Genomic DNA, 277,412 nt, shown 5'->3' on the forward strand with positions numbered 1-277,412 from the left:
AGTGGCCAAGAGCTTAAGATAGTCCATTTTAGGTCTATCTAGGATAATGGTCTGCTTCTAGATTTTACTAGACAGTAGACCCAAAAATGACTTTGAAGGGGTATTTGCACTTAGGTTTCCCAGACTCTGGTCTGGGGGGAGGAGCCATTCTGAGACCAAGTAAAAGTAAGTCAGGACACAGGAACTCAGTTGGTCTCCTCACTTCACTGCAACAAAATTCCGGAAAGAAAACAGGACACACTTAGGATTTCACTCAAGAATGTGTCTTTATTGAAGAAACTGTAAGAAAAAAAGGATGGACCCTCTGTAAAAAGAGGAGATGTCGCCTCCAAACAGCAGGGAGGAACGAGACCTGTGTGGCTTCCCAGTAGTCAGTGTTCCCGGCACGAGACTCCTCCTTCCGGGCAAGCACGAGTGTCACACTACAACCAGCAATTCCTATCCACCCCATCGGCCTCTCCTCCCCCGTCCCACAACCCTGGATTCTCCACAGCCATTCACCAATGGTTTCCCGAAGGCCCAGGAAAAGACGGGGGAGGCTTGCCTCTGAATGGGGTCAAAACGGGTTTTGATTTGGAAAATTCAAAGAGGAATGTAAAACGGTTGAGCTCTTTCTAGTCCAACCAAACATGGCCTCATCCAGCCCCTCTGAAGGAAACTAGAGCAAAGAGTTTCCCTCCTGAATGTGTACTCTTGCGGGGTAAACAGACTATCTCAGCCTGGAGAATGGAAACAGTTAGAAGAATATGTAACAACCGTGTTAGAGAGTCACTCAGTTCCTAAGGGCAGAGGGAGCTCTGAGACTTCGGATTCCAAGCAGTGCTCAGTGCTCCTGCTGGCTCCCCTCCAGTCCTGGGGACGGTCACTCCTCTCCAGCTGGGAGATTGTCCTCAATTCGCCTGATGAACCTCATGCGGATTTCTGTCACACCGTCTCCTTTCAGGGTGTCCTGGACAAACCTGGCCTCCACGGCCATCTGGACCTGGGGGACAGTGGGAAAATAAAGGGGCAGCTGCCTAGCCACAGGCTCTGGGAACCACGGGGGACAAGGCTCTAACTGACTCATCCGCAGCAGTCCCAACGAGGGCGCTGCTCTCCGGCAAGAACAAGACTGCCAATTCCAATGCTCCCTTGTAGAAAGCAGTGGCCCTGACCCTAAGGACGGATTGAGCAAAGAACCACCACAGGTGAGATTGGCGCCACATGAGCCAACCTGGGAACGGACGGTCCTGGGCTTTGGGGGCTGACGGCACCACCGTCAGGGAGGGTCATCACCACGGAGAGGCATCCAACTTGGAACCTGTGCTCAGCAGCATCACATCTCAGGCAGCCAAGTGCTGAGGTGAGCCAGGGCCTTTCTTCTCTCTCTCTCTCTCTCTCTCTCTCTCTCTCTCATTCATTCAAACATTTACCAAGCCCCTACTGCACCTCGGGTGTGCCAGAAGGGAAAGAGCTGCACTCACCATCTCCAAGGCTCCCCGCAACACCCCACACAAGAGATTGGAATAAATAAGGGATGAGTGGTTATCAGGAAGTTCCACAAAGTCCACCAAGGGGTTATTTTCCAAAATGAGGGAGAATTCGTCACCAGCTGGGCTCCAATTGGTGATGCTTGGAGTGATGCCCAAGTACATCTTGAACGCCACCTGTCAGGGGACACACAACAGCACCGTGGGGGAAGGGCAGCAGGGGCTGCACAGCAGGGAAGCTGCTGGGCCTGGTGAAGGAGAGTTAGGTGGCTCGGGAACAAAACTGTAGCCTCTGCAAACACCGGGGCTTTAGGTATTCAGGGCAAAAAAGGAAAAGCATCTTTGCATAATTCCACAGCCCACTCCTTCAAGGCCTCATACGATCAGGGAACGCATTGACCACCTCCACTTCTGACGGGGCTGGCTTCCCAGAACCACCATATGGGGGCCCAGCCCACTGCCCTGTCCTCTGTGCTATCCTGAACCCTTCTTGAAAGCAAATACAGGTCACTGAGGCACAATTAGTCTGAAGACACCCTTCCCTCTATCCACCCTCCCAGTAACAAATCTTCACAGAGCTAAAGCTCTCTTCACTGTCAGCCCTCTCTATGATTTGGGCCAGCTTGCTCTACAACAGAAAGAATCAACCTTTAGGTGCCAGATGCCACAAACCTAGAGGCGTTTTATCATTTATTATTAAGTCTACAAAATGTAACACTACTATTATCAATAGCGACCATTTCCTACAAGCGCACTACGTGAAGTGCATTCATTTCACCCGAGAGCTCATGCTTATTATTTCATTGACTCCTTACAACCACCCTGTGAGGTAGCTCCTAGTTTCTTTTAAAGATGAGGTAAGTGGTAATTAGAAAGGTTAAAAGTAACTTACCCTTAACTAGAAAGGACTGGAGCCAGAATATGAAGCCAGGTTTGTCTGAGTCCAAAGTCTGTATTCTTTACCCCATGCTACCCTACTACATCTTCGCAGTCGAGATCTGTCTTTGACTTCACGGGGGCTTTCATCCACCTGGATGATCCCAACCACTCTTCCCTCTTCATAATCTGTGCTATTCCCAAACCACCAGGAAGGCTTGTTTGGCCCAGACAGCTGCCTGACTAGTCTTTCGGAATACTAAGGGCCCCTCTAAGGGAGATGGAGAGAGTGGTAAGTAGTGCCTCCCAGTGACACATCCTTCAGCATAGCCAGGTGGCCCAGGATAATGACCTTGGCGATGACATCTGCAGTTTCCCGAAAGTCATGGCACCTCCCAACATTGGACCGTGCCAAGAAATCTTCAATCAGTCGGACTCCAATGTTATAGCCCCTGGGAGGAAAATGAGAGAAGAGACCATATCATGGAGTGTGAACGTCTTATGTCTGAATGTAAGGCTGCTGGTGGTACAGGGAAAATCAGGGACAATTCTAAAACATCTCAATAATGAGCTGAGTGGAAACTATGTCGAAAATGTAGCTTACAAAAGACGACCCCATTCTGGGCTCTAAAGGACCTTGGAGACTGTGCCCTGGGGAGCCCCATTCTTGTCTTTCCTGCAGAGGAGCTTACTCACATTTTGTCCAGCTGTTTATTCACATCTTCATCATTTTCATAGTCCTTGCACAGCTGTGTGACCAGAGCCCCGTAGGTGAGGGTGAAGAGCTCAGAGCTCTAAAAGAGATTCAAAAGGCAGTTAGGAACAAGAAGCGCAAAGAAAAAGTTTAATGAGTCTAGGTCAGCCTCAGCACAGCTGTCCAGATTCCAAGGAAGGTCATCTGTGTCCACTGGGAAAGAATATCACTCCGTAGGGTGGCCAAGGAGGGCAGCCCCCCATGGTCAAGGTGGCAGGGCTTCAGTCATGAAGCCAAAGTCCAAGAACGGGTTATAAGAGGAAGGCAGCCATGCTAGCCACTATACCACCAATGCTCAAGAACAGGTTGTAAAAGGCACTTCGCACATGGAGCAATCACTCTTCCAACACATCAAGGTGGGTTTCTGCTAACCCCGGACCCCCCCATAGCCGCCATCCACTGGATACCATGAAAGACAGACCTGGAGAAGACATTTACAGATTAGCTTTTTGGACCCATGGCTTCTCCACACCCAAGCATGTCTGCAGCGTCAGGGCCGAGAGTTCAACAGCACTCCCAGTGCCCTACCCAGGAGAGCAGAGGACCCGGCGGCCTGGTCTGTGGGGAGGAAAGAAGTCCTAGAGTCCACTGCACTGACAATGCCCCTCCTAAGTCCCCAGCATAAGGAAAAGTAATGTTCTTCTTGACACAGAGCGAAAATGTTTCCAGGAAAGGAGTAACTCTGAAAGGAAGCCAATTTTTTGTGTACCTGAAATACAATACTGATCTGGACTGGTTTCTATTATGATCACAGTTAAAATCACAGTCTTCTCAGATAAAGGCTCCTGTCACCTACCGGCCAAGAAACAGGGGTGTGGAAGTTGACAGGATGACTGATACCAAGACTGCAGAATGAAGGCATGAAGTGTGGGGCAAGGCACCATCAGAGCCAAGTAAAGGGAGAAACATGCTATCAGCACATCGGGACCAATACATTTGCATGGAAGTAATCACTCAGCCACTTCCTCCTTGTCACACTTGGAGCAGAGCACTGTTCTGTCCTTAAGTTTTCTGGAGAGCAAAGTCCAAATAATGTTGAGGCCCAGGCTCGCAGCGTGTCAGTGCCCCTCACCTCATCCCCAAGCCCTGGTGACGAGGTTGCTGCTAGAATAGTACTGGGAGTGCCTTTGCTTACACACTACGTTCTATTTTTCATGATCTCATTTTCCATCCCACAAGAATTCTGTAAAGCAGAAAGGGCAGGAATTAATCTCATTTTACAGGTGAGGAAATACAGACTCAACATGCCCAACATGCTCAACATGTTAAATAATATGCCCAAGGACCAACAACTAATTATTGACAAAAGTAATTTTGGGAGACAAAAGCCAAGAATTCCTAAGCCAGTGTTCATTTTATCCTCTGTTCCCTACAAGTGCAATATTAATAACCACCCCCCCCCCCAAAAAAAAAAACAAAAACAAAACCACAACAACCAGCAACGAAAAACTTAGCTGTACTAGGAAGTCAAAGAAAATCAGTTTTAGAATCAGGAAACTTTTTGAACTGAGCTAAAACAGTCAGATCAGGGTGTCTCCAAAAGACCATTTACCAAATATGGCAATTAAGGGGAAGCTATTAAGGAGCACAATGATTTTTTAGTAAAGTTAAGGGTTTGGCACTAGAATGGCTTAGACGTGAATGGATGGAGACAATCCAGCAGTTACCAGTCTACAGAGTTGGCACCACTGCATTCAATCAGGAGAGCTTTCCTTCCATTATTAACGAGCCCTTGGATGGCGATTCCAACAGCCTCGACCCACCATAATGCCAAGTAACAGATATACTGCAATGTTATCGAGAACTTACACATGCAGCAGCCCCCAGTTTACCAATAACGAAAATCAAGGTTCTAGACAGATCTATCCATGGTCACAGTATCAATATGCCTGGGATCTGAAATGGGATTCCTGGCCCAGGCTCTCCAGACTCTCTCCTATTTTGCAAGTCTGTTTCTGTCTCTGATTATGAACCAAGCCTACTTGAAACAGTGCGCAATGCAAATATGTAACTTAAAGATCTTTATACTTAATATATATTTTTAAAGGTTTTATTTATTCATGAGAGAGAGACACAGGTAGAGGCAGATACAGGCTCCCTTCAGGGAGCCCCAAGTGGGACTCAATCCTGGGGCTCCGGGATCACGCCCCTGGGCCAAAGGCAGATGTTTAACCACTGAACCACCCAGGCGTCCTGATCTTTATACTTTAAAAATAGGAGTGGGACTGTGGTATAGAAAAGTTATTTACTCAAAGTTTACCATGTTCCAGGGACTATCTAATAGGAGAGAAACAGATAATAATTTGAATGTAAGGCTTGTCAGATGATAATAAGAGCTATGGAAAAAAAAAAAACATGCACAGACAGAAATCAGGGGGTATTTACATTCATATATATATCCCGTCACCTGGGATGACGACCTGAGCCAAAGGCAGGTGCTCAACCACTGAGCTCCCCAGGTGCCCAAGAGATCAATTTTAAATTGGATACTCAAAGAAGACCCAATAAGGTGATATTTGTGTGAAGACTTGAAGGAGGTAAGGATAAGCCATGAAGATTTCCAGGTGAAGAGATCCTGCAAAGCAAGTGTAAAGGCACTGATGTGGGAGTATGTCTGCCATGGCTGAGAAACAGCTAAGAGACCAGTGTGACTTGAGAGGAGTGAACAAAAAAGAAAGCAGAAGAGGAAGACAAGTTACTGTTGACCTGGGTTTTCAGTCCGTGTGACCCTTACAACAAAAAGTTCCACGAGACCTTAAAGGCCAGCTCATTCAACGAATGCGGTTTCTTCACTGCACATAATAACTACATTCTCCCTCCCAGAAAAACACAGGAATCTCTTCTGCAACATCCCTACTTTCAGGTGCTTTAATTATGTTTAATCATAATGGCCATAAACATTTATAAAACTTTCAGAATGCCTTCACAGATAGTTTCTCATTGACCCTAATCACAACCATGAGAGGTCAGGAGAACAAACAATATTTATCCCCATTTTACAGGTGAAAGGTTAGGTAACTAAAACTCAGTCTTCTTCTTCTTCTTCTTTTTTTTTTTTTTTTTTTTAAAGATTTATTTATTTATGATAGAGAGAGAGGCAAAGACACAGGAGGAGGGAGAAGCAGGCTCCATGCCAGGAGCCCGACGCGGGACTCGATCCCGGGACTCCAGGATCACGCCCTAGGCCAAAGGCAGGCGCTAAACCACTGAGCCACCCAGGGATCTCCCAAGACTCAGTCTTCTTTTTTTTTTTTTTTTTTTTTTAAGACTCAGTCTTCTTATAGTTGAGCACCACCCTAAAAAAAGTTGTGATCTAGGCCATCATTTAATATCTTGGATTAATTTTTTCCCATCTATGTAATGGTGACAATATTATCTGTCCTTGAGAGTTCCTGTGAGATCCTAATGAGATACTGTTTGTAGGGCACCTGCTATACAACATCTACACAAGAAGTAGATATTGTTATTTTTTTTTAAAGATTTATTTATTTATTTATGATAGACATAGAGAGAGGGGCAGAGACAGGAGGAGGGAGAAGCCGGCTCCATGCTGGGAGCCTGACGTGGGACTCGATCCCAGGACTCCAGGATCGCGCCCTGGGCCAAAGGCAGGCGCTAAACCACTGAGCCACCCAGGGATCCCCAGATATTATTTTTATTTTACTCATTTATTTTTTAGGGGGGGATAGGGGCAGAGGGAGAAGGAGAGGATCTTAAGCAGCTGTGGAGCCTGAAGCTGGGCTCAGTCTCATGACCCTGAGATCATGACCTGAGCCAAAATTACAAGCCAGATGCTTAACCAAGTGAGCCACCCATGCACCTGTTATTTTTATTCTTTTTTTTTTAAGATTTTATTTATTTATTCATGATAGACAGAGAGAGAGAGAGAGACAGGCAGAGGGAGAAGCAGGCTCCATGCCCGGAGCCCGACGCGGGAACGCCAGGATCACGCCCTGGGCCAAAGGCAGGCGCCGAACTGCTGAGCCACCCAGGGATCCCCTGTTATTTTTATTCCTTTTTTTTTTTTTTTTAATTTTTATTTATTTATGATAGTCACAGAGAGATAGAGAGAGGCAGAGACACAGGCAGAGGGAGAAGCAGGCTCCATGCACTGGGAGCCCAACGTGGGATTCGATCCCGGGTCTCCAGGATCGCGCCCTGGGCCAAAGGCAGGCGCCAAACCGCTGCGCCACCCAGGGATCCCTGTTATTTTTATTCTTACACTAGTTCTCTGTGGTGTGGTATCAGAGAGTACCCCGAGCCGGGTTCAAGGAGGGAGATTTTAAATCAACATAAAGAACTCCGTAACAACTTGTAAGACATACAGAAAGAATACTGGGTTTGTAGTCAGAAGACCTGATTCTGAATCTGGATTGCCACTGACTAGCCGTGAGACTTTACTTAAGTCACTTCACTTTGCATAATCTCAATCTCCTCACTCAAAAATGGCGACAGTAAAATCCGTCACGCTGATTATAGGATTGTTGGGAGGCTCTGAGAATAATGCACTTAAATATTCTCTTCAGAACAACCACAGGAGTGGTTTCATACTGGAATAGGTGATCTGATCTCCCAGTCCTACAGGCACAACCTGAGCAGAACAAGTTAAGCCAAGCCGTACTTCAGGTGAGCTATGGCACTTGGTGGTTTTCAAAAGGCTTTTCAATTAGTGCCCCAGACAAACAACAAATCTCCTTAAGGGGACTGATCTTTGGAGCTAATGCTCCAAGAGTCGCATTCACTATTTTTACCAACACAAGTAACTCAGTATGACTCCCCCAACAGCTGGGAATGAAGGTCAGTTACAGGACGGAGTCCATCCCTGTCTCAGCCTCCGGCCTCCTGTCAGGGAGACTCTGAGTGCTGCTATGAAAGTAGTATCTCACCTGAGCACTGGGAAAGAGAGCCGCTGGGGTTGGGTTACTAGTAACATGACACAAAATAAGGGAAGGTTTGATTGTCCACGGAATTCAGGAACCAAACACTATACAGACCCATAAAGGCTAATAACTTTACTAACAAGGATGCCTGCTGACTTTCACCGAGTGCCAACTACATAACATGCACCATCACACTGCTAGCTTTTCATGCATTATCTCAATTCTTAGAAAAACCCCATGAGAGATACTATTACTACATTTTCTAACTTATTCTTTAAAGATTATATTTATTTATTCATTCATGAGAAATACACAGAGAGAGAGAGAGAGAGAGAGGCAGAGACACCGGCAGAGGGAGAAGCAGGCTCCATACAGGGAGCCCGACCTGGGACTCGATCTGGGTCTCCAGGGTCACGCCCTGGGCTGAAGGCGGCGCTAAACTGCTGAGCCACTCGGGCTGCCCTAACTTATTTTTTTCAAAACGGTGGAATTGATGCTTACGACAATCAGGACACTCGCCCAAATTAACAAGGCAAGTAAGCAGTTAAGCTGGGACTCCAGGCCAGACAGCACTATGCCGCTGTGCTGTATACTCTTCTGCCTCATGCAATGTGCTTCTCAAGGTTAAGGACTAGGCCTGCATCTCTCAGAGCACCTAGACAGACCTACACATACAGTCAGGGCTCAGGGAAAGTCTGCCAGATATGTGGGCTATTTCTGTTCGCCCAGACTAAAAGCAGAGGTCTAGCTCCTTGGGCATATTAATCATTTAAGTCTTGGAATGTTTAAGTGGGAACACAGCAATCAGCAGAAGGTAGGGCCAAAGGGAAAAAGGGATGCTAGAGGGGGAGACTTCCTGGCAGGAGAAGAGCAGGTCAAAACTAGGTGGCCACAAAGAGGATCATGTGACAAGCCTTAAGCAGGCACCAGCAGGGAGTGAATGAGAGGATGCACCAAACCTTCATGTCACTCTTTCACTAAATATCGATTGCCTAGTGCCAAGCATCACTCTAGATGCTAGGAATAGAGCAGTGAACAAAACAAATCCCTTTTCTGGTGGTTACATTCTCATGGGGGAGACTGAAATAAACAAGTATGTAATTCGTAATGAAACAGTGCTATGAAGAAAAACAGTAGGGAAAACTAGTCACGGTAGTCAGGGAAGGCCTCTCAGAGAAGGTGACATCTGAGTAACTATGAATGAGTGGGGAGTAACTAGATGAGGATTAGGGTCACTCACTGGGGGAAGGAAGGATTTTTTTTTTTTTTAAGTAGGCTCCATGCCCAATGTGGGGCTTGAACTCAAAACCCCTGAGAATCCCATGGACCCTGAGATTTAGAGTCGCATGCTCCAGGCAGCCCTGGTGGCTCAGCGGTTTAGCGCCACCTTCGGTCCAGGGCCTGATCCTGGAGACCTGGGATGGAGTCCCATGTCAGGCTTCCTGCATGGAGCCTGCTTCTCCCTCTGCCTGTGTCTCTGCCTCTTTCTCTCTCTCTGTGTCTCTCATGAATAAATAAATAAAATCTTAAAAAAAAAAAAAAAAAAAAAGAGTCGCATGCTCCATGGACTGAACTAGCCCAGCCAGGCACCCCTGGGGGGAAGAACTCTCTAAGCAGAGACTCTGGGAGTTGCAAAAGCCTTGAGATGAGGGTGCTGCTGTCTTTCCCTATTTCTCCCACTCACCAGAGCTAAGTGAACACCGGGGGTCAAGGGTGGAACCTGGGGGTTTCTGCTTCAAATAGTATTAAACATTTCAGGAAAAAAAAATACCAGAGTAAGATATGAAAATTAAGCATGAAGACCTCTCATATCTGCTCCTATCTTAGGAAAAGGAGAAAGAAACTTTTACTATGCCCCATACATTGTACACTGCTATGTCACTTAATCCTAAGCAGGCATTATTATGTCCAATTTATAGATAAGGAAATTGAGGACCAATCAAGACATAATTCCAACAAAGTCCATGCTTTTTTCCCTATCTGACTCTGTTTTCTAACAAAATATAACTTTCTTCTTTTAAATTTCTGGTATTTCCTCCAAAACAGGAGAGCTTTTTTTGTTTTTTTTTTTTAAGATTTTATTTATTTATTCATGAGAGAGAGAGAGAGAGAGAGAGAGAGAGGCAGGCAGAGACACAGGCAGAGGGAGAAGCAAGCTCCATGCAGGGAGCCAGATGTGAGACTCGATCCCAGGTCTCCAGGATCACGCCCTGGGCTGAAGGGGGCACTCAACTGCTGAGCCACCCAGAGATCCCCTAAGATTTTTAAGTAATCTCTGCATCCATGTGGGGCTTGAACTCACAATCCCGAGATCAGGAGCTGCTTGCTCCTCAGACTGAGCCAGTCAGGTGCCCCCTAAACAGAAGCTCTTAAGCTGTGATCCATGTAGGATCTCCAGGGAGCCCACAAATCCCCCCCACCCCCCTGGAAATGGAAGTCAACGTCTGTGTATACGTTTGTCAATCTAATATTTCTGGGGAGACGATCCATAGGTAGCAACTTCTCAAAAGGGGTCGGAGAGAAAACCAATACTACCCTGGAGCATCAGGGCCTCCTGGAGCCCATTTTTGGTGCAATTCCTGCTGTAAGATGCCAAGGTGGGAGGGATGTTTAATCACCCTTCCAGAGTGGAGCATCAACAAAGGACCCCCGAGTCGGGTCGGCTTCCCCAACCTGCAACCTTGGATATTTACTTTCTAAATCAGAAAACAAAGACAGCATGGGGAATTTTGGAGGAGGTCAGAACGGGGCAAAGAAGGATGGCTCCGGGGTTGAGTGTCTCCCTTCAGCCCAGGGCGTGATCCTGGAGTCCCGGGTTCCATCCCACATTAGGCTCCCTGCATGGAGGCTGCTTCTCCCTCTGCCTGTGTCTCTGCCTCTCCGTGTCTCTGATAAATAAATACTTAAAAAAAAAAAAAAAAAAGGCAAAGAAACGGAACACCTGCCACGAGGTCTTCACTCGGAGATAAACGTCATCTGCGCTACTTTCCAGGCCCAGCTGCCACCTGCAGCCAACCTTTAGGCAACGACCAGGTGTCCCACTCTTCCCAGGGCAGGAAGGAAGCGCCCCCTCCCCCGCAGGGGCACCGCCACTTACTGCCTACCCTGGCCCACCTCTTACTCCTCCAAATCGGAAGTTCCTTTCGGGCAAGACCAGCATCTGGGCATCTCCAGCGATGCCTAAGGGGCCTAGCGGCTCTGAAGCCCTGGAGTTAGAGAGACTTGTGTTCCGAGGCTCCTTCTTCTCCCTAAGCTGCAAATGTGGGCAAGTTATGCAACCTGGCTGAGCCGTAGAACTGTGGTGACGCTGTCCACCTGAGAGTCACTTTGCGGATTAAAAAGGAGCTGCTACTTAAAAAAAAAAAAAAAAAAAAAAAAAGGAGCTGCTGTGCATCGAGTGCCGGGCCCGGTGCGGGGACCGCCGCCGCCGCCGCCGCGGGTGCAGCACCCAGTGGGCCGCAGGGCCCCGGGGAGGGGTCTCTGGGCGGCCCTGCCACCGGCCTCAGGCCTGCTACGCCCCCCGCCGAGACTCTGCCCCGCTGCCCCTCCGGCAGCCCCCTCCCCTCCTCCCCGCCCCCCCCTGCGGGAGCCCTTCCCAGCCGCGCCCCTTCCCCAGAGCGCCCTAGTCCGCCTCGCCCGCCGAGTCACGCGCTCCCGGTTACCATTTTCTTGCTCTCGGTGCCGCGGTTCGCCTGCCTGGACATGGTGCCGGCCGCCGTCCCCCGCCTCGCCGCAGACCCGCTCGGCGACCCGTCCCAACACCGCGCGGCCCCTCAGCCTCCGGGACTGACCGGCAGCAGCTCAGCGCGCCTGCGCGGCCCGCCGCGGGGCACCACGGGACTCGCGGTCTGGCCTACGGGGGTAATTCCTGCCCCTCACACGTCGGACTACAGCACCCAGCCTTCCCCACCGGCGGCACCGCTGGACTACAACTCCCAGGGTGCTTCGCGCGCGGGTCCGCGTGAGTTCCCGGCTCCCGCCGGGGCTGCGCCCTGGCCGCTGGGTGGCGTCCGGGGCTCGCGGTGATCCCGTCCCGCCCGCACGCTTCCTTCCCCTTCCGCCCACAACCCTCATCCTCGCAGATGCTCCGCCAATTCCTCTCTCGCGGGCTTGCTCTTGGAAAGTCCCCCTTTCGAACTAGCTGCTTCCGCTATTGCTGCAATTCAGAGCCAGAAGCTCCCAGGATGTGCTAGGACAGTAGCTACGGCTCATTCTCGAATCTGGCTTTTTTTTTTTTTTTTTTACTGCAAAAATACTTAACGACAAGCTCCTCTGTGCCAAGCATTTCACTAGTGGCTTTCTTATCACACTGTCGTCTGTCCCCCAGCTACAAAGGCAGCCAGTACCTGGCACCCTACCACTGTGGCCTCAGGATGGGACATCTAGTCGGTTGCCTAAAACTCAGGCCACTTTGCCCCCTCCTTCCCCAAGAACAGCTACCCTCTCTGGAAAAGAAAGATCACCAACGTCGGTAACAGCCAATCCTGGATTTTAATCTCAGCTTTGCCATTTTAGGCAAGTCCCTGGACCTCCCCCAGTTGTTGTGAAGATTGGTGAGACACGAGTGCACTGCAATTGGCCGCAGAGTGTGTCTCCCTTTCTTCCAGCTACTCTGTAAAAACAGCCCAACAAACAGGTCCCAGAGACACCAGGGGGTGTGCTGGCCACAGCCTCACCCGTCACCAGGGGGAAGTCCTGCAGTCCCTGACCATAGCTCTTCCGTTTCAGCTCCAGCCGTCCCCTCTGGCTGGTCAACCGTAAGAGGCCCGCCTGGGAGTGCCCGAGCATCCTCCCCTCCCTTGAGCCTGGAAGCCTGACTTGTAAGCAGCTGCATTCTAGCCCCTAGCCTTCACCATGACGACCAGCCTAGCCCGGGAGCCAGCCGGGCTGGGGGAGTCTGGGGATGGGGGGAGCCCAGGCTGCCCCAGCTTAAAGCCAGTTCTCAAGATTTCCCCCAGTCTCTCCGTCAGGGTGCAGGACCCATGGTTAGTATACCCTTCTCCCGGTGACACAGACATTTCGGGGCCTCCCTAGAGGCAGTGACCTTTGACTCCTCCTCCGTCCAGGGTCAATGCCTTGGCTGAGAGTGCTGGGAAGGAACAGGCCGGCTGGCTGGGGTGGGGGAAGGAAGCAAGGGCCGGCTAGCACCCCTGAGGCCCCACACGGCCTGGGAAGGACCTCCCGAATTCCCAGGAGAGAGGACAGCTGAGGTGAAAGCTGCAGTTGGCTGGCCTGTCTTTCGGTCTGGGCTCCTCCCTGCCGGCTGCCCTTGGCTGCCCACAGAAACCTGAGTCACAGTCAGGGCCAGCCGCCCGACCCCACCCAGCCTGCTGTCAGGCAGGGTGGTTCTGGAGAAGCTGGAGGTGGAGCCTCTCCCTACCCATCTTCGACCTCTGAGATTCTTCCTCTGTCCGCCTATGATTGTTCCTTTTGGAATCTTTTTTGTTGGGACTCCTTCTTGCATCACAAGTTGTGAATCAAGGACAGGGGTGGAGTCCATTTCAAGCTGACTTATAGGGTCTCCTCCTTGCTCAGATGGGAACCTAAAGCTCCTTAGACCGATGCTCCAGGGGTTCTCAGTAAGGCTTCCGTCATCCCCAAATCCCAGTCCCTCTCCACCCCTGCTCAGGGCCAGGACATTTAGGAACACTTAGGCACCCCTTCCCATCCTTCTCTCCTTCTCTCTAGAAACGAATGCAGCAGGGACGCCTGGGTGGCTCAGCGATTGCATGAGGGTCTGCCTTCAGCCCAGGGCATGATCCTGGAGTCCCGGGATCAAATCCCACATCGGCCTCCCTGCATGGAGTCTGCTTCCCCCTCTGCCTCTCTCTCTCTCTCTCTCAAATAAATAAATAAATAAATAAATGTTTGTAAAAAAAAAAAAAAAAAGAAAGAAAAAAGAATGCAGCAGGGACAGCTTCCCATTCCTAGCAGGGGCTCTAGACAAAGACCCCTCCCAAAAATCCAAAGCATTGAGCCTATTTGGTCCTGGATCTGCGTTCCTCCCCCCCTCCAACTGTCCCTGTTCCTTGTCTCCCCAAGCTGGAGGGAGGGAGGCCTTATTTGCAGCTGGTGTCACCACCGCCCTTGAAGACATTCTCCACTCTCAGCCCCAGGGAGTGGGCCTGGAGGGCTCCCCAGGAGAGCAGTGTGGGTTAGAGACCCATTCACAGTGCAGCGCCTGGGGGGCAGGGTAGGAGCAGGAGGCTGGTGTCTATTCTGCCTGCTGCCCCCACAGGGGCCCTCCCACTTCCTACTTTGTAAGTGTGGCGGCAGCCTCCAGGGCCTTGGTCTGATTCATAACTCAGATCTCTGTCTGTCTCCTGGTGATTTCCCTCACCTCTCCATCAGGTTCATCCTGGACCCTGGCTCACCAAACCTAGGTTGTGAATGCTCTTGCTCCTGCTCCCCACCCTGCCCAGGGGGATCAGAAAGGGGACATATTTCTGATCCCTGTTCAGTGACCTGCCCTCAGCCCTGGCCCAGCCTCATGGTGAGAGGAACAGCTCATTCATGCCTGTTTCCGAGGAGGAGGGGACTGCCCTGGGCGGCTGGGGGGGCACAGGGGAGCTGAGAGTTCCCTGCCCCTGACCAAAGAGGGCAGGGCATCCTGTTGGGGCTTGCGGTTGGTCCCTGATGTGACAAGTGCCTCGCTTGTCCGATATTCAGGGGGCCATGTGAGGTGACCACACACGGTCACCCAGGCCCGAACCCAGAGATACATACACACTCTAAACCTTCTCCGAGCGTGGGATCTGCCAGGGATCCTGGTCAGTCAGGGCACAGAAGGAAAGGAGCCAACTCCATCTGTCCATCTGTTTGTTTCAACTTAATCAATCATAGGACGCTGCTCTCCTGGCTGCCCCTCTGCCATCCTCCCCAGACTCTCTCTGGACTTCTCAGTTGTACAGAAAGCCTGGGGCTTCCAAGAGAACTGTCCGTCAAGTTGGCTAACTCCCAGATGCCTTGTTGTCCCCACCACTAGCGTCGTGTGGGGGTATAGATGCCTCCACTCTCAGTCTAGGGAACAGTTCCTCTGTGTTGGCACCGTTGACGTTTTGGGCCTAATGATTCTTTGCTCTGAGCTTTATAGGATGTTAACAGCATCTCTGATGTCCAAGCACTAGATGCCAGGGACCCCCCCACCCAGTTGTGACAACCAAAATTGCCTCTCCCAACGTTGCCAAGTGTCCTCTCTGGGGGCAAAACTGCATCTGGCCGAGAACTGCTGACTTAGGCTAATCCCACACTGTCTTTGCAATGACTCCTCCAAGTCAATCCCAGATCATTAGACACAGTAGAGAATTTCTAGTTCTAACGCACTGCTCACCCCTCCCCTTCATGACTCCCCACGATCAAGGTCATGCAGATCATGACGTCAGCTGGCATTCAGATCTTCCTATAGAGACCATCCCTGGCCTGTCTTTTCATCTTTAGCTACCATCTATTTTCCCCTCCACTCTTGTTGAGGTCTAGCCCATGAAGGTATCTCACTGTTTCCACCCAGGGTCTTCATCCTTGTAGTCATCTCAAGATCACAGGGGTGAGGGGTGGTGGAAGAAGAACTATCCCAGAGGGCTCTCCCCCTTTTGGTGTTTTTTTTTTTTTTTTAAGATTTTATTTGTTAATTTGGGAGGGAGGGAGAGAGAGAGAGAGAGAGCGCAAGCAGAAGCAAGGAGAGAGACAGAGGGAGAGGGAGAAGCAAGACTCCCCACTGAGCAGAGAGCCGCACATGGGGCTCGATCCCAGCACCCTGGGATCATGACCTGAGCAGAAGACAGACATTTAATCATCTGAGCCACCTAGGCACCTGCCCCTGTTGGGTTCTGTTCATGAATTCTGAGTCTACTCACTGCCTGGCTCAGGATAGTGAGGTTCAGCTCTGGAAAATGCAGGCCCTGAGCCCTCTGACCTCACAAAGCACAGTCCTGGACTCTGTCATCCACATGGCCCCTTCACCTTGCAGGTGGGATGGCTGACAACAAAGATTGGGGGGGGGGGGTGTCTGTCCCTCCTCCTAATCTGCTTTTATCCTTAAAGTTCCATCATCATCACCACCACCACCACCATCATCATATTTATTACGTACTTACATGCCAGGCTCTGTGCTAAGCACTTCATCTGCATTGCCCCATTTAACTTTTACAGTGACCCCATGACACCTCATGGTACCATTGCTTTCCTGATTTTATAGGTGAGCAATTGGGGTTTCAGAAAAGGTAAGATACTAGCTTAAGATCAGCAGCTCCATTTGCAGGCTTTCCATCATCATCATTTTCTAATGATTCTGCCCAGAGGCAGCACGAATCCCTCCTCAGGCCCTTCCAAGAGAGTTCAGCACCACCACCACCCCACTCACTCCTTCTGGGGCAGGCTGCTTCTAGGTTGCCTGAGACCCAGACCCTTTTGTTCCCTCCCCTCCCCCTTGAAATGGCTGCTTTCTGGAGCTGTTCAAAGAAGACGCTAGTGCGAAAGAGGGCCAGGAGCCTAGCATCTCACTGGGCCTAATCTCTGGACAATGGAGACCAGAGAAATGACCTTCTAGAGGTCAGGACAAAGGGCAGGGAGGGGTGGCAGGGCCCAGCTGTGCCTCCTCTTTCCTCCCCTCGGTCAATCCCTGTAGCACCATCATCGATCCACCTTCCCAGCAAGCTTCCCCCCCATTCCCCCACCCCCACCCCCACCCCGGGCTGCCTAAGAGTCCAGACTTGGCTTGGGGCCCCACCTCCGCTGGCACTGACAAGGAGACTTGGGAAGCCAGACTACACTATGGGGAGGGAAGTCGGAAGGGGCTCGCTCTCTACTTGACAGGCCACAGGGAAGCAAAATCCTTCCGGGGACCTTGGAGGGGGTCTCCCGACGGGGGTGGGGGGTTGAGGGAGGTGCAAGGCCAGGACCACCCGGTTTGGAGCTGGGAGGGACCCAGCAGATTAGAGACCTGGGTAAAGCATTGGCGCAGGCCTGTAATTACCCCGGAGGGGCAGGGAAGACACCCACCATGGAATGCTGGAGGAAGGGCGGCAGCAGCAAGGCTCCTGGGCTCTCCCGGGGCCAGCCATCACCCGGGGAGAGAAAGCAGAGCCCTTTTAGGGGTCTCCTTGGGGCCCTCCTCGCGCTCCCTCGAGCTCTCCCGGGCGCATTTGGTTTGCAGTGGGATTGGGAGAGGGTTTCGCTTTGCACCCAGCGCCGGAGCCCCCGGGTCCCAGGGTGGGATCGGGGGCTCCCGTGCCCGCTCCCCGCGGCTCCCCCCAGTCCTGGCGGCGGGTGAGTCACCCGAGCGCTCCCTACATAGCCTCCCGGCGCTGTGGCGCGTACCAACGCGCGGCCGCAGGGGGAGGCGGCGGGCCCGGCGGCCTCGGGGAGCCCCGGCGCCCCCCCCACGCCGCGGCCGCAGGGGAGGCGGCGCGAGCTCGGGGGCCCGCGCGGGCGGGCGGGGCGCGGGGGGCGGGGCGGGGGGCGGGCGGCCCGGGCCCGACGGCGGCGGGGGCGGCCCTCCCCGCGTCCGCACTTGGTACGCGCCGGCGGGGAGGCCAGGCCCAGCCCCGGCGGTACAATAGGGCTGGGCCGCGGCCGCGACGGGGCCGGCGCCGGGCAGGGAGCGCGATCGCCGCCGAGGCCCAGGCCGAGCACAGCGGGCGGCCGGCCTCTCCGCGCCGCCCTTCCCGGGGCGCCCCGGCCTCCGAGAGTTGCCCGCCGGGCGGGGCCGGCCGTGATGCGCCGCGGGACCCGCGTCCTGGCCGCCGGCCGCCGCCGCCGCCGCCGCTGAGCCCCCGGGCCCGCGCGCCGCAGCCATGGAGAGCGGCCCACCTGCCGAGCCGCGTGCCGGCGCACCCCCAGGTATGCGGGGAGCCGGCGCGGCGGGGAGGGGCGGGCGCGGGGCGCGGGGCGCGGGGCGCGGGGCCCCGGGCGCGGGGCGGGGCGGGGACCCCCCCGCCGCGCCCGCGCCCGCGCCCGCGCCCGCGCCCGCTGACCGCTTGCAAGTTTAAAAATAAAGGCTGCGGCGGCCGCGGCTCCGGCCCCCGACGCATCCCCTGACAGCTGCCCCTCCCCCACGGCCGGCGCCCCGCGGGCTCCCCGCACCCCCGCCCGCGCGCGCCCCCTTTCCGCTCCGCCCCAGGCCCCGGGAGCCCCTCGCGTTGAGCCGGGCCGTCTCCGCGCCCCTCCCCAGCGCAGGGGGCAGCGGCGACCCCCGCCTGCACGCGCTCGTGGAGGGCCCCGAGCCCTGGAGCCTGAGCCCCGGCGCCCCCCACGCCCCGGCCGCGACCTCGCCCCCACCGCGGCTCCCCAGCTGCCGCGCAAAGGGCCTGTTGCGGCGGCGGGCCGGCCGGGAGGGGAGGGCAGGGCAGGGCAGGGCAGGGGGAGGTCTCTAGCGGCGGCTGCCAAGGAACCCGCCGGATAAAGACGAGGGGGAGGGGGAGGCGGCATTGTTCGGGGCGAGGGCGGGAGCCGGGGAGCCGGGGAGCTGGGGAGTGGGCCGCCGCCTCCGCAGCCCGGCCTGCCCCCCCCCCCAGCCCGATTTGGGGAGGAAGGGGCCAGAAGCAAACGTGCGTGTCCGGCCACGCTCCCCCGCAGCCTCTCCAGGCCCGAGACCCCGAGACCCCGCAGAATGAGGTGCAGGCTCAAGGCCGCGCTCCCAGGACCTGCCACATCATTCTCGGGCCTGAAGCTTGGGGGGCCTGAAGCTTGGGATGCCTACCGCGGCCCCCCTACACACGCTCCAGGCCCCAGACCATCATAGCTCCCCTCCCCTCCCCTCACCCTACCAACCACCAGTGCCCAGCACTTCTGCAAATCCCATTCGGATCTGGGAGCAGCTGATGAGGGGGTGGGGACAGGTTTCTGGTTGGGCCTGCTGTTGGAGGGAGGGATTTCTCTTTCTCTTTCTTCCTGGAAGGGACGGAAGAACACGATTGCTGAGGACCCAAGTTCTGTTCCCACTGACTCAGGGGGGAGGCGGCCCCAACCTCGCACCTCCATAGAGTCCCAGAGCCTAATCCCTGCCGCCTCCCTGACCCCTGCGGCGTGGGCTCAATACGAAACAGTGTCTGTGGGTGCGGAGAGCCCAAGACAAGGTGGAGCCACTTGGCTGTGGGTGGGCTCCTCCCCATGCCAGCGTGGGCGCTTCCTGGGGACCCGTGGGTGTGGGAGCTGAAGTTCGCAGGTGGTGGGTGGCAGGGAGCTTCAGACTGTCCTGGGCGGGGAGGTTTGTAGGCTGTACTGGAGCACTGGCACTGGGGTCAGGTCAGTCTGGACTCGGCCGAGCCTGAGAGGGGACACCCACAGACTGCTAGACTGGGTCCATTTCATCTACTTATTGGCCCTCTGCGTCTGAGGGGCGCATGCACTGGCACATGCATCAGGGCCTGAATGGGCCCAAGTGAGTGTCTGGTTTATAATTAAGGCCCTTGGGTGGGATGCCTGACTGTATGTGAGGGCATGGGTGTGAGGGCATGGGGGCCTGCTTGGCTGTACTGAGGGGCCTGAGGGGACGACTGCCTCCAGGGTCCTGGGTTGGGAAGACTCTTCTATACACAGGGCCCAGATGAAGTTACATGAGAGCCTAGATCAGGCTGGTGGCTGATGCCTACACAGAGCGAAGGGGAACGGGACAGGGGCTTCCTACAAGCCAAGGGCTTCCGGGGACTAAAGGTGGTGCCCACTGCACGTATCCTGTCGAGTTTGAGGTGTGGGGCTGAGACACCGAGTGCGCATGGCACGATCCCTGCCATGCTTGAGTCCCCTTTGCACCCTGAGCATTTCCAGGAGGCAACATGGAGTGGGGGACAGGTGTGGACTGGAGCAAGTGACTTCCTCCTCCAGCCACAGTTTATGCCCCTGGAAAATGGAGGTCGTTATCGAACCCTGTAGGGTTAATGTGAGGGTTAGAGATGATACCTAAAGGAACCTGGCACACAGACGCCCGCAATACAGTGTCATTACCATTATTGTGGTTAGGCTCATCAGAACTGGTGCCAACAGGGAGGTACAAAATATGGGGGAGGTGAGGACAGGAGTTTTGGAGCCAGCTTGCTTAAGAATGTAGACTCTGGAATCAAACATAACCTACTACTGTGTGACCTTAGGTAAGTTGCTTAACCTGAGTCTTAAAATTTCCCATCTATAAAATGAGAATAATGCTAGCGATGATCTCATGGAGATATTGGGATCATGAAATTAGATGAACACATGAAAGGCTTAGCCTAGGCCCAGGCACAGAGTCTGTGGTCAATAAACTCTATTTGGGTTTTTTTTGTTGTTGTTACTGTTTTTAATTCCTTTGGAGGCCTGAGTAGGAGGTATGACTAATTAGGATTTCAGGAGGTAAATAGGGGACAGAGGGCCAGGGGAGGGGAGTTCTGGACACAAGTGAACCAAGGTATGTCTGAGGAACGGAGGGGATCCTGTGCTTAAGGTGGGGCTGCGGAGGTGAGTGCAGATAGTCATCCAGCACCCCATACTGATGCCTGCCATGCGCCAGCTCAGTGCTGGTATGCAGATGGCAGAGAAGTTCATCAGACGGAGTCACTCCCCTCTGAGCACTCCTGGCCGGATGAGGGAAGCAGAGGTGTTCAGGGTAGGGAAACCCTACAGGCATAATGGGCTCTGCTTGTGGAAGGCTTCACAGAGGAGGAGGCATTTGAAGTGAACCTAAAAGGATGACTAGAAGTTGGCAAGACTGGCACAATGGGCTATGTCTCTATATACAGCAGCCAGCCCCTCTGGTGCCCCCCACTGACAGCTCTGTCCCTCCTTGGGCCCGTGGGCCCAGTAATGAGCCTCTAATGAGCTCCTAATGTGCAGTCATGCATATGCAAACGAGGAGGAAGGGGCACCAGGCCAGTTTACTCCCCCTGCCCTTCAGGATGGCATCAGCTGTTGGTGGGGCAGGGCTGAGGGAGGGGGAATGAGCTGAAAACAGGGCCCAGGACCAGAGTGTTGGCACTTGAGGGGGGCCAGGGCAGGTCTCAGGCCTAACCAAGGCTGGAAGTTAGGCCATGAGCAGCAGGGAGCTGCGTGATGAGATGAGTGAGGGAGCCAAGGAGCCAGGGCCCAGATAATGCAGCTTTGTTGGCTGTGGTAGTACCGCCTGGCACCCCGGGCACAGGCTTCAGCGTCTCCTCCACCACCTCTCAGCTGCAGCTCTGCCCCGAGGGGAGCAGAGAGCATGGTAGGGGATAGAGAGCATGGTGCTGCTGCCTCCATCAGCACTCCTCACTTGTAAGAGAAATTGTGGCCTCTCACCAGGGATGAGTCTAACTTATCTCCCACTCCTATTTATCAAGGGCCTTCTCCGTGCAGGCATGATGTTTAGCAGGTCATGTGCATGGTCTCATCTGGTTCTCAAAACAGTCCCCGAGTAGGGCCTAATATCATCCTCATTTTAGAGATGAGGATCAAAGAGGGAAGGCCTTGGCCTGAAGTCACGCAGCCAGGAATTGGCAGATGTAGGATTTGAACCCAGGTTCATCTGACTCTAAAGCCTCTGCACCAAACCACTCTGAGCCAGCCGGTGGTAAAGTCTGATCTGCTTCCCTTCTTCTCTACGTAGCTTGGTCTTAGGGACCCTGTGATCCTTCTCTAGCAGGCAGCAGAGCGGGGGTCTCCTGTGCATCTTGTCAGGTTGGAGTCTGAGTGGGTCAGACCAGAAGGAGGCCCTGGCCCCAGGCGGTGGTGACAGTCAGAGCATCCTGGGCCTAGCGTGGGGCTGAGGGAGGACCCCTGGCGGGGCCTGGGCTGCGGGATGGGGTCATTTCCTGCCGCCTAAAATAACAGGAAGTGGGTGCTCCTGATTGGAGGCTGGGAACAATGGCCACCAACCCAGCCGGGAGCTCCTTCAGATGTGCAGTGAGTCCTGGTCCCGGCTTACGGCCCGCGGAGGCGCGCAGCCTGGCCGCCAAGGGCCTGTGCCCAGGTCCTTAGGGGGCCAGAGCCCCTGCCCCCTCCCAGGTCACTGCCTCTCAGAGCCCGTTGGCTCCCCTCGGACCGGGAAGTGCTGCCCCCTAAGGGTCGCCTGTGTCCCAGCCCAGGGCCCATCCCTCCCCCTCCGTCTCCATCCTACTGGTGGGGAAGCCCACGAGGCCACCCCCTTTGGGTGACAGCGCAGGGACAGAGTGGCAGGCTGCCGCAGGCCCAAACCCTGGCGTTGCTGCTCGTGGCTGTGCCACTTAAGCAAGTGTCTCAATCTCTCTGAATCTGTGTCTTCAGACGGGGCGACAACAGCTGCCTCCTGGGGCTGGGGTGAAGGTGACAGGGGCCGATGGCTCTGCGGTGTGGAGCTGGGCCTGACGGCGCACTGGCTGTGCCGCGTGAACTGGACTTTTCCTGGGCCCAGGGGAAGGGGTGCCCGCGGGGCCTCCTGGAGGAGGCTGTACAGCCCACTGGGGACGTCTCAGTGGGGGGGGGGGCGCTGAGGCTTCACCCGCGCCTCACAGCAGGTGCCTGGCCCCGCGTGTGCATGTGCATATGGAGTTCCAAACCCCACGAGGTCTGACTTCTGTGTATATAGGAGAGAGGGAGGGAGGGAGGGAGAGAGGGAGGAAAGATGTGCCTGGCTTCTCACCGTCCTTCAGGCTCTGCCTGCACCATCCGGGTGCCTCTGTCCACGGTGTGCACCTGTGCACCGTCCCCGTGTCCCTGCCTCCCCTCGGCCCCTTCATCTTCACTTGCCAGGCCCAGCGCCGACCCCCGACGAGCTGCTGTGAGAGCCCGAGGGCTCATCTCCGTCCTGTTTCCTCTCCCGTGCCTCGGCCTCTGCTTCCTCAGGCTGCCCACTCCGGGGTGCTGTCTGTGCGCCCCCCTCCACTGGCTCTCCCTGGTCTTCCTTGGCTCGGCCCCCCTGGAGGAGGGCCGCTCACCACCCCCCCACCAGCCCCTGCCCAGGTGCCTCACTTCCTGCCTCCTGGTGGCCAGCCTGGGCAGGAGCCTGCCTTTCCTGCATTCCTGCCCTCTGAGCTCAGTGCCTGCCTGCCCCACCTGCACCCTTCACCATCTTGGGGGACGCCTCCCTGAGGGAGCCACCAAGTCACTTCCTTCTTCAGGGAACAGGCGGGAGCCTCGAGGAGGGGTGATGGGACACCTACCAGAAACAGTGTGACATAAGGCTCTTGTCATCAGATAGCCTTGGGTTCAAATCCTACCTCTGATGCTGACTTAACATGTCTGAGTAAGTCTTCCCACTTGTGAAACAAGGGCCATCCATAGAGCTTTCCTTTTAGGGCTGTCCTAATGAGATGAGATGAGCAAGAGTGCCGGGTGTATGGGTAGGTCTTTAATAAGTTAACCTTGTTTCCTTCTCTGCGTTTAGAAGCTGGCAGACAGGCGCAGGGGTATGAACAGGACCTTTAGGGTTAGGGAGGCCAGGCTTTGGGGTTTGACGATGTGTTGGTATGTGGTTCCCCCGGGGCCTCCCACCCGGTCCTGCATTTAGCCACCCGCATGTTCCTTAAACAGACCCAGCACTCCCACTCTGTGCCGGCAGGTCCTGTATAAGCCCCGGGGCTGTGATGAGAAGTGAGACCCAGTCTCCTCTGTCCCTGAGCTCTCATGCTGGCAGGGACACGGGCCAGAGGCAAACAGAAAAGCCAGACTGTGTTATCAGTGTCGTGAGAGGACTGTTTGGGCCAGCAGCAGTTGTTGGTATGGAAGGGGGGTGGGGGGAACCAGAGGAAGGGACTGCCAGCACCCAGAGGGTGGAGCTGGGTAGTGAGCACCCTGAGACATGTGACAGGTCCTCATGGGGGACTTGGCCTGGATCTTCCCGCAGACCCCCGGGTATAGTCCCTGGGGGGCTCCTGAGAAGAAGACAAGCCTCACTGCCCCTGCGATCCGCTTCTGCAGCCTTTGCCCGGGGAATGCTTTTGGTGCTAAGAAAGAAATACAAACTATCCGTCTCTTATCCAGTTCTTAGCAAATACTTCTGGTCCATATCAGCAAAATAAAACAGCGGTTAAAACCTCACCATTTGGCACAGGACCGAAAATAAAAGGCAGCAGCCTAAGGATCACGTTCGATGACTGAAAACAGCAATAGTCCGAAATCGGTCTAACCATAGCAGATCGGTGACTAACCACGTAGTTGATTTGGCCTACTGCAGATTGTTCTGGGTGGCGTGGTCCCAGTGGCGTTTCATCAGCGTTGGCATACTTCTGAGGAAAATATTTGTCTTTAGGGTCAACAGTCCACCAGGTCAAAGGAAGAGCTCCAAATGTCCTGTTTGCTTCTCGAGAAGTCTTTCTCATTGACCCGCTGGAGTCAAACATTCGTTATTATTTTTAACTTCCATCTGAGCACCTTCGCCCAGGAAAGCTGCCCAAATCCGATTGAAATGGAGTTGTGTTGCTTCCCTTCAAGTATTTATCCCTTTCATAAATTACATGGATTTACTCTTCATTAGATTAAAAAAAAATCTCCTCTCTGCACTGCTATAGGCGAGGGTGGCTTTCTACTAGTGCAGGACTTTATTCTCATTCAACAGCATCTCATGACTGTCTCTGCATACCTGGCACTGCGGTAGCAGCTGGTAACGTGGTGGTGAGCAAAGCAGGCCTGGCCCAGCCCTCGTAGGGCTTCGTCTCGGGCTAAGGGGAGGCTCAACAAAGAGAAGCACACGAGGAGGTTGAAGATTGTGACAGTCACGGTGTTCCAAGTAAGAGGCACACGAAGCCATGACTGTATGTAATGAAGGAATTTATACTTTTTTAAAAAAAGATTTTATTTATTTATTCATGAGAGACACAGAAAGAAAGATTGAGACACAGGCAGAGGGAGAAGCAGGCTCCATGCAGGGAGCCCGACGGGAGACTCGATCCCGGGACTCCAGGATCACACCCTCGGCCCAAGGTGGGTGCTCAACTGTTGAGCCGCCCAGGAATCCTGAAAGAATCTATCCTGATCAAAGAGGCCAGGGAAGGCTTCCCTGGGGAAAATGATGTCCGAGTGAAGATCTGAAGGCCAAATGGGGCTTAACTAAGACAGGAGTAGAAAGAACATGTGCAAAAGCCCCGTGGCAGGAGGGAATGTGAGTGGTTATCGGAATTCAAAGGTCAGTGCAGAAATCAAGCGGGGGGCGTGGAGAGGAGACTCAAGAGGTGCAGGAGATGGGGACGGGGACTTCAGACTATGCCAGACTTGTTAGACTTCAAGAATTTTGTTTTTAGAGCAATGAGAAGCCACTGAGAGGTTTCAAGAGCACCAGGATCAGATCTGCACCTGCAAACACTTACTCTGGCTGCTGCATGGGGATCGAAGTGGGAAGGGGTGCAGGGAGAGCAGTGGGGAGACTTTGTAGTCATCCAGGCAGGAAAGATGCTGCTGTGATATCAGCCAAGGTGGAGCTCGTTGACTTACTCATTCGGCGGATAGTGGTGGAGCACCTATGTGCTGCCTGTTGGCCTCAGAACAGCTCACAGAACAGACACACGTGTGCCCCATGGAGACCATCTCCTAGAGGTGGGAGGCAGTGTCAAAACGGTGTTCATAAAATAGAATTGGGAAGAAAACATACACCTGGAAAGGGGAGGGAGACTTCCACTGCAGTTTGTAATTTTGAATAGAGTCAGGGAAGGCGTAAGTGAGAGGTGACATTTGGAGTAAGGACCTTGAGGTAATGGGGGCGGAGGAGTCTGGCAGAGGGGGCCTGGAAGGCACCTAGAAGAGACTGAGCAGATGGGGGTTGGCGGAGGGGGGTGGAGATGAGGCCCAAGAGATGATGGTCTGAAGGCAGCAGGGGCAACGGTGGTGGGAGTCCTGAAGGTCCTCAGGGCTTTGGTTTTTCCTTCCCAAGAGATGGGGCTTCAGAGGGTTTTGTCAAGAGAGTGACTGGATCTCTCTTTTTTTTTTTTTTTTTTAAGATTTTATTTATTTATTCATGAGAGACACACAGAGAGAAGCAGAGACACAGGCAGAGAGAGAAGCAGGCTCCTTGCAGGGATCCTGATGTGGGACTTGATCCTAGGACTCCAAGACCATCCCCTGGGCCGAAGGCAGGCACTAAACCACTGAGCCATCCAGGGATCCCCGATCTAACTTATTTTTAAACAGAATCACTCAGCTGCTGCATTGAGAAAAGATGAAAAGGGAACAAAAAATGGCAGCTGGCAGTCTTTTTTTTTAAGATTTTATTTTTGGGGGCACCTGGGTGATGCCTTTGGTGCTCCCCAAAAAAGATTTTTTTAAAGATTTTATTTATTTATTCATAAGAAACACACAGAGAGGCAAAGGCACAGAGGGAGAAGCCGGCTCCTTGAAGGGAGCCTGATGTGGGACTCCATCCCCTGACCTGGGGTCACACCCTGAGCCAAAGGCAGATGCCCAACTGCTGAGCCACCAGGCATCCCCAAGATTTTATTTTCTAAGTAGCCTCTTCAACCCATGTGGGGCTCGAACTCACAACCCCGAGATCAAGAGCACACTCCACCAACTGAGCCAGCCAGGTCAGGTGCCCCAGCAAGGAGTCTTTCTAAGGGATGAGAGTGGCTGAACCAAGAGGACAGAAGTGGAGATGGTGAGAAGTGATTAGATTCAGAATGTACTTTGCACATGGAGCTAAAAAGATTTACTGAGAGATTAGATGTGGGATGTGAGATAAGAAAAGATTCTAAAACAACTCCCAAGTTTTTTGGCCCGAGAAACCGGGAGTTGGGGGTTGGCGTTGACTGAGATGGGGAAAAACTGGGGGAGGAGCGGGGTTCGGGGAGAAGATTAGGAGCCCCGCTTGGGTTGTGTTCAATTTGGGGTGTCTGTAGGACACGCAGGGGTGTCAAATAGGGAGTTGCAATAGCGAAACTGGAACTCAAGGGAGAGGTCTGGGCTGGAGATACAAGCTCGGTTGTCATCAGCAGAGCAATGGTATTTAGAGCCATGAGTCTAGATGAGGTCATCAAGGGAGTGCATGCAGACAGGAGAGATGAGGTCCTCCACTGAGCCTGGGGCACCCTGCGCTAAGAGGCTGGGCAATTAGAGAAGGATCAGCAAAGAAGCCTGAGCAGTCCCAGGCAGCAAGGTAGAGGGAGCACCAGGAGAAGTGTGTTGTCTCCACAGCCAAGAGCAAAAGTGTTTGGGGAGCATCTGAGGATCAACCGTGTCAAATGCAGCCCCTGGCTTAGGGCGACGAGGACGGAGAGACAGTGGCTGAGTGAGCCATGTCCATTGGTGACCTTGAGAAGAGCAGTGTCATGGAGCAGCTGGGGTGAGAGCCTGACCCAAGTGGGCTCTTAGAGCAGAGATCCGGAGAAGCAGACAGATTCCCCTGGGCCGGCGCCGCCTCCTGAGCCCCTGCCAGGTGTCAGAGATGATGTACCTACTCGCCCCTGGTGCCAACCACCCGGGAAGGAAACTGAAGCTCACGCAGGCTCAGGGCTGGCCCAAGGTCCCAGATCAGAGCTGCGGTTTCCCCCTCGGGCCTGTCTGATCTGAGGCCTAGAGCCTTCCAGGCCTGATATCCTCCTCCTCTTCCCAAGCTGCACACGCAGCTAGCCGGGACCTACTTGGAGATTCGCTGTCTTGCCCGATGGGTGTGATTTACCTAGGTGCAGACAAACAGCCGCCTACCAGTTTTCCTTGCAACACCCGCAGCACGCACAGGTGCTAGGAGGACGACAATAAACAGGCCTCGCCCTCAGCCTTCGAGCTTGGTGCGCACACACCTAAGCTTTTTGGCCCCAGACAGTCCAGGTTCAAATCCTGCCTCTGCCACATGTTAGTTCTATGCCCCTGGGCAAATCACCTAGTGGGGTGAGCTTTGACTGTCTCATCTGTATAGTGGGGATCAGAATCTCTGCCTCCCAGAGCTCATATGAGGGTGCAGGATGAGGACACAAAGGCCTATCTCCGTTCCAGGTATACAGTAAACACTCACTAAAGGATTGTTGCTGCTTATGTTGCCCACTGGAGGTGGGACAGAGTTTGCAGGTGTCTGGGAAGTAGACCGGTAGTGGCCAGGCAGCCTTCTGTGGCCGGCGCGGGGAAAGCAGGGTGGGCTACTGGCTGACTTGGACGGGCCTCGGGGAGACGGGGCCTCAGCCGGGGCTCTTGCCTGGAGCCCAGGAAGCTGCAAGGGAAGGAATGAGGGAAAAACCGTGAGCCTCAGATTTCATTGCATAACACATATTACTTCATACTGCCTTAAACAGAGGCAGGAAGCTGCAACTGGGAAGAGCACGGGCTCTGGTGACAGACGCTGGGTTCAAGTCCAGGCTCCTTCAGTTACCAGCTGAGTGACCTCAAATTGCTCTTCTTTTCCCGTCTTGAAAAAAGGCTGTTTATTAAGTTACTTATTTATTTAAAAGATTCTGTATATTTATTTGGGGGCGGGGAGAGAGTGCAAAGGGGAGGTAGGGGCAGACAGAGAGGGAGAAGCAGGCTCCCTGCTGAGCAGGGACCCTGACGTGGGGCTTGATTCCAGGACCCCGGGATCATGACCTGAGCCAAAAGCAGACACTGGACTGACTGAGCCACCCAGGCGTCCCTAAAAAGGATATTTGTAGTGCCTCCTTCATAATTATTGTCAGGGGGGGCGAAGACAAATATTGTGAAATGCTTTGAATATAGAAAGCTCTTGAGGAACCTATAACTATTAAGGGCTGTTGTCATCACTAGAATCACAATCGTGTGAGATGGGTACTGTCCCTCTCCCATGGCAGGGGGCTGTGGCACAGAGACGGTCTGTAAGCAGCCCAGGGTCACACAGGTAACGGGGAAGCCTGAATTCACATTCAGATAGTTTGCCTTCAGAGTCCATATTCAGCCCCAGGACACCTGTCTCCCCAAAAAAGGTGTGCAGAGTCCCAAGCCTGGCTCCTTGGACTGTCCTCTCCCTACACACATGCTGTCACCCACAGGGCTGGGGACTTTGCCACCTCCTGGGGGGGCCAGATATCCCACAGGAGAGGACTTGGTCCGGCGGAGGCATCCCGTGAAAGCGAAAAATGCTTCCTTAAAGTCACCTTGCTGCGGTCCTGGTCCTGCTCCCTAAACCTGGGTGCAGTGGCAGCGTCCCCATCGTCCCGGTGGCACCCAGTAGCAGCAGACGGGACCAGGACTCAATATGCAGGGCTTTAGAGGACCTGCGGGCGGGGGAGTGTTGTGCGCTGGCACACGAATCCTGCCAGTACTTCTCTGACACCCCCACCAGCTTGGGCTCATCATCCCCATTTTACAGACAGGAAAACTGAGACTTAAAAAAAAAAAGGTTGAGTGGCTTCACCAAGGGGAGGCGCGGTGCTGGGGAGGCGTGCCCTCCATGCCCCACGTCGGGGTGGTAAAATCAGAACTGGACCTTCATCCAGTTGACGCCAAAGCCTGGCTTTCGGCTCCCCACACATGTGCCACGTGTGTGCATAGACAGCGCCATGCCCAGCTGTGTGGTTTCCTTACTTGGCACTTTGCTGTCTTCTACAGAGATCTCGAAATACGATTTTTTTTTTTTTTAAGATTTTATTTGTTCATGAGAGACACCGAGAGAGGCAGAGACACAGGCAGAGGGAGAAGCAGGCTCCCTGCGGGGAGCCCGATGGGGACTCAATCCCGGGACCCCGGGGTCACGGCCTGAGCTGAAGGCAGAGGCTCAACTGCTGAGCCACCTGGGCACCCCGTGAAATATTATTGTCTTAATAGAAGAAATCTGTGGGTGTTTGGGAAAGGAAGAAGGATCACAGAGTGAAAGCCACTGGCTGCCCACCCCACCGGGGAGTTAGCAGCACAGCGTCGCTGGGCCCGTGCTCGTGTCCTTCCTCCCGGCCAGTCCCCCGTGCCCAGCACTGGCTGCTGTGTGTCCCGGGCCTTGAGCTGGGCACTGTGACCCGGTGTCAAGCAGAAAGGCTGGGGGAGGCAGGCATGGAAACCGGCCATTACCGCTCACTCGGGCACTCGTCAGTGCTGCCAACAGCCCACGGTTTCTAATACACCCTGCTCCCTTCTGCCCCTTTGCAGATGCTCTTCTTCTTCTTTTTTTTTAAGATTTTATTTATTTATTCATGAGTGACAGAGAGAGAGAGAGAGAGGCAGAGACACAGACAGAGGGAGAAGCAGGGAGCCTGACGTGGGACTCGATTCCGGGTCTCCAGGGTCATGCCCTGGGCGGGAGGCAGGCGCTAAACCCCTGAGCCCCCCAGGGATCCCCGATGCTCTTCTTTTTTTGCCAGAACCCCATCCTCCTCTGCTCTGTCAACTCCAGCTCCCCCTCTGGCTCCCAGCTTGGTTACTTCTCCAGGAAGCCCCCCAAACGTGGGCTGACCACCTCCGCTGTGTTACCCCCAGACGTAGGACCCATCCTACGCTGTGGCTGCCTAGCTGTTTGTCTGTCCACCTGCCAGAAGGTAGGCTCCACAGACGCAGGGACCGTGGCTGTTTTCTCACCGTGGTATCATTAGTCTCTGGAACAGAGCCCGGCACACAGGAGCTCAGTACCCACGCTGTGTGGATGAAGGGATGGGTCAGAGGGACGAGGGACAGAGCGTGTTGAACTGACAACATGGGTACGCTCTCTGACTCTGTCTCCTCTCTTGTGTTGCTCTTCCAGCGGTGGCAGCCAGGACCCCCCCAGAGCCCAGACCTTCTCCAGAAGGGGACCCCTCCCCGCCGCCACCACCACCACCTCCGATGTCAGCCCTGGTCCCTGACACTCCCCCAGACACCCCTCCAGCCATGAAGAATGCCTCTAGTTCTAAGCAGCTCCCGCTGGAACCAGAGAGCCCCCCAAGGCCCATTGGGCCTGGATCAGCCTCCCAGCAGGAAGAGTCCCCTTTCTCAGAAGGGAAGATCAGGGGACCCACCCCACCAGCCACAGGCCCACGGGACACCAGGCCTCCCCGAAGGAGCAGCCAACCAGCCCCGACAGCGATGCAAGCGTCCGACGGCCCTCCCACCAAGCAAGGTACATATGATGTCCCTAGGCCTGGGCCACACTCCTTGGCTCAGCCTTCCAGCCCTGGATGATGCCACCAGAGGGAGTCTTCTGGTGCCCAGGAGGAGATGGGAAGAGGGATGGGGATGAGGCCTGGGGGAGGGCCCTGAGGCTGACTCCCTTTTCAAGGGGGGAGCCTCCGACCTAAGTCTGTTCTCATTCCCTTGACTTAAGATGTAAAGAAAGCAGGAGAGAGGCACAAGCTGGCAAAGGAGCGGCGAGAAGAACGAGCCAAGTACCTGGGTGAGTGCTAGGCACACGTCATCAGCCCCCCCACCCTCACCATCAGTCCTTCATCCACAGCACTCACACTTCTGAACGCTTAATTACAAGCCCTGTGCTGGGAGCCGTACACACATCTCATTGAATTCTCTCGCTCCCCTTCTGAGGACAGGGACACAAGGGCTCAGAGAGATGAAATCACCTTCCTAAGCCACACACAGCCAGTGGACTACCTGAGGTCAGACCCCGGAGCCTCAGCTCACCCTCAGTCCCATGCTCTTAACCACAGCACGTGAAAATCTGCTCCAAAGTCAGACAGGGATCTGGCCCCGAAGAACCCATTTCTCCTTTAGCACCCAGAGGCCATGAGAGGCCTGGGGGGGAGAAACAGACCTTCCATCAGGGAAAGCTTCCTCCTGAGGCCTGACCCTGTCTGCCGGAAGCCCTAAGGTTTGAGGCAGGGAGTCTGGGAGCCGAGGCACCGCCCCCCCATCAGCACCCCCATCACCACCACTAAGCAGGCAGAGAAAAGACCCCCCTGAAGCCAGGATCACAGGGAAGGCCACCTCCTCCAGGGAGATGCGCTTGGCCTGGCTGCTGCAGAGCCACTCACACCCCCCGGGGCTCCTTCCCACAGCCGCCAAGAAAGCTGTGTGGCTGGAGAAGGAGGAGAAGGCCAAGGCGCTGCGGGAGAAGCAGCTGCAGGAGCGCCGGCGGCGGCTGGAGGAGCAGAGGATTAAGGCCGAGCAGCGCCGGGCGGCCCTGGAGGAGCGGCAACGGCAGAAGCTGGAGAAGAACAAGGTGCGCGCCGCCCTGTTTCTAACTTGGGGCGCACAGGTCTGCGGACCTGTGCACGCACACACGTGGACCCCAGCTCCGTGGGCGCGCACGTCTGGGTCCACACCGCTGTGGCATCTACCCGGCAATATGTGTGCTCACACCTGCAGTTGCATCCGAGTGGGCAACGTGGGCATCTGTGCTGCTGCAGACACGCCTGGTGCTGTGTGTGCAGGGGGCGGGCACCTGTAACCGTGCGCTGTCAGTATGCGGATCTGGGTGTGTGTCTGCGTGTATGTGGGTCTGTGTGAGTGTGCTGAGCCCTGGCTTGAGCCCTGGGGAGGAAAGGGAGGAAAAAGTGGCCTGGCCCAGCATGGGGGGTGGGGGTAGGGTGCTTAGGCTGCAAGGAAAACCTAGTCCCAAGGTCAGGACCCTCAGGGCCAGGGGACAGGCCCCGCCTCGGAGCCCCAGGCAGGGAAGGGAAAGTCCCACCCCATCCTCAGAGGAACAGCTCAGACATCCAGGAAATGACTCAAGAACAGTGCAAAGCTCCCCCAAGAACAAGCTGGTCTTTAATCATAGTGGGGATCCAGTAACCTTGGTTACCTGCAGTGAGTCAGGGACAGCTTCTTGGGTGGGGCGGCATTGTCACAGGAGAGAAAAGGGCCCCTTCTCGCAGGTATGGTCACAGGTATGGTGAGTGATTCTGAGCCCAGACCTCTCCCCCAGGAGCGCTATGAAGCCGCCATCCAGCGGTCAGTGAAGAAGACATGGGCCGAAATCCGGCAGCAGCGCTGGTCCTGGGCAGGAGCCCTGCACCATGGCTCTCCCGGACGTAAGACCAGTGAGTGGGCAGGAGGGCCTGGTGGGCGGGCGGGCGAGGCTGGGGCCCGGGGAGTGGCGCGGGGCGGGGGCAGCTTCATGCCAGGAGCTGCCAGCAGGTGTATGCCTGGCTTCGTGTGACCTGTGTCTTCTGGAACGGGCTAGTAAACCAAGCTGTCCCTTCCCAAGGGCTTCTGCTGTCAATCAAGTCAGAGGTGAATCCTCTTCATTTGGTTTGCTCTTCAAACCTCTGTCGTTTTATTTTAAAGATTTTATTTATTTATTCATGAGAGACCCAGAGAGAGACAGAGACACAGGCAGAGGGAGAAGCAGGCTCCCTGCGGGGAGCCCGATGCGGGACTCGATCCTGGGACTCCAGGATCACCCCCTGGGCTGAAGGCAGGTGCCAAACCTCTGGCCACCCAGGTGTCCCACCTCTGTCATTTTAAATTAGGCTGACCTGTCCCTGTTGTGACTACTGGTTGAGGACACAGTAAAGAATGCTTTAATGCCCCACAGACACTGGGTACTTAAGAAAACTGTCACCCCCTTGCGTCCGTGTCTGGGGAGGCAGATTTGTGTCTCTGAGTTTTGTTCATGTAGGGCCATCAGGATTTGGGTGTGATTCTTGGCCGGCATGCATGCACCATTGTGTGTGGATGTCTTTCTGTGATGGCAAAGCTCAGTATTTCTGGCTGTGCTCCTTCTGGTGCGTGTGCTCGTGGACCCGTGCGCTGTGTGTCTTACTCTGTGCGTGTTTGCCTCCGCGTGGGCTTCCAAGTCAGAACGGGGCTACCATCCCGGCTCTGGCACCTGTGGCGTGACCTCTAACATCTCGATGTCACTTTCTTCATCTGTAAAATGGGGATAACTATGCTACTTGCCTCCGAGGTTGTAGGTAGATGTTTGGGAGGATCAAGTGAGGTAACATGTGTGTAGTGCCCAGCACGGTGCCTGGTACATGGTAAGCATCTAACGAACGTTAGCTGTTAGGAGTATCACAATGAAGTTGCCTCGATGTGCTTGTGCCTGTGTGCATCTGGGTCTGGCACATAAGCTGTCAGTGTTTGTTTCTGTGTCTACGCATGTCTGCACACACGTGTGCACGTGGAAGTGTACCTTTTACTCCCTGTGCCTGTGCCTGCATGTCTTTGCCTTCGTGTGCCCCTAGGAACGTGTGGATCTGTGTGAGTGACTGTGGCTGTGGGTTCTTCTGTTTAGGAATGTCTCTCTGCATTCGTCCCAGGACGTGGATGTCATAGCCATAGCACCTTGGTGGGGCAGTGCCAGCAAGTGCCAACCCTGGGTGGCTGGAGGGTGGGCAGGGAGGGGTTGCAGCGCCCGGCCCCAGAGAATGGCTTCCTGGCCAGGAAGGTGAACGTTTCTCTAGTTCTGCTCCATCCCGTTCCTCTGTTCTTGCTCCATCAGCTCCCCCAATCCAGGCTGTCTCGGGTCACCTCTCCTCCCCCTACCCCACCCCTGCCCCAGAGCCAAGACGGCCTCCTCCTCCCCTTCCTAGCCTGCCCACTCCTCCCTCTCCCGCCCTGCCCTCGGAGCATCCTGAATGGAAGGCCTCAGTGCCCCCCCCTGGCTTCTGTCCGGCCCGGCCCTAATGCCGTGTCTTTTCCCCTCCAGGTGGGAGCAGGTGCTCCGTGTCGGCAGTAAACCTGCCTAAACACGTGGACTCTATAATCAACAAGCGGCTCTCAAAGTCCTCTGCCACGCTCTGGAACTCCCCCAGTAGAAGTAAGAGAAGGCCCAGCCCTCCTCCCTCCAGAGCCCCTGTGGCCCCACTCCCCCAAGCCTCCTCCAGAGCTCAGCGAGAGCCCCAGGCAGGTCCCAGGAGCCTCTCCTACACCAGGTCTCCATCCCCACTCTCCCCACCCAGCGCTCTGTGCCCCTCAGAGGAGCCGGCGGGGCGGCGTATGGGTCTGGACCCTGAGGACAGAGGGGTCCCCTGCAGGGGAAGAGAAAAGAGACAAAGGGCAGTGTCCCAGCAGACAGAAAGGAAGCCTGGCTGGGGCCTCAACAGCAGGTGGAGGTGGGGGCGGGAGTGGGGTCAGGGTTAGGGGTGGAGAGTGGGACAGGCAGGCAGCCTCATCAACCACAGTCAGCTGGCTTCGGCCAGCCTGAGGCAGGTGGCCTCATCCCTGAGTCCTGGACTAGCCTGGGTGCTGTGTGTGCAGAGGGGGGCCCTTATTCCGGCACCACCCTGGGGGGGCCCGAACACCCCCACCCTCTGTGCCTTCAGAGCCATGGCCAGGGCCTTCGCTGGCTCCAGAGTTGCGGCTAACTGGCGTGGCACGGCCCCTGTGCTCCCACCGTGCCCTGGTGCTCACATGTGAAGGGGCCGTGGTAGGAGTTATTTATGTTTCTCCAGCTTTTATTTGGTTGTTCTGTTGCCTAGCAACCAAATCAGCTGCTGTACCAACTCCACCTGACTGAGGCTTAAAAATAACCCAGCAGCTGAGGGGACAGAGCAGGGTGGCCCAGGCCTGCCAGGCCCCCTCGCAGCCTGTGTCTGGCATGGGACACCCCTCAGTCAGGAGCACAGGGACCCTCCTTGTCCCCAGCCATGGGGTTGTGCCTCCCCAGGCCAGCCCTCTGGCAGCAAAGGAACCAGGGCTCTGTGCTGGGATGCAGAGCGGAAGGGGCTGTCACCTAGGGAACGTGGCAGAGGGGGCCCTGTGGCCTTGCGGGGCATTGCCCTGGGAAGCGTCTCCTTGCCTGCGTCTCAGGGGAGGTCAGGCCCCGGGGCAGACCAAGGCAGCCCCGCCTGATGGGGTAAGGGTCCTGGGGACGCCTCTCGGGGCTTGGTGCGCAGGGAACCCGGCTGTCCCCCCAGGCTTCTGCCTGTTGGCCGCGGCCCCCCGCTCTAACCTGCTTGTGGCCATGTCCCCCTAGATCGCAGCCTGCAGCTGAGCGCGTGGGAGAGCAGCATCGTGGACCGGCTGATGACACCCACCCTCTCCTTCCTGGCACGGAGTCGTAGTGCGGTCACGCTGCCCCGCAACGGCCGGGACCAGGGTAGGGGCAGCGGCCCTGGGAGAGCCCCCACGTGGGGCGGGACAGGGGCCAGCCTCACTCGCGGGCCGCACCCCGACCGCACTCATCCCTCTGCAGCTGTGCCCGTGTGCCCGCGCTCGGCCTCCGCCAGCCCCCTGACGCCGAGCAGCGCCCCCCGAAGCGCGCACCGCTGTGGCCCCGCCGGGGAGCGTGGGGAGCGCCGCAAGCCCAGCGCGGGGGGCAGCCCCGCCGTGGCCCGCCGCCGGCCCGAGGCCTCCCCGGTGAGTGGGTGTGCAGCTGGGGCAGGGGGCTGCGGGGCGCACAGCCCATAACCTCCGCGCCCGCTCTCCTTCCCGCCCCGCCAGGTGCAGAAAAAGGAGAAGAAGGACAAGGAGCGGGAAAATGAGAAGGAGAAGAGTGCCCTGGCCCGGGAGCGCAGCCTCAAGAAGCGCCAGTCACTGCCCGCCTCTCCACGCCCGCGCCTGTCCGCGGGCAACGCCGCCGAGCTCAGGTGGGTCCCCAGGGTCCCCAGGCCACTCATTCATGGGTCCGTCCATCCATCCAGTCACCAGTACCTATTGGGCACCCGCCCCTAGAATGAAAGTGAAAGTTCCTGGAGAACAGATATTTTTTTTCTGAGTGTTTTGACGGCTGAAGTACCCTACCTACTATGTAGATCAGTGCCTGGCGTCTGGGAAGCGCCCACCAAATACCTGCTGAAAGAATGAAGGGACCTAAGTTCTTGCTCTTACTACTCTTACCGACTCTTGGTGAGACAGACGTCAATCAAAGACTCCTAAATGACATGTGATTCCAAGCTGGGCTTCATGCTCTAAAAGGAAATAGAGCCTACAAGGTGGGGGGTGCCCAGCTAGGCCGCGGGGAGGGGGATACTCTCCTGAAGGAATGACATGCTCAGATGCTGTGGTCCAAGCCCAGCTTTTCCTTTTCTCTCAGTCCCAAAGCCAAGGCCCGGCCATCCTCTCCCTCCACGTCCTGGCACAGGCCTGCCTCTCCCTGCCCCAGCCCAGGGCCTGGCCACGCTCTACCCCCCAAACCGCCATCTCCTCGGGGCACCACTGCATCACCCAAGGGGCGGGTGCGGAGGAAGGATGAGGCCAAGGAGAGCCTCAGTGCCCCAGGCACGGTGGACAAGAACCAGAGCAAGAGCAAGAGCAGCGAGGAGAAGGAGCCAGCAGCCCCGGCCTCGCCAGCACCCTCGCCAGTGCCCTCGCCCACGCCCCCTCAGCCCCAGAAGGAGCAGCCCACGGCCATCCCCGCAGGTGGGCAGGGCCAGAGAAGCCAACTTGGCCTGGGTGGGGGGAGCTTTGGGCCTAGAGGTGCCTGGGGACCCGGGGTGGGGAGCCGGGAAGGGGGCCGCCCGGCAGTCCCAGTGGGCGACAGAGGCGCGGGCGGGTCACCCCAAGGTCCCGGAGCGAGGGGGCGCTGACTCCTGGGCATGGGTCCCCTGCAGACACTGCGGTCCTGACCTCGCCCCCAGCCCCTGCGCCCCCCACGACTCCCAGCAAGCCCATGGCAGGCACCACCGACCGAGAGGAGGCCACTCGGCTCCTGGCCGAGAAGCGGCGCCAAGCCCGGGAGCAGCGCGAGCGTGAGGAACAGGAGCGGAGGCTGCAAGCGGAGCGGGACAAGTGAGCTCCCGGGGCGAGGAGGTGGGGGACAGCCGCTGGGGGAGCGCGCCGGAGCCCCCAGCAAGCATCCTGTGCCTGTGTTCCCCAGGCGCTTGCGAGAGGAGCAGCTGGCACGGGAGGCCGAGGCTCGGGCCGAGAGGGAGGCGGAGGCCCGGCGGCGAGAGGAGCAGGAGGCCCGCGAGAAGGCGCAGGCGGAGCAGGAGGAGCAGGAGCGGCTGCAGAAGCAGGTGGCCCCCGGCGGGCTGGGGGGGCAGGTGGGGGGGCGCCTCCTGGTGGAGGGCTGGGGGGTGCGCATCGTGTGGGGGCACCTCCTGGTGGAGAGCTGGGGGTCTGGCCCAGAGCGAAGGCTGGAGTCCAGCTGCCCCGAGCTCTCTGGGGTCGCTCTGAGCTCATGGGGGTCTCGGGCAGAAAGAAGAGGCCGAAGCTCGGTCCCGGGAGGAAGCGGAGAGGCAGCGCCTGGAGCGGGAAAAGCACTTCCAGCGGGAGGAGCAGGAGCGGCAGGAGCGCAAAAAGGTGTGCAGGGCAGTGCTACGTGGGTGTGGGCGAGGCTGTGCCCAGCCTGGGGCTCATCCTCCACGGGTATGGGGGCGCGAGGGGGTGAGGGGGTGGCTGGGCCCTGCCTGGGGCTGGGGAAGGGTAGGCAGGACGGAGGTGGGGGGCGTCCTGGCTCCTGGCCTGGAAAGGACTGGTGGGGCCGGAAGGGCCCTGGAGGTCGGGGGGGGGCGGGAGGTTCAGAACTGGGTCAGGCGGGGGGCCTAACTGATGGGCCCCCCAACAGCGCCTGGAGGAGATCATGAAGAGGACTCGCAAGTCAGAGGCTGCTGAAACCAAGGTCGGGATTCCCTAAAGGCGGTGTCGGCAGTGGGGGGTGGGGGGTGAAGGAAAGGGGGGGCCTGGGAGAGAGGAGGAGGCCACATCCCAATGGGGTGGGGCGCAGGTAGCCCTGGAGTCTGATGACTCTTCCAATTCAAAGCAGAAGCCGGACAGAAAGGAGACAACGAAAGCCAACAACTTCGGCCCAGGTGAAGGCCCTGCTCCCCTCGTCTCTGTGCCCTTTGCTGCCCGCTCTCAGACTCCCTCCTCTCCTCAGCCCCTAACTGATGGCCCTTCCTTTCGGGTGACAGACCCTGTGAAAGCCAGGGAGGTTCGGCCCTCGGGGCTACAGAAGGAGGCAGTGCAGAAAGAGGACCTGGCCACACAGGAGCCTCAGTGGAGGTACCAGCCACCGATGCCGGGGCCCTGAGCAGGGAGGCAGGACACTGGAGCTGTGGGCTGGGGTGCCGGGTGGCCCTGGGCCGGAGGGGCCTGAGTCTTGGCCCTGCATCCACAGCCTGCCCAGCAAGGAGCCGCCAGGGTCCCTGGTGAATGGCCTGCAGCCTCTCCCTGCACACCAGGAGAATGGCTTCTCCCCTAAGGGGCCCTCTGGGGACAAGAGTCTGGGCCGAACGCCAGAGGCACTCCTGCCCTTCGCAGAGGCAGAGGCCTTCCTCAAGAAAGCTGTGGTGCAACCCCCACAGGTCACAGGTAGGAGTCCCCAAGTCCCGGACCCACAGTCCTCCCTCCCAGCAACCTTCCGCGACCCCACAGCCCTGCCCTTTCTCCCAGCTGTGCCCGAGCCCCTGTCGCGCTCTGCCCTGAAGACCCCCAGACACCAGGGCTTGGAGGCATCATTTGCCTTGACCGTTCCCCTCCTGCTTCTCCCCCCCAGAAGTCCTTTAAGGGGTGGCCTTGGATCCAGGCGCAGCTATGAGGGCTCCTCTGCATCATCCACCAGGATGCCTGGAAGAAAAAGAGACGGATCGAAGCCGGAAGTGGCCTGGGCCCCCGGGGGTGGGTCCTCTTGTTATTTTTACTCTGCACCTTATAGACTGATGTCTCTTGGGCCGGAGCCAGCCCCCGCCCCTCAGTGCATTTGTGTGCTCACACGCGCGGCCACCCCGCTCCCCACACACACATACACTCACAGCCTCTCTGGCCTCCTCCCTCGGGGGGGGACGCCTGTAGTATCTGCCTTGGTTTGGTGGGGTACAGTGGATGTGAATACTGTAAATAGCTCGTGCTCAGACCCCTCTGCGTGGAGGGGGCGGGTGCAGGAGGCAGACCCTCCCGAGACTCCCTGGGGTGATCTTCCTCTCTCTATTTAACTGTAACTGAGGGGGGCACCCAGGTCCGGGGGTGGGGGGCACCTTGGGCCACAGGAGACTGGTTGCTTTCGGGGTACCCACGCCCCCTGCGCTCGCCTAGAATCAGTGTTACTGCGTCTGATCAAATGTCTCCAGAAATAAAGTGAGGATAACTCTGTCGGTCCAGTCCGGTGTATCCTTGGGGCCAGTGGTGGGCAGGGGCAGGTGGCCCCTGCATCCTAAGGCCTTCGGGAGCCTACCCCGACCCGGTGTGAGTCCTAGGCTCCTGCTGTGGTCTCCACCTCGTCATGGATTCATTGACTTCACAAGTCTGCTGGCAGCCAGTGGGCTACAGAAGCAGGGAAAGACGCCGCCTCCGTTCTCGGGGACTCCACAGTGGAGCGGACGGGTGTCCGAGACACCGAGTGGCTTCCTCAACATCCATGCCCCTTTGCCCAAACAGATGATTTCATTTAGGCGGCCATCTTCCTCCCGGATCCCCCCCATGCCCACCCCCCCAACCTTCGTGCTGTGGCCGAGGTGGCTCCCAAGCCCAGGGGTGTATCGTGATTGTCATGAGGCAAAGATGATGGCCCCAAACCCCTCATGAGTGGCTCGTTTAGGTACAGGCATGTGGCTCGACTGCGACCAGAACCTATAAAGAGAAGCCTTTTGGGCTTCTCTGAGAGGCATCCTCAATTTTGAAAACCATGAGGGCCTCCCAGTGTCCCCCCACCTCCTCGTTGTTCACACCCTGTGTGGCCCCTGCCCGTGTTGGCCCAGGGCTGGGCCGAGCGACCCACAGGACACAGCAGCCACGATAGCGTCACACAGGTGAGGTCAGGTCCTTGAAGACGCTGCCGCTTCTGTTTTGGGGGCCCTCTCGTTCTTGGGCCCTCCCCCTCTGTGGAGGAAGCAGCTGCTCTACTGCAAACAGCCTGAGGAGCCCGCACGCCAAGGGGCCTGAAGCCCCCCGCCAACAACCACACGAACAAGCCTGGGAGCAGCTTCTCCGGCCTCAGTTAGGCCTTGGGATGACCACGGCCCCAGCCAACAGCTGGGCCATAACCCCACGAGAGATCCCCCACCGGCACCAAGGAGCTAAGCTGCTCCTGGGTTTCCAACCCTTGGAAGCTGGGAGATCATAAATACTGCTTTACACTGCTAGGATGCGTGACGCCTCGCACACAGCGATAGTTAACTACGGCCCGACAAGGGGACAACTCTGCCTGTGTGGCGTGGGGTCCACGGTGATGGCTGGAGTTGCCGCATCCATCCTGCTGAGCACCCTGAGGACAAAGCCAACCTCGAGGGTGTCAGGGCAGGGAGTTGGGGAGAACCCAGGTCCTTGAGAAGACCACTGAGCTAACCAACCCCAAATCCAGTCCTACCACGGGACGACTGACTGCTTAAGCCAGTGGAGCTGGATTTTCTGCTTGATGGAACCAAAAGCTTCCAACTCAGCCAGAGACCCAGCCAGTAAGCAAATATAGACCTGCATTTCCATGTCAACGAAGGGAATGAGCTGGAATGATAAGCCATCCCAGGGAAGGCATCTTCTAAAGGAGCAGCATCTAAACTTGACCTGAGGGACCCCTGGGTGGCTCAGCAGTTGAGCATCTGCCTTTGGCTCAGGGTGTGATCCTGGGATCCAGGGATCCAGTCCCGCTTCAGGCTCCCTACAGGGAGCCTGCCTCAACCTCTGCCTGTGTCTCTCTTTTTTTTTAAAAGATTTATTTATTTATTTATTCATGATAGACATAGAGAGAGAGAGAGAGACAGAGGCACAGACACAGGCAGAGGCAGAGGGAGAAGCAGGCTCCATATTGGGAGCCTGAGGAGGGACTCAATCCCGGGACCCCAGGATCCTGCCCTAGGCCAAAGGCAGGCGCCAAACCGCTGAGCCACCCAGGGATCCCCGTCTCTGTCTTTCATAAGCCCTAGAGGACTAGGAGTGGGAGCAGAGTTGCTGGAGAGGGAGAGGTGGGGAGGGAGAGGTGGGTGGGGCCAAGTTTTGGGATCCAGAGCTAGTCCCAAGGAGGGACTAGCAGCTTCTTGCCCCTCTCTCTGGTGACAGCTCCTTTTTTTTTTTTTTTTTTAAGATTTATTTATTTATTTATTCATGAGACACAGAGAGAGGGAGAGAGAGGCAGAGACACAGGCAGAGGGAGAAGCAGGCTCCATGCAGGGAGCCCGACGTGGGACTCGATCCCCGGTCTCCAGGATCACGCCCTGGGCTGAAGGCAGCGCTAAACCACCCGGGCTGCCTGACAGCTCCTCTTCATACCCCTCTCAGCACCCAGCTTGGGCCTCAGCTCATATTCACCCCAAGGTGGGGGCACCATTTCCCTGGTGGCCGTGGCCTCTGAGTACTGCTGCAGGGGAATAACTAACTCACTCCTTTATTCATTCGATATAGTGCAGAGCACCAGCTAAGCGGCAGAGCAATACGATGGTAAAGCCAAAAAAGCCAGACGTGGAAGCTCCTGGGCGGGGGGGGGGGGGGGGGGGTATTAACTAAAAACCCAAACAAACAGAAAAACAAGAAATGCCTTAAGTGCTACAAAGACAATATAGGGAGCAATAAAAGCATCTCACAGAGGGACCCGGGTTGGGGGTCACATGAGATATCCCTGAATAAATGGAGTTTAATCTGAGATCTGAAAAAAATAAAATAAAATAAATTTTAAAAATTAAAAAAAAAAAATCTGAGATCCGGCTGGGGAGTAGGTGTTGACTGGGCAAAGTCAGGAATGTGAAGAAAGGAGAGAGAAGCACTTTCCAGACAAGGGGCAAAGCATGTGCAAAGGCCCAGCGTGGGCAGGAGAGTCTGGAGGATTGTAAGCAGATCTGAAGGAGTCTGTTTTCACTCACCACTAAATCCCCAGGCGCTCAATATTTGTTGCATTAAGAAAGATCCGTTGAAGAGGTGGAGCTTGGCATGAGGTGAGCCCGATGGTACAAGTCCTTGTAAGGCTGTGTCAAGACTTCGCATTTTATTCCAAGGGCCACGGGAGGCCGCTGAAGGCTGTGCGACGGGGGGAAAGGGTGACATACATGGTCAGGCCGGCATTTTTATTAGACCACTCTGGCCCTTGCTGGGGAAACTGGCAGTGGGTGACTGTAAACTAGGAGACCAGTGAAGAAGTGATCGCCGAGGTCCAGCTAGGAGGTGACACAGGCTCGGGCTCGGGAGACAGAGGTGAAGAGAAATGCGCAACAGTCATTTGCTTATTTATTCAAGAAACATCGAGCCCCTAGTACGTGCCAGCACATGGACACTGGACACTTCCAGTGAGTGAAAACTGACACAGTCCTTACCCTCGTGGAACTTAGAGTCTAGCAGAAAAAAAAAAACACAACAGACGTTAACTAAGTAATACTGCAAACAAATCAGCAATGACAGCTATGACAAATATGTGAAGGAGAAGTGTGTGGTGCTGGGAGAGTCAGTCCCAAGGGATCCGACCAGGTCAGGGAGGCCGTGGAGGGGACCCCCGAGAAAGCAACGCTGGAGCCAAGAGGTCTGAAGGAGGAGTTAACAAGGCAGAAAGGGGGGGCCGATTGCAGACGGAGGCAGAAACAGCAGGTGCAAAGGCCCTGTGATGAGTGCGGCCCATGTAGGGGAACAAAGAGTGAGAGGGAGGGTAGCGCCAGAGATGTAGGAAGGACCAGGCCGCGCAGGCCAGGGGGGCACTAGAAAGATTTCAGCAGGTGAGCAGGTGAGCAGGTGAGCCACAGGATCAGATGGAGGATTTGAAAAGATTAGCAGGGCTGCCACCCGGAGGAGGGACTGCGAGGGATGGCGCCGCAAGGGAGTCCAGGCAAGAGCACCAACTCGGATGGGGGATGATGAGCAGGTGGATTGGCCTTCGGGGCAAGAACAGGAAAGGCCTCGAGGATCACTGGATCTTCCCACGTTAAGTCACCAGGTGGAAACAGGTCTCTGCGGAGAGAGGGGACTCGGGGAGGGGGCGGAGCAGGAGTTCGACCCGGGGTCTTGGGTGAAGGTCTCTTGCAGGTCCTGGGGGGCGGATCCCACGGACTGGGTGGGAGGAACCGGGGGAGGGGGCAGGAGTTCAGGAGCCTGGGGCCCGGGGCTCGGACACTGGCGGAGACTTAGGAACGTCGGGCCTGCAGCAGGCCCCGGGGTGGAGGGGTGGAGCTGGGGGAGTGGGGGGGTGGGGGGTTAGGAGCTGGGGGGCGCGCCCCGGGGCCCCGGGGCGCCCTCCCTGCCTCCAGCGCGCCCCCAGGAGGCCGCCCCCATCCCAAGGCTGACACTCCTGAACCCCGGCGCCCTTGCAAACCCGCTCCAGCACACCCCGCTCCTTTACCGGGACCCCCAGCTGCAGGGCTGCGCCCCGAGCGCCTCCTCCCGAGGAGCAGCGGTCCCCACCCCCACCCCGCCCGCCCGGCCTCCCCAGGGGCGGGCATCTGGCGCCCCCTCCCGGCTGGACGCGCACACGACGGGCTAGTGAGGCCGGGGCCGCGCGGAGAGGCGGGCACGGGTGTCCAGCCCCCCCGCCCCAGACACCCTGCAGCCCTGAGCACCCCGGGCTCCGTGGGCCTCCACTTCTCACTAGTGACACGGGTGACACGGTCTTGAGGTGACGCACAGAGTGAGAGTTGTGTTGGTGCAAGGCCTCCTCCCCTGCAGGCACCCCCCAGCCCTTCCACCGACACCCCAACCCCCCGCTTCCTAGGCTCCAGCCCTCCTTCCAGGCTGCTGGGCCTAGAACTGGGGGCATGGGACACAGAGGAAGAGGTCAGGGACAGAACCGGACACAGGGTCCCCTGGGAATATAAAGGACAAGGACTTGATCCACCCTCAAAGGGGGAGAGAAGGTCAGGCAGGCTTCTTGGGAATGTCCTCAAAGTAAGGTTTGGGGGTCCCCCGGAAGGGCTCAGCCGTTGAGGGTCTACCTTCAGCCCAGGGCGTGATCCCAGGGTCCTGGGATGGAGTCCCCCATCGGGTTCCCCCCAGCGAGCCTGCTTCTCCCTCTGCCTGTGTCTCTGCCTCTCTCTCTCTGTGTCTCACATGAATAAATAAGTAAAATCTTTAAAAAATAATAATAAAGTAAAGGTTGAGAAATTAAATGTGTGCAAAAGAGCAGCCCCCGGCATTCTGCTTCGGTCCACAGGTGCCAGGTGGAACGGGATCCCTGTGTTGCTAGGAGTGGCCTATGGAGTGTGGCATGATGGTGGGGTGTGTTCTACTCAGGTATGGGCAATAAAGGTGCGTTGCCTGTAGAGAATGTAAGAACCATAATAAAAATAGAGGTGCCTATTCTTAGGTTAAGTGGCAGACTCTTGGTTTCCTCTCAGGTTATGATCTCAGGATTGTGAGGTCAAGCCCCACATCGGGCTCTGGGCTGGGCATGGACCTGCTTAGGATTCTCTCAAAAAAAAAAAAAAGGAGGGCTAATATTTGGTCAGCTTTTTATTATTACCATCCATCAGCAATTTTAAACAATATCAGCTTAAAAATGCTTCTTCCTCCCCAAAATATTTTATTGGTCTAAGTTCTAAATAGTTGCTACAAGGGGCACCTGGCTGGCTCAGTAGGTGGAGCATGCAACTCTTCATCTGGGGTTGTGAGTTCAAACCCATATTGGCTGCAGAGATTACTCACAAAAAAAGATCTTTAGATAGTGCTATATAGATATTTAGTAATGTATATGTTAGCTTCAAATAAGCATAATTTATTACTCACCTTTGAGTATACTTTGTTTCCTATGTGGAAGTTAATTAGAAAGAGAAATTTCACTTAAATAGTCATCCCTTGACACACACAGACTCAGATATGCACATTCATTTTGAAATCGCTCAAGCCTGTGTTACACTCCATTGGTATCTTCAATTCTGTGACACTAAGATCTCTGAGTCTCTCATGAAAAAATAAATAAATCTTTAAAAAATAAAAACAGTGGGAACTGTAAGGTATAATATTTTTGTTTGGGAAGTGCAAATTATTCAAACATGAACTATTTTGCCACATTTATTTATTTATTTTTAAGGATTTTATTTATTTATTCATGAGAGACACAGAGAGAGAGAGAGAGAGAGGCAGAGACACAGGCAGAGGGAGAAGCAGGCTCCGTGCAGGGAGCCCGACGTGGGACTCGATCCCTGGTCTCCAGGATCATGCCCCGGACCGAAGGCAGGTGCTAATCTGCTGAGCCACCCAGGGATCCCCTATTTTGCCAAATTTAAATACTATTGTAAAAGTTACCATTTTATTAAATTCTTTCAATTTTTAAGTTTATTTTGTTTAATATTTTATTCATTTATTTTTTAAAATATTTTATTTATTTATTCATGATAGACACAGAGAGAGAGAGAGAGGCAGAGACACAGGCAGAGGGAGAAGCAAGCTCCATGCAGGGAGCCCGGCATGGGACTCGATCCCTGGTCTCCAGGATCACGCCCTGGGCCAAAGGCAGGCGCTAAACCAATGCGCCACCCAGGGATCCCATATTTTATTTATTTATTTATTTGAGAGAGAGAGAGCCTGAGTCAGGGGAGGAGCAGAGAGAGCAGGACCAGCAAACTCCATGCTGAGCACAGAGCCCATGTGGAGCTGGATCCCATGGCCCTGAGATTATGACCTGAGCTGAAACCAAGAGTCCGATGTTTTAACTGATTGAGCCACTCAGGTGACCCAATTTTTTTCCAGATTAAAAAAAAAAGATTTTATTTATTTATTAGAGAGAGAGACACTGGGAACGAGTGAGGGTAGGAGGGGCAGAGGCAGAGGGAGAAGCAGACTCTCCGCTGAGCAGGGGGCCTGATTGGGGGGGGGTCCATCCCAGGACCCGGGGATCATGACCTGAGCAGAGAGTAGACGTTTAACTGACTGAGCCTGGGTGGCTCAGTCCATTTTTTTATTGTCGGAAAGTATCCATAGCAAAATTGACCATTTTGCTAAGTGTATAGCTCTGGGGCATTCACATCACTGTGCAACCATCGCTACCACTCATCTCTAGGGCTGTTCATCTTCCCCAACTGAAATTTTGTACCTATTAACAAGGAGAGATCATTCCCCGTTCCCTTCTCCACCCGGTTCCTGGCAATCACCACCCTACTTTCTTTTTTTCTTTTTCTTTTTTTTTTTATTTATGATAGTCACACACAGAGAGAGAGAGGCAGAGACACAGGCAGAGGGAGAAGCAGGCTCCATGCACCAGGAGCCCGACGTGGGACTTGATCCCGGGTCTCCAGGATCGCGCCCTGGGCCAAAGGCAGGCGCCAAACCGCTGCGCCACCCAGGGATCCCACCACCCTACTTTCTGTGTCTACGACCTTGACCACTCTTGGTGCCTCCTCTAAGTGGAATCCTGTATTTGTCCTTTTGTGACCAGCTTATTTCACCCAGCCTAATGTTTTCCAGGTTCATCCATGTTGTAACACGTGTCAGTACACCATTCCTTCTTGGGGCATGTGGGTGACTCAGTCAGTTAGGCATCCAACTCTTAATTTCAGGTCAGGTCATGATCTTAGGGTCCCAAGATAGAGCCCCTCATTGGGCTCTGTGCTTAGCAGGGAATCTGCTTCCCTCTCTCTCAAATAAATAAATAAATAAATACATATTTAAGAAAAAAAATTTAGGGGCACCTGGGTGGCTCAGTGGTTGAGTATCTGGCTTCCACTTGGGGCATGGCCCCGGGGTCCTGGGATCGAGTCCCACATCAGGCTCCCCACAGGGAGCCTGCTTCTCCCTCTGCCTGTGTCTCTGCCTCTCTCTGTGTGTCTCTCATGAATAAATAAATAAAATCTTAAAAAAAATAAAAGAACTTAGAAAAGTGCCTGACACTTGGTAAGTGCGCAGTAAAGTCTCAATAAAGACAGAGTTTTCATTGTTGTCTTTATGCCAATGGCTCCCAAAGAGGAACCTCCAGTCCCAACCCCTGTTCCAAGGTTGACAGCCTATGGCCTGTCTGCTGGACACCCTGGCCTGGGCATTTTGCAAGTACCACCAATTGGACAAGTCCAAAAGTGAACTTAGTGGGGCGTCTGGGTGGCTCAGTGGGTTAAGCATCTGACTTTTTTTTTAAAGGGAGCCACCTAGGCGTCCCAAGCATCTAACACTTTTTTTTTTTTTTTGCATCTAACTCTTCATCTCAGCTTAGATCCTGATTTCATGGTTGTGAGTTCAAGCCCCGGGTTGGGCTCCGTGCTGGGCGTGGAGCCAACAACAACAACAAAAAAAGTAAACTCAGAAACTCTGACCCAGGCAACATCGCCAGGATCCAATAGTCTGTGAAGCCAGAAATGACCTCAGAAGTCACTCTTCACACTGCCGCGCCTCTAAAATATCTCTGATTCTGTCCCCAGTGCCCTCGCACCAGCCCAGGCTATCCTGGAAAGGAGAGCAAGGCTTCTCCTCCAATCTGGTCTCTGCCCAGCAGCCACAAATCCACCCACAGGCTTCCCTGCTTAACCCCCCACCCAGGCCTCTCAGTGACTTCCTGGGGGCCTCTCACCCTGGGCCTCTCACATTCTTCCCCTCTTCTCTGTGTTCCCATTATGCTGCATTTCTGACGCTTCTGGGTGTTTCAGAGCCTTTGTCATAAACTGTTTCTTTGGCCTGGGACGCTGTCCCCTGTCTTCCCCAAAGTCTCCCCCTGCCCCCCACTATCGAGGCTGTCTGAGGGTGGTTCAACTCTTAAATACTGCTTCTTCCAGGAGGCCTCCTTTGACCCCAGTGCTCTGTACCTGCCCTAGCACAACAGAGGCCTTATTATAACTATTGGTCTATGAAATGCTCTTCTGCCAAAACTCGAGTCCCAGGAACATTTCGGTTCTGTCCTCCTAGCCCCCAGTGCTGGGCATACAGTAGATACTGCCTGTGTGCAGGGAATGTCCAACAGAGGGACATGAGCGAGAGGGTGAAGCCAGGGCAGTTGGGGGAGTGAGAAGGGAGACCACGAGGTGGGTGGTGTTTCTCTGATGCAGGGCGAGCCCGCAGGAATGGGGCCAAGTGTCCCGGCAGCCAGGCAGGAATCAGGCACTGAGCTCACCTCATGTCCTGGTTGGCCAGGGAGTTTGTTCCTTCTCCTTCGGCATGGACAAGCACAGAAGGTTTTTTTTTTTTTTTTTTTTTTTTAAGATTTTATTTATTTATTCATGAGAGACACAGAGAGAAAGGCAGAGACACAGGCAGAGGGAGAAGCAGGCTCCATGCAGGGAGCCCGACGTGGGACTCGATCCCGGGTCTCCAGGATCATGCCCTGGGCTGAAGGCGGTGCTAAACTGCTGAGCCACCCAGGCTGCCCAGCACAGAAGGGTTTTAAGTTGGAGGGTAACATGTTTGGAGGGGAAATGCCAGCGGCCTACAGGATGGAGGCAGGTGGACAAGACTGGAGGCAGGAAGACAGTTATGAGGCTGTGGGACTAAGATGTCTCTGGAAGACCACCAAGGAAGGGAACCAGGTGGCCAGGGGCAGATGAGACATTTCATTGCACATTCTTTGTCTCTATGGAAAATTTGAAACATGTGACCGTACTACCTGGTCAAAATAGAATTTCATTTCATTTTATTTTAATATTTAAAAAAAAATTTTTTTTTTAAATTTTTATTTATTTATGATAGGAACACAGTGAGAGAGAGAGGCAGAGACACAGGCAGAGGGAGAAGCAGGCTCCATGCACCGGGAGCCCGACGTGGGATTCGATCCCGGATCTCCAGGATCGCGCCCTGGGCCAAAGGCAGGCGCCAAACCGCTGCGCCACCCAGGGATCCCTATTTTTATTTATTCATTTGAGAGAGAGAGAGAGAGACAGTACCAGTGGGAGCGGGAGGCAGAGGGAGAAGCAGACTCCCCACTGAACTGGGAGCCCAATGTGGGGCTCGATCCCAAGACCCGGAGATCACAACCTGAGCCAACGGCAGATGCTTAACCATCTGAGCCACCCAGGTGCCCCCAAGATCTCATTTTAAAGAGTGAACAAAAGGAGTGTGTTGCAATAATCTAGGCAAGAGGCGCCTGAGTGACTCGGTTAAGCATCTGACTCTTGATCTCAGCCCAGGTCTTGATCTTGGGGTCCAAGTTCAAGCCCTGCCCTGGGCTCCGTGCTGGGTGAGGAGCCTACTTACAAAAGAGATGAAGAGATGAAGAAAGAATCTAAGCAAGATGTGGTGTCTATAACATTTGACTTTTTGTATTTTTTTTAAAGAGGTATTTATTTATTTATTTATTTAAGACAGAGACAGAGAAAGAGCCACCACAAGCAGGATGGGAGGGCAGAGAGAAAGGGAGAAGCAGGCTCCCCCAGGAGAGGGCTGGATCCTAGGACCCTGGGATCATGACCTGAGCTGAAGGCAGATGCTTAACTGACGGAGCCACCCAGGTGCCTTGATTTTTGTGTACTATATATATATATATATTTTTTTTTTTACAATTTTATTTACATATTCATGAGAGACACACAGAAAGAGGCAGAGACACAGGCAGAGGGAGAAACAGGCTCCATGCAGGGAGCCCGACATGGGACTTGATCCCAGAACCCCGGGGTCACTCCCTGAGCCAAAGGCAGATGCTCACCCCCTGAGGCCCCCAGGCGTGCCCCCAATTTTTATTTTAAATCATCATTTGGACAATTTTTACTTAAAAGCCATTCAAATTTGTTTTAAAAATTGCCCCCCGACTTTTCCGCAGGGTCCCTGGCCTGACGCAGTGCCGACCCTCCAGCAGCACTGGCCCAGCGGACTGCGGCCTGGGCACCCGGGGTCGGCTGGGTGGGTAAGTGGGGGAGCCAGGGCAGGCAGCTCTGGCTGGGTACTGGGGGTCCCGGCAATGGGCACTGGTCACTGGGCCTGGATATCGAGCACGGGCTTCCAAACACAGGATGCCCCGGCCTGGCTCTGAGGGCTGGGCCCCGGGTCCTGGAACTCTCCGTCACTGAGCAAGGGGCGCCGGGCTCAGCAGCAGTCCCGAGTGGTGTCCCTCACCACCCAGGGTGGGGCCGGGGTGGGGAGCTGCCTCGCACCCACCCGGCTGTTTGGTAACAGCTGCTGGCCTCGGCTAGAGGGGAGATTTAAGGAGCCGGGGGTGGGTGGATAGACCAGGGGTCGGCAGACAGGGGAAGACCGCTCGGGCAGGCTGCCCTAGGTCCAGGCCCCAGGGCTGAGAGCAGGCTGGGGCTCCAGGCATCAGAGACAGACAGTGGGGCCCGGGGACAAGGGCAGGGTGGGTGGTGGGGAGACGGAGCCATCGGGCTTCCCCGCTCTCCGCCTCCCCCTCGGCCAGTCTCCTGGCCCGGCTCCCAGGCCCAGGCCGCTGGAGTGACTGGTGTGGGCCGAGGCAGGCAGAGTGCCAGGGCTTGTCTCCGGCCTCAGAATACGAGGCTCCGGCTGGAGCAGATGGCCCAACTGAGATAAGAAGGAGTGGCCTTGGGGCCACCTGGGTGGCTCAGCGTTGAGCGCCTGCCTTTGACTCAGGTCATGATTCCAGGGTCCTGGGATCGAGTCCCTCACCGGGCTCCCCACGGGGAGCCTGCTTCTCCCTCTGCCTATGTCTCTGCCTCTCTCTCTGTGTCTCTCATGAATAAATAAATAAATCTTAAAAAAAAACAAAAAAAAAAGGAAGGAGCGGCCTCGAGACACACAAGGCCGGACACTGGAGACAGGCCGGAGAAGCCAAAGTGGGGGACCCAAAGCCCCCTGGAGAACCGGGTGTCGGTGACGGGTTCTGAGCCAACAGGCCTTCCTGATTCTGTGCCCGGACCCACCGAACTGAGCGTCTCCCCACGGTGGGCGCTACCCCAGGTTTCTCCACCTCGGCACAGTTGGTTTTTGGGGCACCATCATTTCTTTAATGGGGGGGCGGGGGGCGGGCCTGCGCTCTGCAGGTAATTCAGCTGCTGCGAAGCCCCTTTCCCCCAAATTGAGACAACCAAAAATGTCTCTGGGTGTTCCCTGGGGAAGGTTGAGTCATTATACTGTACGCCGGAAAGTAATATTACACTGTGTTAACTGGAATTTGAGGGAAAACTTTAAGAAAAACAACAAAACTGTGGAAGTGCCTGGTTGGCTCAATCGGTTAAACAACTGACTTGTGATCTCAACTCAGGTCTTGTTGTGTTTTGTTTTGTTTTTTGTTTTAAGATTTTACCCATTTATTTGACAGAGAGAGAGAGAGAGAGAGAGGGCACAAGTGGCAGAGCAGCAGGCAGAGGGAGCGGGAGAAGCGAATGCTCGATCCCAAGACCCCAGGATCATGACCTGAGCCAAAGGCAGACGCTTAACTGACTGAGTCACCCAAATGCCCCTCGACTCGGGTCTTGATCTCAGTGAGGTTGAGCCTGTGCTGGGCCCCGCGCTGGACATGCAGCCTGCTTCGAAAGAAAGAAAATGTTCCCTGGGGAGGAATTGCCCCAACTGATGATCTTCCCTGCTCCCAGGTAGGCATCTGTGTGCTCCCAACCCCTGGTTTCTGGCTGGTTCTCCCATCAGCCCTTGTGCCCCCTCTGCCCCCCAGCATGCCTCGGAAGCCGGGGAGACCGGGGTGCACGCTCGTCTCAACAGGAGGACAGGGAGATGAGCCCCAGCGTGGAGCTGGGATCTGGAGCAGCTTATGTGATACCGAAAAATAAGTAAGTGTGACGGGTCCCCACGTGAGCATTGTGGATAACACGCATTGTGGCTACAAGCACCTGGTCCAGCTACACTTGGGGGCTCGTCTCCCCCTCCTCCTGTAGAGACAAGCGTGCACAGCCCTCACAAAGCACCCTCTCATCACCCTAAGACGCGCTTCTGGTGCCTTCGGGGTGGGCGGGGGGCAGCAATGCCGTGAGGGCAAGACTCCTGAGCGCTGCTGTAGCCTCAGCGACTCCCCGGTGTCCCCGGTGTCCCAGGCTGCGGGACGTGCACGGGGGCTCAGGACTCCCGTCTCCACCGCTACAGATGCCCCCGGCTTAGGTGCTGGCGGATCGCGCCAAATGCCTGGGAAGCGATGCTCTTCCAGTTACGGCCAGGAAGTGCCCGCTGTTGGCCGCAGGTTTGATAACGTCCCCAGCCCCCCGAAGCACCACGAATAACCCCGAGCTGTGCGTGGGGAGGACTCTAATCAGCAGGTACCTTGGCCCGAGCCTCACGACTCCGTTGGGGCCTGGCAGTGCAGTCATTTGCTGTGACTCCCGAGCCACCACCCTGAGCACAAGGACACCCATCCTTTCCCCCAGACACGGGGGCTCTGCGGGCCCACGGGAGGTCCTGGGAGATCTCTGCGGGCCCACGGGAGGTCCTGGGAGATCTCTGCAGGCCCACGGGAGGTCCTGGGAGATCTCTGCGGTCCCATGGGGTGTGCCGGGAGATCTCTGTGGGCCCATGGGGGGTGCTGGGAGGTCTCTGTGGGCCCACGGGGGGTGCCGGGAGATCTCTGCGGTCCCACGGGGGTGCCGGGAGATCTCTGCGGGCCCATGGGAGGTCCTGGGAGATCTCTGCAGGCCCACGGGAGGTCCTGGGAGATCTCTGCGGGCCCACGGGGGTGCCAGGAGATCTCTTGCGGGCCCACGGAGGGTGCAGGGAGATCTCTGCGGGCCCACGGGAGGTGCTGGGAGGTCTCTGCGGGCCCACGGGAGGTCCTGGGAGGTCTCTGCCGGCCCACGGGAGGTGCCAGGAGGTCTCTGTGGCCCCACAGGGGGGTCCTGGGAGATCTCTGCGGGCCCACGGGGGTGCCGGGAGGTCTGAGTGGGAGTGCTACAACGTGGCTATTACTCAAGGAGAGGCAGCCACTTCAGCCACGACGTCTAGACCCGGGTTCACGGTCCCAGGCTTGGGAGGCCCCTTCCACCTCCTCTAATGGGCCACTTCCTCCCCTCGTGAGCCTGGGAGCCCGTTGCTCTGGAATAACCCAGAGCCATGTCTCCAAGAGCCCAGGCCATGGTCAACAAAAGCCCTGGCAGAGCGATGTCTCGCAGTGCCTGGCAACCTCTGCTGTCGGCCTGGCAGCCCCAAAGCCTCGGTCCCCACCCCCAGGCCAAAAGGAGGAAGCCTGCCCACTGCAAGGACGCCAGAAAGCAAATAACCGCAGCATCGCCAGGCCGCTGTGCCCGCAACAACTGCTGAGGCACTGGACTAAGCAAAGGGAAGGGTTGACATTACAGGAGAGAGTCCAGCTAGACTTCCAGAAAGACCTCCGGACCTGCCTGGACACAAGGAAACACACACACTTGTGAGAATAAGTAGTGTCCTCCCCAGGCTGCCCCAGCCACCCCTCAAAGCTGACCTCGTCTTCTGAGCTCACGTAGCATCCTCCCATAGCTCCCTATCCACTCGGGATCACGTCAGACAAGGAGCCCAGACCTTGTAAGGTAGGAGCTGTCCTATTTATATATGAGAAAACAGAGGCTCAGAGAGGGTAAGTCACTTACCTGAAGGCACAGGACTAAATGACTAGTCAAGGCTGGAATATAAAATCAGATCCAAAAATAAAAATAAAAATAAAATAATAATAATAAAATCAGATCTGTCCCCAAAGCCTGTCTTCTTTGCATTGTGTGACCTTCTCTCATCCCCATCCATCCCTCTGCAGGATCCTCCCACCACAACTGGGGAAAAGAGAGCAAGCATGAATTTAGTAATAAGTTACCGAACAACAACCTTGTGTTAGTTACTGCTGGCCAGCCATAGAATATTTCATTCATTCATTCGTTTTTAAAGATTATTTATTATTTGAGAGAGAGAATGCAGGGGGGCAGAAGGAAAGAGAGAGAATCTCAAGCAGACTCCCCACCAACCACGGAGCCCAATGCAAGGCTCAATCTTCCAACCCTGAGATTATGACCTGAGTCCAAATCAAGAGTCAGATGCCCAACTGACTAAGCCACTCAGATACCCCCATTTATATATATATTTATTCATTTAAGTAATCTCAAAACCCAATGCGGGGCTCAAACTCATGACCCTGAGATCAAGAGACACATATCCTTCCACCTGAGCCAGCCAGGCGCCCTTAGACCATAGAATATTTTAATGGTTAGTGCCACTGAACTTTTTTCTAAGCGAGATGAAGGATTTCTCAACTTTGGCACTTCCGATATCTTGGTTGGGGTTATTCTTTGTTGTGAGGGGCCATCCTGCACACTCTAGAATGTTTAGCAGCAACTCTGGCATCTATCTACCCGCCACATGTCGGTAGCACAACCCCCCACCCCATCCCAGATTATGACACCCAGAAGTGTCTCCAGACATTTTCAAATGTTCTCTGGGAGAGAAAAATAGCTCCCAGGTGAGAACCACTGGGTTAGGCAAAGATTAAAAAAAAAAAAAAAAAAAAAAAGCAGTTGTCTCAAAGAAGCAGGTCTTAGCAGTAAACACAATGTGCCAGTGAAGAGTAACTTCCCTCTGTTCTGAAGTAGCTCGGTGTCAATAGATCAGTGAGGTCCAGGCCTCTGCTTCGGATGTAAGAGCGCGTGGGGTGAAGTGGCCTCTGAGGCCTGAATTCCTGTGTCGAGCAAGGCCTGTGGTGATTCTCTGAGGCCTGACTCTGACTTTCCTGGGAATAACTGGCTCAGAGCCCAAGAAGTGTCAACGCTGTTACATTGACTGCCACCCCAAAGAAGAACTTGCTTGGAGCCAAGGGTGGGAAAAGAGGAGTGATTAATACTTAGTGTCACATCCTACTTTTCCCTGGAACCTATTCTCTGAGACTCTCTCTTCCTTCTGTCAGCGTCTGGTTTTGAGTGCTCAGGCTCAACTGATCTGCCCGCATGAGTGGACTGAGAACTGAAATGAAGCTCTGCCCTCTGGTTTACCGAGAGGGGTGTGTACCGCATAAAGGACAGAAGTAGGAGGGTCTGAAAAGGGAAGGCAGCCCCTGGTTTTATTTGCCTGTGGAAGCTTTAACTATCCCATAGATATTCCTTCTCCTCAGAGGAAGGGCAAGTGATTGAAAAGAGGAATGATGAGGAGGTACAGAGAGGAGTTCTCTGTGGTCTCTCTTGTAAGAGATTGGTAAGGCTCCACCATCATGACCTAATTAGCTCCCACCAAAGACCTCACTTCCAGATACTAGCACATTGGGGATTAGGTTTCAACATATGAACAGGTGGGCACATTCACTCCGTAGCAGCAGATGTGACTATAACTGAATCAGAATCTCTGGAAGATGGGGCCTAGACTTGGATATTATAAAAAACAAAACAAAGTCCCTAAGCTTTTTTTTTTTTTTTTAAATTTTATTTATTTGTTCATGAGAGACACAGAGAGAGAGAGGCAGAGACACAGGCAGAGGGAGAAGCAGGCTCCATACATGCAGGGAGCCTGACGTGGGACTCGATCCTGGGTCTCCAGGATCACACCCGGGGCCAAAGGCTGCGCTAAACTGCTGGGCTACCAGGGCTGCCCCCTAAGCGGTTTAACTTCAACTAGGTGGGGAATCTCTGCTTTGTAGAAGTGCAAGTCTTGGAAACAGAAGGATGGGGGCCTTTGTTAGTGGTTCTCAAACTTGTCTGCATGTTGGAATCAGCTGCGGAAACTCTAAACCTCATGGTGCCTGTGTCCCACCTCCAATGATCATGTTTACTTGGTCTGGGATGTGGTCTGGGTGCTGGAATTTTTAAAATATCCTGAGATGATTCCAATGTGCAGACAAGCTTGGGAACCACTGGACTAGAATATTCCCTGACGGTAGATACTAGCCAACTGGCTTGGGACTAACCAGCTGCTTCAGCTCAGCCACGAAGAGCTTCCTTTTGCCAGTAATCAACGAGAAAACAAGCAACTGTTACCCTGACCACAATGTTCGGTTCAGTTCTTCCGCCAAGCAGAGATGGAGGTGAAGGCACTTTGGTTGGTCTGAACAACAGCAAAGCTAACCGCTCCTCTGTACCACAGGTGGCCCTTCGAACTTAGAGGGTCACACACTGGCGCTGGTCCCTTCTGCTTTCCCTTCCCACCTTCCTTTCTGCTCTGAAAGCATCTTGTAAACCAAACATGGCCTCCAGTAGCTTCTTCCTGTTAGTCAGGACTCCAGCCTGGAGCCTAAGTCAAACATTCATTTATTGGCTCAGGCTCGGAAAAGTCTAGAAGTGCTAACTTCAGGAGTGGCTGAATTCAAGAGCACAGCTGGCCTCGTCAGTTCTTTTTTTTTTTTTTTTTAATTTTTTTTAAATTTTATTTTATTTTTATTTTTAATTTTTAATTTTAATTTTTTTTTGGCCTCGTCAGTTCTAACTGAAATAGATCCCTCTCAGCTCACGGCTCTGCTTTCCCACCGTGTTGGCTTTATTCTCAGGAAAGCTCTCTCCAAATGGTGGCGGAGGTGACCGTTAGCAAGTCCAGGGTGCTCCCCTTCTGGTCAGGCCATCCCAGAAAAAAGAGGGCTCCTTCCTCAGTGTTTCAGCATAGGTGTCAGGCTGATGCTCATTCCCTCTGCTCGCCAGGTTTGAGCCACCTGCAATCATTGCAGCCAAAGGAATGAAATGTGCTGATCAGTCAGTCACCTGCTCATCCTGGAGCCAGTGTGGGGGTGGGAAGGCTTCTCAAAGGATTATCAGAGTGCTGTTACCAGAGAAGGAGCAGTGGAAGGATGCTGGGCAGGCATAGCAACAGATGGTCACTCTATTTGTTCCCCGGTTAGAGGAAGAAAGCGGTGTATAGAAATCATAACGCCAGAGAGAATCTGACACATGTAGAGTTGGCGTTGGGGTACTCCTGAGGGAGGAGGACTCGGTACTGATGAGATCAGCTTTTGGTAAGTGGGGCCCTGGGGACGAAGGGCATGAACTGGCACAAGGAGGGAGGAAGCCCAGAGGAGAGCCAAGACAAGCACACATGACGAGGACATTGTGTATGACAGCTGAGGCCGGTGAGGATGTGGAGGCCAGATGGTGAAAGACCTGAGCTTGCCCTTCATACCAATGGCAACAGAGAGCCTTTGAAGGTGAAGGCGAAGCTGCAGAGACAGTAGGAGGTTAGACCACATGGACCCTTGTAGACCACATCGAAGATTTAGGGTTTGATCTTGAGAGCACTGAAGCCAGGGAACAACACCATCAGAGTTGGGCTTGAGAGAGAGCACCCTGGTTACCGTCAGCAGCAGGGCCTGGGTGGAAGAGGCAGGACACAGGAAGGCCAGGGAAGAGTCCTTGATCATAGGCAACACTTACATACTCCTTACTCTGGCCCACCGTTTTTTTATTTTTATTTATTTTTTATTTTTTTAATTTATTTATGATAGTCACACACACAGAGAGAGAGAGAGAGAGAAGCAGAGACATAGGCAGAGGGAGAAGCAGGCTCCATGCACTGGGACCCTGACGTGGGATCGATCCAGGTCTCCAGGATCACGCCCTGGGCCAAAGGCAGGCGCTAAACTGCTGCGCCACCCAGGGATCCCCCCATTGTTTTTTTAAAGATTGATTGATCAATTGATTGATTATTTTAAAATTTTACTTATTGGAGAGAGGGAGAACACAAAGTGAGAAGGAGGGGGAGAAACAGACTCCCCGCTGAGCAGAGAGCCCGCCCGACGTGGGGTTTGATCCCAGGACCCTGAGATCATTACCTGAGTGGAAGGCAGATGTTCATTTCAGCCAGCTGGGCCACCAAGGCGCCCTCGGATTTATTTATTTTAGAGCAGTGAGGGACAGAGAAAGAATCTTAAGAAGACGCCCTGCTGACCACAGAGCCCAACGTGGGGCTTGATCCCAGGAGCCTGAGGTCATGACCTGAAAGCAAAATCGAGAGTTGGATACTCAACCTACTGAACCACCTAGGTGAGGCCCAGGCACTGTTCTAATCACTTCACAGGTGTTAGGACTTGTCAAGACCCAGAACAGGGTGGTAGGAGATTCGAAAGATGTTTTGGGGGAAGCATACCCTGGACTTTGATGGATGGCCTATGGTGGATGAGATAGAGAGAAAGCCCGGATTCCTGTAAGACTTTGAACCTGAGTGATCAGAAGATAGAGGAGCCCCTATAGGAGACAGAAAGATGTAGGTGTGCCTGGGTGGCTCACCAGGTTAAGCATCTGCCTTTGGCTCAGGTCATGATCCCAGAGCCCTGGGATCGAGTCCCGCACTGGGCTCCCGCTCAGCGGGGAGCCTGCTTCTCCCTAACTGTCTCTCTTTCTCTCAAATAAGAGCTTAAAAAAAAAGGAACAGAAGTACTAAGAAAAGTCCACACTTGTTTACTGCTGCCAGTTCTGTGCCTAGACTGCTGCTGAGATCTAGGAAGATGAACAGGGCCCTGGTTGCCTTCCAGGAGATGGCCTTCTGCAGGAGACACAGCCATGTAATGGATGATTCTAGGATGTTGTGATGCATGTGGGCTGATGGGTCCAAGCTGGAAGGGAGGGAGGCAGCACTAGCACTTCTATCCACACAGCTGCTCAAGCTGGAAACCGAGGCTTGACTCCTCCTTCCCTCATCCAGTCATCCATCAAGATCCGTAGATCTGATCTCCTAAATATCTTTGGAGAATTATTTGAATCTATTTATTTTCTCTTCATCCCAGCCGAAGACACATGAGCTCAAGATATTGGGTCTTCTCATTTGAATTACTGTATAACCTCTTGATGGGTCTCTCCATTGTCATTCTGGTTTGCCCTAATCCATTCTCACACTGTGCCAGAATAATCCTTCACAAAAGGAAACCGAATCCCTCTCCTGCTTATAAATCTTTCAATGGCTTCCTGTTGTTCTCAGAGTAAATCCAATAATCTCAACCTGGACTATCAGACCCAGCAGGATCTGGCCGGTTAGGGCCTCACCAGGCTCACTGGGCTTTAATTCCTATTACACTCCAGACTCAATGGCAGGCCTAACATTATTTAGGATGGGCCAAGTTCCTTCAGACTTTTCCATGTGTTGTCCTTCTGCCTGGAAAGCACTTCCTTAGTTCTCCGCCTGGTTGATGACAAATTTATGGGTTACTTCCTCAGTGAAGCCTCCTCTGACCTCCTAGCCTAGGCCAGAATCTCTAGATTCCACGTCAAGACTCAGCAAATTTTTTCTATAAAGGATGGAAACTATTTTTAGGCCTTGTAGGTCACACAATGTCATGGCTACTCAATATTTTTTTTAAGATTAATTTTTTAAGATTATTTTTTAAAGATCATTTTAAGATTGTTAAAAGCCTGGGTGGCTCAGTCAGTTGAATGTCTGCCTTCAAATCAGGTCAAAATCCCGGGGTGCTGGGATGGAGCCCAGCATCGTCAGGCACCCTGCTCAGTAGGGAGTCTGCTTCTCTCTCTCCCTCTGTCCCCACCACCCTGTGCATGCTCTCTCTCTCTCCCTCAAATAAATCTTTTTTTAAAAAAAAGATTATTTACTTAATTTTTTGAGAGATAGAGCAAGCCCAAGTGAGCGCATGAGTTGAGGGGAGAGATAGAGGGAAAAGCAGACCCCCGCCACAACACCGCTAAATCGGGAGCCAGATGCAGAGCTCCCTCCCAGGTCCCCAAGAGCATGACCTGAGCTGAAGTTAGACGCTCAACCGACTGAGCCACCCAGGCACCCCATTTACTCATTTTAGAGAGAGAGCTTGTGCACTTGCAGGCACCCTCCCCCAACACACACAGGCGTGTAAGCCAGGGGAGGGGCAGAGGGAGAGAAGCAGACTCCCTGCTGAGCATGGAGCCCATGGTGGGCTGGGCATGGGTGGGGGGGCTCCAACCCAGGACCCTGAGGTCATAACCTGAGTAGAAACTAAAAGTAAGGGCAGCCCGGTGGCTCAGCGGTTTAGCCCCTCCTTCAGCCCAGGGCGTGATCCTGGAGACCTAGGATTGAGTCCCACGGGCTCCCTGCAGGGAGCCTGCTTCTCCCTCTGCCTGTGTCTCTGCCTCTCTCTGTCTGTGTCTCTCATAAATAAATAAAATCTTAAAAAAAAAAAAAAAAGAAGAAATCAAGAGTAAGACACTTAACTGAATGAGCCACCCAGGTGCCCTCCCTGCAGCTTCTCAATTCTGTGTCAGCAGAAGACACATAGGTGAAGTTATGAATGTTGAACTTTATATATACTTTTTACATGTCACGTAATACTAGTTTTTCAATTAGCAATAATCGTGCCTCGGATAAACCTCACTGGCTGCGCAAAGGGGAAATATTAGTTAAAAGATTTTCTTCCAACCATTTAAAAATATAAAAACAGTTCCTAGCTTCTGGCCATATAAAAATAGGAGGAGGGCTAGGATTGGCTTGTAGGCTATAGTTTGCCCACGTGTGTTCTATGTTATCATAGCATATAACATACTTTCTTATGTTGCACTTACCACACTGGTAATTAATCATGCATGCAATAGACTTACTTTTTTTTTGCAATAGACTTTTTTTTTTTTTTTAAATAAATTAAGAATCTTGGGCAGCCCCGGTGGCTCAGTGGTTTAGTGCTGCCTTCGGCCTGGGCTGTGATCCTGGAGATCCGGGACAGAGTCCCATGTCAGGCTCCCTACATGGAGCCTGTTTCTCCCTCTGTCTGTGTCTCTGCCTCTCTCATGAATAAATAAATATTTTTTAATTTTTTAAAATAAAATCTTTTTTTTTAATTAAAAAATTTTATTTATTTATTTATGATAGTCACACACACACACACACACACACACACAGAGGCAGAGGCAGAGACATAGGCAGAGGGAGAAGCAGGCTCCATGCACCAGGAGCCCGACGTGGGATTCGATCCCAGGTCTCCAGGATCAGGCCCTGGGCCAAAGGCAGGTGCCAAACCGCTGTGCCACCCAGGGATCCCTTTAAAATAAAATCTTAAAAAAAAATTAAGAATCTCTATGCCCAACATGGGACTTGAACTCACAGCCTTGAGCTCAAGAGTCACATGCTCTATCAAGCAAGCCAGCAAGGCACTCCAGCAATAGATTTCTTTCTTTTTCTTTCTTTTTTTTTTTTTTAAAGATTTTATCTATTCACGAGAGACCCATAGAGGCAGAGACACAGGCAGAGGGAGAAGTAGGTGCCATGCAGGGAGCCCGATGCAGGAATCGATCCCAGGACCCCAGGGTCATGCCTTGAGCCAAAGACACATGCTCAAACACTGAGCCACCCGGGAGCCCAAGATGTTCTCTTTCCTGAGGGGGGCTCAAAGTTTAGTGGAGAAAACAGACATATAAATGGTTAACTACACAATTAGGTAATGCTGTATTGGAAGGAAAAAGAATTCAGATTTCAGTAGGATTAGTTTGAGAAGCCAGTGGGAAACTCAGGGTATGGTGACTCCGGAACATCTGGAACAATATGAGTTGATGCCAAGATGTTGTTAAGGGAGTAAAGTGCACAGAAAAGATGTAGAAACCACCTGAGTTGGCCAGCTCGCTCAAGGAGCAGGGTCTCTCAGGGAGAGAGACTGATGAGAAGAGAGAGAGGAGGCCAGAGCTGCAGGGTGGGTTTTGGGCCAGGCAAGGAGTGGAAGTGGGAGACAGGTAAGAGCTCCAGCATGGAGTATTTCAGAAACCGGGAGGAATGATTACATATTTTTGTATCCCTCTAATTCACCATTGTGTTCCTAGTATTTTTCCCTGGGCACCATGGCATATAGCAGTCCAAAAATCTGTGAGTTGAAAATGAAGTCGAGGGGCACCTGGGTGGCTCTGTTGGTTCAGTGTCCCTCTCTTGATCTCAGGATCAAGAGTGTTGATCTGTGTTGTGGAGCCCACTTTAAAAAAAAAAGAGAGAGAAAGAAAATTAAGTTGAATCAAAACCTTTCAAGAAGCCCTACACAGCAAGCAGGGAAATACTCAAAGAAGGAAGAAAGAGTATACAGCCTGGAAGGAAGGCCACTGAGGTCAGCAAGGGTGAGGGCTGACATGACATGGTCCCAGACTTGAGCTGGTGAGCTTTTCTTGCAGGAAGAAAAGACTCCCCCCCCCCCGCCCGCCATCTTTATTCACATGGACTTTTTTTTTTAATAACTTATTATTTTTTTTTAAACTTTATTTATGATAGTCACAGACAGAGAGAGAGAGAGAGAGAGAGAGAGAAGCAGGCTCCATGCACCGGGAGCCCGACGTGGAATTCGATCCCGGGTCTCCAGGATCGCGCCCTGGGCCAAAGGCAGGCGCCAAACCGCTGCGCCACCCAGGGATCCCCAAATGGACTTTCTTAACTTTGCTGTGGGGATGCAGAAACCGACCCGAACTAATTAATCTCTGCTCTCAAATAGCTCACAGTTTGGTGGGGAAGACCAGCACAGGCCTGATAATTATAAAATCAGGCGCAAAGAAAAAAAAAATCAGGTGCAAAGGTGCTGCAGGAGTAGATATGGGGATGGGGGGGGGGGGAGCTAGTAAAGCCTCCAAAGGCTTCATACAAGAGGAGAACATTTGGGACGCCTGGGTGGCTCAGCGGTTGAGCATCTGCCTTTGGCTCAAGGCATGATTCTGGAGACCCAGGATCGAGTCCTGCATCGGGCTCCCCGCATGGGGCCTGCTTCTCCTTCTGTGTCTCTCATGAATAAATAAAATAAAATCTTAAAAAGAAAAAAAGAGGGGGTAACATCGGAGCTCAGTCTTAAAGGTCGGAGTTCACCGGGGCAGGAAGTCCAGCGGAAAGTAGCTTGTGCACAGCCCTGATAGGTGCTGGTGGCTCCCGAACCTGCAGATGCAGCAGCACGTTTATCATGCAGATTCCAAGCCTGCCCGGGGAGGGGGCACTTGTGGTTTGTTTAACTGGGAGAGTGGCATCCATTTTAAGGAGCTTCAGAGGACTACACTTTTTAGACCGTCCTTTCCTGCGCTCCCACGGTCGCGGTCGCGGGCGGGGGATGGGGCCACGCGGGCCCGGACCCACAGGGCTCCCGGGCGTCCTTAGGAGGTGTCCGATCACCGCAATGCAAACAGCTCCATTTTGAGTCGCGCTTTCAGGGCACCGGCCGCCCCCACGGGCCTCACTTTGTCGGACTCTCGCAACAACTCCGCGGCGTGGGGACTGCGGGCCGCCCGCCGGAGCGGGGACCCCGAGGCTCCCGCAGCGGAGACGCGTCGCTCAAGGTCACCAAGCGAGCGCGGCGGCCCGCCTCCCGGCCTCCCGGCCCAGGGCCTCGGCGACGACGAAGGGCGGCCGCCGGCGGGTGGGGCTCCGGCCCTCCCTCCAAGCCGAGTCCAAAATGGTGGGGGCAGTGGCGTCAGCAACGCCCCCGCCCCTTCCGTTCACCTCCCTCCTTCTTCCCCAGGCCACCCAGGCGGGGGGGAGGGGATGGCGACGCAGCGCCCCACGTGACTGTCGACAACCCTGCGCGTGACGCAAAGCGGCGGGCCCAACGCTCGCCTCGCCTTGTGGGAAACGTAGTTCGGCGCACCGCCGGCTGGGCTAGCAGCGGGCGGGCCGGGCACTACATTTCCCAGGAGTCAGCGGGGGCGACGCCGCCGCTGCCGCCGTCGGAGAGCGGGGACGCGGGGCGCGCTGTCGGGCGGGGGCGAGATTCGGGCCGGTTGTGCCGTTGCGAGGCTGCTGCTGGGATCGCTGCGGCGGGCCTGGTGAGTGGGGGCCTGTGATGGGGATCAGGGCAGCTCCCCCGGCTCCGGCGGTGGCGTGTTTTATTCTCTCTCCGCGGCGGTTGGGTCGGGGGCCCGGCGCGGGGCCGCTCCTGCGCCGCTGCCCCCAGGCCTCCTCCGAGCTGGCCCCGCTCCCTCTCCGGCTCCTCCCCCTCCCCGCCCTTCAGGGTTTCCCCTCGCTCCGGCCTAGCTCCCGACGCTCCGGGGCCGCCTTTTCTCCCTCCCCCCACCCCTTAAGCTGCAAGCCTGAGGCCTCCACCTCTTCCATCTCCCCATTTAGTCGCAGGAACCCCATTCTTTGGATTTCTCCTTTTCCCGGAACTCTGAGTGCAACTCCCCCTCCCCCCTCCCCCCCTCCGTCTCCATTGGCCTGGTTCTGTCTTCTAGGGCGCATGTGGCTGGCACTCGGTGAATGTTAGTCCTCCTTCCCTGCTTGCGGCCAGAGGAGGCATAGTCCAAATCCAACCTGCCGCTGGAACATCTGTGCGCCCACTCCTATCTCAGCCCTCTCGGGTTGGAGGTGAGGCCGACTTGCATTCCAGGGGGTCGCCGGCGCGCGTGTGTTGTGCCTGTAGGAGGCAATTTTTCTTTTTTCTTTTGCCTCCTTTTGCATCTCAGCAACTTTTTTTTTTTTTTTTTAAATCAGCTCTTCTGGTCGCCTTTCTAAATCTCAGGGGGTGGAGCCTGGCGGCAGGAGCCGGCGAGCCGCGCCGGTGCCCGGGAGTGCGAAGCGGTCGGTGGTCGTAGGGTGTCTACGGGGGTGGGGAGTGGGGGGGGTTCATTGGATCGGAAGGGGAGCCTGCGGGTGCGGCAGAGCCTTGGCGGGCGAGAGCCAGGGAAGCTTCTGGGGGCAGAACAGAAAGGCGGATGGCGGGGCCAGCTTGCCCGGGTTCAGGTTTGGGCTCCGTTAAGCTTTTGATTTTAGGTCGAGGGGCTTCTTCGCTTCCGGTGCCTCAGTTTCCTTATCTGCAAAAGAGCGGTAAGTAGCCGCGGCAACTTTAGAGCGTTACTGCGAGGATTAACGGAGATAAAACTGAAAACCGCTTAGCTCGTTACCTGACATGGATTAGGGTGCATTGTTATCATCATCCCCGCGTGTAGGGTATGTAGATTGTGGGCCCAGAGTGCAAAGGCAGGTATTAACACATTTGTATTTCCTTTTTTTTCTTTCCAATGCTCCCCCCCCCTTTTTTTTAAATGTGGAAATACTGTATACCCGCATTTCCTTTTCCTTTTTCCTTTTCTTTCCTTTCGGATGCCCCCCCCCCGCCGCCTTTTTTTTTAATGTGGAAATATTGTCTGTTCGGTTATCTGGACGGCTTGATGTGTGTATCATTAAGCAGAAGCCTGTTACAAGGAGTCAGAAACGGTTACTGCCCATGAGCAACCTGTGGAGCAAATCGAGCTCAGTTTGCTTTTTGCTGGGAATTAACGTTTTGTGAACCAAGGCACACACTTCAGCAATATCAGAAACGGATTTATTCTGCAACCACTTGGGCTTGGTTGCATCTTGTAAAAGGTGTATTGAAGTTTCCAGAAGAAAACTGTTCCACTAAAAATCTTTGATGTCCAATGCAGGCCTGTCGCCTCGTTCTTTAACCCTTTTGGCACCAGTGACGGGTCTCCTGTTTTGGAAAGACTGATTTCTAGTTTTGCAGATGTACATACAGTCCCGTTTTCCTGGTGGTGGTGATAGTGGTAACAGTAGCGACAGTAGTTCTTTAGCATATTCATTAGTGTTAACACCAAGTTACAGGCATCCTTTGAATTTGGTTTAGCCAGTGAAATAATGGATTACAAAAAGAGTGTCCTGTTTCGTCCTGAGAAGTTGGAAGGAGGAAGCTTGGGATATTGTGGAGATTAGCACCCAGGTGGGGAGAGATACTGCTGGCAGAGAGGGAGCTGAAGACAAACGACTATTGTTTACTTATTTATTTTGAACGGATAGTCTCATCCACTAAGAATCTCAAGATGCTAGCCTATTTCTCGGGTGCAGTGACCTCCCGAATTGAAGGCAAAGTGGTTAATGCTGTTCTCTCAAATGTTAGATTTTTTCCCCCCAAATGTTAGATTTTGATGGATTGCTTCACACACTTATCCTATAAACATTTAAGATTGAGTCAGTTCAGTATTTGGCTGATTGATTCAGCAAATAGTGACTGAGAACACGCTCTACCGCCTGGCTCCTGTGCTAGGCTCTGGGAGTACGTGGTGGGGGGGGCTGTGTGAGACCCAAGGGGTCTTGCATTTGGAGAACTTCTAGTGGAGTAGGGGAAGATACAACCGGTAAGAAAATAAATGACAAATTGAGAAAAGTGATAAGGGAATATGAAGCAGGGACTCTAGTAGACACTAACAAGGGAGACCTAAGGTTGGTCAGAGAAGGTCTTTTGGGCATGACGACAGTTTTGTAGGAAAGTACGTTCCATATGGAGGGAACAGCAAGAAGGTGGGGAGAATTGTGTGCTTTCAGAACTGAAAAGAGGCCCAAAGTAGCTGACACAGTGAGGAGAGTGGTGACAACAGCTGGACAGGTAAGGTGGTTTGGGGGAAGCCATTGAAGCCTTCTGATTTATATTTTAAAATAACCCTTGGGGCACCTGAGTGCCTTGAGCATCTGCTATTGGCTTATGTCATGATCTTGGGATCCTTAGATCAAATCTCACATCGAGTCCTGCATCGCAGCAGCAGCAGCATCACAGCATTGGGCTCCCTGCTCAGTGGGGAGTCTGTGTTTCCCTTTGTTCCTCCCTTTCCACTTGTGCGTGTGTGTGTGTGTGCTCTCTCTCTGTTCTCAAATAAATAAAAATCTTTAAAAAAGATTACTTTTGCAGAGGTATGGAAGATGGATTATGGAGGATATCATTTAAGTACTGCCGTACTGGTCCAGACCGGATATGGTAGTTGCCTGTGTATTGGTGGGAAGAAGTGGGGTGTTTGGAGAGGATGTAGGTTTAATATTCTTGGGATCAGGCCATTCTTTTTTTTTTTTTTTTTTTAAGTTTTTATTTATTTATGATAGACACACACACACACACACAGAGGCAGAGACACTGGCAGAGTGGAGGGAGAAGCAGGCTCCATGCACCGGGAGCCCGACGTGGGATTCGATCCTGGGTCTCCAGGATCGCGCCCTGGGCCAAAGGCAGGTGCTAAACCGCTATGCCACCCAGGGATCCCGGATCAGGCCATTCTTAATCTGTAGTCCATGGACTATAGGGAGCCCATGAAACTAAAATTTTTGTGAGCGACTGCATTTTCTCAAGGTTTGATAACTTCCGTGAAATTCATTAGTCTCGGAATTTTTTTTTTTTTAAGATTTTATTTATTCATGAAAGACAAACACACAGAGAGAGAGAGAGAGAGAGAGAGGCAGAGACACAGGCAGAGGAAGAAGCAGGCTCCGTGCAGGGAGCCTGACGTGGGACTCGATCTGGGGACTCCAGTATCATGCCCTGGGCTGAAGGCAGCGCTAAACTGCCAAGCCCCCTGGGCTGCCCTAGTCTCAGAATTTAAGAACCAGTGTTCTAGAGCTTGTAATGCGGGTTTATAACCCATAAAAAAGTAGTTGCCCATGGCTTATCAGAGTTGAGTCGTGGGTACCCTTTCTAAAAGATTGCTTTCCTTCATCTTTTTTTTTTTTTTTTAGGTAAGCTCTACACCCCACGTGGGGTTAATCTCACAACCTCTAGATCAAGAGTTACTCCAAGAATTGAGTCAGCCAGGCACCACATTTCTTAGTCTTTAATGGGAACTTTTTTAAAAATGAAGTTTAGATGGTGTGCCATAGGTCTTTTAGTTTCTTTTTGTCTGCAAGTTAGAGGCTGATGCACATATTGAAGAAGTCAGACATTAGCTCAGTATCATGAAAGTCCATTCCTGAATGTTTTTTTCTACTGGAAGAAACTGTTAGTATTTTAAGTGGTGCAAATGGAGTACCTTAGTATATGAAGAGCAAGACCATCTTCTTGCTTTTCTTCCATCAGGGGTTTCAGATGTATATTCTTTTTTTTTTTTTTAAAGATTTTATTTATGATAGAGGCAGAGGGAGAAGCAGGCTCCGTGCCGGGAGCCCGACATGGGACTCGATCCCGGGACTCCAGGGTCATGCCCTGGGCCAAAGGCAGGCACTGAACCACTGAGCCACCCAGGGATCCCTCAGATGTATATTCTTATTTCTTATATTATATTTTTACATCTTAATGTGTGATTGGAAACATAAGGTGTACTTTGTACCCCAGAGGTAGAGCTGTACCACTGAAAGAAAGGTATATTTTTGTTTTTACAGCAGAGATTGAAAACTGAAGGCTTGTGGACTAAATCCAGTCTCCAGATGTATTTTGATACATACATCTTGTTCAATGTCTTGAACAAGGCCTTTCTTTACCACTCTATCTGTGGGATACTCCTCTCATCAACCCCTCCTGCCTCCTACATTATTACTGTGGAGCATTATTTTTTTATTTTTAAGATTTTAGGGGTTTCTGGGTGGCTCAGTTAAGTGTCAGCCTTCGGCTCAGGTCAAGAGCCTGGAATACACACAGCATTTTGAATTTGAATTAGTTGTCAGCATTTAAGAAACAAGGAGATTTTATGTAAAATTTATTTATTTATTTATTTATTTATTTATTTATTTATTTATTTATTTAATGTAAAATTTAGATTCAGGCTGCTTTTGAAAAATCAGTTTTGGCAGCCTCAGACCTGTGTTTCTGCCTCATCTGCAGCCATCTTTTATGGTTGAGCATGTCCTTTCCAGTTTGTCAGAGACCTCACTACGGCCTGACATGTATCCCTGACGTGGAACAGAGTCACTTGATATTATTTTACAACTTTAAATTACATGTCTGCAGGCAATTTAATATGGTGTCTCTTTTCTAGATATATGATACGGGTCTCTAATGCCTTCACTTAAAGTCTGTTTTCAGTCTTAACATTATATCACCATTAGAGATTGTTTTCTGCCTTGTTGCCTTATTTTTTGCAGACCAGTGAGGGAAATAAGCCCAAAACATTGAATTATTTTGTTTCTGAACCCAGGGGCTTTTAGAAAGCATAAAGGCTTTAATCTGACCCCCTGCCCATGCCTTTTAGTTGGTGTCTGTACAGTGTCCTCATTTTTGTTTTTCCTGATTTGCTTTTTAGCATCTGGAATGTTGCCACTGCATAGCTGGGCTTGTTTCAGAACATAGAAGGCCAAGCAAAGAGAAATTGTTGAATGTCTAATTAGAAGACTTTTGGTGCTTGTTTTCAGGCTTAAGAACCAAAGTTGAGTGTGTGTTTAATATGCCTGTGTGAAGTCCATTGCTTTGCTTTCAGTAATTGTGTGTGAGAGTTTCTTTTTTTTTCTTTTCTTTTCTTTTCTTTTCTTTTCTTTTCTTTTCTTTTCTTTTCTTTCTTTTCTTTCTTTTTTTTTGAGGAATGACTCCTCAATTTTTTTCCTCTATTTTAATTATAAAGACAGGATAAATAATTGATAGAGGCCGTCTAAGAGATGAGACTGCTTTCTAAAGCTACCCAGATTTCTCCACTCTAGGGCTCCTTTATGGTAGGCCTTCAGAGAAGATGGTCCCAGTGTGTCTAAAGGATGTGTCCTACAGTCTTGACTAATACCTTTATCTAGCAGACTGTGGGCTATCGAAAAAAAAAAAAATTAAAAGAGATTGAGGAAGTTGGTCAGGCGCCAGATTAGGGTTGCCCAGAAGAAAAAACTGGGTAAATTTCTTAAGATAAATTTGTTTCAGTTATAATAAAGTGATGCTTTGTGTACTCTTAAGTTTGCTTTTTTTTTTTTTTTTTTTTTTTTTTTTTTAAGATTTTATTTATTTGAGAGAGTGAGAGAATGAGCATGAGCGCGGGGAGAGGGAGAAGCAGACTCCTTGCTGGACCTGGAATCCAACACAGGCTTGATCTGGGGCTTCAGAATCATGACCTGAGCTGACAGCAGACACTTAGCCCAGGTGCCCCTACTCTTAAGTTCTTCCTGCTTAGCCGTTAAGGAGTCAGGTTGCTGAACCATTTTTTTTTAGTTTTGATGGTCCTATGTATGCTTGTATCACATTGGGAAATGTCTTGAACAAGGCCTTTCTTTACCACCCTATCTGTGGGGTACTCCTCTTATCAACCCCTCCCGCCTCCCACATTATTTCTGTGGGACATTATTTTTTTATTTTTTAAGATTTAAGAGGTTTTGGGACGCCTGGGTGGCTCAGCGGTTGCACGCCTGCCTTCAGCTCAGGGCGTGATCCTGGAGACCTGGGATCAAGTCCCGCATCTGGGCTCCCTGCATGGAGCCTGCCTCTCCCTCTGCGTATATCTCTGACTCTCTGTCTCTCTCTGTGTCTCATGAATAAATGAATAAAAAAATCTTAAAAAAAGAAAAGATTTAAGGGGTTTCTGGCTGGCTCAGTTAAGTGTCTGCCTTCGGCTCAGGTCAAGATCCCGGGTCCCAGGATTGAGCCCCCCTACATCGGGCTCCCTGCTCAGTTGGTAGTCAGCTTCTTCCTCTCCCTCTGCCCCTCCCCCTGCTTGTGCTCTTTATCTCTCTCTCTCTCTCAAAAGGGAGACGGACAAGCAGACTTAGTGCTGAGTGCAGAGCCCAACATGCAGCTCAACCTAAGACCCTGAGAGCAAGACCTGAGCTGCAATCAAGAGTCGAATGCTCAACTGACAGAGCCACCTAGGCCCTCCTGTGGGACATTTTTAATCTGCTGTGTCTTCACCTCTTTAGAGAGTAAAGCAGGGATTTGTTTGATTCATTGCTGAATCCCCATACCTAGGACTTTCTCTGTTACATAGAAGAGGTTTAGTGAATAAATAAAGGATGAATTAATACTGGAAGAGATATGCTGACTGGTTGGCTGTCTCTGGAAGTGCTCCCACTATCAAGTTCTGATTTACTCAGATTCTGTTAAGCTACCAGTTGAAAATGATTTGTATGGGGATAGGTGAGGAGATTACAAAGGAGCGGGGAGGTACTCTATGGGGTGATAGAAATATATATATATATATATACACACACATATTTATAAAGGTTTTTAATTCATGAGAGACATCAGCAGAAGGAGAAGCAGGCTCCCCGTTGGGAGCCCAATGCAGACTCCATCCCAGGACCTCTGGATCATGATCTGTGCCAAAGGCAGATGCTCAACAACTGAGCCATCCGGCCCTTTGTGTGTGTGTGTCTGTGTGTGTGTATTTAAAGTTGAATGTAGGGCTTGAACTCCAATACCTTGAGAGCAAGACCTGAGCTGAGATCAAGTGTCAATCGCTTAACTGACTGACCCCCCCCCACCCCCCAGGTACCTCTGAAATACTCCATATTTTGGTTGGGGTAGTGTTTCACAGTATATTTTGTCAAAACTGACCAAACTTAAAATGTGTACCTCTTTTGTAAGTGAATTATGAAGTTGATTGATAAAAATTTGTTTTCAAAAGCCGTTCTCTAAAGGCTGTTCTGTAAAACTGAGATAACTGTATAAGTAGGTTGTGATGATTGTTTTTAGTAAATTTAGCCAAGTATAGATTGGACAGGAGATTTTAAAATCTTGTTTGGAGTGAGGCGGGTGCCTCAGGAGCTATTGAGGGAAGAGGCTGAGCTGGGAGGACCCCAATTCACTCAAGAGCAGTTCTACACTGATAATTTTTTTACTTTGGGGTTCTGCTTAATATATATAAATATATATGTAAAATAAAAATTTTAGTTATTTACTTAAAAATCTTTAAAGACATTTATGTATTTTTTTAAATTAAGCCCCATGGGGGAAAAAAAAAATTAAGCCCCATGCCCAGCGTGGAGCTTGAATGAATGACCCTGAGATTAAGAGTCCCTTGCTCGACTGACTGAGCTAGTTAGGTGCCCTGAAATTAATTAATAAAGATTTTATTCATTTATTCATGAGAGACCTAGGGTTGGGGAAGGGAGATAGAGAGGCAGGGACACAGACAGAGGGAGAAGCAGGCTCCATGCAAGCAGGCTCCCTGCAAGCAGCCCGATCCCGGGACTCCAGGATCACGTCCTGAGCCAAAGGCAGGTGCCAAACTGCTGAGACACCCAGGGATCCCTTTATTTTCAAAGTAATCTCTACACCTGGTGTGGGGCTCAAACTCATGACCCCAAGGTCAAGAATCAGATGCTCTACTGACTGAGCCCGCCAGGCACCCTGACATTTCATTTTTAAAAACTTAAAACACCACTGAGTTCCCTAACGCCTTCCTGCCCCTACCCCACGATTTAGTTAAGTAAGGCACAACCCGTAAAAACCCTTTTGGGGGATCCCTGGGTGGCGCAGCGGTTTGGCGCCTGCCTTTGGCCCAGGGCGCGATCCTGGAGACCCGGGATCGAATCCCACGTCGGGCTCCCGGTGCATGGAGCCTGCTTCTCCCTCTGCCTGTGTCTCTGCCTCTCTCTCTATCTCTCTGTGACTATCATAAATAAAAAAAAAAATAAAAAAATAAAAAAAAAACCCTTTTGGGCAGGTAGTTGTCTTTAAAAGTTTTGTTTCCTTGCTCACAGATGGTGCTGGTTGAAAAAAAAAGACATTGCAGAAATACGTAATGTAGAAAGTAAAAGTTTCCCATAATGCCATCTGTTTAGGCCATTGTAAGCAGTTTGGGTACATAGAAGAGATTTCTACTGTTTTGGTTTGTTGTACATGTGATTTTTTTTCTTTGGGTGTTGGATGAAGGTATTTCTAAATAGTAAAGTTAGTTAGTAAGGAGCCACGGAGGAAGTAGAGACAAACCGCTTTGGTTTATTTATGAAAGCTGAATCCTTAAAACATTGCTCTGTTTAGAAGGACTTAAATTACAACAGTGTATTTGTGATAATCTTGTTTTCTTGGAAAATATAGAAGATGATATGTTAATGGCTTTAATGGTAAGTACTTTTCCTTTGTTCATAGCATAGAATTTAGCTTGCCTGTTCTCTTTGTTTCAGGATTATTAGTTATATAAATTTTTGCTGGACATTTTACCTTCAAGTATGAGTTGTTTGACCATTTAACCAGCCTTGGTAGGGGATTAAAGTGGCCTTGAATGTGGTGCCACTTTGAATGACAATATAGGATGAAGAAGGAATATCTTATTGCCTTATTCTCTTCCTTTTTTGCTATGGAGGCTACTTAACATTGAAGGATACACATATCATGAAACTTGTTTGATAGAGAATGTTTTCTGTTCAATTTTCAGCAAAATATTTTCAGCTACAGTGTTAAATCAATAAGGCATGCTCATGGTTGTATATGATCTTTGGTGCCTAGAGGCCTTGGTTATCAGAAGAATGTGATGAGAAATGGAAGTCCTTGCTTCCTCTTCAGAAGCCTTTTTTTTTTTTTTTTTTTTTTTAAGCTGAGACCCTGGAGTAAGTTGCTTAACCCTTGGGAGTGTATCTGTTCAATTTCAGGTGGAGATAGAAATCTCCATTCCCAATTTTCCCACATCCTTCGCAACACTTACTTTCTGTGTGTATGTAATGTTTAATGGTAACTGTTAAAACCTATTAGAATGGCTATTATGTGCTTGTGGCTATTTGTATATTTTTAGAGAAATGTCAACTCAGGTCTTTAGCTTATTTTTCATCTTACATTTTTGAAGCTTTTTTCCCCCCTTAAGTAGGCTCCAAGCCTAATGTAGGGCTTGACCTCACAACCCTGAGATCAAGAGTCACATGCTCCACAGCCAGCCAGGTGCCCCACATTTTTGAAGCATTTTAAAGTAAGTTTCAGATATCAGTACATTTCACATCTAAACACTTCAACATGCAGATCATTAGCTAGAGTTCGATATTTGTTTTTGATTCCCTTTTAATTAAGGGAGAGAGGTAAAATTTACAGACTAGAATGTGATTGTCATTTAATTTATAAGTGCTTGCTTGGATGGAGAGGTTTTGGGTACCATTTTTTGCTGAAATAGTTTGCTTTTCCTCTGATTTAGTGGTGATGTTTGTCTTGAGTTAGATTTATTTTTGTCAAATTAGCATTGTGACCACATAATTTTATTTTTTGAACCAGGAACACCACTGAGTGAGAGGATGCTGTTAATAATATGCTGGTCCAACAGGTGTAAAATATCTTGAGCAAACTTAGATGTAAGGTCAGTTTAAATATTGAAGAAGCATATTTATAGATTGTAATTTTTTTCAAAGTAAGTGCTTCGTTAAGCACTTCACATGTGTTGTCTCATTTAAGCCTGTACTTCAGGAGGTTAGTGAAGAGCCTTTTGTTTTACAAATGATGAAGCTGAGGCCCAAGGGATAGACTAGGAAGAGAGGATTTGAATTTGGAACTGCTCTAAACCTCCCTCCTCGCCACGGTGCTGTACTGCTCAGAGTAAGAGTCCAGGGAGTAGATGGGTCAGTAAAATAAGACAGAGTCCTCAGAGGGGCCCGGGGTGGCTCCGGTAGGTATCTTCCTTTGGCTTAGGTCCGAGGGTCTTGGGATTGAGCCTGAACCTCAAGTCCCCTGTTGTTAGGGGAGCCTGCTTCTCCCTCTCCCTCTGCCTGCTTCTACCCCTGCCACATGTGCTTGATCTCTCTGTCAAATAAAATTTAAAAATCGTTAAAAAAAAAGAGTCCTCAGATAAAAATCTCCATTTTGTTACTGTCATGCTTATTATATGTGAAGTTATTTAACTCTTAGAAATAATAGGCTTGAATTCAGCTGACAGACTTTGTGATTGATTCACCTTGCTGCAAATAGAATGACAAGATGTATTTCAGAATTAATAATATTGCCTAGTTTTTTGTATGTTTTCATTTTTGAAATGAAAATACACCTTCCTTCCTTTGAGAGACTTAATATATATATATATTTGACATGAATATAAAGAATATGAGAAAAATTGTGCAGTTCAATATCTTATGAAACTTAATATAGTCCCATACTGTCATTTCTTTTATTATAAAGTGGTTATTTAAATGGTTTGGATGTGTAAAAGTGATGAAAATCCTATCTCACAAGTTTAGGCACGAATGGAACCAGTGATCTCTAGTGCTGTTTTGACAGTTGAGTAAACAGTGTTGGTTGAGCACACTAGAAATTCTCAGATGTAGGTGTTTTAAACTCCATTTGAGTTTAGCCATTTCCGTGAATAATCTCTCAACCAATAGGACTCTTGGCTCAGAAGCCATTGCTTTGAAATTTACTGGATGAATGATACTTAAGAGGGTCATTTGGGTCGCCTGCCTGGGTGACTCAGTTGGTTGAGCTTCCTATTTCAGCTCAGGTTGTGATCTCAGGGTAGTGAGATCAAGTCCTGAGTTGGGCTCTGTGCTCAGCATGGAGTCTGTCCTCTCTCTGCTCTGCATCTGCAGTCGGGTCTGCGCACACTCCAATAAATAAAATCTTAAAAGCGTTGTTTAACTGTTGCAAATGCTTTGTCATACTAGTTATGACTATTTTTTTGTATTTTTGAACATCTCTTTTGGAGAATGAAACAGTGAAATTTTTTTTTTTTAAGATTTGTTTATTTGAGAGAGAGCGAGAGTGTGGGAGAGAGCACCCACAGGAGCAGGGAGAAGGAGAGAGAATGTTGCAGATTCCCCACTGAGCACAGAGATCAAGGTGGGACTTGGTCTCACGACCCTGAAATCTTGACCTGAGTTGAAATCAAGTGTCAGAGGCTTAACCAGCTGAGCCACCCAGGTACCTTGAAGGTGTTTTTTTTTTTTTTTTTTAATTCTTTCTTTAAAGATTATTTATTTGAGAGAGCATGAGCAGAGGGCAGAGGGCAGAGGGAAAGAGAAGCAGACTCCTTGCTGAGCTGGGAGCCTAAATTGGGGCTTGATCCCAGGACCCTGGGATCATGACCTAAGCCAAAAGCAGATGTTTAACTGACTGAGCCACCCAGGCACCCCCCCCCCCCAATTTTTTTTTTTTTTACTGAAAATTTTTTTAACACGGTTCATTCAAAGTGCCAACTTCCTGATAAAACCTAATACCCGCTCTCATCATTAATGAGTTATATTTGCATACATGAACCAGGAATGTAATAAAAGATAACTTAGTTTCAAAGTTGTCATCTGAATTATTGCTGTGGCTATTTGGAAATTAAGATTTATGTGTTAGAGTATACATAAACTGTAACTTTGTGTACACTGTTATTCAGCTAGAATTTTGACTTGCTCTTCTCCGCTTATCTTATTCTTGTTAACTAATCTGAGAGCTGCCAACAAGAAATAAAGGGTTTCTGAGGAGAGGATCTTTGGTTTCCTTTTTGGGTATTAAATATCACTGCAAAGCTATAGGGATACAGGCTTTGTCTTCTGGATTGTTCATCCTCCTTCCTTTACTCCTTTTAGTGAATGAGAAACCATTGTTCAAATACATAAATCATGGATACACACTTTTTGTTGCATGTCTCCCATCATAAAGTATTATGTATGCAAAACTTGGCTTTTCCTATAGTAACTCTTGAGTAATCTAGTTTCCTGTTGAAAATACTCCTTTTTCCTGTTGAAAACTCATTTTATCAGGCACCTGAGTAGTTCAGTCAGTTAAGTGTCCGACTCTTGATTTTTCGGCTCAGGTCAGTCTCGGGGTCATGCCATCAAGTCCCCAGTGGGGCTCCCCAATGCACTGAGCGTGGAGGCTGCTTGGAGTTCTCCTTCTCTCTGTCTCTCCCTCTGCCCCTCTTCCTGCTCAGCAGTGTGCATGTATACTCTCTGTCTAAAAAACAAAGAAACCCAAAAACTTACTTTTTCTTGGGGTGCCTGGCTGGCTTAGTCGGTAGAGCATGCAGCTCTTAATCTCGGGTTCATGAGTTCAAGCCCCACAGTGAGTGTGGAGATTACTTAAAAAATTCTTAAAAAGCAAACTTTTCTTGACTTTTATTATAAATTTCTTTAAAAAAATATTTGTTCGTGAGAGTGAGAGAGACCGAGACACAGGCAAAAGGAGAAGCAGGCTCTGTGGGACTCGATCCTAGGTCTCCAGGATCACGCCCTGGGCTGCAGGCGACGCTAAACTGCTGTGCCATTGGGGCTGCCCTTGGCTTAGTTTTTTGAAGATTATTCTGGAAATGGTTACATTTATGGATTTGATTTGTTGTTTGGTGATTATGTAAACACTTTGCTGGGGGGAAAGCCTCTCCCAATTTTCTGGACCCCCCCCCCCCCCCGCCAACTACCCTTTTAGAGTACCATATGCTATGTGGTTTACATATGTCAGTTCATTTAATTTTACATTAGATTATAAAATTAGTGTATCTACTCTTTAGAGATGAGGAAATTAAGTAAGATTATACATTTTATCAAGCCCGCAGAGAAGTGGAGTCAGGATGCTAATCCATGTTAGTCTTGTGTTTGCAAGCCTCATATTTTGATTTGCCTGTATTCAACCGATAGGTGCTTATCGTACAATAAGGAGTTGTTTCTTTGATTTGACCCTAAGAGAATTGCTTTATGAATCCTATTCAGTCTTTAGAAGTGTTTGCAAAAATCGGAATGTGTTTGACCAAGAAGTTTTTGAGGTACCTGGGAATGCATGTACTTTTCTGTCCCTATCCTAGAGAATTTTTTTCCCCCTCTAGAGACTGGGAAAGGGAATCCAAAAGGGAGCACAATCACAGCGGTTAGCACTGTATAAACCTTTTTTTCTTGCTTTAAAAAACATGCACTATGAAGACATCCAAAAGAATAATAAAAGCAGTACTCATATTTAAGAGATCAATTTAATAAATGTATGAAATAAAGCTCTCCTACCACAGTTGAATCTCCTCCTAACCATGTTTCTGATTTTTTTTTTTTTTAAAGATTTTATTTATTCATCAGAGACACAGAGAGAGGCAGAGACACAGGCAGAGAGAGAAGCAGGCTCCCTGTGGGGAGCCCAATGTGGGACTCAGTTCCGGGTCTCCAGGATCACACCCTGGTCCAAAGGCAGCGCTAAACCGCTGAGCCACCCAGGGATCCCTGATTTTGGTGTTTGTAAGATACCTGTGCATTTTTCTAGATTTCTCTTAAGTATGTATGCTTTCCTAAACAAAAGACAGTACCATTTTTGTGTGATTTTAAGCTTCATATAAGTTGTTTAAAGATTTATTTATTTGAGAGTGAGAGCAAATGAGCCAGCAAGCAGAAGCAGGGAGGAGGGGCAGACTCCTGCTGAGCAGGGAGCTGGATGCGGGGCTCCTCCCCAAGACTGCAGCATCCTGACCTGAGCAGACTGCAGAAGCTCAACCTTCTGAGCCACCTGCATGCTCCCCACCCCAGTTGCTGTTTATTACCCATTAATATTTGTAACTCTTTCTGCTCAGGCTTGTGTTTGTGGGATTTCTTTACCATATATTTGTTCTTCATTTTCACTGGTGTGTAGTATTCATTGTATGAATAGATCATTTTATCTGTTTTTCTGTTGGTGCTCAGAGAGTGCTGTCAAAAATACTTCAGGCAGACTCCCTGCTGAGCTCAGAGCCCTAAGTGGGGCCCTGCCTCAGGACCCTTGAGATCATGACCTGAGCTGAAACCAAGAAAAATCTTCCAGGTAACTGACAGAGCCACCCCACCCCCATTGCTCTAAAAAATAATCTTGTTTATATTTTCTGCTGGCTTGGGAGAGTTTCCCTCGGGTTTATACCTAAAAGTGCAATGGCTGGGTCATAGGATGTGCACATCTTTTTTAAGTAGGCTTTACTCCCAGTGTGGGGTTGAATTTACGACTGTTAGATCAAGAGGCTCATGCTCTCCTGACTTACCAGCCAGATGCCCTGGGATGTGCATATCTTTAACTTTATTAAATACTATCACAGTATTCTCCACAGAGATTATGCAAGTACATAGTCCATTAGAAACATTTCTGTTGCCATGAATCTTAATGACATAATATTGTTGGACTTTAAAAATTTTTGTCATTCTTAGGAGTATAAAATACTGTAGTTTTATTTTTTTTTTAAATACTGTAGTTTTAGATGGCCTTTCTCTAACAGTGAAGATTAATCTTTTCCTATGTATATTAGTTGTATAGGTTTCCTCTTTTTTGAATTGCTTGTTCATCCTCTTTTTTTTTTTAAGATTTTATTTATTTATTCATGAGAGACAGAGTGGCAGAGACACAGGCAGAGGGAGAAGCAGGCTCCACGCAGGGAGCCTGACGTGGGACTTGATCCCGTGTCTCCAGGATTACAACCCCGGCTGAAGGTGGAGCTAAACCGCTGAGCCACCCAGGCTGCCCCCCTTGTTCATCCTCTTAGCCACTTTATTTTAGCACTTCTTGTTTGATATGCAGTATACAGTTACTTGTTTCTATGTGTCACCCCACCAGAGAGGTCAGACTTTCTTTGTCATTGTATCTGTAGTGCTTAGGACACTACACTGCCTGGCATATGGTAGGCATTCAGTAAGTATTTAATGAGGTAAATTTTTTTTTTAACCTAAACAATTGAAATTTTTAGTGTTTTTATTGATTTGTAGAAGTTAGTATGTAGTCTAGAGTCTAGATTTTACACGACTACTGGTTTTCAAGGAAATAGAGGTTTAAATTTTTAGGAAGTGATGATTTGTAAGTTGTTGGGCATAAGGATTAAAAAATGACAATTTCTACCATTTGAGACCTACAGTTTTGAGAATTACTGCTCATTAAGGATTTATTCCTACATGGCCATTTGCACTAAATACCTTTGTTAATAAGTGAATGATGTAGAATCAGAGTTGGCAGACTTTTTCTCGAAAGATTCAGATAATTGGGGGCCAAGAGGCAAAACTGAGGTTATTATATAGGTACTTAACAATAAAGAAAACAAGTATTTATTATTGTTTACTTACTTATTTTTATAGATTTTATTTATTTGACACAGAGAGAGCTTGGGGGCAGGGGAGCAGGATCCCTACTCTGTGCGGCCTGGGAACATGACCTGAGCTGGAGGCAGATGGTTAACTGACTGAGCCATCCAGGTGCCCTAAAGATAGATACCTAAAAAGAGTTTTTAAAAATCTTTCTAAGTTATCTCTCTACGCCAAATGTGGGGCTTGAAGTCAATACAGTGAGATTAAGAGTAGCGTACTCGGGGATCCCCTGGGTGGCTCAGCGGTTTAGCGCCTCCTTCAGCCCAGGGCGTGATCCTGGAGTCCCGGGATCGAGTCCCCCGTCAGGCTCCCTGCATGGAGCCTGCTTCCTCCCTCTGGCTGTATTTCTGCTTCTCTCTCCCTCTCTCTGTGTATCTCATGAATAAATAAATAAAATCTTTAAAAAGAAAAAAAAAAGAGTAGCATACTCTATGACTGAGCCAGCCAGGTGTCCCTAGGAAGCAAATGTTTTATTGGCAGAATGGAAAATGTAATAGTTGAATACAGTTTTTGTAAGGCAAGTGTGTTACAAGAGTGGAATTCACTTTGGGGGATAACATTTCACATCACTGGGGTTCAGAGTTAGCTTTACCTATCAAAATGGATGGCAAATGTTCATCTGTTAATATTAGCTGAATTCTGTAGTGCGATTGTCAAAGATGACATATGTCGTCTTTGAAATGCCTTCACACAGACTGATACTGCTGAATATTAATATTAATCCATGAGCATATGATTTTTTTGAGCATATGGTTTATTTGAGCACATTAATCACTTGGAAGGCATTTAAAGAATTCTGTTAGGTTCATTTCTTGATATTTGCCTTTTTGGGTACCGTTACACTGCAGACTAATCCTTTCCAATGGAAGATTAGATGGAAGTTTTTTCTGTTTTTTTTTTTTTTTTTAAGATTTTATTTTTAAGTAATCACACCCAACGTGGTGCTCAAACTCACAATCCCAACCAAGATTGAGAGCCACACACACCACTGACTGGGCCAGCCAGGCACCCCTAGGTAGAAGTCTCAGTTGCACAGTTAGATAGATTTTTAAAGATAGAGATTTATTTTGCACTTCCATTAAGATTGAAAATATGCTGGAAGTGTAGTTTGAATTAAGAAAATACATCTTTCGGGGATCCCTGGGGGGCTCAGCGGCTTGGCCCCTGCCTTTGGCCCAGGGCATGATCCTGGAGTCCCAGGATTGAGTCCTGCATTGGGCTTCCTGCATGGAGCCTGCTTCTTGTGTGTCTGTTTCTGCCTCTTTCTGTCTCTCATGAATAAATAAAATCTTAAAAGAAAATACATCTTTCACATTTTTAAAAAATATTTTATTTATTCATGAGAGACAGAGAGAGAGAGAGGCAGAGGCAGAGACACAGACACAGGCAGAGGGAGAAGCTGGCTCCATGCAGGGAGCCTGACGTGGGACTGGATCCCTGGTCTCCAGGATCACGTCCTGGGCTGAAGGCGGCGCTAAACCGCTGAGCCACCCGGGCTGCCCATATGTATTTCAAATTTTTGTGGGAACAGCGATCTCATTGCTTGTGTTAGCTTTGACAGTACAGGTAGTGAATAAAGTAACTTGACATTACCTGAGGTTCAAACAGTGTTTAGTGTTAAAATTTGCCATAGTCTGTTTTTCCAAAAAGTGCTCTTTTGCTTTATATTTTTTTATTGGAATCATTAGGAAACATTATCAAGTCTAAAAAAAACTAATTTCTAAAGCCTTTCAGTATTCAATAATAATGTTTAAGGGTGGGGAGCCTGGGTGGCTCAGTGCCTTCGGCCCAGGGGGTGATCCTGGAGTCCCAGGATCGTGTCCCACGTTGGGCTCCCTGCGTGGAGCCTGCTTCTCCCTCTGCCTGTGTCTCTGCCTCACTCTCTCTCTGTCTCTCATGAATAAATAAGTAAAATATTAAAAAAATAATGTTCTTCAGAAAAATTTCAGATTAAAAAACTGCAATAATTAAATTTTGCTGCTAAGCTGTTGAACTGCTGTTTGGTAGTACAAATGAGGATGCACTTTCTATTTCTCACAAAAATTCACAGAACTGATGATGGTTAAGTCTACAAAAGTGAATTGACAGTAACTGAAGGTCATTCTTGATAATACTGGCTCAACATATGATTAAGTTCTTGGCAGAGTTCCTGGTGATGAATAGTACAGTGAATAACCATATGTTTGAAACACCTTACATTTCCTTCCTTCCTTCCTTCCTTCCTTCCTTCCTTCCTTCCTTCCTTCCTTCCTTCCTTCAATTATTTATTTGAGAGTGAGAACATATGAGTAGGGGGAGAGGAAGAAGCATACTCCCTGCTTTGCAGGGAGCGCAATACAGGGGTCGATCCCAGGATCCTGAGACCATGACCTGAGCCAAAGGCAGCTGCCCAACTGACCGAGCCACCCAGGTGGCACAACAACACCTTACATTTTCACAAGCCCTGTCCAATTAAGCCCTACACATTTTTACCACCATCATTTGTGACACATCTTAGCAGATTCAAGTTCAGGTTGTATTAGTGTTCTCTCAGCATTTGAAAGATTCTCACCTAATGATCCACATGACTATTCATAGAGGCTAACTCTTCATTTTAAACCCAGCATTGACTTGCCCACTAAACAGCTATGCAATATCTGTCATATCTGTTGAATCAAGAGCCAAGGAACACCACTGAAAATCATCACCCACCCACCCCCCACTTTTTAACAAATGTTCTGTTGTTGAGTCGTTTCAGATTTACAGAAAATCTGAGAAAATATGAAATGTTCCTGTGAATACCCCCATACCCATTTCTCCTGTGAACATATTAGTATGGTATATTGGTCCCAGCTCATGAACCAATGTTGATGTATTCTTTTTTTTTTTTTTTTGCTAAAGTCCTTGTTTTATTCACATTTTCTTAGTTTTTACCTAATACTCCTTTTCTGTTCTAGGATCCTGTCTAGGATATGCATTTAGTTGTCATGTCTCCTTAGACTCTTCTTGGCTGTGACATCTTTTCGGGCTTTTCTTATTTTTGATGACCTTGACAGTTTTGAGGAGTGCCGGTTAGAACATCCTTCAGTTGGGATTCTTGTCTTGAAAAGACTGGTGTTATGCATTTTAGTGAGAAAGACCGCAGAGGGTAATAAGGTATCATTTCATCACATCATATCAAGGAATACATATTATCAACATGATTTATTGTTGATGTTAATTAACTTTGATCACCTGGCTAGGTTTTTCCAGGTTAAGTGACTCCTTCACCTCCATACTGTACTTTTTGGAAGGGAACCACTAGACTAGGCATTCTACTTCTAGTCTACCTTCTGGAGGGTGGAGTATATACATAAATTATTTGGGATTCTTCTGCATGGGAAATTGGTCTCCATTTATAACAGTATAGATTCATAGATGTTTTATACTTCAGGTTATCCATTACTACATTTTGTACTTTTTTTTTTTTGGCTCTTGAGAACTCTTTCATTTGGACAGGAGGGTCCTTTTGACATACTCCCTTCATTGTGGTGGTTTTTGTATGTTTGTTTTTTGTACTTCCTTTCTGGCACTGCAGGATACTCAGGCTTATCCAATGTATTCCTTGCCCCAGCCCTAGAATCAGTCATTTCTCCAAAGAGGTTTGGTTTCTTTTATTGGAGAATGTTATTACAAGTCAAAGTGTGTGGGTGCTGGGTGTGCTTATTACTACTGGAATGTTACTGTTTATAGGTCTTCTCAGCTGACAAAGCAAGGAGATATGTGTGTATGTACATATAGGAAATATGTGTATATCAAGACATTTCATATACATATAGAGAGATCTGTAAATATGTCTGAGGTACCCGTGTGTATCCATTTGTATCTGTATTAGGCTAAACAGGATTTTATACTGGTATATCCATTTCTAATCCAGGATCACCTGGACCATTCTACATTCTAGCCTTTCTTTTTTGTCTCTGGCTCCCCACTCCCAACATTGAGAGATTTGGCTCTTCCCATCTGCTATCCGTTTACTTATTAATTCCAGTATGCATGTATAATAGTTTCAGAATTGTTAACCCACACCCCTGTGGGAAACAAGTTTAACATCTAGGATACAGTGATGATGTGCATTTCCTTTTGCTGTTAGTTTTCCCTGTTCCATTCATGTCCATGGTTGCTCATCTGCTTTTTTTTTTTTTTTAAGATACATTTATTTGATAGAGTGCACAAGTGGGAGGGAGAGATCGTCTCAAGCAGACTCCCTGCTGTGCTCAGAACCCAATGGGAACTTGATCTCACGACTTTGAGATCAGGACCCCTGAGGTCACAACCTGAGCTGACACCTGAGCTGAAACCAAGAGTCGGATGACTGCACCACTGGGGTGCCCCTGCCTTATTTTTTTTTTTTTTAATTTTTTAAAAAAATTATTTATGATAGTCACACAGAGAGAGAGAGAGAGAGAGAGAGAGAGAGGCAGAGACATAGGCAGAGGGAGAAGCAGGCTCCATGCACCGGGAGCCCGACGTGGGATTCGATCCTGGGTCTCCAGGATCGCGCCCTGGGCCAAAGGCAGGCGCCTAACCGCTGCGCCACCCAGGGATCCCCCCTGCCTTATTTTTTAATTGATTACTGATGTTGCTCTCATTGTCCTCAAGTTTTCCAGGCAAGAGGCTAATAGTCTTAAATTCATTTTCTCTGTACGCTTTTCTTTGGCTGCCACAAACATGTTTTAATCAACTCACTGTAAATACATGGCTTTCTTATTAAGCTAACAAATGAACCACTCAGAAACTTAGTTTGGTTGCAGCTTCGTTTCTATTTGTTTTTATGAAGATTTTCTGTTGGGATGAGATACTCTGTTTTAAGTTTTCTAATTTTTTCTAACAGAATTCTGTTAGATAGGGCAGCCCTGGTGGCACAGCAGTTTGGTGCCGCCTGCAGCCCAGGGCGTGATCCTGGAGACCCTGGACCGAGTCCCCTTTCGGGCTCTTTACATGGAGCCTGCTTCTCCCTCTGCCTGTGTCTCTGCCTCTCTCTCTCTCTCTCTCTCTCTCTCTCTCTCTTTCTCTCTGTGTCTCTATGAATAAATAAATAAAATCTTTTTTTTTTAATTATTTATTTACGATAGTCACAGAGAGGGGGAGAGAGAGAGAGAGAGAGAGGCAGAGACACAGGCAGAGGGAGAAGCAGGCTCCATGCACCAGGAGCCCGACGTGGGATTCGATCCCGGGTCTCCAGGATTGCGCCCTGAGCTAAAGGCAGGCGCCAAACCGCTGCGCCACCCAGGGATCCCCTCTTTTTTTTTTTTTTTTAAAGAATCCTGTTAGATGTGCATATCGTGATGAGTACTTAATTTGGTAATGTTGAGGGGCAGCCCGGGTGGGTCAGTGGTTTAGCGCTACCTTCAGCCCAGGGCCTGATCCTGGAGACCCAGGATCGAATCCCATGTCGGGCTCCCTGAGTGGAGTCTCTTCTCCCTCTCTCTCTCTCTCTCTCTCTCTCTCTCTCTCTGTGTGTGTGTGTGTGTCATGAATAAATAAATAAAATCTGAAAAAAAAAAAAGTAATGTTGACATACATTCTTGGCACGGTTTCGTTTTTTTTTTCATAATAGAATTTTGCCACCTAAATCATTAACAAAATAATCTACACTGTTTCTTATTCTTTAAATGGGTAATGTTCAAAGTTCGCTTCTTGTTTTAACATACGGACATATGGGATCCCTGGGTGGCGCAGCAGTTTGGCGCCTGCCTTTGGCCCAGGGCGCGATCCTGGAGACCCGGGATCGAATCCCACGTCGGGCTCCCGGTGCATGGAGCCTGCTTCTCCCTCTGCCTGTGTCTCTGCCTCTCTCTATCTCTCTGTGACTATCATAAATAAATAAAAATTAAAAAAAAAAACATACGGACATATGCTGGTAATTTAAAAATAGTAATAAAATGACAATGCATGGTACTTGAACTGTGGAGCTTAACTGCACCACTGCAGTCTATAGCAGTGCAAAGTGATGACCACATGCAGTCTCTTTTGCAATCTCTCAACTCTGCTGTTGTGTGAAAGCAGCTATCTGTAAATGAAGGAACGTGGCTGTGTTCCAATAAAACTATTCATAGATACTGAACTTGGAATTTCTTAGAATATTCACACATTCTGAAATATTCTTGATTTTTTTCAACCATTTAAAATTGTAGAAACAATTCTTAGTTCATGGGTGGTAAAAAAAAAAAAAAAAGGTTGGGCTAGATTTGGCCTGCGTGCATCATTTGCTGACCCCTTAATGTAGAAGGCCCTGTATTTGTGACCAACTCATTTGGAAGTATCTTTTTTCTCCAAAGCCATTTGTAGTAATTTCAGCAGCTCTGGATTCAGTGTCGATTCCTGTTGATGCCATGGAAGAGACTTAGAACAGACATTGCACAGTTTTCTGTGGTAAAACACTAACGGTTTATTTGCCTAGCTGTCGTAATCTCCTCAATCCCTAGTATTTTTTTCAATGGAAAGTAGCTATGGTTGAAAAAAAATTTTTTTTTTAAGATTTTATTTATTTGGGAGAGAGAGTGTGTGCAGGATGAGGAGCAGAGGGAAGAGATGGACAGTCAGACTGTGCTGAGTGTGGAGCTTGACTCGAGGCTTGATCTCAGGACCTCAAGATTGTGACTTGAGCCTAAACAAAGAGTCAGATGCTTAACTGACTGAGCCACCCAGGCACCTCTAAATTTTGGCTTTTTGGTGGATATTTTGGGTTAACTTGAATAGAAGACACTGTTCTTTTGTTCTCTTTTATGGGTATCTTACTTTTGACACTATAACATATTAGTCTTTTACAAGCAAGTTATGCGTGGTGATTTAAAGAACTAGCTTTGAACTCAGGTTCATAGGAGCAGGCAGGGTCATCATTCTTGACTTTTCCTCATGTTCTTTATCTCAGGAAAAGATTACTGTGGGTTCTTGAGGTGAGATAAAAAATTCAATGGGATACCTGGGTGGCTTAGAGGTTGGGCATGCATCTTCATTCAGTTCAGGGTGTGATCCCGGGGTCCTAGGATTGAGTACCCATTGGGCTCCCCACGGGGAGCCTGCTTCTCCCTCTGCCTGTGTCTCTGCCTCTCTGTATGTCTCTCATGAATAAATAAATGAAATCTTTAAAAAAAAATTCAAAACTTTAACCATAGGGGTACAAAAGCTATGGTCCTAGAATATTAGTGATTACACTCTGTTTAGATTTAGGAGCTATGTTGTCACTTAAGGTCTGGTAGTATTTAAAACATGGGAGTATTCTGAGGTACATTGTGGTCTAAGCCACTCCTTTCCTTTACCTGGATTATTATGGGCAATATGTACCATTTTTTTCTGATTGTGCCCCATTGAAATCTGTTCTACACTCAGCAGCCGAAATGATCCTTCTAAAATATAATTTTGGTCATGTTACTCTTCTACTGAAAACTCTCCATTGGCTGCTCACATTCCCTGAAGAAAACCAAAGTCCTTAAGATGGCTTGTATCTGTTCACTCATGTCTCTGTACTTTCATCCTCCCCCTAGAATATGAGCTCTAGGAATGAAGAGATTATTTATTCATGAGAGAGATGGGGAGGGGGGCAGAGACACAGGCAGAGGGAGAAGCAGACTCCTTGTGGGGAGCCCAATGTGGGACTCAATCCTAGGACCCCAGGATCATGCCCTGAGCCAACTGCAGACACTCAACCACTGAGCCACCCAGGCGTCACAAGAGATTTTTAAATTAGTGAACCACCAATTGTCTAGAATAGTACCTGGCAGTGTGGTCGGTACTTAATAAATTTTTTTGTTGAATAAGTGGACAATTAGAAGGGAAATTATGTAGAAAGGGAAAAGCTATATTATCAGCAGTACCATACCATGGTATTCTTGTTAATAATCTGGTATTTGACCAACCGAGGTTTGGAGACAGGCTGAAAAGTATGCCTGTAACTGTCCAGATGACACAGGCAGGACAAGTTGGGGAGAGTGCATAAGAACTAGTGGAAGGGTTGACTTGGCTTTAGGGGTCTCCTCACGGTCACAGAATAACTAAGGGCTATATCCTCAGATTTGCTTCTTCACCCATTGCAACAATGGAAGATTGAAGACTTGTAGGGTGATAAAATTTTTGCTAGTCTCCAAGAGGAGATTAATTAATAGGAAAGAAATCTAATGGAGTAGTAAAATGGAAGATTTTGTGTGTGTTTCCTAGCTATCTGGTTAGAATCCTAAGGATGGGTGTATTAGAATAGTTCATTTCTTTAATACAGTACATTGTAGAATAAGTGGTTCTTAGTCCTGGAGTAGTCATTGGGACTTCGTCCAGCTGACATGAGCCCCTGCATCTCCACAGTGAGAAACACGGAAAAAAGTTTGGGTTGATGTAACCTAGGTTATGTTCTAAGAATATATGGAAAAATACTTTGCAGGAAAGATTTTGAAAGTCCTATATTTTTACTCTTTATCAACTAAGTAAATGTAAACACTGTCATCAATTTGGTATAGGGTCTGACCAAATACTAATGTTATCTGGATAAAATAGTCTTACCCTGTTAGTTTTAAGAGTAGGTTTTTATTGCCTCTTCCTAATGTTGATTACCCGATTACCTTTGGTATAGGTCAAGATTTTATTGCTTGGGTTTTCAATTTACTTAGCAAACACATATCAGCGTTAGGTATATAGAGTTTGCAGTCCTTTGAGGGAAATTGATCTTAGTAGAGTGTAAGAAGAGACGTGTCTAGGGCAACACCAAGAAGTAGTCCTGAACTCAGCCTGTGTGCACAGGGACATCTTGCTAGGGAAGGAGACCCCTGGAGGAATGAGTAGGAGTTTGCTTGGTGGGAGGAGAGGAGGCATAGGCTGATGGTTCACATGTATCAGTTCACCGTAGCTTGAGGAAAATACAATCCTTTTCCTGGTTAGGTGAGCAAGGTTCAGCTATGTGCAAACCACAGATTTCAGGGAAAGCTAAGATGGGTGTTCTTAATTGAGTAAATGCTGAAAAAGTGAAGAGAGATTGTTAAAACCGCATCTTGATACTATTTGAATCTTGGGTGCCGTCCTACTGTAGAGCAATATGAATGAATGGTACAGCTTTAACGAGCTAGCAGTAAGGACATTACATACTTGGTGATCTTGGAACTTTGTGTTCCTATTTGTTTTGGATAACACTACATAGCTTTGGTGAAAAGCCATGTTAGTGGTGTTTAGATCTGAGAATATTTAAATAACTGGATCAGAAGGATTATTTAGTGTCTTGAGGGATTGAAGTTGGGGAGTTGTTTTAACTTGAAATGTGTCTGTTGAATTCAGTTCAGCATACCTCAGTTACATTTTTTTGTTTTTGTTTCAGATCTCTGATTCTTCTGAAGTAATTGTCCAGGTTAAATTATGGAGTTTGTGAATTAGTCTTGCATAATGCAAACCGTAGCACCTGAAATATTGCCAGTTAGAGTATCAGGTTATAAGAGGAAGGTTTTAGCTTTCCATTCTGCAGCTTTACTGTAGGGAGTTGGATGGATAAAAACGTGTGAGACAGAAGATCCTAAGGTCAATATGCTTTGAGAGAGAAGCCTCTGTCCACTGGAATGAAGTTGAGGGTTAAAGTGAAGTTTTTGCTTAGAGATTTCAAGCATCTATATTTCATGATACAATTTGCAAGGTTTGAGTAGTTGTCTTATCACTGCTTGTTTCTTCTTGTTCCAGAATTGTATCCTGACTTTGTAAATTGGAGAAGCCAGTAACACTGCCAGTGTTCTTTTGTGGCGGTGTCTGGGATCCGGTGCAAGTTGAATCATTGTTCAAATAAGGTAATTGCATGGTGGTAAAAGGACCTAATAATAACTTCATTGGCTTATAAAACCAGTCTTGGGTTAAGGGTTGTTTATCTAGAAGATTCCTTAATGGACATTCTGGGTTCTTATTAAGTGGTGTTTATTTTTCAGTTAAATAAACTGAAACAAGATGTTAAAGTAGCCCTCTTCTCTCTAATTTTCTTCTTAAGTTGTAGAATCAGCAGTTACCTTTTTTATTTTAGCTAACTTCTGAGTTCTTTAACAACATGTTTTTTCAGTAGGCAGTATTGAAAAGATCATCCATAAACTTGACATATACATAGGCATCATTAATATTTTGGTGAATAGTCTCTTCATGCCTGTGTTATTTGGATATGTGTGTGTTTAATCAAAATTGGGGCTAGACTTTATCTCACCTGGTTCTTGTTCACATTCCCTGTTTAGATTTTTAAACATGGCATTTCCTCATGGATGTGGCATGTAATTTAAAATAATCTAAAAAAATAAAAATGAAAAAAGTTATTTAAGATCCTTTTTGGTAGACATTTAGGCTCTTTTGCATATCTCCCTGTCTGGTAATGATGTGATAGACATGAATAAATATACGTATGCATTTGATTTTCCCTCACAGTGTAGTTTCTTAAAAAGCATTTTATGTATTTTTTTTTTGTTTTGTTTTACTTATTTTCTTAATACATGTACTAAAATCTTTCCTAGTCCCTTAGAAGGAATTATTTCCAACTCAGTTGCTTCTTTTGTTACTGCTTCTATGTACTCTTATTTTCCTACTTAATGATTTTCTAGTTTTTAGTATTAATTGTTTATTTCCCACTGTGGATGGTATTGGTTTTCTGATAGAATTCCTGGACCATCTCACATGCTTCTATTTACTGTCACTGGTTATAATGTAATTCTGGTTAGAGCAGTATTTACTGTTACAATGTTATGACTGTGTACAACTTACAGCCAAATTGTATTATGTGTTATGGTTGATTTTCCTGTTTTGCATGGCTTTTTATTTTCTCTGTTGTTAATACCTTTTTTTTGGTCTGTCTTGCTTAATTTATTTGAGAGAGAGAGCATGGGAGAGAGTGAGAGCACAGGCAGGGGGAGTGGCAGAGGGAGAGGGAGAAGCAGGCTCCCTGTTGAGCAGGGAGCCTAATGTGGGGCTCAATCCCAGGACCTTTGGGATCATGACCTGAGCTGAAGGCAGACGCTTAACCAACTGAACTACTTAGGTGCCCCAGTAATTAATCTTTAAAACTCTATCCAGAAGTGTAAATCTTCTCAATACTTTAAAGATTTTAGCTGTTAGTTTTATTTTCCTGGAGATACCTTCTGATCTGTTCCATTTTGGATGTTCTCTAGGCAGCTCCCCCGTTGTCACGCTTCTGTTTCAACATTAGTATCCTCATGACTTTTTTCCTACGTCTCTTTTACTAGGTCCTGTTCTCTTTTCCCATATCCTTTCCTTCTTGATTGAATCTCTTGTTCTGGAGGAGCACATTTCTCCCTTGGTTTCCTTAGAAAAGGATATGCAAGCGGTGTAAATGGTTTAGACAATCTTTGACCTCAGAAACTTTAGAACTTCTCTTTACCAACATTCTGAAATTTTATTTTATTTTATTTTATTATTTTATTTTATTTTATTTTATTTTATTTTATTTATTTTTTTTAAATTTTTATTTATTTATGATAGTCACAGAGAAGGAGAGAGAGGCAGAGACACAGGCAGAGGGAGAAGCAGGCTCCATGCACTGGGAGCCCGACATGGGATTCAATCCCGGGTCTCCAGGATCGTGCCCTGGGCCAAAGGCAGGCGCCAAACCGCTGCACCACCCAGGGATCCCTGAAATTTTATTTTATTTAAAGATTTTATTTATTTATTCATGAGAGACAGAGAGATAGAGGGAGAAGCAGGCTCCATGCAAGGAGCCTGATGTGGGACTGGATCCCGGACTCTAGGATCACACCAGGGCTGATGACAGGGGCTAAACCGCTGAGTCACCCAGGGATCCCCCTGGACTGATGTTTTTAAATTTATCTTTTTACTGTTTCCATCTCTATTTTATGGAAGATTTTCTTGGTTGCATTTTCTAGCCACCCTCCAGCCCTGTGACAACCACCATTTCACTCTGAATCTATGAGATAATCTGTTTGTGATGCATGTAAGTGGAATCATGCAGTATTTGCCTTATTGTGACTGGCTTATTTCACTTGGCATCATGTCTTTCAGGTTCATCAGTGTTGTTGCGTGTTGCATAATTCTTTTTTTATTAAGGCTGAATAGTATTCCATTATGTGTATATACCACGTTTTTTCTTTTAAAGATTTTTAAATTTATTTTTTCATGAGAGACACAGAGAGGCAGAAACACAGGCAGAGGGAGAAGCGGGCTCCACGTAGGGAACCCGATGTGGGACTCAATCCCGGGACCCTGGGACCACGACCTGAACCAAAGGCAGACGCTCCAACCACTGAGCCACCCAGGTGCCCGCACAATTTTTTTTTTTTAAGATTTTATTTGTTCATGACAGACACAGAGAGAGAGAGAGAGTGGGGCAGAGACACAGACAGAGGGAGAAGCAGGCTCCATGCAGGGAGCCCGCTGTGGGACTCCATCCGAGGTCTCCAGGATCACACCCTGGGCTGAAGGCAGCGCTAAACTGCTGGGCCACCGGGGCTGCCCCAATTGCACAATTTTTAAAATAACCATACTGGATGTTAATCTTTTAGGATTATTATCTTTGTCTTTGAAGGCTGCTTTTGATTTTTTTGATTCAGTCCGTAGATGTTTGAATCCTTGTTACTGTGTTTCCCCTGTGTGTTGGGGATACTGGCTGTGAGCCGGTCAGACAGGACCTGTGTTCTTGGGGAGCATACTTTCTAGTTTGGGGAGGCAAATAAGATGATTTCAGATTATCCTAAGTGTTTGGAGCAAAATAGAACTACCAGATAACAGTGGTGGGGGATCAGTGAGGTTTCATTAGACAATACACTACAGGAGGCCTTTTTAAGTAGCTGAGATTAACAGGATGGGAAAGGAGCCAGCCATGCTCAAGGGTGCAGAAGAGTATATTTGGAGACAATGGCAAGTGGAAAGGTGCTGAGACCATAAATGCCTTCCTTGTTCAAGGAACAGAAAGAAGGCCATTGTGGCTTGGAGAGAGTGGCTTGAAATGGTGTTGGACAATTGGGCAAGGGCCACATCAATCACTTCGTATTTTGAAACTATTGCAAGCCAGATCTTTCATATATAAATCTGATGAATTCAGTTTGTTTCTTTATTAAGGAATATGTATGTATATATACATGAAAATGATGTTCTAGGGAATAGATTTGTTTCTACAGGTGGTTTATATGCTGTTGCTGAAGGAAATCCCACAGAGGAGCTGCACTGCTCACATATATCTGAACTTAGTTCTGGTTGGGTATTTGGATCTAACTGGAGTTGGAGTAGTTGTGTCTTTAGATGTAGAGAGCTTTGAAGAGTACTTTAATTAATTTTTATAATTTTTTTTTACCTTAATTAATTTTAAACAGAAGTGACAGGTTGGGTTCTTCTTGGTTTCTTTTGTAGATTCAGGGTCTTTTATAGGCTCAGGATAAAATCCAGAATGGTAGATCTTGAAATCATTTTTGGTTTCTTATGTAGAATTGTGTGTATATTTAAGACACTTCTCTTTTTCCCCCTCAATGTGTCTGGTAAAGTGCAGCTACAAATGGAAAGCCATCAGGTGGTTATATGAACAGTAAAATCTTAGTAGATAGGATCTGTAAGCTGCAAAAATAAATGATAAATTTATTTTTATTTTATTTTAAATATTTTATTTATTCATGAGAGACACAGAGAGAGGGAGGCAGAGACGCAGGCAGAGGGAGAAGCAGGCTCCATGCAGGGAGCCTGATGTGGGACTCGATCTCAAGACTCCAGGATCGTGTCCTGGGCCGAAGGCAGGTGCTAAACCGCTGGGCCACCCAGGGATCCCCATAAATGATAAATTTAAAAGTAACTAAATAGGGGCTCCTGGCTGGCTCAGTCAGTAGAGCTTGCCATTCTTGATCTTGGGGTTGAGTCTGGTTGGGCATAGAGGTTACTTTAAAAAAATAAATAAATAAAAATAAAAGTCGCCAAATGATATAATATTGGACCAGGTTTAAAACTTGACCATTCAAAAAGACATACATAATCATTGTTGTCCTGTAGGACAGCACTCTCCAAAAGAAGTCCAGTATGAGCTATATGTAATTTTGGATTTTCTAGCAGTCACGTTACAAAAAAAAAGGAAATGAAATTAATATATCCAATACATTCTCATTTCAACATGTAATATAAAAATAACTAGTGAGTTAGTTTACTTTTTTTTTTTAAGATTTTATTTATTCATGAGAGACACAGAGAGAGAGGCAGAGACACAGGCAGAGGGAGAAGCAGGCACCATACAGAGAGCCTGATGTGGGACTCGATCCAGGGTCTCCAGGATCATGCCCTGGGCTACAGGCGGCGCTAAACCGCTGCGCCACCGGGGCTGCCCTGTACCAAGTCTTTGAAATCTTGTATTTATTTCCTTCCTATGGCCCATCGCAGTCTGGACCTGTGACATTTCAGTGCTCAGCAGCCACATGTGTATTGGACCATACAGTTCTGAAATCTCATACATCTGAGAGAACGGAAAAATTAATACAATTTAATTATTGAATTATACACTCCCATCTTCCAAATATAATTTAAAGCAGTGAAAGAATAACATAATGAAATAAACACACACTTACTATGACTTATTACAGTCATCCTACTCCTTGTAATCTGCAAAGTGTCCATAGACCACTAGTTTTGAATCCCTTTCCAGGTATCCTCAAAAAGAATTTTGGATAAATTCTGGATTTATCCAGAATAAAGAATGGATTGCTTTAAAGGTGATTGCAGTGTGTGCCACTGGTTTAGCCCAAAGTATTAGTAATGATAATTTCATTTTAAAAAAAATGGTTAAGTGTCACAATTGGATGTTCAGCTTTTAAAGAGGTTTACCATAATAAGAGCCGGAAGGAGGCTTTATGTCATTAGTTAACATAGACTGTAGTGTCTTTATTGAGTTAGAAAAGCTGAGAGTTCCTCTAAAAAGTAAAAAGATACTCCCCAGTGGCAACACGTACTCATTTAAAACTGGAACTAAAATTGTTGTTAACCCACCTGAGGGATAGAGGAGAACAGCCTCTGGGGTGAATTGGAGATTATTTAAGCTGCTGACTATGCTATGCTATTCATTCTGTTTCTCTAATGATGAAAGATTAATTGCCTAGATGGTCCCAAGCTTAGTAGACCCCCACTGAGAAAATTCTCAAGAGAAGATGCCGCATGGATTGCCTGCACTGGGAATATTGTGATGAACAAGTTCCAAATGAATGGCCCCTCAACTTGATGTTCCCTGCTAACATCCAGCAGCAAAGGGATTCGTTCTCCAAAGGTCATGACCCGAGAATGTGACCTTTTCTTGCTTCTGTATACCTCTCAGTGCAACACATGCTGATTTAGCTAATGAAGATATAAAACACTATTGTTCCGTGTAGGAAGATGTCTGATTATTTACTACTAAGGGCAAGAAAATAGAATTCAGTGGTGAAACCTATTTGCTCGCTGAGAACTTCCTCAGTATGTCCTCCTCACCACTCTGGGGTTGTAGCTAAACATAGGTTGTGGTGTGAACCCACCAGGTGTATGCCAGGCAGTTAATGTGCACTTACCTAGCTCCTGTGGTGGTTTTGTGAGTGGTAGGTTACTTTTGGAAGATTGGGAAGTATCTTACCCAGCTAATGAGTTGCAGGAGCCAAGAACCTAGTTCTTTTTTGATGCCAAAGTCATGACTCCCTCCAGAACCTGGCCCAGTATTAGAAAGTGACTCTCAGGAGTACTGTCTTTTTGAGACAGGCATTTTGTTTGTTTATTTTTAAAGATTTTTTTCTTTATTTTTAAGTAATCTCTGTACCCAGCGTGGGGCTCAAACTTACCACTGGGAGATCAAGAATTGCATGCTTTACTGACTGAGCCAGCCAGGTGCCTGGGGATGGGGCATTTTATTTTATTTATTTTTTATTTTCTAAAAAAATTTGGGTAGCCCAGGTGGATCAGCAGTTAAGTGCCTACCTTCGGCCGAGGGCGTGATCTTGGAGTCCTGGGATCGAGTCCCATGTCAGGCTCCCTGCATGGAGCCTGCTTCTCCCTCTGCTTGTGTCTCTGCCTCTCTCTCTCTGGGTCTCTCATGAATAGATAAAATTTTAAAAAAAATTTTAAAGATTTTATTTCTTTATTCATTTTGTCGCAGGCCCTGAGCTCAGGGCCCCATGGGGTTGGTCTCTGTGCTCAGCGGGGAGTGTGCTAGAGAGTCTTTCTCCCTCTGCCCCCTCCCTCCCAGTGAAAATAAATAAATCTTTTGCGGGGGGGGGGCACTTTTGGGGAAAAAATGGCAGTGTCAAATATTTCCCTAAATGCCGGACAGGTGAAGTGAGCTCCCAGTTCATACAGTGAATTTTGGACTCTTGTCGAGTTAGAATCAGCCTTAGCTTTTGGGGTTGCTAATCAAACGCAGAGTTTGTTAATATGTATTTTCTGCTCTTTCACAGTGATTCTGTCAGCTGTTAGAAAGTATTCACACTTCTAAAAACAAGTTGATGAAACAGCCCACAACGGGAATGGTATTTTGGACTACTCACATCCTGGAATCAGGAGATAGCTTAGGGTTGCACTTTGGAATTTGCTTTAAATGTGTTTAAACGTAAATTGGAGTGATTGTTGTTTGCTGATAAATAGTTATTCCTGTGGACTTCTTTGCAGAGCACACATGGAGCATGTAGAGGTGAGGGATTTGGGTCTCTTCATTGCATATCTGAGTTTGATTTCCTTTTTTTTTTTTTTTTTTAAGATTTTATTTTTAAGTGGGGCTTGAACTCCCAACCCCTAGATCAAGAGTGCATGCTCTACTGACTGAGCCAGCCCGGTGCCTCTGGGTTTTGTGTTTTTTGTTTGTTTTGTTTATTGAGGTATAATTGATATACTAGATTCAGGTGTACAACTTAATGACTTGATATTTGTTTCTGGGTTTTTTAATATGAGGAATCTCTGCTTTTTTATGTTTTTTGTTTTTTAAGGAAAAAGATAACCGAAAATAGCTGCAGAGACTGGCTGTATCTACCCAATTTATTAGGATTTTGACCGTAGAGCCACGTGCAGAGAACTGATAGGTTTTGAAGCTGGATGATAGATACACTTGGGTTCTTTACGCTCTTCATTTCTAGAGTTATGTATGAATCTGATAATAAATGCATTTTAAAGAAGTAGAGCACAGTTGGTTAAAAGGCTGACCTTTCTTTTTTTTTTTTTTAATTTTTATTTATTTATGATAGTCACAGAGAGAGAGAGAGGCAGAGACACAGGCGGAGGGAGAAGCAGGCTCCATGCACCGGGAGCCTGATGTGGGATTCCATCCCGGGTCTCCAGGATCGCACCCTGGGCCAAAGGCAGGCGCCAAACCGCTGCGCCACCCAGGGATCCCCAAAAGGCTGACCTTTCTTAATCTTCTTTTAAGTTTGTTTTTTTTTAAGATTTTTTATTTATTCATGATAGAGAGAGACAGAGACACAGGCAGAGGGAGAACCAGGCTCCATGCAGGGAGCTCGACGTGGGACTGGATCCCTGGTCTCCAGGATCACACCCTGGGCCAAAGGCGGCACTAAACCACTGAGCCACCCAGGGATCCCCTTCTTTTAAGTTTTAAGAGTAAAACAATCTCATTGTAATAAGGTTTCCCCAAATGGACTTTCAGTAATTACAACATAGCTTTATTTATTTTTAAAAAAAAAATTTTTTTTTTTAATTTTTATTTATTTATGATAGTCAAAGAGAGAGAGAGAGGCAGAGACACAGGCAGAGGGAGAAGCAGGCTCCATGCACCGGGAGCCCGACGTGGGATTCGATCTTGGGTCTCCAGGATCACGCCTTGGGCCAAAGGCAGGTGCCAAACCGCTGCGCCACCCAGGGATCCCAACATAGCTTTATTTATTTAGGGTCATGGAAGTTACTATTTTAGATTTTAAAAGATATCTTAGAATAAGGCAGATAGATGTTTGATTCCACATTAAATATAAAAGAATCAACCCATTAACTCTGGAATGTCAACAACTTTTATTTTTAGAATGTAGAGGGAAGTCATCTGTAAAATGAACAGCTAAGAGAATTTTATGTAAAGTAAAAAAGCTGTCATCCCGTCTCTCATTTTGTCTCTCCTTTCTCCTGCCCCCTTCCTCTTGATATCTTGCTTTCTGCTCTGTAGATGTAACCACTGTTAACGGTTTGCTGCATATGCTTATATAGGGTATGTCTTATATGTACATCTGTACCTACAAATTACACATTTATAAAGCAGTTCTATAGAATTCAGTATTTAAAGTTTAAAAATTTTTAATAATAACTTCAGAATAGATTTTTTAAATTTTATTCATTATTTTTTAATTTATTTATTCATAGAGACGGAGAGAGAGGGAGGGAGAGAGAGAGAGGCAGAGACACAGGCAAGGGAGAAGCAGGCTCCATGCAGGGAGCCCGACGACGTGGGAATCCGATGTGGGAAGATGTGGGAATCGATCCAGGATCTCCAGGATCACACCCCGGGCTGCAGGCGGCGCTAAACCGCTGCGCCACCGGGGCTGCCTGATTTTTTTTTTTTTTTTTTCCGATTTTTTTTTTTTAAATAAAGTGAGCTCCATGCCCACATGGAGTTTGAACTCATGACCCCAAGATCAAGAGTCTGTGCTCTATTGACTGAACCAGCCAGGTGCCGCCAGAATAATTTATTTTATTTTATTATTTTATTTTACTTTATTATTTTATTTTTGATTTTATAACTTAGGGCAAGGCCAAGCCTTTTGTTTATTATATCTTTAAATTATTCAAACAATAATTGCCATTTTCCCCACCTTTAGGAAGGTGTTTAATATACATGTGAATATTCTTATACATTTTAGGACCTCAGAATTGAAATTAGTATTACCTTTACTGATTTACTTAATAATTTATGAGAGCCACTTAACAATGAATTATTAAAGAAATGAGTGAATATGTTAATTTCAGTTTTGAATTGAAATCTGAGACCCCTACATTGTCATTCTCCCCAAAGGCCTCACCCCCATGGAATTTCAGTTTCTTTAGGGATCTGAGTGGGGTGTGAAGCCTTGGCAAAGTGGTACCTTAGACATACCCCCAGCTGCTCTTGATTCTGTTTCCCTCTTTCACTCAGGAGACGGATCATCTCCAGAGAAAAGCATAAAATAGTAAACATATTTAATATTTCACCTGAGTTTTGCTTTCCTACCCTGAACTTATCCAGAGGTATACAGAGTACAGATGAGGCCATGGCTTTGTCCATAACCGATTAAGAATGGTGAAATTTCTCTCTCGGTATTTTTGCATCTATCTTTTCCTTATTTTGCTCATTTTGTGTCTAGTTCACCAAGAATTTTCTAATTCTTACCCTAGTGACTTTTGAAAGCATGGCTGCCTTGACTGAACGTGGCTCTGGTGGAGTTTGACTCTAACCTGGTACTAATGAAGTGTGAGTGTCTCTCTAGCACTGAGTCAGTTTGGCCTTCTGTGCATTGGTGTAAGTTGTAGAACAGACGAGAGTGATCTCAACTCCCAGTTTAGCAGGTGTGATTAGAGCTGTGGTGCATACTGAGTTCTCTTCCCTGATTGTGTTGTTAATATTTGATGAACTGGTCTTTTATTCCTGCTAGTGGAGAGGAGAGCATGGAGAATGAAGAGGAAGTTTGAGTGAGCCAGTTCATTTAGCGTGTGAAGTGTCCATTCTGTGGCTAAGCACTGTGCAGAGTGCTGAAAATACAATGGAGAGCAAATCAGATGTCGTCTCTCTCTCGTTCATTTTATAGCCTCCTGGTTTTGGTATCCTGAATTGTTAAACTAATTTGGTTAGCACTCTCATGTTACCTTACGGTCATCAGATGTAGTGTCGTCCGATCTGACAAAGTGTGCTGTCCTCTTGGCAGAGCAGTGACTTAGGCCAGGAGCCTGCCTGGGCAAAGGACTGCCAGTGCCGGGCCATGTGGAGTCAGTCTTCAGGAACTTTTCCCATTCTTTTAGGGTTATGGTAGAGATCCATAACCAGCTAAGGTTAATTTTAAGACTTGTTTTAAAAGCAGGTGTCTGACAACAGTTGAAGACCAATTAATGTAATGAACCATACAAATAGAATAAAGGACATGATCTCAGTGACACAGTAAAAACATTTGAAGAAAAAATCCCACACACATTGGTAATAAAAATATTCACATTAGGAATAGGAAGAGACTTCCTCAGTCTGATGGACCCCTGTGGAAAACCTGCAGCTATCATCATACTTAAAAGATGGATGGAAGCTCTATAGTAGAGAATCCTCCCAGAAGGAGGCTGGTGTTGAGCTGCACCTTTCCAAGCAAGGACCATTTTTTAAAACTCTTTGGTCTCATACTTTCAGGTTTCTTTAGATGATTGTTGTGGGTCATTAACTCATAGCTTTCTCTGTCTTTGAACTTCAAGAAGATAAATTCCTATGTTGCAATTTCCTGCTTTCAGTATTTATTCATGACTAAAACTGGGCTTATAAACTTAAATCCTAGATGTTTTATGCATTTCAATACTTCAGTGTATCATATGGTATTGGCATTTTAAACTAGGGATGTAACCTTAAAAAATTCTAATAAACCTTAATGCTAGTAAGATTCTTGCATTTCTTTTTGGAGAACTGGTTTTGGGGAAGATTTCCATAGGTGAGCGTTCTGACCATTAGTTTTGACCATTAGTTTTCCATAGGTGATTGTTGTGACCAATTGTTTTGACCATTAGTTTTCTCTTAGTTTCCACTGAGAGGGTGATTTTTATTGAACCTGTGCTGAAATTATCTAGGTTTAGCACTTACTTGGGTCCTGTAACCCAAATTAAACATTAAAATAAATGCTCATTTGTGACACTCCTGCTTTCTTGAATCAACACTTGGCTTTTCTGTCATGAGTAAGGATTAGTAATGAAAATTTTATGTTGTTAATAAATTCTAATAATCTAGGAAAATAAGATACCCCAATATGCTTCATTGCTGTAGGGAAGCTGCTGGTGCTAGAAAAAGAGGCTGGTTTTTATCAGGAGAATACCTTGTACTTTGGTCTTGTAATTGGTTGTAATGTGTACATTGAAATTAGAGTTCAATACTGTGTGGAATGTTGACTATGCTTTTTAAGGTATGTGAGATCTCTTGAAGAAATTGAATATCTTGTGAGATAGTAAGTTTGATATGGAAGTGAGAAAAGAAAAGGTGTAGTCTGCTCAGCACAGCCGTGGAAGCATTCAAGCAGTTTGGGTGCAGATATCCAGAGATCAGACTATAGTCATCATAGGCATTAGTCTCTCGTGCACCTCTATTTCCATATCTTTCCATGGGTTTAGAAAGCTTTAAAGGATTTAGGTTTGATTTGTTTTCACATATCAGGAAGGCTTTGGGTCTGCTTCATGTTACCATTTTGTTTTCAGGTTGTAGTATATTTGTTTTCTGTTTTTGTTTGCTTGACTAGTAAATTCTCTTTCTATAAAAACAAAGTCTAAGAAGACCTTTTAAAAAATTAACTGAGTATTTATGGATGAGGGATAGTTGTGTGGTTTATATGTAGCTGGTCATTTGATGCTGCCAAGGTCAGAGCCCCAGTGTGGCCTTTTGAGGTTATATTTGGCACTACTTAAGCTTTAGTAAGCCAGTCTCCTGCTGGACCTCTTGGTAGACTGCCCACAGGGTTCTGGCTGGGGGTATATACTCCCATAATGTTTGTTCTAGTGAGTTCAGCAGGTACCTAACAATTGCCAAGATAATACTGGCATAATGACTGCGGACACTAAGAAACCTAATCTGGGGTGAGAAGGGAAAAGGAATAATTGAATTCTTCCCTCTCTTGGAGAGTTTTAGATTTAGAGCAGTTTGCTTTGGGTTTGTCCACCAATATTTCTTTTTTTGGAGTTGAGAAGTAAGATGTGTTTTTAATGATATAAAAGCCATATAATTACATATCTTAAGACCTTTGTTTTAAGTAAAATGCATCTGTTCTCCTAAGACCTGTTGTTCTGCTTAGTAATTAGAGAAGTGTGTTGTGGGGAAGAAGGCTTGGGCTTTGAAAAAGCTGATGGCTTTGGGAACTGTACTCTCAGGTGGCTCTGCAGGAGTAGTGTGGAAGTGCACCCTTGCTCCAAATGACAGATCGTATCTGAAGTAATTTCAAAAGGCGGTTTGGGACGCCCGGGTGGCTCAGTGGCTGAGCGTCTGCCTTTGGCCCAGGGCATGATCCTGGGCTCCTGGGATAGGGTCCCGCATGGGGCTCCCTGTGTGGAGCTTCTCCCTCTGCCTGTGTCTCTGCCTCTCCTCTGTGTCTCTCATGAATAGATAATTAAAATATTAAAAAAAAAAAAAAAGACTGTTTGAAATTCTTCTCTTGGGTTTTCAAGAATATGTAGGAAAAAAGAACTAGAATAATAGTTGTATAAGTACAGAATGGATGAGGAGGACATATCCCAGCCGCAGCAGGTTGTATGAGGAAAGACCTGGGTCAGGCTTAGTGACTTCAGGCTCACTCCAAAATCAGCGTGTGCTTGGTATGGCTTTCCAGAAGGAGAAATTTTCGGATGCAGTAATACCATCTAAAGAGTTCTGTATTAGGCCACATTTAGAGAGTTACTTTCAAGTTCTGAGTATCCCAGTGAAGGAAGACAAATGAATTGATTTCGGGGCAAACATGTTTAGGGAAGAATGTTGGACAGTTGAAGATATTTGGAATTAGGAACCAGGTCTTCTATTTCTGCATCCTTAACATGCCAGGCACGTAATAATGACCATTGATCGCTACTTGTTTCAGTTGGTAGATTCTTTTATAATGCTGATGTAGGAGGATGACTGCCTTACCTTAATTGTGAGAAATTTTTACCCAAATTGTGTTTGAGGGGACATGTTTTTAGCTGAGGCACATTTCATAGTCATGAGCTGCCCTATTATGCCATAGTTCTTCTGTAGGGACTGGACTCATTTAAGATATTTTAAATGAAACCTCCTCTCCAGGAAGAGTGGGGTTTGTTGAAGAAGCAAAACTTCTTTTGGGGAAAATTTTAGTTTGAACAGAAATCAAATGCTGGGTACTCATAACATGTAAAAAGGTGCCACATTGATTTCCAAGATAGTGTTGGTCTTTCTCACTTCCCAGTATATTTGTAAAACATGGGCACAGAGGGATCCCTGGGTGGCGCAGCGGTTTGGCGCCTGCCTTTGGCCCAGGGCGCGATCCTGGAGACCCGGGATCGAATCCCACGTCGGGCTCCCGGTGCATGGAGCCTGCTTCTCCCTCTGCCTGTGTCTCTGCCTCTCTCTCTCTCTCTCTGTGAGTATCATAAATAAAAATTGAAAAAAAAAAAAAAAAAAAAACATGGACACAGAAGAAATGGTAGAAGTGGGAAGAGGTATGTGAAATCACAGTGAAGTCTAAAAGTCATCAAAAGAGAATTGATAGGATGTGGACGCCTGAGTGGTGTTGCGGTTGAGCATCTGCCTTTGGCCCAGGGCGCGATCCCAGAATCTGGGATTGAGTCCTGCATCAGGCTCCCTGTGGGGAGCCTGCTTCTCCCTCTGTCTCTTTCTCTCCCTCTCTCTATCTCTCAAGCATAAATAAATAAATCTATAAAATAAAAATAATTGAGAGTTCTTTTGAATAAACGTTGCTTATTTGATAAAATGGCTTTACTTAGGATTGTCTCTGCCTTGTACTAAATAGTATATGTATGTATATCAAGAGAAGAAACTTCCTGTCTTTTAGGCACTTCTTTCCCTTTCTCAAAGTGTAACTTGCCCTTTTTTATGTCTTCAGGTGACAGCTTAACTGCCACCTCTTGACCATCTTATCTAAATTAGTCACTACTACACTCTATAGATTGATAAACATTATATGGTCTTTTTCTTTGAGTACCTACCAGAATTTGTGATTACATTTTTGCTTGGTTGCTTATTTTATTTTTCCTCAGCACCTCTAGAGTATAAGCTCCATGAAGGCAAGGATTAAATCTAAATTTTTTTTTTAAGGCAGGAGGTGGGTTGAGGGTTAGAGAGCATCAAAAGCAGGCTCCATGCCCAGTGTGATCCATCTCACAGTCCTGAGATCATGACCTGAGCTGAAATCAAGAGTCCGGCTCTTAACTGACTGAGCCACCCAAGCACCCAAAATCGCTTTAATTTTAACTATTTATTCACTAGCTACCATCCTCTCGAATGAGTTAAATGAATCATTGGTTTATTTCCAGCTGTGGTTTGGTGTTTTGTTTTGTTTTTATTTTTTTTAAGATTTTATTTATTCGATAGAGAGCACAAGAGCACAAGTGAGGGGACGGGGAGAGGGAGAAGCAGATTCTCCTCGATCCCAGGACTCTGGCTGGGATCATGACCAGACCTAAGCGACTGGGCCACCCAGGTGCCCCTCAGCTGTGGTTTTGTATCATCCAAAGTTATCCCATTTATTTTTTAGGGTATAATTTTTTTTTTTTAAGATTTTATTTATTCATGAGAAGTACAGAGAGAGGCAGAGACACAGGCAGAGGGAGGAGCAGGCTCCACGCAGGGAGCCTGATGTGGGACTCGATCCCGGGACTCCAGGATCACACCCTGGACCAAAGGCAGGCGCCAAACCACTGAGCCACCCCAGGGATCCCCTAAAATTGAAGATTGGGTAGAGATGTTATAAGGCAGACAAAGATAGCCCTGAACTTGTGACAGAAAAATACCCTTTAGGAACACTGAATCCAGGAAAACCCAATATATTTTGAAGGCCAACCAGAAAAGCAAAATGGATTTTCCATACTCAATTTCTGTAAATTGCTCAGTTGCACCTCCACCTCCTATACCTGAATAATTTAGTCCTCTACCCTGGCTTTGCGCAATGACCCTACTGCCAAAAATCGCCTTCCAATAGAAATCTCTTTGACCTTGCTGGAGCACACAACAGTTCAGTACCTTTGGGAGGGTCTAGGCTCTAGGTTTATTTGGCATCCTCATTTAGGAGTCTCTTACTCATTATCATTTGTCTTTGGCTTCCTAACAGTTTCTCCATCCTCTTAATTTAGACCTAATTTGGTGTCCTTTTCATGGTTATGGCTATTTTCCCTTTGGCGTGGAACTGTAACAGCTTCCCAGACTTCCATGCCCTTACAAAAGCTCTTAAAATTCATATCTAAAACTTGGATATAATTATTAGAAACAAATACCACCTTTCATCTTGTCTGTATCTTGGTTGTGTGGATTTGTGTTCATTCATTGCAAAGACTGAATGCTTTTTGTGTGGCAGACACTGCTCTAGAGAGACAGCATAAGAGGCAGTGGTTAAGAACACTGGCTTGGACCCAGGTGGCCTGGGTTCAGATCCCAGCCCTGCCACTTAAAGCTGCCCTTGGACAAATTTGTTACCTGTCTCAGATATCCTCATCTGTAAGATGGGAAAGAACAATGCACTCCTTGAGGGTAAGATAATAAAAACACTGTTTAAGCTTTCACTGTTCTAGGCATTGAGAATATAGCGATAAGAAAGATGAGATTTCTGCTGGTGCGAGCTTACAGTTTAGTTGGGTACAGATGGGATAACAAACGAGATAGCCTCAGGTACTAAATGGCAGTTCTCTGATTTAAAAAAATAAAAGATTATGATACTGGACTAGACTCTAGAGAAAGGCCTGGGTAGCTACTTTTGATTGTGTGGCCAGGCGAACCTCTGAGGAGATGGCTTTTGAGTTGAGAGCTAAATAACAAAATCCGAAAAGGGAGGATGAAATCTCTGTTGATTAACATTTTCCCCTCATAAGCCAAGGGCAGCAGCATAAAAGAATCTTCAGGAAAGCAGTGAGGCACTGAGATGTGATAGAATAAGCCTTGGAATTTTGGCCTGGGTTGGCTATTAACTAGCTTTGTGGGTTTTGACATATCTCTTGTTTTCCTGGTCTTTGATAGACACGCGCTATAGCACTTCAATTTTTTGCTCCTTGGAAGATGTCCAAGATCGGAGTAGGGTTTAAAGGAAAATAAGTGAGTTGGCTTGCCATAGCACACTTCATAGACCAAATCCGGCAAACTTGTCAGGGCAACGCTGAGGCTCTCTATTCAGTATTGCAGGGGAGGAAAGCAAAGGAAAAAGACAATTTTGTTTTTTCATGGGAAAATGACCCTGGAAAAAGGTGGAGTTTTCATGCTAAAGAAGAGCTAGCAGACGTGACACTTGTTTACTTTGTAAATTACCTTAGTGCTGTGTTTATGGATTGATAATCCTGTATTTTACAGGATGTAGTATATGCCCCCAGGGTATTAGAGTATTTGAGAATACCTTTTTTAAAAAGATTTGTTTGTTTAGGAGAGGAAGTGGTTGGGGGAGGGGCAGGAGAGGGGGAGAGAATATCAAGCAGACTCCTTGCTGAGCACAGAACTCAAGACCTGAGCCAAAAATCAGGAGTGGGACACTTAACCAACTGAGCCAAAAAAATGAGAGGCACCTTGCATTTTTTAAAAAATTCCAGTATAATTTACATTCAGTGTTACATTAGTCTAAAATGTACAACTTAATGGTTTCAGAAATTCTCTACCTTTCTTAGTGCTCATCATGATAAGTGTGCTCCTAATCCCCTTCACTTATTTCACCCATCTTCCTACCCACTTCACCTTTGGTAACCATCAGTTTGTTCTTTGTAGTTAAGAGTCTTTTTTTTGTTTGCTTGATTTCTTAAATTTCACATGGGTGAAATCATATAGTATTTGTCTTTCTCTGACTTCTTTCACTTAGTATTATATTCTCTAGATCCATCCATGTCGTTGGAAATGGCATGATTTCACTGGCTGAGTAATACTCCTTTCCACCACATTTTTTTTAAAGATTTTATTTATTAGGGGGAGGGGGGAGGGGGGGAAGGGGCAGAGGGAGAGGGAGAAGCAGACTCCCTGCTGAGCGCAAAGCTCCACATGGGACTTGATCCCAGGACCCCGGGATCTTAACCATTTTTTTTTAAATTTTTATTTATTTATGATAGTCACACGGGGGGGCGGGGGGCAGAGACATAGGCAGAGGGAGAAGCAGGCTCCATGCACCGGGAGCCCAACGTGGGATTCGATCCTGGCTCTCCAGGATCGCGCCCTGGGCCAAAGGCAGGCGCTAAAACACTGCGCCACCCAGGGATCCCCCCGGGATCTTAACCAGAACTGAAGGCAGACACTTAACCGACTGAGCCACCCAGGTGCCCCATCCAACAATCCTCTTTATCCATCTGTCTGTGGACACTTGGGTTACCTCTATATGTTGGCTATTGTAAATAATGCTGCAATAAACATAGGGGTGCTTATGTCTTTTTGAATTAGTGTTTTTATATTTGGATGAATACCCAGTAGTAGAATTACTGGATCTCATATGGTAATTCTATTTTTAATTTTTTAAGGAACCTCCATACTGTTTTCCACAGTGGCTGCACCAGTTTGCATCCCCACCAACAGCACACAAGGGTTGCTTTTGATCCACATGCTCACCAACCATTATTATTTCTAGTGTTATTTTAGCCATTCTGACAGGTGTGAGGTGATACCTCATTGTGGCTTTTGATTTTCATTTCCTTGATGATTAGTGATGTTAAGCATCTTTTCTTGTGTCTGTAGGCCATCTGTGTGTCTTCCTTGGAGAAATGTCTGTGTCATCTGCCCATTTTTTAATGGTGGTTTTTTGTTTTTTACCTTTTTTGATGTGGAGTTGTAGGAGTTCTTTATTGCATTTATCATTTACACATATCTTCTCCCATTCAATAGGGTTGTCTTTTTGTTTTACTGATTGTTTCCTTCACTGTGCAGAAGCTTTTTATTTTGATGGAGTCCCAGTGGTTTACTCTTTTGCTTTTGTTTCCCTTGCCTCAAGAGGCCTATCTAGAAAATGTTGCTATCGCCAACATGAAAGAAATTAGTTTGTGCTCTCTTCTAGGATTTTTATGGTTTCAAGTCTTACATTTAGATTCTTTTTTTTTTTTAATTTTTTATTTATTTATGATAGTCACAGAGAGAGAGAGGCAGAGACATAGGCAGAGGGAGAAGCAGGCTCCATGCACCGAGAGCCCGATGTGGGATTTGATCCCGGGTCTCCAGGATCGCGCCCTGGGCCAAAGACAGGCGCTAAACCGCTGCGCCACCCAGGGATCCCTTACATTTAGATTCTTAATCCATTTTGAGTTCATTTTTGAGTTTGCTGTAAGAAAGTTGTCCAGTTTCACTATTTTGCATGTAACTGCCCAGTTTTCCCAGCACCATTTTCTGTCACACTTTTTAAACCATTTTCTTGGAATTAAATATTAAGGATTTGCCTCATGACTAAGTAAGGCCCAGAGAGTAGAAAATGGTCGGATGTTGCCATATATTCAGTAACCAAGATACCATTGCATGGAGTTTCTTTTCTTAGAATTGGGATACCTGGGCAGCCCTGGTGGCGCAGCGGTTTAGCGCCGCCTGCAGCCGAGGGTGTGATCCTGAGACCCGGGATCGAGTCCCACATCGGGCTCTCTGGATGGAGCCTGCTTCTCCCTCTGCCTGTGTCTCTGCCTCTCTCTCTCTCTGTATCTCTCATGAATAAATAAATAAAATCTTAAAAAAAAAAAAAAAAAAAAGAATTGAGATACCTGTCTCAGGTCTTCTCAGTACTTTTAGCAGCTGACTTAGCCTGAAGAATTTCCTTATTGAGAAAAGACTATATGCATCAAATTATTGGTAGCTCCCTTCACTTTTGTCAGTGTTTCATTGTGTTCTCAAGTCAGGGCTACACGTCAGATTTTCCATTTGCTGCTGTGACTTGGTCTGTTTGGGATTGTAGTGTTTAGAAATCCCTCCTTTATTTATTTGTAGTTTTCATTTTTTTTTTTTAAGATTTTATTTATTAGAGAGCATGAGCGGGGGGAGAGGGGCAGAAGGAGAAGTAGACTCCCCGCTGAGCAGGGAGCCTGATGTGGGGCTCAATCCCAGGACCTTGGGATCATGACCTGAGCTAAAGGCAGATAGATGCTCAACTGACTGAGCCACCCAGGTGCCTCAGAAATCCCTCCTTTAAAATTTTTTATTTTTATTTTTTTTAAAGTAAGCCTCCATTGCCCATCACAGAACTCACAGCCCTGAGATTGGGAGTTGCATGCTCTACCAGCTGAGCCATCAAGGTGCCTCTAAAAAATTTTCTTTAAATTGAAGTATGATTAACATAGAAATTCATCTTGATAGAAGGGCAAAGTGTTTTTAATCATTTTATCTTTTTTTTTTTTTTTTAAGATTTTATTTATTTATTCCTGAGAGATAACACAGAGAGAGGCAGAGACACAGGCAGAGGGAGAAGCAGGCTCCATGCAGGGAGCCTGATGAACTCGATCTTGGGTCTCCAGAATCATGCCCTGAGCTAAAGGCGGCGCTAAACTGCTGAGCCACCCAGGCTGCCCTCAGTCATTTTATGGTTTTGTTTTTGTTTTTTTTTTTTAATTATTTGCAAATGTCCAGAGAAGCTCAAGTTTGCAAAAGTATTCCCTCATCTGTCTGAATCTGTTTTCTTATCTTAGGTATAATTGAAAAGTGACCCTCTCTTCAGAGATGTCAAAAACAAACAAATCCAAGTCTGGATCTCGATCTTCTCGCTCAAGATCTGCATCAAGGTCTCGTTCTCGTTCATTTTCGAAGTCTCGGTCCCGAAGTCGATCTGTCTCTCGTTCAAGGAAGCGCAGGCTGAGGTAAGGGGTTTGTAATTGCATATCACAATAACCATTGCACTGGTCATTGTGGGTCTCTGGAGATCTTTTGCTAGACTCTCTGTGTCAGCTGGAGTGGGTTGGCCTAAGTTAGAGGGTTGGGCTGTAAAATATTACAGATCTCTTCAAATGCTGCAAATCCAAATTACCTTTGATTGCCATGCTGTTTGCCTAATTCCTTTTCTCCTCTGCCAGCATGTACCATTTCTCATCTACTTTGGAAGAAAGTATTTTGTTTTTTTATCTGAGTTGCTTGCTTCAAATCTTCTACACCCGATTGTTTTTTCCTGAAATATTTTTGGAGGCTTTGGACCAAAGTTTATATGCATCATCAGCAAAGAAAGAATAGCTAAGAGGATAATAGTATGATCAACATTGCGAGGAGAGAAGCCTTGTTAACACTACCATAATTAAACCTTAAAAACTTAACTAGAGTCATTTGTGTACACCTGATGTGCCAGTTCCTAACAAGCTCTATTTAGTAAAATTCGGCAAAGCTATCTAGAAATCACTCTTGTAGACATCACTGTGCATAAGTGTACAAGTAATTCTTTTAAACTGATTATCACTATTCATTAATTCAGTCAGTATTCACTTCTTCAGCTGGATTTTGTGATTTTAGTTCTGTTTTAGAAGAAGATGCTGAACCTCCGGTGCCTTTCCTCTTTTGATGTTTTGGGAGTTGGGGTTTTCTTTCTTTAAAACTGTTTTAATTTTCCTTTGTGAGTAGACAAGAACTTTTTAGTATATACAAGTTTCTACATGTGAATGTCCATATATTTAAATGGGGGTAATGTGCATAGTTTTGTTCCTTTCGTCATAATTGCACCAGGCAAGGAGATATACTTTGTCCAGTCTCTCCAGTTTCACCACTTGGAAACCACCCCCCTGCTCTTTATTTCACATGAGTATCTAGAATTTTTTTGTTAAATGAACTGATTATGAAACTTAAACCTCAGGAAAAGTAGCTATTAAGCTGCATTCTTTTTCCCATTGTCCTGTAGTCCTTCTAAAACATCTTAAAGAGATGTTTGGTGGGATTCTTTTTTTCTTCCCGACAAGAACAAGGTGTAATTCTTAAACAGAATCTGTGAGAGGCCTGCCTAAAAGTTCATTTGAGACCAGAGAGTGAGTAAAAAGTTGGCATGCACAAATATTAATGAATCTGATATAAAGTAGAATATAGTGAGTCTCTCCCTCAAACAAAAACACTAGATCTTTTTATTTTTAAAGATAACATTACACCTTGAGGATGAGTCATGGCCTTTTCTGTTTTTTGAGCATGCGTTTTTATACCAAACTTAGTTCAAGCCGTAGGCTAGAGATTGTTGCCCAGTTATGTGAGAGTCTATATATAAGTAAAAATCTATCCCACTTTTCACCTCCCTGAAAAAAGAATAGCAAAACCTACTAAATATATTTATATCTATCTTAGGAAGTTGCTATCAAGATATGGAGTTGAACAGTGACTTGTAGTAACTCCTCCTCCCTTGCACCCAGAGTCTTTCGATTTGGGCCACTTAAATTTCAGGTTAGCTGAGTTGGTTCTGAAAGGTAACACTGTAAAACTTAATCAAGTAAATGGGAATTAAGTAATTGACTCAAAAACTAGAAGCTATACAACCAAAACTGAGTGACAGAATTGAACAGACACAAACCAAATTGAATAATGCTAACCAGCTCTGAAGTATCTGTGATAACTGGAATTCTGGGCAGATCTGTCTAGATAGATCTCTTCTTATTCTACAGATTATTTGGCATGGTCATTGACTTGGCAAACGAGGGAAAAATATCTTGGGCAGTATGTGTTGGGGTAGTTCTTAGAGCCACTTTACGTGCTATCTTATGCTGAGAAGACTGTTATTTTGGAGGATTGTCTCCACTAGAAAACATGTTTTTATACTCGACTCTAGTCTGACATCTCTGTTTTTTAGAAACAGATAAATTTGCCACTGGATGTTCAATTTTTATTTTGGCTTATCTGTTCCATGATTTTTTTTTCTTTTGTTTTCCCTCTCCTACAAGGAAAGTATACTATCCAGAGTTTGAGAAACCATGCCTTTAAATTAACTTAACTGCTGAGTTCTACAGAATTGGAGAAAACTGATTGTTTTCCTTGTATTTCACAGACTGTATCCTTTTAAGTGACTTCTCGTAAATAACTTCATTTGCAATCTGCAGAGACTCATGTTCCTGCATCTGTGCAATGACTGCGGGTTTTGGATGCAGTATGCCACAGGGCCCTCACTAGTAATTGGTGACAGAAGCAGCAGTAGCCTCTGAGGATGGGAACATGAATTAAACCCTCCTTAGTGCTGGTGGTGCATCACCTCCCTCAAGTATAGCCATTTAATCGGGTCATGGTCAGTTTCATAGCCTGCATCTGCCTCTTCCTTCTTTTCTTATATTGTTACTGTTTTCGAATGAAAAGTATGGAAGGTAAGTTTTTTTTAATTGTACTTAAATAGCAACTGTTAACAACCAGCAGTATGATGCATTTTTTGCCAGTGTGACTGAGCACCATAGGTAATAAGTAGTGGAAGATCAATCCCACTTTGTCTCCCTCAGATTAAATTAAATGTAAATTTCTTCATAAATAATAAACACCGTTTGTTAAGATCTCTCACATGTGCTGAATGTAGTTATTTATAAAACAAGCAAACAAAATGTAACATACGTTTTTAGGTCTAATACAAAAATACATTAGATACATTAGTTAGGTCTAATACGAAAAGTTCTGATTAACCGAAGGATTTTTATTCTAAATGTGAAAAAATATTTTTGGAAGGAAGTAATTTTTACGTAATTACTCAGGAATAATGGTTAATGTGAATGATCTGTATCATAGTTGACAAGGCACATCAGGTATCCAAAGACCCCAGGAGATTTTTATACCAACAAATAACAGTTTTTGGCTTTCTGATGGAAACAAACCTCCTGGTCATTGACAGGCCTAGCATTCATAAACATGTAATTTTTACAATGTTAGGTCACTGTTGAATCCTGGTGGTCCTGAAAATGTGCCTTTGCCCAATTATAGATCCATACTGTTGAATGAAGAACACACCACTAGGCCTTATGGTTGACTTGAAGAAAGATGTGTGGGTAGTGATATGGGAAGAGGGGTGATTTTGTAGTTTCTTTGGTGAATAACCTGGTGTGTGCTTGGATGTCTTATGGTCAGATGGTGCCCTCTTGTGGCACCTAGGTAGGATCTTATAGATCAACAACAGAAACTTGACCTGAGTGGTGAGACCATTTCCAGGTCTTCAGTCAAAAACCATTATTTCTATCTTTTGCTGACTTGATTACAGTGAACTCTTTTAAGCTTTGAGCAGTTGCATTGTCCAAGTTCCTACTTAAGTGTTCTTTGATTAGAACTGTGTATTTAAAAAAAAAAAAAAAAGAACTGTGTATTTACAATCCTGGGTCTTAGTGGAATCTAAGAAAAATAACTGCACAGACAGGACCGAATAGGATGAGGAGTAGGGTGTTACACCAGTATAGAGGCCAGAGGACCTGCACAGTCTGCAGCTGTGTCTACGGACCCATGCTTGTATTCTTCTGACTTAGTGACCAAGGGATGTGTACAGTCCTCTGTGAAACTAAGCAGTTTGTATAAAGTGGTTTTACTTACTTAGCTACATTAAGAGCATTTGATATTCTTTTAGTCACTGTAGAAATATATTTGTTTAAAATGTGCTACAGTATTAATGAAGCAGTCTCGGTGAATCATTTAAGTGATTCTCAGTCTATATTTTTGTACTTAATGTGGGTCAGCAGTGGGATTAAGTATTTAAGTTTGTGCCCTTTCTTTGAAAACAAAACTGGAAATACCTAAGAACAAGATTTCAAACTATTATACCTCTTTGTTGGCAGGTGTTTCTTAAAAGGCTTGTGTCAAAGATTCAAATATTTCCCCCATTCCCCTTTTCAGTTCTAGGTCTCGTTCGAGATCATATTCTCCAGCTCATAACAGAGAGAGAAATCACCCAAGAGTATATCAGAATCGGGATTTCCGAGGTCACAACAGAGGCTACAGAAGGCCCTATTATTTCCGTGGGCGCAACAGAGGCTTTTATCCGTGGGGCCAGTATAACCGAGGTGGCTATGGAAACTACCGCTCAAATTGGCAGAATTACCGGCAAGCATACAGTCCTCGTCGGGGCCGTTCCCGATCCCGGTCCCCAAAGAGAAGGTCCCCTTCACCAAGGTCCAGGAGCCATTCTAGAAACTCCGATAAGTCTTCCTCTGACAGGTCAAGGCGCTCCTCATCCTCTCGTTCTTCCTCCAACCACAGCCGAGTGGAATCTTCTAAGCGCAAGTCTGCAAAGGAGAAAAAGTCCTCTTCCAAGGATAGCCGGCCATCTCAGGCTGCCGGGGATAACCAAGGTGATGAGGCCAAGGAGCAGACATTCTCTGGAGGCACCTCTCAAGATACAAAAGCATCTGACAGCTCGAAACCATGGCCAGATGCCACCACTTACAGTGCTGGTTCTGCATCACGGGCCTCTGCAGTTTCTGAGTTGAGTCCCCGGGAGCGAAGCCCTGCTCTCAAAAGCCCACTCCAGTCTGTGGTGGTGAGGCGGCGCTCACCCCGTCCTAGCCCTGTGCCAAAACCTAGCCCGCCACTTTCCAGCACATCCCAGATGGGCTCAACTCTGCAGAGTGGTGCTGGGTACCAGGCTGGAACACACCAAAGTCCATTCGATCATGGCTCTGGGTCCTTGAGTCCATCCAAAAAGAGCCCTGTGGGTAAGAGTCCACCGGCCACTGGCTCCACGTATGGCTCATCTCAGAAGGAGGAGTCTACTGCTCCAGGAGGAGCAGCCTATACAAAGAGGCAAGTATCTCTTTCCCCTGCCTGGTTATGTTTTTATCTCACCAGCCGGCAGTTTAATTGTAATGTGATCTAAGTTAGAGTTCTGATTAATGGTAATAAGGTAATCCCCGTCTCCTAAACTCTGCATTAGCAAACTTGAAAAGCACCACCCAAGGAAAACTTTAGCTTAACACTAGCTTTCCTACCTTCCTGAATTTGTATTGCAGCATAAAGTTGCTTTAGACTGCTCTGCAATGATGTTTTCACATTTAAAATTTGCCTTGGATTCTACCAATGTAAGCCAGAGAACAGTAGAGATTTGTGGGTCAGCTATCAAAAAAAATATGGTCTTTGCCAAAATGAGTGGCCATTGGAGCTGTTAGACCCTGTAGACCCACCATCTACTGTGATCGATCTGCATCAGCCCACCATGGTGAAGAGCTACACCTCGTACCCTCACACCCTCCAGTTGAGGAGACTGGGCACAATGGGAAAGCCCGAGGCTTAGTCCAGGAAGCCCTTGTTTTAAAATCACAAGGTGGGTGTGTGTCCCAGTAGAAGCCAACCAGGCTGCGTGTTAGGAGAGGACGGGACCGTGCTTCTGTCTTTCTGCTCTGGGGGACACGGTGAGTTGGAACCTGAATCTTTGTTTGTGTGGTTGGATGGATTGGGATGGCAGAGATGGAACAAGGAAGTTGCATTGGGACCAGGTTGGCAAGAGGGATTTACGGGGCAGGTGGTTGCTCCTCCCCTTATTAGCATATTCTTTGATTCCCTGCTGTCCCTTGCCATAGTAATGCAGCTGTAACTTAATTTGACTTTCTTCATTATGGTAGAAATGAGATGCTCAGCCTCTGAACTTTTGAGCCTTCAGTAACTCTGCTTTAAAGTGTAAGTGTGGTTCCTTCCGGGACGGGAGTCTCATTAGGAGACTCGGGCATGAGCTCTGCTTTTCCATAAGAACGAGTAGGATGGTTTTTGCCCCCTTCCCCCATTAACTTGTATTTGTTTTTATTTGTGTTCGCAGTATATTTCATATTTAGATCTTCTAGGTGACTTGAAGCAAACACGAAGTCTCTTTTGAGACTTGTATTTCCAAATGTGAGTTGTATAAAAGCAAAAACAGTCCAAGGTTGAACATTCTATATTAACTTTGCTGAAAGCAGATTTTAAGTGACTGAGTGAAGGTTGGATAAGACCTTAATTTTTTTTTTCCTAGACCACTTACAGGTAAGTAGGTTTTTTTTTTAGTATCCTAAAAGTTACCTTTGCTGTTTTCTTTTTGGTTGCTCTTGAAAGACACAACTCTGCGGACCATGTATTTTTCTCTTAAATGGCATCCAAGTTCATAGATCTGTGGAGGACCACTTTTCAGAAATTACTAGAAAGTAACCAAGTAGAAAATCCTTTGGTAACATTGGAATCCACAAGATGTTTGTTCAGAGAATCAAAAACACAAGACCAAATGGTGCTGTTTTAGATCAGGTGCTGAAAGAGCCTCTTTTGTGTCTCCCTTGTGTTTTCATAACTAGGTACCTAGAAGAACAGAAGACAGAGAATGGAAAAGATAAGGAGCAGAAACAAACCAATACCGATAAAGAGAAAATGAAAGAGAAAGGGAGCTTCTCTGATACAGGCTTGGGTGATATAAAAATGAAATCTGATCCATTTGCTCCCAAAACTGATACCGAGAAGTCTTTTCGGGGTAGCCAGTCTCCCAAAAGGTATAAACTTCGAGATGACTTTGAGAAGAAGATGGCCGACTTCCATAAGGACGACATGGATGATCAAGATAAGGACAAAGCTAAGGGAAGGAAGGAATCGGAGTTTGATGATGAACCCAAATTTATGTCGAAAGTCATAGCAGGTGCAAACAAAAACCAGGAGGAGGAGAAGTCAGGCAAATGGGAGGGCCTGGTGTATGCACCGCCAGGGAAGGAAAAGCAGAGGAAAACAGAGGAGCTGGAGGAGGAATCTTTCTCTGAGAGATCCAAAAAGGAGGATCGGGGAGGGCCCAAGAGAACCGAAAGTGGGCACAGAGGGTTCGTGCCTGAAAAGAATTTCCGAGTGACCGCTTACAAAGCAGTCCAGGAGAAAAGCTCGTCACCTCCCCCGAGAAAGACCTCTGAGAGCCGGGAGAAGCTAGGAGCCAAGGGAGACTTTTCCACAGGGAAGTCTTCCTTTTCCATTACTCGAGAGGCCCAGGTCAATGTCCGGATGGACTCTTTTGATGAGGACCTTGCAAGGTAAGATGTAGTGCTTTACCCTTGGGGCTTTAGTGGTCCAAGGGGCATCTCCTAACCCCTCTCCCTGGGGATGTTCTGGAACCAGGCCAGGTCCCCTCCTCCTCCTGTATTTCCCCTACTATCCCAAGTTTCGGTGCTGATAACGTCCACCTGTTTTCAGTGGAGGAGTGCATGTCACTGAGCAGTTACATGTCAGGGGCAATATCCTGGGGATGGTAAAGCACCTTTCAGCGTTCAGTGCCAGGCTTTCTGGCTGTTGGGTCCCCACCTTTATCCACTACCCCATTCCCTGTCTCATCATGTGGGGCCCCCCCCCCCCGTGCTTAAGGTGATTTTGCCTCTGGAGCCTTCCAGAATCTATTTCTCCATTCTTAGCTAGGTTACCAAAGTCTGTTATTACAGGCTCCCATCAAATAGCATCCCAGTATTAACGTCAGGGCTGAGGGGAGGGGTACGTGGCCAAACTTGAGAGTGTTCGGGCCCAGGCTGACATCCTGTTGGAAGTCCACCCGAGCAGCATTCTGGTCACATCTCACTCCACTGTGTCCCTTCCCTGAGCCAGTGACCCTGGCTGGCCAAACTAGTTGATCTTTAAAATACTTTTCCGTTTGTCGTGTGTGTTAAAACCGCCGTGACTTTGAAAACAGTCCTTGAAGTTCAGCACTTTACCCAGCCTGTCTGTTCCTTCTAAAGACTCCCAGGGGGAAAAGGAGGGAGAGAGATTTTGGATACCTTTTCCCACAGTCAATGGTCCACTGAGGTTACTTTGAACTTGGGTGGGAAATAAAAAGCAGCTTTGGGGATAAGTTTAAAACTCGGAAAAAAAGCATTGCATTCTTAGGGTTTAAATGTTTTGACTTTCTGTATATCTTGTTACACTGGGCCTCCCTATGTTTCTTTTTCAGACCAAGTGGCTTATTGGCTCAGGAACGCAAGCTTTGTCGAGATCTAGTCCATAGCAACAAAAAGGAACAGGAATTTCGTTCCATTTTCCAGCACATACAGTCAGCTCAGTCTCAGCGGAGCCCCTCTGAACTGTTTGCCCAGCATATAGTGACCATTGTTCACCACGTAAAAGGTGAGTGCAGACCCAGCCTGCTGCCGGCTCCCTCTCTGTGGCTAGTTTCCTCTGCCACAAGCAGAGGGATGAGTGGCTGCGTAAGGGAGCCTTTGGGGACCCTTTATCTCATCAAAAAGGCCTTTGAAGCCAAGGACTGGCTCAAAGGAAATTCCTTCCAAGGAGTTGTTTCCATTTTTTTAATTATAGAGTTGAACATTTCGAAATGCTAGTAACCTGTGATCATGAGAATAGGTAAAAATCCTTCACATAAGGTTCAAAATGCTTGAAGAAGGAAGTATGAAAAGTGACTTTTCCAGCATCTCTGTCTTTTTTCCTAACAGCTGGAAAGCCTCTAGAGGTCTCTCAGAGACCTTGTGTGAATTTCTTCTCCACCTTATCCTACCATGTCCTGGGCAAACTGAGGTGGGCAGGTTGGGGAGTGGTGGGAAGGAGTGATAACAGCAGCCGGGTTGGGCCAGTTACAGGTTCTACCTGAAACTTAAACTCCAGTGGGAGGTGGTGCTGTGATTCACAGAGAAGTAAGCTCTAGGTTTCCTTGTATCCACCTCGTAAGACAAGGGAGCAGCAATGGAAATCTAGTGGCCGATACTGGATTGTATCTGAGCCAGCCGTTTCTCCTTCCTTTTTTCAGTGTGTGTGTGTTACATGGATTTGACTACTGGAGTCACATCTCTGTGGCTGCAGGTTCATGCAGAAGAGTTGAATATTGTGTCTGCCTTTGGTAGCATAATATGTTCTTTGAATTCCCACAGAGCATCACTTTGGGTCCTCAGGAATGACATTGCATGAGCGCTTTACTAAATACCTAAAGAGAGGAACTGAGCAGGAGGCAGCTAAAAACAAGAAAAGCCCAGAGATACACAGGTGAGGACTTTGACCTTACACTGGAGGTAGCCACAAAAGATTGCTCATTAGATAATAAACTCAGCTTGTTTTTGTTAATGTGAGGTGCCTTAGCAGCAGAATTTAGGGTAAACGTTCTCCAGACGTTAGGATAGCAGTGAGCGTTTGTAGTTTGAGTGGAAAGAACATGTCAAAAAAAAAAAAGAACATGCCTTGATGACTAGTTTCCCACTTTGGGCCTGAGGAAGACTGGCCTTTTGATATAGATGAATCCTTGTATTCTTGGGAGCTGGCAAATGGTAACCTGAGACCACTGTGAACTTTCCATAGGTGGAGTAAATGTTAAATTTCTTTAAGCAACACATGTGTTCCATATACCAGTTCTTCCTTTGGAAGAACTCCAGTGGGTGGGAGAGCACGTAGGATTTTTGTCTAAGGGTTCAAAAGCCCAGGAGATTTAAAGAATACCACCACGTTCAGTTGTGGGAGGGTGTTCAGCAAACAGGGGCTTTGTCTAGAGACACACTTGTCTCTATCTTTAATTTCGTAATAGTCAACTATTAGACCTGTTGGCAGTAGGTAAGAGAACCATGTTTCTACAACAGTCTTGGGTTTGGGTCTTTGGGATGCATGTATGTGCCAGGCGATTTTCTTACCTAGACCTTATCTCACAGATAAATAATGGGCCATTATATTCTTATGCCCAAGACGAAAACTACTCTTTGAGGTTAGCAGGGCATGGATAGTCTTGATGTGAACTTGAGATTATAGGCGTGGGTGTAGGTGAGTCCTTCCTGGCTGTAACAGTGCTGGGAAGGAGTAAGAAGTTCCTTCAGTTTGAGTTTGACTGAGAAGTTGGGGTGTGTGTGCACACAAACATGCCTATGGGAGAGTCTAAATATATAGGCAAAGAATGTAAGTTATGCGTACGTGTATGTGTGTGTGTGTAAGTTATGAAACATAATGAAATGGATTTTATTACCCTGCTGAGGAACTAAAATATCACCAGTAGTATATTCACATGATGGGATGTTAAACAATTTTTCTGTTTTCAATTTTCAGGAGGATAGACATTTCTCCCAGTACATTCAGAAAACATGGTTTGGCTCATGATGAAATGAAAAGTCCACGGGAACCTGGCTACAAGGTGAACTGTTGCTTTGATCGTAATTCCAACAAAATGAGTGCGTTGGGCATGAACTTGACAGAAATGTGTTTGTTTAAATTACTCTCTACTTAAGTTTGTGTTTTTCTTTTAAGGATGGGCATAATTCTAAAAATGAACTACAAAGGGTTAATTTTTATTAAATGTATCAACAACCTTTGTGAAGTGGTTAGAATATGGTAAATGACCCCAAAGTCTATTGAGGTGAGATTGAGAAAAAAAAGAGAGGAGTTTTGGAACAAGTGCCCATGATGAGAGAAGAAACTTTTTGTGATATTTTTCTGCTTGTAAGTATTATCAAATCAACTATATTACATGCACTATTTCCAACCATGATTTCAAAAAGACATGCATGTCAGAGGAGAGTGAAATATTCATATCTTAACATGGTAGACTGTTTTAAACAGCTAGTCCAGTTTTTTTTCTAACATTGTACCATATTTATCATCTGTCAGTTACTGTTACTTTAAAGCTAAACATTATTTTGATAGCCCAGCTACATTTGCAATGATGTGCACGCAAACATAGTTATTAAGAGGTTAAAGCTTGTATGCAATCTTTTACTATGAAATAATAGATTTGGTTGTTTTTTTTTTAAGTCTCTTAGTATTTATTGACTTTCATTCACATATGTAGTTGAAACTTAAAGATGGCTCTTGCAGTGCTGCTAAAACCTTTTCTAAAGAAACTCTTCAGGTCTTCAAACGAATTTGTCTCGATAGTTGAATGTGACGAGAGGCCCTCTTCACAGTCTCTCTTCTCTCCCGTCCCCCTTTTCTTTTTCTCCACGTGCCCACCAGATTGGCACTGACCCAGTGAAATGCAAGGCTTTGAGACAGCAGAAGAGCGCTTACCCTCTGAGCCTCCTGGGCCTACTCCATAGAGGTGCTGTGGGTGCACGGCCTCGGAGCAGCACCTGCCCCTTTTCTGGGTCTTTGGAGGGTATAGAGTCCTCATTCCTTCTCAAAAATGAAGACGATAAAAATAAACTTTATTTCATCAAAAAGCTTAGTAGTTTGTGTGAGATGTTAATATGGAGTGAACTGCCCATTCCTTCCTCTTTTAGGGAGGTTTTACTTCTTCTGAGGCAAGTCCTCATGCTTAATGTCCTTGAATCCACCTGGCCTTCTGAGCTCTGAGTGTCCCTAGGGCTGTGGAAAGCACTTGCTCTGGTTTGGGGCACACAGTGCCTCTGTTGCTGTATCCGCAATGCACAGCCCTGGGGGGTTTGACTTACTAAGGAAGTCAGCAAAAAGGGAGTTTGCTTTCCCTTTTTTGCTGGTGTTTTTTTCCTTTTTAAGACAAATGTCGACCTGGATTGCCACTTGTGAATTCTCCCTTGTGATTTTTGAGATTCCCTCTTTTCTAAACCAATTTCTCAACATAACTAAAGTTGCCAAAGAGTCCCACAGTCTGTTGCAGAGCTAATTCCAAGGAGAGGATAAACCCATGGTGGTTGCCACAGTGTAGGTAGGGAAGGATGACACGACACCAACATTTCCACTTTTGGTGGTGACTAGGCCTGAGTCAGCCTAACCAGCCACCTTCTAAAGCTGATTTTGGCCTACTCAGCGTGTAGGCTAGCCAGTGTTATCACTGGGCCACAGAGGAAACCAGGCAAGATCAGTGTCTTAGCATTTTCAGAAGGCAGTCATCATCATTTTAGAGAACTGGTTTGGGTTCTGTGAGGGACCCTCAGGAAGGGACATCTATGGGATATCTTGTATCCCTCCCAAGCTTGGGTGAGGTGCTTAACACTTGTAGTGCTTCCTTTGCACCGCTCCATTGGAGTAGAAACCACAACTTGTGGGGTGGTTGAATTGGCAGCCCTGAATCCCAAAAACCTTAATTTTGATGTCTCTTTTGGCAGGCTGAGGGAAAATACAAAGATGATCCTGTTGATCTCCGCCTTGATATTGAACGTCGTAAAAAACATAAGGAGAGAGATCTTAAACGAGGTAAATCAAGAGAATCAGTGGATTCCCGAGACTCAAGCCACTCAAGGGAAAGATCAGCTGAGAAAACAGAGAAAACTCACAAAGGATCAAAGAAGCAGAAGTACGTAAGCCCCTGTTACCTCATTCAGAGCCCTCCTGAATGAGTTCTCTTGTCTGCTCCTTTTGGACTGTGTAGCAGACTACCCAGGCCAGAGAAGTTCAGGGTTAGGGATGATAGCAGTGTCTTCTTTTATACCATGTACCTGTCAAGTAAGGTTCCTGCTTGAAAACAGAACTTCTGCATCAAAGTAAGCCCCCTAGTAGATGGGCATTTAATTTGGCTATAGGGACAGAGTGGAAAAGCACTTGGGCATTTCTTTTGGGTTGTGTTAGACATTTTCTTTGATAGGTTCTTTTTCATCACAAATCTTCACGGGGAGATTGTTTTAGAAGTGGCTCCATGCTGTTGGCTAGTTAATAACATTGTTCTGTCAAAGAAATAGGATGAAACTAGATAGGACAAGATTGGTCATCTTTTAAGAACTAGTTTCGCAGACACTTCCAAGTGAGGTGTTCCAAATATTTTTTAAACAAAGGTAGCATTGTCGAAGTTCATAGGGCAGCATTCATGCCAAGGTCTTGTCATTTCTGTTTACATCTGTGAACGTTCCATGACTTTTCAGTCATGTCTCATTAAACGTGGAAGAGTTGAAGCCCTACACTTTGAGTAGTGTGAAGCAGCACCACTTTTGCTGTTTGTGAACTTCGGCCGGAAACCATTTTCGTGCCCGTTTCCTGATAACAATCCTTTGAGATAAGTTGGACACTTGGTGTGGTACCCATTTTGCCCATTGGAAAGATAAGCTCATGATGATTTCTCTAAGATGACACAATTCTCAGCTGACATAAAACACAGATGTTCTGTTCCACTTTGTCTCCCTGTCTGCGTTGTTCCTTGTACCTTGGGAGCCCTTGTACCTTGGGAGACAGCTTTCAGGGCTGTCTGTTGATAAGGAGCCTGATAGTGGTCAACAGGGAGCGGAAGTGGTGGTACAGTAGTCCTAAGCGCTGCTCCTGGTGGAAAAGAAGCAGAACCCCACAAACATCTCCGGGTCGGGTCTGGATTATTGATCCTTATTCCTTTCCCTGAAACACATGCCTCTGCCTCTGACTTGCTGTGTAACCTTGAAACCTTAGTATTCTCTGATTGGGGCAAGAAGAAAGATGATAGTTCTCATCATGGGTCATACCTCAGTTTACAAGAACTGTTTCTCATATGACTGAAGAATAATTCAACCAAGGTCACACAAGTAATAAAAGGTGTGCTGGGACTCAAATATAGGGCCATTTGGAGTCTTTTTTTCCCCCTTTCTTTTAAGATTTTATTTATTTGAGAGCAAGAGCATAAGCTGTGGGGAGGGGCAGAGGAAGAGGGAGAAGCAGGCTTCTTGTTGAGCAAGGACCCCAACTCGGGGCTCAATCCCAGGACCCAGGGACCCCGGGATCGTGACCTGAGCTGAAGGCAGATGCTTCATCAATGGAGCCACCCAGGCAACTGTGGAGTCTTCTTTATTAAAACCTCTTAAAATAGCACTGATTTATAGGAGTCAGGAATTCCACATCTGAGTTATAAAAATCCTATGACAATAACTTTGAATTCCCCAGTTTGTGAGAAAATGCTAGAAAAAGCCACTAGGGTTTCAGTATTTAAGTTCTTGAGCTTCTCAAATGCCGGGGAGTGTGGTGGGAGAGAGGGCTGGCAGGATGCTTTGCATGATGGAGGAGGACGGTGAGAGAGAGAGAGGTTCCTGGCACTTGGCCAGTTTCTCCCCGTACATCGTCCTCTACTGCTGGAAGCCTGGCCTTCCTGCCACCTTACAGGCCGCCAGTAACCTCCATTAGCACATGGCAGGGCTGGCACCGACTCTAGTACATAGACAGTGACTCATTGTAGTAAGCTCATTTGCCCTAGTCTGTAATTTCTCTCCGATGAAGGGAAGGGAGGGAAATCACTCTGGGAAGAGTTTTGCCAGACCAGGTTTGAGCTCAGTGAGAGATGGTATGTGGAGTCGTGGTACAATTAGAGAAAGGTCTGAACCCAGGCTCTCTCTGCTCTGCTCAGCTCTTATAAATACTGGATAACCGTAGTTGCCATTTACTGCTGGCCTGCTACGCCACTGTCCTGTGTCGGAGCATGTCGTTGCTTCAGTCCTCAGGACAGGCCATCAGGCAGATAGTGTTCTGTCTATGAGAACTAAAGTAACAAAGCACAAAACAAGTGGCAGTACAAGTGGTTGCAGATACGTCGTGGCTCCTGATGCAGTGTTAGCGTCCTTCTGCCTTTCTGGTTCATGCGTGTGTATTCTACGGGGCCAGGTTGTGTTCCTCTTGCTGTGCATGTCCCGTGTTCACCGGCTGACACACAGATGCATCACGGGACGTGACTCAGGATTGAGAGGGTGGGTACCCTGGGTGGGTGAGTTGGGGGTTAGTTTGGAGGTTGCTCGTCCTCATTGTCCTCATCACAGATGCGCTCCGGACTGTCCTGTGCGGCTTACCAGCGAGGCCCCGGCCCCGACCCCAGGCTGTCTCCTAGCACCAAGTGATTCCAATCCCTGGCTCTTCTCTTCTAGGAAGCACCGGAGGGCACGAGACCGGTCCAGGTCATCCTCCTCTTCCTCCCAGTCGTCCCACTCCTACAAAGCGGAAGAGTACACTGAAGAGACGGAGGAGAGGGAAGAGAGCAGCACAGGCTTTGACAAGTCAAGACTAGGGACCAAGGACTTCGTGGGTCCAAATGAAAGAGGCGGCAGGGCTCGAGGGACCTTTGTAAGATCCTGCCTCCTCTCCCTTCTCTCAGCCTCTGCTCCTCCCCACTCTAGTTCCGTGTCTGTCAGATGACTAGTTTTCTTCCCCCTATGACAAGGAATCCACGCTGTAGATCCCAGAATCTGGTGCCCCCTCTTCCCCAAACTTTCTGTTGGTAGTTATTTTTCTGTTCGTAATGACTTAACCTAGAAAGCCTGTTTGGAGGCTTTTGGCCTCCAGATTTCCCCACTTACCTGACCGTTGCTGCGTCTGTGGCGAGGGCCTTGTGCCATCTCGTCCTCTGGGCTACAGACTTGAGCCGATAGGGAATGGCTAGAAGCCAGTCAACTAGTAGATCGACTAGAGGACCACTGTTCTGTGCCAGAAAAATATTTGAACAGAAGGCAGGAGGTGGTTTTTGTCCATTCCTGACACAGTCCTTTCTTCTTTTCCCCACTTCTTGCCACAGCAGTTTCGAGCCAGAGGGAGAGGCTGGGGCAGAGGCACCTACTCTGGTAACAACAACAACAACAGCAACAACGATTTTCAAAAGAGAAACCGGGAGGAGGAATGGGACCCTGAGTACACGCCCAAGAGCAAGAAATATTACCTGGTATGTGTCTGGGATAAGCAGGAGGGGCCAGAGGGCCTCAGGCACCACACCATGGCTTGATCCCGAGGCCCTTTACTAGGTCTGTCCAGAGCCGTGATGAAATGCGTGTGCAGGCGTATTGCACTGGGGGTGTGTACTTGTGGGACAGTATAGAGCTGGCAAGAGGAGCGTTCTGGCAGGTGGTAGCTGGGCCTCGTCTGAGACGTGTATGGATTCCAGGACACAAGAAGGGTTGCTCTGGCATTTTGAGCCTGTGAGCTTGTCTCATTGCTAATCTGCCCTCGGCCTCCCTCCAGCCTTTATCCAGGGATGGAGTCAGAACCCTCCCCCATGTCCCCAGTTTACTCTGTCACTCCCTAGTGCCAGAGTGACAAAATAAGACCGCTCTGGATCTGTTCGAGGGAGGGAATTTATCTCCAGAATAGAAGTCACCAAGGCTTCTCTTACCTGAGCTGCTGATCACTCCCAGGTAGCAGGCACTTCCTGCCCTCCCCCGCCCCCCATGTTGGGGCTCCTCTAGGCTCTGCTGACCTTGCCAGTGAGGAAGTTCTCTGCCTTGCTGTATCAACAAGCAGGCTCAGGTCCAAGCAGATGGGACTCTGAGTGTTGTAACCAAGATAAACTTGCAGCTGAGCCTTCCTCACCCACAAGAAGGGCTGGTGTGGGTCTGTGTTGTCAGTTGCACAGCTGGGAAACCGGTTTTGTAGATGACGGCACGGCCACCTTCACTTTTCTGGGGCGGCTGGAGCTGCTCTGAGACTCCGAGAGGACCCTTGGCCCTGTCTCTGGGGAACAGTTCGTGGGGCGCAGGGTAGGTGCCAGAGTGGCACTGCCACAGGGGGAGACATTAATGGCCGTGTTGCTCCTCCTGGTCCCGTCTGCCACCCGAAGGAGTGTTGCCGGCCTCCTGCATTTAGGCTATTGAGCAGCGGTCCTGGTAGGAAGCAGCTGGCCCTCTAGCTGAGTTGGTCCCTGCAGCCTGAGGGTGTACTTGGGTTGGTCTAGAGTTTTTGACGGGCTGACGTAACAGCAACTCCTAGTTTTTAAAGTGCTTTCTCACGACTCTCATTCTCTCGTCTCTCTGATGTGACCATTGGAGCAGGATTGAGGTGCAGGCTGGGTGTTTTTCCACTTTGCCACCCTGCCTCTTTACATGAAATTGCAGAGGGGAGAGCGGAGATGGGCGGCTGGCTTCCGGTCCTACCTTTGCCACTCCTGGGTCTGAGGCTGTGACCTGGTCATTTGCCCTTGGTCTCACTGCCAGTTGTTGGCCACGGGGATGTGAAATGACGTGGAGTCACCCTAAGTTCCTTTGTAGAGTGGAGGGTGACGATGACAGGGTATATACGAGGATTACCAGAGAGAGTGCAGGTGATGGGCCTGTCAGCGCTAGGCGGTTTTACCACGGTTGTAATGCCCACGCTACTTACTGCCTTAGGATTCTTTTTTTTTTTTTTTTCTAATTTATTTATGATAGTCACACACAGAGAGAGAGGGAGGCAGAGACAGGCAGAGGGAGAAGCAGGCTCCAGGCACTGGGAGCCCGACGTGGGATTTGATCCCGGTCTCCAGGATCGCGCCCCGGGCCAAAGGCAGGCGTTAAACCGCTGCGCCACCCAGGGATCCCCTGCCTTAGGATTCTTAAGGCCTCAGTGGAATATTCTCTTGGATCTGAATCAGTAGCATTTTTGGAGTAGGGACCCGGGAGGACAGAAAAGGAGCAAAAGGTGGGGTGGGGAGCATAGGTGGGTTTGAGAAAGTCCCATTTAGAGGAGAGGAGGGTTCTGGTTATGCCTGTTCACTCGGGGACTGATGGCAGTTTTCTTTTCTCTCAGCATGATGACCGCGAAGGTGAAGGCAGCGAGAAGTGGGTGAGCCGGGGCCGGGGCCGAGGAGCCTTCCCCCGGGGTCGTGGCCGGTTCATGTTCCGGAAGTCCAGCACCAGCCCCAAATGGGCCCACGACAAGTTTAGTGGGGAGGAAGGGGAGATTGAAGACGACGAGAGTGGGACAGAGAACCGAGAAGAGAAGGACAATTTACAGCCTGCAACTGAGTAGGGGCCACTCTGATGGGAGCCCCTGCCCAGGGGAGAGAGGGCGCTGGGAAGGTGGCTGGTGAGGAGCAAGACAGAGGAGCCTCAAGATTGCAAAAATCCCACCCCTACCCCCACCAGCCAGCTGCGCAGAATCCTACTCCAGCCGAAAGCATCCCTGGCGCTGCGTCCCACTGGACAGAGGCGGCCGGCTGAGGAGCCTGGGGTCAGGCCCAGCTCTTGAGCAGAACACATTGGGCTTTAGCTGTGTTTCTCATTTGTTGTTGGTGTGTGGGGTGGGGGCTGGGGTAGGGAGGGGAGAGCGATACTTGGATTTTGGTTTGTTCCCTATTAGAAACAACAGTTTTGTTTTTATTTTCATTTGGAGCTAAGAGGACTAATTTGATAATTTTCGATCTCTTCTCCCTTATCCAGATTTTAAAAGCCCTTCTTCTTCTTCTTCCCTCCCCCCCCCCTTTTTTCGTAGGCATATGTAGTAATAATAGAAAGATTTAATTTGGGCAACTGATTCTTCAAAGAGAAAACAAAGCATGTGAATAAACATTGAAGTGTTCACCTCAGTTTGGGACCAAACTGCTTGGGTCTTTGTAAAAATCGGTTTTGTATGTCGAGGAGGAGTTCAAGGCCTTTCTGACCACCTTGTGTTCCCCTTTTCTGCGCAGCCATGTATCCCATGGTGTGCTGCTAACCACACCCCACGTGCCCCCCCACCCCAATATTTTCTGAGTTCTTCTGGGCTGGGCATCCCATTCTCCACCAGCAGCTCCAGTATCCCAAACTTTATAGTCCTGCTGATCCTCTCAGCAACAGGGGTGGAAACTGGACGGCAGTTTCTGGTCTGTTTTCTAAGAAACTTCTGAATTCTATTATCTTTACAAATATAAGATGAGAAAATAATTTTTTCAATATTTTTTATTAATCTTTTTATAAAATGAAAAGAAACTCCTATGATCGATTAAGGAAGGTGGTTATGGCTGGGTGGTTTGTGGGGGTTTGTTTTTTTTCCTTTTTTTTTTTTTTTTTTAATTAACCACAAGCTTTAAGTTGAAACATTCTTGGATGTTTGGGGGGAAAACATCCTCTTAAAATGGGTCCTTGTGCTTGCCTTCTGGGGAGGCGGTCCTGAGCAGGTGAATCATATGGCATTTATGCATATGTTATATGCGGACTGCACCCACCTCTGCCCCCCCCCCCCAACCTTTGCCTCTTGGGTTGTTGTGCTTCTTTCCCCTTACTTTGCTACATTTCTATAGTTAAGTTGGTTTTACTTGAATGATTCATGTTTAGGGGAAAAAAATGAAAACACCTTTAAAATTTGTTTCAACTCCTCCTGCAAATAAAAAAATAAATGAAGAAGGCAGATGTAAATGGACTCTGGTCATTGTCACCCTTAGCATGTGTGTGTGTTTGGGGGGGTGGGGGGTATTGGCATCTACTGGAGCAGCTTCAGGAAACCTGAAAGACAAAATGTCTCTGAGAGCTGTTGCTTAGTCCTATCCTCCTCGGTGCCACACGCAGTTGTTCTGGGAGGAGACTGAGCCACCCCAGTGATTTTGCTTCATCCTGTTTCTTTGGACGCCCCGAGAGAACCAGATCCTTTCACTGTGGTGTTATGGGCAAGGACTTTGGCTTCCAGGGTGGTGAGGCGCAGGGGTCAAGGGTCGTGGATCACAGGCTCTGCTCTGCTCTGCTCTGCCTTCTGTGTTCACCACTGGGCAAAAAGAGATGACCAGAAAGCCCAGCCAGGATGGGACTGGCCCCGGATGGGCCCTAAACTTCAGGCCTTGCCAGCTCTGCCCTTGGCTGTGAGCAGGAGCCTTGAAAGGTCTTAAAGTTGCTTTCTCTTGCCCTTTCTTGAGGGGACTGTGGATGTATTATGAAATCAAACACGGAGGCAGAGGTCTTTACACTCCTGATGACCTGGGGGTGGGGTTCTAGGGAGAACGTGCCTTCCAGGGGGAGCAGAGATTTGGACTCTCTCAGTAATAGCTTTGTGCGCCCAAGAGCAGCCGCCCCTCCACCCAGGGCCTGCCTCAGAGCAGCTGCTGCCTGCTAGGGGCCCCGCCCAGGTATGTGCCTCTCCCACCTCTTCCCCTGCAGCTCGAAGCTTGCCAGCCAGGAGACAGACCAAGAAAGACTGTGCCAAAGGTGGGTGGGAGCCTTAGGGCCTAGGGCCGCGAGAGGGAGGAGAGGCGGCCAGACTGGAATTTAAGTGACTAGGCCAGGAGGAGCGCGTGGGGGAGCTGGGCCCCTGCACTGGCCTGAGACCCTGGGATCTTCCTCCCAGGGCTCGGGGCCGGACCTGCTGGGCCGGGCCACCCCTCCCACACCCACTCCAGCACCTGGGACCGACCTATCGGCTGGCGTCTCCGCCTCCTTCGCTTCTGGGCCTCGCAGCTCGTCCCAGCCCACCCGGGCCAGTGCTCGGCCGCCCGCCGGACAGCGCCGAGCTCCCAGCCCGGCCCCGGAGGAGGCCCGGAGCTATGGGTACGTGCGGAGGGCCCGGCGTGGCGGGAAGGGCAACAGGGCCTGCGCCGCCCCCCGCCCGCCCTTCACGCGGAGCCCGGGACTCGCGCCTAGGCCGGGGTGCCCAGACCCGCCCTCCGCCCGCAGACGTGCTGGTGCTGGCCGGATACCGCGCGCAGAAGGAGGGCGAGCTGAGCGTGGCGCCCGGGGACGTGGTGCGGCAGGTGTGCGAGGGGCCCGCGCGGGGCTGGCTGCGCGGACAGCTGGGGGGTCGCTGGGGTCTCTTCCCCGAGCGCTCGGTGCAGGTGAGGCCGGGCCCCCAGGTCGCGGGGGGAGGGTGTCTGCGCGCCCCCAGGAGCTGAGAGCCGGCCCGCCCGGGTCGCCGCCGCCTGCGCTCATTTGCAGGAGATCCCGGAGTCCCTGCGCGGCGCGGGAGAGGCGCCGAGCCCGCGCTGTGCGCGCCGCCGAGGTGAGCGCGGGGCCCGGCGGGCGGGGAGGGAGGCTGCGGAGCATGCGCGGCTCTGGGGGGGCGGGGGCGGGGCTGGGGCGGGGCCGCGGCGGCCCCGCGGCCTCTGATTGGCTCTCGGGTACAATGCTCCGCCTCGGGGGGGCCTGTCCCGCCCCGCCCCTCGCCCAGCTCGGCTGCCCCTCTCTCCCATCCGAGCGCAGGTCGCCCTGCCAAGCCTCGGGGCCCCCAACGATGGTGCAAGGTGAGCTTCAGCTACAGCCCGGAGCAGGCGGACGAGCTGCAGCTGCAAGCTGGGGAGATTGTGGAAGTGATAAAGGAGGTGAGGGGACAAAGTGATGAATGAGGCTTGGGGCAGAGATGCTGGTGCCCGTCCCCGCTTGAGGGGTGTGCGGAGAGAGGGGCGTTGGCAGTGGTGGGGGGCGCAGGGATGGGAAGTTGAGGGGGCTAGGGGGAGGGGGGCCATCGGGCCGAAGCGGGGCAGAAGCGGGGGAAGGCTTCCCAAGAGACCCTTGGGGCAGAACCAGATGGCCCTGCGTCCTCCTCCTCCCCAGATTGAGGACGGCTGGTGGCTGGGGAAGAAGAACGGGCAGCTGGGAGCCTTCCCATCCAACTTTGTGGAGTTGCTGGACAGTGGGCCCCCAAGTGAGACCTGCACCCTGTGACCCCGGGAACCCCTGTGACCTTCCCAGGGGCCTGAGCCTGCGATCCGCTCATCCCGACCCCACGACCCCGTTGACCTCTCCCGTGATCTAAACTGAACTAGCCCGCCCCCCCTAACCTCACTGTCCCCACCAGGCCTCGGGAGCCCAGACATGCCTGCAGTCAGCCCTGGACCCCAGCAGCCGCCCAAGGTAAACTGGGAAGGCGGGGCACGGGCCTGGTGGGTTCCCGTTGAAGGGCGGGTGGAGGCTCAGCTTGTTCCTCCGCCCCCCCTGCCCCCACCAGCTGAGCAGTCTGACCTATGACAGCCCTCCAGACTACCTGCGGACAGGTGAGCACCTCGCTGGAGGGTTCCTCGGAACCCCCTCCTGCCGCCTAGCCCACTGGGGGCAGGGGGACGCCCCACTGAGCGAATGGGGGAGGGGGTCCCCGACTGGCCTGGGGAGAGAGAGGCCTTGGCTTCAGCGGACCCGCCGGCCCTGCAGTCTCCCGCCCTGAGATCTACAGGGTCCTGTTTGACTACCAGCCTGAGGCCCCGGATGAGTTGGCGCTGCGGAGGGGGGACGTGGTGAAAGTCCTGAGGAAGGTACAAGGCCCGGGGCAGGGAGGTGGCTGGGGGGTGGGGGGGCCTGGGCCGCAGGAGCCCCGGCATCTGGCCCACCTCCCTGTGCTGTCTTGCTCCCCCAGACCACAGAGGACAAGGGCTGGTGGGAAGGAGAGTCTCACGGCCGAAGAGGCGTCTTCCCAGACAACTTTGTGCTCCCCCCACCCCCAGTGAGTACGGAACTGAGTGCGGTGGTGCTCAGTGGGCAGGGAGGCCGTCCCCCGGTGAGCGTGGGCCTGGAGACGGGGGACCCCAGCTTCAGATTCTGATCACTTTCTTCTTCACAGATCAAGAAGCTGACCCCACGGAAAGTGGCGTCTCGGGAATCAGGTGGGTGCCCGGGGAGCCTGGGATGCGGGCGGGCGTGGGTGGGGGCCTGGGGGATGGCAGCTTGCTCTCTGGGGCACCGCCACTTTAGTTGCCCATAAACGCCCACAGCTCCCCAGTGGTGCAGGACCATAGGTCCCTCAGCGGGCACCTCTGCGAGCGTTAAGGACCTGGTAGGTACGTGTGGGTCCTCGGGTCAGTTCATGCGTGTTCCTGTTGCTTTGTGTGGCTAAGAACGTGGCCATCCGCACGTTTAGACTTGTTTCATTTTCTAAGGAAGTTTGTGGATCACGGTGTCTGTCTTTGCCGTGGTGCTGTGTGTTCACGTGGCATATAACCGCGGCGGTGAAAACTTTAATATGATTTTAAAAGATGAATGAAACATTCCCCTGGAAGTTTCATTCATCTTTTAAAATCATATTTCACACATGCGAAAACTGTACATAAGTGCTTTGTAACTTATAATGGGGGGGGGCGCCTGGGTGGCTCAACGGTTGAGCGTCTGCCCTCAGCTCAGGGCGTGACCCCCGGGGCCTGCGTTCGAGTCCCCATCGGGCTCCCTGCATGGAGCCTGCTTCTCCCCGTGCCTGTGTCTCTGCCTCTCTCTGTGTGTCTCATGAATAAATAAATAAAATCCTTAAAACAAAACAGCTTAATAATGGACACGCGTGAACATTCATGACCTGTCACCAAATCCAAGAACTGCAGTATTGCTAATGGTTTACATAATGATCCTTTTCTTTCCCATTCTGCTACCTACCCTCCCCCCCAAAAGGTAAAGGCTATCGGGAATTTTGTTTTTATGGTTCCCTTGAGTTGTTACATTTATTTACCTATGTGCCTAAATAATGTAGCAAATGATTTTTGCTTGTTTTTGAGCTTGATAAAAATGGTATCATGTTTATAGGCTTTTGGGACTTGCTGTTTCCAATCAACATTTTATTTCTTTTTTTTTAAATTATATTTCTAAGATTAATCCATGTTGTATATAGATGTAAGCTCATTAGTTTTTCTCTGCTGTATGATATTCCTGGCAGGGAATTTAACCACAGTTTATGTATGTATCTGGTCTTCTCCTGATGTTAGACATTTTCATTGTTCCTAGTTCTTGGTTTTTGTTTTGTTTTGTTTTTTGGTTTTTGTTTTAAGATTTTACTTATTTATTCATGAGAGACAGAAAGAGAGAGGCAGAGACACAGGCAGAGGGAGAAGCAGGCTCCATGCAGGGAGCGCGATGTGGGATTTGATCCCGGGACTCCAGGATCACGCCCTGGGCCGAAGGCAGATGCCCAACCACTACCCAGGCGTCCCTGTTCCTAGTTTTTGTTACAAGAAATACAGCTGCCGTGAACATTCTTGTGCCGGTGTTCTGCTGTGCACGTCGAATCATTTCTCTATCCTAGGAGTAGCATTCTAGATTATAGGGTATGTGAATGTTCAACTTTTATGAGATCTAGTCAGTTTGGTCTTCAAAGTGATCATACACTTTAACATTCCACCATCAGTGTATGAGATCCTATTATTCCAATCCTCTTCAATACTTGGTTTTATAGATTTTACTTTTTTGTGTTTAAGATTTTTAAAAAAATTTTATTCATGAGAGACACACAGACACAGGCAGAGGGAGGAGTAGGCTCCATGCAGGGAGCCCGATGTGGGACTCGGTCTCAGGACCCCGGTGTCATGCCCTGAGCCCAGGGCAGACGCTCAACCGCTGAGCCACCCAGGCATCCCAGATTTTACTTTTTTTTATATGTGAATCCAGTAGGTACAAAGTAGAATCTCATTGTGGACTTCATTTGCATTTCTGTGGTTGGTTATAATTAGTTTGAGTTCTTTATATATACTGAATACCAATCCTTTGGAGGTTATATGACTTACAAATATTTTCTCTCATCGTGGCTTGTTGTCTTTTTGGTATAATGGTGTTCTGTGATGAATGGGAATTCTTTTTTTTTAAACATTTTTTTTCATTTGGACTTTATTTTTTTTTAAGATTTTTTATTTATTCATGAGAGAGAGAGAGAGGCAGAGACACAGGCAGAGGGAGAAGCAGGCTCCATGCACCGGGAGCCCGATGTGGGACCTGATCCCGGGACTCCAGGGTCACGCCCTGAGTCCAAGGCAGACGCTTAACCGCTGAGCCACCCAGGGATCCCATGAACGGGAATTCTTAATTTTAATGTAGATGTGTCAGTCTTTCATGGTTAGCAGGCTTTTCCTTGTCTAAGAAATCCTTCCTGCTCCAAGTTCAGAAAAAGTCATATTTTCTTTAAAACTTTTAAAGTGCCTTTATCTTTGTGGCATTAATTTTTTTTTAACATTGATTAATTATTTGAGAGAGAGAGTATAAAAGAGCAAGCATGAGTGTGGGGCAGAGACAGAGGGAGAGGGAGAAGCAGGTTCCCCACTGAGCAGGGAGCCCGATGCAGGGCTTGGTCCCAGGACCCTGAGATCATGACCTGCAGGCAGACACTTAACCAACTGAGCCACCCAGGAGCCCCTGTGGCATTGATTTTTAGTGAATGACCAATTATACCTTTTCTACAGGGGCAATGAATTGTTCCAACACCGTATATTACTTTCTGCTTGTGAGTTTTACACAACTTTTTAAAGATTTTCTAAGATTTATTTCTAGATACCTCAGATTTTTATGTCGTGTCTTTTCAAAAATAAGACAGAGGCACCTGGCTGGCTCCGTCGGTGGAACACATGACTCTTGATCTTGGGGTTGTGAGTTTGATCCCCGTGCTGGGTGTAAAGATTAAAACTAAAACCTTAAAAAAAATAACAATAAAAAAGTATGTATCCATTTGTTTATTTCAGGAATATAGAAGTGCATTGATTTTTGTATATTGATTTTATAGCCACTCATGCTGCTAAATTCTATGTCTAGTTATTTATCTATAGCTTTTTTAAAGATTTATTTTTTTTAAGGTTTATTTATTCATTTATTTATGATAGACATGGAGAGAAAGAGAGGCAGAGACACGGCAGAGGGAGAAGCAGGCTCCATGCAGGGAGCCTGACGCGGGACTCGACCCTGGGACTCCAGGATCGCGCCCTGGGCCAAAGGCAGGTGCCAAACCGCTGAGCCACCCAGGGATCCCCAGATTTATTTATTTTAGAAAGAGCATGAGCAGGAGGGGCAAGGGGAGAGGGACAGAGAATCTCAAGCAGACTCCATGCTGAGCATGGAACCCAATGCAGGGCTCGATCTCACAATCTGAGCTGAAGCCAAGGGTCAGATGTTTAACCGAATGTATCACCCAGGCCCCTCTATCTGTAGATTCTTATTAAGTTTTCTACGAAGCCAGTCGTGTTATCTGTGACTTACAATAATTTTTCTGTATCTTTTTAACATCTTTTTATTTTATTTTTTCATTTTACTATAGTGGCTAGGGGCTCAACCCACTCTTGAATAGAAGTCGTGTTGAACATCATTACCATGTTCAGTGGAATGTTCCCAACTTGTCTCCTTTAACAGTGATACTTAGATCTTTTCTTAGATGCTTTTTTGTCAGGCTAAGAAAGGTTCTTTCTTTTTCTTCCTTCCTTTCTTTCTGATTTTATTTATTTATTTATTTATGAGAGACACAGGCAGAGGGAGAAGTAGGCTCCCTGTGGGGAGCCCGATGCGGGACTCGATCCCAGGACCCCGGGGTCACGCCCTGAGCCGAAGGCAGATGCTCAGCTGCTGAGCCACCCGGGTGCCGCAGAAAGGTCCTTTCTATTTCTAGTTTATTTAGAATTTTTATTAAGAGTGTGTGCTGAGTTTTTTCAGATTGTTTATATGAATCTTTTGAAATTATTCTCTGGGTTTTCTCCTTTGATCTGTCAGTGTGATAAATGACATTTGTAGAAATTTCTATTAAGCCACCCCTGCATTTTTAGGGTACATTCAAATTGTTCATGGTTTTATTATCTTTTTATGTGCCGTTGGAATATTTTCCCAGTTTTTCTTAAGATTTTTGCATTTATTTCTACTGTCCTCATCTGATTTTGAACATTTTACTGGCCCCGTACATGAGTTACGAGGTATATATTTAGTTTTTAAATTATCTGGTAGATCTTATATAAGATGGAAATCATTGTGGGGTTGCCCGACTGGCTCAGTCCGTAGAGTGTGTGACTCTGGATCTCAGAGTCGTGAGTTTGAGCCTCACACTGGGGGCAGAGTTTACTTGGGGAAAAAATAAAGAAGATGGGAATCATCTTTCCTTGAGAGTTGATAAAACTTGCCTGTGAATCCATCTGGCCCTGTTTTTTTCCCTTATGGGAAGATTTTAAACTATTTAATTTCTTTAATAGTTATGAGAATGTTTGAAATTCTTTTTCTTCTTGTTTTGTTTGGCTTAAATCAAGAGAAGTGTAATCTCTCACAGTTCTGGGGGCTAGAAATCCAAAATCAAGTTGTTGGCATAGCCATGTTTTCTGTGAAGAGTCTAGGAGAAGCATCTTTCCTTGTCCTTTAGCTTCTCTCTCTCTCTCTTTTTTTTTTTTTTAAGATTTTATTCATGAGAGAGGCAGAGACACAGGCAGAGGGAGAAACAGGCTCCCTGCAGGGAGCCCCATGCAGGACTTGATCTCAGGACCCCAGGGTCACGCCCTGAGCTGAAGGCAAACCCCCTGAGCCCCCCCGGGTGCCCTTGTCCCTTAGCTTCTGGTAGTTCCTGGCAGTCCTCGGCTTAGGGACAGATCTACCGCTCTTCTCTGCCTGTCTTTACATTGTCTTCTGCACTGTGTGCCTCTGTCCATATTTTCCTTTTCTAGTAAGGTCACCGGGCATTGGTTTAGGGCCCTACTAGAGTGTGACCTCATCTTAACTTGATTCCATCCACAAAGACTCCTTTACAGCTGCTGTTCAAATGGCTTTACCTTGGAACTCGGAGGAGGAAATCTTGCACTTTGGGAGTCTTGCACAGACAGCCTTCTGTCTCCTGGTCCCTGGGTAATGATAGCTAGCCAAAAATCTGGCTAGAATTCTTGATCCCTGGGTGGCTCAGCGGTTTAGCGCCTGCCTTTGGTCCATGGTGTGATCCTGGAGTCCCGGGATCAAGTCCCACGTCGGGCTCCCGGCGTGGAGCCTGCTTCTCCCTCTGCCTGTGTGTCTGCCTCTCTCTCTCTCTGCATCTCATGAATAAATAAATAAAATCTTTTTTTTTTTTAAATAAACAAAATCTTTAAAAAAATTCTTGAATCCATTTTATCTTCGTTTTTTATTTTATTTTTGCTTTATACTTACTTTTATGTTTTTTATTTTTTAATTATTTGTTTTTTAAAGTAATCTCTATGCCCAGTGTCGGGCTCAAACTTAACAACCCAGAGATCAAGAGTCCCACGCTCCACTGACTGAGCCAGCCTGGCACCTCTAATGAATTCTATTTGTGATTATCCATTTCTTCAATGTTTTCTGATTATTTATGTAAAGTTATTCATAACATTCTCTCATAATCTGTGTCTGTACTTAGTCTTTTTTTTATTTTTAGTAATTATTTGTCCTCTCTTTTTTCTTATTCAGTCTCATCAGAGTAAAATATTCAAATACATATATATATATTTTTTTTTTTTTCTTTTTTAGAGAGAGGGAGGGAGGGAGAGAGGGAGAGAAGGGGCAGAGGGAGAGGGAGACAAAGAGTCCCTAGCAGGTGGCTCGCCCAGCATGGAGCTCCCTGCAAGGCTCCGTCTCATGACCCTGAGATCATGACCTGAGTTGAAATCAAGAATCAGTTAACCCACCGCGCCGTCCGGACGCCCCTGAAAAAACAAAACCTTTCCTATCTTACCTTCTGTTTTCAAGACTCATCCAATTTCTAGTATGTGTTGTGCTTCATTCCTTTTTGTTGCCCAATAACATTTCCATTGTGTGAACGAACCACGTGTTACTCATCTGTTTGCTGGTGGACACATTGGGTTGGTTTTACCTTTGGGGGCATAAACTCTCGTGTACAAGTTTTTGCGCTGACGTGTGTCCATGTCTCTTGGGTGTGTGTGTGGGAAGGGGTTTCTGGGTGCCGGACAGCTCCGTTAGCGTCGCACTGTTTTCCAAAGTGCTGGTCCCATTTTCTCCTCCCACCAGCGATGCGTGACGGTTATGCTTCTTCACATCCCCTCCAACATTTGTCACTTTTTTATTATAATCATCCTAGTCGGTGTGAAGCGGTAGCTTCTCATGGTTCTGCTCCACTTTCTCGGACGCCTTAAATGTTGAGCGTCTTTTCGTATGTTTATTGACAATCTGTGTGTCTTCTTTCGGAGAAATGTCTATTTGGATTTTTTGCCTATTTTTTAAATTGGGTTATTTGACTTCGGACTATTGACTTGTAGAGTTTCTAGTATATCTTGGGAAAAGTCCCTCACAGGCCATATACTTTTGCAGATATTTTCTACCATCCCGTCCGTTGTCTTTTCACTTTCTTGTCCTTTAAGGCCCCAGAGGTTTCCATCTCAAGGAGGTCCCATTTTTCTATTTTCTCTTCGGTTGCTTGTGCTTCTGGTGCCCTACCTATGAAACCAGGGCCAAATCCAATGCTATAGCCCAGATCGAGTGACCTCCCTTCCACCATGGCAGAGAAGAGCCAGTCTTTGCAGCCGGCCCCATGCTGCAGAGCGTCTGCGTGGACCAGGCTGGCAGGGCAGGGGCGGGTGCAGGCCTGGGAGACGATGCCGTCAGCACTTCTCAGGTTACCTTCTGCCTTGGGTCAGCTTCCAGAGGACGGTGGTTTTGTCCAGCTTTCTAGTTGCAGTGGCAGGTGAGGATTTGTCAACCACGTCGTCGAGCCACAGTCACAGCCCCTGTCATCATCCGCTCTTCTTAGCGCCGCTTTCAGGGTTTCGGCTCCTTGTCTCTGTGCTTTCAGCCTGCCACTTCTCTGGCTTTTGGCTGTGCTTTACCTGCTACTTAACCTGTATCACATTTGATTTCTTTCTAGAATGCTATTTTTCATCTGCATTCAGTTTTCTCCTCTGCCCGGATTTGCCTGTTGATTCCCGACGGGCCCTGTGTTGCGGGCTCCTGTCGCAGGCTCGGGCCCTGATGCCACCCCGGGGGAGCTCACGCCTTGTCCTCCAGGAAGGACTTGCTTCTGCTTCTGCCAGGAGCCAAATGGCGCCGGCCACCAGACTCCACCGCAGGCCCCTAGAAGAAAGGGGTGTGCAGGGTGCAGGACTCGCGCTGCTGTGCAGTTTCCACGCGTGGGGCCTGCGGGGGGCTAAGGGGGGTCGCCCCTCATCATGGGCCTCAGTAGTGCAGTGCTGTCTTCTCGCCGCCTCTCTGGCCTCTGTTCCTCCTTTCTGGTTGGCCTCCTCCCGCCTCCGTGAGGTCCAGCAGGGCCTCGAAGTTGGGTCCCAAGGAGGATGTACTTGCTCCCCCACCGGGCACCTGATCGGCCAGAGCACAGGAAGCCAAGGTCAAAGTTCCCTTCACTGAGCCTTGACCATACGCCCCGTAGTCCTCTGAGCACCTCACATGAGCAAAGTCACTCAGAACTCGCAGGAGCCCCAGCAGGTCTCGCGGGTGAGATGCTGGGGCACAGGGAGGGGACGTCGTTGCACTGCTGCACGCGGGCAGCAGAACGTCGGAGCCTGGCGTGGCTGCAGGACCGACCTGGCCCGCGGTGCAGATGCACCAGCAGGTGCATTGAGTGAACAGAGTGACCCTTCGTGTGCCCACAAATACGAATGTCACCCAGTGTACTGTTCGCTCTGATGTCACCTTCTCTGTGACCTTCTGTGGCCCCATTTAAAGTGGACAGTCCCCTGCTTATTCTTCCTCTGCGACACCCACTATATATTCTGGTTTTGCCTATGTCTGCCTCCCAGTAGACCGAGCTCGCGGCGACTGCGGGGGGCGGGGGGGGGGACGTGCCTGCGGGGGGGGGGAGCTGCTGCCATGGTCCACATGGTCCTGGTGGAGATGCTGGTGCCTCGCTCCAGTGCTTAGTGGCAGAGGGGGTGAAAGGTGGCAGAAATCAGGCCCCGTCTGAAGGTGGAGCAGTCAGGTTACTGCAGGTTTGGATGTGCAGCACGAGGGAATGAAGGGGGTCACAGATGACTCATTTTGTCATCTGAGCAAGTGGGTAGGTGGCTGAGGTGGGGAACGCTGGTAAAGAGGCGTTGGGGGGAGTGAGAGTGCAGGTTTGGGTATGTTCGGTGTGTGAGGCCAGTTAGCATCCCAGGTGGGAACAGAGGACAGAGATGAGGGTGTGGGAGTTGCTGGCGCACTGGTGCTAGTTAAACCCGTCACACGGGGAGAGATCTCTTAGGGAGTACGTGGGGTAGAGGAGGCCTAGAAGTTCTAGGCCAGGTAACTGGCTTGGGGAAGGTTACTGGCGTGGTCTAGGGAAAAGAGGAGGGTCTGAACCCCGGAGGCAGCCACGGGCACTGAGCAGGGTCATAGAAAAGTCTGGGCAGGGGCACCAGCTGGCTTAGTCCGGAGGGCGTGCAACTCTAGATCTCAGGGTTGTGAGTTTGAGACACACGTGGGGCACAGACATTACTTTTAAGAAAGAAAAAGGAAAAAAAAAATCAAAAAAAAAAAAAAAAAGAAAGAAAGAAAAAAGTATGGATAAAAAAATCCTGGCAGGATTTGAAGCCATGTCCCCTTCAAAGCCTTCCCTGACAACGGTGTCCTGCTAGGTGTCCCCTACTCGCTCCCACAGTTCCCTAGGCCCACGCGGCCCGAGGGTGGTTGGCTTCCCCAGAGTTTGGAAGAGGCAGAGTCAAATGTTCATCTCCTGTCCCCAGTCCCCTCTGCAAGGACAGGGCCAGCAACTGTTAGACGGATGGATGCCACACTCCCTTCTCCCCTCCCAGCTAAGGAACCAAAAAAGATGATGGGCAAATCAGCCCTCCCTACAGTCAGGAAGCTGGTGACAGCCCCCAGTGGACCCAGTAAAGCCAAGTAAGGAGCTGGGGGAGGGGATGAGGAGGGGGGAAGGAGGAAGGCACGAGGGAAGTGCTGCTCCCCGCCCCCCACCTCCTGGTCTGATGGGGGTATGTTCCAGGCCCTCTTGGACACCCAGCGGAGACAGTCAGAAGCGCCCCTCTCGAGACCTGGGTAAGTCTCCTTGCCTCCCTCCAGTGGGGCAAGGAATGGGGCATGGGGATAGGGTGGTTGTGCTGAAGGACAGAGGTGGGGAGAGACCCGGGGTCAGAGTGGCCTGGACCCCTGAGGTTCTGCTCTCATAGGCTCCAGGGGCAGCTTCCTCAGTGGGGGTCCGGGCCACCCTGGTAGAAAAGGATCGAAACCCCACACTCCTCGGCAGCGCTCTGCAGCTAGTCAGGTAGGGGGCCCTGCCTGGTTCCTGGGGGGTATGGATGGTGTACAAGGGTGAAGGCCCCCAGGTACCTATCCCTCGGCTGAGACCTCGCCCCCATCACCACAGGAGGAAGAGCAGAACAGCCTAGCAAAGGCCTCTCCTGTGAATAAAACCCCCACTCCAGACAAGACCCCCAGCCCAGAGAAGACTGTATCTCCAAATAAGGCCTCCACTCCAGAGGAAGCCCTGACTCTGGAGAAGGCCCCCATCTCAGAGGGATCCCTGACTCTAAAGTTCAAGGCCCCAGTCCCAGAGAACCCCACCCCAGAGGAGGGCTTGACCCTGGGCAAGGCTCCCAGCCCAGACAGCGTCATTTCTGGGGAGGAGGCCCCTGTCCCTGAAGTCCCACCGGAGGATGAAGTCCCTGGCCCAAAGACGGTCCCTCCTGGGGATGAGGCACCCACCCTAGGGAAGGTCTTGACCCCTGAGCAGGTGCTCTCTCAAGAGGCCTCCACCAGAGACATCACTCAGCTCCATCGCTTCTCTCCGGAGCAAGCCCTGCCACTGTTCAAGTCTCTTGTGGCCAATGAAGCTCAGTCCCAAGAGGTCCACAGGCCAGAGGAGCCCCATCTCCATCAGAGGGGCAGCTCTCCATTCCAGTCTGAGTCTGAGTGCAAGTCAGGGTCCGTGCCTGCCCTTGCGAAGGCGACAACCCCCCTGGAGGAGGCACCTGGGGAGCATGAGGGGACCCGGGAAGAGGCAGTACTCCCCAAAGAGGAGGTGTCCCCCAAAGAGGCAGCCCCTGCTCAAAAGAATCGTCAAGCTGTCAAGGCGACTCCAGACCCCCAAGAGGCTCCCGCCCTACTTTCTCTGTCTCTGCAAAATCTCACGGACAGTGAAAGTGACAGAGGCGACATAACGAGGCTCCAGGACGAGGTGGAGTCTTTGAGGAGGTCGCTGGAGCGGATGGGGGTGCAGCTGGAGTAAGTGGGGCGGGGCGGGCGCCGGGGGGGGGGGGGGGGCCGGGGGCGGGCGGGCTCGGCCTGTGGGCCTGCACAGCCCACCGCTTCTCCTCCGTCCGCAGGAGGAAGCTCACCGACCTCTGGGAGGAACTGAAGAGCGAGAAGGAGAAGCGCCTGTCGCTGGAGGTGGGTGGGGTGCGGCCCCCAGGGGCGGCGGGCTGCCCCCCCCCCGACCCCGCCTGCCCTGACGCCCTCTCCCGACCAGGTGCAGATGCAACGGGGGACTCAGGAGTCCCGGACGCGGGGCTCCATCCACGCGCAGACGCAGACGCACTGAGGGGGGGCCCGGGAGGGACTGCGGCGGGGCCTGGGCGCGAGTCGGGCTGCGGCCACCCACGTCCTCGCACACGACTCGGAGAAACGCAAGAAAGTAAACTGCGGTGTACGCGCCCGCCGCGCCTGCCTGGTCCGTGCGGGGGCGGGGCCAGAGGGGGCGGGCCCGGGGAAATGGTCGGCGAGGGGCGTGGCCCGCGGAGGGGGCGGGGCCCAGGGGCATGGGGGCGGGGCCCGCGGAGGGGCGGGGCCGGGGCAAGAGAGGGCGGGGGCGGGGCCTCCGCATTCCTGGCGGTCTCTCCCGGGCACATCTGGCCGACATGTGGCTCCCATTACCGTTCCCAGGGCCCGCGCGCCGCTATTTTTACCCACCGGATGGCGGGGGCGGGCGGGGGGCGTCTCCCTCCGACGTCTGCCGGGGCCCGGAGCCCGGAATCCAGCTGTGCGCCCGGGGGGGCGGGCGGGCCTGCCCTCCCGCCCCGCCCCTCCCGGGGGCGCCCGCCTAGCCCGGGCTGCGGGGCCTTAGCGTCGAGGTCAGGGCCCCGGGCCTGGGGAGCGGGCGGGGTGCGCCGGGCCTCGGCGGGTGAGGAATGCATGTGGGGAAGGCCTGCGAGTGACAGCTTGCTCTGTTTTCAGCGTGAGCGGGAGGAGGCCTGTGTGCGGAGGGGCTGGTGGGACGACGGGGGTCAGCCTGGTACACGAGTCAGGGGGCATCTCCATCCGGGGCCCCTGCGCGGCAGGAGCCTGGGGCGCACGGGGGGCAGAAGCAACAGAGGGACACTGAGTCACTGGAAAAGCAGTTTTCATTGGTCCCTTCATCTCTTAACCGATCCCAGGAGGGGGGCTGGGGTCCCCGCGTCCGGGCCTTCCCCGCCGGTTTTCTGGCAGGACTGGGGAGCCCGGAAGGTGGGGGTCCAGACCTCGGAGCCCTGGGGTAGGGGGAGGCGGTGGGGCGGGGCCGTCCCAATGGCCTGGGGCCGCTGTGAGGTGGCGCGCAGCGTGCAGTGCGCAGAGCTCCTCGCAGCGGGAGCGGGAGCGGGCGCGTCAGTAATAGTGCATGCGCCCCAGGGTGCCGGTGGCCGTGGGGCCGGGCCCCAGGGTGCCGGAGCCCAGCAGGTCGGGCTGCCCGGTGCGCCAGATCTCCCGCAGGATCCGTTCGCGCTCCTCCAGGCGCTGCGCCCGCTCCAGCTCCTCCGCCGACGTGAAGACGTTGACGCTCAGGGGCCCGTCGGGCTCGGCGCTGAGCTCCGCGCCGGGCAGCGTGTCGTCGGGGCCCAGCCGCGTCACCGTGTCCTCGTCGTCGTCGTCGTCGTCGTCGGGCTCCAGGGCGCTGCTGCGGGGGTCCCGGCGCGGAGCGGGGGCGCGGGGCCGCGCGCGGGGCGCGCAGGAGATGCTGATGACCAGCAGGCACAGGGTGAGCAGCAGCCCGAAGCAGACTCCCAGCACGAAGTAGAGGCCGAAGCTCTCGGGGTTAGCTGCGGGCGGAGGGCGCGCGTCGGGGGGCGCCCCGGCGCCTGGGGGTAGGGCTTCGCCCGGGAGCCCGGGTTCTAGGGGGGCGGGGGGGGCGGGACTCCTTACCTGCGAGACCCAGGTCGCCGCCAGCGGGGGGGTGCGGGAGGGGGAGGGGCGGGCGGGGGCAGGGGCGGGAGGGGGCGGGGAGGGCGGGGCGGGGGCGGGAGGGGGCGGGAGGGGCCGGGGGCGGGCCGCCCTCACCGCGGATGTGCGCGTAGGCCGCCAGGCTGTTGCTGAGCAACTCCATGTCCCTCCGTGGGGCGTCCATGCCGCTCTGGGGGCGGAGGGGCAGCCCCCGTCAGCCTGCGGGGTCGCAAGGTCGGACCCCAGCCCCAGCGCACGGCCGACCCCGACCCCGACCCCGACCCCGACCCCGCTGCCTCCGGGGTCCGGAGCAGCTGACCCCGCTGCGCGCTCCGCCCTGCAGACCGCGGCTCCCCACCGTCCTGAGGCCGCGGGCCCTGCCTGGGGGCCTCTTCCCCGGCGCAGACGCCCCTGCAGGTCGCGGGGCCCGGGGAGTGGGCCGGGGAGTGGGCCGCGGAGGCTCCGCCGCGCGCCCGCCCCGCCGGGACCCACCGCCCGCAGGCCCCGGGCTCGCTCACCGTCGGCGCCCCGCTTCCCCGCTGCCGGCCCCGGCGCGTCCGGCGGCCGCATGCACCCGGGCCCCGCCGCGCCCGCCCCGTCCGGTCCCCGCCGCCCCCTGCCCCGCTCGGCTCCCAGGCCGCGGCAGCGCGGGCCGGACGCGGGCCCAGGACCAGCCGCGGAAAGTTCCTCGGAGGAAAGGGGCGGGGCGGGGCGGGGCGGGGCGGCGGGCGGGAGGGGGAGGCGCGGAGGGAGGGGGAGGCGCGGAGGGAGGGGGCCGGGAGAGGAAGGGGAGCGGGGGGGGCTCGGCTCGCCCACAGGAAACCGCGGGGAGGCGGGGGCAGCGACCCGCCCCCAAGCTCCTAAACACAAAATAATAGTAATGCGGATGAAGTTCCGCCTCGGTGCCGGGCAGCGTGAGTGCGGGTGCGGGTGAGGGTGCTCGTGCGGGTGAGGGTGCGGGTGCGGGTGAGGGTGCGGGTGCTCGTGCGGGTGCGGGTGAGGGTGCGGGTGCTCGTGCGGGTGCGGGTGCGGGTGCTCGTGCGGGTGCTCGTGCGGGTGCGGGTGCGGGTGCTCGTGCGGGTGCGGGTGAGGGTGCTCGTGCGGGTGCGGGTGAGGGTGCGGGTGCTCGTGCGGGTGCTCGTGCGGGTGCGGGTGAGGGTGCGGGTGCTCCTGCGGGTGCTTGTGCGGGTGCGGGTGAGGGTGCGGGTGCGGGTGAGGGTGCGCGTGCGGGTGCGGGTGCGGGTGAGGGTGCGGGTGCGGGTGCGGGTGAGGGTGCGGGTGCGGGTGAGGGTGCGCGTGCGGGTGCGGGTGAGGGTGAGGGTGAGGGTGCGCGTGCGGGTGCGCGCCCTTTGAATATTCTTTCCTTTAACTCTAACACCCCTGCGACGCGGGCACTGTTGTCGCCACTTGCCAGAGAAGTAAACTGAGTCAGGGAGAGGTTGAATAACTTGACCAAAGGGTCAGGATTTGAACCCACTGCCCTCTGCCCCTAGAGCCCGTCTACACCTTGCTTTCCTCCCAGGGGCGCCTCCCTTGGACCCTCAATTCACAAGGGAGGGAACCCCCCCTCCCGGGGCGTCCAGCTGGCAGGGCTGTGTCACACGGGGTGACTGAATGTTAGAGCCCTGCAGGTCCCCCCCAGCTGCCCCCAGCTTCTGCGGCCCCTGTGCACCCCACACCACCCCACACCCGCACCCCAGCCACCGCAGATGTGCACTTTGCTCCAGGCTAAACGTGCCCAGCCCTTGCATCCACGTCCCCCCAGGCTCGGGGCTCACTTGTGCAGTGTATCACAGGGTCCACGGGTCTTCCTGCCCAACTCTCAGCCCCCACCCCTCCTGGGCCCCCCTTCCTGCACGGCCCTGGGTGAGGGGGAGGACCTCTTGGCGGGAGCCTCAGAGAGGAGGAGGGAAGGAAGGGGGAGAGGAAATTGCAGGCATAGCTGAAGGCGCGGACTGAGGCCTGTGGGCCCATGACCCCCCATGTGTCCACACCGGAGACCCCCACTCCCAGGGCTGAGCCTGGGTTCAAGCAGAGGGCAGATCTGGAAGGAGAAAGGCAGACTGGCCGGGGGACAAGCAGGGACTCCCAGTGTCTTGGGGATTGTTGGGTCTGTTTTGTGCACGTGTGTGCAGGCGTCCCTGCTCCTCCGGGTACTCATGTGTCCACTTCCATGTCGCATGGGCCGCAGCAGGGGTACGGTGGGTGCACAGGGACAAGCCGCTGCACATCGGGTGCTACCCCAGGGCCTGGCCTGGGCCCCTGGGCATGGGCGCCCCTGGTCCCAGCGGGCCGAGCGACAACCCTGAAGGGGGAAGGGCCGGGTGCTAAGCACGGGGGATGGAGAGCCCTTGCGAGACCCAAGGGGGGTGGGAGCTGACCCCCGACTCCAGCGAGGCACAGGGCAGTAGTGGGACAGGCACCTGGGTGCGGGGGGGTGGGGGGGGAGCGATGAGGTCCGTGGAGCAGGCGGTTGCTCCAGGCCGCGTGGTGGGTAACCCTGAGAGGCGGGGGTGGCATCGTGGTCCCTGATGGACCTGGACGAGGGGGGAGACGGAAGCAGGGAGGGCGGCGATTGGCACCCAGGGTGTGCCCCGGAACTGCCGCGGAGAGGGGGAGGGTCCCCTTGCACACCGGGTGTCCCGCACTGCAGGCGGGTGTCAGGAATGAGGACAGAGGACCCCACTGGCCGCAGGAGGGAAGCGGGGTGGGGAGCAGGACAGAGGACCCCCCCACACGGGAGGGAAGCGGGGTGGGGAGCAGGTTTGGGGGCGTCGGTTTCCTGTCCCGCAGGCTGGAGGTGCCCGTTAGGTGTCCGGGGGAGGAGTCTGGGCCCGCCGTGACTTTGGGAGCCCCCAACAGAAGATGGGCCGAACCCCGCCAGTGGGTCAGATGGCTTTTGGCGCAGGGAGCTGGGGGGGGCGCGGCCTCGAGGGGGGTGGACGCGGAGCCCCAGGAGGCGCCGGGCTGGCTGGGCTCCGAGGTGCTGCCCTGGGCGGGGGTCTAACCTCCAGTGCCTTCCACCCTCGTGTGCAGCAGGGTATGCACAGCGGCCTTGATCCGTGTGTCCCGGGCTGTCGGCTCGTGTATGCAGCACACTTGTGTCTGCCTGACTGTGTCCCGGGACCCGTGTGCCCCGGCTGTGGGCCTCCCCATACAGCACGCCCGTGTGCCCTGGGAGCCCGAGCCCTCTGTCCTCCTGAGGGCGGGCAGGAGTTTGGATGTTTGGCCTCTGGTACCGCCGCCTGCTGACACGGGTGTCCGTCTACATTGCTGTGTCACGTGTGCTTGGAGAGGGCCAGGTGTGACTCGGCCCCGGTGAAGCCGGTGGCCGCGCTGAGCCGCGTGGGGGCTGACGTGCTTACGTCCCTTCAGAGAGGGGGACACACGGTGGCCGACACGTTGCCTTCCCCTAGGGGCTGCATGTGGCCAAGCCCTGGATGGTTGCAGAGAGGCGGGGGGTGACTCCTGGAGGCCCTGGGGGTGTCCCTCTGGCCCACCAGGGCGGCCGCCATGGGCCTCGTGACCGCCTGGCCACCTGTCGCCTATGGACGTCCCCGCTGCCAGCCAGCGATGGGCCTGCTGCCCGTCCAGCTCCCTGCCCCCTGGCCGGCCGCCTCTCCACTCTCCTGGCCTGTGAGACTAGACATCTGTCACCTGGGAGGCACAGAGAGCGACGCTAAGACAGGAAAGATGGGTCTTTGTTCATGAGAGAAGTTAGGACACGTCTCGCTGGGAGGTCGGGGCGAGGGGCCCAGCGCGCCTGGGAGGCTCGGGGTGGGGGGGCTTAGGCTCCGGGCCCAACGCGGAGCCAGCTGTGCTCCCCACGGGGGCTTTGGTGCCGCCTAGGTCTCCGATGGAGGGAAGAAGGCGACACTCGTGGCCTCCGCGGACCTGCCGCCACGTCGTCTGAATGCCCCCAGCCCGGGCCGGCCGGCGACACTCCTGGACGTGGAGGGCCTGCTGGCGCCGGTGCCAAGCGTGCTTCCCCCGCAGCCCCTGCCCGTAACCGCGACGTTTGTAGCGGGACTCCCACCTCACGGGGGAAACTGAGGCTCAGGCTGGGCATGTGCGCGTGGTCTCGTGGAGGTCAGGGGCGCGGCCCGGATGTGACCTGAGACCGGAGTCCCCAGCTGTCTCCCGGCGGCGCCAGGCCCGGGGCTCCTGCCGCTGGGCCCAGAGCTGCCCCGCGGGACACTGTCGTCTCCTGCTCGGGGACTGACGCCAGCAGCGCCCTCCGCAGTTGAGAGTGGGGGTGCCTCCAGCCCGCCGTGACCCCGGGTCCCAGGATCGAGTCCCCGCAGGGAGCCGCCTTTCCCACTTCCCTCTGTGTCTCATGAATAAATAAACACAATCTTGACAAACAACGTATATAAAGGCAGGAAGGGCCAGGGCGCCGCTGCGGGCGGCAGGCGGTGGCGGCTCTGAGGGTCCTGGACGCTGAGGGTCCTGAACGCCGGGGGTCCGCGTTGATGCCCAGGTCGGAGCCGGATCCCGGCTCTGGAGGCCACAGGCTCCTTGGGCAGCGCCCCCGTTCTGACAGGTTCCACCCCCCACCCCGTTCCCGCCCACCTGGCGCCCCGGTCCTGCCCCGAGGACTCCTGGGAGGGGGGGTGCGCCCAGGCCCGAGGAGCGCAGAGCTGGCGGGAGGCGAGGCTGGCCGGGAGGTCACGGAGGTCACGGAGATCATGGAGCCCCAGCACTGGGGAGCCTTCCAGAATGCCTGGAGGCAGGCGGCAGGTCTTGCTCGGGTGAGCAAGGTCCCCCGCGGCGGGGCTGGGGTGCCTGCGTGTGGACATTGGAGGGGCACCAGCAGGGGACGCATGGGGCCCATCCCGCTGCCCTGCGGCTGTTTGTGGGGGGGGGCCACAGGCAGGGGGGCGGGGGGGGGGAGAGGGGGCAGCAGGGGCTCAGGCGGGGTGGGGGCGGGGAGACGGTGGGGGACTTGGGGGGGTGGGGAGGGGGTGCTCAGGTGGGGGGGAGATGGTGGAGGGGGGCTCAGGTGGGGTGGGAGTGGGAGCTGCCAGGTTTGCACGTGGGGTGGCAAGAAGTCAGGCCCCGAGACTCAGTCCCCTGACCCCCACCCCTCGCGCCCCCACACCCCCCGCCGAGAGCCGGGCATCTCCAGGGCACTTCTCTCCCTGAGGCTGCGGGGCTGGTGGAACCGTCTCAGTTCCTGTTTGACTTCTCAGGAGTGGAGGACGGAGGACACTGTTGATCATCCCCTCCCCCCACCTTTCTGGAATGTTCCCCTTCCATGGCTCATAATAGAAACTGAAGAGCAGGGACACCTGGGTGGCTCTGTGGCTGAGTGCCTGCCTTCGGCCCAGGTCGTGACCCAGGGTCCCGGGGCCATCCCCCATTGGCTCCCTGCTGCTTCTCCCTCTTCTGGGTCCCTGCCTCTCTCTCTCTGTCTCATGAATAAAATAAAATCTTTAAAACCAAAGCTGAAGAGCCGTCTAGTAAGCTGAGCTCAATAACCCCGTTCAGTGGGCGAGCTGCGCGCCATGCAGACCCAGGGGTGGAGACGCGCCAGCCAAGCGGGTGGCCGGGCAGGGAACAGAGGGAGCAGAGGCTGCTGGGCGGTGGGGGTACTGTGGGGGTACAGTGGGGGGAAGGAAGGAGGCGCTGCCACTGGCAGGTGGCAGTGCCGGGGCCCAGTGGTGGTGCCCTGGGGGCGAAGGCGCCTTCTGGCTGGGCATCCGGGGGGCTCCCACATCAGGGGTGGTTCAGTGAGGTGTGACACGCCAGTGTAGACTTGGGGGGGCGCAGGGAGGCAGGGCCCACCCGGCTGCTGGGTCGTGAGGTGGGACTGGGCAGCTCTAGGGCCCGTGCAGCCTGGGCTCCCTGTGATCTGCGCATGGGTCCCCGCACAGGGGCAGGGTCTGCGGAGCCCCGTGCTGCACCCAGGGGCACCCGACCACCTGCAGCGCCACCAGCGTCTATATTTAGGCGAAGGAAGGAAGGAAGGGAAGGCAGGCGGCCGTCAGGCTTCCCAGGGGGCGCGGGCGTGTGGGCACGGGGGCAGTCGGGGGGAGCCCAGGGCCCCGACCCCAGGTGCGGCTTGCAGGGAGAGGGGGGCGACACGCTGCCGGCTCCGGGTGCCTCCCATGGGCAGGGCTGGCTCAGCGGCCATGCAGGAGGCCCCCTGGGGGTGCGGGGGGGGGCGGGGAGGGAGGTGCACTAATGGGTTAGGGGCCTGCTGGGTAGGTGTGGTCCCTCCCCTGGGTGGGGGGCTGGGGGGCACCCAGGGGGCAGAGGTCGAGCTGCAGGAAGCCTGCCCTGCGGGCAGGGGCAGGAGGGGGACATGGAGAGAAGGGCAGGAACAGGCCACACGGGCTCCAGGTCAGGAGTTTTATTGCTGACATGCAGGAAGAGTCCCCATGTAGTACAAAAATAGGTCTTTATACAAACTTTTTTGTGGCTTTTTGTTTCGTTTTGTTTCTTTACAACAGGACCTCTCAGTGTGTGACACCCGGTGAAGACAGGCCCGACCTCCTGTTTGCTTTGCCGCAGGTGTAGGGTCAGAGCGGGCCGACGTGGGGCGCAGCGCCCGAGCCCTGCAGACCCCCGCGCGGACCCCCGAGGGTATTGCTCTGAGAAGGAGGGGGAAGGCCACCCGTGGCCGCGGGGCGGGCACAGCTGAGACCTCAGGGAGGACAGCGGGCTGAGCCCCGGCCACACTGTGCTTTACTCCCTCGGGAGACTTCTTTTTGAAATAAATATAGAAAAGAGGACACCCCGGCCCCCGCGGCCCGGCACCCTGGCTCCCCGCGGCCGCCGCCGCTGCCAGGCCGCGCGTGGTGCTCCGGACAGTGAGCGCTGGGCTCAGGGGGGCTCCCGCGGCCCCACTGAGGCAGAGGCATGAGGTGCCCACGTGCTGGGATGGGGGCACGGGGAGGAAGGGGCATGGGCAGCCCTGCTACTGCTGGCAAGAGGTGGCCCCATTTTTTCAGATGGGGAAACTGAGGCACAAGGAGGTTTGGGAACTTGCCCAAGTCACTCACAGTGAGTCAGCTTTTGGGGAGGGGGCAGCTTGCACTCTGGGAAACTAGGTCACACAGGCCTCGGTCGCCTCCCCACCGGGGAGCAAGGACAGACAGGAAGGGGCTGAGGGCCCAGGGCTGCCTGGAGGGGAACACTCAGCCTCTCCAGGGGCGCCGGGGGGGTCTGCTCGGCACCGGGTAAGGCCAAGTCCAGTGAGGGAGGGGGGCGGGGGGCGCATTCTGGTGAGAACAGTGTTTCTGGCAAGACCGGCATCCACTTCAAAATCTCGGCTCGAAAAGGGCAGCGGGGCTGTTCTCAAGCCAGGAGTCCTCCCCGACAGCCCCACGGCCCCGAGGAAGGGCCCTGGCCAGGCTCTGCCGGGGGGACCCCACATCCACAAGGCGGCAAGAATGGGGGGTGTTGCCCAGCCTTCGGTGAACCCGGGGCGCCCCGCAGCCTCCACCCCCACCACCCCCCAGGCACCCCTTTCACATCTTTGTTAACATCACCTCGGTACCGCGGCGTGGGGTGCAGAAAGAAACCAGGGTTAATGCGAGGGGACAGCACCTCAGAGAAGCCCCTGAGATGGGAGAAGGAGAGCCAGGTCTAGGAGGGCCTCCCCATCACCAGAGGCAGGAGGGCCTGGTGCTCTGGAGCCGGGGGGGCCCGATGTGGGCACTAGGGGCAGGGGGTGGCTGCGGGCCCAGCCACCTGGAGATGGGAAGAAGTTGGCTTCAGTACAAAAATAAATATATTTGAATTCTGCTTAAGATGAGGTGAAGTCTTCCAAAGCTCGGACTGCGGGGGGCACGGGGAGGCCCCTGGGGCTGGGCGCGGGGCGGGGTCCTTCGGGGCCAGCAGGCAGCCGGTCAGCTTATCGGTGAGCCCCAGCGGCTGGGCCCTCCTCCCGCTCAAGACCGCGGGGTAAAGCCGGAGGTAGATTAAAACGTCATGATTAAAAGCAGATTAGTTATCTAGGCTTCTCAGATTAAAAAACCAAACAATCAAGCAATCATTGCCCAAGTAGCTTCGTGGTACGTCCGCTGACCCGGCATGTGACCTGCGCTGTCCCTGCACTGTCCCTGCCCCAACCGTCGGGGGTGGGGGGGGTGGGGGCCGCTACCTGGAGGCTGGAGGAGGTGGCGGGCGGCCCAGGAGACAGGGCTACTTGCGCAGGTAGCGCTGCGCCAGGATGGCCGCATCCAAGGGGTTCATGGGCTGCGCGTCGTGGCCGAGCCGCCGCACCGGGGGCACGCTGCCCAACTGCCGCTTGGGCCCCCAGCTCCGGGCCTCGTGCACTGAGCTCTTCTCCTCGGCCAGCAGCAGCTGCTGCCGCATGTAGTTCTCAAACTCGTACTGGGAGCACTCCTCCGTCACCTTCGCCTGGGGGGGAGGGGGGAGGACACAGAGGGGGAGGGGAGATGAGAGAGAAGAGGGGAAGGGGGAAGGGAAGGAGGGAAGAAGGGAAGGAAGGAGGGGGAGGGGAAGGAGGAGAGGAAGGAGGGTGGGGGAGGGAGAGAAAAGAGGGGGAGGGAAGGGAAGAGCGGGGAACCAGCAGTTAGGTGGTGGGTGGGTGGGCGGGCTCCAGAGGCCAGTGGCCCAGAGCGAGGGCCCCCAGCCCCACAGCCAGCAGAGACCTAGTGCGGGCTGCTCCGCTGACCACAGGCCTGGGATGGCGCGCACCCCCCTCCTGAGCACTGGCCCTGAGGGAGGCCACAGGACCTGGAAGCCTTGGCTCCCTGGGCGGGGAGGGGGGGCAGTCATCTCCCCTGGGCCGGGGCAGGGTGGGTGGGGGGTGGCAAGCAGACCAGGGAGCTGGCGCAGGTGTGCTCACCGCGGGGCAGCAGGCCTGGGCGCTGACCTGGGAACGTGGGGGCACCTCCCTGAACCTGTCTCCTAGGGAAGGGAGTGGGGGCACCAGGGGGGCCTCCTGCTCCCACCTGCCCCGGGCTGGGGAGGCGTCCCTCCAGCCTCCTCCCGGTTCGCGGAAGCCCTGCCCTCCAGGGGGCGCCGTGAGATCACCAGCCAGCGGCTGCCCCCACCCTAGGCCGGCACTTTCTCCGGGGCAGGGAGCAAGAAACGAGAGAAAACTGGGAGAAAATGAATCATCTGGAAAAGGACGAGCAGAAAGGCTGAAAGCACCCCAGTGAGTCAGAGGCAGGGCGAGGTGGCTGTTAAGGGGCCAGGCCAAGGCAGGAAGCAGCAGCTGGGAGGGGGCCCCCAGCACCCCCAGGCCCCCTCAGCACCCTGAGCCCCCAGTCCAGCCGCCCCCACTCACCTCCTGGGAGCTGTCGGTGCCACTCATCTGGTCATCGATGTCGGGAACCACCTGCAGAGGCCCACTCAGCGACGACAAGGACTGCCTGCGGGAGGCAGAGAGTCAGGCCGCCCCCGGCCCCGGACAGGAGCCCCAGGACAGGAGCCCCGCGCTGCCCTGGGGTCCAGCAAGCCCCCTCCTGACAGGAATGACTCAGTTTTCTCATCTGATGATGGGGACGTTTCTACCTCGTGGACTGTGGTGAGAGAATGCCAGCCCCACCGTGGGCATCGACTGGCACACGCGGTGCGCGACCCTGAGTTCTCACCATCTCGCCCGTGGAGAAACCTGGGAATTGTGGAGTCTGTCTGGCAAAGGAAGAGTCGGACCCCAGACCGCTTCCTGGGTGGGATGGGCACAGGCGGGACCCAGCCTTCCGCCCAGCCCAGCACCCGCCCGCTCACCACGACGCGATGATGGCACTGAGGGCCTCCAGGACGTCGGCAGCAGCCAGGCGCTGCTGGGGGTCGAGGACCAGCAGTTTCCGGATGAGACACACGGTGTTCTCGGAAACCCGGCCGTCCCTGAGGTGGGAGAGGCACGGGCTCAGGGGCTGCGGGCTCTCCCCGGCCCCCCTGCCCACCCCCCTCTGCTGCATCCACCCCTGCGGGGAGCGGGACTCACTCGGGGATGGTGTACTCGGCCGCCTTGATCTTGCGGAAGAGCTCCTGCGGGATGCTGTCGTAGAAGGGGAACTGGCCGTAGAGCATGGTGAAGAGCACCACGCCCAGGGCCCACATGTCGCTTGGCTTGCCCCGGTACGGCCGGCCTGTGGGGCGCACGGACACACGCACACTCAGTGGGCCGGGAAGAGCGAGGCCCCGGGGTCCCCTCGGCTGCCTGCCCACAGGACCCCCTGCCTCGTCCTCCTGCCCCGCTTCCGCCCGGGATGATGCCCCATCGCAGAGGGACCATGGAGGAGAAGGGTCCTTGGCCTCGTGCAGGCTGGCCACCTGCACGCCAGCCCTGCTTCGCCACACATGAGCCCTGCGCACTGGACCTGCGCCTGTGGCCCCAGCGGCCGGCAGGCAGCTCGTGGAGCCGGTGCCAGGAGCGTGTATGGAACTGAAGAGCTAACTGGCTCTGGAGCACTCAGCCACCCCTGCCACTGTCACTGTCCCCTCGCCCCCAGGGCCTCAGCCCAGTCTCTGCTGCCTCGCATCTCCCCCACTGGAGGGAAGTTCTCAGAAGCAGGTGCCTCTCTGCTGGGCGCCCTGCCGGGCCAGGGCAGCCTGGCCTCAGTATTTGCAGCAGGAAGGACCACCCACGGCCGACACCCCACGCTAGTTTCTTCCCCTCCAGATCGGGGGGCAGCCTGCATGTAGCCAGGCAGCCACGCTGGGACAGCACCCATCTCGTTACGTGCCCACCCAACTCCAATTAGATCTTTTCTGTTTTTCCGAAATGAGGCACAGGAATGGGAGTTGTCCAGGGCCGCATGGCTGAGTGGGGCAGCCCTGCTCCTCCCACCCCCAGGGCACCGTCCCTCTATCCATTTGTGCTAGGGCTCCTCGGGCACGCCGGCCCCTGCCCAACCCGTTCCCACAAGCAAAGTGGAGCAGCTCAGCCCCTTCGAAGTTGCCCGCCCGGCCGGCCCCCGAGCCACAGGTGTCTGGCCTGGCAGCAGATGCAGCAGCGGCCAGGTCCCAGGACGTGACCCACTCGTGTGGGGCAGATGCTGCTGGGCACTGGGCAGGGCCTGGATACCAGGATCCCTCCTGTGGGCCCCAAAGCCGCCTGGGTGGCCCCAGATGCCCTTGGGGTGGGGGTGCCTGTTCTGAAGGGCTCTCCAGGCCCACTGGAGGTCAAGCCGCTTGACCAGTGGGTGTGCACAGCACATGGGCGTGGACGTTTTGCTACAGGCCTTAGCCGGTGCTTCCAGAAGGTGTCTCGGGCCGCCTTCACCTAGCCTACGACGTCCTCTGTGACACGGGGCCGGGACGTTGACCTCACAGGGCTGCTTGGGGCGAGAGCTGCCTTTTGCCCCGGCTGGTACAATAGGCCATGTTGTGCAGCTGACCCCACGGGCAGCCCCACTCTCCTGGACCCTGCTCCACCACGTGGGGTCATCGACAGAGCCCACTCTGTTGGCTCCAGGGGTTCCTGCCGAGATGCCCAGGACAGACCAGGGGCCACGTCCTGCAGCCTGAGCCCCAGGACGCCTGCCCTGACCTGGATGGGGGACTAACAGCCCCCTCCAGCAGATAAGCCCCCCGGGACCTCGGCCTGCGCAGGCCATCCCGCCTGAGCGCTTTGAGCCTTCCTTTCTGCACTGGTAATGCCAGCTAGCTAATTAGCCAGACAGCAGGTCAAAGGCCTTTCCAACCGACAGGACCTCATGAAGCGGAGGCTGTTACCATCCCTGTTTTATAGATGTGAAACTGCAGACCCAGAGAAGTCACTAACTTTTTTGAGGACACGGTTATTAAGCAGACTATAAACTCTATGCGGGCAAGGTCCTGTTTGCCTTTCACGGCTCCACCCCAACACCTGAGGTTGTGTTTGGCGCACAGAATAACCAAAGTGGCAGACCTTGGCTCAGAGCCCGCACAGCGGGACTTGTCACTTATCATCCCGCTGCAACCTCGTAACCATGTGGGGAGGTGGCCACGCGTCTGCTGTTAACCCGTGAGGCAGTGGGTTCCTCTGTTTCAGCCTCTAAGACTGGCCTGAGTCTGGAGGAGCCAAAGACAGGCCACAGGCAGCAGCAGGAAGAGCACGGGGAGGCTCCCCGAGCCTGGCGTCCCAAGGCGCCTGACCAGAGCCAGCCCAGGCACCACCAGCTCACACAGTCACGGTCCCCATCCACAGGCCTGGGCTGGGGGAGGAGCCTCTGTCACCCACAGGGATGCTTTGGGTAGTCTGTGGAGGGGTTCCTGGCTGGGCTGGTCCCTGGGGAGCTGGGGTGCAGCCCCGGCACCTGGATCCCTCTCGCAGAGGCCACAGTGACTCCAGTCCTGGGGAGTGGCCCCACCTCAAGGGGTGGCAAAGGCGCTGAGTGACAGCAGCCTGCTCCCCCCAGGGCTGTGCTGCCTCTGTGTGCAGGGGTGCAGGAGTACGTGCTGGGGATGGTGGCAGATGTAAAGCCCTCGGCCCCCTAAGGATCAGGACAGAAATACCCAATTTGGCAAAAGACAGGGAGAGGAAAAAGCATCCTGGGGAACTGCCAGGACATGGGCTTGGGCGGGAGGCGGCCTGGGCTGAGCCTTTATTCTCAGGTTTACTATCAGTTAGGACTTTGGGGTTTTGTTGTTATTTTATAAAAGATTTTATTTATTTATCTGAGAGAGAGCAAGCAAGCGTGGGGAGGGGATCGGGGCAGAGGGAGAGGGAGAAGCAGGCCTATGCGGGACTCGATCCCAGGACCCTGGGATCATGACCTGGGCCGAAGGCAGATGCTTAACCACTGAGCCACCCGGGCATCCTCAGCTATGGTGAGAGATTTGATCTGTCCCAGCCTTGCTTTGCTCACTTGCACCCAAGGGACTTCAGGTCTACCTCAAGGGTGTCCCGCGCTCTGCCCAGAGCGGGGACTCAGCATGCGCATCCCTGGGTGAGCCATACAGCTGCTCCCCCCACCTCATCGTCAGCCCGCCGCCCGTGGAGGCAGCCACGTCTGTCTGCCTGCTCACTGCTGTATTCGAAGTGCCTAGAACAGGGCCTTCTACGCGGTATCCCTTGGTAAATCCAGGCAGGAGGGAGGGAAGAGACGTTCTCAACGGGGCTTCCCTGGGCCTTGCTGGCCTGGCCGCTGCCCACCCTGTGGCTCCCCTGCACCAGGCTCCCTCCTCGAGCGCCCAGCCTGGCCACACCCTTGTCCAGTCCTTATCTGTCCTGCCAATCACAGCTCAAATGTCACTTCCTCAGGAAAGTCCTTCAAGTGCCCATTGTTCACACCACAAAAATACTGTCAGAGAGGCCCAGCCCGCACCGGTGTGAGGAGGACCTCCGTTCCCCAAAAGACCCCAGATTCTGCACACAGAGGGACGGCGCTGGTCTAGACCAGCCCTGCAGGCCCGTACCCAGGCCAGGCCTGCCCCGGACACACTCCGCCCAGCAAGTGAACCGCTGGGGGCCCGCCGCACCTACCGCTCAGCACGTCTGGGCTGATGTAGGCAGGGCTCCCCCTCTGGTCCTTCAGAAGGTCCCCCTCACTCACGAGATGCTTCCCGAGGCAGAAGTTGGTGATGGTTATCCGATGCGTCCTGGGGGGGTGGGGAGAGAATGAACAAACCGCACATCTGCACCCGTGGGCGCCCAGCTGCCCCCCATCTTGCCCAGGGAACAAAGGGATCACCCCCACTTCCCTTTCTGCTCCCCGGCTCCCGCTGCCTGCCCTGTGGCTGACGCCGGCCACCCTCGGCTGCCACCACTCTTGGTTGCCGCCAGCTGAGCTGTCCCCTCAGCACCTGGGGTCGGAGGAACCTCAGTCACTCAAGAGGGGCTCCCGGAACCTGCCGTCCTGGCTGAGCCTCGGGGCCATGGCTTAGGACGCAGAACAATGTGCAGAGATTTCCCAAAACCACCTCGCAGAACACCTATGTTTGGAATGACCAGAGACCTAGCTCGGTCCCTCCCTGACCTACAAGGAAAGTCAGCCCAGCAGGGCTCCGGGGCCCACACGTGGGAGTCGCTTTTGTCCCCCTCGGCCGATGGCTTTGGCCATCACCCTCGTCGCTGGCAGGCAGCGTCCTGGACTAGAAACAAATGCTTAGGGCACCTAGCGGGTGCGGGCCCTGCCCTCCGTGTCTGATGCGGGCTGTCCGCGTTTGCCCTCATGGACCCAGGAGGGCGGCTTTCTGGTGGCCCTGTTTTCACAGTGATGGGTTCAGGGACAGAGAAATGGAGAGACTCGCTCAGGGCCCCACAGCCAGTGAGCAGGATCTAGGCTCGGTCAGTGCCCAGCCCCTGAAGGTCCCTTCGGCTCCAGCGAAGCCAACTCCGCCCTGCGCTTCAGACTCTCCTGGCCCAGGAGGCCGGAGACTCCCCCATCTGAGAGTCACGGTGCGCGCGGCTTAGGGCTCCGATCCTTTCATGCAGCTCACAACGTGCACAAGAGGAAGCGGCCCAGGGTGGATGCCTTACTCCATACCGGACGGGGTGGGCGGCAGGGGGCAAGGCCCTCTGGGGAGGGCGGGGGCCACCCACCAGGCTGCGTGTCATGTCAGCTGGTGTCAGCTGGCCAGGCAGAGAAGCAGGAGGATGGCGGGAAGGCAGCCCCGCGAGGGGCCTCTCACCGCCTCCCCCGGCTGAGGCGCAGGGTGAAGAGGGGGTCGGCACGGCGGCGCGGGCTGTAGGGCCAAGCGTGGAATTCCCCAGGAGCCGTGACCAACGGGCTCCGCGAGCCCATCAGCTATGTCGGGGAATTCTGCTGGCAGAGGGCTTGGTGCGAAACAAAGGTTAGTCTGTCCTGTGCATTCCGAACGGAAACTCGACTGGCTCTGCACACAGGCCTGCCCTGTCAGATGCCAGTCTGCCCGGTGGCCCCAGGGCAGCGGGGGCCTAAGCAGGCAGGCAAGGGGCCTGGCCGAGGACAGCACGGCGAGAAGCCACGTTCCGGCTCCGAGCCGCCCGGATCACCACCCTGAGTGTGGGACTGCGCATCTGCAAGGCCCCACTGGGCGGAGGCATGGCACCCTCGGCGCCCTCCCCAACTCCCCGCCTCGGACGGCTGCCACAGCTGGCAGGGTGTCCCGTGGCGCTTCCCGGGGTGCAGGACCCTGGCAGGGGACGGTCACGGCGGGGTCCCGTGGGCTGGGGACTTGGATTCCCAGGTTCCAGACCCAGCTCGGCCATCCCTTGGCCTGTGACCGCGGGCACCTTATTTAATCTCTTATTAAACCTGTTTCCCCATCTGTCAGAGAATATCAACACTCAACATCTGGGACTGTGTGAGGATGTGACAGGAAGATGACCCCAGGGAAGGCAGGGCCGGGGCCGGGCAACTGGTGACTGATGGCTAACCCCACATCTGGGGGCGGGGAGTGGGAGTCCCCAAGAGACCCCATTGAGGGCGGTGGCCACAGGCCCCAGAGCATGCAGCGTGGGCTCTGCTTCCCTCCCGTCAGCTGTACTGCCGGCCTTGTGGTCCAGGGCACTGTGTGTGGCCAGGCGGTGGGGCCTGGATGGCGAGGCTTGGGTGGCAGGGCCTGGGCGGCGGGGCCTGGGTGGCGGGGCCAGGGCAGTGGGGCCTGGGTGGCGGGGCCAGGGGAGCAGGGCTGGGGCAGTAGGGCCTGGGCAGTAGGGTCTGGGTGGCAGGGCCTAGGCAGTGGGGACTGGGCAGTAGGGTCTGGGCGGCAGGGCCTGGGCAGTGGGGCCTGGGCAGCGGGGCCAGGGGAGCGGGACTGGGGCAGTAGGGCCTGGGCGGCAGGGCTTGGGGAGCAGGGTTGGGGCAGTAGGGCCTGGGCGGCGGGGCTGGGGGAGCGGGGCTGGAGCAGTAGGGCCTGGGCGGCGGGGCCTGGGCAGTGGGGCCTGGGTGGCAGGGCCTGGGCGGCGGGGCCAAGGACCCTGGATGCTGTCCCACAGGAAACCCACGCGGTCAGCTCCAAGACCTCCCGAAGCTTGGCTCCGCTCCCCTGCCCAGCCACTACCCCCCAAGTCGGCGGTGGCGCCCAGAGCCCCGGGAGCCCCAGACACCCCGGCTGGTCCTGGCGGCAGGGGGCAAGGGCAGCGGGGGTGAAGGGAGGTGGTTCTGCGTCAGCACGATCCACTCCACATGAGTCACTGGTTAGTTATGGCCCTTTGGGCAACCAGCGTTTTTCTCCTTTTCTAGGAACTTGGTGTGCAACTTGCTTACCCAAAAAGAAAGAAGGAAGGAGAAAGAACCCACAGGAGACCTCACATAACCCCAACAGGGTATTTCACATTTTAACCCTTGCCGTTTCTCCCCAGCAGGGCGAACTCCAGGAGAGCGGCCTTGCAGACACACCTCCCCGTGTCCTCCCGGGCCGTTTCGTTCCCCGAGGGGCAGAGGCGGCCCTGCAGCTGGACTCGGCCTGGCGGGGGCTGGAGCGCCACCAGGCAGGCCTCCACCTCTGCAGGGGTGCGAGCACGGAGGGAGGGGGTGTGACGCGGTGTGACGTGGGCGGCGGGGCCTGTGCCCCCACCTGGAGCTCCTGGGAGTCATGCGAAAGGGGTCAGAACCTCCGTCTATCCCAAGACCCAAGAGAGGGGATCATCCGATGAGAGGCCATGCAGCGAGACACGGGGTTTGAGTGGGGTTCTGGTGTTCCTCAATCCGAGGAACACCTCCGTGGGCACACCCGCAGACACACGGGCATGCACACGCAGACCCCGAAGCTGCGGGAGCAACACTGTCGTTATTCAAGAGCCGTCTGACTTCCCGACTCTACTCCCAGAGCAGGATGGCCTGGAGGAATGAGGGGAGCAGCCCCGCCACGGGCACCCGGAGGCCTGGGGTCCTTCTGGGGTCAGCGGCGCACAGGTGTGCTCCCACAGCCACCGTCAGGCTGCTCCGTGCGGAAGGCTGGAGAGGACCTGGGCTCCGCAGCCAGATGCGCTAAGGTGGTCCAACAATAGGCCCCCGTGTGAGCCCTGGGCCTGCCGACGAGAGCAGGATGGTCCCGGGCCAACGTCCCACAGGAGGCCAGGGAAGACGGCAGGCTCCCGGAGCAGGCAGGGGCACAGAGCTGTAGCTCAGGGCTGCAGCCGAGGCCCCCTGCACCCCTGGGCGCAACCCTGGGGCCCTCACCTGCCACCCAACCCCCACAGGCCTCGTCTCCCAGGAAGCGGGCCACGGGCCTTGCAGCAAGGGGCGCACGTGGGTGGGCCCAGCCTCGGAGGCGGTTCCACATCTCAGGCCACTGTCTGCAGGGAGGCTTAATCGCCTCCACTGCCACGAGGAGATGCAATCTCGGGGAAGCACTGGCTTCTGCAGCAGCCCCTCAATATGCGGCAGCCTCTCAATACGCAGCAGCCCCTCGATTCGCAGCAGTCCCTCGATTCACGGCAGCCCCTCAATACGCAGCAGCCCCTCAATACGCGGAGGAGCCAGCCAACCAGCACACGCTCTAGTCAATTCCCCTGGCCTCCAGGGAAATGAGGATGCTGGGCTCTGAGCCAGGTCTAACCCCAACTCCTGCTCCTGCCCGGCCTCCCCAGCTCCCTCCCTTGGCCTCAAGGGTTCACAGCCCTGAACTTTGGCTTCCTTCCCTCCTCCCCATGGAGCAGGACGGGATCAGGTTTTCAGGGCTTCACTTTCTCCAGCTGGCAAATCTTGACTCACCCTTCAGGGAACTGACTCAGATGGCCAGTCTCTGCCCTCACCCGCGGGCCCCCAGCCAGGGCTTTCTGGTCGACACCCCGTCGCACGGGGGCTCTGGGAGACTGTGTCCGCAGCACAGGTGCCAGGTGGTGTTGGCAGGAGGGCGGGGATGGGCCGAGCTGCTGGGTGGGGCGGCACCCTCCCCCTGGCATCTCAGGCTGGCCCCCCACACCCTCCCCAGGGCCTAGCTCCCTGCAGCTGCTTCTCCTCCCAGGCCCCTCCTGAGCCGGTGCCACATCATGGAGCAAGTCACTACCACACCACTTCTGCCGTGAGATGGGGGCCTGCCCTCCGCGAGCCCTTGGACCCACTTCTACACCTGGAGGCGAGGGGCTGGCAAGGGTGAGCGGGCCAGGGACGGGGGTTGGCGGCGAGCCCGTCCCAGCTCTGCATCCTAGGGTCGTGGGGGTGCCTGCTGGCTGTCCTGGGCCCCCTCCCCTGGGGGGGTGGTGACCTGACTGTCTGAGGGTGCTAGGGTGAGCCGCCCAGAGCCCCTCCAAGATCAATGCACTGTCTCCCTCGTGTCACACTGATGGCTTCTGACCCCTCGCAGCCGCACCCTTTTCCAGGAAGCCTCCTTAGCCACAGGAAGCTGCCCTGGCCAAGACTACCCCACCCTGGCCCGGGCACAGCCTGCAGTCTGAGGCTGGTTGCAGTGGGGGGCCAGGGCCATGAGCCCCATTTGCCTCAATCTGGGACATGTGAAGGGCCCTCTGGCTCTCAGGTTTCCAGACCGAGGCCCCACTGTGGCTGCCCCACAGCTGCACTTCTCCCTTGGCCCGATCCCACCCTTCTCCCTGACAGCATTTCCTGGTCAACCTTTTCTTTCTTTTTTTTCTTTTTTTAAAGATTTTACGTATTTATTCATGAGAGACAGAGAGAGAGAGAGGCAGAGACACAAGCAGAGAGAGAAGGGGGCTCTGTGCAGGGAGCCCGACGTGGGACTCGATCCCAGGACCCTGGGGTCATGCCCTGAGCCCAAGGCAGACGCTCAACCACGGAGCCACCCAGGTGCCCATGGTCAACCTTCTGCACACACACCTCAGAGTCTGGTTCCTGGAACCCGACCTCTGACGAGGCCTCATTTTGCTCACCCATCATTCCTTCACTCACTGAGCCCCCACCAGACACATCAAATGAGTGGCCCAAGGAGGGTCTCTGGAATCCTTCCCAGAGCTCCCTTTCTGCGGCCTGCGACCTTTAGGACTCCCCTTCTCCTTCTTCTTTTTCTAAATAGGCTCCTCACCCAGCATGGCACCCGACGTGGAGCATGAACTCATGACCCTGAGATCACAACGCGAGCCGAGCTCAAGAGTCAGACACTCAACTGACAGAGCCACTCAGAAGGCTCTAAGATGCCCCTTCTAAGCAAGCACTCTATTCCCATGCGGCAAAGGGCAGAGGCAGGCATCCCATCCCCCACCCCTGGGATTTCCGGGGGACCTGGGGGCGCTGGGTAGTTGTGGCAGGTAGCCTGTGCCAGCCCCGAGGTTACATCGTCGAAGAGACTCTTACCTTTTATTGAGCACCATGTTCCCAAGCTTCAGGTCCCTGTGCACGATGTTTTTCTGGAAGAGCAACAGGCACATGGTTTGGACCGGGGAGGACAGAGCCCGGGTGGGGCCCAACCTGTCGCAAATGGGCTCTCCGGATGTTTGGGAAGGCAGGGAAGGCTCTGTCTCATCGGCTCAGGCCTGGACTGGTCAGCCACCCGAGGCCTCCCCAACCACAGCTAGGGATGGGGCAACAGGTGAGCCCAGGAGGTCTCCGCCCCTCCCGGGGTGGCTTCCCCAGCTTTCTCCCCTCAGGGCAGCAGCTGGTGGGGAAAACCAGTCCTCACTCTGCCTCCAGCAAACATCCTGACAAAAAAGCCACTAGCATCTGCCTGGATCTGCTGTCAGAGAGGAACCGTCACAGCTCTGGTACCCAAGGAGTACAGGCTCTACCCAAGGAGCCCCGTGCCCAGAAGAGGCCCCGGTTCTCCTCCCCTGTACCTTGGGATGCCTGACACCCCAACCCTAGGAGGAGCTCAGAGACAGGCGGGGGCTGCCCCGAGGCCTCACCGTCATCCCCTCTGCTGGGAGGCTATGGGGCAGCCTCTGGACAGCCGGGCAGCTGCCTCCTGGGCCCTGCTGGGCCTCCTGGGCAGCCCTGTGCCTCAGGTTGCCCAGCTACTTTCCTGCAGGCTGCTGTGGCTGCGCAGCACACCAGGAGAGGTTGCGGGGCCGGAGCTGCTTGCACTGAGCAGCAGCACAAGGGTGGCCTTCCACGGCCGCAGGGCCTGGCGGCCTCTCTGTCACCGGGAGCCGGGACAGGCCAGCCAGCGGCGGAGGACGTGCAGAAGGGCAGACATCACCTGGTGCAGGGCCTCCACGACGCGCACCACGTCGTAAAAGATGACCACGGTCTCCCGCTCACTGAGCCGCTTCTCCTTGATGACATAGTGCTGCAGGTTGATCAGGTCGGCGGTCTTGTCGCTGAAGTCGTGGGCACAGAGGCAGTCGAGGACAAGGCAGATGCGCTTCTTCATCTTCTTAACCATCCGGCTGGATTCCGTGTCCTCAACGATTTCACAGGTGCGGTCCTGCGAGGCAGGGGGAAGACCAGGGCTTGGCTGTGGCCGGCGGTGCTGGGGGCTCAGGACGCCCCCCCCACCCCGGGAGTTGGAAGCCTGGGGCCTGGACCCGGGGTCCACTGCGGAACACCCCGCTTCCTCCGTGCCAGGGCCTGGCCCAGCCGGGGCCTCATGTTAAATGCCTCGTGATCTGGTCCTGATGCACGGGTTTTGGATTGGGGCTGAGCATGAAATGCCAAAGGGACCCCTGAGCCCAGGGTGCGGGTGGCAAGCCCAGGGCTTCCAGTCGTGACCCAGGTCCCGAGATAATAGAAGTCAGGTGTCCCATGGGTCCAAGACAACTGCTTTCACATGGACGCAGGACCCCTGGGCAGCCGCGAACCGTGGGTCTGTTGGGGTTCAGGCTCCGGCTTGTTCCAGCTGTGGGACAGGGGGCAGTTCACCTCACTTCTCTAAGTCTTTGGTCCCTCGTCCGTCAAAGGGAGCTAGCACCCTCCCTCACAGGCTGTCCAGAGAAGACAGCAACCCGTGCCTGTGCTCAGGATGTGGGTCCTGCCACCAGCATGTGCTGGACCCATTTTCCTTGCCAAAAAGATATTTCTTTTTCTTTTCTTTCTTTCATTCTTTTTTTTTCTTTCTTTTTTTTTTTAAGATTTTATTTATTTATTCATGAGAGACACACACAGAGAGAGAGGCAGAGACACAGGCAGAGGGAGGAACAGGCTCAATGCAGGGAGCATGATGTGGGACTTGATCCCCGGGACTCCAGGATCACGCCCTGGGCCAAAGGCAGGCGCTAAACCACTGAGCCACCCAGGGATCCCCATCTTTTTTTTTTTTTTTTTAAGATTTTTAAGAAAGTAATCTCTACACCAAATGTGGGGCCTAAACCTACAACCCCTACTGATGAGCCAGCTCAGGGAGATGCTCAGTGTCATCCCCAGCAGACCGACGCTTGGCTCTGGGGAATGCGGGGGGCTCTAACCACCCACGTTCTGTTATCCAAGATGATACGGGGGGGCGGGGGGCAAGCTCTGGCAGGCGTCAGAGATGAAGCACTGTGGACTCCCCATCACCTTCGGTGTGGTTTCACGTGGAAGGGAAACACTGATTCTCAGAGTTGCCTCTAATCTCACACCTAACTATAAAGCCCTTCGTAGGGCGTGTGGGGTCGGGGTGGGTTGGGTTGCATTTTCCCTCAATTTTACCAAAGAACTCAAGCTGATGGGCAGGTAAGTGCAATGAGCACGTATGGACAGCTCGGGCCGCGCACAGGCCTGCTCACCCTCCCAAGCACCCTGCGAGTGAGCGAGGCAGGCATCTGTCACTGCCTCCATTCTACGGATGAGGAACCTGAGGCCTGGGGACCGGACGTGACTTGCCCCACGTCACACAGCCTGAATCTGGGGCCGCTGGCGCTAAACCTCTGTGCCTCCTGAGTGCGGGTCCATCTGGCGAGAGTGGCCCTGGCCAGCAAGTTTAGCTGGGGGCCCCGTGGAAGCTCTGCTGGGGGCCTGAGCAGGAGGCCTCCCGGGCGCCCTGACGCGGGCCTTCCTCATTTCTGGAGACACAATGTCGGTTCAGCCCCAAGGAGGGCTCTTCAGGCTGGGAGTTATTCACTAGTGCCTTCCCTACGGGACCTGGGAATCCGGGCACACTGGGCAGGGGGCTCGGGGATACTTCTCAACAGCTGGTATGCCTGGGCAGGCCGTAGGATGGCTGGCACCCAAACCAGGGATCCACGGGTGGCCCTCAGGGCACGTCCCTCCTTATCACCCCTCCCACCCTGGCCTGGCCCACTCCTGACACGAAAGGAAAGGGCCCGGGGATTGACATAACGTCATGCTTTCTCCCTTTCTGAGGAAAGTAGGGCCCGGGCATTGACATAACGTCATGCTTTCCCCCTTTCTGAGGAAAGTGGCCCTGCCAAGAAAGGGGCACTCCCAGCAGGCCTGACCTCCAGCCCCCCACCCAGGAGGTCCTGGTGTACCCGGCATGCCGGGCGGGCTGCTGGAGGGACCCACCCCCCGGGGATGGCCCCTCTGCCACTCACCTGGAAGAGCCCGTGGTGGTGAACCACGCCGTCCTGCGTGTGGAGGAGGGAGAGCAGAGAGTACTCGGTGTGTAACAGCATCTTGCCTTGCCTCTCCTCCTGGCTCTCTATTCCTTGGTCCCCCCTCTCCTCAAGGGTGAGGATCTTTAGGGAGGCACACACGCAAAAAGACCAAAAAAAAAAAAAAAAAAAAATCCTGACTTTACAAAGCAGAATGACTAAAACAGGATGAGCCAGGGCGGCGGGAGGGGGGTGGTGCTCAGGTCTGGTATATGACACCTGCACGCACGCTCGCACAGGCACGCACAACGTGCAGGGCTTTTCTCAACGTGACAGCAGTGTGACTCTCGCTCATCGAGCTCTTGAAATCAGGCGTGTTCGCAGCGAGACTGCGTGAGCCCGAGCGAGCGCTTCCTGGGAAGAAATGCTGCTACTCTGGTTCGCAGGCGGTGTGGGTGTGAAGCTGGGGAGGGGAGAGCAGCCGGTGGCCACCCGGGGCGCCTCACTCACCTTCAGCTGATAGAAATCGTCTGTGCCGTCCTTCCTCGCCAAACACTGCACGATGCTGGGCACCGGGGAGTTGCCCAGGCGAGGGCCTACGGCACACAGAGCTGGGCTCACTTCTCCCCCCCGCGTCTCGTGGACTATGTGGTCTTTCTGCACCCCCCACAGCGGCTCACGGCCACCGAGCTGCCCCCACCCCCAGGTCTCCCGGGGGATCCCCACGGTCTCCCCTCCAAACACGGAGGAGTGTGCACGACCCCCCAAGGTCCTCAAACATCGGGGTCTCCGACAGGGGTGTGCACCGGCACCTGAGGAGCATGTGTTCACAGAAGGAGGCCCAGCGGCCACCTGGAGCCTGAGTCGGCACTTCCAGGGCGGGGCGGGGGGGGGGCGGGGGCGCTACAGCTTTGGTGAGACCCCCCGCAGCGTGGGGTGGCCGCCGGGCGCCCCTTGGACAGGCCGGGGAGCTTCTGTACTTTGGAGATGTCTATGCTCCTTGTCCCTTGCCAGTGTCCCACCCGGGGCTCAGAGCAGAAGTCACGTGAGGTCACTATGTCACTTCACGGTGCATCACAGCTCTTAACATACAGCCAAGGGCCGGTAGGACTTGGTTCCTGCCCACCTCCCTGGTTACGTCTCCCCCGTGGCCATGCTCCACGGGGCACCTGCGTACTAACTTGGGAAGCGCTTTCCTGCCTCTGGGCCTTCGCCTTTGCACTTCCTTCTGTGTGGAATGCTTTTCCCCTGCATTCCCCACGGCTGGCTGCTCTGCAGCTGTCAGCCCAAACCTCTGTCCTCGGACAGGCCTTCCTGGTCTCACATGGTCTTGTTTACCTCCTTCAAGGCCCTTACGGCCCTGCTGGTGACCCTGTGCGTTGTTTACCCTGTTCCTTTCCCCCACTAGCCTCTTAAGTTCTGTGCGGGCAGGAACTGGTCTGTCCCGTCCATGGCTGCACCCCTAGCGAACAGCCTAGGCCCGGTGCATGGCCGATGCCACCCTGTGTCCCTGAGTCTGAGACGCCGCCCCAGAGCAAAACTCACACCGGGTCTCCGGCTGATGGAAGGGTCAGGGTCCTCAGAGCCCACTTCACCCCTGCACCCTGAGCACAGCAACCCCGGTTCGTGGGGCCTCCAAGGCCTATGGCTCTTGTGGACCATGGGGCACACCCAACTCCACAGGATTTCTGTGCCTTATATAAGAAGTCTGGAGGGTTGCACCAGACGCCGGGTGGAATGAACTGTGCCCTCCAAGGATGGCCAGAGGAGTGCCTTGGATTCTGATGCAGCTCGTGTGCCTCCCCTGTGCGGCATGGGGGGCGGGTGCAAACGGGGTGCTCTGGGGGAAGAAACAGCCTAGCTCTCGGCTGGAGCTGGTCGGGGCTGGGGAGGCTACAGCAACAACGGCCGCTCGGGCGCAGCAGGACCTTGAGGCTTCAGGTCCCCCACGGGCACAGCGGGACCACACTCAGAGCAGCAGGGCTCAGGCCACCCCACACTGGGGGCTGTGGCACTCCCCCTGCACCTGCCCCCCGCGCCCCAGCCCCCGGAGGCTTACCCAGGATGAACGGTCCAGCTCTCTTTGCATTATTTCCGGAAATGCCACCTCCTAGAGCCTTGGCCCTGGCCGACGTTTCCCCAGCTCCTCTGTCCGATGCTCTCCGCTTCATTCTCAGCTCTAGATAAGAAGAGGAGGCCTCCTCACTGAGCAAGGCAGCAAGTTTCCCCACGCGAACCCAGCCTGCGAGCCTCTGACTTGGGGATGCGTCACACAGCTGTGGCTGCTGTTCTCCACCTCCCCCCACTCCCGGAGGAGCATCGAAGGTTCCCAGTGACAAAGAGCCACAGCTCCTTTCCTGGCATTAATCAGGGGCTCAGGGGCGGGGGGGCGTCCTTCCAGGCAGCATATACTGGCTACCGAGGTGGGCAGCCAGCCTGCGTTAACGGGGCCGGTCAAAGGCAGAGGGGACGACGCTGGCTTTGTGCAGAAGCAAACTGGGGTCCTCAAGGGACCACCCCAGAGACAGAGGAGACATGGCCAGGAAGCTGTTCCCAACGCGAGGCCTTCCCCCAAAGTACCTGCAGCTGCGTGGCCTGAAGTAGTGAATCCTGGGCCCTGTGCGCCCCCACTGATCCCTGGGGCACTGCGGGGAGGGGGCCGGGGACTTGTCTGCCCCCCGAGTGGGAGCGGATGGCTGCCTGAGGGTCTCCTCCCTCAAACTCCCCTGATGAACACCCATAAAGTGTCAGTGGGGGGGCGGATTTACTTTTTCTTCCCTTTCTCCTATTTTCAACTTTTTCTTTACTTTGAAAGAAGACACATTGTACATTTAAGAGCCGGTGAAAGGATGCTGATGGAGGTCACTGAGTGCCTGGGTCTCCCGGAAATCCCTGTCCCCTCCAGGGTTAAGATAAAAGATGGACACAGAAGCCAGGTTCTAAAACATAACCTCTGGATGTGGAGTAAATACGACAAGAGAGTTGCTCCTTTCAGCTGCCTACAATTCAGGGCTCGCAGAGGCCGTGTCCTGGATGTGGGGCAGGGACACGGAGGGACACAGAGGAGATACACACAGGGAAGGCAGAGGGCCACGGGGCTGCTGGGGGAAGGCCAGCTGCCCAGCCCTGAGGAGGGCCCTTGGGCTTCAGGCAGCTCAGGGAAAACTTCCCCGCGGAGGGGATGGTGGCGTGGGCCGGGGGAGGGGCAGGCCACTCCAGGCAGGAGGACCTGCTGAGCGAACCGTCACAGGGAAGCAAAGGCAAGTAAGCAACAATCTCCAAGGACTTTGTGTTGCTGGCAGGAACAGCACGAAGCAGGGAGGGGTGGCAAGACGTGACCCAGAGGGAGGGACAAGGGTGGGATATAGGGGACCTGATGGCCAAGTTAGGAGTGTAGCTTGGGGACACTGAACCATAAACTTCTATAATTTTTTTTCTTTGTACAGAAGTAACTAGCATTCCCTGCAGTAACATTAGAAAATGCAGATAAGCAAAAATAAGAACACAAGGTACCCATAATCTCAGCATTCAGATGTAGTCACTGTTAACATTCGGGCAGGCTTTCCTGTATGTCTACGTGTGCGCGCTTCTAGTGTTCATTATTACAAACATTTGGACCACACTGTGATACCATTTTGTAAGCTTCCTTTTCTCCCACCTAAAATACATGATGAGGGTGAATTTTATGGTAGGGGAAATATATCTCAGTAAGGCTGTAAAAAAAAAATCATTAACATCCCATCCCTACATGACAATATCCTGCAACATTACCTGAAATACCTACGCAGTCTCCCTGGTAAGAACAGATCATAATTTAATGGTCCACACACCTATCAGGGACACCCGGATTTTTTCTTTTTTTCATCCATCCATCCATTTTTTTTTTTTAAGTAGGTTCCATGCCCAGTGTGGGGCCCGATGTGGGGCTTGAACCCACGGCCCTGAGATCAAGGCCTGCGCTGAGATCAAGAGTCGGATGTTTAACTGACTGAGCCCCCAGGCACCCCTTTTCTATTCTTTATTAACTGTTACTCACAGACATCTTGACATACTTGTCTCCCTTCCTCAGGACAGATTCCAAGAAGGGAACCACCAGGTCAAATAGAACCCACACTTCCAAAGGTATCTGACATACACTGTGAAGCTGCGCTCAGAGAGGCTGTGCCCATTTATAACCCCTCTTCCTCATTTCTAGAAACTGCCAATTGATGGGTAATAAAAAGAATTATTGTGGTTTAAATACTCAATTCCTTCACTATTCATGATGCTGAACTTGTTTCACAGACTTACTGATTGTATATATTATTTCTCTATGAATTTCCAGTTTATTTATTATTTAAAAAAGATTTTATATATTCATGACACAGAGAGAGGCAGAGACACAGGCAGAGAGAGAAGCTGGCTCCATGCACAGGGAGCCCGACGTGGGATTCGATCCCGGGTCTCCAGGATAGCGCCCTGGGCCAAAAGCAGGCGCCAAACCGCTGTACCACCCAGGGATCCCCGGATGAAGATTTTCTTAATGTTTTAATATTTTGTTAATTTATTATTATTATTAAATGTATTATTATTATTTTGGGGAGGGGGATGGAGGGGCATAGGGAGAGAGAGAGAATCTTAAGCAGGTTCCACACCCAGAATGGAGCCTAACACAGGGCTCCATACAATCCTGAGATCATGACCTGAGCCAGAATCAAGAGTTGGATGCTGAGCAGCCCGGGTGGCTCAGTGGTTTAGCGCCGCCTTCAGCCCAGGGCCTGAGCCTGGAGACCTGGGATCAAGTCCCACATCAGGATCCCTGCACGGACCCTGCTTCTCCCTCTGCCTGTGTCTCTGCCTCTCTCTCTCTGTGTGTCTCTCATGAATAAATGAATAAAATCTTAAAAAAATAAAATAAAATAAAAAAATTAGAGTTGGATGCTCAACCGACTGAGCCACTGAGATATCCCCCTAATTTTTAAAAAAAATTATTTTTAAAAATAATGTCTACCCCCAAAGTGAGGCTTGAACCCATGACCCCGAGATCAAGAGTCACATGCTCTACTGACTGAGCCAGCCAGACACCCCAACATTTTGCTAATTAAAAAAAGGCTTAAGTGTTTACATCGTCAAATAGTTCTCTTTTCCTTTAGTTTTGCTGTTATTCTTGGGAGGTCGCCCTTCCTACTCTGAGACAGGTGCATATTCGCTAGTTAGCTGAAGTCCCCACGGGCTGCCATCCTGGCGCTCATCCTCAGGCCGGGAGATGGGCTCCGGCGGTGACACGGCAAGCAGGAGAGCCGGCCTGGCACACCTCCGTCCCATCTCCCAGGCTCGCCTCTTGTTGAGACCCCATGCGTTCTCAGAATCGTGCCCCCGAGTTCACCTGAGAGTAACGAGGACCTTGTCCCTCAGTTGGCGTGACAGGCCCCATGACTTCTGCCAAAGGGGCTTACGGCGGAAGCGGTTCAAAGTCATTCATACAAAAGCAGGGAAGAATAAAACTGCTTCTAGACAAATCTTAAGAAGCTGGGCAGCAATGTGTCCGGAACAGCGTTCCCTCCCTTTGCCTGCTTAGCTTCTACTCATCCTTCTCTATTTAAACATCCCCTCCTCAGAGCAGCCTGCCCTGATACCTCTCCCAGCGCTGGGTCCCAGTTACCCTCACTATCATGGAATTTCCACTCATAGCCCTTTCCGTGTTTTGTGACCATGTATTTGTGTGTTCACACGCTTAATGTCTTTCCCCACCACTAGACTAGAAGTCTCACGAGGAAAAAATATCATGTGTCTGAAGCCCCTGCACCCCCAGCTCCTGGCCCAGCAGGTGCTCCAGGAGCGGCTGGACGCCCCCAATCCGGGTGGCGGTGGTTCTCACCGAGTTGGCAGGCCTGGGCCCCTCCTGACACAGAAGCCAGTTTCTGACCCTGCTCGCCATCTTCCCTGGAGCACTACGCCCCCCTCGTGCTGGTTCCCTGGAGAGCACCACGGAGCCTCCAGCGTGTCTGTGTAGACGCTGCCTGGACGCCTCCGCACAGGCATGGTCTAGACAACAGTTTGTCGGGAGCAGCTGCAGCACAGACAATGAGTGGGCTCGGCCTGACCCCACCCACCCCACTCAGGATTCAGCTCAAGCAAATGGCTCGGGAACTGCTCCAAAATGTAGGCTGACAGAAGGATGGGAGCAGACAGGCAGGGAGAGGGAGAGATGCTGGCAGGGGAAGCGGTAGCGAGGCTGTCTCCCTTCCTGAACACGCAGGGCTGGGGGAGCAAAGGAAGCAGAGTGAAGAGGCAGGCCTGGCAAGTGGAAGCTGCTACAGGCTCGCCAGAGGTGTGAGCAGAGACAAACCCCCAGGGGACAGGCCCTCCTGCCCCCCACCCCCTGCTGACGCACAGGGAGGGGATGCCCCACCCTCAAACCATCCTGGAGGGTCCCCTTCCAGAGGCACACCTCTAAGTGGTCCCCTAGTGCTCCCACAGGGGAGGCTGCTTGGAGGGATCCCGGCCTCATGGTGAGACCTGCCAAGGAAAAGGTCTGGCTACCCTGGTCTAGGAGGCCTTGGGGCCAGGCCCCTCCAAACACACTGGTCCTCAGGCTGAGATGAAGGGCCCTGGCCCAGTCTGGCTACAGGGCAGCCATGTGCCTGGGTGTTTCCTGGGCCTCCAGCTCAGCTCTGCAGGAACTCAGCCATCCTGGCTTGGAAGTCTCTGGAGCTTTAATCTGTCAACTACTCCGTGTGCTACCCTCCTAAGTTAGCACCAGCTCCCTTAGAACCTGCACTCACCAGGAAGCTCAGTGAGGCAACAATAGGGGTGAAGGGAGGAGGCTAGAACCAGCCTGGCGCCCCCCCCCCCCGCCCCCCATCTGCCAGCTGTGGGCCTCCATCCTCAAAGCTGAGGGTTCACTTGCTGGGCCCAGCTGGGGAGTGAGTCAAGGGCCTGGGCGCTGGAGGGCCAAAGCTCTGTGACAGCCACCGTGCCTGCCCAGAGGAGGGGGATGCCTGCCGTACTGTCAATTTGGGGTTAAGGTCACTTCAACCCAAAGCTGCTGGGCGATAGGAGCCCAGCTTTGCCAGTTGGCAATGAAGGCTGGGCTGTTAGCAACACATAAGTTTCCAAGGCCTGTGATGCCTAATCCGGGGGTGCAGTGTGGCATGTACAGCACAGCTGGGCAGGGGAGGGCCACGCAGGACATGGTTCAACATGGTGGACGTACGTCAACCACGGAAGGAGGTGGGCAGCAAAGAGAGATGGTGCCGGGCCCCCAGCCCCACCCTGCCCAGCTCGGCCTTCCCTCTGATCCACCCCCTACAAAGCAGCTGGACCCTGGCCGGACCAAGGAGAGGCCCATAGCTGGCACCCAGGAGTATCTCCTCCACAGAGGTACCCGACGCCCCGGGCAAGGACACACATGCGGAGCCAGAGCAAGCCTCCCACCTCCACAGGCACGAGGGGCCGTGATGGAACCAGACCTCTGTGCAGAAAGTTCTGCACTCAACCCCACCTGGGCTTCCTGCTGCAACCTCCGGGGTCCTGGAGAGGTGGGTGACCCTGTACACCGAACCAGGGAAGGCAGGGGGCAAGGTCAGTCTGCGCAAGGAGCCAGCAGCAGACCCCGGCCCGGTGCGCTGCTTGCTGTGTGTGTCTGCATGCGTACAATGACAGTGGCAGCTGGTAGCCACAAGGCGTCAGCAGCTTCCAATGGAGCCAAAGGACTGTGTCTACACTGCAGGGTCAGGCTGAGCCGATAGGGTCAAGATTCAAGCTGGCCCTGTCAGCAGCCCCAGCACCCACCCCCATGTTTCCTGGCTCTGTCAAGACAAAATAAAACCAACCAACCAACCAACAAAAAGTCCCCAAGTGGTGCAGACTCTGTCTTGTGGACTTTACCTCTGGCCGGGCCTCCTGAAGGCAGGGACCCTGCACCTCTGCTCAGCTCACATGCACCTGGAAGTGAGCACGGAGCTCCCCCCATCTCTGGCCTCGACATGAGGGGCCACACGCGTGGCCACACGTGTGTCCAGACCCACACCAGACCCCAGGAGGGAGCAAAGAGTCTCGGCTGAGAGGACACTGGACACTAAGGGAGCACAATGATATGGTTAGAAGAACTGGCCTCGGGCTTCTTCACAGCGCAACACAGACACAACCGTTTGTACGACACTTGGGAGTACAGGAGCAGGGGCCCCCGGCCGTCCTGCGCTGGCCCTGTCACCTTCAGCCTGAAGGGATCACCATCTTGATCCACATAACCCACGCTGGCTGGGAACCTCTGAGTCAGAGCAAGCGTTCTGGAGCAAGCCAGTCCCGGTTCCAAGGCCAGCACCGTCACTTGGTGGTGATAAGATCTCGGGCAAGTTCCTTGTTCAGCATCTACAGAATACAGAGCACAATACCTACCTTCCGAGGCTGGGCCAAGGATGAAGTAATGACCCACGCAGAGCACCTACCGGCACACGTAAGCACTTGGTAGCTCGTGCTACTACCAGCTTAATTAAACGCAGCAGCTCTCTATTTCTCCTGCCCACAGGGAAGGGGACTGTTACTCACTGGGCACTAAGGGGGGTGGGGGGAGGCAGACCAAAGAGGGCACCTGAACCTGCCACTGGGCTCTGGGCCTGGAGGCCAGGGGGCTCTGACGGCCAGCTTCAGCGACAAGCTCGGCTCAGTGTGGGGAGGGGAGGCGGCCCAGAGGGCTAGCCAGCCGGGCTGGGGAGGAGGGGAGGAGGGGGTACGGGGCGGCAGGAGAGGGCAGACGCACCCAGCATCTCACGCTCTTGCTCTGCTCACAGGTCTGGGGGAAAGCAGAGGCTGGAGCACCAGCTGGCAGCTATCGACCTGGGCCACAGCAAGGGACTGCCCGGGAGCCCGAGATGAAGACCTGGTGCCTCTAGGCCGGCATGTGCACTTGACAAAATGATTGACTTGTCTAATTAAAGGATCCGTGGAACTCACTGTATCGATAGCTCGATTTTTTTTTTTTAAAAGCACATTGTGGCCTTAACCAAATGGTCCAAGTTACTATCACCAATAACAGAACTAACATCAAATTACGCCGGATAGAACACTGACTTACGTTATTTGGCCCCAAGTACAGCCCGACTGTGGTCCTGAGACGAACACAAACTGAGGAACACAAAACAGGCCTGTACCCTTCAAACCAATAGAGACGGATGAAGACTGAGGAGCCAGTCCAGATTAATGGAGATCAAAGACGTAAGACAAGCAAATGCCGCGTGTGATCGTGGGGTGGGGGAGGCATAAAGGATATGGCTGGGCAGCTGACAAAATCTAGATACAGACCGTACAGATGTTACACTTCCTGGGTTTGAAAACTGCACTGTGGCTACGTGGGGAGCAGCTGCTTGCTCTTAGGTGACAGGTGCTGAAGGGTTTGGGGGTGAAGGGTCACGATGCCTGCAATGGACTCAGGTCAGACGGGAGAAAGTGCAAGCTGCTGGGGAGAGCAGCTCCAAGGCCCTGGAGGAGTCACGGATTCAAAGGGACTCCTTGCGGGCGCCAGTGCACAGTGGCAGGATGGGGGGGGGGCTCATCCTTGTTGGGCGGAGCCAGGCCCGCTGGACAGCAGTTGGGTCCTGAATGCCACCCCCCACCCCACAGGGGGCTGGAGAGCATCCGTGCAATGCCCAGGTCTGCCACCTGGTGGCGTCTTTCTGCAGCTCCCGTTCCAAGGGTTCTCCCTGACTCAGGTGTGTGGGGGCGACCTCGCTCTCCCTGGTTGATGGGGAAGGATGCAGGGCCACAGGATCACTCCGTAGAAGCCCCCAGCTCAGCTACCTTGGTAACTGGGGCCTGGACCTTGCACTTTCTCCTCTGCTCCGGGACCTGGGCCTGCAGTGGCTCCATATGTCTCCGCGGTGGGGGTGCCTTTCTGGTCTACAGGGGGAAGCCCTAACCCCTCCGGGAGCCGGGCCGGACCCAGGCTACCTGTCCAGCCTCACCAAGTGACACAGTTCCCGGAGTGTGCCGGGAACACACTTGCCCTGCCCCCGCTCCTGGCTGGCTCATCTTCTTCCTCAGTCCTCACTGCAGCAAGGCCTTTCCTCCTCCAGCAGCCGGGACACCTGCGTGTACCTCTGTCCCCTCCCGTTGTCCCTGTCCGGGAACCACTGCTTTATCTGACTTCCCCAACGCCAATGGAGCAACTCCAATTCACAGCTGCTTCCCTGCACCCTGCCCAGGGCCTGGCACACTGCTGAAGGGGAAGACCGAGTGTAGAACTGTTTGTTAGGTACCCAGAATGCATTAAAGCCATACCGGCGGGGCGCCTGGGTGGCTCAGTCAGTTAAATGTCTGCCTTCAGCTCGGGTGCTCAGGTCATGATGTCACAGTCCTGGGAACCAGCCTGCTTCTCCCTCTCCCTCTGCGCACCCCACCCCCTCGGGTGCACAGTCTCTCCCCTTGTCAACTAAATAAAATCTTAAAAAAAAAAAAAAAGAAGCCATATTGGGGCAGGGGACGGAGATCACCCAGGTAGAGGCCAGGGTTGGAGTGGGGTCCAGAAGGAAGGAGGGATGGACTACCACCAGCTCATGGCAGGAGACATAGTCCAGGATCAGAGAGACAGGAGATCATAGCTATAGGTCACTGGGCTGCAAGAATGCTGGGAATCATATGTCCAGGCAAAGTCCCATGTCAGAAATGCTGGGATGCCTGGGGCAGGGAGGGTTCCAGGCTGGCTGATCGCCAGGTGTTGTGTTTAGACAGTGTCTGCTGCCAGAGAGCAGCCTCCACGGAGGAGTGACTCTCATTCACAGTGCGCCTGAGGCTTGGGCCCAACCTCTCACTGGCAAAGGGGCAGGCTGGCCCCCTTTTGGCTGAATCTGGCAAAAAGATCTGCTTTCCTGCAGCAAGATGTGGGCACATGTGAATGATGGCGTGGCCTGCCCCCTCACGCCAGCGACGGGTCCTCTGGGTCACTCCAGGCTCATAGTGGGAAGGTCCTTCTACTGGTCAGATATAGTCCCAGCACTCCTGCTGCCCCCAGAGAAGAGGGGCTCTGGCTCAACTCCGAACGCTATCTGACTACCCCTGGAAAGAAGCGCCAAGGCCTGAAGTGAGCAGTGTGAAATCTGAATACATGACCCAACTGAGATCAGCTTTGTAGACCAGACCCCTCCATACTAGAGGTCTGCCAATTCCCCCGAAGATTCCCTAGACTCATTCCTGGACGGTGAATCCCCCGAAGATTCCCTAGACTCATTCCTGGACGGTGAATTTTGGACTCAGAGCCCCCAGAGGAGGCCCTGAGGCTTTTGCACACAGCTCTCTCGCTTACAAGGCACTTTCCAGGGGCACCTGGGTGGCTCAGTCAGCTGGGCATCTGCCTTTGGCTCAGGTCATGATCTCGGGGTCCTGGGATGGAGCCCCAGCATCAGACTCCTGGCTCAGCACGGAGTCTCCTTCTCCCTCCCCCTCTGCCATTTCCCCTGCTTGAGCTCATCGGCTTGATCTCTCTGTCAAATAAACAAATAAAATCTAAAACAAAGCACTTTCCAAGACATGATTGTAACTGATCCCCCTACCCTCACCCCACCGCTACCACTACCAAACATAGCATTTTCTAGAAAAAGAAACTGAGACTCGGAGATACTGAGAACTGCCTAAAGTTACCTGACCAGTTGCACAAAGAGGGGGGATGTGGACACAGGTTTCCCATATTTTTTCTACTTGACCACACTGCTTCGACTGCTCCTTCCCCACCTGATGATGGCTACGGTCTAGGAAAGTCAACCGCAGAGAGGACCCTCTGAATTTCCTTATAAGCAATCATTCTCCTGGAATCGAGGAGCTGCTTCAGCCCCCAAGCAGGTCTCTTTGGAGAGAGGGGCCGACTTGAGGCGGGGTCACTGACATATCCTGCCACCACCCAAGTTAGTGACCCAGTGACTCACATGCAGGTGTTTCTGACAGTGCTCCCACCTTCCCTATAGACCTGCTCTCCAACCACAAAGTCAAGTCAGGGAGCCACGAGGGATTAGCAGCCCAGGGAACCAAGTGTTTCAGACCACAGACCGGTGACCCAGATGCCAGTTGGGAGAGCAGGATGGATTTGGAGGTCGAGGAGGTCTGGGTTCAAAGTCCAGCTTCTATCACTCACTTGCTCTGCTTCCCTGAACGAGTCACCTACCCTCTGTGAGAGCGAAGCCTAGGCACCCTGGCCAGCTTACCAGGCCCAGAGGAGGCTGCCTGAGGCCGGTTCTCTTCTACTCCTGCCAGCTGGAGGGAAGGGGGCTGTTTGTCAGCTTTTCCTTTTAGTTTTCATGACAACCACCCCCAAAGTAGGCCCGAACCCTGTCCCTGGGAGCCTGAAGGCTATAAGGAGCCTCTCCAGGAGCCCACTGGAAGCCATTTGCTTCTGAGCTCAGGATAGAGCTGGGGGATGGGGAGGCGGATTAGTAATCCCTTGGCTTCAGCCAGGACTCCCTGATGACAAAGATTCATGCATGCGCTGTCATCTTCACTGTTCCAAAACAGTGTGATGATTTTGCTCATTTTTAAAATGCAGGATATGTATAGCTCCAATTTGTCAAGAATACATAACATCACATCATTCCCTAAACGTCGTGCTTTACTGCCTCGGGGGTACCGAGTGAAGCGGCTGCTTCTAACCGAGCCAGCATTGCCCAGGGTGAACCCCACCCCCTGGAGCCCTTCTGCGCTCAGGCATGTGGGAGAGTACCTGCAGCAGCCAGAGAGGAAGTGACTCAGCCCAGTGGGAAGTGGGAGGGGCGGTCAGAGAGAGGGCCCTGGGCCCAGCCTGCTCCCCCTCAGCACATCCGCCCCAGACCCATCCTCTGTCCCCGCCTCTCCCCAGCAGGCCTACAGTGTGGCCAGCACAGCAGTCCTGGGGGCCCCAGGGGCTCTGTGACCCCAAGGCTCGCGGGAAGCCCAGCGCGTCTGCAGTTTGGAGGTCTAGCTCTGGTCTCCTTTAGGAGGCAAGATTCACATACAAGGAGATTATGTAATCAGTGATGTCCCTCTTCACCCCGCTGCCCTGAGGAAGTCCCCACAGGGCTCCTCTGTGGCCTCCATGTGGCTTGTGGGGGAGGGGCAGGGGAGGGGGGGAGAGCCTGGAGGCCAGAGGCCCCTGGCCAGAAGCATGTGTTCCCCAGTGGCTCTGGGAGAGAGGGCTCCAGGGTTGTGCACAGAGGTGGGCCCGGGGCCCCTCTGGAGAAAAGACAAGTGGAAGAGAAACCAGTCCCTGCAGATGAGACGAAGGGCTTCACCAGCAGCTCCTCTGAAAGCCACCAGAGCAGAATCCAGGGCAGCAGCGCCAGCCCCGCCACCAGCTCACCCCTCCCAAAGGCCTCCGGAAGCAGCTGATGTGACAACAAATAATCCGTCACTGTGTGTGGGTGTCAGAGGAGGAAGGGACAGACTTAATAGCTCTTTCTTGGGCCATGCTGCTCTGGTATCTCCCATCCAGAGAAGGAGCCTAGGGATGCAGCCAAGCACCCTGGCCTGGGAGAGATTCCTGGTGGCCCCGCAGCTCTGTGGGGGTGGGGGGTGGGGGGGCCTCTGCCTCGTGCAGTGAGCCCAGACCAAGTCACCAACAGCCCTCCCCGGTCATGCCAGCCTGCCCTGCTCTAAGGGGACCCCCCCCCCCAATCAAACCATCAGTGACTGCCTTGCGCAGTGACTCAGCCAGGGAACCAGGCCTGCTGCAGAGTCCCACATGGGGATCGGGTTCTTGCCGCCCACGATGGCCCAAATCACGCAAGGAGAAAAGAGCAAGTGACTGAAGAAAGGCTGGCGGAGTGTGAGAGCCGCGTTTGTGTCCACCGTGCAACCTGAACACGTTTCTCCGGCCGCTCACCTAGCGGGGAGGGACTGCGCGGCCCCACGCGGGGTTCCCTGAGGACTGCTGGGAGCCTGCGTGGGGGAGGCGCTAGACAAATGCTGAGTTTCCTTCCTTCCACCCCAGATTTCCAGAGCGACAGACAGGAAAGCCTGGGCCAGGCCCAGGTACATGTGATTCCTCTCGCTTTATACTGTTGTTGTTGTCGTCATTGTTGCTTTGCAGGGAGCGGGTGTGCAGAGGGAGATGGAGAATCTTAAGCAGGCCCCATGCCCAGCCCGGAGCTCAATTTCATGACCCTTGAGACCATGACCTGAGCCGAAGTCAAGAGTCGGACGCTTAACCAACTGAGCCACCCAGGCACCCCTCTCTTCTTATACTGTTTTTAACAGCAAAAATCACTATACCACCATCCCGTAAAAAAGGCAAAAGGTAATTTTTTTTAAAGATTTTATTTAAAAAAAAAAGATTTTATTTATACACGAGAGACACAGAGAGAGAGACAGAGACACAGGCAGAGGGAGAAGCAGGCTCCATGCAGGGAGCCCGATGTGGGACTCGATCCCGGGTCTTCAGGACCATGCCCTGGGCTGAAGGCAGGGGCTCAACTGTGGAGCCACCCAGGAATCCCAAGAAAGGTAATTTGGACTGGGGTCAGCAAACTGCCTTTCCTTAACTGCCTCTATAAGAAATTAAATTCAATTAAATTTCACAATTTTGACAATGAACAATACAGTTCACAAAGGCTGCTGGCTGGGGCTGCTCAGAGAGGCAGGACTGCAGACGCTGATGGCAGGCACGGCAGGCACAGCCAGCACAGAGCCCCTCGGGGAGCCATTCAGAGGGTAGGCCTACACCAGGATCTCACCTGTTCTGAGCCTCCAAGAGGCCAGTCAGGGCCAATGCTGAGGTCCACGAGCCACCAACGACAGACACTCGGGGCATGCAAAAGCATGCTCATCACATGCCTGTGTCTCTTGAGAGGGTTAGCTCCTAGGAGCAAGGCCTGGGCCTGGGCCATTTCAGAATCCCCTGCACAGGCCTGGCAGGTGTGCAGAAAGTATCTGTTGAGAGCTACCAAAAGCCAATAAAGTAAAAGAAAACACAGGCCTCGAGCCCAGCCCTTCATTTCTAGGGACTTACCCGACACATATACCCACACAAGTTCACAAAGATAAATATGCTCAACAAGGGTCCCTGTAGAACCATGTGTAGCCGCAAAAAACCACAAAAGATAAAACCTCAAAAATCAAAACTCTCTCTCTCACACACACACACACAGATATCCAGAGAGGAAACACTCTAAATGTCCACCAAGAAAGGACTGGTTCACTACATCACGTTCCATCCCATGGAATACTGTGCAGCCTAGAATTTGAGGTCAACACCTGTGACAAAGATGCCTAGGATATATTACGGTTAAAAAAAAAAAAAGCAAACCAGTACTATTTGTATAATATGATCCCATTTGGGTAAAGGAAAAGAGACAATACACACCCTCAAATAGGCAAAGGAAATTTCTAGAAGAAACTCAACGGTGGATACCTCCAGGCAGGATGCGGGGCCCAAGGAGGGGAGGGAGAGTTTTATTTTATATTCTTCTATATGCTTAACTATCTCACCATACACTACTATAACAATACACATTTTTTTTTAATCTAAAATTTAAAAAATAAATAAATAAATAAAATAAAATAAAATAAAAATTTTTTTAACCCACTAGAATTGTTAAGAGTAGTAACGGGCTCAAGGGAAGACTCAGGTGAGGGAGCACGACACGAGACACGTGTGGAAGTGGAGGTGTCCCGAGTGTCCCAGCCTGGCCACCTCTGCGAGCCTGCGTCAGCAGAGTCTGGCGAAGGGACAAGACCACTGCTCCTGGTCCTCCTAGGCTGTCTCAGGGAGCTCGCAGACATGCCTATAAGGAACCTCCTGCTTGCCAGCAGGTACCCACATAGGCTGGGGGGACCACTAAAACGTTCACCCTGGAGACCTGGAAGCTGGCTCTGGACACCTCTTTCAGAACACGCACAGACCCGCTAGCAAAGAGGTTACAGGACCTGGATCCTGACAGTACACCAGGCACTAGGCTGGACCTGCCACAGACAATAGCACCTGCTGTCTCACCCCCATTACTATCTGAGGGGCAAGGAGCATTGTGTTCATTTTACAGAGGCGACAAGATGAAGACAGGCAGTGACTTGCTCAAGGTCACTCAGCTAGCGAGTGGCGGACGTGGGTTGAAGCCAGGTATGATCGGAGCTTAGGCCCTTCACTTCTAGGTCTTATGGCTGAAGGTCTCCTTCCCCACTACCCACAGGGCAGGAGGGCGGGGGACCTGCCTCCCAGAAGCGGCAGTTCCATTCTTCTGGCAATGAAGGGACTGCTTCAGCTTTGCCAAAGACCCTTCCAGCTCCACAACGCCGTGAGTCCAAGATTCCATGTGGGCTGGACTCCTCGGGGCCAGAGCTGGCCCAGCATGAACGGCATGACCCGGACTCCAGAGTGACACAAGTGTAGGCTGGAAGTCTGGCTCTGCTCCTGCTGGTTGTGAAGCAGCGGGCAGGTTACATAGCCCCTCTGGGCCTGGGGGTCCTCCTCTATAACACAGAGGCAGCCCTGAGAACTCCTTCAATTCTGAGAAATATTCAGCATGTACTGCGCAGTACTTAGCAAAGGACCTGGAAGGTGGTGGTAATCTGCCTTTTCTGGCTGGTTTCCTTCCTGTTCCTTCAGGAGGGACGTTGGGAGAGCGGTCAGGAGAGAAAGCACCCTGTAGAACTCACTCCCTACACGTAACTCCAGGAGCTCCAAACCTACTGCAAAAAGTAGCTGGACTCTTCCTCTCTGGAGCTGGAAGATGCCAGAAACGGGGTTCCAAAAGCTCCTCAGGATTTTGGGCTAGCTGGCCAGTCCTAAGGTCTCCCAAGGACCCAAGCTTCTCCTAGAAGTACCTGCTGTTCCCTCATCACACCCCAAACTAGCTCTGGCCCAAATCCAAAGACAAATGACATGACAGGCCCATCAGTCCTGCTCTTGCCAATCTCCGCTACAATGTTGAGGCCCCCTTTCCTTCCTCCTGGTTGCTTGGGTCACAGACTCCTCAAAAGCTAAACATCTTCTCTTTTGCCAAGTAGGTGGCAGTCTGTAAACATACTTAGAGGGGATGGCTTCATTCTGAATGACAAGAGCCCTTCTCAGTTTTCTCTGGGGCTTTCCAACAAAGAGTTCCTCTGAAATCGTCAGGTCTGTGTATTACTGGGCTGTGTGAGCTCTGGGGAGCCTGAACTCATTCCCAGGGCAGACTGCCATGAAGAGGATGCCCACCACGGGGCTGTGGCCTCTTCAGGGGTCAGGGGTCCTCAGTGCCCCCTCAGGAAGGGGCACCTCAACCCAAAAGGATACCTTTGTTTGCTGGAGCAAAATCAGAGTGCTCCAGGTTACTAAAAGGGGACTTATAAATTCTTTAACAAGTAAAAATAATAAAATGTACTCTCTTTGAAGCAGCAGCCTCTCTTCTAGAATCCAGCAGATTCCCAAAGATCCCTAAGGTGGGCAAAATCATACGCATGCACATGGTCACTACAGCTCTGTTTGGAGAGCAAAAGACAGAATGACCGAAGTTCATCAGTACAGAGCTTGCTGAATAAATCATACACGCTCATAATGAAAAATGACCCAAACATCCACGGGCCAGAATGGAATCACCTCTAGGGCAGTAAGTAAATCAGAGTAAGCAGTACCATCCTCTCCCCTCCCAGATCTTATTACTGATCCTGGGAGGATATGCAGGGTTGCTGTGGGTCCTGGGCCACCCACAAGGCTCCAGTCTCACCTGAGCAGGTGCAGGAGGAAGAAATGCTCTTGTTTCAGGCCACTTTCTCTTCTACCTTCTTTACCCCACAAACCCAAGGACAAATCCTGTGAAAATCTCCGCAAGTTCCAAAGGGCTTGTTTGGAACCCCGTCCCCCAGCACATCCCCTCCACAGCAAGTCAGATTCCGGTCTAGCTCTGTATTCCCACTGGGCTCGAGGGGACAAAGCCATGGGGGCAGCTCCTTCTCACCTCTCTGGTGGCTCTGAGTCCTAGCTGGCCTCTGGCAGACACCTCTCCTTGAGAAGAGGGATGAAGTGCCAACCCACCTTAGGAAGTCAGCTCAATCTCAAGTTCTCCTCTCAGATAAGATCTCCAGGGAGCACTGGGACAGCCCTCTCTCCCTCCCCTGAGGGTGAGCTGCCCTCCAGGACCCCATCAGCTGCAGCAGCGTGGAAGAGAGCCGCTCTGTAGGGCCGTCTGAAGACTGCAGAAATCATAGGAGCTTTCCAGTTGAGTTTCTGAAGCAGTGCACAAGGTCACCTTCCTGGGCAAATCTGGGCAGAGGACAGGTGAGGGAAGGGAAGCTGCCTTTCCCCCAGGTGCTGACTCAGGCATCTGGGAGGGAAGCCTGGCCCGAAGCTGGACAGGGTGCCACAGACTCAGTAACTGATCCTCTCCCGTAAGACGCGCTCAGGTCTTACTGAATGGAGCCGGCAGATGTGACTGGCCACTGTCTTCTAAGCCACCCTACCTCTGCACTGTCATTCGCTGTCACCCAAACCAGAAACCTCCCGGTCACCTGCCATTGCTGCTCCTCCATCAACCATCACTTCCAAATGTTGCCGGAGTCCAGCTGATTCCTCCCCAAGCAGCTCCGATCTCCACCCTTCCTCTCCATCCCAACGGCCTCTGCCCTGACCCAGGCCTGTTCTAGCATTCGCTCTGATTATCACAACAGCCTCCCACTGGACTCCAGACTCACTCTCTCCAGCCCACCCTTCCCCTGCAGCTAGAGGGCTCTTGGGAAGATGCAGATCTTCTCAAGATGCAGAATGAGAAGTTCAAGCATCTTAGACTGGCACCTGCCTCCCCAGCACATCCTGTGGCCAGGTCCCTTCACTCTGTGCTAGAGCCCCTGTGGCTCCTAAAGCTGCACACACACCAGCACGCACCCAGGCCTGTGCCAGGCTGCTCCCCTGCCTGGGGTGCCTTGGGGGCGCTCGGAAAACTCTACTCACTCTTTGGGAGCCAGTTAAGCTCTAAGTACCCTCCAAAGTTCTCCCCAATCTGCTCCTCCCTCTTGGCCCCACTACCTGCTACGCGGACTTCTGCAAGAGACTTGCCAAACTTTGCAAGTGTTAAGTGGTTAGGAGGCTGCTTCATCCCTGCTGGACCACAAGTTCCTCTGGGGCAGGGGCTGCCTCCCCGTTCTCCTTCTGCCTCTGGCACCCAGCACACCCCCAGCCACAGATGGGGGCTCATGTGTGTGCAACGCGGGGCTCCGGATCTCGAGCTACTACACACATCAATGTGTGTGATGCTTCTCGATGATACTGATTCAAACACCAGGCAAGGGTCACTAATAGGGGACACACACAGAAGAAACTCAATACCTTCTCTCTTGTGAATACTTTAAAATATGATTTTTTTTTTCTCAGCACTCCTTCTATTTAAAAAAAAAAAAAAATGGTTCTTTTAAAGAGCTGAGCTGAATCATCCACATGGCTCCCATACAGACTGGGTAAACTCCCCACAGATTTCCTTTTCAGAAAGAATACAATAAAATGCTGTGATCTTGTGATCCCTCAGGACACTTCTCTGACAGCTCAATGGGATGCAGTTCCAGTTGAGACTAATTGCTTCAGGTCTTTCTTGGAAGTTCTTTCTTACAGTCTGTAATAACACTTAGCAAGTGTTTCTTGCTCAGTGTGTGCTAGATGTTCAACCTGCAGCATCTTGCTCAATCCTCCCCACTGCCCTTCTAGGGAGGGACCTTACTGGCCCCACTTTACAGAGGAGAAAGCTGGGCATGGAGAGAAGTCACTCTAGTGACCAGTGGGGCTGGGACTGGAACTCAGACGTGTCTTACTGCAGAGCCAGACAGGCTCTTAATGACAAGTCTGCTGCCTTCCCAGGTTGAATGAAGGACATGGGGGAGCAAGCGCAGCACCCCCGAAGACAAGCCTGCTGAGAGGGTAGTAGCCTTACCTCCCCAGCTGCTCAAGTGACCTGCGACCCCAGGAAGAGAGAGGCATGCACACCAAGCACTTCTGTGTTAGGCTGAGGAGCTCAGAGCCACGCAGGGAGCTCGACACCTGCCACCCTTTGCATACGGTGCTTGCTCAGCAAAGGTCCACCACCTTGGCACCAACTCTCCCCGCTCAGGGGCCCGCAGTGGCCTCTTGAGAGGACTCCAGTCCTTTAGCTCCCCCCTCCTCTTCCCTCCTCTGCTGGAGTTGACTCCAGACGGAACATTTGAAAATACGGATCCAGTCATATCACTCCTCTGCTTAAAAACCTTTTCACTGCCCTTGGCATAAAGTCCTAACTTGTTAACGCGGCATTTCCTCGTCAGCCTAGATTGTCTTACCTTGCACCAGGCTGACTTGCATACCACCACACAGTACAGTCTGAGGTTTCTGGAATAAACTACGGGTGTACTCAGGGGTGCCTGGCCAGCTCTGTCGGTGGAGCCCACAACTGTTGATCTTGGAGTCCTGAGTTTGAGCCCCATACTGGGTGCAGAGATTACTTACATAAAACTAATTAAAACTTTCAATTTAACTTTTTTATTTTTTTATTTTTTTATTTATGATAGTCACAGAGAGAGAGAGAGAGAGGCAGAGACACAGGCAGAGGGAGAAGCAGGCTCCATGCACCGGGAGCCTGATGTGGGATTCGATCCCGGTCTCCAGGATCGCGCCCTGGGCCAAAGGCAGGCGCCAAACCGCTGCGCCACCCAGGGATCCCAAAACTTTCAATTTAAAAAACAAACTATGCGTGTAGTTGTCTCTAAGCAGAACACCTTACCCCTTCATTCCTATTGGCTAAGCCTTCCCCTCCTTCTAGACACAGCTCCAGCGTCATCACTCTTGCCAAGCCTTCCCAGGACCCCCCCCCCCCCCCCCCGGACCCAGGCTGGGCTCCCACAGCCCTCTGTGCCTGCTGCTTCTAGCTTTTTTAGCTTCCTTACACCTTATTTCCACTACTTGTTTATAGGTCAGTCTCCTTTAAGCAGACCACAGGCTTCTTGAAATAAGAATAATAGGGATCTCTGGGCGGCTCAGCGGTTTAGCACCTGCCTTCAGTCCAGGCCCTGATCCTGGAGACCCAGGATCGAGTTCCGCGTCGGGCTCCCTGCAAGGAGCCTGCATCTCCCTCTGCCTGTGTCTCTGCACCCCCCCCATGTCTATCATGAATAAATAAATAAAATCATTAAAAAAATAATAGCTAACATGTATCATGTGACCGACATGGTTCTGTGTGTTTGGAATGTATTAACTTTTTTTTTTTTTTTTAAGATTTTATTTTAAAGTGATCTCTACATCCAGTGTGGGGCTTGAACTCACAACCCTGAGATCAGGAGCCATGAGCTCAGGGTGCCTCGATGAAGCATCTGCCTTCGGCTCAGGTCACGATCCCAGGGTCCTGGGATGGAGCCCCTTGCATGGGACTCCCCGCTCAGCGTGGCAGCCTGCTTCTCCCTGTCCCTCCACCTGCCGCTCCCCCTACTTGCTCACACACATTCTCTCTTTCAAATAAAATAAAATCATTAAATAAAAAAAAAAAAAAAAACTCTTTTAAAAAAAAGAGTTGCAAGCTCCACTGACCAAGCCAGCCAGGCACCCCTACCTGTATTAACCTACTCTTCCGCAAAAACTCTTGTGTTATTACCCCCGTTTGACCCATGAGGACGCGGCGGCACAGAGAGGTCCTACCAGGCGCCTACTGTCACACAGCTAGAAGGCTGCAGCGCCAGGATCTGAACTCAGGGAGTCAAGGCTCCAAAATCCACTCTTCAGCACCGTAGCAGGGGGTACCTGCCTCTCCAGGCGAGGACACCGTTGCTGTCATGTGCGGGAATGAATGAATAAATGAGGCCTACCTCCACAAACCACCGGCCTGGCAGGGGGGTCCGGGGCCCTGCAGCGGCTCACCGGCACTGTTTACAAACAGGGTTCCATGTGGCCTTACAATGGCAGACGCTGCTCCCCCTTCCCTCCTGCACAACCACGCCAGGGGGGAAAGAAATGTGCGCAGCCCCGAGCGCCTACCTTCTTCCCCACGGCTCTCGCCGCCGCCCAGCGAAGCCAACCGGGTTCTCCCGTGACTTAGAGCAAAGTCTATCCCGCCGCCAAAGGCCAGCTGTCATCTCTCTTCCTTCCGCCAACAAACGGGCATCGAACCTCGGGAGTGGGGGGTTGGCAGCGGCTGCGGCGGCGGGGATGGGAGAGATGGGAGACGCCAAGCTCTCACCTGCCGGCCCCACGGGGTGGCCCAGCCAGCGGCGCGGAGATGGGCGGGCCCGGGCGGGCTCGGCAGGTGAGGCTGCCCCCGCGGCGTGGCCCCTCCCGGCCCCGGCCGCACCTGAGCGCCTCCCCCATGCCAGGTGCCCCCGGCGACCGCGGGAAGCCCCGGGAGCCCCGGGGTGTCTTCTGGGGGAAACCCGGCTGAGCCCGAAGGCCGAGCCCTGGCGCACCTGCCGAGCGGCCCCGGGCGAGGCTGGCAGGCGGCACCCGGGTCCCCGCGGCCCGAGACGCGCAGCCCCAGCAGACCGGGCGGCGCTCGGGCTGCCCCGGGGCCCCCGCCCGCCCCGCGACCCCCGCCCTCACCTTCCCCCGGTGCTCAGCGCTGCTCGCCCATAGTCCGTAGCCCGGAGCCGGGACAGCTCGGCGCTCCGTCCCGAGGGGGCCGGGGCCGGGCCGGGGGCGTGGGAGCCGCTCACCGCCGCCTCCCAGCGCAGCCGCCGGAGCCGCCGCCGCCGCCGCCGCCTCCCTCCATGGCTGCGGCGCCGCCACCTGACAACGGAAGTGACGCACCGCCCCCTCCTCTCGGGCCGGAGCCGCAGCCCCACCCCTCGCCGCGGGCCCCGCCCCCTCGCCCGGGGCTGCGGCCTCCGGATTGGGGCGCCATCTTGAGGCCGGGCGGAAGCCTTCGGGCGGGAGGCCGGAATCCGGAGCGCCGATTGGCTTGGGGCGGGGCCTGGGCCAAACACTGCGAAACGATTGGAGGTCGAGACCCTGGGGGGGCGGTACTCACCGCTCATCTGTGTCTGCCGCGAGGCTGGGACGCACACACCGCCCCCGCCCAGACTCCGCGGGACCTCGCGCGCCCTACGCCCGCCCCGCCGGCCTGGGAGAAGCCTCCCGCTGTTGGCGGGTCGGCCGGTTGCGGCGTATTTGTTAGAAAAGTGGCTCCTCCTCGATCCCCATTTCTCGGTTTCTGGAGCTCTGGGCGGAAAGCGCTGCAGCTGGGGGTCAATAAAGCGACAGGGATTCCTGTCCCAGCCCCTCACAGTGTATTTCGCGCTGGACCCCTCTCGCCCGTGTAGCGACCCCGCTTCCACTCGAAGATCCCTGCAGCCTCGCCCGAGGAGGTTTACAGTCGGGAGGTCCCATTAACGATTCCAGCCCTGTAACCTCTCAGCCCCTCCTGCGGCAGTTTCGGTCCCTTTCTCCTCCTCCTCCTCCAGCAACCACGCCCTCCATGAATCAGCTTCTTGCACCAGCAGATGAGCCCTTTAAAGGGATTGCATCAGGCGGGTGACTCACTGGGGCCCTCTGAGCCTGGCTTCCCTCCTCTGGCATCCAGAAGCAGCTAGAAGGGCTCGGTGGCAGCGGCGCCGGTGACCGTGGCCCCACTCCTTTGTCTCGGGGTGTGCGCCAGTGTGCGGGCCGCGTGCGACTGTAACTCTCGGGTGTCCTTCCAGCTGCCGCCTGCGTCACGCGGTATCCGAGTGTGGGCGCCCGTCCCCGAGCCTCTGTGCGCTGCTGGGTTTTCCTAGGGGCGTGTGGCCCGGTGCTTCCGTGTCTGTGCACTTGTCATCCCCACGCAGGCAGTGCCAGGGCAGGAGGATGGCTGTGAGTTAAGTCTGGCTGCCTCCTCCCGTGTCCACCTCTTTGTCTCTCTGAATGCCTGGTGGGTGAGCTGCTAAGTGACAACAGGAATCAGAACGGCTCCCTGCTGTTGTGTCACATGCTGCGTTCCGCACTCGAGAGGCCTCAGTGTTGGGAGTCTGTTTGCAGAAGCAGCAGCCGACAGAGCTCTGAGAGGGGAGGTGTCCTCTCCTGAGACACACAGCCAGTGACCGCACGGCTGCGATCTGAACCAAGTCTGGCAGATGCCAGGAAGGTTAGATCTGAGTCCTTGCTGTGTCTCTCACAAGCCGAGTGGCTCTGAGTAAGTTCCCTGACCTGGCCGTTGGGTCAAAATAGGGATCCCCTTTTTGGAATCACTGCGAGGACCCCGTGGGGATGCAAACAGCTTCTCGAAGGCCGGCCAGACAGAGTGCTCACTTGCACTCTTGTTCAGGGCTTCAGGAAAGCTCGGCGCTGGAAGGCAGGGACAAAGCAACCAGGCCGCGCGGCCCCCCAGCTTCTGTCTCTGACAAAGGGAAAAGCCTAGGGATTCCGGAAGCCCCGACGCTGCCAGGAACGGGTTTTGGGTTTTCCAGAGCTCTCTAATTGTCAGCTAGATGAATCACTTGGAGCTGACACCACCATCCCCGGCCCCCAGACACTTAGTTGCTTCACAATATAGGATTTTAACAAAGAAGAGGAGGAGGGAGAAAAAGAGGGGAGAAGAGGTAATGAATAGAAACAAAAGGTGCCAGCCAGAGGAAGTGGAAGACTGTCATCCTGACACCAACCCGAGGAGACTGGCTGCACCACACACACGCGCTTGTGCACACACGGTGACACATGTTCCTGCTGCCGGCTGGCTCTCCAACTTCGGGCACCCTGGCAGATGGCACTGCCATAACAAAGTGACGCCTGTCACAACAGCAGGGATGCTTGCTTGATGAGGTCTAGGCAGATCCACCTGTCACAGAAGGAGAGGGAGAAACCTTCAGCCCTGAGTTGCTTCCTCCGGCGTCTGTAACCAGGACGCGGGCCTTCCTGCTGCCTCTGGCTTCTCCTTGTGGCCAAGCCCCTGGCCCGGCACGGCCAAGTTTTGGGTGCCAGCCCCACACCCGGGGGTACCGCCACCGAGGTGCGCCGCTGTGGGGCGTCGGGAGCACTGGGAAGCAGGGCAGTGCAGTCGCAAAGGTTTGAGTCCTGCACACTTGGGTTCAGATCCTTACTGCGCTGTCCCCTCCCTGGCTCCTGGGTCTTGAGGTCTTGAGCAAGTCACTTAGCCTCTCTGGGCCTGGTGGCCCCTGTAACATGAGGCTCCCTTCCCTTTCTCCTTTCCTTCCCCTTCCCCTCCCCTCCTCTCCCTTTCCCCTTCCCTTCCCTTCCCCTCCCTTTTTACTTCCCCTCCCCTTCCCTCCCATTCCCCTTCCCTTCCCTTTCTCCTTCCCCTCTCTTTCTCCTTCCCTTTCCCTCCCCTCCCCTCCCCTTCCCTTCCCCTTCTGTTTCCTCAGCTGTAGAATGTGGAGTTAGATTGGATCAGTGGTTCCCAATCTTCTCCCTGTCAAAGCTTCTCTTAGTATTTTCCCTCCACACAAGCCTCGTGTTTGGTAAGATTTTGTCTCCCATACAACCTACATCAAGTCATTTCTTCCTTTTTATTGACTATAAGCCTCGTTTTATTGATGCTAGGGCTTGCGATAGGAGCAAGCCAGCATGACCTCTGACGGCTCTGCTAGTGTAATTCCAGCCCGAGGCAGAGGACACACCGGCTTGGTCACCCTTCACGTGCGTTGCCGTGTGCGGTTTCTCTGGGTCCTTTCTGCAACATTGACGGGAGCTCAAGGGACCTCAGCTGCCCTTGGGCAGGGGCCCTTCAGCTGGGAATGCCAGACTAGAACTCCGCGGGCTGGATGCTCTTGTCCCTGTCCCCCAGGGAGCTCTGAACTTGGAGCTGTGCACCCACCCTGGCTGTCCTCTCGCCTGAGTGAAAGACACCCCCTGCGCTCTACTCTCTAGGAGGGCAGGCCAAGATGGGACCCACCGGGGCCACCTGAGCCATCAGAATTTCTGGGGGCTCTCTTATCAACAGGGCCCCCCATGTTGGCATACACTTGTGCTTGAGCAAAGGCCACGGCCACGAGCAGCAAAACCCCACGTCCAGCGGGGCGTTAACATTTGGAAATATGTTTTTGGGCAGCCTGGGTGGCTCAGCGATTTAGCACCACCTTTGGCCCAGTGTGTGATCCTGGGATGGAGTCCCATGTCAGGCTCCCTGCATGGAGCCTGCTTCTGCCTGTGTCTGTTCCTCTGTGTGTATGTGTGTGTGTGTCTCATGAATAAATAAATAAATAACAATTTTTTTTAAAGGAAATGTTTTCATCTTTCCCTGGGTGTCCCTCCCTTCCCTTATGCGGACAGTCAGGTTACTCTGCCTTTGCGACTTTGACTTTGGGAAATAAACCATACAGCAGAACACAGAGCTCATTTTTAGCTTCTGAATTCCAAAAAACCTAGTCTTCAGGGAGGAATGGAAAGAATTTCTATGCACCTACAAATTGAGAAAACTGTGCAACAAGGGGGATCCGGGAGACTGAGACTTGGGGTGGGGGAATGGGGTGGTCCCTGAGAATAGATGGGCTTCTCCTCAGCCTGGGAGCTAGAGGGGGTCAGCCGGGTCTCGGGCCTGGGCAGCACCAGGGCTGGGCTCCTGCCCCAGGGGTGCCAGCAAGTAACAAAACCCTGTGAAGAAACAGCTGCATGCTGCATTTGGGCACACACGGCCTAACCAGGCCAGGAGCCGAAGAGTTTCCTGGGCCAAATACGGGCTGGAAAAGTAGGCTAAACATTGAACGCCGAGAGGGGCGTGGGTTACTCCTGCAGGGGTGTCAGGTCAGGACACCTCAGTGGCAGCCTGGGCAGGCTGACCACAAAAGGCCAGACCACCAGGCGACCACCTTCCCCACGCAGGCCCCCTGGAAGGGATATGCGCTAGAATCCAGGGAAGGGGCGAGCTCCGCATGGGCAGCATTGAGTTTCCGCTACTCTGGCTGAATGGGCTGAAGCAGGAGCTCGGTGGAGTTACGACGAATTCAAGTTCTATTTCTCATGCACTGGAAACTGGGACCAGCTACACTCCTCATCCTCAAGGCCTGGTATCGTTTGCCCCAGCCCCATTCCCTTCCCTAGCCTCATCTACCTCTCTCCCCTCCCATGATCACAGTGGTCCACCCCCAGGGCTCCCACCCCAGGACCTTTGCACTGGCAGTTTCTTTTTGCCTTCTCTTGGCTCTTTAAACGGCAGCCTCCTCCTCGGTTTACATTTTGCTTCTTCAGACCACACTTTCCAGAATAAAACCACCTCTGTGTTCTATCTCAGGTACCTTGTTTATTTCCTTCACGACATCTGGAAGAATTACCTTTTTTTTTTTTCCACTTAAAAAAAAAAATTGTCCGTTTCCCCCCGTGAAACGCCAGCTTCGCACGGGCAGGACTCTGGTCCATCCGGATGTTCTGGGACTAGAGATGCATAGTGGAGTGGACGGTGGGCAGCAGTTGGGGAAATCGGCTCGCCCCCGGCTGGTGGGCGCTGTGCACCCCCACTCTTCCTGGGCCCCGGCAGCCTGTGCCAGCAATCTAGGACCAGGTGCCAAAAGACCTGATCTCTAGGGCTTGAAGATTTGGCTGCGCTCTATGCCGGGGGTTCACCGTCAGTGTGTCTCAGGCGGCCTGTCTCCCCTCCTCCTACTCCATCCTTCCGACGCGTCACGTAGGGAGGACTGTGGGCCTGTGGGGCCTGCCGCGCGGTGCTTATGGAATCAGGACTCGGTGCTGGGGTCTCAGCCGTCCACGCTAGCCTGACGGCTTCCCTCCCCGGCCGGGGGCGGGGTTCCCTCCTGCTCCACTGAGGCTGCAGAAGCCGCTGGCACACCATTGACAGGAGCTGAACCTCTGCTTCAGCTCCAGACCAAACCCCCAGCATAAGCCCTCTGCAAGTTCAGAAACATCTGCAGGCAGTAGTGGGGGGAACGCCTGCAGTGGGTGCCGCTGTGGGACTCACTCCAGACAGGGTGGCCCTCCCCGCCTCTTGCAAGTGTGCCGACCTCTCCACGGCGGGGACCTCTTTTCCGTGTCTGCCCTCTGGTCTCTCTGAGCGGCCGTCACCTTGTGGTGTCGCTGCCCTGAACTGTGGCTGTCAGAGGGGCCTGGAAATTCCAGACTTGGTTTGTTTTTTTTTTTTTTTCATACTTGTTTTCACCCCGCGAGGACCCACTGTTCTCTCCTAAAGGCAAAGGCCAAGTCTCAGGGACTTTGGGGACCTCTAGGCCGGGACATCAGCAGCATACAACAGAATTGTGGGGTGTGGGAGGGTGCATGGGGGTTAGTGAGGCAGGTTCCTGGGGTGATTCTGCATCACATCTAGGGAAGGGGGAGCCAGCAAAGAGGCGCTTCCAGACACATCCTGGTTGGTTCTGATGAGGTGGCCCAAGGACAACACTCGGACAAAGACCAGGAGGGAAGGTGACCTTTTGGGCAGCTGGTGCCCAAGCGGACAATCCTCTCAAGTCTCCCCGGAGAGGTGAAAGGCCTGCCTTACTCAGGACTCTAGGGCGGCAATTCTCAGGCTGGATTTCAGCTCGTTGGTCCTTGACCACCTCCTCTGCTAGACCGTAAGCCCCCCTCCGAAGGGACCAATCTAACTCGACAGCGTGTGCTCCGCAGGCCTGGCACAGGGCCACCAGGCCGCTGCTCTGTGGATGTTCGAAGAGGGCACAGCCGCTTTCGTTGAGATGGTTGTTGCCCAAGGCAGGACTCGTATGGCAGCAAGGCAGCGATGACAGGGACTTGAGTCCTACCCCCGAGAGCCCCTTCTCTGAGGACCCCCAAACTCCTCAGAACCAGAGCCAGGTTTCTGGCTGTTGGGTGGCCCCCTGGAGGGCCCAGGATCAGCTCAAGCTCTCTGGTTCCGGAAAGAGCAGGGAGGCGAGCAGCCTCTTCACCAGGGAATCTGAACAGAAGGGCCACTTCCCATCCGGCCAGACTGATGCACTCACCTACAATTCTCAAACTTTTGCTGCCTATTAGTATCACCTGAGAGACTTACGAGAATCCCAATGCCCAGGCGACACCCCATACCGATGAAATCTGAACGGCTGATGGCGGGGCAGGCAGACTGCAACGTGCGGCCAAGTCTGCGCACCACTGCGCTTCTGCGGAGGACCCACACGGAGCCCAGCACGCATCAGGGAAAGCATGAGGCATGGACTTGTTTGCATCCAAGTTTTATCAGAAAGCAAACACAATTGGAGACAGCACGACACTCCAGGGTGGCTTCAGTAGAGCACACTTAAAAAAATTTTTTTTTAAAGATTTTATTTATTTATTTAAGACGGAGAGAGAGACAGAGAGACAGAGAGAAAGGGTACACAGAGGGAGAGGGAGAAGCAGACTCCCAGATGAGCAGGGAGTCCCAATGTGAGGCTTGATCCCAGGACCCCGGGGATCATGACCTGAGCTGAAGGCAGACGCTCAACCAACTGAGCCACCCAGGCGCCCCACGCTGGATACACTTGATAATCCTCACTGGGAGAGGGCTGAAGACTATTTGGCAGAGTCCCTAAATCAGTAAATCAGATTCCGACGTAAACGATCAAGGCCACGGACAGGTAAGTAGGATCCCAGAGACAGTCTAGGAGATGGGACCCGGTGAAAGGCAGCTGTGACAGGGGGTGTCTGTGGGAGACACCGGTTTCTGGGCTGGCCCCGCTCACTCTCTCTCTGGGCTCAGAACAGGGAGGGTAGCAGGCAGTTGACTCAGTAGAACTCTGGGGAAACCTGTGCAGGGACAGGGGCTCGCTGGGGAAGAGGCTCATTTATACTTTTTGGAGGGAAATTCGCGCCGGCCTTGGCCCTTGCTGCCGAAGTTGCGCACCCGGTGGATGACCTGCAGCTGCTGCTCAATTGTCGCCGTGATGTTCACATCATCGGGGATGTGGACATAACGGACATTACGGCCCGTCACGAAGAGGTCGTCCAGCTCGACCTGGTGGCCCCAGCGGTCCGTGTAGGTGACGTTGGCCAGGCGGATGTTCATGAAGGCATCGACGTTGTCTATGCGGCCGCGGGCCACGCTCTCGTCCCGCAAGTCCACAGTGGTCACCTGGCCCTGAAGGCCCTGCAGCAGGATAATGAGGCTGTTCTCGGAGATGGTCCGCTCCTTCACGGAGTGGCTCACTGCCATTCTTCCACACCAAAGGGCCGGCAGCTGTGGGAGGAGGAGCACACAGACGGGGGCTGGAGCAGGTCGGGGGCAAGGGCCAAGTCACCTCCGCCAGGCTCTAGCACAGACTTCTCCAAGTCGGCCTACCTCCCCAGTTTCTGCGTCTGTAGAACACCCTTTGGTGCCAGCTGATTCGGGTACACATGGCACAGAATCCTTACGCTACGCGGCAAGGCAAGAATTATAGTCATTCTATAAATGAGGAAAACATGACCAAGAGATGTTAAGGGACTTGCCCATGGTCACACAGTTGACAAGTGGAGCTGCCGGGCTTCAAACCTACCGCTGCTACCCAACCCTCAACCCTCACTGCACAGTCAGAGTCACCTGGTGAGTTTCTACCGGCCGCCACCGCCACCCCCACCCCGCCCCAGAGGTTCTGATTCATTTGGTCAGGGGTGGGGCCCGGCTGCCTGACTTTCAGTTCCCCCAAGTAATTCTGATGTGTGTCCAAGTATGAGAACTGCCGCTCTACAGGGCGTAGCTTACACCCTGGCGACTCAAAGTCCGGTCCCAGGGGCAGCGCCTTCACCGGGGCACCTGTCAGGAATGCAGAATCTCGGCTCTCACCCTGCATGGGCCGCAGAATCTTGCACTTTATCGTGACCCCTGCATCAATCACTAGTTGCCCTCCGACCTTAGTGGGCCTTGGAATCACCGGAGCACCTGTCAAAGTGCAGGATGCTGGGCCTCCGACCCAGATGCAAACTTGGTAAGGGTGTGGTGGAGCCCAATCATGCTCGTCTCTAACGTGTTCTCTGTTAACACGGATACTGCTGGCCTAGGGCCCATGCTCCCAGGATGACTGGTTTACACCAGGCGGCTGTCATCCATGTAAGTGCAAATTCTGGTGAATTGAGAGAAACCCCCGTCACCACCCACCAGGGCAGCGTATCCAGCACACAGGTTTTGAGGGCAGAGAGAAATCGGTTGGACTCCTCACTCCACCCACAAAGTCGGCCAACTGCAGGACAGTTAGTTAACATCTCTGAACCGGTTTGCACGCACGGAGATCAAGAGAGTCTCCCCACACGCGATGCCCTCGCTTTCACTACCTCCCGGGGCTGCATCAAAACGACTGGTCCCCGAAGACCTCGCCCAGTCGCTGCGCAGGGCAGCGTGAAGCCTGGGGCACCGCAGGGATCTCACCCCCGCTTCGCCCGAAGGCGCACCGGCCGAGGTCCGGGTCAGGGTTGCCCGGTGGCTGCACAGGGGCCCACCCGGCTTGAGGCCAGGCTGTGCCCCACTCCCCAGGAGGGTGGCCTGGGCGAGCTGCTCAGCTCCCTCAAGCCACGGGGAGGGGGAGGACCCCGTGCTCCCAGGGCGGTGGGGGTGGACGCGGGGAGATGAGGAGGGGGAGGCCCCCGTGCTCCGGGGGGTGGGGTGGGGCGGGGAGGGGGAGGCCCCGGTGCTGGGGGGGGGGGGGGGCGGGAAGGGGGAGGCCCCGGTGCTCCCGGGGGGTGGGGCGGGGAGGGGGAGGCCCCCGTGCTCCGGGGGGTGGGGTGGGGCGGGGAGGGGGAGGCCCCGGTGCTCCCGGGGGGGGGGGGGGGGGCGGGAAGGGGGAGGCCCCGGTGCTCCCGGGGGGGGGGGGGGGGCGGGGAGGGGGAGGCCCCCGTGCTCCGGGGGGTGGGGTGGGGCGGGGAGGGGGAGGCCCCGGTGCTCCCGGGGGGGGGGCGGGAAGGGGGAGGCCCCGGTGCTCCCGGGGGGGGGCGGGGAGGGGGAGGCCCCGGTGCTCCCGGGGGGTGGTGTGGGCGGGGAGGGGGAGGCCCCCGTGCTCCGGGGGGGTGGTGTGGGCGCGGGGAGACGGGCTTCCCCACACACCCGGCGCCCCGCGCGCGCCCCGCCGCTCTCCCGGACTCGGGGCTCCAGGACCCACCGGCACCGCAATCCCTCCGCTTCCCGGGCCGCCTCGCCGCCCGAGCTAGCAGCCGCCTGGCGAGGCCGCCAGCGGCTCGCCGCGGGCTCCGGAAGCCATGGCAACAGCTGCGCCGCGCAGGCCTCTCGGAGCACAGGGAGCGTGGCCGACGCAGGCCCGCGGCCGCCGCGGCGCGCCCGGAACTACAATCCCCAGAATGCCTCGCGGGCGGCGTGCTCACGCTCGGGCGACCGCGCGCCTGCGCCGTGCGCGGGTGGGGTGGGGAGTGGTCCGTCCTCCCGGAGCCTCCGCCGCCCTGCGCGGCCCCGCGGGCTCCCGACTCCCTGCGGCGGCCCAGGACGCTGGCTTCCGGATCTGGGGACCCGTACGTCTACTTGGGGGCGGGCGTCCGTGAGAAAACCAGCAGGAAAGTGAAGATACGTGAACAGTCCTTCGGAGCATTAAAATAGGGAGGTTAGGGGGCGTGACCCCTGAGGCCCGGGTCGAGTCCCGCGTCGGGCTCCCTGCATGGAGCCTGCTTCTCCCTTTGCCTGGGTCTCTGTATCTCTCATGAATAAATAAATAAAATCTTTAAAAAAATAAAATAGGGAGATGAGGGTGATGGGATGGGTGGCTTTTTATGGGATGACCAGGAGTGTCCTGAGGAGGTGACAGCTGAGCTGAGGTCGATGGCATGGAGACAACCTTGTGCAAACCAGGGGAGGAGCAGGTGATCAGAGGGGACGGGGTGTGCAAAGGCCCGGGTTGCACGTGCGCTCGCCCATCTCGGAAAGCGGAGAAGCCGATAAGCACGCTGGCAAGCCGGGAGGTGGGCGGGCAGGCGAGAGCCCGAGCACCTGCGGCCCCGCCAGCCCGGCTGCGGGCTTTGGATCTCCCGGTTAGGGACGCCGGGCCCGGCTGCGGATCTCCCTGCTAACGGACTTTCCACGGGTGACTCGTCTATTACTAGAAAAGTGCAAAGATGGGTTATTAAGGGGTGGGGGTGGGGAGAGGGTTGACGTCACCTGATTTACCTTTTTTTTTTTTTTTTTAAGATTTTAATTATTTATTCATTGGACATACACACAGAGAGGCAGAGGCCCAGGCAGAGGGAGGCTCCCGTGCAGGGAGCCCAACGCAGGGCTCGATCCCGTGTCTCCAGGGTCAGGACCTGAACCCAAGGCAGACGAACCACTGAGAACCACTGAGAACCACTGAGCCACCCCGGCATCCCCGATTTCCATTTTTCAAAGGTCACTCTACAGCCTTGGTGAAAGCCTCAATTTCCTGTTTTCGTTTTCTTTTCTTTTCTTTTTTTTTTTTTTTTAAAGGTAATGTCTGTCTCAGAGAATTGACCTTCATTCCTATGTGAAAGCACCTGGCTCCACAAAGAGGAAGGCTTGTTTCATTCCTTCACTCTCTCCTTCATTGATTTCCAGTTCCTCCAGGAGCCTTTACCTTTTCCAGAGGATCATAGTTGGTCTCTTCGCATCCTACAAATAGAAACTGCCTCTGTCCTCCCTGCAAGCTGCCCTTGTGGTTCTCCTTTTTCTGACTTCATATCTGTGCGAGGCTGGGTTTTCTTTTACTTCAACCAAAACAGTAGGTCACAAGGGCTGAATGCAGAAGCAGATATGATAATCTGGCTGACTTCCATTATGACAGGCATTACAGAGATTTGCAAAAACATAAAACAGTGTCACTCTTCTCATCAAATTTTTTCTTTTGGAAAAAAAAGTATTTTTAAAAGATTTTATTAAAAAAATAAAAGATTTTATTTATTTATTCATGAGAGACAGAGAGAGGCAGAGACACAGGCAGAGGGGAAAGCAGGCTCCATGCAGGGAGCTTGATGCGGGACTGGATCCTGGGTCTCCAGGACCATGCTCTGGGCTGAAGGCGGCGCTAAACTGCTGAGCTACCCAGGCTGCCCTGGAAAAAATATTTTTATATAAAAATATGTTAATGGGTCTATTATTGTTATTGTTATTTTATTTTTTCAGGATTTTATTTGAGAGAGCATGTGGGGGTAGAGGGACACAGGGAGAAGGAGACTCCCCACTGAGCAGGGAGCCCAATGTGGGGCTGGATCCCAGGACCCTGAGATCGTGACTTGAGCTGAAGGCAGATACTTAACTGATTAAGCCATCCAGGGGCCCCTATTGTTATCATTTAAAAATGAATTAATATTAAAATTTTATTTCAACTTAATATATGTGTGGGATATATATCATAACAAATGCTTTTTGGGTTTTTCTGTAATTTTCAAGAGTTTAAAGGATTTCTGAGATCAGAAAGTTTGAGAACTGTTAGTCTATCCTGAGGGCTCTCATCTACTCACCTCACTATAATCTGGCTTCTGCTCCCAACACCCCACTAACTTCTCTGGCAGGGGTAACTGATGGTCCTTGCTCATAAGGAAACCTCTCTCTCCCCTCAGTCCTTCATTATCCTTCTTAGTGCTTGACTATATTGACCATTTTCCTCCTTGGTAGTTTTTTTTTTTTCCCCTGGGGCATTGTATCATTTGGCTTCACAGATTTCTGATTGTGTCTTCATCTCCCTCCCTCTTTCTCTCTCTCAGCCCCATTTCATTCTCCTGCTCACTAACATGCGTGCCTTCTCTGGGGCTCTGTTCCCGGCCTCGAGCTCTACTTGGTCAAATCTCCACTGCCTGCTACTACATACTGAGCTCCATGTCTAACTTACCAGCCCAGACTGATCTATGGAACTCTGTTTTCCAACTCTCTGTTGCTTATTCCCACACGTCTTAGTGGTGCTTGAAAGTCAGCATGTCTACGAGGCAGATTAGGTCCTTCCCAAATTTGTCATTGCTCTAAATTTTCCCATTCTGTAGTTGCTACCATTTTTCAGCTACTCAAATAGGGCATCTTGAATAAGCATAGCTCTGATTGTTTCTTGATTCCCTACACCCGTCAGTCACGGAGCCCTGCAAATTCTTGGAAGAAGGGCCTCCCACCCTTCACTTGCCTTTTCTTTCTGACTGCCGCCAAACCAGTTGAGACCTTCTCTCAGTTGATTCATTATAAAAACCATATTACTGGTCTTTGTGTCTCACGATCCTTAGCCAACAGATTCAAAGTATAGTTATGATATTATTTACCTGCTAAGAAAACTTTTGATTCACAAGTAGAATAAAGGTTCCAGTGCTGACATTGATCTGATTCCAACTCACATTCCAGCTGGATCTCTTTCAGGTTCTCTACTCTTCCAACCAGCGTTTCTTAAATCATGGCATGGGAACAAGTTGCTTTAACGAAAGGCTTTGTTTCACAGAATCAAAAGTGGAGCTCGGAAATCTGCACATCCAATCATGAACGCTCAATTTTGAGATCCAGTGCCCTCCTCTCTAGTTAGACCTACCTGCTCAAAAACTCAGACAAGTCCCGCACTCTTGCCTCTGCCTTTGCTGTCTTGCTGCAAAGGCTTGGATCCTCTCTTGTTTATCTTTGGATGTTAAGTCCAATCCCTCTGTCAAAGCCTGCCTCAATTGCCATACCTTTCTGAAGTCTTCACTGATTATCCCATTTGGGAGGGATGTCTCTCCCTTAACCCCATAACATACTGCTCGCTGTATTTTTGCTTGTCCTCTGCAGATTCAGCATCCAGTGAGAGGGATCTGAATGAAGATGGTGGCAGTAGGAAGGGAAAGAAGGGCTGAATATTAAAAGAAGGAAACAAGCTAATCAGACTCCCTGAAGACTGATTAGATCTCGAGTTGGAATGGGAGGAGGAGGAATCAATGACTAACATTTTTTTTTTAAGGTTTATTTACTGGGGCAGCTGGGTGACTCAGTCGGTTGAGTGTCTGCCTTCGGCTCAGGTCATGATCCTGGGGTCCAGGCTCCCTGCTCAGTGGGGAGTCTGCTTCTCCCTTTTCCCTCTGTTGCTCCCCCTGCTTGTGCTCTCTCTCTCTCTCTCTCTCAAATAAATGGATAGATTTATTTATTCGAGAGAAAGAGTGTACACGCTCGAGGGCAGGGGCAGATGGAGAGGAAGAGAGAAAAACCTCAAGCAGATTCCGCACTGAGATCATGACCTGAGATGAAATCAAGAGTTAGATGCTTAACTGACTGAGCCACCCAGACATACCTAAAATAGTTTTTTAATTTTTTTTATTAAAAAAATTTTTTTTTATTTATTTATGATAGAGAGAGAGAGAGAGAGAGAGAGGCAGAGACACAGGCAGAGGGAGAAGCAGGCTCCATGCACCGGGAGCCCGATGTGGGATTCGATCCCGGGTCTCCAGGATCGTGCCCCGGGCCAAAGGCAGGCGCCAAACCGCTGCGCCACCCAGGGATCCCCTAAAATAGTTTTTTAAAAAAGATTTTACTTATCTGAGAGAGAGAGAGAGAAAGAGAGGGCAGAGAGAGGGAGAAGCAGGCGCCCCGCTGAGCAGAAAGCCCCTCGATCCCAGCCACTCAGATGCCCCAAGAATTTTTTTTAAGTTCATTTTTTTAGTAACATCTATACCCAGCGTGGGGCTCAAACTCACAACCCCCAGATCAAGAGTTGCATGCTCTTCTGACTGAGCCAGCCAGGAGCCCCTCAGTGATTTAAATTTTTTTAACTCTGGGTATTTAGAGAGATAGTGGAATGACCCTGTGGGGGATATCTCATTTTTTTTGGCTACTCAGCCACATTTGGGGAAGTCTGACATTCTATGCATTTCGGTGGGAAGTGGGGGTTCTGCTTTGGATGATTTAAGGGCCAGATATGATCTCTGATGCATGTCAGCTATGGCTGTGGGCTTGTGACCTAAACTCAGGCATTATCGGGCCCTAAATCCGGAGCAAGTGCCACAAACCAGCAGGGACTGTTTAGGCTCCATCCTGGTGTCTGCACCGCTGAGGCCTCATGGCTGGGGCTGCTGCTGGGGCTGGAGTCCTCTGCGGTGCTGTCAGCCTCCCTTGGCTCCTGGCTGTTCTCCCACATTTCCTGTCTTCCTGACAACTGTGAATTGCCTGAAGCCCTTTTAAGTAGATTTTCTCTAGTTAAGTAGCCAGAATTGGTTTCTTTCTTTTTTTTTTTTTTCCAACCAAAAACCTCACCTAGTACTGGGCCCACTTGAACTGTTTTGATTTCAGGAGCCTGGCATTTTCCTGGTCACTTTAGATGAGCGGTTATGGCTCAGTTTCCAATCGTCAGAGGATCACAGAATCCCAAGAGGGTAATTCCCAGGTCACTTGCTCCAACTCGGCAAACAGGGCCCAAGCCCCGCTCCAGTCACTTGCTCCCAGGCGTTTGACTCCATCGTTAGCATGTTTTTGGTGACTCTTACCCATTGCTTCTAGTTCCTTTCTATGGAAAACTATCCCAGTCTGCATTATATTTAAAGATTTCTGAGGGATCCCTGGGTGGCTCAGCAGTTTGGTGCCTGCCTTCAGCTCAGGGCTTGACCCTGGAGTCCCCGGATCAATTCCCGCATTGGGCTCCCTGCATGGAGTCTGTTTCTGTCTCCCTCTGTCTCTCTCCGTGTCTCTCATGAGTGAAAAATAAAATCTTTAAAAAAATTAAAAAAAATAATAAAGATTTCTTTATGTTAGAGAGACAGGGAGAGAGAGCATGCTTGAGCTGGGTGGGGGGCAGAGGGAGAGGGGAGGCAGCCTCCTTGCTGAGCACGGAGCCCCACTCAGGGCTCCATGTCATGACCCTGAGATCCCGACTGGAGCCGAAACCAGAAGTCAGATGTTAACTGACTGAGCCACCCAGGTGCCCCTGTGTTATATTTAATTTTAGAAGTTTAGGGCAGCTCGGGTGGCTCAGTAGTTTAGTGCCACCTTCGGCCCAGGGCGTGATCCTGGAGACCCAGGATTGAGTCCCACGTCAGGCTCCCTGCATGGAGCCTGCTTCTCCCTCTGCCTGTGTCTCTGCCTCTCTGTCTCTCTCATGAATAAATAAAATCTTAAAAAAAAAAAAAAAAAAAGAAGTTTAGCCTTTTGAAAGCGAAGAAAATGTACCAAATAAGTAAAAATGTTGTGGGTGTTGGACATGGAGTAATGAGGTGATGCAGGTGATCACAAGGAAACTGAGCCTGCAGTCCCGGTGAGGAGGGGCCATAGTAATAGTTGAAAAGAACAGTCTGTTGGGAAGAAAGTGATGCCAACACTTCTGGGTGCTACAGGGCGCATGAGGGCCTGTGGTCTGTGGGGAGAGAAGCCAGGGGCGAAATAGGGACCAGGTGGCAACTGACTGGCCATTTTTAAAAATATTTTATTTACTTGAGAGAGATTGAGAGAGAGTGAGCATGGGATGGGGGTGAAGGGAGAGGGGGAGCAGACTCCCTGCTGAGCGTGGAGCCTGCCCTGGGGCTCCAACCCAGGGCCCTGGGGTCGTGACCCGAGCCGCAGGCAGACGCCCAACCGATTGAGCCACCCAAGCCGCCCCTTGACAAGACTTCTAAAACTGGCTACAGCACCATCTGCACCACGCAGGGCACTTCTCAGTCAAGAGCCACTGAGGCAGGGAGGGGAGACGTGGTCAGAAGGGAGGAGGGGAGCCACCGTGGTCACGGGGGAGAGGGAGAGAGTTTTAGGCAGAAAATGGACTTAGGCCGGGCCAGGAGCTTTCCAAAGGCCCAGGGGCCTGGGGAGGAGAGCAGGCCTTTGCGTGGGGCCGAGTTGCACAGCCCGCACAGCCCACAGAGAAGGCAGCAGGGGCCTGCGTAGTGACTCTAGTGACCGGAGCTGGAGGAGGGGCTGGGGGCAGGCGGCCAGGAAGCCTACGGAGAGGAGCAAGGACGGCCTGTAGAAGCGGAGGCCCCAGCTGTGGGAGGAGTGGGTGGGCTGGGAGTTCGTCCTCCGCAGGTTGGGATTCAAGTCTCAGGTGCAGAAGGAAGGTGTGACGGAGGGGAGGAAGGGTACAGGTAAGCGGTGTGCTGAAGTGGGCAGGGGATGAGGGCAAGCACACGAAGAAGCTGTACCTGAAGCTGAGAGGTAGGTCTTCAGGACAGGACATCTAGGGGCAGTCCAGGTGGCTCAGCGGTTTGGTGCCGCCTTCGGCCCAGGGCATGATCCTGGAGACCCGGGATCAAGTCTCACGTCAGGCTCCCTGCATGGAGCCTGTTTCTCCCTCTGCCTGTGTCTCTGCCTGTCTCTCTCTCTCTGTCTCGCGTGAATAAATAAATAAGACCTTTAAAAAAAGAAAAAAAAAAAAGGACAGGACATCTAGGACGACCACCTGCTGCAGGTCGGGGGGTCCTTGGCTGACACCATGGCTCCCCCTTGAAGACCCGAGAAAACAATGGCCCCAAAGCTTCAAAAGGAAGTTAGAGAGCTTTATAAAGACAACCGAGGGCAGAGTGATCAGAGGCTAACGAGGGCAGAGTGATCAGAGGCTAACGTGGGCCTCTAGGATTTAGGAGTCCTGGGTCTGTGCTGGCGGTGTGGCTTCCTCGTGACTGATGCAGTTGGGGTTTCGTGGAATTTGGGGAACTGACAAAGGAGGTAATGCTGTTTGTGTCAGCAGAGGCACTGCTGGTAGTGCGTGTGTGCGTGTGCGTGAGTACTGGATGGGGTTGTTGATCAAATCATCCAGAGTAATTTCCGTTGGCGCTGGATTCCAAGGATTTTGACATTCACATTTGAAAAGGGGGAGTTCGGATCTGAGAACTCGCTTCACACCCAGTCACAAAGCTATTAGGGGAGGATCCAACTGTGATGGGGTTTCCTTAATGCAACCCCCCCTCCCAACACCTCCTCTAACCCCCTCTACCGCCAGCTGTCTAGGAATCCGGCCTGAAGAGCCAAGGCCTTGTTACCCAAGGCTCAACACAAAGGGAGTGAAGGTGAAGTAGAGGTTGTAGGAGTTTTCAGAGCTTAACTCGGGTCTTTAGGATGAGGTACTATGGCAAATCAGTATGTTTTCTGAAGTTTGCGCTTCTCTTTCTGTGGTTTCCCGTGGCTTCAGTTGGCCTCTGTCCTGGATAAGCCAGGGATAAGCCAGTACAAGTGGATGAGGGAGTGTGACCCTGTTTAGACCTGGGGATCTCCAGGACCTGGTTACCGCACTGGGGCGGGGGCGGAAAGTGAGTTCACCTTTAAGAATCGCTAGATACCTATGTGGACGAGGGTGGGAGTGGCTTTCCTCTTAAAACTGAGGGCTAAATACACTTTCCCCCCCTTTTCTTTTTCTCCTCCACTCTCACTTTTTATACCTTTCGTCTGGGAGCCACTAAAGAACTTCCATCCAGAAGACTTTTCTAGAACTTTGCCTCCCATAATCTGTAGGGCACGCTGACACTTTATGAACACAGTGGAACGTTTTGAAACTCAGTGGAGAAGACGTTAGTCAGTCCCAGGAGAGCTGGAAGACAGCCGATGTACCCCCAAAGCATGGAGTGGGGTGGTGGTGGCATGGGTATAAATCCCAGTTCTCAGCCCCCACTGGGGCAGGGCCTGCAAACTCAGTGTCGTATCCGGGTGAGCCGGCTCTGAGCCCATGAACTAGTTGTCGTTCTTCCAGACGAGGGAACTGAGGCTTGGGGAGAGTGACTGCCCTCAAGGCCGCGGGGTCCGGGCCCAGGGGCCTGACTCTGACACTGACGCGGCCTTCGTCCCCAGCCCACGTTCTTGCCAGAGCCACCCCCCCTTCTTCTGTTTTCCTCGCCTCCTCCTGCCTCCCCTCCTTTCTCTCCGTGCCCTCAACCACTGGGCAGGTACACTTGTTTTTCTCAATATGTGTGCAAGTCTAGAGACATGAAAGTCAAAGGTTGCTTCATCACAAGGCAGCCCTACGGGAGATCTGTATCTTGTTTGTTTACGGAGGGAACCGAGACATGTTTGAAATCATCCGCAGGGCTCTGGGATAGGCAAAGGGAGGAGGCTGCTTCTCGGCAGCTGGGGGCCCACGTCCAGGGCCCTAGGATGGGCTCGGAGCAGGCCGTGAGGTCTGGGTTTGCAGTGGCGCGGTGGGAGCTGACTTAGCACAGGACTGAGCCTTTCCCTTCATCTGTCACCCTTTCAGATCACCCCAGCTGGTGGCCAGATTGCTCACAGGAGACCAAGACAGAGGGCCCTTTGTAAGCTGTGAGAGGAGCACACCGCACCACGGGCCTCTCCTCTCCAAGAGACCTTCTGGGGGGTTCTGCGGGTGAGGAAATGACAAGTGACTTTCCTTGGTAGGAAGCAACATAAGTTCATCTGCTCATTTCTCTTTCCGCATCCAAATGCCCTGACTCGGGCAGGCTAAGGACGGCTTCCTTGGCCCTCGCCTTCCAGAACCATGTCTGCCACCACTCTTGCTGCCGTGTGAGGGGCCACAGTGGTTGCTGGGGTTGGCTCATTCTCGGGCAATGGCCAGCTCAGCTCCGTTTCTCTTGTGCCTTCTGCCACTCGGGATATTCCTTCCGTGGGACTCAGTGGACCTTGGCCTCTAGACGTTGGCCGGCTCTGAGCCTGCCAGTTACTCAGTCCATGGTGAGCACGTGGTGGGGGGCTAATGCTCCTTCCTGAAGTAATTAGGACAGCCCTGGCCTGAGATATTTTACGTGGATCTTAATTAGACGTGGCACCCTGCCAAGGGAAGTACCTCCTCTGGTTCGTGGAAGGGAAAGTGGCACACCACGCATGCCGCCTACGTATGCCCCTCGCTTAAGGCTCTGCCTGCCACTGAGGATGAAGTAGAGCTGGAGGAGGGTCTCTAGAGGCAGGAACTCTAAGTGGCAGAGGAAGACTCTGGGGGTGAGGAGTCTGTATCAAGCAAACTATTTCCTCGGTACACGTTTCCATGTGGGATAAGCGTGGGCTTATGGAACCACATATGGAACCAGCCAGAGGTGCAGAGGACGCCAGACCCCCCGCTTGCTCTGCGTGGAGCCCAGCTGCGTGTTCCGTGTCACGGCCTTGCTTGCTCCGCCCCTGCGGTTACAATTTCCAGGGTGCTAGGCCGAGGAGGACTGTCTGAACTGGGCCCCGACCACCTTCCCCACCTGTTTCAAACTCACTCACAGGGCCGCGTATATCCCAGGAAGCTCTGAAGTATCGTGATGATTCACAGACGGGCATCTGTGGGCTACATGTGTCTACAGGAAAGCTACAGGTGAAAGCAGCAATGAGGGCACCCCCTTAGTGACTCTGGGGCTTGAACCTGTGGCCCGGGAGGCCTTGGATGGTTGCCGTAAAGCCAGAAGAAAATGGAGAAGGTCCAGTTGAAAAGCTGAAAACATGTATATGTGTGCGCCTTCCAGACTGGAAGGAGCCTTGCGTGGTTCTTTACAACACAAACAGGAATGGGAGGTAACCACTCACTCAGTAGAAAACTAACATCAGCCTCGGTTTGCTGCCTGGGGCATCCCCGGGGTCCTTATGGGGCGGCCCACCCCACAGGGGCCGCGGGGTGGGGGTGCTCGGCCGGCACAGCTATAACTCATCCATCATGGCCAGCAAGTCATCCCCCTTGCTGGTGCTCGGCCTCGGCTGCTCGGTGACCTCAAACTCCCCCATGATGCGAGCCAGCTCCTTGTGCCTTTGCTGGTCCTGGTGGAGAAACGAGAGGGCAAGGCAGTGAAGGGGACAGGTGGGCACAGCTGCTTCTCCACGCAGGGGGTGTCGAAGGTTTGTCCCCCGCGGTGCCGCGTGTCAGAGCAGGGGCTCTGGGTACGGGCTGATTAGAGAGAAGGGGGGCCTGGGGAGTTCAAAGTTAGCAGATGAGGAGGGGACTGACACGTGGCTTGTGGGGTCACCCACCCGCACCCACCTGAGTAGCCTGTATGTTGATCACCTCGTAGGATAGCTCCTCCGGCCTGGTGAGCGCCGCTTGTCTGCAGGAGGCGGTAGAGAAACGGGTCGAAGGTCAGGGCTGTCTCCCTGCCAGCGTGGCAAGCTGGCACATCCAACAATTTGGAAGCCTACTTTTTGTGCCTCGCCTCCTGCCCCTTCCCTTCAGCTTTCTGTTCTCTCCCCAAGCAGCGCACCCTATGCTCCAGAAAGTCAAGTCCTTCTACGTCTCTGCACCTTTTCATGTAACTGCACTTGGCCAAGACTGTTTTTCCCCCTTCCTCTCCTTGGCAGCCTCCGAGACCAAGCCCAGATGCCAGCTGCCTCCATCTGCTGGTGCAAAGTCAATCCCCGCGTCCTCCGTTGGAGCATTTAGGACCCGGCACTGAAGGGACTTGTGTCCGTGTGCGTTCCCTGCCTCCTACCCTACGAGCTCCTGGGCACAGGCTCTAGGTCTTACCCTCCATCTCTGTGTCCCCAGCACTTACCATGGCACCTGTCGCACAGAAGTGCACAAAAGAAGTTAGTTCCATGGATACGGAAGCAGAAGGCGGCCCTCGCTGCAAATATTTGGTTGCAAGGAGGATCACAGGAGACCATGGTGTAAAAGTGCTCTACGAACCATCAGGCTCTGGACAAATCGGGGTGGATTACTCTCCCCATTGGTTTTGGGGGAAACTGGTTTATCCCAAAGTCATCATGCTCTGGCTTCCCTCTGGTTTCTTAACAGACTTTTCTCACTATGATTATCTTGACTTCTAATACTTTTTTGTTCAGCTCTGCTTTGCTAAAGTAAAACCCTAGAACTATCTCTTGAATGAACCCAGAAGGTTCAGGCCATTTAATACTGGTGGATTCCTCTTTAACTAGGTTATTGAATTTGCTGGGTTTTCCTCTGTGACCTTTACATCTATATAAGTGTTACTGGCTTATCACGGCCATTTTTGGGTTCTTTTCACGGTTAGGATTTTTACATATGCCTCGTAAGAAACAGGTTTAAAACGTACTCCTCCTCTTCATCGGTGGTGAAGAGATTCAACCGGAATCCTGGCTCGGGGCCACTGGCTTTCTTAATCTCCATCCCTCCCATCAGCCTGGCCAAGAGATTCAGCTCTTCCTTAGCAAGAGGGTTTGGAACAATGCTTTCCTGCAGAAACAATTTCAGGATTTTTAGCCAGGTGCAGGTGATCACATTTCCTGCTGAGACCCCAGAGCCCCAGGGTGGCATTGCAGAACAAGGCAAAAACAACAACCGTTTAAGTTCTCCCGGGCAGGACTGTGTCCAGATAAAAGTATTAGAAAACAGGCTTAACTCAAACAGAAACCATCCACAATCAGAAGCAGAAGGGCTCTTAGCAAACCCGAGATTCTCACACTTTCAGGATGAGTGGAGGGCCCCAGGCATCCCCATTCTCAGGAGAGCTTCCTCCTTGGAGGGGAACACTGCTTCCTCTTCCAGGAGTCTAGGTCCCCAGGCCACTGCAAGCAGCCTCAGCAAATGCCCCAGGGCCAGGGGCACAGCTTCCACAGGAGCTACCACACTGCCCTCAGGTGGTGCCTGTGGAGAACACACCGGGGAACCTGCCTCCCAGGGGTCTGGCTCCACTCAGCCTCCACTCCTCCCCTGGACCCCACCTCCAACCCAGCCGCCCCCTGCCCTCCCCTCCGCTCCTGCCATCTTGTTCGGTCACTCTGCCACCAGTTATCTTTTTTTTTTTAATTTAAAAAATTTTTTTATTTATTTATGATAGTCAGAGAGAGAGAGAGAGAGAGAGAGGCAGAGACACAGGCAGAGGGAGAAACAGGCTCCATGCACCGGGAGCCCAACATGGGATTCAATCCCAGGTCTCCAGGATCGCGCCCTGGGCCAAAGGCAGGCACTAAACTGCTGCGCCACCCAGGGATCCCTGCCACCAGTTATCTAAAGTAGAGTCCTTCTCTCCTTCCTTCCTCGCTTGGGATAAAAGCCCTCTGACACTTGCCTAAATGGCGAAGTCTAAATTGCTTAAGCTTCTTTGGAATCAGGCCCCAGGGTCCTGGTGTGGGCAAATCTGGCCACCGGGCCTCAGTGACTACGGTCTAGTGGTGTGGAGAGAAGCTGCCTCCCTGCTTCCCGCAAATGCCACCATGCTCTTCCATCCCTTGGTGCCTTTTGCTTCTACTGACGCTTGGGTCTGCGTGCCCACCTCTCCTTGTAAGCCAAGCTTTGTGTCCCTGGGTTCCCAGCCCATAGAAGTAGTTCGATCAACGTATGCCAAATCACTGAATATTTCCTGGTCTGTCCTATAGCTAGCTGCCACTAATTCTGTGTGAATTTAAAAGATGGAATTCAAAAAATAGAGATCCCCGGGTGGCTCAGCGGTTTAGTGCCTGCCTTTGGCCCAGGGTGTGATCCTGGAGTCCCGAGATCGAGTCCCACGTTGGGCTCCCTGCATGGAGCCTGCTTCTCCCTCTCCCTCTGCCTGTGTCTCTGCCTCTCTTTCTCTCTCTATGTCTATCATAAATAAATAAATAAATAAATAAATAAATAAATAAATAAATCTTTAAAAAATAAAAATAATAAATAAAAGATGGAATTCAGAGAATCTAAACCCCCCTTGTGACCTTAGCTAGCACGTCGTTGTTCGGGTAGCAGTGTAAAGGGATGCTGTAAGCATCACGATGCACAGGAGTCCTAGACTCAGCAACCGCAGGCCTAAGTGGCGCTGGCGCAGCGCTGTTTCACGTGTCCTGGTGTGAGGTTCCAGCTTAATTATGGTGGTTGAGCCAAGCCTAAAATTACCTAATTAGTCAGATCGCTGCAAGTCTTCATGAGAAACTACAATTAAAAACCTTTGTACTTGTAAGGCCGAACTAAGAAAATTGCAAACAATGAGGGAAGCGCTGGCTGGCTTTGAAGTCTAGAGTTTCCACCCTCCTCTCCATCTAGATTTCTGTGTCTAGAAATAAGCTCTGAAGATGCAGAAGGGAGGCAGAGGCTCACCTGTGTCCGTGAAGCCAAGTTTTTTGATGCTCCAGACATATGCGTTTCCACGGGCCGGTTAATGCTGTACCTGGTATCAATGGAAAACTGTGAAAACACCATCTAGGGGATCCCTGGGTGGCTCAGCGGTTTAGTGCCTGCCTTTGGCCCAGGGCGTGATCCTGGGGTTCTGGGATTGAGTCTGGAGTCGGGCTCCCTGCATGGGGCCTGCTTCTCCCTCTGCCTGTGTCTCTGCCTCTCTTTCTCTCTCTCTCTCATGAATAAATAAATAAAATCTTTAAAAATAAAATAAAATCCCAAAAAAGAAAAATCAGTAGTAGAAACATTAAAAAAAAAAAAAGAAAAGAAAAGAAAAGAAAAGAAAAGAAAACACTGTCTAGCCTTTTTACACACAGACTTCCTCTAACTCACAACTACAGCACCTAACTTTTATTCTGAGACGTTAAAAAGCATCCAGAAATGTGCTGGGAGTACAAAATTTAACTAAGTGAGTGTGAGCATTCAGATTTCACGTTTTCCCAAAGAAAAATACCTGTGAAGCTGTGTGGCAAAGGCTCTTCTCGCAAAGTAGTTACTGAAGAAACTGTGAGCGATGCGTGAAGGCCACGCCTTCCTGTGTCTCCACCGCGACAGAGCTTTCGGCTAGTTCTCGTCCATGGTTAGTTAAAATGATTTATCTTTTCAGCCTGGTCAGTTGCCTTATGTTTGGAAATCTTGGGGGCCCTTTGAAAATGTCAGGGCTCACTAGAAGCCCGGGTGGCTCAGCGGTTTAGCGCCACCTTCAGCCCAGGGCCTGATCCTGGGGACCGGGGGTCGAGTCCTGTGTTGGGCTCCATGCATGGAGCCTGCTTCTCCCTCTTCCTGTCTCTCTCTCTCTCTCTCTCTCTCTGTGTCTCATGAATAAATAAATAAAATCTTAAAAAAAAAAAAATAAAAGAAAATGTCAGGGCTCTGCATGCCTTCTACCTAAGGGGAAGTGATTCTCCTTGTCTGTAGAGGTTTCCATAGAGGAGGACGTCAAGCTGGTTTTTTAAATAAAGTGACCGCCCTTGGACTTGAATTCATTCAGAGACGGAGGATTTGCTTACATATTGGTTCCCAGTTTCAGGACTCGGTCTCCACAAAGCTCAAAAGAACCTTCTTTGGGGGCAGTGACATAGTGTCCACCGTGCTTGAATTCCACCTTCTTCACTTCTTTGCCTTTGTTGTTGAACATCCTAGAATACAAATATAACATGATGGGACGTTCTCCAAGCTCAGGGGAGTCCCGGAGGCTTCTTTATTCTTTGTACTAGGGGACAAAAAGGAATCCGTGCACTCCTTCAAGGTAAAGATGCTGGTTGAGGCAATAATAATAATAATAATAATAATAATAATAATAATATTTACTAACTACATGTTATGTGCCAGGCGCTGAATGAGCACTTCAGAGCATTAGTATCTTATTCATCCTCACAGCAGTCATTTAATAGATGAGGAAGAGAATCCTGAAGAACTGGGTGGTTGGCCTCAAGTGTCTGCTAAGCGGCACAGCTGGGATGAGAACCTGGCCTTCTAACTGCTGTGCTTTACTGAAGGAAGGTGGGGGGAACCCAGCAGTGCCACATTCTCTCTGGTGGCCCACGTGGTGGTTTCCTGGCACCCCCGAATGCTGGTCTGACAATTACAGTTGAGAATTCACCTGATGAGTCCAGGAACTTCAGTTCCCCAGGGAACAGGCCCAGACACCGGCAACACAAAGCGACCATTAGAATTCTGAACTCTGTCCTTTAGAAATATGGATACCTGGAAAAAATATATATACTTATTGTTATTTTTTGGGGGTATATTTTCCTAGACACAAGCACTCTGAGGATGGAAAATGTGTAATGGCTTCGGGATACTATCTAGTAAGTCTATCATAATGAGAGAGAAAGGGATGCCTGGGTGGCTCAACAGTTGAGCATCTGCCTTTGAATCAGGGCTTGACCCTGGGTCCTGGGATCGAGTCCCCACATCGGGCTCCCTGCATGGAGCCTGCTTCTCCCTCTGCCTGTGTCTCTGCCTCTCTGTGTGTCTCTCATAAATAAATAAATAAATAAATAAATAAACAAATAAATAAATTAAAAAATAAATCTTTAAAAAACAATGAGAGAAAGACTCAGCATAACTAGCCCAGCAGAGCTACAATGTTTACACAAACATACCTTCTTTTGAAGAAGCAAGCCTTCCAGGTGAACTGTATTACCCCCATTTACTTCTATCTATCTCTATCTATCCATCTATTTATCTAAATTAAAACAATTTCTAACATTTAAGTTCAATTTGCCAACATAGAGAATAACACCCAGTGCTTTTCCCATCAAGTGCCCTCCTCAGTGCCCATCACCCAGTGACCCCATCCCCCCGCCCACCTCCCTTTCCGCACCCCTTATTGTGTTTCCCAGGGTCAGGAGTCTCTCATGGTTTGTCTCCCTCTCTAATTCTTCCCCACTCAGTTTCCCCTCCTTCCCTTATGGTCCCTTTCACTATTTCTTATATTCCACATACAAGTAAAACCATATGATGATTGTCTTTCTCTAACTGACTTATTGCACTCAACATAACATCCTCCAGTTCCATCCACGTCAATGTGAATTATTACTCCTATTTTAAAGATGAGGAAGCCAAGGCTCCCACAGTGAGGTGACTTGCCCAGAGAGAACAGTAAGAGACGGGGCCTGGATTCAAAACCAAGGCTGAGGGGATCCCTGGGTGGCTCAGTGGTTTGGTGCCTGCCTTTGGCCCAGAGCATGGTCCCAGAGTCCCGGGATCAAGTCCCACATCGGGCTCCTTGCATGGAGCCTGCTTCTCCCTCTGCCTGTGTCTCTGCCTCTCTCTCTCTCTCTCTCTCTCTCTCTCTGTTTCTTTCATGAATAAATGAATAAAATCTTAAAAACAAAACAAAACAAAACAAAAAAAACAAAACAAAACCAAGGCTGACTCCAAATTCCACACCATCCCTAGGTTCCCTGCTGATTTTCCATACAGCTGTGAGGCCTATCAGAACGTCCATTTTACAGATGAAGAACTGGTAGCTCAGAGGTTGAGATACTTTCTTAAGGGCAGCTAGTTCCTAAGGGGCAGAGCTGAAGGTTCAACCCTTGTGTTTCTGGCTCTGCAGCCCAAGCTGAAGGCCATGTGCTAGACAGGTTGGTGGGAAGGGGCCACAGCAGGTGGATCTGGTTGGTACTAGAGTTTGAAAGTCTTCTAGGTGACTGCAAACACCACATTATGCTTATTTCTACTCCCTGGTTTACGTACTTTTTTTTTTTTTTTTTAAGTAATCTCTATATCTATACCCAACTTGGGCCTCAAGCTCAAAACCCGGAGATCAAGAGTCACATGCTTTACCAGCTGAGCTAGACAGGTACCACTGGTTTGTATACTTTGTGTGGAGATCCAGGGTCTGATTAAATCTCCTACAGGTTGTAGCAGTTAATCAGTTTGATTGGCTCTTAGCTTCCTCATCTGTAAAATGAGATAAATTTGAAGATCCCTTCAAACTCGAAAATTCTACAAGATTATATTCGTAATATCCTCAAAAAGAAGCATCTGTTGGGCAGCCCCGGTGGCGCAGCGGTTTAGCGCCGCCTGCAGCCCAGGGTGTGATCTGGAGACCCTGGATCGAGTCCCATGTCAGGCTCTCTGCATGGAGCCTGCTTCTCCCTCTGCCTGTGTCTCTGCCTCTCTCTCTCTCTCTCTGCATCTCTATGAATAAATAAATAAAATCTTAAAAAAAAAACCCTCAAACTTAAAAAAAAAAAAAAGAAGCATCTGTTGTGTGCAAACAAGTGACAATGCAAACCAGTAGGAATCCATAAGCTGGCAGCTTGGCATGCTGATGTGAGACTGTCTCAGCTCATGCTCCAGCTGGGCCACTTCTTGGCTCTGGGTTTAGGGGCAAGTTACATAACCATTCTGTGCAATTAGTTTTCTCTTTGGTAAACTAGGGGTAATAATCGCATCTATTCAATGGACGAGCGTTACCTGTTAAATCAGATAATGAAAAAGTAGTTATCACAGAGCCTGACACATAGTAAGGGCTCAGTACCCGGCAGCTAATACTCTCAGGATTTACGTTCTAATTGGACACAGGAACCAAGCATGAGACGGGAAAAAGGAACAGGATAAAGCAGGAGATGCTGGTAGCAGACACATTGTTGAGTAACCCATTGAAGAGAATGACCAAGGCATGGGGGTAGGTAGGTAGGGGTTTGGAGCTGGGCCTAGAGGGAGGTGGGTATGGAGACACTTTAGAAGCAGAGACGGAAGGGCACAAGGCATGTTTTGGGGGGAATGTGTAAGCTGAAGCATAAACGGATTTGATTGGACGGTTTGGCCGGACAACCCTTAAGGAATTTTTAACCTTGAGATTCTGTGACCAAGGGATGTAAATGCAAGCACGGAGAAAGAAATCCGAAGTGGGAATATGTATATGTATGCCGGACCCTCTGTGAGCCTACTTCTAACAAGGCTGACTATGTCACAGCTGGTCTGAAATGTCCACACTTCAGTTGAGTGTGTGGTTGTGTTTCGCTCAATAACCTGCCCTTGGCTGGACAGGACTGTGGGTCTGTCTGCTTGCCCGGCCCCTCTGCTCGCCCTCTGCTGTAAGCATGACTCTCCCCTTCCTTCTCCTCTGACTCCCCACTCTTTTCTCCCAGGTGATCTCGTCTGTTCCCAGTGTTCACCTCTGTGCTGATGGCTCTCAGATCTCGAGTTGCCACTTAGCCTTCTTCCCCGGGCATCCGATGCATCTATTCCATTGCCTATTAGACAGGTGCACTCAGAGGTTCCATGGGATGCACCTCAAGTTCACCCTGCTCAGAACAGGGGTCGTCATTTGTCTTCCCAAACCTGATCCTCCTCTAGTGTTCCTTTTTTTTTTTTTTAATTTTTTAAATTTATTTATGATAGTCACAGAGAGAGAGAGAGAGGCAGAGACACAGGCAGAGGGAGAAGCAGGCTCCATGCACCGGGAGCCCAATGTGGGATTCGATCCCGGGTCTCCAGGATCGCGCCCTGGGCCAAAGGCAGGCGCCAAACCGCTGCGCCAGCCAGGGATCCCCTCCTCTAGTGTTCCTGATTGATTGTAGTGGAGGACACAACCAGGGCACCAAGCCAGTGATCAGAGTTTCCCTGACCCCCACTTTCCCATTGCCCAGCACCACCTCGCCAGTGATCACTTCTTTTATCTGGCCCCTTGTCTCCACCCTGGTCCCTAGTGCAGACCTTTGTCATCTCTAACTTGGCCACTGCAGGTGCCTCCTAACTAGCCTGCCTGCCTCCCCTCTCACTGGCTGTGATGCATCCTCCAATCTGCTGCTGAAGAGACTCTTCTCAACTTATATCTGACCATGTCCCTCTCCTGCTTCAAGGACCTGCCAGATAATGTCCAGTGGGCCCTTGTTCTTCTCTGCAGCCATGTTCCTCCTTAAGTCCTATGTTCCAGCCATACCCAAACGCTTGCAGCCTTCCGCATCCCCTGCACCACAAAATACACTAGGTGGTTATGTACCTCATGCCTTTATTGAGATGGTGTCCTCCACCCAGGTGGCCAGGTAACCCTTCCCTTTATTTCCCTTGGGCCTGGTAAAACCCATTTTTTAAAAAAAGATATCAGGCCCTCTATGAAGACTTTTTTTCTTTTTTAAAAATTTTATTTAAATAATCTCTACACCCAATGTGGGGCTTGAACTCATGACTTGGAGATCAAGAATCACACACTCCACTGACTGAACCCGCCAAGCACCCTGACTTTTCTAATTCTCTTAGGTAGAACTGACCACCCTCCCCCTTTGTGTCCTCTCTTTTTATACTCTTCTGTTTTTAAAATCAAACATCTGGGGGCACCTGGGTGGCCCAGTGGTTGAGCATCTGCCTTTGGCTCAGGTCATGACCCCGGGGTCCCAGGATGGAGTCCCCACATTGTGCTCCCTGCAGGGAGCCTGCTCCTCCCTCCACCTGCATCTCTGCCTCTCTCTGTGTGTCTCTCATGAATAAATAAATAACATCTTTGAAAAAAATCTGTAAGGCACTTGGTGCATTCTCCCCTCCTCTAATGAGTTCCTGAGGGTAGGAATCATGTGTCCTATGGAAAGAGGAAATGAAGGTCATAGAGCTGTGTGGGGCCGGAGAGCTGGATGAGGCAAGGGGGTCCTAGAGCATTCACGTTCCCCAGGGTGGTGGCAATTCTCTGGTGGCCAGGAGGAGAGTGAGCCCAGGATATAAATGCTGCAGGAACGAGGGGCGAGGGGCTTGGCAGTCAGTTTTAGCAGTGAGTGATGAGCGCAGGGCTTTGCGCGGTGCTTGGTTGCTGGTCTGGGCTCACTAGAAGAGGGCCACGTTGACGAGGGCAGGAGAATAATGATCTGAAAGTGAGGGGGGAGGTGGCAAAATGCTGATGGTGCTTCAAACACCCCACCTGGGGATGAGGGAGAGTACCCAGCCTCCACCAAGAGGCCAGAAGACCTCAAATGCCATCTCTGTCATGTGTGCAGATAATCGCTCCCCTGGACTCTTGGTTTGCATATTCAGTTGCTTATTTGACATCGCTACTTGGACATTTAATAGTCAAATCAATGAATTTTTCTACCCAAATATATTTCCCTTGGTCCTTCTCCTCTCGGCCAATGGCACTGGGCACCAGCAGCTGCTCAGGCCAGAAGCATAGGAGCCCTTCTCCATTCTTTTCCTTCCTCCCCACGTTCAGTGTCTCAGTAAGTCTTCTGCTCTTGCCCTGAAGGGATTCCCCAGACGTGGCAACTTCTCACTCTCTACTGGCAGCACCTACACCAAGAACTTTCATTTTCTACCTAGATTTCTATAGTCATGTCCTGACTGCTGTCCTACCTCCACCCTTGCCCCATACTGTTCATCTTCCAGATACACATCAGATCATGTTACCGCTCACCTTAGGATGCCTAAGATGTTTTCTTTACTCTTAGAACCAACTGCTCACTAGGCATGGAGCTAAGTCAGTGGGTAGGTAGCAGTCTGCTTATGACTGGCATCTGTTCTGGTTGGTTAGTGCCCGTGCTGCACTGCTTGTCAACTGCATCACTCCTGCCTAGGCAGGCTTCACCCACACCGGTTTCCTCTCTGTCCAAGGAACGCATCGTGCCTTTTCCATCTCAGGGCCTTTGAACTTGCTCTCCCTTCTGTTTAGATGCGCTTCCCCGAGATCTTCGTTAGTCACATTCTCAATAAAAGGTCTATCCTCAGAAAGGCTGCCCCATGGGATGCCTGGGTGGCTCAGCGGTTTAGCGCCTGTGATCCCACAGTCCTGGGATCAAGTCCCACACTGGGCTCCCTATAGGGAGCCTGCTTCTCCCTCTGCCTATGTCTCTGCCTCTCTGTGTCTTTCATGAATAAATAAAATCTTGAAAGAAAGAAAGAAAGAAAGAAAGAAAGAAAGAAAGAAAGACCGCCCCTGACTCAACTCTAACCCTCTCATCTAATTCTATCCAGTAGCTACTAGTCAAGGGTGGAGATTAAAATTAAATTACAAATTCAGTTTCTCGGGATCCCTGGGTGGCGCAGCGGTTTAGCACCTGTCTTTGGCCCAGGGCGCGATCCTGGAGATCTGGGATCAAAGCCCACATCGGGCTCCCGGTGCATGGAGCCTGCTTCTCCCTCTGCCTGTGTCTCTGCCTCTCTCTCTCTCTCTCTGTGTAACTATCATAAATAAATAAAAATTTTTTTTTTTTTTTTGGGGAATAAATAAAATTTAAAAAAAAAATTCAGTTTCTCAGTCACTCTAGCCATATTTATTTATTTATTTATTTATTTTTTTTTTTTAAAGATTTTATTTATTTATTCATGAGAGAGAGAGAGAGAGAGAGAGAGAGAGAGAGAGGCAGAGACACAGGCAGAGGGAGAAGCAGGCTCCATGCAGGGAGCCTGACATGGGATTCGATCCCGGGTCTCCAGGATCGCGCCCTGGGCCAAAGGCAGGAGCTAAACCGCTGCGCCACCCAGGGATCCCTCTAGCCATATTTAGAGTGCTCCATAGTCACATGTGGCTGGTGGCTATCATATTGGACAGCACAGATATAGAAGATTTCCATAGACAGAAAGTGCTATTGGACAGCGCTGGTCTAATGCAATATCCCCTCCCTGTTGCCCTTTATAATTTTACCTAATCTTGCCATCTTCCTAGAGTTAACAGAACAAGAACATGACTTACTTATCCTCCCTGTCTCTTCCTCCTAGTGTAGAAAAACCTCCTTAAGGCAGGGCCTCGGTCTTGTTCACTTATGCATCTCAAGTGCTGAAAACAGTGCCTGGAATGTTTTCATGGCACACAATAAACATGTGTTAGACTGACCGAGTCTTACGGGTTGAAATATTTCCAGGCGGAGCAGATGATGGAGGGGAGGTATAGGGAACATTCCATGGAGAGGTGAAGATGGAATGATGTTTTCCAACAATGGAAACAATGGGAAGGACATGAGGGCAGTCCACGAGGGAAGGTGGGAGAGAGAGTACAGGAGAAGGTGGGGGACCAATTGGAAGAGCTCGGGAGGGCTGAAGGCGCTGTAAAGAGCACTCAGGATCCCAAGGGGAATGGGTTTTCAGGCAGTCTCTGGCCAGGCCTGAAGCAGGTCAGGGCCTTGAGCCCATTAAAACCATGTCAGGTTGTTTCTTGATACCACAGAAAACTCTGGATATCCAGATGAGGCGTTTTGTATTTGCTTTGGCTAAACAATAAGCAAGGGAGTGTTAGATCAGACCTATGCTTTCTTGATTGAATTAGTTGGTTTTACTAACTAATCTAAAAACTGTTAAGGCTCTTTTGAACACAGAGAAAATCCACATAGGCAATCACAAACTGCGGTTGAGTGGAATTACCATTAAAGACCAGACTCGAAGCCCAGCCAAGCGTGACGGAACAGTGGCTGAGTATCGTCAGGATATGTGATTCCTATTTTTCTTCATGAACATCCTGATGTTTCACTGCTGACCTATGTAGCAATTAAAGCTTAATATATTTTGTAGTTTAATATATTTTAATGATTTTGTTATGAACTTATTATTGGGAGTGTCTTTTCATTATAATGAATTTTATCTGGTCAGAACTGGGAAATCAATATAGCTGCTCCTATCACTACAACCCATAAAACAATGTCCAGATAGTCATCGTCTTGATAAGAATCTGATGCCGAGTTTTCAATATTTTAAAGCAATACAAAACTTGATGTCATTTGTACTTTCATATATTTTATTTAATCAATGTCTATTAGAGATCCTAATTTATACTGGTGTTATTATTACTCGATCCATAGCAAATCAAATTATTCATGAGGGTTAAAAATAAAACTGGCCTCCTAGTTGAAATCTATTTGTCTTCCCTGGCCCATGAAAGGGAAATAATAATCAGGTACTAAGCGCATCCTACTGCTTCCTTTTTTTTGAATTTTATTTTACTTTATTTTTTAAGATTTTATTTATTTATTCATGAGAAACAGAGAGAGAGAGAGAGAGAGGCAGAGACACAGGCAGAGGGAGAAGCAGGCTCCCTATGGGGAGCTCGAAGTGGGACTCTATCCCGGGACCTCGGGGTCATGCCCTGAGCCGAAGGCAGATGCTCAACCACTGAGCCTCCCAGGTGTCGCTGTTTTGAATTTTATTGTGTGAATATGTTACACCTGCACAAGTACAAGATTTAAAAGGTTCAGAGGGTATACAATGGAACACAAGTCTCTGTCCTATTCCCATCCTCCTTGCAGTTGTCTACAGCCAGGAGGTAATCACTGGGACCAACTGCTGGAAGGAAGCACTCTCGCCTGTACACATACAAGCAAATACACACGTATTACACACGCTGCATTAGCTATTACTCGGGATTAGGCATTATCATGTCCAGTTTTCAGATGAAGAAGTAAGGTTCAAGAGCGGTAATCTGTCCCAGGTCACAGAGCTGTGCTGGAGCTGGGATTCAAATGCCAGGATGTCTGACTCCAGAGCCTGGGCTTATTTTGCCCTATTACCCATCCTTCCCATAGCAGGGAGTTAAATTATGCAGAGGAACAAAGTGCTGTCCAAGAGAGACGGGTCCCACATTCAGAAGCTCAGCAGTTAGGTGGAGAATTGTCCCGAGAATGCCTGAAGGGAGGAGGCAGGGTCAGTTGGGAGCAAGAGCCGATAAGCAGAGGAGGGCCCGAGCCAGGCTGGGGCCAGCAAGCAGGGAAAGGAGGACGTGGGCCCTGGCAAGGCAGCCTTGGTAAGGCCGTCAGATGAAGGTCAGAGAAGGAGAATCAAACTGAGTGAGTGAAGACGCGGTGGCGCCTTCAAAAGCAATCGGGAAGTCGGCAGCGGGGCAGGACTGGAATTTTGGAGATGATTTTCACTGCAGACCTGGCGCCTCCTCATGGAAAGCTCAGCAAGCAGGTGGAGCTGTGGGTCTCGGTGGCAGGGCTGGGGCAAGGGGAGGGCGTAGGTTAGACTCCAAAGTCCCAGGTGGAGGTGAAGGGGGGAAGGAGTGAGGGGCGCAGAGCCAGGAGGCTGTAGGGCAAGGCCAGGAAGGTCTGGGGCCACAAAAGGCCAGGAGAGGGGCTTTGTGGGGCGGGAGGGCAGCCTCCCAACATTGTCCGCTACTGGAGAGGTCAAGGGTGCTAAGGTTTGAGAGAAGGCCTTATAACTGAGATCAGGTTGGGAGCCTTGGGACCCCATTTCCTCCAGAGAAGAGAATAAATCATATTTTAAAGAAACATGGGACTCCTAGGTGGCTCAGAGGTTTAGCGCCCGCCTTCAGCTCAGGGCGTGATCCTGGGGTCCTGGGATCGAGTCCCACATCGAGCTCCCGGCATGAACCCTGCTTCTCCCTCTGCTGGTGTCTCTGCCTCTCTCTGTGTCTCTCGTGAATGAATAAAATCTTTTAAAATGGGTCAGCCCGGGTGGCTCAGCAGTTTAGCGCTGCCTTCAACCCAGGCCATGATCCTGGAGACCCGGGATCAAGTCCCACGTCGAGGTCCCTGCATGGAGCCTGCTTCTCCCTCTGCCTGGTCTCTGCCTCTCTCTCTCTCTCTCTGTCTCTCATGAATAAATGAATAAAATCTTTAAAAAAAAGTAGAGAAACATAACGTAACCGGGAAGGAATGGTGGCATTGTTGTCTTCCTTGGTCCATTTACCAACTGCTGAGATTTGTTATTGGGAAGTTTATGGTCATGGAGCCAAACTCAGGGGAGTCACTCCCTGGGCACCCTCAGTCCTCTTCTGCTGGCCGCTTGGCCCCCCCTCGCCCCAGGACAGCGGTGCAGAGTGCTCCTGGGATGCCCATTCACTCACCCGGATGTGCAGGTCCTGAAAAAAGCTGAGGAGCGTCTGGCGGATCAGCTGGAACTCCCCCGCCGAGAGGCCCCCGTATGTCTGCCGAGACAGGGAGAGGCTTCAGCGACAGGCAGGGCCAGGCGGGCACCCGGGGGACAGGGCAGCAGGACAGCCAGCGCGTCTCCCTCCCCAGGGGACAAAGCCCCAGCGTGCCCCACAAGAGCAGGGGACACAACCACCACTAAGTCCCTTTCAGAAAAGTCAGGAAGAAATGGCTGGGCTCTGTGTCTATGCTTTCCTGACGCCAAGGTTGACAGTAGGAGGGTAGATCCAGGGATCCCTGGGTGGCGCAGCGGTTTGGCGCCTGCCTTTGGCCCAGGGCGCGATCCTGGAGATCCAGGATCGAATCCCACGTCGGGCTCCCGGTGCATGGAGCCTGCTTCTCCCTCTGCCTGTGTCTCTGCCTCTCTCTCTCTCTCTCTCTGTGTGTGTGACTACCATAAATAAATAAAAGAAAAAAAAATCTCATAAAAAAAAAAAAAAGGAGGGTAGATCCATTATGTGGCCAAAAGGGATACTTGGAGATTTCTAGAATTTTGGGGGAGAGTGGCAGGCTTTGCCATTCCCTCCTCCTGTTCTATCTGTCATGGAATCTGGCTGCTGTCAGCAGGGGAATGAGAACAAGAATGGGGCTGGGAGCTCATGGGCTGGTGACCCTCTTACTTCAGTCAGCTGCCGGAAGGTCTCCTCCACCTGATGCAGGATGGTTGGGGAGTCTTGGATGAAACCTTTGATGGTGTCTAAATGATTGAAGGTGACCAGTAACACATCCTTGGGGCGGGGACACAGCAAGACTTGGTACTTGAAAGCCATAGTCATCAGGTCATAGAGCTGAACAAAATAAACAGAAGCAGACATCAGCACTTCCATAGGATCGATCGGCCAAGCGTTTCCGGAAGACCAGTTCGGGGCATCTCCTACAGCTCGCGTGACCATGTCAGTTATCCCTCAACCCAAGAGTGTAAAAGGGGATGATATGAATAAATAAGCCAGGACAGCAAGAATAAACCAGGGTATTCCAGGGAAAACCAGGATTTCTGGTCAGCTTACATGTGTTGCTAACGGAACATGTTTGGAACGGTGTCGGCAACCGTGGGGTCCTGGACTGGGTGCTGGTCTCACAGAGCAGAAATTCAAAAACCAGCCCTCCGCTGCTGCGGCTGTCGTGTTGTGGATGGCCCTGGCCATGTCCCTTTGCCTCTCTGAGCCTGAGTCTTCTCATCTGTAAAAAACTCTCCCTGGGGCGGCTGGTGGCTCAGTTGGTTGAGTGTCCAACTCTTGATTTTGGCTCAGGTCATGATCTCAGGGTCATGGAATCGAGCCCCATGTCGGGCTCGGTGCCCTAGCAGTGTGGAGTCTGCTAGAGGTTCTTCTCTCTTCTCTGTCCCCCTGTTTGAGCTCTCTCTCTTTCTCTCTCTCTCAAATAAGTAATCAAATAAATATAATCTTTTTTTTTTTTTTGCAAATAAATATAATCTTAAAGAAAAAAAAAACCTCCCTAACTACCTGTCATTGCTTAACTGCTAAGAGGAGTCAAGGAGAGAGTATGTGTGTAAGTTGCAAGTGTGAAGTCCTACAACTGTGTAAGAGCAATTTTAAATGCTGAACCATACTTAATGAGCTATCAGCAAGCCCCACGTGTGGTCTGACTGTCCACAAATGATCAAAGACACTGGTGAGGACTGAAGAGGTCAGGATAGGTTTTGTGGGAGCAGAAGGCTGCAGTCATGGGCTCATACTGACTGAAGGAGGGGAAAGGCGTTCTAGTTGAGGGGAACAGCATGAAGAGGCCTGCAGGCAGCAGTGAGCAGGCTATTTTCCTGGGACAATGAGGAGAACAGCCTGATTAGAGAGGGTGGCTCGTGTTGGGGTGTGTGGGAAATATGGTTGGATACGTATGGCACGGTTAGAATATTAAAGGTTTTAGAAAGACAGGCAAGGGCAGTCCAGGTGGCTCAGTGGTTTAGCACTGCCTTCAGCCCAGGGTGTGATCCTGGAGCCCCGGGATCGAGTCCCATGTCCGGCTCCCTGCATGGAGCTGCTTCTCCCTCTGCCTGTGTCTCTCATGAATAAATAAATAAAACCTTTAGAAAAAAAAAAGAAAGACAGGCAAAATAATTTAGACTAGATGTGGTGGGGTTTGGAGGGGCTACTAAAGTTTTCTGAGCTGCCGTGATGAAGTGGTGGTTAAGCCAGATTAGTGAGTCTGGCAATGATGAGCTGGGATGGAAGGGAGACTGGAGGTGGGGAGATTAGCTGGTACCTGGCTCCTGACAGGTGTGTAATGACATCTAGTGACTATGAGAATCAGAGAAACTCTGCTGGAGTAATCCAGAAGTAAGGCCAGGAATGAAGACGGAGGGCAGGGAAAAGGCAGGGAAAAGAAGAGCATGTGATTCTTCGAATGAACAACTGTCACATATGGCATCTGCTGGACTAGGTTTGGGGCCGAGGATGAGAGCTGTCCAAAATGATCAGTGTTTTCCACCTAGGGCATGGGAGAGGGCTGACACTCTCAGTGGCAGGCCAGCCTGGGGGTGGGGGGACATGAGGAATCAGTCTGGCACAGAAGCTGTGGGCACATCCGAGGCAGGATGGAGACTATGACCACGGATGTAGTGCTGAGCACCACTCACGTAGATCACCTGGTCTGGTCCCATGTAATGTTGACGGGGACTCTATGATGAAGATGCTCTATGATGAAGATGCCTCAGTTTAAGAATGAAGAGACTTGCCTAATTCCACATAGCTTGTAGTAAGTGGCAGGGTGAGCTCTGACCTCAGGATGGTCAGATCCTAAGGCATTTGCTAGAACCTCCTACATGATCCCACTTCTCCAACATGCAGCTAAACATTCCGTTTAGAAAGTGGCATACCCAGGACCTGGTGTGTGTGTGTGTGTGTGTGTGTGTGTGTGTGTGTGTGTGAACATATAATACTAAAAATTTAGATCTGGGACTCTGCCACCTTTATCACACGCTAGGCACTTGATGTGGATAGGACACCGTGAGAGGAGTAAAGGATAAAACCAGGTAAAAGATAAAGACAGGAAAGTTCAGAATTAGTAAATTGAGTCTGCAGCTAATAACTGGTAGAGCTAAGACCTGAATCTGTTTTATTTTTTATTCTGAATTCTGTGTCCTTTCTCCCTGGAAACCTAAGCCTTCTTAAAGGTAGAGGGAGGAGAGGGCAGAGATGATTAATGTTGACTGAACATCTACTATGGATCAGGCCCTGGTGTACTATGTTTTCTCACTTAATTCTCCCAGAACTGATGAAAAACTGTTATTATCCTCATTTTATAGATGAGAACATGGAGGCTCAGAGAAATAAAGTAACTTTCCAGAAGTCAGTGAGAGGAGGTAAGGGCAGAGTTAAAGGCAGCCCATCTCCCTGAGGTTGTCGGGCACCAGCTGGAAGGGAGTATGGATTTTGAGTGCTTCCGTTTGGCTCATGGCGTGATCCCGGGGTCCTGGGATGAGTCCCACATCGGGCTCCTGCATGGACCCTGCATCTCCCTCTGCCTATGTCTCTGCCTCTCTCTGTGCGTCTCTCATGAATAAATTAAACCTTAAAAATATTTATTTTAAATTCCTTTAAAATGATTATTATTATTAAAAGTAACTGAAGTCTATATTTTATTCAGAGTTCATTAATTTTCCCGTACATACGATCGACATGACCGTTGATGTTGACCCTGTAGTGTTTGTCATTTCTCCACTCTAAGTTAGCTGTTCTCTCCCCTTCCATACTGTCCCTTTGGAAGGAAGTCACTGACTGCCGCCCCACACAGGGAGGGGGGAAGTAACTATATTCTGAACAGGAGAGTCTTCTGAACAGGAGATTTGTCTATTCTCCATAGTGATTATTATTTTTAAAAGATCTTATTTATTTATTCATGAGAGACACAGAGAGGAGAGAGAGAGAGAGGCAGAGACACAGGCAGAGGGAGAAGCAGCCTCCATGCAGGGAGCCTGACGTAGGACTCGATCCCGGGTCTCCAGGATCATGTCCTGGGCTGAAGGTGGCGCCAAACCGCTGAGCCACCCGGGCTGCCCCATAATTATTTTTTTAAAAAGATTTTTATTTATTTATTCATGAGAGACACACACAGAGAGAGGCAGAGATACAGGCAGAGGGAGGAGCAGGCTCCCTGCAGGGAGCCCAATGTGGGACTCGATCCCAGGACCCCGGGGATCACGCCTAGAGCTGAAGGCAGATGTTCAACTGCTGAGCTACCCAGGAGTCCCTATTCTCCACCATTATTTATTTGGACTCATTATTTTAAAAATCAGAGTGGTCCAATCATTTGTTTCTCAAAGAAATAGGTATGTTCATGTTCTAAGTAAAGACTGAGCAGTTTTGAATTTGCTTTTAAAATTCATCACACGGGCAGCCCGGGTGGCTCAGCGGTTTAGCGCCGCCTTCAGCCCAGGGCCTGATCCTGGAGACCCGGGATCGAGTCCTACGTCAGGCTCCCTGCATGGAGCCTGCTTCTCCCTCTGCCTGTGTCTCTGCCTCTCCCTCCCAATCTCTCTCTCTCTCTCTCTCTCTCTCTGTGTGTGTGTGTCTCATGAATAAATAAATAAAATCTTAAAAAAAAATTCATCACAGGAGAGCAGCCCGAGTGGCTCAGCAGTTTAGTGCTGCCTTCGGCCCAGGGTGTGATCCTGGAGACCCAGGATCGAGTCCCATGTCGGGCTCCCTGCAAGGAGCCTGCTTCTTCCTCTGCCTGTGTCTCTGCCTCTCCCTCCCTCTCTCTCTCTCTCTCTCTCTCTCTCTCTGTGTGTGTGTGTCTCTCATGAATAAATAAATAATCTTCAAAAAAATAAAAATAAAATTCATGACACAGCTGTGTTTAAGAATGAAGTAGAATTAATAGTTTTTAAGGGTTTGGCACTTGCATTGGTTTGAGGTGTGTGTTTCTACATGTGGGCACGAACGCCAGCTGCCCATATGGGCAGGTGGAATGACACAAACATCAGAGGGGCTGGGATGCACGACTTGAGGTCCCTTCCAACTCCGAAACTCAGCACCAAGAACTGCTACCTACAAGTGCCTTTTTCTGGGAAGGCACCAGTACATTCATCATCTCATTTGACCCAGTCTGTGCTCATATGCCAAAGGGACAAGAAATGCAACCGAGGGGAGGAGGCAGCTGTCTACTCACCTTATCCATGCTGGCCTGGTTCAGTCTCATAATGGAGGCATGAGCCAGGCGGTCATAGACCGTCCGCAGGGCCTTCTTGGAGTAGAGCTCTTGGGGTTTGAACAATTCCTCCATAAACTTTCGATTGAACATGGTGGAGATGATGTCATTCAGAACTGTAGGGACAAGAGAGAACAGAGCTGAGCAAGGGACCGAAGGAAGCTTGGATCAGGAGATGCGGGCTATGAATGGAATGGAGGAGCTGGGTCCACGTGCAGTGGGGATGCTGACGTGCCGGTGAGATCTGCTCCCTCGGGAGAACCCACACAGGTGTCCCCAGAGAAGGCAGGGTCCAGGGTGCTTTATGAGGCTGTCTCAGAGCAGACATAAATTTGACAATGTATGAATGTGTTGTGCTCCAGAGGTTATTTTATTTATTTATTTATTTATTTATTTATTTATTTATTTATTTATTTATATTTTTAAATTTATTTTTGCTCCAGAGGTTATAAACCACTTTTATACATACGTTATCTCACTTGATGATAGGGGAAAGGTGTCTTTATTTTTTATTTTTATTTTTTTAAATTTTATTTATTTATGATAGGCACACAGTGAGAGAGAGAGAAGCAGAGACATAGGCAGAGGGAGAAGCAGGCTCCATGCACCGGGAGCCCGACGTGGGATTCGATCCCGGGTCTCCAGGATCGCGCCCTGGGCCAAAGACAGGCGCCAAACCGCTGCGCCACCCAGGGATCCCGGAAAGGTGTCTTTAAAAAATATTTCTATGAACACTCTAGATTAGATCTCCTCTTTAAAATGAGAAACAGCAAAATAATAATAATAATAAAAATAAAAAAATGAGAAACAGCACTGCTCTTTTTGTGGTCTTTTTAGCTAATCTATAACGTTTTTTTTTTTTTCTATAACGTTTTTACACACAATTTCATAAAAATGGGACCATTAATGGTGACTGATTCTTTTTAAAGAAAAAAAAATTTTTTTAAAGATTTTATTTATTTGAGAGAGAGAGAGAGAAAGAGTGAGAGCATGAGCTGGGGGGAAGGACAGAGGGAGAAGCAGGCTCTTCACTGAACAGGGAGCCCAATCCCAGGACTCATGACCTGAGCCAAAGGCAGACGCTTAATTGACTGAGCCACCCAGGCACCCCAAGAAAAAAACATTTTATGAAAATAGACAAGTTTACCCACTGATTAGAGATGAAAACATTTCTAATGTTTCTACAAGACATGTACTTCAGATTAGCACCATTTTAGAATGCCTTAATTTCTATACTTGATCTATAATATTGATGTTACTCTGTGGTGATATGTCTCATATTGTTGTTCGAATGGAAAATTTCCATCTGGTGAGAATAAAAATCCTAAGGCGTGTGCAAACCAAAGTGTCTGTAATTCTAGTTCTCCATTCACTCACTCATTCAGACATTTTGTGCTACTCAAATAACATTAGTTGAAGGCTAGGAAAGCTCTTTGGTACAAGAAATAGGAAGAGGTATGTATGAACACAGATTATGCTTTTTTAAAAAAATATTTTATTTATTCATTTGAGAGAGAGGGAGGGAGAGGATGAGTTGAGGGAGGGGCAGAGGGAGAGGGAGAAGCAGGCTCCCTGCTGAGCAGGACCCTGGGATCATGACCTGAGCCGAAAGGCAGATGCTTAACTGGCTGAGCCACCCAGGCGCCCCAAACACAGATTATTCTTAATTAAGCCAGATATATCCTGGCCTAAGGGTGACAGTATATGGACGCGGAGAATATACATTCATAGTTAATTAAAACTTGAAAGAAAATGTTCTCCCTCTGCCTGTGTCCTGCCTCTGTGTGTGTGTGTGTGACTATCATTAGTAAATTAAAAAAAAAAAAATTTAAAAAAAAAAAAAAAAAAGGGGATCCCTGGGTGGCGCAGTGGTTTGGCGCCTGCCTTTGGCCCAGGGCGCGATCCTGGAGACCCGGGATCGAATCCCACGTCGGGCTCCCGGTGCATGGAGCCTGCTTCTCCCTCTGCCTGTGTCCTGCCTCTGTGTGTGTGTGTGTGTGTGTGTGACTATCATTAGTAAATTAAAAAAAAAAAAAATTAAAAAAAAAAAAACTTGAAAGAAAATGGATGACTTACAATAATTATACAAAATCAATCATTGTTTAATGAGTGACTCATGTTTATGAGTGGCTATCACCAAAGGATTCAAATGCCTCTTTCTCTTGCCAGAGGTTGCTGGCACCAGGTGATTGGTTGTGACGGTGTATTTTAGAGATGGAAGACAAGGTAGCTCATTCAGGTCATGGTTTCAGGCACCTCTCCAGCTTTAAATAATTGACAGAAGTAGAAGTACCCTGGGGTCAGGCCAGCATCAGGGTGCCTGGCTGGCTCAGTTTGTAGAGCATGTGGCTCTTGATATTGGGGTTGTAAGTTTGAGCCCTACTTTGGGTGTAGAGATTACTTAAAAAATAAAATCTTGGGGTTCCTGGGTGGCTCAGTCAGTTAAGCATCTGACTCTTGATCTCAACTCAGGTCTCATGAGTTCAAGCCCCAAGTTGGGCTCCATGCTGGATGCAGAGCCTACTTAAAACAAACAAACAAATAAATAAAATCTTAAAAAAAAAAAAAAAGGCATCTCAAAGAGCATTTTGGTAGAGAAGGGCGAGCTGAGGGCTCGTTGTATTTAAATCTTACATGGGGGACACCTGGGTGGCTCGGCGGTTGAGCATCCGCCTTTGGGTCAGGGCAGGATCCTGGAGACCCGGGATCAAGTCCCACATTGGGCTACCTGCATGGAGCCTGCCTCCCCCTCTGCCTATGCCTCTGTGTCTCTCATGAATACATAAATAAATGAAATCTTAAAAAAAAAGTCTATCTTATAAACAAATAAAAAATAAATCTTAGGGATCCCTGGGTGGCTCAGCGGTTTAGCGTCTGCCTTTGGCCCAGGGCATGATCCTGGAGTCCCGGGATAGCGACCCACCTCGGGCTCCCTGCATGGAGCCTGCTTCTCCCTCTGCCTGTGTCTCTGCCTCTCTCTCTGTGTGTGTCTTTCATGAATAAATAAATAAAAATCTTAAAAAAATAAAAATAAAAATAAATCTTACATGGAAGGGCTATGGAGCGAGGGGAGGGGATCCCCCACATTTAGACACAAAAGAACTAAATGACTGACTCCTTATAGAAGTGTTGAACTCACACTTGCCCTTTTAACTTTACCTGAGGCTCCATCCTCTTTGTGAGCAAGAACCAAATCCATTACCAACCCAGGGTACCTCTCACATCTGACAATTTGAACCCATTGCAGCTTGCCATTAATGTTCACTAACATTTCCCCAGTGTGGACAGCTTGGAGACATACGAGCTTCTCTGGGTTTGTTTCATGAATAGTCTTTTGTCTCTGAACTAAGCAAGCAGGTGGGTTTTCTCCCTTTGTCTTAGGATAGCCTGTATCAAATGCAGAACTTGCAAGGAAGTAGGTACAAACGAAAAGCCACGCATAAGGCCTTGAGAAAAAGAATTTGAAGAATTTTCCATGGATTTATATAGGGCAAGGAGGAGTGCCAAAGAGGAAGGGCTCTAGTGGAAGGATCGCATCAGCTCCCATTATGTCAATGCTTAAGGAAGCTGCCATTTGCCTGGGTGCTGAGCCATTTCTCCAGGGTCTTTGAGTCCCTAGCAGTATCAAGGAAAATAGCTTAGACCCAAATACATCAATTCTAAGAGAAAGAAAATTGCAGGGTGATTGTTAGTCACTCTGGCAAAGTTAAAAAGGAAAACGAAGCCTTTCCCCCGGGAAGTGAACAGGCTATATCACCACGGCTCCTTGCCCCCTGACAACCAGGAAGCTTACCTGTTGTTAAGAGTACAGCACGCCCTGTCCCTGTGGGCAGAGCAGTGACACAAGTGACCCCAAAGAGAAAAGTGGTGGTTTTATGATTGGACCCTGGTACCCAGAGCTCCCATCTCTCGAATGTGAGTCTGTGGAAGGAACATGGGGGCAAATGCTGACAGGTGTACATCTCACATCGTGCTTTACTTAGCACTTGGTTGAGGTGGCCTAAGTCTCTACTAGACGGAGATAGACACCAAGGCACAAAGAGGACGTGACGGCTGTCCCTGCCCTGCAGAAAGCATCCCACTTCGTATTTCAGTTCAATCCGAGAAATGATTTTAAGCAGACCTGCTGGTCAGCCTTGGGGTTAGTTTTTGGCACTCATGGGAGCTTTGCATGATTTCATGAGGCAGGGATGCACTGGGAGCCAGGTTTCTGCGGGCAGAGACTAAGGGCAGGGAAGGATGTAGTTTTTCAGGGGTGCATCAGAGGTGTTAGTAACTGAGTTCTTAACATACCACGTTGCTCGTCCTGGTCCTGACTACCAAGTCGGTTTCTGCTCATTATTTTGTAGTGTCTAAGTTCAAATAAATTCCAATGATTCAATTATGTCTGCGAACAGCCTTCATAATCCACACTTCTTGCCTGAAATTCCACCCTGCGTCAGGAGGTGGGCCAGACGTTGCTCACAAGAGGTGATAAAATATAGTTAAGGGTGTATCAGGCACTTCGGTTGGGTTTTCCTTTGAGCCTGGCCTGATGAAAGGATTCTCTTGATGCAGGCAACTGAGTTTTTACCAACTACCTCTGCTATACGTTTGTTTCTTGGGAACATACAACTTGGAACCAAGGGTAAAAGAGAGAAGCTACTACTTCTGGATGGTTACTACTTTTGAATCTTTACTATGTTCCAGGCACAAGGCTTAGAACTTTCCACGCATTCTCTCATTTAAATCCCTCGACAACTTTGATTTACTCTCCTTATCCTGTCAAGGAGGAACACTGGGTTTTAGAGAGGTTAAAGTCCAGGGTCACACGGCAGGTGGTGGAACTGAAATTAGGATGGGGTATTGGATTTTAATGCCCATGCTCTTAAATATTACATACGTCATCTCCCCAGCATACTTGGTATACTGAGAGCATGGAAAATATTGAGGACGATGGCTGGTGACATGTGTAAACGGTACCCAAATGTCAAGTGATGGAAGGAACTTGTGGCATTGAAGGGTAAGAAAGGCTAAGGTTTTATTCTGAGGAACTGGCCAAATTTTCAGGTTTGCTGCTAGTTGTGGGTAAAGGGGAAACTGAAGATTTGGCACAATAAGGCCACAGTGCATGCATGCTTCGGCCCACAGGTCTGGCAGCCAGGCAGCCACAGGCTTCTAGTTTTCTCCACTGCTCAATAGAGATCTCTGTGTGCTATGGAGAATGGCTCAGGGAGGAGCACTGGTGTTGGAGCACAATTCTTTGGCTGCATGGTACTGTCTCAGAATTGTTTGGACTACCAAAGAGGATGGCTGACCCAGAAGTGTAGCCGCTAACCCCGGCGGTCCCTGCAAAACTTGGAACTGATGAAGAGACAGATACCTTAGGTGCCATATGATCCTTTGGCCAAAGTTGGCTTGGTTTTCATCCTATATGCTGCATTTATTTAAGTAAGAGATTCCAATGTATAACCAGTCTCTAGGCTAAAGAGAAACTCAATGCCTAGGTTTTTCCTTGGAAATACTTAGAGAGGTCCCTCAGTAAGCCCAATGATGAAGGACCGAGTGAGCCTGTGGATGCAGACTGAACGCATGCAGCCCAAAGATAGCATACCTCGTTTTCTGTCCACCTCTGTCCATTCATCTACATGAAGCATATAAAAAGAAAACACCAGTTCATGAAGTGAGAACATTCTTTTCAAGAAGGCTTTAAAAAACACCAAACCCAATGACCTGGGCTATGGTACTCCACTTTGCATGTTTGCATTAATGTCTAATGCAAACCCTCTGCCTTCCACGTGAAGCTTTGAAGAGGATGATGCATAAATAACAATTTCCAAAAAAGCCCTGGAGAGGCTATACCTTCCAGAGAGGGGCCTTGTGGGCGGGAAATGCAGGACTAGCTCCCCTGGGGTTTATCCCGAAAGAAGCTATGAGAACACACATCATTCAAAATAAGGCTTTACAAGGGGACCCCGGGGGGCAGGGTCAGTTGACCATCTGACTCTTGGTTTCAGCTCAGGTCATGATCTCAGAGTCTTGAGGTCGAGTCCTGCATCGGGCTCCACGCTCAGTGTAGAGTCTGCCTGAGTTTCTCCTGCCTTCTCTCTCTGCCCCTCCTGCTCCTGCTCTCTAAAATAAATGAATAAATCTTAAAAAAAAGAAAAAGACTTTACAAACACTGACTTCCTTGAGGAAGACTCCCAAGAGCAGGGAGAGAGAGGATTTTCTTTTTGTACCACCTGGATTTTTATTAATGTTAGGATTTCCCTTTCTAGAGTACAGATTGAACTGCTCCAGTTAGAAAACCTGAATTTTTTTGAAAGATTTTATTTATTTACAGGAGAGAGAGAGTGAGAAAGCAGGTGAGAGAGAGCAGGAGCAGGGGGGAAGGGCAGAGGGATAAGCAGACTCCCAGTGGACAGGTACAAGGGAGCCTGATGCGGGGGCTTGATCCCCAGGACTCCAGGATGGAAACCCGAGTGGAAGGCAGGCGCTTAGCTGACTGAGCACCTATCGCCCAGAAAACTTGAAACTTGAAATAAAAGGAAAAAAAAAAGTTCATTTGTTTCTGACTTACTTTTCTGATATGCTGATCACTGTAAAGAAAGCCCGTGAGGACAGAGGCAGCGAAGAGGAGAGCAAATGAAGGAAAATGTGCTAGGCTGGAGGAGTCTGTGAGAACCAAGACCCTTTGTGGTTTGGGACCTGGCTCTAACCTTTTCCTAGCTATGTAACTTCCAGCAACTTGTTGGACCTCAATTTCTTCATCCGTAAAATGGGGATCATCACTGCATCTCTCTCATGGGGTTGCTGTGGGGAGGAAATGGATGACACACACTGAGCACTTACTTAGCTGGCCTCACTTAGCTGGCTCCGCTTTCTCTACATCACAGCTTTGGACCCCATCCATAAAGGTTGAAATATGGCCTTTCTTTCTTTTTCTTTCTTTCTTTCTTTCTTTCTTTCTTTCTTTCTTTCTTTCTTCTTTCTTTCTTTCTTTCTTTCTTTCTTTCTTTCTTTCTTCTTTCTTTCTTTCCTTTTTTTTTCCTTCTTTCTTTTTTCTTTTATTGGAGGCGGGGAGAGATTTCAACCTAGAACACCAACCCAACCCCATAAACAGGGTTCTAAACACAGCCACATTTTAAAAACATTTTGGGGCAGGGCAGCCCAGGTGGGTCAGCGGTTTAGCACCACTTTTGGCCCAGGTCAGGATCCTGGAGACCCGGGATTGAGTCCCACGTCGGGCTCCCTGTGTGGAACCTGCTTGTGTCTCTGCCTCTCTCTCTCTCTCTCTCTCTTTATGTGTGTGTGTGTCTCTGTCATGGATAAATAAATAAAAATCTTAAAAAAAAATAAAAACATTTTGTAGCTAACGGTCCCTGGAAGCAACTGCCCTGGATTGTTTCGGAGGGGGGTTTCTGAGGTTGTAACCAGGTCAGGCATTCGGGCGCCTTCAGTACACCTGAGACACCTGTCTGAAAGCCCTGCCCTGCCCTAGCTGGCGGCAAAGGCTTCCCGTTGCCAGGTCAGGGGCTTTTGGAGAGGGAGCCCTGGGGAAGCTGCAGCAAGGGCCAGGCCTTCTTAGAGCAGGTGCTGGCTTCTTTGGCATAAAGTCCACACTTCTGATTCGGGTGGCGTTTATTTTACAGGCGGGTCCGTGGGAATTCAGAGGGGTGCTGCCACAAGGGGCTCCCGGCGTGGGGTGGGGGGGCAGGGGCTCCCCGCCAACGACCGAGGTCCCCCAACGCGCTCCTGCGGGCAGTGACGCTCAGCTCCGGCAGAGGGCGCCGCAGCGCCGCGCGGTCCTCCCGGGGCTCCGGGGCTCCCGGGGCAGGGAACCAGGTCCCGCCCTTCTGTGCTGGTGTCCCGGGGGACTTGCCTAGGCCAGCGTCGCTTTAGTTATATTCCGAGTGGGAGGAAGGCCCAAGGCTGCCCAGAGCTGCCTGTGAAGCTGGAACTAGAAAAATAAAAACTGAACCTCACCACCGTGTTTGGGGGCGTTCAGGGCTTCACCGTGATGTGCTCGTCCTGGGGCGGGGGGGGGGGGGGGGGGGGGGGTGGGGGGAGTGGATATAAATCACTTACCGGCTGGGTGTCTCAGGTTCCCCTTCTGTAAAATGAGGAATGTAAATGGAATGTAATAGGGTCTTATTTAGGAGGATTTCTGAGAGGCCACAAGTGAGGCCTGAGTGAGGCAAAGGCCGCTCTTATTATTCTTGCTATTGCTTAAAAAAGGGTGGGGGGGGGGGACGACATTCCTATGCAACACTCAAAAGTTGCCCCACGCGGAGAGCACTTCCTTTCTGTTGAATGCTAAACTAGAGGCTGCACTGTGGTGGAAACGGCAGGATCCTCATTGGCCTTGTGGGACAGGCCTGGCCTCCAGGAGACCAATTAGTCCTGTAAGATAATGAAAACACCTAGAAGAGATATGATTTCCATTCACAGCATCGACAAGGACTTGCTTACCCTGTTTGGTGTTTTATAGGCCTCTGGGCACACTAGCAATTGTCACAGTGACTCCTGCAGCTACGCCAGCTCTCAGGGGTGGGATAGACGGGGGTTTCTCAGCTTTCTGAAGCCTACACCCTCGACCCTGTTTTCTGTCTTCTGCAAGTCCCCACGAGCCGCTTACTTTCTGTCATTTCTTTCCTGAAATCAGTGGGTCCACTGGACGATGTTTTTTCAGAGCTCTCCCTCTCTTTCTGACCTCCCATCCCCCTCACCCTCAAAGATTCTGATACAGTCCCCCCAAATATGGAAGTAGGGTCCAGTGGTGAAGGACATATCTGCTAAGAGGATGAGTTCTGGAGCCTGATGACCTGGGTTCAAATCCTTTACTCTTCTTCTCTCTCTGGCTATGTAACCCCAGGCAAATTTAACTTCAGTATCCCCATCTGTAAATTGGGGATAGTATGACCCACATGATAGTATAGTTGTGGGGATTAAGGTCGTCAGAGGAGTCCTTGGTACGCATTAAGTGCTTAATAGGTTTGTTGTTGTTGTTAGGAAGGTATGTCCCCCACCTTGAGAATCATTACTAGATGAGATGGATCCAGAGCCCTACTTCCAGTGAATGCACAGAAGGGCTGCAGCAGGCTCCACCCAGCATCTCACATCATGTCTCACACTCACCTACACTGAGGAAGGGAGGAATGAGTGTGTGAATGTGAATTTCTAAAAATGGTCGAAACTCCCTAAAGCGGCATTTAGCAAACCCAGAAGGACTATAGCTCCTGAAGACAAGGGAAGCCAGTCCTTTCATATTCACAGGGTCTTGCTCAGATCCCCTCTTGAAAGCCAACACCTCCTCATCGTGTTAAACATGGTGAATACATTATCTCATTCAATTCTTACAACTTTGCTGTCTGTATGATGCCCATGTTATGAAAAAAGAAGCAGGCTTATAGAGGGTTTACACTCCAAGGTCCCACAACTAGTAAAATGGCAAAGCTGGAATTGGGACCCAATGATACGACTGCAGAGTATGCTCTTAATGGCTAACTTAACGCCGCTTTCCAAGATGCAGACCGCTGGTGCAAGGACTACCTGCCGGCTCACTGGTGCCGGCCGTTCACCTGAATGAAATCACAGAACATATGTACCAAGGAAAACAGAACCCTCTTGAGGACCAAATGGCAACATCATAAAAGACAGCCAGTTTGGATCATCAGTTGAACAGACATTGACTGAACATCAATTTATTCTGGTCTAGGCACTGTGTTAGGTGCAGGAGGACGAAGCTGAGTAAGAGAATCATGGGTGGGGGAGACACCCACAGACCAGGGAAAGGTAGGGAAAGGCAAGCATGGGGTGCTATGGGAGTATTCTCAGACTCTTTCCTGGTGTGGGGAGGCTTCCTTGAAGGAGCTGATTCTCAAGCTGAATAATGCAGGATGGAACGGGAACTATTAGCACCGAAATGGGACGTTTGGGGTAGAATGGGGTTTATTAGCATGGAAACGTGAATGAACATGCTTTACATGTAAACCTACAAGCCGTTTGGTGTTATTATGATACAGAGCAGGAGGCAGTGGGAGGTGGGACTGCAGAGGTGGGGAGAGATCAGGTCATCAGGGGCTCTTAAACGTCCTGCCAAAGACTTGGTCTACATCCAAACAGCAGTGAGAGCTGACAAAGGGTTTTGAGTAGTGGGGAGTATGGACAGATTTGCATTTTAGAAAGCTCGGGGGCAGCGCTGTGCAGAACGGGGATGGTGGGGGCATGCTACAGGGAGTTCTTTTCATCTCTGTGCGTGGACTTGGGCTCCACCGCACAGACACAGCAGTGATTATCTGAATATGTATGCTTAACATCTGAATGTGTTCGTTTAACATCAGCTGAGCATGCGGACTGCTGGAGAGGATTAAAAGTTTAATGTGGGGTTGTATTAGTTTCCTTTATACCAAGTTCTCTTTCTCTACCTTGGAATACATAGTTCTGGGGCGCCTGGGTGGGGGGGCTCAGCGGTTGGGCGTCTGCCTGCAGCTCAGGTCCTGATCTGGGGGTCCTGGGATCGAGTCTTGCATGGGGCTCTCTGCAGGGAACCCAGTTCTCCCTCTGCCTCTCTCTCTCTCTCTCTCTCTCAATGTGTCTCTCATGAATAAATAAATAAAATCTTGAAAGAAAGAAAGAAAGAAAGAAGAAAGAAAGAAAGAAAGAAAGAAAGAAAGAAAGAAAGAAAGAAATGTAAGTAGTTCTTTCCTACTTCATTCATCCCAGGAGGCTTGGAGGAGGAAAAGGCGGCAGAGTTCTGGGTGGTCATTTGAACCGAGGGTTAAGGTGCGGGGTAGAGGGGGCGACATATCTTGCGTTTTGGAAACTCTCAGAGAATTATCTCTAGAACTGCCTTCTCTTCCAACCACTATGAAGGGAATAATGTGACTTTCGTATGTTTTCTTATTAATCTGTTATTTCAGAGCCCCATCTTTCTAGAAATAGCTTCTGAGATCAGCAAGCCTGGCCTCCAGCTCGGGAGGAGGGAGGAGAGGGGAGGAGGACGGGGGTGGGGTGGGGGGGGTGGGGCTCGGCACCTGCTGGGGGGTGTGGGCGGCGGAGGCTGCTTGCACTAGCAGTGCGGGCCGCCCGGGGGTGGGTAGCTCGGTCTCCTACACCGGGGGGGCGGGGATCGGTGGTCGAGGTGGGGGGTCATCCCTCCAATGCGAGGCGATGGGGAAATAGACGGGGTGGTGGTCAGGTCCCCTAATGACACACCCCAGAGCGGGCATTAAATCCTTCTGCTGTGAAAAAACAATCTTTTGGGGGCATTTGAGCCCCGAGGGGCCCGCGGCTTTGTGAGAGGTCCCCGGCTGCGGGCGCGCGGGCGCAGGGGTGCCGGCCGGTCCGGGGGGCCGGGGGTGGGGGCGGGGGCCGGGCGCCTCTCACCTTTGTGGGCCTTGTCTCCCGGGATGTTCTGGGCCCGCAGCCGCTGGTCCAGGATGTAAAGCATCTCCCCGCCCAAGTTCAGGAAGAGCAGCGGTAGTGTCCGCACCGACATGGTGCCAGACGCCGGCGGAGCCCGGGACCGGGGGCGAGGCGGGGGAGCCGGGGGCCTGGATGCCCCGCCGCCCCGCCGTCGCGTCCGATTGTCTGGTTGCCGGGACGACGCGGCCGGCGGCAAAAACAGCCAATCAGCGGGCCGTTTGTTGGGAGGCGCTCGGGGGCGGACGCTGATTGGGCGGGCAGGAGGGGGCGTGGCCTCCGCCGGGGCTGGGGCCGCTGGTGGGAACGCTGCTTGTACCTCCGGCGCTGGCTGCAGGGCCAGGTCCGGGCCTCGGCTCGGGCCCCCGGACCCCCGCCCCCCCAGGCCCCGGCCCTGGCCCCCCGCCCCACCAGTCCCCGATCCCCCGGCCCAGGCCCCCCAGTCCCCCCGACCGGCCGCCCGGTTCTCCGCTCCCCCTAGGCCCTGGCCGCCCAGACCCCACGGTCCTCCCAGTCCCCCGCCCCACCAGTCCCCGATCCCCCGGCCCAGGCCCCCCAGTCCCTGGCCCCGGCCCCGGTCCCCGGCCCAGGCCCCCCAGTCCTCCCAGTCCCCCCGACCGGCCGCCCGGTTCTCCGCTCCCCCTAGGCCCTGGCCGCCCAGACCCCACGGTCCTCCCAGTCCCCCGCCCCACCAGTCCCCGATCCCCCGGCCCAGGCCCCCCAGTCCCTGGCCCCGGCCCCGGTCCCCGGCCCAGGCCCCCCAGTCCTCCCAGTCCCCCCGACCGGCCGCCCGGTTCTCCGCTCCCCCTAGGCCCTGGCCGCCCAGACCCCACGGTCCTCCCAGTCCCCCGCCCCACCAGTCCCCGATCCCCCGGCCCAGGCCCCCCAGTCCCCCGACCCCCATCCCCGGCCCCCCCAGACCCCCCATCCCCGGCCCCCTAGACCCCCGAGTCCCCCGCCCCCCAGTCCCCCGGCCGAGAGCGGGGAAGCCGGAGCAGGACTCCGCCCGTCCCTAGCGGCGCGGCCCTGGGGCCCTGGGCAGGTGTTGGAGGCCGGTCCTCCCGCGCACGTGGGTGGAGGGAGCCCCCCCGCCCCCCCCCGGACTGCGCGAAATGCCCCGATATGCTCCATAAATTGGTAATGGACGTTTCTTTGGAACCGGGAAAGGGCCCGAAGCCCTTGACCTTGCGTTTCCGCCCCAAGAGCTGCTTGGGGTGAAGCAAAGCCGGCGGGGGGCTGCGGGCGCCCCTTACTGCTCCGTTAACTGCCCTGCTCGAGGGCGGCGGCCCCTCCCTCGCCGCCCGGAGCCCCGCGTCCCGTCCCGGCTGTGCGGTTCTCCTTGGATGAGCAACCATTTCTGCGGATTTCAGTACTTCTGAAACCTGCGAATCCTCCCCCTCCGGGCATCGGGCGACACCTGGGCCTTGGCTCCCCGGGCGCTGTTACCAGTCACCACTGCTCCTCCCCCAAATCGTTCTCACATCCATCTCTTCTGCCTGCGTTAGGATGCTCCTCCCTGCTCCTGCCCTTTCCCTCCAGCACTGGCTGCTCGGATGAATTTTAGCAGTTGCCATGGTCGATGGGACGCATCCCTTGGGTGGCTCCCAACTGTCTGCGGGGTCATAGTCTAAATGCCTCAGTGTGGCATTCGACGCACTCTACTCGGCCTCCAACTCCCCTTCTATTTACTTTTTCTTTCTTTTTTTAAATTTTTATTTATTTATGATAGTCACACACACACACACACACACACACACAGGCAGAGACATAGGTGGAGGGAGAAGCAGGCTCCATGCACCGGGAGCCCGACGTGGGATTCGATCCCAGGTCTCCAGGATCACGCCCTGGGCCAAAGGCTGGCGCTAAACCGCTGCGCCACCCAGGGATCCCTATTTATTTTTTCTTTAACGTTGCTTCCGCAGCTATTGTGGAGCCCAACGTGGGGCCTGAACTCACAACCCTGAGATCAAGACCTGAGCTGAAAGTTGGATCGCTTAACCAGCTGAGCCATGCAGGCGCCCCTCCAACTACCTTTCTGGAGATCATTGCCCCTAATCCAGCGAAACTCCTCTGCCTCGTGGGCTCTGCCTCCTCAGTGGCACATCACCTCTTCCTCCCCACCTTGCCTACCTCGGCAGTTTTGCCCTGACGTTGCCCAAGCTCAAGTCCTAGCACACCCTCTCTGGTCCCCTCCTTCCCAGCCAAGTTTTTAAGTGCAGTCTACAGTCACCACCTGCGTTTCCTTAACACCTTCACTTCCTACCTCACTGCAACTAGGAGTCAGCGCACTCCATCCCACCGAAACTGCTTTACCACGAAGACCTTTTGGTCCTTAACCATCTCAGCATTAGATGCTATACAGTAGTTGAAGGCCAGCAGTCCAGGGCTTTAACTTGATTTTGCCTGGTCCATGCGGTTTCAAAAGGGGCAATAATGGGGATCCCTGCGTGGCTCAGCAGTTTGGCACGTACCATCAGCGCAGGGCGTGATTCTGGAGTCCCGGGATCGAGTCCCACATTGGACTCCTGCATGGAGCCTGCTTCTCCCTCTGCCTCTCTCATGAATGAATAAAATCTTAAAAAAAGAAAAGAAAGGGACAATAACTAGGATAGGAATGTATCGAGCGCCCAGGTTCACACGTTAGGTTAAGCTGCCGATAGCTCGTTGCTATGCTATAGCAGGACTCCTCCCATAGCCGCTCAGGCCGCTTGTTGCCCCCAGGCAGTGTGGTAGGATGAGCAGAATGCAGGCTTGGAGTAAAGACAAGTGCGGCCCGGATTCCTAGGTCTGTCTCTAACCAGCTGTGTGAACTTGGACAAGTTACCTAACCTGTGAGCCTCAGTTCTCACACGGTAAACTGAGGATAACCATGCCAAGAGGGGGTGGATGGGGGAGGAAGGTGGCTGTAAGGATTAGAGATGTGCCTAAGGCAGCCCTTACGATGCCTTTCTTTTAGGGCCTGCTCCATGGGATCCCTTTTCTCACCTTCCCTAGCACCCACCCCCCCACCCCATGATGGCACCCGGCCCTCCAGTGTGGGATCTCCACGTAGCTGCGTCCAAAGTCCTGCCCCATAGGCCTTCCCTACTGTTCCTGGAGGTGACATCTGAACAGCGAGGCTGCAGTTTTGAGCCTTTCATCTCACTTCTGATTCCATAGGACCCCAGGCTCTGTTCTCCTGTCACATCACCTCCCCCCCCCGCCCCCAGCTGCTCCAGAGGCAGAATATGCCTGGAGATCATCCTACCCATTCTGACATTGCCCTTTCTTCCTTTACATGTTCTCCCTGGGCAACTTCACTCAACACCCGTGGCTTCAATCACCATGTAAACCCAAGCCCTGAGCCTGTCTCCAGCTTAGGCCTTGCTGCAGTCCTGGATGTTTCCAACTGCTCTTTGGATGCCACTTTAACACATCTTCCCCTTATTTACTGTTTGTATACATCCTCAAATTCATGAATGGAAGCTCTACACCCCAACACGATGGTATTTAGAGGGGAGGTCTTTAGAAGGTATTAGGAATTAGGGGAGGTCATGAGGGTAGGATCCTCATGATGGGATTAGCGCCCTTATAAAGGGAAGAGATCTTGTCTCCCCTTGCATGTTGAGGACATAGAAAGCAGCCACCTGCAAACCAGAAGATTCCTCACCAGAAACCGAATTGACAAGCACCTAGACCTCGGACTTCCTAGCCTCCTTAAGCCAGTTCTTTTTTTTTTTAAAGGTCCTGGAGCAGACTGCACATGTGTGAATTGCCTTTTTTTTTTTTTTAAGATTTTATTTATTCATGAGACAGAGACAGACACAGGCAGAGGGAGAAGCAGGCTCTCTGCATGGAGCCTGATGGGCTCAATGGATCATGCCCTGAGCTGAACAGGGCGCTAAACCGCTGAGCCACCCAGGGATTCCGCCCCTTCCACCCTTTTAAAATATTTTATTTATTCATGAGACACACAGAAAGGCAGAAACATAGGTAGAGGGAGAGGCAGGCTCCCCACAGGGAGCCCCATGCAGGACTTGATCCCAGGACCCTGGGATCACGACCTGAGCCAAAGGTAGACACTCAACCATTGAGCCACCCAGGTTCCTTGCCAGTTTATGGTTTCTAATGGCAGCCTGAGCAGTCTAATACATCCAGAAAACTCTATATTCCGGTGTCTGCTTTCCCCTCTGACTTCATCTCTTCCTAACTCTTCTCTTGTTCACTCAGCTTTAGACACACTGTCTTCTTTGGGTTCTTCAAACACGCCAAGCATACTCAGACACCAAGGCTTGGACACTTGGTGTGAACGGGTGAGCTTTGCAAGAAAAGAGGCATCCGGAACTCCCCAGAATTTATAAGGAATGTTTTATGTGTGTGCAGTTTCTTGTGGATAGGACTTGTAGCTTTTTATCAGATTCTCAACCTGAATATCAGTACCCCTGAACCCAAAACAATGTCTGCCCCTCCCATCTACCCTACACTGTTGCTGCTTAACCATCTAAAACAGAGACTTGGTGCAGTCATCACTCCTTCTGGAAGGTCTCCCCACTCCTTAGAGGACAGCCAGCACATCGAGCCTCTCGCACCCAGCTTCGGCTTACCCATCAAGCTTTATTTCCTCTTCCCTCTGCCCCTTGGACGTGCACCTGTTGACTTCTTTGCCTTTGCACTTGCAATGCCCTCTGCCCAGGTTGCTTTCCCATCCCATTTCTGCCTGCTGAACTTCTACTCGTTCTTCAGGGCCCAGTCCAGAAGGCAACTCTTCCAGCTGGCCTTGTCACCCGGCAGCCAGGCCACCAGCCGGCCATCTTCCTCCGTGCTGCTAGGTGCTCAAGCTTACTTCTGCAGGAATGTCACTTGGACGACAGCGTGTTTATGCGTGTGTAAGGTGTGTTGTGAGAGTGTGTCCTCTGGTGGGAGAGGGCAGAGGCTCTGCCTCCCACAGCCTCAGACCCCAGAGCTGAGTGAAAGAACGAGTTCCTCTTCCTCCTCCTCAGGCCACACAGAGCCCCACCTGCTCTCCTATTATCTTTCAAGGCCGGAAGACAGGACTCTAATCAATTTATTGGTTTTCTTTGACTGCTTCTGGTTCAGCTTTGGAAGGGCTCTCTGGGTTCTTCTGGCCTTGTTTCTGGGCTGCTGCTTTAGCTTTTAAGGCCCTTTTTTGCTTCTTGAGCTTCTGTGCCTCCTGGAAAACCTGGAGATGAAAAGGGAGCAGGAAGAGACTATAATCTTATGCAAAAACCTCAGGTTTGGAGCAGGTGGGGTGGGACGAGACCTCCCTGGGAGGTCAGGCCAGCCTGTCTCTGTGAGGGTGATGGCCTGTGAGCCTCCTCAAGGCCTTGGGGCTAGATCCTTGCCTAGGCAGGAACAGACAACCCTCCCTTTCCCTCTCCCTACCACAGTCCCAGAGCGGAGCCAACCAAAGCAGCAATTCTGACTCGTACCCGAATGCACAGGGCCTTCTTGGTCACCCAGCGTTGGTGGCCTTTCCGGTGGTACAGAGGGGGGAAGGTGTACTCAATCCCTAGCTCCTTGCATGTCTTCTCGAAGACGCTGTAGTTGGTCTTACGGAGGTTTTTGAGCAACTTTTTCCTTTGGTCGATGCTCATCAGCAGATAGCGCTTGTGCACTTTGTCCTGCGAGAGAGCTGGTGTTACTTTCAGTGTTATACACAAATAAGCGGTGTACCACTTTACAGCAAAGGATGGTCGCTCTATCATCTCACCGAAACCTTCCAACAATCTTATACAAATATTAGTGCAATTCTGAGGTGGGTATTGTCATTGTTATCCCATTTTATAGATGGTGGGGGGAAAGGCTCAAACATGTCACTGAATCATAGAAGGCTCTAGAACTGTATAGGGTAGGACCTTGTGTGAGGTCAGGTCTTGAATCTGTATCTATGGGTCTCACTCCAAATCTCATGCTCTTTCCCCTACACGTTCAGCCTCCCCAGAGCTCAGCACACTGTCAGCTGGGGTGGAGAGAAGGGAAGGCCTTGGGCTTCTCTGGGAGGATTCTCTGCAGTGGGACTGCTGTTCCACAGGCCGAATGAGCGAAAATCTTATCTCCGAAGAACAGGCTCAACCGGCTCCAGGAACACTGGGGTGCCACCCCTGCATAGTACTGGACCAGTCTGTATTTACCATGATGTGTTTATATTAAGAATATCCGCAGTTGCCTAATTACGGCAGCTCCGTGCCCAGTGCTGTGCTGGGATATGGCATCATGGTTGAGAGTATGGGCCCCGGAGCAAGACCACCTCATTTCAAGTCCTAGCACATCATTTCCTAGTGCTGTGCCCTGAGGAATAACTTAATTACCCCCTGCCTGGATCATTCTTCTGCACAACGGAACAGAAAGATGGCTAGAAGGGCTAAATGAGCTGATGTATGTGAAGAATACAGCATAAGGCCTAGTACTTCACATGACCGCGCTATGCTGGTGCTTTCGTATTTTAGGTGGTCCTTGCTATCCTGCCAGCGAGTCCTGCTATGATCCCCACTTTATAGACAGGAGAACTGAGGCGTGGGCACGTAAAGCAACTTCCCCAAAGTCACACATCTGTCGGTGGAAATGGCAAAGCTGAGGTTTGAACCGAGGCCAACGTGACCCCATTCATGCATTCAAGAGATATCTACTGAACACCCGCTATGTGTCAGACACCGGGGGCACGCCTGAGGTTTGTGTTCGTGCCCCCTGGTGACCAGTCAGCGCAGCCCTGTAAGGCTCCCGTTTTTCTATTGGAGGCAGGAGGGAAAGGTTTTTCCCACTGCAGCTGAGGGGTGGACACCCTGGTGTTGTAGCCACTTGGCTTCTCCAGCTGCTCCTCTGGACCCAGAGCCCTTCACCCCTCAGATTCCTGTCCCCTCCGCTGCTGTAGTAGCTGTGAGCGACGCCCAGAGTTTACCTTTCGGTGTTTCTGCATGTGTTCTTCAAAATTGCGGATCTTGACAGTCAAGGCAACAACTGAAACCACAAACCACAGAGGATGAGAGCTGGCACAGAGGAAGGAAGGGCCTGGGGCCTGGGTTATGTTTTAAGACCTCAAGGAATAACAATCATCAATGCTGTGGTGCAGCTCTCTACAATTCCCAGAGCACTTGGAGTCCAAGATCTTAAAATACTTTGGATTATCTTTCCTTCAGTAGGCAAAACCTAAGGAAGGCACGTTCCTGAATCTTCTAAAGGAATCCTGTCCAAACCATAGCAAGTAGCCTTCTTTTTTTTTGTTGTTGTTTAATAAAAGCTTTTACAGTGTTATTTATTAAAAACAAATACCTGCTTATTGAAATTTTATAAAATATACATCATCATGATAGAGAAAAAATACACCAAGTGTCGTCGCCTTTGAGGAAAAAATAACTAAATTCTTCCTAATGCGCGTTTTCATGTATTTGTGCTTTCACAAGAATAGAGTTCATACTACAGCAAACGGCATTCTTAATGGCAAAACTTCAGAACGTTCCTATTAAATTCAAGGATTAGTCTAGATACACACTGTCATTGTTAATGGTTCAACACGGCGCTGGCAGTCCTAGCCAATGCAGGAAGATTAGATTCTAGAACTGTCAAGCGTCTACCCCTTCCTCTCCCTTTCCAGCTGCCACCCTTAACTCTGTGTTTTCCCTAATAAGTTTTCAGAATATCAGCTCCCACTCATCTCCCAAAGCCCTGCAACATCCTTCCTGGGGAAGCCTCTTGTTTGATTCCTGCCTGTGTTGCAGACATGGGGGCAAAGAAGAGGCCGGTGGCCCCAGGGAGACACTTGCCCCACTGCAGGCCCTTCCTGCACACACAGAGTTCTGGCAGCATTGCAGAGAGCGAGGTGGAACCTTGGCCCTGACCTCCTGGCCCCTTCATACCACCTTAGCTGCAGAGTAGAGACATGGAGATAAGCTTTGGTTCCTGAGGACACTTGCCTGGGCTCACCACAGAGGTATGAGGTGGGACCTGGATGCTGACTCCAGCCTCACAGAGTCCAGTTTTTATTATCCTGGGTCCTTTTTGCCTCTTGCTTCATCAAACCACATCTAATACCCGGTACCCTTGTAGACAAGGCCCCTGGGCCAAGTACCAGCTAGCTGACTCCCTTGCACTCCCACTCCCCAAGGGCCCCCTGACCAACTTCGAGCCTCCAGGGAGCTGGTGTCCTCAGGGTTTGCCACAATCTTGCTCATCAGCTGCTGGTGCTTGATTTTTAGCTTCTCCTTCTGTCGAAGATAGAGACAGAGAATCCGTAAGGTCTGCTGTTCCCTAAGAACTAGCCTTTATACCTCGAAGGCCCTGGCTGCAGCCATAGAAATGAAGCCATAAAGCTCGGCACCTGGCTTCACTCTGTTCACCAGGCCTTGGCCATTGGTCAGCATATGGCCATTCACATCTAGGTGAGCCTAAGGCCAATGACAGGTGACACAGCTTGTTAGATGAGTGTCCCCAAACCGTGCTCATTCATTCAGGCATTAGATCATTACTGAGTACCTACTGTTTGTTGGGTGCTAGGGATACAGTGAGAGAGCAAGACTGTCCCTGCCCTAGAGATAGATGCTCGGTCTGGGGGATGGACAAGTGGACACAGAATGACAGCGGGATGAATACTGTAACTTGAGAAGCACAGGATGAAGTGTTACCATAGTAGGAGGGCATCCCAGAGGAGAGGACTGGGAGGGGCTGAGGGGTTTGGCACAGGTACTCACCTGGCTGGCCATTTCTAAAGACAAGAGTCTTCTCACGACATCGTCAACCCTGTGGGAAAACCAGAGCAATGAGACCGGTGTGGGGGAGAGGGAAAGGGGAATCAGCGCTGTTTCCATTTGTTTGTAAAGCAAGGATGACTGAAAATTTCTGTTATAACACAAGAGTCTCTGTGGAAGTGGGAGCCCCTTCCCAGGACTTAGAAGTCAGCACGAATCGGATTTGCTGTGCCAAGAACATGGGAGTGATGTGACAACTGCACAGAACTGGGGCTGTCAGCCTGACTGTTCCAGGCTCCTCACAGGGAGGGCAGGGGGAGGATTTTCATTTTGGCTAGAATATGGTTCAGTCTGTCTTGAGACATTTCAATTCTAGAATCATTGTTTTTTTTCTCTCCTGACACTATACAGTGGAAGGAACTGCCCAGTTCCCGCTATACAGGGCAGGGGCTGAGCAGAAGGATCCTGGTTTTGGTGTCTTTCAGCCCCGGCCCCTAGGAGCCGTATGACATTGTGCAGACATTAGTCATCTATAAAATGGGGACACTGTTTCTTCTCTCACAGGCCTTTTGTGAAGATCAAAAGATGAGACATCTTCAAAGACCTGTGAGGCACGTTACCTCCGTATAAAAACAAAACAAAACAAAACAAAACAAAAAAAGGCAAGCTGTTGAGCTCCACGAACTCCATTCTGTCCCTGCTGCCCCGCACCAAGCCTGGGCTTGGGTAGCCCTCGGCCCGATTCTATCACCAAGCTCCAGATACAGCGCACCAGGCCTCGGAAGCCGCTATCTTCCCTCTCTCCTTCCCAATCCTCCTATGGCCCCCCTGCTTACTTTTCAATATCAGGAACATTCTGGTAGTCTTTGAGCAGCGTCGAAGGAGGTGGGTCATCTTGGGTGGGCTGGACTGTCAAGCGTAGGGAAGGAAAACACCCAGAGTCAACTCTCACTGCCCATCCTCCCTGTCCTGGCTCTTGTCACCAACTGTCACAGACACCCAGAGCCTCAAGCAAGGCACTAGAGATCTCTGCGCTCTGCCTCTCCTCTGCAAATCCTGCAGGCAATGTCTTGATAGTTCACGTTGGGAGTAGATGACTCTCCTAAAAGCCTGTAATTTGTCTTTAAACTTCTCACACCTCTTAAGATCCCCACATTGTGATGGGTGCTCTTGTGGATGGCCTGAATTATCCCCTACCCACCCCCCAATCTGATCCATGGCCTCTCATAAAACACTCAACAAACACTTGCTGGCTGACAGCATGAATGAAATAAGGGGTTGAGGAGGGACCCCTAGTTTTAGGACATGGTAAGCACCGAGCAGAGACCCCATATAGGAAACCCTCAGCCTTGGGACTCCCGGGTGGCTCAGCGTGTGAGCGTCTGCCTTCGGCTCAGGGCGTGATCCTGGAGTCCTGGGATTGAGTCCCACATCGGGCTCCCTGCATGGAGCCTGCTTCTCCCTCTGCCTCTCTCTGTGTCTCTCATGAATAAATAAAATCTTAAAAAAAAAGGGTGTGCGTCATACTCCCTTGGAAGTGAGAAGAGGCACGAGCGGAGGGATCAACTGGTCCTCTCCACGATGACCCTGCTTTGCCTTTAGGGAAATCACAGCAACACCCGCTGATAGACACACGTGTGGCACCCGGTGCTGAGCATGCTCCCTTCACAGGTTATCACTGATTCCTAACCCCCAGGCTCTCTAGGAGACACGCGTAGTGTTTAGAAGAGACTCCAAAAAAAAAAAAAAAAGAGACTCTAAGTTAGGATGTAATCTGCCCCCCATCATTACTCAGGAAGCCGCGCTTCCACCACGCAGGAGGCCCTGGAAGGGAAACCAGACCCCCCCAGCTCGGAGCAAGTGTCCCCCTGAACCCCGGGTCAGCCTGCACATCACACCCAGTGCGCAGGCTCTAGCGCCCCCCGCCTCAAGCTCCAGCACCCCCCCCTGCAGGCTCCAGCTCCCCCCCCCCCCCCGTTAGGCTCCAGCTTCTTCCCCCCCCCCTTAGGCCCCAGCTCGCCCCCAGCAGGCTCCAGCTCCTCCCTCCCCCGCAGGCTCCAGCTCCCCCCCAGCAGGCTCCAGCTCCTCCCCCGTAGGCTCCAGCTCCCCCCCAGCAGGCTCCAGCTTCTCCCCTCCCCCCCGTAGGCTCCAGCTTCTCCCCCCCCCCCGTAGGCTCCAGCTTCTCCCCTCCCCCCGTAGGCTCCAGCTCCCCCCCAGCAGGCTCCAGCTCCTCCCCCCGTAGGCTCCAGCTCCCCCCCAGCAGGCTCCAGCTCCCCCCCAAGCAGGCTCCAGCTTCTCCCCTCCCCCCGTAGGCTCCAGCTCCTCCCCCCGTAGGCTCCAGCTCCCCCCAGCAGGCTCCCGCTCCCCCCTCCACCCCCCCCAGGCAGGCCCTCTCCGCCGTCCGTTCCCCCCCGAGGGCTCCTACCTGCCTTCTGGGTGGCATATCCGTGCCCGGCCGGGACGATGACACCTGCGCAGAAGAGCGAGGGCCGAGCCCCGAGTCCTTAGAGCCCCGGTTCGCGCCCCTTCCTCCTGCCCCCTCCCGCCCCCCCATCCTCCACCGCCGGATCCCCCGCGTCCGCCCGCCCCGCTTCCCGACGCCCCACCTCGAGGACAGGGAAGGCCCCAGCGGCGGGAGGGAGGCCTGGGCGCTCCGCCCGGCAGCCCGGGGACTGAGGCCCGGGCCACTGCCGGGGCCGCAAGCGACCGCAGGGCCCTCCACGCCGTCCTCAGCATGGCGACTCGCGCCCCGCGGCCCGGGCCCGGCTCCCAAGGGCGCCGCCATGCTGCCCCAGGCTCGACCAATGGAGCGCGGCGGCGAGGCCGGAGCAGCCGATGGCCGAGAGAATGGATCGGGAGCGCGAGCCGCGGCGTGGGGGCGGCTCGGGCTGCTCCCGCTGCGCGGGCCGGGGGGCCGGGGGCTGCGCCCGGGTTCGCGGCGTGCGGGGCTGCATACCTTCTCAGAGGTCGTTATTTTCGTGGGCCCGCGCCCCCCCATTACTCCCACTCTGTGCTCCTGGCCTGGAGCCCTGACCTTTTGGAGGCTTTTTGCAGGGCCTGCAGTAGCCTTCCCCCCTACCTCCTCTTCCTCCATCCTCCAGGATGAGGCTGCCCTGAGAGCTGCTGGGTGTCAGCCCCGTAAGCCTCGAGCTGAAGGTCGCGGATCTTGGAGTGGGACAGCCCTGGGCTGGGATGGAAGCTCAGCCATTCATTTACTCACTGTGACCGTGGGCAAAGCCAGTCCCACCTTTCTGGGCCGCGTGTGCTCGTTCATCAAATGGGGGTGGTAATAGCAGTATGTGCTTTTTTTGTTTTTTGTTTTAATATTTTATGTATTTATTCATGAGAGACAGAGAAAGAGGCAGAGACACAGGCCTAGAGAGAAGCAGGCTCCATGCAGGGAGCCTGATGCAGGACTTGATCCTGGGACCCCAGGGTCACGACCTGGGCCAAAGGCAGATGCTCAACCACTGAGCCACCCAGGTGTTCCCAGTATCTGCCTTTTAGGTTGTTGGAGGATGAATCGAGGTGAAGGATGTGCTATATGGTACACACTCAACAAATATTTGCTGTGATGATTTTTGCAAAATGGGGGGATGTAAGGACAAGGACAAATGCAAAGCAGGAAAAGTACATTTTTAATGAAATAAAAATAAAATTTTAATTTTCCCTTGGTGCAAAAAGGGAAAAAAGTTCTCCTCCCCCTCACTCTTCTTAAAGCATATACTTTTGTAAAGTTGTCATTGTGAATTCTTTCTCTGCCCTTTTGAGACAGATGTAAATCTTTTCAAAAAGCTAAATATGCCTCTTGCCAGTTTTGCAGCACGGGATATTCTCAGGGATCTAGGATCTAGGAGCCATCTCTTGAAATGCAGTGATTAAGGAAGACAGTTTCTGCCTCACTCTAAGATGTGAACCTACCTCTTCTCATAAAGAGAAATTTAGTTTTCTTTGGGATAAAGACAATTAGCAAACAGGTGTCTACCCGTTTACCTCAGAAAAGACTAATCCTTGCTGTGTTGGAGAAATACAAATAAAACCATCTACTGGGGCGCCTGGCTGGCTCAGTGTGTGGAGCATGCAAATCCATGGATGAACTCTGTGTGACGGATGGTGCCGTGATGTCCTCTTGCTTGAGGACTAGGTATCATTTATCTTGAGAAAATGTGTGCAGTAACCTGTATCTGCTTGGCGGTAAACAAGGGTAAAGTTTCTTTCTGTCTTTTCAAGCTTTTAGGAAGGTTGGTGATGATGCCCATCACATTCTGGTTAATGTTCATTCAGTAATAAAACTGATTTCATCCTCTTCCACCCTGGTGGAGAGGTTTTCTAGGTTGGCAGGAGATTTTGTTTTTTTAATGTTTTATTTATTTAAAATTTATTTAAAAAATTTTTCTAATGTTTTATTTTTAAGTAATCTTTACAACCAGTGTGGGGCTCAAACTCACAACTCCAAGATCAAGATTTGCATGCTCCACACACTGAGCCAGCCAGGCGCCCCAGTAGATGGTTTTATTTGTATTTCTCCAACACAGCAAGGATTTGTCTTTTCTGAGGTCTCTTCTCCTGTCCCACTTTGTGGGACACTTTGTGATCCCTGCCTCAGTCCTGGCCACTCTGCCCTAAAGGGCAGTCTTCAAGTCTCTACCACTAGAATGCGAACCCTTTGAGGGCAGACTGAGCCAAGTCGTTTTTGAATCCCCGCTGCCAGCACAGGGCCTACATCCTAGGTGAGGGCTGGGGGGATTAATGAGCAAAGGAAGGAATATGCAAGCGAACACTTCTGATAAGTACCCCCATCACTGCTAGGGCCCTAAAAAGGAAAAGGACAGAGGTGCAGGTCTACTCAAGAGTTTCTCAAAATCAAACCAAACCAAACCATGAACCAGTTTAAGAGACTGAGATTACAGGAAATAAGCACAAGAGGCTAGTGGGCAGGGTTGGACGAAGCATTCCGTGGCCACTAAATTAAGGGCCCAGCCTGTGGGGACTAGAGAGAGAGAGACGAAGGATGCTGGGGGCCAGAGATGGGGAGGAGACCCTGTAGCCTTACTGCCCTTCTGGGACTAGGTGGTTTTTTGCATGATGGGCTTACTAATACTCTCCTCTCCTCTGGATGGCCCAGACCTCTCAAGAGACAGGCCCAAGTGGGGGATGCTAGATGCCCCCCAGCCCCTCCACCCCATGGACCTGGAGCCCTTGCAGGAGGGGGAAGTCAAGCAGTGGCCCAAAGACACAGTCATCCTCCTGGTTTGGGACAAGGGGCTCTGGGGTGCCCAGGGGGCTGGTCTGGAACCAGAGGTTCTCATAAAACTTGGGACTGGGAGTAAGACCCCCTAAGAGGGGCTGAGTAGAGTCACAACGGAGGTAGTGCCCTGGACCTGGGCTGGTGGGGCTGCCCAACACCTTCCCGTAGAGGACCTGGTCACTGGTGCCAGACTGGGGCTGGGGCTGGGTGGAACATGCTCTTGGGTCCCCCTGGAGCACGTAGGCCTGGACCAGGGTGGGGAGGCCACAGGTCCCTGAGCTGTCGTTGGACTCCCAGGGCCCTGGCTTCTTCTCCTCTTCCTCCAGCACTGTGATCTTGGTGATGGGTGGCATGCCGGTGTCCCGAAGGCTGGGCAGCTGGAAGGTCTCCTGGACACAAGGACGAGGGGTGAGGACATGATTCATCTGAGACATTCGTCCCAACCAGTGTCCCTTCCTGAGTTGCGGACAGTTGAGATATTCCTGCTGCGCTCTGCTGGAACCCCTGAGGATGATGCTTGTGAAGTACCTCATGCTTTTCTGACACCTGCTCTGCACTTCAGACTTAGCTTAAGGTGCTTGTCCCCAAGGATTGTGTGGGAGATATGTCCCATTTCACAGTGAGATGGCTGAGGCTTTGAAATGGGTAGAGTTGGGATCCAAAGTGAGATTTGCTTTACTCCGGAGGGAGGGGACCTTGCTAGGAAGTGATGGGAAGGCCTGAGTCCTCATCCTTGGAGGGGTTTCCTTTCACTTGGATCCTGGACCAGCACCCCCCAGCCCCATTTCCCTCTCCCTCTGGGGTTCTCACCTCCACCATGATGCTCGGCACCCAGGAGCCCAGGCTGCTGTGGGCTGGGTCTGGGACACTTGGCCAGAGAGGATTCTTTCTGCTGCAAAAGAGGACAGGAGAGGGCCAGGTCAGGCTTGCCCTCCATCTTTCCATCCTTTCTCTCACCCATTCCCAGCAGCAGAAGGCCCCTTGGGCAGAGAGGAGATGGTGCAGGGCCTGATCTAGACGTGGGCCCTGAGGCCTGCGAGGGCGAGGAGGGACTTGGATTGGCCCACCCCAGCCTGCAGTTCCCTGTGGGCAGGGGCAGGTAGGTATTAATTCTCTTAAAAGGACTCACCTGGATAAAAAAAAAGGACTTACCTGGGTCTGCAGCAGAGCCGGGCAGCCCCGCAGAGACAGATGAACAAGAGCAGGAAGCCAAAGAGGCCCAGGAGGACATGCAGCTCAGACTCCTCTGGGGTGAAGGGAAAGCCAGAAGGGGTTAGAGTGCGCACAAGGAAGGCTGAGCCTCTTCCGTCACACTGGGCTCTGAGGGCAGGATTGGGCCTCCTCCCTCAGGCTGAGCTTCATGGGCAGGTCTGGGTCTCCTCCCTCAGACCAGCGGATCCAGGCAAGGCCTCAAAATGAGAGATCCATTGGCCGAGGAACCTTCCCAACAACCTTGTCTGGCCGGCCCCCTTCTCGCCTTACCTAGGGCCAAGGTCATCAGGGTAAGGCTTGTGCTGTTGGTGGCGCCGGCCTTACTGGTAGCCCTGAGGAGGACGTGGTACAAGCTGGCGGGCTCCAAGCCGTGGAGGACCAAGCCGTGGGAGGAGGCATTGAGCACAGTGGCTGGGAGTAGAAGAGAATGGTCAGCCTGGGCCCAGATGCCGAGGCTCCCTCCGCGGCTGCTGAGCGCTCCCCCTGAGGCCTTCTGGGCCTGTGGGGTACTGAGGATAGACTCACAGAAGGACTGGCCCCGAGCAGAAGACATCCAGAAGACGGTATAGTGGGTAAGGGGGCTCTTCCCCAGCTCAGGGGGCAGGGGCACCCACTCCAGCTGGGCCCAGGTCTTGCCAATGTGCTTTAGATGCAGCTCTGGGGCGCGGGAGGGGGCTGCCGGGAGAGAGAGAGGTACAGGGGCTGCCGGGGAGCTGGGCAGAGTGGGGAGCCCAGCTGGACACCTCGCGACTCCCCAGACCCAGAACTGAGACACACTGTGCTGAGGAGTAAGGAAACGGCCCCCCTGGTGTTGCCGGGACCTTCAGCTGCATTCCATCGACTGCTAATAAGTGGCCGGGTCGGGACTGGAACCCGCTTCTCTTTGCTTCCGAAGCCTCGCCACCCTATATCCACCGGCTTGGTTTAGTTGTGCTCTCTGTCTGATTTCTGCCCCTCGCCCTCTGACTTTATGCCAGGCCCTCCGTCTAATTTCTGCCGCAGCTTACACTTGATTTCTTTCAAGGGTGATTGATGGGCTTTTGCCAGACCCGCTGCCAAACTCACTCCCTAGTTTCTGTCACCCGGCCGCCTGACCTGTCCGGCTGCAGAGGTCTGGGGCTAGCCAGGGGTAATGTTGGGGTTGGGAGAGAGCTTCTTTGGGGCCAGGGGTGGAGGGATGTTCCCTCATAGTCCCGATGGCCGGGGCCCCAGCAGGCACTGAGAGGAGAGGGTTCTGGGGAGGCCTGGTGGCTGACGCACCCATCTCTTGGGAGTAGGCATAGATGTGTCGGGAGGGCCCCACGCTGTCCTGGTATAGGGGGGTCACAGTGATCTCGTAGAGCTGAAAGGGCCTGATGTTCTCTGTGGAGAGAAAATGGGGTAGGGCACCCCAGTGAGGGCCTAACCCCCCCGCGGATGATCAGGAGCTGACCCCAGACCACTGGTGGCGGATAACCCAGGCCTCAGGCTGCAGAGCTAGCTGCTTCTATCTCTTCTGCAGATCATTTGATGGGAGGGAGGGCAGAAAAGTGGGGAGAGCTAGAAGGGTGGGAGGGTCAGGGCTGTGAAAAGAGAAGATCAGGTTAGGGTGGGAGAAGAACTTCCTGATTCTGGGGATGGGAGAGGACAGTAAAGGATCAAGAAAGAGTGAGGAGTCTGCTTCTCTAGGGTGTTTCGGGTGGCCCCTCGCTTCCTGTCAGACAAGCGTTGCCTCCCTGCTTCCCAGGCCCTGCTCACCGCCTGCTCCATCCCCCCGGCCTGTCTCACCCTGCAGTAGGGTCCCAGAAATGCTTCCGTTATGCTCCATCTTCCAGGTCTTATTGCTGCCGCTGGGGCTGGGGGGACCCAGGCCCCACTCAATCACATAGCCGTGAGGTCGAGGACTGGGGGGCTCCCAGCCCACCCAGAGCCTGTGGGGATCTTGAGCCATGGTGTGGAGTCTGGCCAGGGGCGGACCTGGAGACCGAGTGGGAGGCGAAAGAACAAAGCGAGAAGAATGCAGGTGCCAGAGCCTGGAGCCTGGGTTCAAATTCTGACTTTGTTACTTACAAGCTGGGTGGCCTTGAGTGAGTCAACCTTGAGACCTCAGTTTGCTCATCTGGATGGGTTCTCTGGTGCAGATCAAATGAGATTATGTATAGGACAAGCCTAGCACAGTGCCTGGGCAGAGGAGTGCCTGACAGTGATAGAACGAGTGCCTCTCTCGGGCCTCTTGGTGGACCCAGTAAGATAACACGCACCAAGGACCACGACGGCACATGCCACAAACCACATGACGTTAGCATTGATCGCCGTCAGGCTTTCTTCCCGTCTTCCCGGCAGAATGGGCTGTGTGTGTGTGTGTGTGTGTGTGTGTGTGTGTGTGTGGTTCCTCCACCAGCTTAACTTGGTTCTGGCTCAGATGATAATAGGAGCTGATATTCTGCCTGTTGAGCAGGAACTTGGTGCCAGGCCCCGTCTGAACGCACATACAAACCTCATAACAATGCCTCCAGCTCAGCAGCGTATTGTCCCCCTTTGCTAGGCCAGGGAGGTTCGGTCACTGGCCCTGGTCGTGCCGTCAGCAAGTGACAGGACTAGATGTGAACCCGGGCAGTCTAGCTTCTGAATTTACATGCTTACCCACCGTGCTCTGCTAGTCACCAGCCCCCCTTACCTCTGCTCTCCAGGAAGACCACTGGGGTGGGATGGGAGGTCCCGGCTGTGTTATAGGCCACAAGGACCACCTCCCGGGCTTCTGAGGGCAAGCGGAAGGTGCAGCTCAGCTCCGAGGTGTTGCAGAGGGGTGGGCCTGCCCCTGCCGGGCCTGCTGGTCTGACCAGGTATCCCTGGATCTGCCCGCTGTATCTGTCCAAGGGCGTTGGCTGTAGTGGGCACGGGAAGAAGGTGGTCAGAGGGATGGACAGCTCGTCCTAAGTGGGGGAGGGCTTCTAGATGGTGGATGGGTCACACGAGCTGAGCCCCACAGGCTGGGGGCCAGCCTTCCTCCCTCCCTCCCTTCTTTCCCTATGCCAGGTCCTAGGAGGGAGGAAAGGAAGAATCCAGTTGGCACTTAACTATTCCCTGAACCGACCCTTTGCCTTAGGCGAGGCCTCCCTGTCGTCTCTCCCGAAGGGCACTACTCAGCGGCCTGCACATGCAAGGTGCATGCAAATCACCTACAAATGCATCCACACCTCCCAGACCCGTCGGAGTCCTGAGCCCCAGACCACAGGCATGTGTCTGGGTTGGAAGAAGTGTCAGGGGTGGAGGGAGGTCAGGATGGATCACCTTCCAGAAGAGCTGTATGTCTGCCGTCCTGGGGTCCAGCTGCCTCTGCTGCCACCACGTGTCCAGTCTGACGATGGGGGCTGTGGAGGGAGCGAGAAGAGGGTCAGGGGGAGCCCCGGATGCTGGGCTTTGTCCTGATCGCTGCTCCCGGCCCCTCGCCCCCCTGCTTACCCCGTTGTGCGGTGGTCAGCGTCAGGCTAGGGCTCCAGTTGCTCCACTGGCCAGGCAGGGGCCAGCGGGTGCAGCGCATCTGCAGGGCGTAGGCCGTGGATGGGAGGAGCCCGCAGAGCTCGTACTGGAGGGTTTGGGAGAGCAGGGGGCCCACCTGGTGGGGCGGCCGTGGCTCTGAGCCTGTACCCTGTGGCCTTGAGGCCGGCCCAGCCGCCTTCCCCTCAGCCACCCCCACCCCAGGCTCTCGGGCTTGCCCTCCGCCTTACCAGGGCCCAGCTGGCTTCACCCAGCCGTGGCTGGTGGCGCAGCTCACACTTCTGCTCTATGTACAGGCTTGGCTTCCATGGCTCCCAGCGCAGCAGCAGGCAGCCAGGCTGGGGTGGGGCCGCCTCAGGACTGGGGGGCAGGGCCCACAGCGTGGGAGGCTCCAGCTTCACTGCAAGGAGAGGGGCTCTCAGAAACCTGCCCTGCCCCGTCCCGGAGGGGCCTGCATTACTCCTGCTTTTTTCCCAGTTTCTGCCCTGGGTCGCCATCCCTGTGGGTCTCTGTCAGTCTGTCTTTCTCTGTCTCTGTCTCTCTGTCTCTTCATCTCCACGTCATCACGTCATGTTTCTACAGGCCTGTCTCTAGGTCTGGGTCTCTGTTTCATCCTCTTGTCCCAGGGCCTTTGCACTTGCAGTTCCCTCTGCCTGGTGCTCTCACCCTGCAGGTACCCAGGTAACCTCCCCCCCTTTGCTCCCCCATCACCCTTGCCATCGCCTGACATCCTATTTTATCTTTTCTGCCGGCTGGAACGTAAAGCTCCAGGGGCAGGACTTTTGCTCGTGCATTTAGTGCTGCATCTCCGGCACCTGGAGCAGTGCCTGGTGGTTAGCGGGCGCTGCAGGAAGCTTGCCGGAAGAATGAATGAGTGAATGTGCCTCCTTGGCTCTGTGTCTCTTCCGTGTCTGTGTGTCTGTGTCTCTGTCCCCACCTGCAGTCCATCTTGTCCCTGTTGCTCTTGTCTGCCTGGGTCTTCCAGTGTCTCTTTGTCTGACCCTGGGTGTGTGATTTCCTCTCTGTGATGCTCTGAGTTTGCCCCTTGTGGGGGGGCCTGTCCTGTCCCCCAGGCCTGGCATCACGCACCGACATCCATGGGAACGAGGCACAGCTGTGGGGACTTTGTGGTCCCTAGCGCATTCTCCGCCTGCACCCAGATGCCCATGTTCTGGTACAACTGCAGGTGTCTACGTGGGATGGAGCAGTGGTTCTGGCCGTCGCTAGGCACGCAGTCGAGGATAGAGTCCTCCTGGGTCTGGCAGTTGCCACGGCTCCTGCCAGGCAATACCAGGCTTGGGTGTCTAGCAGCAGTGGAAGAGAGCGAGGCTCCCTTCTCCCTCCTGTGCTTGCCTCTGGCTCCCCCACCCCCACAGTCCCGCCCCCGCCCCCACCCCGGGACCCAAAAGAACGGGGCTAGCACACAGACCCTTACTTACTTGAAGCTCTTTAGGGTGAAGTTGGTGGGCAGGTGGTTGTTGGGTCCCGGCTCCCACTGACAGATGAGGCTGTTGGTTGTGAGGTTCATGAGGCAGGACAGGTTGTGGGGTGCGGCAGGAGGGTCTGCACATCGGGTGGGGAGAGTGCGGGCTTTGAGTAGGACCTCTCTGGAAGCTCTGATTGGAACCAGTTAGCTTCATTTCCTTGCTCTGGGTTGTTCCTCCCCAGAGCTACCCTATTTGCTCGTCTCCATATATATATATATATAGGGTGACCCTGCGGGGGCAGCCCTGGGGAAAGTCAAATGCTGGCCTGCACGGGGGCGGGGGGGCAGCATCACAGAGTCTCTGACACTGATGGTGTAGACCTGGCTTTCCAACCTGGTTCTGACAGGGATTCACCGTTGTGATCTTGAAGTCACTGAACTGCCCTGTGCCTCAGTCTCTTCATCTGTGAAACGGGGTGATGGCCACATGCTTACTCCCCGGGGTTGAGAGGGCTGAGTGGCTTACTGTGCACACAATGCTCAGAGCAATGCCCGGCACCTACTAAGTGCATTAGCTCTACTGGCGACTCTTAGACTCTTAACAAAGAAACCTCGTCTTAAGGGTTTTTCTTAGGCGTTGGCTTGGCATAAAGCCTGGCCCCTTGGTTTGAAAGAAGGCTGAGACTGGGGTGGAGAGAAGCTAGGAGCAGGCCCAGCGGGTGAAGGGTCCTCCCCGGGGATACCCCCCAGTGGCTGGGTTGTTGGGCTTGACTCAGGAGCCCTATGGAGTGATGGTTACGATGCTGCCTGATATAAACCTCGGCTACACCCTCAGTTTGTGACCTTCACCGTATCATGTAGTCTCTTGAGCCTCAGTTTCCTCGTCTGCAACATGGGGCTAAGTAGCATGATCCACTGGTAGGGCGGATGGTCTGATAACCAACCGTGCCCAAGACGAGCTTACGGAGCACGAGCTCAGTAAATAACAACAGGTCTTATCGGTGTTGGCAGGAGGGCAAGGACAGCGGGTGGCTGGCGGCCGGGACTTACAGCCTGCCTGCACCTCGGCCTGGTCCAGCATCTGCAGGCTGTGGCCCCAGCGCAGGTAGCAGGAGAGCAGGACCCGTGGGCTGCTGAGGCGGGGCACCGTGACCGTGAATTCCTGGCTTCCGTCTTCCAGCCGCTGTGGCCTCTTTCCGGATTGAGACTCTCTTCCCAGTTTCCAGACAATCTGTGCCTCGGGGCCCAGGTGGCTGCAGTTGGGGCTGACGATGCAGGAGGCTGTGAGGGGATCCCCCAGGTGGACGGTGGGGGTTGGGAGGCTGATGCGTCCGCACTCCTCCCGGCCTGGGGTGGAAGAGAAGGGGCGGCGGAGCTGAGTTCTGCACCTCGGCCTATGTGCTCCTAGCTCGAGCTCGAGGCCCTTACCTTCCCACCAAGACTGGTTTTCAAGCTACACCAGTGGGACATGAACGTGACCTTGGGAGGACAGGTGTGCACCAAGGTCTTGCGAGCCAGCCCCAGCACCCCGCCAGACAGAGCCCAGTCCCCGCCGTGGAGCCCTCCCCCGGGGTGGCAAAAGCAATGGTTGGCATGATAAGAAAGAACCCCGTGGCCACAACCCTCAGAGTTCAAATCTGATTGCGTTACCCCATCTGGACCACAGCCCTCCAGCACGTCGGCTGTGTGGTGCATAAGGCTCGAATGTTGGAACAGACGGCTTGGGTTTACAGCCTGGTTCTATTGCTTATTATTATTATTTTTAAAATTCTATGTGTTTGAGAGAGAGAGAGAGAGAGAGAGAGGGAGGGAGGGAGGGAGGGAGAAGCAGACTCTGCACTGAGCAGGGAGCCCGATATGGGACTCGATCCCAGAACCCCGGGATCATGACCTGAGCTGAAGGCAGACAGTCACCTGACTGGGCTACCCCGGCGCCCCGGCACCCTGGTTCTATTGCTTATTAATCACGTGATCCTGGTATGTTAGTGAGGCTTCCTGTGCCTCGATTTTCTCATCTGTACGTGGAGGAGGGATGAGAACTAGTCCCCGCCTTCCTGTGGCGGGAGGTATTAGATGTGCTAGTGCGGGTAAGGCACTTAGTACAATGCCCGGCATGTTAAGTATCTGCTGCCCTAAGATAACGACCCGGGTCTGGAGCCCTTGTGACCTTGCCCACGCTGCCCCTCCCAGTTCTAGCTCAGATCATCCTTTCCCAGCTGCGCTTGTTCTGGCCCTCTTGCCAGTCCTTGAAAATGCTGTGATCTCTCCAACCTCCAGGTCCTTGGACCTGCTGCTGTCCCTTTTCCAGGGGCTCCTTTTCCCGGGGTGCCTGGTTAACATTTAGCATCTTGGGGGAACCAGACCGGACCCTGATCAACCAGACCCAAGCCAAGTGCCCTGAACTTTCCCAAAGCTTTTATTATCCCTCATCATTACAGGCTCATGTGACCAGGTGCTTGTCTGCCTCCCCAGCAAGACCAGAGGTTCCGTGAGGCTGGAGACCTTGGCTGTGTGCCTCCTACTGTCTTCCCCAGAGCCTAGCGTGGACTAGGCCCTTGGCGTGTGTTTAGTGTGTAAACACGTAAGTAAGCAGTACACTTTGCCCCCCGCGCCTCCTTTCCTCTGTCTCCTGTGTTCTGAGGCCTGTTTTGCTGAGGCTGAGGCCCCAAGAAGAGAAGGAATTTGCCTAGGATCACAGGGCGGGGTTCACGGCTTTCAATGTGGGGCTCCTGTCGCTTCCCAGACTCAGAATTTCCGACTGGAGGGAACCTCGCAAAACTGTTTACTTCAAGACTCCCCCCTAATCCTGCATCCTCTTCAGCCAGGCCTGGGATGGCCCGTTTTTCGTACGGCCTGCTGGCTAAGAATGGGTTTTAGATTTTTAAAGGGTGACCGCGGAACAGAAAATAGGTAAGAACACGCAGCAGAAACCGCAGGTGGCCCGCAGAGCCTAAATGTGACTATATCAGGCCGTGTTTGCTGACCCCGGCTATGCAGCATCCCTGTCCGCCCCGGCCTCAGCTTGCATACTCCCAAAAATGGGACGCTCGGCTCGAGCTTCCTTATTCCGGGATGAAGCCTGCCTCCCTGAGACCTGCGGACAAGACCTAGGTCCCCCGGCCTTTCCCAGGCCGAGCAGCCCAGGCCCTCCCGCATTCCTCCCGGGTGGTGCTGTGCCCGCAGAGGTGTGCGGGCAGGGGCCCGGCGACCCAGCCACCCCTCATATGTGGCCCAGGAGCAGTGAGGCAGGGCAAATGGTTCCCTCCTCCCCCCGCTCTCTCTCCCTCTCCCCCCAGCACCTCTATGGCCATACTCACTTCCGGGGAGCAGCAGGGCGATCAGGGCAGCTACGCTCAGACTCCAGGACCCTAGCCCTGCCATCGTGCCTGTTTGGTGTTCACCTGGAGGCAGAGGGGGATGGTGAAGGTCATGGGCTTTGGAACCAGAGCTGAGCTTAGCCCTTGCTCTGCCTCAGTGTGGCTTTGGCCAGGTTACTTGATCTCGCTGAGCCTCAGTTTCTTTGTCTGCAAAACGGAGGCAACGAGAGTCGATACTGCACAGGACTTTGGGAAGAATACACAAAATGATGCAAGGCACACAGGAAATGACTCTGTAAGTGACGGCCACTGTTGTTATGTTTGCCTTCCAGGAGAGAGCAGGGGCAGGAGCATCAAGGAACGGCCTTCTTCCCCCTTCCCTTCTATCCTAGCCGGGCTAGCATGCAGGTGGCTTATTTTGGAAAGATCCCAGGAACAGACTGAAGGGGTTGGACGGAATGGAACAGGTGAGGGAGGAGGGAAAGCCAACAAGGGTGCGTCATGGAGTTGGTCATCTCTATGGACAGCTTGGGCTCCCTCCTTCTGGAACCTTCCAAGGAGCTGTGAGAAACATGCCTCAGGACACTTGATCCCTTGAACAGGAGGGAGGACGGCAACGTTTATCTACTGACTTCCGTTCCCCATGGGTCAAGGGATGTTCTTTGGGGGTACTAGCTTCCTGACACATCCAGGTTACACACGCATGCCTGTGAGGCAAGTTCTCTGGGGTGAGCAGGGCCTGAAGGGTCAGAGACGCTCCCTGGCAGAAAGGGATAGCTCCATGGCGTAGCTGGGCCAAGGGGCTCGGGCAGCCGGCCTCCATGGTGATGGAGGGAATGGGAGGGCGCAAGGGGTCTGACACCCCATCCCTGCCCCCCTGTTCAGGGCTCGGGCCTCCAGAGGTTTTTCTGGGGCCAGGTCCTGTAGTCATGGCGACAGCATCTGGATGTGGAGAGCAGTAGTTCCTGCCTCAACACTGATGCAAAATTGTCCCACTGGGGTGGGCTTCTGGCCTAAGCCCGCTTCCTGCTCCCACCGGGGTCTTGGGGACGAGGCACCAGGGTCTCTGGCACTGATTGGCAGTCTTGGCAGCTGATAAGTGTACACAGGAGCACGACATGTACCGGTGCCCTGTGCTTGGACGGGGAAGGCTGCTCTCCCTTTTCTCCCTGGGCTATACACAGGTGTGAACAAGAACTGCCCGACATACAACCACCGTTCCCTCCCACGGGGGCTGGACCCCAAGCCCTGGGTGATGATCCATCTACATTTCCGGATCAGGATGCCAGGGGACTGCTCGCCTGTGAGTCACATTTTGGCAAATCAGGAAAAAAGTGCTCCTTCCTCTGGGCAGATGCAGCCCCACACCAAGACCTGGCAGCTGAAGAATAGGTTGGTTTCAGCCTCCACTTGCTCCTCAGCTGGGCAGCTTTGTGCAGTGAGAAACCCACACAACTGTTCAGGGCATCCCCATCTACCAATCAGTGGTTGACAACTGTCTTACTGCCGCGTACCAGTTTGATCATCCTCCATGCACACTGGGTGGGGAAGATGTGGACTCCTAGGCTCAGGTTTTGGGGCACTGGTTTCTATTCCCATGTGCTTTGGATCATACCCCAGCCCTGCTGCCCCAGCGAGGGTCAGCATGGGGCCCAGCCTGTGCCCTGCAAGGTCCTGCTTCATCCCTCTCCTCCGGCTCCTGTCCACAATGGGCAACCAGACCCCCCACTCGAGAGGCCCCTGCGTCCTCCCCCTGGGATGCTGAGCGATGGCATGTTTGGTACCAGTTCCTGGTCGCCCACAGCAGCCCGGGGTGCCCCCCACCCCAGCTGGGTGTGCTCGGGGGGAACGTGTGGGAGCAGGGCCTCGCTGCGGGCTGGCTCTGAGCCAGACCACCTGCTCTGAAGCCTGGCTCCACGACTCACCAGCTTCGTGACCTTGGATGAGTTACTTCATCGTTCTGAACCTCGGTTTCCCCATCTGTGAAAGAGAGAGGACGTAAGCACCCAGTTCCTGGGATCGTAGTGAGGAGGCACCCAGGTGGGCTGGGACGGAGGCGCTCAGCATGGAGCCTGCACGGCAGGAGCTCTCAGTGACCATGAGTGCTTTCCACGCATGACGATGTGGGTTGCCGCGTCATGGGATCCATCATGTGGCCTCATCCCCTGCTCCTGGCCTCCTGGGACAGCCACCTTGCTTCTGTCTGTGTCACGCTTCATGGCTTCAAAGCCCCGTTCTGGGGTCCCCTGCTTGCAGCTCCTTGCCCCCCACCCCAGGTCCCCTTGGCTCTGGCCATCTGCTCGGTTCTCCCGCTTGGTCCCAGTGGAACCTGCTGCCTCCAGGAGGCCGTCGCAGGCCTCTTCCTCTCTCCTCTCTCCCTGCACTCTCCCCCGCCCTTCCCTGCCCCAGCTCGCACCCTCTCTGCCCTGTCGGGTCTCCTCTTCCATGCGGGGGGGGGCACCCACCTCACCGATGTGGGGCCGTGAAAGGGGGCGCACAGCTGCACAATGAGGGAGAAAGTAAAATAGGTGTGCGGGCGGAGAAGGCTGGGCAGGACAGGTGCATAGGGAAGAGCCCAGGGGGAGACGCAGGTGCTCGAGGCCGAGAAGCCAGAGGTCCCCAGGAGAGTTTAGGATTCAAGAGAGGGAAACGTGAGAGACGTGGAAAGGCACAGAAAGATTCAGACGCAGGAGAGGGAGACCCGGAGTCCAGACTGGCCAGGGAGAAACGGGCATGGGGGTGGGGGACGCAGAGAGGGTTGGTGATTATGCCCATCCCACAGTCCAGCTCCGTGTCCCCAAGGAGATGGCTGGCCGTTTGTGACCTCCTCGGTGCGTACCCCCCAAAGTGGGGGCAGCCCTGCAAAGGAACCTCCATGTCCCCGGGCTCCTGGTTCCCAGGGACCAAGGCTAAAGGCAGGAGCCCTGGTCCTGGGCCTGCACATGGGCACTCGGCGGAGCTGGGGCAGTGGATGTGGGGTCGAGGCCCTGGTGCAGCCCCCCCCGCGGATCCCCTACTCACGCTGGAGGCTGGAGCCCGTGGGGCCCCTGCCTGGCCTCCCTGGCCTCCGCTCTCCTCTCTGGGCCAGTTCCTGAAAACAGCCACCGTCGGGCTTCTCTCCCCAGCCCTGTCGTTGATGGCTCTGGCTCAGCCTGTGACAGGCCCAGGGGCTGCGGATTGCAACACCTGCCCAGCCTCCTTCCCTCCCTCGGGCTGTCACTCAGGCGCCAGGCACAGGGCAGCCCCTTCCTCCCAGGAAGGAGCCTCAGAGGGAAGCCGGTGAGGGGTGAGGCCGGGCAGCCTTCCTGCCTCTGGGGTCTCATCGGGGCTGGGGGATGTGGCAACGGTGTCCCTCTCGCCCGTCTCTGGATTTCCTGACCTCAGAGCTCTTGAGTCTGGCCAGGGCCCAGGCCTCAGGGCACCGGGGTGCCATTCTGTGCCCCCACCCCTGGGACAGCATCGGTGGGACACGGATCCTGGCTCGAGTAGCCTCGGGGCCCTGACCTCACGGGTCTCAGGGGGCAGCCTCCAGGTCAGGGGAAGGTTTATAACACGTACCTACTCGCCGGGCCCCTCATCACCGCATGTCTTCCACCATTGACAGGCGATGGAGAAATGGGGACTCTGGGAACAAGCCCCGGGGATGACCTGGGAGGCTCGGGGTCTTCAAAAGCAGCCTTGAAGTTGCTTAACTCACAGTGCTTCTGCTACCCTGACCATGTTCTGACTGAGCGCACTAGGCTACATTGTGTGTCTCTCCTTGTCTGTATCCATGAGTCCCCTGGAACGGTTTATAAATAATTTCTTGTGCATTTTTTTCTTTTTCTGAAGATTTTATTTATTCACGACACACACACACACACTCACAGAGGCAGAGACACAGGCAGAGGGAGAAGCAGGCTCCCTGCAGGGAGCCTGATGCGGGACTTGATCCCAGGACCCCGGGGTCACACCCTGGGCCGAAGGCAGACACTCAACCACTGAGCCACCCGGGTGCCTCTGTGCCTCTGCCTATTTTTTTCTGAAGAAGGTTCAAACTGTCCATAGTCTGTTGGATTAATGACCTACTAAGGTTAGGTACCAACCAACTAGCAAAGTGTCCATAACATACGATCCTTTTTAGTGAGAGAGGGCTTCCAAGTCTGGTATGAGGGGCAGACCTGGGTTGCCCTTGAGGGTCCAGATGCAGATATCCACCTGTTTGTGACGACCTCCCCAAGGTGTCCCATAGGCCCTGCATGCTCAGCAAATCCCGTTTCAAAATATAACCAGAATCTTGGGTAGGCAGGTATTCCCCTTATAGTTCAACTTGGTTGGCTCTGGGTTTCAATGTTTTCATGATAAAAAGTTAAGAAAATAGAAATATCACTTAAATCAATACCAGTCGGGGCTACACCATCATTATCTCGTACATAGATGCTTGCAGTCGTCTGCTTCCTGGTCTCCTACTTCATTCATCCCGGTCCCCCCGCCCATCTGTCTATTGTACCTTCAGGGGCCAGTGTGATGCTGACCAAAAAAAGTGAGTTCATGTCAAGTCAATTCATGTCATCCTCTGTCCCAAACCCCCAATGGTTCCCATTTCACTCAGAGTCAAAGTCAAGGCTCTTTGGGATGCCTGGGTGGCTCAGTGGTTGAGCGTCTGCCTTTGGCTCAGGATGTGACCCTGGGGTCCTGGGATCGAGTCCCCACTGGGCTCCTTGCAGGGAGCCTGCTTCTCCCTCTGCCTGGGTCTCTGCCTCTGTGTGTCTCTCATGAATAAATAAAATCTTTAAAAAAAACCCCCCAAAACCAAAGTCAAGGCTCTTTGGATGATCTACAAGGCCCCACTCAACACCGGGGCCCCATTTCCCCCCCACCCCTCTCCTATTGTTCTCCCCCTGGCTGCTCTCTCTCTCTCTCTTTCTTTTTTTTTTTTTTTTTTGTTGTTGTTTCTCAAATTTGTTAAGCTCCCTCCTGCCTCAGGGCCTTTGCACTTGCTGTTTCTTTAGCCTGGATACTCCGCCTGCCCCCCAGCCCCAAATAATAACATGGGTCCCTCCCTCTCCTTCTTTAGGTCTTTGCTCAACTTCTCATTGAGGCTTTCTCTGCTCACCCTTTACAAAAATTGCTCCCCTTACCCCCATCTCGCTTTTTCCCCCATATCCCTTTTCACCATCTGTCACTGCTTTCCCTACCCTCCTACCTCCCACCAGAATGGAAGCTCCAGGAGGGCGAGGGTTTTAGTCTGTTCTGTTCAAAACTTTATCTCCGCTGCCTACAGCACTGCCTGCCACGGAATGAGCCCTTGGCACCTACCGAATGAAGGATCGAATGGATGAATCTTCCCCCCACTTTGCCAGACTTGTCCCCGATCCTCACAGTCCTCATCTGGTAAAGGATATCACCATCCACATTCCCCCCCGAGCTCCCCCATCGCAGGGGCCCAGGAGTCCTTCCTCACACCCCCTTCTCCACTCCCACATCCAACCAGTCCACGATGAAGGAGAATGGGCCTTGGGTTCATCCTGCAGAGAACATGTTCCCAGAGCAGGTACAAGGGTGCCATGGTAACCAAAAGCAGTTTTCTTTTTCTTTCTAAAGGTTTTATTTACTCATTCATGAGACAGAGACAGAGACACAGGAGGAGGGAGAAGCAGGTTCCATGCAGGGAGCCCGATGCGGGACTTGATCCCAGGACCCCAGGATCATGCCCTGAGCCGAAGGCAGATGCTCCACCGCTGAGCCACCCGGGCTGTCCCCCAAAAGCAGCTTTCATTCCTGTCTTTGTGGAGCTCTCTGTCTTGTCCACAGCTCTGAGATTCATCTGCTCTTTGTCAGGTCTCCCCTCTGTCGCGGGCTCCCCGTGGGCTCCCCGCCCGGGGCTCTCTCCCTCCAGCCTCTGTCACCACCCGGCAGCGTGAGCTTCCCTACACGCAGGCATGGCTGACCACGCCAGTCCCCTTTCTTCAGCAGCCCTAGGACGCACCCCAATCCCTTAACAGCACAATCAAGGTACCCCACCAGCTCCCCCGCCTCCCTGTCCTGCCTTGTCTGCCTCTACTTCCCCAGACACACTTCTTCAGGCTGCAGTCACGCAGGCGGCTTATGTGTGCCCGCCAGCCCCAGCCTCTGAACACTGACCCCAGTGCCTCTGGCTTGCCGGTCCTGCCTCGGGCCTGGCTCAGACCTCCAGCCTGCCCTGAGCATCTTTCCGGGGGGCCAGGCACCCCCCACCCTTGCGATCCTGGACTCCCACAGCGGGCTGTTGGCTGCCTGCCTCCTCTGTTGGCCTGTGGACTCCTCGAGGGCAGAAACCACGTTCTCCTCGCTGCCTCCAGTCTCTGCGTGGAGGACCTCCGGGGCCACGAATCTCCCTCGCAGGCCTCCGTCCAGTGCCCTGTGGGTCACAGGGCTAGTCACCCCTCCCAGGGCTCGTGGGGACCCTGTGAACTCTGGGAGGTATGAAACAGCGTGGTAGGCGCTCCATAAAATTCCTTTCCTTCCCCCCGCACCTCCCAGTGAGTAGTTCAGCATTTCTTTTTTTTTTTTTTTTTAAGATTTTATTTATTTATTCATCACAGACAGAGAGAGAGAGAGAGAGGCAGAGACACAGGCAGAGGGAGAAGCAGGCCCCATGCAGGGCCTGATGGGGGACTCAATCCCGGGTCTCTAGGATCACACCCTGGGCCAAAGGCAGTGCTCAACTGCTGAGCCATCCCGGCTGTCCAAGTTCAGCATTTCAGAGCGAGATTTTACTGATCTCCATTCTCCCCTGAGGACCTGCTCCAGGAAGCCAACCTGCAGCGGCTGACATGACAGATTTAAGAAAGGACTCTCTTTGTGTGTGTGGGGAGACGTTAGAGACCTTATATTGGTGTTGAGAGGTTAAGAGTGGGGCTGAGCGGTCAGGCTGCTTGGGTTCGCTGTTTACTCGCCGTGGGCCGCTGGGCAAGTTGCTGGGCCTCCCTGAGCCTCGGTGTCGTCATCTTTCAAATGGTGATAGTACTGTTCGCCTTACGATGTTTTTGGAGAAATCGGTGAAATAATGCGTGTGGGGCGTGTGGCACTGAGCCAGGCACAGAGTAGATGCTCACTAAGTGTTTACTCCGGTGAGCTGGGAAGCACGAGGCAGATGTGGTCACCCCCTCCATCACACCCGGTGTCTGCCCCGTGGGGACTTCCTCCTACAGCTCTCCTGCCCCCGGCCCCCTGCTCCAGCCCACGGAGTGCCCTCCGTGGGCTGGAGGGCCAGGTCAGGGAGCCTGGGTTGGGGGGAGCCCCTTGCTGCGGGCTGGGCCATGTGAGCCTCTGTTGCGGCCTGTGGGGCTCCCGTGGGGCTCAGGGCCTGCCGCCTCCCGGGGGGGCCGGGGGTGGGTGGGCCAGCCGGGGCCGGTGTCCGGAAGCCCAGGCTGTGCTCATCTGCTGCGGGCTGGTTTGGCTGGAATATAGCAGTCGGCTGAGATTGTGCAAACGGGTCATTGTGCAAACACGTCCCTGTGTGTGACCTCGATTGTGCAAATAGGTGTTTACTGGAGGCTGCCCGGGTTGGACGGCCGCTTACAAAAAGTGCCTGAGCTGTTGACTCAGAAAGAAACCAGAATCTGGACACTCCTTCTTCTTTGAACACACCCTGAACTGCGTGCCTCCCGGCCTTTGCGGGGTCCTTCCCGCTGCCCGTTCCCGCTGCCCATTCCCGCTGCCCGGACGGCCCCCTCCGGCCTTGGCTCCGTGGGCTCGGGCTGTCCCCAGTCTTCAGGGCTCAAAGGAAAGACCCTATGCCTTTCCCCATAAGCTTGGTCCTGGTCTGCGTGCTCAGGGGCTTCGATACACCTCGAGATCAATGGTCCTGTTTTACCTTGTGGCCGTTTCTAGACCTTGAGCTCCCTGGGGACTTGTTCACCTCAGACAGGTTAGGAAACTGGTGCCCAGAGAGGGAAAGTGACCTGCCCCGTGTCACACAGCCACCGGGTGGCAGAGCTGGGCTCTGAGTCTGCTCTCTGAACTTTTTGTCAATCTCCATCGGTCCCTTTTTTAAAAGATTTTATTTATTTATTTATGAGAGACACAGGCAGAGGGAGAAGCAGCCTCCCTGCAGGGAGCCCAATGTGGGACTTGATCCCAGGACCCCGGGGTCACGCCCTGAGCCCAAGGCAGGTTGAGCATCTGCTCAACCATTGGGCTGAGCCACCCGGGCGCCCCACCATTGCTCTTTTGAACTGCACTCACCTCTGAGGAAGGGGTGCTTGGGGCAGGGGAATGGCAGGACCAAGGCACGGAGGCCGGAACGGGAGGAGGGTGCATGGAGGCCATCAGCGAGCAGCGGGAGGCAGCGGTGGCCCAGGGACAGTGGCAGGGCAGGCTCTCACTCTGGACACCGAGGGGGATCGCCTCTGTCCACCCCGGGGCAGCCCCTGACGGACCAGTCCCCTTGGCACTGCCCCCCGCGCAGCGCCTTCACTTTCCCCTGACCACCTGCTTCCCTGTCCTGGTGAACGGTGTGCAGACACCTGGCCCAGGCCAGGAGCCCTCGCTGTCCCTTTGGCCCCACATGCAGCCCGGCAGCCCCTAGTGCGGGTCGGCCCCTTCCCTCCGGCCCCTCCACCACTGCGGGGTCAGGACCCCCACCTCCAGAGTGTGACTGTCCGCGTGTGCATCCCCGTCCCTGTCCTGCCCTGCTGCCCTTGCCATCTTTGGCTGGAGGGCTGCTTCCAAAACACAGCCCTGGCTGGCCACTGTCCAAGTGAAAATCTGCCACTGGGGCCTCCTTGCCCGTGGGATAAAGTCCCAAGCCCTCCTCGTGATCCCTGAGGCCCTGCAAAACCCGCCTCTAACCCTTCCTTCCTGGTGCTGGAGCCTCATGTCTTCACGCTCCCTTCCTTTTCTTTTCTTTTTCTAAATATTTTATTTATTTATTTTATTTTTAAAAATTTTTAAATTTATTTATGATAGTCACAGAGAGAGAGAGAGAGGCAGAGACATAGGCAGAGGGAGAAGCAGGCTCCATGCACCAGGAGCCCGATGTGGGATTCGATCCCGGGTCTCCAGGATCGCGCCCTGGGCCAAAGGCAGGCGCTAAACCGCTGCGCCACCCAGGGATCCCCTATTTATTTATTTTAAAGATTTTATTTATTCATGAGAGACAGAGAGAGAGAGAGGCAGAGACACAGGCAGAGGGAGAAGCAGCCTCCATGCAGGCAGCCCAATGCGGGACTCGATCCTGGGTCTCCGGGATCATGCCCTGGACTGAAGGCAGGTGCTAAACCGCTGAGCCCCCTGGGCTGCCCTAATTTATTTATTTTAGAGACTGAGAATGTGTGAGCGAGGGCAGGAGTAGAGGGAGAAGGAGAGAATCTCAAGCGGACTCTATGCTGAGCCCGGAGCCTGACGCGGGTCTCGATCTCACACCCTGAGATCATGACCTGAGCTGAAATGGAGAGCTGGATGCTTAGCTGACTGAGCCACCCAGGCGCCTCCTTCATGTCTCCACCCCACCCATCTTATTTTTAAAAAGATTTCATTTATTTGTGTGAGGAAGAAAGTGAGTGAGCGAGAGCACAGGAGTGAGGGGGAGAGGCAGAGGGAGAAACAGCCCCCCCACCCAGCAGGGAGCCAGTCACGGGGCTTGGGCCCAGGACCCCAGGATCATGACCTGAGCCGAAGGCAGCCACTTAACCAACCAACCCACCCAGGGGCCCCTCATGCTCCCCTTCTAAACCTCCTTTTCCCCTTCACGGACCTGACCCCCCACCCCCCGCCGCCTCAGTTATCAGCACTGTCCACTCTTGTGCTGTTTCCTTCAGCTCCCAGACTTCTCCACGCTGTTCCTTCTGCTTGGAATGCCCTCCCCCTTATTTCTGTATCTGAAGAAATCCTTTGCATCCTTTAAAACCCCGTGGAGGGGGAACCTGGGTGGCTCAGCGGTTTAGCACCGCCTTCAGCCCAGGGCGTGATCCTGGAGACCCAGGATCGAGTCCCACGTCGGGCTCCCTGCATGGAGCCTGCTTCTCCCTCTGCCTGTGTCTTTGCCCCGCACCCCTGTGTCTCTCATGAATAAATAAACAAACTCTTAAAAAAAAAAACAACCCTGTGGAAATGCCACTTCCTCTTCGAAGCCTCCCTGGATTTCCCAGGCCGGGTGAGCTGCTGCTCACCTGGGCTCTGGATGTTCTGTGGGGGCAGGGGGCTTGATCTGTGGGAACTCCAGTGCCCGGTGAGGGACTCGGCATAGGGGAGGCATCTGTGAAAAGATGCCAGATGATTCGGATGCTGGACCTGGGTCTTCAGGTCTGAGGGCTCCCCAACAGCTATCAGGTTTCCTGCCAAGAATCCAGAGGAGTCTTTTCCACTCGGTGGTCGCCAGCACCCCACTCTCCTGCCTCCCTGGGTGCTCAGATTCACAGAATTGTCTCCCTCTGACTGGTGCCCCCCAAAGGAGAAAGAAGTCAACTGGACGTAACCAGCACTGGATGCAGGAGGGAAAAGTGCGGGGCACGGGCTGTGGAGCAGCTGGGGTGGCTGGCCAGGAGCTCCCCTGGGGCCCGCCTCTAGGGAAGGAAGCGGGACTCAAGCTCTGGGTGGGCCAAGGGGAAGAGCTCCCCCAACCCCCGTTGTGGTCTGCTGGCCAGGACGGCTTATCTCTGCTCTCCACCGTGTGGCTGGGGAGGGGGTACAGTCCTGGGGGCTGCATGTGGGGGGTTCAGAGGCTGAGGGGAGCTAAAGCTCAGATACTTATCTTGGCCTGGAGGAAACCTATTCCTTCTGCAACCCTGTGGCTGGCAGGCCAGGTGGGTGGGGGGGCAGCCAGGCCCCGGGCCGGCCCAGCAGCAGCCCTCGTCGTGGGCTTCCTTGGGTGGGGGAGCCGGATCAGGCCGTTGGGGTGGGCCCGTGGGAAGGACGAGACAGGGGCATTTGTCCTAAACATCTTGCTGGGAAGGGTGTCCAGGAGAAACCGGATGACTTGTTCCAGGCGAGAGAGAAGAGAGGTGAAGGCGGGTCTATAACTTCTGATGAGAACTGGGGTCTGCATCCTCCCCTGCTTCCTGGGGTGCGAGAGCTGGATCGCGAGAGGGAAGAGGGGTCCCCAGCGATATCCTGTGCTCTCGTGTGCCGTGGCCCCTGCCCCACTGGCCTAGATGCAGGGGGCCACTGATGGGGGCTTCCGGCCACGGATAAGCCTTTGGGCTGGGGGGGCACTAGGGAGCAGAGGGATGGTGGCTTTTGCGACCTCCCTGTGCTTATGACTGTTCTTAGGAGGAGTTTGGACTGCTGGGGAAGGGCCTGATGGGTCACCCCTGTCACCTTTCTGACCTCCCAGGCTGGCCTCCGCTGTTTCCTAAAATGCCCAGTTTATTCAATCCGTGCTTTGTTGATTCACTCACCCCCGTGCCCCACCTTCTCACTCTTTTTTCTGTTCATCCCCTTACTCACCGACCCACCCACTCGCCCGGCTCTCCACTCACCTCTCGCACTTACCTATCCACTACCCACCCATCCGTCCATCTGCTTGTCCGTCCAGCCGTCTATCCATCATACTCCCATTCATTTGCTCATTCGCCACCCATGCGCTCACCCGTCTATTCGGCAAATATTTTTCAGCACTTACTACCAGCCAGGCCCTGCACTTGGGCCTGAGGATAGTGTAGGAGTAAGAGGCCAGGTTGTGTGGTCTCTGACAAGCAAGCTTCCCGTACCCACAAGCTCTTCACCGAGCTTGTCCTCCCATGCCGAGGACACCGCCCTGCAGCCCTCGCGAACGGAGGCAGATCCTTCTATCGGCTCCAGGTGTGATAGGAGCCAGAAGCACGGTCGAATTCCCTCTTGATCCCAGTGATGGATCTAGACATGACCTCAGGGTCCTCATTTGAAGGCCTCGCCCATGAGGCTGTGGCGCCCTTTCCTGTCCTGTCACTCTCTTCTACTGGTCTCCAGTCACTTGGCCCTATTCTCTTGACTTGGGTGCCTGCCTCATCATCATCCTCTCCACCACCATCCTGCCACCATCGGGGAGTCCTCTCAGCCACATGGATGATGCCCCCACACCCTAGTTGTTCAGTTTCTTGACCTGTCATCTCCGGGGTCTTTGTCACTTTAGCCACCAATACAGTGGTCACATTGTGATCCTTACTGTCACCTGGAACTGCTCAACTTCTAAGACTTTGCACCTTTCGCCTCCCTCTTTGACTATCACACTCCCTCTGTCCGGGTTCTCCCCTCGGCCACCCCCACAGCTCCTGCTCTCTCTGAGCTCAAGGAGAGCTCCGGGGCCCAGTTCCCATTTCCTTGTCTTCAGCCTTGACCTCGCCTCTTTCCTTCCTCCTGCTTCAGGAGCCCAGCCCGAACTCATTGGTGCTTCTCTCACCTGTACGCTCAGTACTTTGCAGCCTTGTGCTCCCACCTTCCGGGCCAGAAGGGCCTCCCGGACCGGGCTGTCATCAGCTATTACCCTTCCCCACCCCACCCAGGCCTGCCATGGGGCCCGTGAAGACCCTCCTGGAAGATCAGACAGGGGCCTGGGCCTGGCTCCAGTTTTTCCTGGGCCTTCAAGCCTCCCCTCAAAGTCTCTTCTTGTCCTTTGTCCTCAAACTGTCCCTTCAGTGCTTTTGAGACACCTGAGGCCCCTTCTCGAGAGTTTCCCCCACCAATCCCTAATTGGCTAGGAAGAGAGACTACTCTTGGTTTTCCATCATCAAAGCATGGCATCCTGGCATTTCCCAAGGATGAGGGGTCCCTCTCATGGTCCAACTTCACTCTCCACTGCTCTTCTGAGTTCCTCTACTTCCCCACCATCTTCCCCACCACTCCCCCTGCCTCTGTGCTGATAGTGTCTACCATAACTTCCTTCAGGTGCTTTATATTTATTCATTTATTTAGTGTTTACGACTGCTCTAAGGGTAGGGTGTGTTATCACATCAACTCATACTACAGATGGAAAAACTGAGAGAGCTGGCAAGTAGCTGAGTCAGGGTCTGGTCCCAAACCATGCAGCTTGACTCCACTGTGGGTGTACCATGGGCTTCTAGGCTTTTCCTGCTCTGTGGCTTTGCCAGCACATTCCACCACGATCCAGTTTCTTCCATTCAACATAATCTCCTTTGGATACTACTCTATCTTTTCCCTTTCATTCAAGCCAAAATATGGCTTGAAACTTTCCATCTCCTTACTGCCCAATCTAATCTGGTTTCCACCCCATCAGTCCAGAAGAATGTCTTTCTCCAGATCACCCCAACCTTCTGGTGACCGGGGTCTTTCCAGTCCTCTCCTTGCTCAGCTGGGTTGCTGGCTTTGCCAGTGTCAACTTCCTATTCCTTTTTATCTGATGGATTTTTGTTGGAGGAATGACATATATGCACCATTGCAAAATTGTAGGTGTATTTTTTGGCTTATTATAAGTGTTTATAACTATATAGGTATGTACTTTTAAGCTCTTAATTTTGAGATCATTTCAGGTTTGTAGAAAAGTTCTAAGAATAGTATAGAAAACGTTCATCTACCCTTCACCCAGATTCTTAACATTTTTTTCCCTTTCTTTCTTTCTTTCTTTCTTTCTTTCTTTCTTTCTTTCTTTCTTTCTATCTATCTATCTATCTATCATCTATCTACCATTTATCTATCATGGGTTGTGTTGTGTGCCCCACCCTCTCAACTCATATGTTAAAGTCCCAAACCCCAGCAGAATGTGGCTTCATTTGGAAATAAGGTGTTGATGGAGGTGATTAAGTTAGTATGAGGCCTTTCATATAGGGCCCTAATTCAATATGACTGGTGTCCTTATAAGAAGAGGAAGAGACCCTAGGGGTGTCCACATACATTGAAAAGACCTCACTGTGAGGACATAGCGAGAAGGTGGCTGTCTGTAAGTGGGGGGAGAGAGACCTCAGAGGAAATCAACCCTGCTGACATCTTGATCTTAGACTTCTAGCTTCTAGAACTATGAGAAAATAAACTTCTGTGGTTTAGGCCACTTGAACTGTGGTATTTTGTTATGGCAGCCCTACCGAACTAATAGTGTGTGTGTGTGTGTGTGTGTGTGTGTGTACATATATGAAGACGATTTATTTCCAAACGATTTGACAGTAAGTTGCACGTGTGATCCTCCATTACCCTTAAGTGCTTTCATTGTGTGTTTCCTAATAACAAGGACACAAGGTCATATAAGATGTGGGACTCCATCCTGGGTCTTATATGACCACAGTACAATGATAAAAATCAGGAAATTAGTAATACTGTCTAATCTATGGATCTTATTCAGATGTCACCAGCTGTCCCTAGATATAGTCGAAAAATTTATTAAAGAATTCTCTACTATTTGATATGGAATGCTTAAAAATTACAAAGCATTATGATGAAATGACCATCTGCCTATCACCCGAGTTAAGATCTAGAGTAGGGGTTCATGAACTATGGCCTGTGGGCCGAATCCAACCCATTGCCCGTTTTCCTAAATAAGGATTTGTTGGAACACAGCCATACCCATGCATTTACTTTGTCTGATCGAGTCCCACATTGGGCTCCCCGCAGGGAGCCTGCTTCTCCCTCTGCCGGTGTCTCTGCCTCTCGCTCTCTGTCTCTCATGAATAAATAAATAAAAATCTTTAAACAAAAAAACAAGCAAATAAATAAACAAACAAAAAAAACCCAAAGCCAGCTGTGGCCACAAGGACCATTTACCATGTGGCCCTTTACAAAAAGGTTTGCCAACCTTTGGTCTACGTCAGAGCTGTCCAGTACAACTTTCTGCAGCGAGGGAAATGTCCTATAAGTTTATGCTGCTCGAGAGAGTAGCCACTGGCCACGTGC

The 277,412-nt window shown here is 52.3% G+C and overlaps 10 protein-coding genes across 30 annotated transcripts; 3 read left to right on the plus strand and 7 right to left on the minus strand.

The window, feature by feature from the left end:
* Positions 1–247: 247 nt before the first annotated feature.
* Positions 248–17,338, minus strand: TRAPPC3 (trafficking protein particle complex subunit 3). Of its 2 annotated transcripts, none has more exons than XM_041738969.1 (5): positions 16,977–17,338; positions 3,042–3,139; positions 2,698–2,797; positions 1,464–1,646; positions 248–982 (listed from the first exon to the last, which is right to left on the minus strand). In XM_041738969.1, the coding sequence occupies exons 1-5, from the start codon at positions 16,977–16,979 to the stop codon at positions 863–865; spliced, it is 504 nt and encodes a 167-aa protein (XP_041594903.1). In that variant the 5' UTR covers positions 16,980–17,338; the 3' UTR covers positions 248–862. The 2 variants fall into 2 exon arrangements, with proteins under 2 accessions (XP_041594903.1, XP_041594902.1); XM_041738968.1 differs by lacking the exon at positions 16,977–17,338 and adding an exon at positions 11,642–11,818.
* A 156-nt stretch (positions 17,339–17,494) lies between these two features.
* Positions 17,495–39,659, plus strand: MAP7D1 (MAP7 domain containing 1). 7 transcript variants are annotated; one of them, XM_041738501.1, is made up of 18 exons: positions 17,498–17,816; positions 30,496–30,849; positions 31,054–31,122; positions 31,739–31,902; positions 32,608–32,722; positions 34,336–34,446; positions 35,605–35,727; positions 35,824–35,987; positions 36,072–36,217; positions 36,664–36,989; positions 37,208–37,358; positions 37,447–37,585; positions 37,767–37,871; positions 38,137–38,190; positions 38,335–38,380; positions 38,483–38,573; positions 38,689–38,882; positions 39,067–39,659. In XM_041738501.1, the coding sequence occupies exons 1-18, from the start codon at positions 17,771–17,773 to the stop codon at positions 39,075–39,077; spliced, it is 2,409 nt and encodes an 802-aa protein (XP_041594435.1). In that variant the 5' UTR covers positions 17,498–17,770; the 3' UTR covers positions 39,078–39,659. The 7 variants fall into 7 exon arrangements, with proteins under 7 accessions (XP_041594434.1, XP_041594431.1, XP_041594437.1 ...); XM_041738499.1 differs by having other exon boundaries at positions 32,608–32,713; positions 37,181–37,358; XM_041738498.1 differs by having other exon boundaries at positions 17,500–17,816; positions 37,181–37,358.
* Positions 39,660–63,767: 24,108 nt separating this feature from the next.
* Positions 63,768–128,235, plus strand: THRAP3 (thyroid hormone receptor associated protein 3). 3 transcript variants are annotated; one of them, XM_041738054.1, is made up of 13 exons: positions 63,784–63,907; positions 64,313–64,445; positions 89,373–89,476; positions 109,122–109,289; positions 113,245–114,150; positions 115,662–116,375; positions 117,281–117,453; positions 118,209–118,320; positions 119,362–119,446; positions 121,335–121,522; positions 124,035–124,230; positions 124,679–124,822; positions 126,658–128,235. In XM_041738054.1, exons 4-13 carry the CDS (start codon positions 109,153–109,155, stop codon positions 126,877–126,879), a joined length of 2,877 nt encoding a protein of 958 aa, XP_041593988.1. In that variant the 5' UTR covers positions 63,784–63,907; positions 64,313–64,445; positions 89,373–89,476; positions 109,122–109,152; the 3' UTR covers positions 126,880–128,235. The 3 variants fall into 3 exon arrangements, with proteins under 3 accessions (XP_041593987.1, XP_041593989.1, XP_041593988.1); XM_041738053.1 differs by lacking the exon at positions 64,313–64,445 and having other exon boundaries at positions 63,768–63,907; XM_041738055.1 differs by lacking the exon at positions 64,313–64,445 and having other exon boundaries at positions 63,768–63,907; positions 124,682–124,822.
* A 114-nt stretch (positions 128,236–128,349) lies between these two features.
* Positions 128,350–142,068, plus strand: SH3D21 (SH3 domain containing 21). 8 transcript variants are annotated; one of them, XM_041738060.1, is made up of 18 exons: positions 128,350–128,700; positions 128,976–129,023; positions 129,163–129,362; positions 129,456–129,646; positions 129,747–129,810; positions 130,011–130,129; positions 130,362–130,452; positions 130,606–130,661; positions 130,756–130,801; positions 130,956–131,056; positions 131,158–131,244; positions 131,362–131,404; positions 140,147–140,303; positions 140,407–140,459; positions 140,591–140,685; positions 140,788–141,644; positions 141,746–141,809; positions 141,889–142,068. In XM_041738060.1, the coding sequence occupies exons 1-18, from the start codon at positions 128,639–128,641 to the stop codon at positions 141,958–141,960; spliced, it is 2,406 nt and encodes an 801-aa protein (XP_041593994.1). In that variant the 5' UTR covers positions 128,350–128,638; the 3' UTR covers positions 141,961–142,068. The 8 variants fall into 8 exon arrangements, with proteins under 8 accessions (XP_041593994.1, XP_041593995.1, XP_041593996.1 ...); XM_041738061.1 differs by having other exon boundaries at positions 129,489–129,646; XM_041738062.1 differs by having other exon boundaries at positions 129,489–129,565.
* Positions 142,069–142,741: 673 nt separating this feature from the next.
* Positions 142,742–144,248, minus strand: EVA1B (eva-1 homolog B). Its single transcript, XM_041738065.1, has 3 exons — positions 144,071–144,248; positions 143,670–143,742; positions 142,742–143,431 (listed from the first exon to the last, which is right to left on the minus strand). Exons 2-3 carry the CDS (start codon positions 143,734–143,736, stop codon positions 143,001–143,003), a joined length of 498 nt encoding a protein of 165 aa, XP_041593999.1. The 5' UTR covers positions 143,737–143,742; positions 144,071–144,248; the 3' UTR covers positions 142,742–143,000.
* A 5,644-nt stretch (positions 144,249–149,892) lies between these two features.
* STK40 (serine/threonine kinase 40) lies at positions 149,893–189,474 on the minus strand. 3 transcript variants are annotated; one of them, XM_041738470.1, is made up of 12 exons: positions 188,219–188,403; positions 187,661–187,817; positions 167,828–167,947; positions 166,279–166,364; positions 165,769–165,912; positions 163,497–163,724; positions 162,656–162,708; positions 156,946–157,061; positions 153,481–153,625; positions 153,261–153,380; positions 152,818–152,902; positions 149,893–151,922 (listed from the first exon to the last, which is right to left on the minus strand). In XM_041738470.1, the coding sequence occupies exons 3-12, from the start codon at positions 167,937–167,939 to the stop codon at positions 151,704–151,706; spliced, it is 1,308 nt and encodes a 435-aa protein (XP_041594404.1). In that variant the 5' UTR covers positions 167,940–167,947; positions 187,661–187,817; positions 188,219–188,403; the 3' UTR covers positions 149,893–151,703. The 3 variants fall into 3 exon arrangements, with proteins under 3 accessions (XP_041594404.1, XP_041594401.1, XP_041594402.1); XM_041738467.1 differs by lacking the exons at positions 187,661–187,817; positions 188,219–188,403 and adding an exon at positions 188,646–189,474; XM_041738468.1 differs by lacking the exon at positions 187,661–187,817.
* A 5,776-nt stretch (positions 189,475–195,250) lies between these two features.
* LSM10 (LSM10, U7 small nuclear RNA associated) lies at positions 195,251–197,802 on the minus strand. 2 transcript variants are annotated; one of them, XM_041737780.1, is made up of 3 exons: positions 197,614–197,802; positions 195,825–195,929; positions 195,251–195,722 (listed from the first exon to the last, which is right to left on the minus strand). In XM_041737780.1, exon 3 carries the CDS (start codon positions 195,696–195,698, stop codon positions 195,327–195,329), a length of 372 nt encoding a protein of 123 aa, XP_041593714.1. In that variant the 5' UTR covers positions 195,699–195,722; positions 195,825–195,929; positions 197,614–197,802; the 3' UTR covers positions 195,251–195,326. The 2 variants fall into 2 exon arrangements, with proteins under 2 accessions (XP_041593714.1, XP_041593713.1); XM_041737779.1 differs by lacking the exon at positions 195,825–195,929 and having other exon boundaries at positions 197,614–197,800.
* Positions 197,803–207,764: 9,962 nt separating this feature from the next.
* OSCP1 (organic solute carrier partner 1) lies at positions 207,765–239,722 on the minus strand. Of its 2 annotated transcripts, XM_041737770.1 has the most exons (11): positions 239,241–239,722; positions 233,467–233,496; positions 227,835–227,989; positions 223,328–223,495; positions 222,623–222,703; positions 212,993–213,096; positions 212,400–212,528; positions 211,312–211,381; positions 209,336–209,475; positions 208,309–208,372; positions 207,765–208,088 (listed from the first exon to the last, which is right to left on the minus strand). In XM_041737770.1, the coding sequence occupies exons 1-11, from the start codon at positions 239,350–239,352 to the stop codon at positions 207,972–207,974; spliced, it is 1,170 nt and encodes a 389-aa protein (XP_041593704.1). In that variant the 5' UTR covers positions 239,353–239,722; the 3' UTR covers positions 207,765–207,971. The 2 variants fall into 2 exon arrangements, with proteins under 2 accessions (XP_041593704.1, XP_041593705.1); XM_041737771.1 differs by lacking the exon at positions 233,467–233,496 and having other exon boundaries at positions 239,241–239,717.
* A 4,580-nt stretch (positions 239,723–244,302) lies between these two features.
* Positions 244,303–250,734, minus strand: MRPS15 (mitochondrial ribosomal protein S15). Its single transcript, XM_041739101.1, has 8 exons — positions 250,561–250,734; positions 250,380–250,424; positions 248,791–248,863; positions 247,958–248,006; positions 247,390–247,474; positions 246,172–246,230; positions 244,706–244,897; positions 244,303–244,455 (listed from the first exon to the last, which is right to left on the minus strand). The coding sequence occupies exons 1-8, from the start codon at positions 250,688–250,690 to the stop codon at positions 244,321–244,323; spliced, it is 768 nt and encodes a 255-aa protein (XP_041595035.1). The 5' UTR covers positions 250,691–250,734; the 3' UTR covers positions 244,303–244,320.
* An 841-nt stretch (positions 250,735–251,575) lies between these two features.
* Positions 251,576–265,810, minus strand: CSF3R (colony stimulating factor 3 receptor). Its single transcript, XM_041739163.1, has 17 exons — positions 265,656–265,810; positions 264,560–264,614; positions 262,635–262,718; positions 260,368–260,664; positions 259,331–259,454; positions 258,981–259,168; positions 258,122–258,291; positions 257,856–258,009; positions 257,685–257,764; positions 257,071–257,278; positions 256,182–256,370; positions 255,675–255,776; positions 254,940–255,089; positions 254,685–254,825; positions 254,355–254,448; positions 254,013–254,094; positions 251,576–253,591 (listed from the first exon to the last, which is right to left on the minus strand). Exons 3-17 carry the CDS (start codon positions 262,696–262,698, stop codon positions 253,112–253,114), a joined length of 2,523 nt encoding a protein of 840 aa, XP_041595097.1. The 5' UTR covers positions 262,699–262,718; positions 264,560–264,614; positions 265,656–265,810; the 3' UTR covers positions 251,576–253,111.
* Between the last annotated feature and the right edge of the window lie 11,602 nt (positions 265,811–277,412).

This window comes from Vulpes lagopus, chromosome 23 (assembly GCF_018345385.1).
Source record: "Vulpes lagopus strain Blue_001 chromosome 23, ASM1834538v1, whole genome shotgun sequence".
NCBI lineage: Eukaryota > Metazoa > Chordata > Mammalia > Carnivora > Canidae > Vulpes > Vulpes lagopus.

Coding starts and splice junctions, on each gene's coding strand:
- MAP7D1 (XM_041738497.1), top strand. CDS start 17,771: ATGGAGAGCGGCCCACCTGCCGAGCCGCGTGCCGGCGCACCCCCAG. Junction 31,903..32,607: donor AGAAGCTGGAGAAGAACAAG/GTGCGCGCCGCC, acceptor CCTCTCCCCCAG/GAGCGCTATGAAGCCGCCAT. Junction 37,586..37,766: donor AGGAGCGGCTGCAGAAGCAG/GTGGCCCCCGGC, acceptor GGTCTCGGGCAG/AAAGAAGAGGCCGAAGCTCG.
- MRPS15 (XM_041739101.1), bottom strand. CDS start 250,690: ATGCTGAGGACGGCGTGGAGGGCCCTGCGGTCGCTTGCGGCCCCGGCA. Junction 250,425..250,560: donor GGGCCTTCCCTGTCCTCGAG/GTGGGGCGTCGG, acceptor TCTTCTGCGCAG/GTGTCATCGTCCCGGCCGGG. Junction 246,231..247,389: donor CAGCTCCCTGGAGGCTCGAA/GTTGGTCAGGGG, acceptor TTGTGGTTTCAG/TTGTTGCCTTGACTGTCAAG.
- OSCP1 (XM_041737770.1), bottom strand. CDS start 239,352: ATGTCGGTGCGGACACTACCGCTGCTCTTCCTGAACTTGGGCGGGGAG. Junction 227,990..233,466: donor AGAGGTGGACAGAAAACGAG/GTATGCTATCTT, acceptor TTGTCCCTACAG/TTCTGAATGACATCATCTCC. Junction 223,496..227,834: donor ACCAGGCCAGCATGGATAAG/GTGAGTAGACAG, acceptor TATTTTGTTCAG/CTCTATGACCTGATGACTAT.
- EVA1B (XM_041738065.1), bottom strand. CDS start 143,736: ATGGACGCCCCACGGAGGGACATGGAGTTGCTCAGCAACAGCCTGGCG. Junction 143,432..143,669: donor GGCCTACGCGCACATCCGCG/GTGAGGGCGGCC, acceptor CTCCGCCCGCAG/CTAACCCCGAGAGCTTCGGC.
- THRAP3 (XM_041738053.1), top strand. CDS start 109,153: ATGTCAAAAACAAACAAATCCAAGTCTGGATCTCGATCTTCTCGCTCA. Junction 109,290..113,244: donor TCAAGGAAGCGCAGGCTGAG/GTAAGGGGTTTG, acceptor TCCCCTTTTCAG/TTCTAGGTCTCGTTCGAGAT. Junction 124,823..126,657: donor AGAGCAAGAAATATTACCTG/GTATGTGTCTGG, acceptor CTTTTCTCTCAG/CATGATGACCGCGAAGGTGA.
- LSM10 (XM_041737780.1), bottom strand. CDS start 195,698: ATGGCAGTGAGCCACTCCGTGAAGGAGCGGACCATCTCCGAGAACAGC.
- SH3D21 (XM_041738056.1), top strand. CDS start 128,639: ATGGGCCCTAAACTTCAGGCCTTGCCAGCTCTGCCCTTGGCTGTGAGC. Junction 140,460..140,590: donor GCGCCCCTCTCGAGACCTGG/GTAAGTCTCCTT, acceptor CTGCTCTCATAG/GCTCCAGGGGCAGCTTCCTC. Junction 141,645..141,745: donor CGGATGGGGGTGCAGCTGGA/GTAAGTGGGGCG, acceptor CTCCGTCCGCAG/GAGGAAGCTCACCGACCTCT.
- TRAPPC3 (XM_041738968.1), bottom strand. CDS start 11,683: ATGTCCAGGCAGGCGAACCGCGGCACCGAGAGCAAGAAAATG. Junction 3,140..11,641: donor GCACCGAGAGCAAGAAAATG/GTAACCGGGAGC, acceptor AATCTCTTTTAG/AGCTCTGAGCTCTTCACCCT. Junction 1,647..2,697: donor CTGCAGATGTCATCGCCAAG/GTCATTATCCTG, acceptor GTCCCCTGACAG/GTGGCGTTCAAGATGTACTT.
- STK40 (XM_041738467.1), bottom strand. Junction 163,725..165,768: donor ACCACCACGGGCTCTTCCAG/GTGAGTGGCAGA, acceptor CCTGCCTCGCAG/GACCGCACCTGTGAAATCGT. Junction 152,903..153,260: donor AGTGCCATCATCGCGTCGTG/GTGAGCGGGCGG, acceptor TGCCTCCCGCAG/GCAGTCCTTGTCGTCGCTGA.
- CSF3R (XM_041739163.1), bottom strand. CDS start 262,698: ATGGCAGGGCTAGGGTCCTGGAGTCTGAGCGTAGCTGCCCTGATCGCC. Junction 260,665..262,634: donor CGCCCTGCTGCTCCCCGGAA/GTGAGTATGGCC, acceptor CTTCCACCCCAG/GCCGGGAGGAGTGCGGACGC. Junction 256,371..257,070: donor GGTCTTCCTGGAGAGCAGAG/GTAAGGGGGGCT, acceptor CTCGGTCTCCAG/GTCCGCCCCTGGCCAGACTC.